The 288,358-nt window shown below is 43.2% G+C and overlaps 6 protein-coding genes and 4 long non-coding RNA genes across 19 annotated transcripts in view; 6 read left to right on the top strand and 4 right to left on the bottom strand.

Moving 5' to 3' along the window:
* Positions 1-138,121, top strand: part of LOC144584198 (uncharacterized) — a 465,271-nt gene extending 327,150 nt beyond the window's left edge. The window contains exon 2 of the long non-coding RNA XR_013538299.1: positions 138,077-138,121. This is a non-coding gene — a long non-coding RNA (uncharacterized LOC144584198). The remainder of the gene's footprint in view (positions 1-138,076) is intronic.
* DBNL (drebrin like) lies at positions 3,212-47,833 on the top strand. Of its 5 annotated transcripts, none has more exons than XM_020803554.3 (14): positions 3,212-3,483; positions 7,827-7,882; positions 11,073-11,185; positions 14,202-14,276; positions 16,763-16,909; positions 21,071-21,148; positions 22,681-22,832; positions 26,008-26,062; positions 26,454-26,525; positions 29,633-29,738; positions 38,250-38,399; positions 39,464-39,585; positions 43,801-43,906; positions 45,710-47,833. In XM_020803554.3, exons 1-14 carry the CDS (start codon positions 3,401-3,403, stop codon positions 45,847-45,849), a joined length of 1,455 nt encoding a protein of 484 aa, XP_020659213.3. In that variant the 5' UTR covers positions 3,212-3,400; the 3' UTR covers positions 45,850-47,833. The 5 variants fall into 5 exon arrangements, with proteins under 5 accessions (XP_020659213.3, XP_020659214.3, XP_020659215.3 ...); XM_078379780.1 differs by lacking the exon at positions 3,212-3,483 and adding an exon at positions 5,946-6,088; XM_020803555.3 differs by lacking the exon at positions 26,454-26,525.
* On the top strand, positions 67,636-100,617 carry LOC110084322 (matrix metalloproteinase-17). 2 transcript variants are annotated; one of them, XM_072978825.2, is made up of 11 exons: positions 67,636-67,794; positions 71,821-72,254; positions 73,502-73,634; positions 75,141-75,318; positions 87,283-87,566; positions 88,595-88,771; positions 90,690-90,780; positions 94,060-94,142; positions 95,727-95,879; positions 97,759-98,016; positions 99,267-100,617. In XM_072978825.2, the coding sequence occupies exons 2-11, from the start codon at positions 72,063-72,065 to the stop codon at positions 99,566-99,568; spliced, it is 1,851 nt and encodes a 616-aa protein (XP_072834926.2). In that variant the 5' UTR covers positions 67,636-67,794; positions 71,821-72,062; the 3' UTR covers positions 99,569-100,617. The 2 variants fall into 2 exon arrangements, with proteins under 2 accessions (XP_072834926.2, XP_078235905.1); XM_078379779.1 differs by lacking the exon at positions 95,727-95,879.
* Positions 101,146-115,597, bottom strand: CAPG (capping actin protein, gelsolin like). Of its 2 annotated transcripts, none has more exons than XM_020803608.3 (10): positions 115,166-115,597; positions 112,965-112,999; positions 109,767-109,939; positions 109,111-109,265; positions 107,203-107,370; positions 105,731-105,880; positions 103,518-103,610; positions 103,036-103,168; positions 101,988-102,076; positions 101,146-101,315 (listed from the first exon to the last, which is right to left on the bottom strand). In XM_020803608.3, exons 2-10 carry the CDS (start codon positions 112,985-112,987, stop codon positions 101,250-101,252), a joined length of 1,050 nt encoding a protein of 349 aa, XP_020659267.3. In that variant the 5' UTR covers positions 112,988-112,999; positions 115,166-115,597; the 3' UTR covers positions 101,146-101,249. The 2 variants fall into 2 exon arrangements, with proteins under 2 accessions (XP_020659267.3, XP_020659268.3); XM_020803609.3 differs by having other exon boundaries at positions 115,182-115,270.
* LOC140701824 (uncharacterized) lies at positions 111,228-112,664 on the top strand. Its single transcript, XR_013538301.1, has 2 exons — positions 111,228-111,362; positions 112,536-112,664. It is a non-coding gene; the product is annotated as an uncharacterized LOC140701824 (long non-coding RNA).
* Positions 138,122-163,466: 25,345 nt separating the features above from the next.
* AEBP1 (AE binding protein 1) lies at positions 163,467-225,597 on the top strand. Of its 2 annotated transcripts, XM_072978945.2 has the most exons (22): positions 163,475-163,868; positions 175,612-176,001; positions 179,101-179,166; positions 181,445-181,516; positions 182,960-183,031; positions 192,002-192,091; positions 197,271-197,348; positions 197,619-197,705; positions 198,105-198,200; positions 199,082-199,153; positions 202,457-202,566; positions 202,782-202,921; positions 205,750-205,834; positions 207,691-207,835; positions 212,045-212,136; positions 213,127-213,250; positions 218,035-218,231; positions 219,675-219,854; positions 220,651-220,993; positions 221,768-221,907; positions 222,634-222,733; positions 223,837-225,597. In XM_072978945.2, exons 1-22 carry the CDS (start codon positions 163,589-163,591, stop codon positions 224,406-224,408), a joined length of 3,531 nt encoding a protein of 1,176 aa, XP_072835046.2. In that variant the 5' UTR covers positions 163,475-163,588; the 3' UTR covers positions 224,409-225,597. The 2 variants fall into 2 exon arrangements, with proteins under 2 accessions (XP_072835047.2, XP_072835046.2); XM_072978946.2 differs by lacking the exon at positions 197,619-197,705 and having other exon boundaries at positions 163,467-163,868.
* An 83-nt stretch (positions 225,598-225,680) lies between these two features.
* POLD2 (DNA polymerase delta 2, accessory subunit) lies at positions 225,681-264,669 on the bottom strand. 3 transcript variants are annotated; one of them, XM_078379776.1, is made up of 12 exons: positions 264,543-264,661; positions 252,626-252,694; positions 248,251-248,507; positions 243,142-243,263; positions 239,449-239,572; positions 238,574-238,688; positions 236,314-236,512; positions 235,224-235,304; positions 231,840-231,997; positions 229,483-229,610; positions 227,804-227,905; positions 225,681-225,988 (listed from the first exon to the last, which is right to left on the bottom strand). In XM_078379776.1, the coding sequence occupies exons 3-12, from the start codon at positions 248,468-248,470 to the stop codon at positions 225,825-225,827; spliced, it is 1,413 nt and encodes a 470-aa protein (XP_078235902.1). In that variant the 5' UTR covers positions 248,471-248,507; positions 252,626-252,694; positions 264,543-264,661; the 3' UTR covers positions 225,681-225,824. The 3 variants fall into 3 exon arrangements, with proteins under 3 accessions (XP_078235902.1, XP_020659236.2, XP_078235903.1); XM_020803577.3 differs by lacking the exon at positions 252,626-252,694 and having other exon boundaries at positions 264,543-264,669; XM_078379777.1 differs by lacking the exon at positions 252,626-252,694 and having other exon boundaries at positions 264,210-264,628.
* A 9-nt stretch (positions 264,670-264,678) lies between these two features.
* LOC144584197 (uncharacterized) lies at positions 264,679-275,580 on the top strand. Its single transcript, XR_013538296.1, has 3 exons — positions 264,679-265,265; positions 265,344-267,008; positions 274,840-275,580. It is a non-coding gene; the product is annotated as an uncharacterized LOC144584197 (long non-coding RNA).
* MYL7 (myosin light chain 7) lies at positions 267,301-278,983 on the bottom strand. Its single transcript, XM_078379778.1, has 6 exons — positions 276,579-278,983; positions 275,197-275,272; positions 270,388-270,492; positions 269,314-269,392; positions 268,232-268,280; positions 267,301-267,489 (listed from the first exon to the last, which is right to left on the bottom strand). The coding sequence occupies exons 1-6, from the start codon at positions 276,714-276,716 to the stop codon at positions 267,388-267,390; spliced, it is 549 nt and encodes a 182-aa protein (XP_078235904.1). The 5' UTR covers positions 276,717-278,983; the 3' UTR covers positions 267,301-267,387.
* Positions 278,984-281,651: 2,668 nt separating this feature from the next.
* On the bottom strand, positions 281,652-287,229 carry LOC144584196 (uncharacterized). Its single transcript, XR_013538295.1, has 3 exons — positions 283,426-287,229; positions 282,625-282,738; positions 281,652-281,785 (listed from the first exon to the last, which is right to left on the bottom strand). It is a non-coding gene; the product is annotated as an uncharacterized LOC144584196 (long non-coding RNA).
* Between the last annotated feature and the right edge of the window lie 1,129 nt (positions 287,230-288,358).

Here is a 288,358-nt window from a genome sequence, read left to right as displayed (position 1 = left end):
GAACTAAAAATACAGCAATATGTCATCCTGTGCCGATGTGACTGTTTCAATTTTGTGGGGGAAAAACACAACAATACTGTAGGAGCAATTCTCCCACCTAGCGGAGAGTCTAAATACTGCTTTAATCAGTGTGGCAGGGATTACATAATTTAGTTCCACTTCCTAAAGACAAATACTCTTAGTTAGACACATTTCATAATTTTTTCAAATCACATGTGAAAACATTTTCTCATCCTTCAATTGATGGTGGCTCCTCCATGGGTATTGATGGCCAGATGCATTTATTAACAAGTCTTGAGGACTGTATGGTATTTATAGGAAGCAAAAACAAAAGGAAAACAAAAAGACAAAAATGTAGCCCCACAAAGACTAATTGCTATATTTTAATGTGAGCTTTTGTGGACAAGTCTACTTCCTCAGACACCATTTGTCCCTGAAAGTTCTTCTGTCATCTTTATTTTTTATGTTTGTTTTGCTTTTGCTTGATAAGCTACAACAGACTAAAACAGCTATCTCTTCTAAAGTGACATGTATGTTGACAGTTGCTCTTGTTTCTGATGGGATCTATGGTAGTTAGAAGCAGGTCATTGTCCCGTTACCCTAAAGACATGAGATGTCTGTCTGGAAGCTCCTCAGTAGGTCCATCTGCTTTTAATCCACATGAACAGTACCAAGATAACACATGACAGTCCACTTCATGTGCAGCTCAGTCTTTATTTTGAAACATAAAACAATAACATTTTTCTCAGTTTATTATCTGCAAAATACATTCATACTTCTCAAATATTAAGAATTACTTCTCCATTATATCTATATGTATTTTTAATTCCTCTCCCCCCCCCATCAAAGTGCCTTTGTTTTTTGGCTTGTAGGTTTACAAATATTTTAAAAAATATGACTAATATTTATAAATTTTGGGATTTTATTTTGTCAATGGCTTAGTATACCGTGTTTTCCCCAAAATAAGACAGTGTCTTATATTAATTTTTGCTTAAAAAAAACACATTAGGGCTTATATTCAGGCGATGTTTTATTTTACGTAACTTCTTCTGGTTACTACACAAGGGTGGAGGGTGAGGTTTCACTTAACTGGGGCTTATTTTTGGGGTAGGGCTTATATTGCAAACATCCTGAAAAATCATACTAGGCCTTATTTTCAGGTTGGATCTTATTTTCAGGGAAACAGATTTTGGTAAGGTTATTGAGCTACCAACATGAATTTGACCCAACTCTGGGAGGCAGTGGAAGATAGGAGGGCCTGGCGTGCTCTGGTCTATAGGGTCACGAAGAGTCGGACACGACTAAACAACAACAACAAGGCTATTGATGTTTACATTCAATTTTTTCACTTTTAAAAATACCTGTAATACTTAAAAATGAAAGAAATTACATTGTTTTGTCAGTTTTGAAGCAGTAGCTATGTTAGTCTGTGCAAGCATATAAGAGAAGAAATAAAACGAAAGTAAAAACAAAAAAATTAAAGAAGAAAAAGACGTGGCAACTTAAAGAGCATTTGACTCATGAAAGCTCAAATATAGCATTTAGTAGTTAAGGATTTTTCCCCTCTGTCTGATATTGTTTTATCATGTCCACACTCTGTCGGTGGCCCAGCACCCTTAAAGTCCCTGGATAAAAATTACCTCAGGAATATATGTGTTTATAGCAATATTTTTAATTTAATTACAGCAGAAATCTAAATATATTTACAGTACTGAGGAAAAAAATGACAAAAATCCCATGGCATCTTTGGGTGTGGTTACATGCTAAAATACTCCCGAGTTTACACCTGGTTTAGCACGCTTGAAACAGATTTAAAAATATCTGTTTACACAACATACAGCTGAGCACATTTTTTGGGGGGGGGGAAGTGTTTTTTGTTTGTTTGGAAAGTGAGGTATTTTAAACAGCCTTGAGTGGTTGCTTATTTTAACTTGATTGCGTATGTGGGCTCACCGGTGCTGGAGTAAACGGTGTTTGTCAGCTTTATCAAGTAATGTCCACATCACTTGTCCGCATGCTCACTGCATTTGAGCCTTTGTCCTGCGCCTGCCCACCCTTGCACTGGCTGCCTCTCACAAGCACTTGTGAAGGAAAGCCTTGCAATCTGATCTGAAAAGAGAGCCAGCATAGGGAGAAAAGGGAGGCATTCCTTTCTGTGTCTATCTGTCTGTTTGTGTGTGTGTGTGTTGGGCTGCAGGGAAGCCTCTGTTTTAATTTTTCCCCCTATATATCATAGTGAACTAGCGCTATGCCAGATTGCAAGAAATTTTTTTAAAAATGAAAAAAAAAAACCACCACAGCAGTAACAGTTTGAGGCTGCGAGAGGCATCCAGCACCAAGGGTGGGTGGCCACAGGGCAAAGTTTCAGATGCAACCATTTGAAAAGCCTGTGTAGCCCCCCTTGACCAATACGCAACACAACCGCTTAAAAACAAATGAAAACTTTTCCCAGAAGGAGGAACACAGTGACCCAAAAACATGTGACTACCATGGGACTTTAAATCAACTTCAAAATCTCTGATCCCCCTCCAAATTTATTTCAACGGTGTAACAACATCCTTTATTATATAGCACAAGAACTGGATATTAAGTTGCTACAGGATTCTAGATTTTGCTGCAACAAGATTACAACTACTCCTTTGGAAACCCCTCGCTGGCTGATAATCAGTACTGTAGTAAGTTACAACTGTAACTTGTAAATCAATGAAATTTACAAAGGAGTTAACTCACCAAATCCCCTTTGAGTCAGTGGCCCTACTCTGGTCACAACTTACTACTGCATTTCAGCCACTAGAGAATAAAGCCCCACTAAACTTGAAAAGACTTATTATACGAATACGCTGTTAGGATTGTTTTTAAAAACATTTTAAACTAGCTTAGGGCAGAATACTAAACACACAAAGCGTTTTAAACTAAATTGCCAGCCCATCCTACCCAACGAAGCTAAGCAGCCGGTACACCTCGTTGTCTCGGTGGGAGCCTCACTGAGCGGAAAGGGGCCCCTAAGGCCATCGAGCCCAACCCGCTGCTCAAGGCAGGAACCCTGTTTAGGGCGGTTCGAGGTCGCCTTTCACCCTGAGGTTCGGGGCACTTTCGCCCCGGGCAGACCACCCCGCGGGCCCCCCCCAGGCGCTCCCTGGGGCGCATCCCCGACGAGCCTCGCCGGCGTGCCTGGCCTCCAGGAGGCGGGGAATCCGCCCGCCTCCTGCCTGGGCCGTCCTCGCCCCGATGCAGCAGCAGCAGCAGCAACAGCCGCCGCCGTCGCAGGTCTCCTCCAGGCAGCGCCAGGCCGGGCGGAGCCGGAAGCAAGCCTGGTGAAGGTCGAGCCGGCGCTGGAAGAAGAGAGCAAGGCGGCGGCGGCGGCGGCTGAGGCTGAGACCGAGGCTGAGGCGGTTCCTCCATGGCGCTCAACCTGAGCCGGAACGGGCCGGCGCTGCAGGAGGCCTATAGCCGCGTCGTGGCCTCTGGAAGCCCGGCCAACTGGTGAGGCGAGCGAGCGAGCGAGCGCCCCTCGGCTCTTTTCCCCCTTTCGGGCTCCATCCCCCCCCCCGGGTGCCTGCGGGGCCAGCCCGCTTGGAGCTTGGGGAAAGGGGGTGGGGGTGGGGTGGGTCCGCCGGTCGGAGGGGCTGACAGGACAGCCCCCCCCCGGGAGTGCCGGGCGAAGCGTGCAGGGGGTGATGGGGGTGTGTGTGGAGTCTCTGCTTCCCCGGGAAGGGCGTGAGACTCCGACTTCGAGGGCTGGGGTGTGCTGTGCCGCCTCGGGGGCGGAGGGAGGCCGTTGCACGAACGGGGCACGAGAGGGGGAAGGAAGGCGACCGGGGGGGGGGTCGAGGGCGGCGGCAGCACATGGCCCGGGGCCTTCCTGAGGGCGGGCAGGGGCTGCGGTGGGTGTGGGAAAGGGGGGGCGAGGGGTGTAACCGCGTGCAGACGAGCGCGTGCGCCGGCATGCGAGGGAGAAAGAACGAGAGGAGGCTTGGGTGCACGTTGGGGAGCTGGTGGGGTTGCATCGCAAGAAGCCCTTAGGTCACCCTGGAGCAAGCTGGAGTTGAGGAGTAACTATTCAGGAAGAGTCTGACAAGGCTTCATTCAGCGCATAGTGTGGGGCTGGGTCAGGTATTGGGTCGGTACTCCGTGTGTTGGAGGAATATTTGGGGTTTAGCATACACAGAAGTGTGCATGTGCATATGTGCTTGTGTGTGTGAGAGAGAGAGCGAGAGAGAGAAGCGTGCAGTGCATGTATTAAATGGAGGGGAGACACTACATTATGGTGAGATGGCCAAAGCCATAATTGAGAGCAAGAAGGCAGATTTGAGGATCTGGGGAAGATGAAGTACAGGATGAGGGCCTGTTGACAAAAAAGTTGAGGGGGAGCTGCAAAATATTGTGGCACCTTAATTGCTGACGGATTTGTTGTGAATTTGTGCTAATGGATCTTGATTTATTAAAGCTCACATTGAAATCAAATCTGTTGGTCTTTAAGGAGCCACAATATTTTGTCCTTCTCCCATTTTTGTGAACACGCTGAAAAAGACTAACATGGCTGCCTGTTTGCAAGCCAGTCTGGTGGGGCCCTAGATAAGATCACAGAGTAGGTGGTCTGAGGCTACGGAAAAGTGCAGATTACTGAACATACAAATGGAGTTGGTGTTGGAAAGAAGAATAAAGGGCTCCTCCTGTAAGGTTAGGACTGGGCTAGTTTCAGGAGATAGCACCATCTGACATGGCTTACACTCCAGAAGGGGAGTTATTGCTAATTCCCTGATTCCTTTTGCCCCTGATCCTTCTGTCCTTCCCTTTCTGCCTACCCTCTCCAGGCATGCAAACAGTAATAAGAATATTTTCTTTGTTCTCTTCTTTCAGACAGTGCTATAGATTAGACACTAAGGGGAGAGAACTTGCTAATACCCCGTTTTTCCAAAAATAAGACCCAACCTGAAAATAAGCCCTAGTATGATTTTTCAGGATGCTTGTAATATAAGCCCGACTCCAAAAATAAGCCCCAGTTAAGTGAAAATCCACCCTCCACCCTTGTGCAGCATCCAGAAGAAGATGACATGACTGTATTTGAATAAATGTAGGTTGTTGTACATGAAAAAAAATTCCCCTAAAAATAAGTCCTAATACTTTTTTTGGTGCAAAAATTAATATAAGACCCTGTCATATTTTCAGGGAAACACGGGTATGTAATACAGTAGTTTCAAGAAAATAGGACATTTGGAGAATAGGGTCTCCCACAGGGCATTTTATCCTCCTCTCCCCATCTGAAGCTGACATTGCTCTTGAGATGCATTGTGCAGGGGGGATTGCCATGACATTGCATAATTCTAAAGACGGTATCATGGGAAACAAATGGACAGAAGACACAACCTAAGGCTCATTAGAATGGTGGCAGACAAATCGTGGCCCTTCAAGGGTGTGTGTGAGAGTGAGAGAGAAATTAGTATGTAATTTATGAAAGGTCAGTGTTCACTATTGTTGAACACTATAACTGATAGGAGTTGCAGTCCATCTGTAGGATCACATGTTTTTCTCCCATAGAAGGATGTGTAATTGACAGTAGGCCCCCCCTTATTACTTTGCATGGAGCTGTGAACTTGCAGGGTTGGGCTTCTGTCCCTTTCTGCTCATGCTGTCAGACACATTTTGGTTTTTTAAAAAAACCAAAACCCAGTGTTGTTATAAATCACAGTGCCACAGACACAGTGGTAGCTTAGACTGATTTGTCATATGTGCCTGAGCACGTAGAGGCTGGCTGCAAGAGAGTTTGTGATAAGCAGTATAACTCAAAGCATGCCTTCACCCCCCACTTTGCAGATGCATGAACAAACACACTAAGCAGTATACTGGGTGTTTTCCATGTTTGCTGTCATAGTAGCATGTGCTGACAAGCAGAGAAGCTTGGAAGGTAAATTAGTTGATATAATGAGCAACTTGGGTAACACTGATGGGGAGAGGATTGTCGGCTTGAGCTTAGGAAAAGTGTTTCCATTCTTTTTGGCACGAGCCTTTATAGCAGCTGCTCAATAGCAAGAAAAGTAATACAGAAAGGATGGCATGGCCACAGGGATCCAGGCACTGGAACTACAAGGTGCGATGATTGGAGTGTGTTATGTGGAGTTTTCCTTAAGGCTGGTCCAGAAGCTGCAGTTTGTGCAGAATACTTAATAGGGAAGCCTATCAGCAGCACTTAAAAACCCTGCTGAAGGAATTGCACTGGCTTCCCATTTGCTGCAGGCTAGGTTTAAGCTTTGCTATTAGTTTATAAAGACCTGAACAACTTGGGACAGGATTATCTGCCCACCTGCCTTTTCCTTGATAGGCCTACTTGATTCTTAAGGCCATGTAGGGAGGACTTCCTGGTGGTGCCACATGCTCCTTAGATCTGTGCTGCACTCAGAGTGGATATGATTTAAATCAAACTGATTTAATTTTTTTTTTTAAAAATGGATTTTTTTGATGTTTTAAATTAAAAATCATTTTTTTAAAAATTTAAATCATTATTTAAATCAATTTTAAAAATCGCTGATTCTAATCCACCCTGTTTGCAGTCATTCAGAACACAGCGTTTAACGTTGTGATGTCCACCACATGGAATGCCCGTCTCTCAAGAGATTCAGCATATGCCTACAAGCTGACATTTTAACTGCCTGTTGAAAATATATCTGTTTATACCCGCCTTCCCTGTAGGGTCCATCTATTTCATGGGCACATAAATCTTGTACATTAATTTTTGTATTCTGTGTTTTGTGTTGTATATTTCTGTGTTAAATATATGTTTCATGTGATACATCATTTCAGAATTTTCTGAGCTGAACAGTTTATTATACTAATAAAGAAGCAGCAAGGCAGGTTAAATATCAGCCTTGTATTAAAAGCGCCTGAGCCCTGCCAGAAAAAAGGAAACACTATACGGTAGCAATGTGAACTTACAGGAACAGATGTTTGCCCTGTGTATTGTTTCATTTCTATGACTCGTTCCTCAAGAGTACATACAGTAGTTTGTCCATGTGTGTTGCAGTTCCGGTGTAAGCTGGTAAGGAGAAATATGGGCTGTTTTGACAACGGGTCATACATGTGGAGCACTGACCTTTTAGATTAGATTAGGCATCCTTCAGTCTCAAGAGACTGTGGTAACATGCTCTGAATAAAGAACTTGGAACGCTGTCTAGTGTGGCTGAGAAGGCCAATTCGAGAGTGACCATCCCTTCCACACTGAAGACAAATACAATCTGTCCCCTGTCCAGCTCCCTGATTTGGCTGCTTTCGTGACTGCCTCTTTGCCTTGGCCTGCTGGACACGTGTGTCTTCAAAATGGGAGAGGCCGTGATGCCTCTGACCCTTAGATGTTGAAGATAAGATAAAGCAATTCTGAAAGAATAAGTAATTTAGGATTGATGGCCAGAACAGTCAAAAAGTTTAGATGGAGAGGAATGAAGAAATGTTCAGCTTGAATGGTAGCTGTTTGTTAAATTTGTATCTTATTTTTCCGTCAAAGATGCTTGAGCAGGGTTGAAGAGGAAGAATTTGTCAGAAAGGGAGAAGAAGTGATGAGATGGAAGGTGGTAATTTTGTGAAAATGAAGCGAGAAGTAGCATTATCTTAAGAATCCACACCACAGATCTTCCTAAAGATTGCTAGGACTATTGATCAGATTGTGATGGGGCGATAATGAGTGTGTGATAGAATGCAGTGATGCAGATTAAATAACAATGTCTTGTCACCTCTTAACTAACCAGAATCCATTTCATCAGATAAATGTAAGCCTTAGTTGTTAATAAGTAAAATAATTTGAATATAAATCTCATCCTTTGTCTTGATATTTTCAGGGCTTTGTTTACTTATGAAGGTAACAGCAATGACCTGAGAGTGGCTGGAACTGGAGGTGAGAACATTCCCAGAAGTGTACATAAATGTGTCTGCTCTGGAAATTTTACTGTTTCAACGGTAGCCGTGTTTCTGGAAAAACCTGTACTGTTTAATTTCATGGATTCTGTTGGTGGGGTGTGTCTTCTTGGCTGCTGGTTTTCATACTCCACACCCATGTCCCCCATGTTTTATCTCTTTTTTTTAAAAAAAAGCTCAACCTTATGAGCTTTGAATTCTAAACCAAGCTTTGAACAAGCCATGTTTGGTTTGATATTCAAATACAAGTGCCTCTTTGAGTTAATATTGCTTGACACTTAGCCTGTCAATTTCTGAGTAACGTCTGCTATATTCATGACATACAAGGATAGAATTTACTAGGGATATGGCATTTGGATTTTTTGGACTCGATCTCCTAGAATTTCCCAGGGAATTGTATTCCAGAGACCCACACCTTCAGACTTCTATATTTTACTCACTTAGAACAGTCCCTCCGAGGCTGCATGCTAGGCCCTCATTTAATGCTGCAGCGCTTCCTAGGTATCGTCGTTCTTTGGGAGGTGCCCTTTGTATAGCATGAAGGGCAATGAGACTATGATGCTCAGAAAGCATTGCAGCAGTTTCCTCCCACAAAGCATTACAGCAGGAAATGAAGGCCTGCAATGCAGCCTTGGAAGGTTACCCTTTGCTCCAGTTGAGAGAAATACAAATGTCTGAAGTTTTTGGTCTGCGGATTGAAATCCCACAATTCTTTTCCATAATATCTTGGGGAATTCTGAGAACTGGAGCTGGATGGCAAATTTCTAGAATTTACTCTTTTACAGATTCACAGGGCTTCCATTTTTTTTAATATTTAGAAGTAATTAAAACCCAATTAAAAACATGGCTATTTATTCAGGCCTTCCCTCCAGCCAACTCTTGATTTTTTCTTACTTTTCCTTTTTATTTTTACTGCTGCTGTTGTTTGATTGTTATGTATTTGTCTATGTTTTATTATTTGATTTTATATTTGGAAGCCGCCTAGAGTGGTCCGGTGGGCCAGATAGGCGGGGTATTAATTAATTAAATAAATAAATAAATAAATAAATAAATAAATAAATAAATAAATAAATAAATAAATAAATAAATAAATAAAGCAGCAGAAAAACAGAATGTCAATGCTGAATTATATAGCTGATCTAGAAACTTCCCTTCAGCTGTAGGAAATGGGAAGTAGCTTTTCTTGGGAAGTTACTGAATGAGGAAAAAAAGTTCAGCTGTAGCTTGGTTTTGAAATATTTGGTCTTGGAGCATTTGTTGTAATCTTGCTGAATATCATTGGAGCAGAAAGCCACACAGACACAATAAAACCACATATTTCCCTATATGCTGTTGCACAAGCACAGATTGTGATCATGGAACTTACAGCACCCCTGCTTACACAATAATAGATACCTTGTGTGAGTAGCAAAAATATTAGACTATATTGCTGTCTGTTGTGCCAGTTGTTTGAGTAAAGAGGATCCTGACATGTGTTTTGGAATCTCTGGCTCCTACTTCGGGGGACTTAAAATGTGACTATCAAAATAAAACATCTTCAAGACTCCTTTGTCATAGGAATAAAAGCCTTTTCAAGTAATAGTGAGTATTTTGATGACAATGAGATCAAAAGCAATTTTCCATTTGACAAAAGCAAATTTATGTTTGTAGCTGGGCAAAACATGACACAGTTTTAATGAAATACATGTACATTCCATGATACAAGATAGTTATATGCATGTGCATATCTGCCCCATATTTCAAAGGGTTTATTTGTAGAGTACAGTATATATGTTTTTATCTCTTTCCATTATATTTTAGGATGTCTGTTCTTATCCTTACTTTCCTATGTTTGCACCCCTTTTCCTGTCCTTTGTTTTGAATAGGTTTTCTTCTTAGGGTAAAAGCATACTTTGATTCGGGCTGTAAGCATGGAGTAGGGTTTCTTCATGTATGCATCCATCTGCAAGTTGTACATGTGGTTTGCAATCAACTAGTGAACCAGATTGTATCAATCTGTTTTTCATCAGTTATGTCTTTTTGCCCAGCAAATTATGTTGGGAAACACTCACATGAAGGTTCTGCTAGAATGTTATGCAAATGAATCAATTATTTTTAATTGCCATGATGGGGTAGAAAGTACATTTCATTAATTATGAAATAACTTATAGGTACACTGTCAAAATAAAATGGGAGGGGACAGATTGATGTTGGCAATTAAAGAGTGTGTGTTAAGGACAGGCTAGAAGAAGGAAGCAGACATAATCAACTGGTTTATTATTTTCTATAGGAACTATGGGAAAAACAGTAAGATATGAAACTTGTTCTAACTTTGATACTATGGTCCCTGAAGCTTTCATCAAAGAGCAGTCGGTACTTCTAGGATGGTGTTTTGACATTCACCAGTTCACTTTACTACTTGGAATTACGACTCTTTCTTCTTGGAGCTGGTACTTGCTTTTCTGGTGTAATCTCTCCTGTTAATTTATGCTCTGGAGGATAGTGACTTTGTTCCTGGAAACATTTTTGAATTGGGTTCTTTAGATTTTTTTTCCCGCAGAGTACAATGTAGTATGTCCAAAAGCAGCATTCTGTCTGTTACTGCTAAGTTTACATAAATGATGGCCAGATTCTAAATAGCCACGGAACAATTTCTCTGTATAGAAGCAGGTTTTCAGGTTGTTTTGCTCAAACAGAAGCTCTCTGAATGATTCATGATGTGGCTAGCAGCTTTTGAAACTGAGCAGAGTTTGGAAAGCCCCATTGACGAGACTTTTGAAAGCTATTTGTTAGCCATGTAAAGATCAACTGTTGAAAGGAAAAGGGGAGCCAAATATTTCACTGAGCTAGCACGAGACCTGTGCATGCGCACTCTTTGGATTCTGACTCCTCTGTCTTTATAAACAGTCTGGGGAAGTAAAAGCTGCATTTCTCTATAATGTGGGCATTTAGATGAACTCCCCAAACTGCTGTCTTCCATGTGTGTTGGACTGCAACTCTTTGTATCCCTAGTTTACACAACAAGAATGGTGGACGTTGGAGCAATAACAGTATCAGTCCTAACACATCTGGAGCATGCCAGGTTGGGAAAGGCAAGCGTGGAGTGTTCTGTATTTGTGTGTTTACTTTAACTGATCAACTTAGTTCATTGTTTCCAACTTTCTTCTCATTCTTTTTGTCAAACAATGTAGAAGGTGGCTTGGAGGAGATGGTGGAAGAACTCAACAGTGGGAAAGTGATGTATGCTTTCTGCAGAGTGACAGCTCCTCACTCTGGCTTGCCCAAATATGTGCTCATCAATTGGGTACGTAGAATGTGGTTTCATTTTAATAAGAAAATTATAGGATGTATCCCTCCTTATGGAAAATACACGGTACCTCTTTCTTAGCAATAAAATCCTTTAAAAATAAATGGTGATGTTTGAAAATCCAGGAGATAAATATAGATTCCCTACTTCAACCTACAAATCCCTTCAATATCACATTATTTGCACTGGGTGAGTGTTTAGAAATAGTGCCAGTCCAAAGTCTCTCATTATGTGAGAGTGCTTTCAGCTTTTTCTTACTCCCTGCACATGAAGATTAGTTTATTCCCACGCCAGTTGGTGGCAAATTGTAGTTCACTGTTTTATCTGAATTGATAAACAGTGGTTTGTGCTTGTCTGTAAATTATTCATAGTAGCTAATGCTTCCAAATTAACTACTGCAATTAAAATGAGGTATATTGAAAAGTTCCGAACTGCAAGAATGGAAATTAAAATGATAAATATTTTTTACTGTAAGCAAGTGGAAAGTGATGCACATTGCATCCAATCAATCCATCAGTCAATCAATCCTAGCTTCATATTTATTCTGATGGAAAATGAGCTGATGATGACTGATCAAAGAACAGATTCTGGGGTTGTGGTGCCTGGCATGATAAAAACACTGACCCATTGTGCGTTTACTTGAGAAAATATATGTTGAGGGTCTAAAGGAAAATGACTGAAAATAACATTGCCCATATCATGATGAGTTGTGTATCCATGGAGTTAACATACTTGGAATACTGTCTGCTGCTCTGGTTACTACGCCGGAAAGGATATTACAGAACTTGGGAGGATGCAGAAGTCCACCAGAGTGATCAAGGAACAGGAACAGCGTCTGTGAGGAAAAGCTGCAATATTTTAGATTTTTTAAAAGATTCATCATGATGGAACCTGATAGAGGTGTATGAAATCATGTTTGGTGTGGAGACAGTGAAATCAAATGGAGACACAGGGTGTAGTTAAACTGGAAAATGTTCTACCAAAATATGCAGCAATGGCCACTGTCTTGGAAAGCTTTTAAAGAGGATTGAACACGTTCATGGAGGACAAAGCTGGCTACAAGTCAAAATGGCTGCAAGTAATGATGGCTGTATATTGCCTCCATCGTCAATACTCTTGGCTGGGGATCACAAGCAGGAAGGTGCTCTTGTACTTATACACTGATGGTGGGCTTATCATAGGTATTTGGTTAGTTGTTCTGGAACAGAATACTGGGCTAAACAGAAGTGAGGTTTGATACAGGATAGCTCTTCTATTGTTTGAAAATGTTATCTTGGCCAGCAGGGAAGCATAAAACAATAGTTTTGCTGTTGAGACAAAACAGCAAACTGTAGTTTGCCACCATTTGGGATTGGAATGTAGTAATTTCCATGTGTGATGGCAGGAAGGAGCAATAAGTGTCTGATTTACAGTGAATAATTTTATATATATATAGTAATACTGGGGCTGTATCATAGTCTGCAATAGCTTGGTTTCATTATTTGGGGCAGTTAATTCTGTCTAATCTTTTTGTACAAAAGTTTATTCAATCAATATTTGCATTCATTCAAATCATCTTCCTAAATCTTTTGAAAAAGAAAATATATAAATGCATTTCATACTGCAAAACATGGACGTGGTCAAGCTTCTATGGTTTTCTAGCAGAATTGTTGAGAAAGCATGAATGGAAGATTAGATACTTGGTACTAATTAATGCAGAGCATACCACTCTGATGGCAGAAAGTGAGGAGGAATTAAGAACCTTGTAAAGAGGGCGAAAGAGGAGAGTGCAAAAAACGGCCTGAAACTCAACATCAAAAAAACTAAGATCATGGCCACTGGTCCCATCACCTCCTGGGAAATAGAAGGGGAGGATATGGAGGCAGTGACAGATTTTACTTTCTTGGGCTCCATGATCACTGCAGACGGAGACAGCAGCCACGAAATTAAAAGACGACTGCTTCTTGGGAGGAAAGCGATGACAAACCTTGACAGCATCTTAAAAAGCAGAGACATCACCTTGCCAACAAAAGTCCGAATAGTCAAAGCTATGGTTTTTCCTGTAGTGATGTATGGAAGTGAGAGCTGGACCATAAAGAAAGCTGACCGCCAAAGAATTGATGCCTTTGAATTGTGGTGCTGGAGGAGGCTCTTGAGAGTCCCCTGGACTGCAAGGAGAACAAACCTATCAATTCTAAAGGAAATCAACCCTGAGTGCTCACTGGAAGGACAGATCCTGAAGCTGAGGCTCCAATACTTTGGCCATCTCATGAGAAGAGAAGATTCCCTGGAAAAGACCCTGATGTTGGGAAAGTGTAAAGGCAAGAGGAGAAGGGGATGACAGAGGACCAGATGGTTGGACAGTGTCATTGAAGCAACCAACATGAATTTGACCAAACTCCAGGAGGCAGTGGAAGATAGGAGGGCCTGGTGTGCTCTAGTCCATGGGGTCACGAAGAGTCGGACACGACTAAACGACTAAATGACGACGACTAATTAATGGGATGAAAATAAGGTATTTGAAAATAGAACAAAAGCCAGAAGTTATATCAGCCTTAGTAGTAGCAACTGGCAAGCCCTGTAAAACCTCTTTGCAAAAAATACATGAATAGTGAAATGTGTAACTGAATTTGCTTGCATTTTTTCCCTGTGGTTTATTTTTATTGATAAGTGAAAAACAGTTACACTTTTGGATGTTGTTAGATGTTCCTGGTAACATTTGAGAGGAGAATGCTTTTAACCAAATAATGCTTAGAATCCAGGCTTTGCAGGATAGCATCACTGTAAAGTGTGGTCCATTCTTTTTATACCTTTTTTGGGGGGGATTAGAGTTTAGCCTGTCTTCTCAAGATAATTGGTTAACTTAGCATAATCAGTGGGTTAGTGCCAATGGATTCTGGTCTCTTTGGCAACACTATGAGGCATTTACACCTTCATCTTCTCAGTCCACAAGTTGGCAACTCCATTTGTATGAAATGAATAAGCCTTGACATGATTGCCCCTGTTTAAAATTCCTAATGTTTTCTTTCGGCAGTTTGGTGAAGGTGTTAATGATGTGAGAAAAGGAGCCTGTGCCAACCATGTCAGCTCTGTTGCAAACTTCTTGAAGGTATTTAATCTCCGTTTTATTCTCCATAATATCCTTTTCTTTCAGTTGAATGCCCTCCCACATAAGTGGATTTGCCATCCCTGTGTGAAAATCAAGTATTGAAAGCACAAAGGGGGAAAAAAAAAACAGTTTTTACTCCCCCAAGTTAGTAAGATGTTTCCTAGGATGTCTCGTTGCAGAGTCAATTTGTATGAAAGAACATTAAGAGAATGCTACACACAGTCTAATTTGTTTGTTTATTACAAACAGCGATAACAGGCAATCCCTGCAATCAGTACTACTCTTAAAAACGACATGGGTCTCTCCTTCCTTCCCCAAAGCCAAGCAATAACACACCCTAGCAGCTTCCCAGTGCTGTTGCAAAATTCAGCCTTCTTCAGACCAGGTTCTAAATGTTCCCTCAAAGAAGTAAAGTGTGTAAAACGGGTTCAAATGTTTTTGAACTGCTCATATTTTGCATAGATGTTCCAGCCACATCCTTTCAGTTTAAGCTGTTTTACTTTTCTTGTGTTAATATGTTTTTACTTCTTGGCCTATAATCCCAGGTATCCCAGGTTGGGTTAAAAAAAAAACTTACTGATTTTTCTCCTGACAGAGGTAGTTTATTTGGCTGGAAAATTCCTAGGAGATTATTCAAGCTGCAGAGGGGCAATTTTGGGAGTGTTTTAGGCACAGAGAACAGCTAGGAGGTACACGGACCATCTTTTGACTGCCAGGCCCAAGAGGTGACTTACATGAAGATATTTGGGCTGACTGTTTGCCAAGTGCTACTGGCTTTTACTACCATAGTGGTGAAACCGTGTCCCCTTTTCTGACTATTCTTGTTAAGCTGCTGTTGCTATGTTGATGAGTAATGCTTGTTATTTATATGGCGCTCCCAGTCTTCATAAAGCTTCACAAAGTGAGAGGGGACTGTTCCCAATCGCAGGTATCTTTCAATCTAAAATTAGACCCAAGTGGAAATGACAAGGGAAGGAAAGGGAAGTGGAGGATGGGTCAAAAAGCAAATCAGGAAATAGTTGTTTCAGCTGTACATACTTAGCTTCATTTACAAGTCGGGCTACAGGATGGGCAAGGATGGGAAATCTTTGGCCTTCCAAATGTTTTGGGTGTTTCCTGGAAGTTCTAGTCAGAATATCTGGAGATCCAAGGCCCTTCATCCCTGCAGTAGTGAGTAGTAACTAGTGGTTTCCACTGAGGGCTTCAAGAAAAATGTGGGTTTTAGAGGAGGGTCTTGAAAGAAGTGAGAGATTCGGCCTGTGCGTATTCTTCTTTGCAGTTTTCATTAAGTCACATTGGTCTCTTAGAAGAAAACTGGAATGCTTATTATTCCAGTAAATCAAAACTATATTGGTTTCCCAAGTTAGATCTTCAAGACAGTTTTGCGCACTACATACCTTGTTGCACTTTCCCTAGTTGTATTCACCCAAAATACTTCTGCCAAAGAACCTCACATTTTTGGTTAAAATATATTATGCCCAGATATAGGAAATTTGATTAATTTCAAGTAGTGTTAAGTATTTAGCAGTCTTTATAATATTTTAACATGGGGTGAAGGCTCTTTTCCCAACTACTGCAAAAACACCTAAACTTTCTCTGGTTTGGCATTTTAAACTGCAACCTAGAAGAAGGTTTCCCTAATGTGGGATTAAAAAAAGAAGTCTAGCCTGAACTTCTGCATAATCATGGTAGAAAATAATATGGTCATACCTATTCGGCATTCAGGTGTGTGGCCTGTACTACTGAATACCAACTTCTGTCATGTACTGTTTAATGTATTGAAGTCCCATCCTCTCATATTAAGCTTTTTAAAGAGCTTTGACAATGGAAAACATACTATTTTTACTCAAGAAACGTCATTTGTTACACTTGGCCAATCTCTAGGCTATCATTTGTGGGCTACCAGTCAGTTTAAACTCTAGTTTTGTCTGTAGGAAAAAAGAAAATAGCTGTGGATTTTCAGCGTTGCTAACAGCTGGGAAGTGCTTTTCTCCATGCCCCACCTTTTTTTTTTGTAGCTGCAGCTGCTTTTTCAAGTAGAAAAGATTCTCAGCAATGACACTGTGCATCTAGAACTCTCATCGTTGTTACAGTGTACAGGAAGGCAACAGAAGCTCACTTTAGTTGTGAGTTTTGCCTCTCAGCCTTTGGACGTACTGCAGCACAAAAAGAAAAGGGGGGAGAGAGGAAGAAGAGGAAAACTAGAAAACACGGACACAAAGTCTTAATGTTCCTCAGCCTAGGGCGACTGCTGGGTGGAAACGGGAAGAGGCTGCTGGGTGTAGTGTTCCATAAAGAAGCCCCTGTGGTCACTTCACATTGTGTAGGTCCCCTTGAGCTTTCTGAGTTGAAAATCAGGGAGGAAAAAAATAAATAAAAGAAACAGGACAGTAGGATGTATTTTGTTATGAGCAGGAAATTCTCGCTCTTTGAGATGTTGAGGAGCTTTCCTGTTTTTCTGGATCTTCCTCTGTTTTCGCCTTCAGGGTGCCCACGTAACGATAAATGCTCGAGCTGACGAGGATGTGGAGCCAGAGACTATAATGGAGAAAGTGGCTAAGGCATCGGGGGTGAACTTTAACTTTCACAGCGAAGGCAATAAGTTCCAAGATGCTGGGCCTCAAGCACCAGTGGTGAGTTCCTAGCTTTTGGTGGCATGGATTAGTGGCAAAGGAGAGAGAGAATCCAGTGGTAAGATAGCCAGTTGGGCCCCCTGGTCATTTGCTTCAGCCAAAATACATTTCTTGCTCTGAATACTAGTAATGTTGCATTCTAGTCTAGGCATGCACAACTTTATACCGTCCAGCCTGTCTTGGAATATTAGTGTTGGAGCTATTGTTACAAATACAAAAGCTTTCTTCAGTTTCAAAACACGTATTTGTGGCCAAAACATTCTAGATAAAAGCTTCCCAATTTCAAAACTTTGGGAGTCAGACTGTTGTTCTTATTGGGCTGCACTTGCCTTGCCTGTACAGATATTTACAGTATTTTTGCTCCATAAGACGCCCCATAAGACACACCGAAATTTTAGGAGAAGAAAACAGGAAATTAATAATCGTTTTCTTCTCCTAAAAATTTGGTGAGCCTTATGGAGAGGTCCGTCTTATGGAACACACCCTAGGACCCTTTGGAGGCTCACCCTGCCCCCCTGGGGGCCAGAGGGGGTGAAGTCGCCACCTTCATGGACTCTTCTGAAGCTTCCCAAGCCTCAAAAAAGGTCCTAGAAGCTGGCGATTTCGCCCCCGCTGGCCCCGTGGGGGTGGGTGGGGGAGCCTCACAAGGGTCCAGTTGAGCCTTCCAGGACCCTTGCAAGGCTGCCCCCACCCCCCATGGGGCCAGCGGGGGCGAAATCGCCAGCTTCTAGGACCTTTTTTGAGGCTTGAAAGGCTCAGAAAAGGTCCTGGAAGCTGGCGATTTTGCCCCCGCTGCCCCTGTGGGGGGTGGGGGCAGCCTTGCAAGGGTCCTGGAAGGCTCACTCCGACCCTTGCGAGGCTCCCCCCCCGGGACCAGTGGGGGCGAAATCACCAGCTTCACTCCATAAGATGCACAGACTCCCCCCCCCACTTTTTTTGGGGGGGGAAGTGCATCTTATGGAGCAAAAATGCGGTATTTCCTGGTGGAGAATGCAGAGCCTGTTTAACAAAGTTTTTGTAATTGTTGCATCTCACCTACATCTCAATTAATTATTCCTATCACCCTTGCTTTGCTCTGGCTACTCCAATGCAACATTTCTGGCTGTGGTCCTCCTGGGAATAATGTTTTAACTCACATGGCAAATTTTGCAGGCAAATATGGATATTGATACATAGTGTAACTTACTTAATTACTGTAATCAATGAATTGTGAAATTATTAGGCTTTGTATTTTAAAAATAGCTATCTGTGCCTCTTTTCTGGTTTTTTTAATCGATAGAATGAGTACTATTTCCTTCTAAATATGAAGCATTAAGATGTAGTATTAATGTACTGTATCTGAAAGGCTTAGCAAAATGTGATGCCTGTGATTGCAGAGTCTTCAGTTGAGATTCTCTTTAGACATGTAAAAGCAGAGAGAGTTGTGTTGGCAGAAAACAAATTCTAAAATATATACTAAGATGATAGCTTTTCCGAAGCCAACTAAAAGGCACGGAAAGTAGGCATGCAGAAAGCACAAACAGTGCAGGATTTGTGCTGAGACTTGGGCAAAGCCCTACGAGATAACTCTTTCTTGCCACAAAGTAATCTAACTTTGTGGACGTATTATCAGTATTACATTGGTTGGTCCATTCCTGCAAGATATGCACACCTTCTCTTTTCACAACGCTTGGTAAGCCTTTTGGAATTCCAGTTATCACCTTTCTTAAATGGAATATTGCTCACTGATGTGCTTATGGATAGCAGCTGGTGTATTACTCCCATACCATGTTATGTTTGTATCAATAAACACGGTCTTCTCTGTTGGGAGCAGTGTGGAACAAGGAGGTCAATCTTCTGCTTAGTTGGTCATGCCCTGTAATTTAATTAAGCTGATGTTCTGGCCATGTGATGAATTTGTTGAGCGTTTATGAAATACAAAATGAATTGTTTTTATTTATGCCTCTTTTTAAAAATTCTGTTGTGAGATACTTTGAGTCCCAGTTCTGGAAAAAGGACAGGATATAAATTTAATCAGATAAATATATTTATTACACTTGTGACCAAGACTGCTCTGCATGTTCATATTAATGACAGTTAATTAATTACCTGTTGGTAGGATGAAGATCATCATACTGATTGGAATGAATAAGTATATGAGTGAATAATGATATACATGATTGAGAATTTAGAATGAAGACATTAGAACAGAAACCTCTCATTCTGCTGAGCCTCTTGACACATATTCTTAATAATACATTAATTAGGTTTTGTGTAACAAAATTCTCTTGCTTCTAATGTCACTTTTTAACATCAGGTTCAGGAACTGAACATGACAGGTTTTCCTTTTCTTCTCCATTCCCTCCATTTTGTGATGTTCCTGGAAGATTTAAGATTTTAAGTATAGTTGCCTGCTCAGTTTAATGTCTTGCATGCAGTTTTTTTCTTCTTCTTTAATAGATGGGTTTAATTCCTTACAGCAGTGGTTCCCAACCTTGTGTTACCAGATGTTCTTGGACTAAAACTCACCACTAGCTGTGCTGGCCAGGATTTCTGGAGTTGTAGTCCAAGTATATCTGGGGACCCACAATCAGGAACTACTGTAGTATTATGCTTAAAGTTATGGAATTCCTCATTGCCTTTTCCTTGGCTTTACGAATATTGATTCTCCACCTCCTTGCTTATTTTGTGTTATCCTGTATTTGATTTTTTTTTTGTATGTATCGTAAGAAAAATAATTGTAATGCAATTTTTGGATTAGTCTTTAACTGTCACTGAGCTTTAAAGTTATGAACATCTGTGACATTTTAGAACCATTGCGTGTTCGGTAGATGTCTTGATATGACAGTTGGTAGTGTTCTTTATTCCTACTTTCTGGAAGAAACAGCTACTGAAAGAAAGGAATAGAAATTTTAGGGGAAATTTTAAACTCAGGTTTGCAAATGTTGATGTCTGCAAAAAGCAAACAAAAGCTGACACAATTCAGGATCTATGTTTAAGTCTCCAGTACAAAATTGAGATATTTTATTCTTGAGGTTTTTTTTACTTCTAATTGAATCTAGCTTTAAAACATTACTGATCTTTTGTTGCACAAAATTTCTACCCACCTCAAATTAACTAATAGACCTGCCTGGTTTTTAAAACTTTATTTTTCTTGTGTCATTGAAGGAATTTTTGCTGCAAATATTTAATTCCTCTTTTTTTTAGCTAAACAGAAACTCATTTAAAGTTTTTCTGTTCCACTTCCTCTTTTAAAACATCTATTTATCCTTACTTCCTTAATTGCTTGTCCCCAACATTTTGCAAGTGATTCACTTCACTTCAGTCCAATTGAACAGTTCAGTTGTACAACCAAACCCCATTCAACATCTTGTTACTTCCAGAGCTCGGTGTCTTAGCTGATTCTATTATGCTAAGTCTTGAGCAATAATAATAAGTGGATAGTTTATTGGAGGAAAGGGCAACAGGTTTATTCAGGTATAACAAGTGCACACTTGGGTGCCCAGTAAGGTGGGGACCTTGAGATCAATAGGGTTCAAGTTTTTATACAGTTCTAAAAAAGGAACAAAAGTATGCAGCAATCGATTGGTTCCTGAGGAATATATGTTCATTGGTTACAGTGTCTCATGTTTTAGCGAAGCAGTTACCTATGCACAGGGCAGCTTATCACTAAGGAATGTTGATTATTCCTTACAAAGCACTTCTTTGGTATTTGCTACCTCCTTGCAGTCTTGCCAACGTGATATCAATATTGGCGGTCTTGCCAACTCCTTACAGCTTGGTAATCTATTTTTTTTACACTTAATAAGTAATTTTTCTTTCTGAGCATGTAATTCTCCACTTTTCTCTTTCAAGACATGTTCTAATAATGATATAGATGGGTGACGAGTCTGGTTATTGAAAGGTCTTACGAAATTGTGTTGTAATGCCAGTACTTGCTCGCAAAGTTGGACTCCCACATGCACAAGATTTAGTTGGAATTGGGAATGGCTTCATTTGTATTACCCATAGAAATGGACTGAATTGAACACAGTATTTTGTTTGCATTTACCTAGTTCTGAGTAAGGTCACATTAAGGAGCATCATCTGTGGCCAGCTTGTGGAATTTTATTTAAATAGCAGTAGCAATTAAACCATGGATTTTTAAAAAACCTGTGTTCTTTTTCTTTTTGCGTACAACAGGGCTCAGTATACCAGAAAACTAATGCCCTGTCCGAGATTAAAAGGGTCAGCAAAGATAGTTTCTGGGCCAAAGCAGAGGTAAGTGCTTTATTTCAGACTTTTCCATGTGGTTGCATTGGCTAAGTTATGATGATACTGGGCTAGTTTTCAGTGTATGCTTAGTCTTGGATGTTGCAGAGGAAACTTATTGTGTTCTCTTCAGTAGAGGAAACAGCCAGTTAATGACTAATTGATACAAAAGTATCTATAGAAAGGTACTTATAGTGTACTAATATACAGTAATAAGAGGTCCATCTCTCCCAAGTGTTTCTCATTATCCAGAAAAAATGTTTTGCTTATACTCTGATGCCTGCACTTCCTCCTCCAAGTTTAATTCAAACAGAACCAACTAATGAAGCCTTTGATGGCTTATGCTCAATGTACAGTGGTGCCCCGCTTCACGATTACCCTGTTTGACGATGAAATCGCTTGACAATGAGTTTTTTGCGATTGCTATAGCGATCGCAAAACGATGATTCAATGGTGTTTTTTTGTTTTACGACGATCAGTTCCTGCTTTGGGAACCGTTTTTTCACATTACGATGATCGGCGGGTTTTCAGAATGGCTTCCCGCTGTTTTCTGGACCTATTTCTGGAAGACAGCAATCAAAATAGCTTCCCCATGGAGGATCTTCATTGGACGAGCAGGTATTTCCCCCATTGGAACTCATTGACCAGTTTTCAATGCATTTCAATGGGGTTTTTACTTTCGCTTGACGACGATTCCACTTAACAGCAATTTTAACGCAACACATTATCGTCATCAAGCGTTGCACCACTGTACTCCAAAGCTTTCTATTCCTATTTGTGCCATTAAAATCCTAGAGATCCACAAACAACATCCTATAAATGATACCAACTATGTGTTTTATTTAGACTGAGAAGAGCAATGTCCCCAGTAGCCTCAGCTATACTTGTGGAAATCTTTCTCGCTGCAAATTTGCTTTAGTCCAGATTTTATACACTTATTCTAGTATATCTGTTTAGTCTGTACTTTGGAGCAGAGACCTGTATTGAGGAAGGCAAGAAGAATTTGTTATGTGGCCTGTGGAATCAGATGTGGTAGTTATGAAACTTCTATAAAGATTTGTTGTTATTCTGAAAGGGACTGTGAAGATTGGTGGCACTCAAGCCCATCACATGAATGAATTAATGGTTGAGCTTTCTGAACTAGTCAGTTTGTTCTTCTGATACATTTTCCATGGCTTGCTCTTAAGACAAGGTATAAGCTACCTAGGTTCTCTTCAGTATTTTTGGATCATGGTTACTGCAATCCATGTCCATAACCATACAGCCTGGCCTAATGGGAGTTGCAGACAGAATCATCCAGAGGACATCAGTTTGCTTAACCTGGATTTAAAGGAGAGGGAAAGATGTGTGTTCTACTAAGCTCACAGATATTTTCTGGAGTTACTTGCAAGCTTCATTAGAATCATAGGCATGGAGTGATATGTTTAGATATCACCATTAAATTTGATAAAAGGCTCAGCTGATGCTATTTATCTAGCATAAGTTCATCTTCTCTAAAGTTGGCTGCATCTAATTTAGACTTGTTGGTCTCACTCCTTCAGAAAGACGAGGAGAACCGGCGACTAGAAGAAAAGAGGAAAGCAGAAGAAGAATGTCGGCGCCTTGAAAAAGAGCGTCGGGAGCGAGAATTGCAGGAAGCAGCTTTACGTGAACAAAGATTTAAAGAGCGAGCCAATCAGATTGATGCTCAGAAGTGAGTAGGTTTAATCTTCATAGAACTCTTGCATAACACTTGCTTAGTTAATAAAACACAGAGTTCTTGACAGTCTTTATTCTTGGACAAAGCAGTGATCGAATTAGGGAAACAGGGGATCCCAGCACTCAGCTCCTGAAGTTTGTGTTTATGTGAGTGCTACAGGACTAGGACCAGCATTTTCTTTTACATATTGCTTTTGAGTTCTGCAAGCATGTCCATCTTCCTAGCAAATAAATTCTGTCTGTCTGTCTGTCTGTCTGTCTGTCTGTCTGTCTCTGTTTCTGTCTCTGTGTGACACACAGAAAAATTAGAATCTGAGGCCACATGGTTTAAGAAAACATATTTCGGGGAGATGAGGGAAGAACTTTATTAAATACTTGCTGTCTCAATATGTCTCTTAATTAATATTTCTGTTTACTAATTCCTAAGAGAGGAATAAAAGTGAAACAGACCCAAGGGAGCAAATGACCAGAGCAAATAAACAAGACCACAAACTGAATATGAGCCAACAGTGCAGGAGTGTCGCCTCCAAATTCTGTGAACTACGAGTTCCCCTCTCTTGGCAATAGCTAGGCAGTCATGTCCCCAGTTCTAGACACTGCACTTTAAAAAAGATGCCGACAAACTGGAACAAGTTCAGAGGAAGGCAAAACAAACAAACAAACAAACAAACAAAACACGATTAGGTGTCTGGGAATAAAGGCCTCTGGACAAGACTAAAAGAACTGAGCTTGTTTAGCCTTGATAAAAGAAGATTGAGGGGAGATAGGATAGCACTTTCCAAGTACTAGAAAGATTGTCATGCAAAGCAGGGATGGCATCTGTTCTCTATCATGCAAGAGTGCAGGACACATATTAATGGGCTGAAGTTATAGGAAGCCAGATTTCAATTGAATATCAGGAAAAACATCTAACAGTTAAGAGCAATGGAACCAATTACCCCAGGAGGTGGTGAGCACTCCAACACCAGAGGCATTCAAGAGAAAATTAGACAACCATCTGCCAGATGTACTTTGGTTTGGATTCATGCATTGAACAAGAGGTTGGGCCTTTCCGTCAGTCTATAATTCTATGCTTCTGTGAATATCTGGGAGCACACTCTTGAATCATTTGTAGAGAAATGTCAGTTGCATTCATGCTGATCCAGACGGGAGAATTTGTGTATAGGGACATTTTTGTCTTCTGGTACCTGTGCTGATAAGAACCCTCTATTTTCAGTTTTAAGAATCAAGTGGACTGTATTCAAGATTCAAAGAGTTGGATTTCCATGTGACCTGACTTGTTTTTTTTTTTATATATTGTTGCCCTTTTCTTCTTAACCCACTTAAATTCACATGGGAAGCACCAAATAATGAGGTTCATAGGCAGTCTGTGAATCCAAGGACTCAGACTGGGTTTTCATTTTATTTATCTCTTTATGTTTCCTGTGAAAATTGTTACAGATCTACAAGCAAATCATCAGTGCAGTGGATCATGTCAGTCCTTTTGTGTCTGTAAAAACTTGTCTCTCTTCATATACCTAACTGGATACAGTCCAGTTGTAAGGCACATCTCACATTTGTAGTTAAGATAAATAATCTGAAGTATGAATGTGCTATGTACAAGTATAATTAAACTGAAGTGAGAGCTTGGAGCTGGTATAAGACTAAATTTGTTCTGGTTTCTCATTTGGCAATCCACTAGAGATTTCTCAGACGGAGAAAGGTGTTGTTCAACAGCTGAGTTACAGGGTTCATTTGCTGGGAAATACCTGTGAGTTTCTCTTTTCAGTTGCCTTTGACATGAGGCAAAAGGATTCCATCCAAACATCTTGGGCTTCTTTATAGCTTCTGTGCTGATTTCTAGTTCCAGCACTTTCTGTTTAACACAGCCCTTGGAAAAAGCTTCCTCTCCCCACATAGAGACAGTTGTCCCCTCTTGTCCTTCTTATGAGAAGAGACCTTAGTCACAAGATTATTCAAGTTGTTCCATGGTAATTATTTGTTAACAGAAATGTAACACTACAGATGGTTTTATTTCCTCTTTTCTTCCCCTCTAGTTTTGGTTGTTACTTTTATATGTTCTGTATACCTAAAGTAGCATAAAGAATTCCAGAATGGCAGTGCACAGGGAACAGGGCTGTAAAGTTTATATACAGAATGGGGCAATCTTCTTTTTTCTCTAGAGGCCTCTCTTGAGATTTTTTAAAAAGAACATTGCAATTACATATATGTATTTATGACTGCAAGTAAATGCCGTCACCACCACCCTTTCCTCCCAGGAGGACAGGCCAGTGCTTTAATTTGAACAGTCCCATGAAGTTAGGCTAAGAGAATGACTTTCCTTGGTCTTCCAATGAAGTTCAAGGTTAAAAGAAGATCTGAATCTTCACATACTGAACTCCATGAAATGTTTGTCTGCTTTTTGGAATGGGGATCCCTTTGTAATATATTTAAGAGACACCACTGCTCTTTTGATCATAGTCTTTACAAGGGAAGCTTACAGTCATTCTGTGCAATACAAAAATAAACATACAGTGGTGCCCTGCTTGACGATTACTCTGGTAGACGATGAATTCGCTTAACAATTAGGTTTTTGCGATTGCTATTGCGATCGCAAAACGATGTTTCAGTGGGGAAAATCTGATTCATGACGATCAGTTCCCTGCTTTGGGAACCAATTTTTCGCTTCACAATAATCTTTACAGCTGATCGTTGGGTTTTCAAAATGGCCGCCCGCTGTTTTCCGGACCTATTTCCGGAAGACAGCAATCGAAAATGGCTTCCCCTATGGAGGATCTTCACTGGATGATGAGGTGTTTCGCCCATTGGAACGCATTGAACCGGTTTTCAATGCATTTCAATGGGTTTTTTCTTTCACTTGACGACGATATCGCTTAACAGCGATTTTAATGGAACGGATTAACGTCGTCAAGCGGGGCACCACTGTATAGCAGTTTAGATACCTAAGAGTGGAAGCACAGTAAGCAGCAAAGAAGAAAATCATGCACCTTTCAGAAAGTAGAGCTGTTTCAATTATCTTCCTAAAGGTATCCCACCCACCTTTTGGTGACAACCTGCACTAATCTCACGTTTTAATAGGAGATTAAGTTAAAAGAGTTAATTTTGAAGAACCCATTGTACTAGAAACTGGGGCCATGGTTGACATAATTTTTTGTCTTTTAAATCTGCAGGAAATTCCAGCAACAACAGGAAGCAGAGTTAAAGAACAAAGATAAACAGCAATGGGTGAGGTTTCAAAACGTCACACTTTTCCTGTTGGTCTATGCGAATTCTTTATAAGACTTCTGAATGTAGAGGAGCTGTTTGTTTGGCAATATAATGTGCAAAAGCATGGCTTGACTGCTGAAGTTTATAGCATGTTCTGAGATTGCCTGATGCAATTTGGATCCTGCAAATATTTTTTACAGTATCCGCCTGCAAAGGTCCATGATATTTTTAGTGCAGTTGGGAGATTTTGATTTCATCATGTCCATTGGTCATTCCTGTAGGTCAGTTGCATGACTGGCCAAGTGACCTGTAGTTACCTTCAAGTCAGTTCCAGCTTGCAGAGTGCCAAAGTGCTGCCTACCTCTCTTTGACCTTACCATGAGCGTAAGGGGATCATCTTATATTACAGAAGGAACAGGAAGAAGAGCACAGCAAGATGCAGAAGGGTTTCCGAAGGAGTGAATCTGTGGAGAAAGCTCAGGTATATAGGGGAAGGCTCCTTAGCCATTCTAATCCATTCTTTGCCAGGTACCAGCAACTTTGGTCTTGTAACTCCTAACTGAATCATTAGTTTTTGATCTGCATCTCAGTATTTATTCTCTTTGTGCTGCTTCTTGATTTATGCTGATTAAGAACTGTGATCCATCTATCCTAGTACGCGTTTTGTTTCCTAACAGTGCATGCTTCTGTTGTTGACAAGTATGAAATAGTGCATAATATGCCGGCATCAGAATTCTGCCCCCAAATGAGAGTTTGCATACTTTCACTGAACCTTGTGTGGCTTTGAATAGCTTGGTGGTTCTGTAATGGTTTAGCCCTGCCACCCTTGCTTATTTCTTGCAGCACATCCTACAACACCAAGTTCCTTAATTTGCCCAGATGTCTAGTTTTGATCAATTTTGAAGAAGATACATTGATTCTTCGACTGTAGATTTAGATCTATATTTTCCAGCGTTGTTTTTCCCCCTCATAATCAATTATTTCATATAATTCCATTCCACTTCAATATTAATCATTTTCTGTGGCCTTTGCTCAGTTTCATAATCTCTGTTCTGAAGAAGCATAGTACTAATCCTCTCACTACCATGTATACATACATATCCATCCTTCATTCTCAAGAGACTATCGTAACGTGCTCTGTATGGAGGACCTGGAACAGCATTTAGTGTTTCGACATTGTTCACAAGGCTGGAGTGTCCTCTCCAGGGCACAAAGCCTGAGTAAAATAATATGGAGGATAGGCTGTTACCCAACCAGCAAATCCACCCTTTCAACGTCGCTGAAATAGTCCAATGGAAAAGCAAGAGTCAATACAACTGGTTCCAGCGACGTCGCAGGAGTTGACAGAATGACTTGAATTGCCTCCGGTACTCCGGCTCCGGATTTTGCCTCTAGGTTAACTCCTGAAGCCTTTTCCATCAGTGGATATAGCCACAAGGCAGTGGAGGTTTGAAATCGGAGTTTTCCTTCTCCTAGATGGGCTGCCTTCCAAGGCTGATGAGCCCCATCTATCATGTGGCTGCACACAAAAAGCCATCCACATTGTTCATAGTACATTTTTCAGTCTTTTATTTTCCATAACTTCAGCCTTCATCCAAAGCAATCTGAATGAAACCTTGGTCAGGTTCCTGAACGGGCACATCTAATGAGCTGATTTCTCAGCTCATGTACAACAAAGTCTAGTAAACAAGCCCACAAACGTTTCTAGTATGTACTTGTTTAAACTGTCTAGTTTTTTAAACAAGGATAAAGTGTGTACTCCCTCCATTGCCAGGTCCTTTTATGAATAAAAGACAGAGTTGCATTTAATTTTTCCAGTCTTCATTTCTGTTCTGAATAGGGGTGGAGGGAGTGTGATCTGATTCCTTCAAACTTAGGATAGAAATTCAGGCAGCTGAGAAAGGTTGTATTTTGCCCCTGTACCTCTAGACCATCTATCTGAATATAATTCCTGATTACCTACACCAAGCAGATTGTCAGAGAAATACAAGGCGGCATATAAGTATCCTCAATATCAGTGTTAGCATAGTGGCTAAAGCTTGGATTCAAATGGGGTGGGAAGCTTGCATAAGAAATGTAGATTAATGGTTACGTACACACTGCACTATGCATACTTGTCTTTTAATCATTAATTTCAGAATGGGTGTATTGAAGGTGTCTCCCCAAACCACATGGCTCTGATGCTACCTGTATTTCATATGGAAATATCTTTTTTTTCTAGCTATCTTGGCTGATAAATCTTCCTTGATTTTTTTTAAACTTTAAACTGTGCTCTAAAACTTGCTCCATTCCAATTGGGGTTCATGATTGTGTTCTCTTTTCCGCCTGGCATCAAAGAGGATGATTCTTGGAAAGCCTTTCTGTGCATGATGATTTGTTTTCTTTTGAGCACCTTTCCTTATATTGGGCAACTTGCACAGAATAATTTATGCCTTCTAACAAATTCTATCCTGTATTGATCAGTAATCTAATGCAGTCTTCTTTCTTGATTTGGAAAAGTACCAGATACTCATTCCTTTTAAATATACTCCATAATGGGATGAAAAGATTATCACTTACAGTAACTCCATGTTGTACTTTCCTCCTTTGATCTTCAGTACTGAATATAGTTAAAGAATATGCAAGGGATTGTTTCATTGTATACATGACCTCACAACTAGGTATGTTTAATAAGCTTTGGTATTTTCTGTATTCAGTATTTTTGCAAGCATTCACACATCTTTCGATTTTAGGATAAATATGCACCAGTGTTGGAGTGACACTTTGGTGTATGATGCTTATATAAAGTGTATTTTCATTTATATTCCCACTTTTTTTCACAATTTAGTGACCCATGGTAACATACAAGAGAGCAATGAGGTAGGACCACAATAGATAAATAAATGCATTCAAGATTATTTGGAGCATACGTTAAAAGGATTTGTAAAATTAACTTAAAAATAAAAAGAATGAAAGACATGTGAATAAAGAATAATTTTAAAGGGGAAAAATGCAACACTCCCTGCAGCCCTGGTTCATCCATAGTCAAAAAGACTGCCTAAAGAGAAGGATCGATCTTCATCTGTTAACAAGGTGGGAGGCATCAACCGAGCCTCCTGTAGAAGGCAGTTTCATAGCTTGGGACCAGCCACCGAAAAGACCCTCTCTCAAGTTGTCGTCAAGCGTGCTTGTCAGAGTCTTTCGGCTGAAAAGAAGCCCCCCCCCGAAGATCTTAAAATAGGGATAGGCTCACATGGGGAGATGTGGTCCTACAAGCAGCCTATATGGGACTTCTTACGGTATCACTATTTGCCTCAAAGTAATTGCTGATTGTGTCTAGGGATTTCAATAAAATGTCATGAGCAAGTTTTTACCATTTTCCTGTGCTGTGCACCATAGTCTAGTCTAGAAAGGACAGCAGGCAGGCACACTTTCTGCTACATGTCTGTTTTCTCTACTATCCCTCCTTGGTGAATGGGCCTACATAATATATAGGCATCCATAGACAGTTGCATAATGGCAGTAGTAGAAATTGCTAGGCTTCTCTCTCCAGCCTTGGATTACTGAATGTTTTCAGAATTCAGTATTTTTCTCTCTCTCTCTTCACAGGAAGCAGCATCAGTAATAGCACAACGATCAGTAAATCCTCGTGATATCTTCAAACAGAAGGAAAGGTCAATGTCAACAGAAGCACCGGCTGTCGGTTCCCATCCAGGTAATGGACAGAACCACCCTGTAGTCTCATTCATCCACATCATGAGATGTCCCACATTCTTGTCGCATGTTTAGGAGAGAGAAACGCAAAACTAAAAAATTCTTTAAAAATACAGATCTGTTTCCCATATCACTGAAAAAGCCACCGCAGCCAACCAACTGGAGCTCATGTGAACAACTCCCACACAGTACACAAGTACTGAAGGTAGCCACAATTCATGATTTCAGAGACATGCTACCAGCATGCATCTTTAAAATTCAACAATGTGATGCTGCTGCAGTGACTGCACTCCATCCCTTGTAACAAATCTGTTGGCACCCCTGCTGTTGCACGTTTGCTGGAACCCGTTGTAAAGTACTGTTAAATAGACTATGACTGAAATCCAGTTTCATAATGTAAGCAGCGTCTTAAGTCACATGCCCCCAAGAATTGTAGCAGGGGCTTTTATTTACTTTTTTAAAAATTATTTTTTAAGCTGGGGATAGTGTAAGGAGTACAGAAGGTAAGGGGAATGTGGGGAAAAGGGGGAGAGAAGAAGAACATAAAATATATTGTCATCAAATCCTGTTGTTCACGTTACAATATCAAGTCCACTTTTCGCCTTTCTACAGTTTGATTGCCCTTCCAGATTCCTACTTGCAGTTACTTCTTAGTTTAATTCTATGTTAATCAAGCTTTGTCTACTGACTCAAGCCATTTATATAATAAATCCCATCGTTCAGTTGCCTTTTGTATTGGACAGTCTTTCAACACTTCCAATAGTATATCCATTTCTGTTGCTTCCCAAATCTTCTCCTCTTGCTTTGGTATCTCTGATTTCTTCCGATTCTTAGCATAAAGAATTCTGGTTGCAGTGACTATATATCTAACTAGATAACTCTTTGTCTTATCTATAATATCTGGTATAATATTAAGTAAAATAATTCTAGGGTTAATGGATCATTACAGAGCAGTGTTTTTTGTAACAAAGTATGAACTGCTCCTATCCAGTACTGTTCCGCTTCTCTACAAGTCCACCACATATGATAAAAGTCCATCACATACTACACTTTCAATACACATTTTGACACCTCTGTATAAATTTTTGACAGTTTTTTCAGAGTCATATACCACATATAAAACATATATGTTCTCCTTAAAATTTACCGATTTTGTGAGCTTTATATTATTTTTCCATATTTGCAACCATTGATCAATATCAATATTGTGTCCTGTGTTTTGTGCTCACCTAATCATACATTCTTTTACAATCTCCTCTTGCATTTTAGTTTCAAGCAGATAATCATACATTTTCTTAATTGCTTTCTCATTTGAACCCAACAAAAGTTTATCAAATACCTTGGAAGGCTTTCACAGCCAGGATCGGATGGTGGTTGTGGGTTTTTTGGGCTCTTTGGCCATGTTCTGAAGGTTGTTCTTCCTGATGTTTCGCCAGTCTTTGTGGCCGGCATCTTCAGAGGACAGGAGTCAGAAGTCTGTCCGTGCTTTGTTGCTCTTTGTTGGACAAACTAAATCATTGTCTCCCAAATCATTGTCATTGGTATTTCTGTTCTGTTTGAAGAAGTCCGTGTCTTCTTTTATTTGCTTGATATACTCCTCATTCTTTAAATGTGAAGTACTGAGCCTCCAGTTGAATTCTCTTGATTTGCTACACAATTGTAATGAAATGGGATTATGGTCTGCAAATGTATTAGGCAAAATATGTATTTGCTCCATTTCTTTCATTAAGCTTTTTTTGTTTTGTTTTGTTTTTAAATTGTTAATTTTATTAACATCCATAGTATGACAATGCAAGTTAGAATTATAGTACAATAATATCACATTTCTTACACATTCTTTCAGTAGGTTGTCTTTCGTTATACATTCACTGGCCCATAATTTAACATAGCTAATTAATTTTTTAAAAAATATTACATGCCAGCAATCCAAATTACTTCCCATATCACATTCTTCTTTTCTTGAGCTAATTCCCTATGTTAATATGGTTGCCAGGTTTTCATAAATTTATCCTGTTTTATTTCCCCTCTATATATTTTGATTTGATTGGTCAGCTTTTTCATCAGGACCATTTGCCAAATTCTGTTCTCAAATTTTTGTACTGAAAGATCTTGAGCATTACTCCACTTTTGTGCAATTTGAACTCTTGCTGTACCAATAAAAAGTGCAATTAGGTCTTTATTGAATAATTTTTCATTTCTATCCTTAAATATTGAAAATAATAATAAAGCTTCATTTTAAATTATTTTTTGATTCAGCAATATTTCTATCCATTTAATTATTTCCCGCCAATATGCTTCCACTTTGGGGCAAGAGATCCACATGTGTTCTAGTGTGCCTTTACTTTCACAGTTTCTCCAGCACCTATCAGAGATTTCTCCCATTAATTTTGTTTAATTTTGTGGAGTACTAATACCATCTGTGTCCTACCTTCAAAACCATTTCTTTCACTTTGACTGATACTGATTTATATGGATATGTAGTCCATATTCCCATCCATTCTTTCTCTGATATATTGATATTCAAATTAGTTTCCCATGTTATTTTAGATCCCATACCCCTGGGAAATGCTTTCTCAACCAACTGTTTATATATTACTGAAGTTACTCCCTTCCTTTTATTTCTATCTTTTTTATACTATATTGTTCTCATAGGTTCAGAACTTTGGTATAATTGAGTCGCCAAATTTCTTACCTGTATTAATTGTAGCCAATTCGTTTTTATTTCCTTTGTTTTGTCCTCTAACTGTCTAATTGTTATTGGTTTCCCTGCGTCAAATAAATTCCAGTTCTTTTCCAATTTTTAAATTGTATGTATTTCTCTCTTGATTTATAGTATATAGGTGTTAACTACACCAATATCCTCATCCCTTTCCATTTCAACCTAATCTGGGATTTTCTTCTGTCCATATAAACGTTATTACTTGAGTAATTTGAAAGGCTTCATAATACTTTATTAATTGTGGTATCTCTAGCCCTTCCTTTATGCTTTGACAACATTTAACACTGTTTATGAATCTTAATTTTTCCCTTTTCAGCCAATAAACCTTTGTAGGTTTTTTTGGCCATATTTTAATTTTTTTAAAATTTCAGGTTGTAGTGGTGTATTTTGAATTTTTTAAAAAAATGCTATTCTTCCTAACATTGATATATTCAATTTAGTCCAACTTCTGATTTTTTCTTTTATTGATTTGAATATTTTTTGTAATTTCTATATATTAATTGTTTTATACTTTTTGTTATCCAAATTGGCAAATATTTGAAACATGAATAATATAATTTATTTATTTATTTATTTATTTTATTTGTATCCCGCCTATCTAGTCAATAGACCACTCTAGGCGGCTCCAGATTTGACTTCCTTTTAATTTCTTTTTGTTCTGCTATAGAGATATTTATACATAACTATTTGGATTTTTGGTAGTTAATTTTTAGGCCTGTATAATAACAATGTTCTTGTAATATTTGTTTTAGTGTTTCTATGCTTTTTATTGGGTTCTCCAGAAATAAAAGCATGTCATCTGCGTAAAAGTTTATTTTATGTTTTCTATTTTTAAACACCAAACCTTTAATATTTTCTTTTTCTCTTATTTGTGCAGCAAGTGATTCTATACTATTGCAAATATAATTGGGGATAAGAGGACACCTTGTCTCATTCCTCTAAATAAAGTAAATATGTCTGATTCTGTTCCGTTGATGAGTACTTTAGCCTCCGCCCCCATATATAATTTTTAAGACATGAATAAATTTTTCACCCATGTTCATTTTTTCTAATAATTCAAACACATAACACAATTCTACATGATCAAAGGCCTTAAGCACATATAACGAGAGTATTGCTAATTTTTGAGATCCAACATGCATCAATTTTTGACCAGGGAATTTGTTTTAAGACATTAATTTTTCTGCCTTCTCTTATCAATTGTTTATCTTGTATAGCACTTAAAGCCTTGTATCTAATTGATTTATTCGTAAATCTCACGTGGATTTCTCTGGGGAGGGTATTTCTCCTCCCATACGTTGAGCTCACCCTATAAGTTGCCTCAAAAGATTGTTGCAGTTCAGCTGTTTCCATCCCTATTTCTGCAGCCAGAGCCTTACTCATTAGTATCGCTAGATCTTCCCCTTCATTTTCTGCCACACTTTGTAATCTAAATATATTCTATGCTCTCTCCATCTCTAGCATTATTAATCTGTCTTCACTTTGTTTTTGATCCTTCTGTACCGCCTCTAATGTTTCTTCTGTTCGATTCACTTTAGCATCTGTTCCTTTCACCTTTTCCTCAAGCTCTTGTGTCTTTATTTTATTCTTAGCTATCTGTTGTTTAGCATCTGAGATCTGCAATGAAATCTCTTTCAGCTGATCTACTATTTGGTTGAGATGCTCATTTACTTGTTGAAATCCTGCTGTTAGTAAGTTTTGCATAGTAGTCTGCAATTCTTTATCTGGTTCTTGTGCCATTAATTTTCCCAGATTTTGAGACTGAGCAGGAGAAGTTCCCAGTGTTTGGGGCTTTGGCTTTTTGGAGGCCATTTCAATCTTTTCAATGCCCTTCTCTCTCAATATCTCAACTTTTGCTCCTACTATCTCTGAATGAACTTTGTGTAAGTTACACTATATCCTTCACTAGAGTGCCCAGCCCCACAAGCTCTTTCAGATGTTTCCAAGCTCTTTCAGTTCTTCCTCCAACCCTTACACAGGTTTTATAATACACAAATCAGCTTTCAGTCAAACAGTTTAAAATACAATCATGGCAGAAATGTTCCTTCTTCTCAGGAAGCATTACAGAGTCGGTGTGTCTCTTGACCTCTACTGCCAGAATCCTATGAAATCCAAACAGAAGACCAAAGCTAAAGAAGCTTTCACACCTCCATATTTGTACAGTTCCAACCTCAATGCGATGTTCCGGAATCCCAAAAAGCTATCCATAGATCAAATCAGATGTATTTACAATCCAACCTGCTCCTTAGCCAGATTTAAGAAATGTGTCATGGTTGTCATTCAGATTTTCCTCTAGTAGGTATCCTTATAATCCACAGAATGTTCCTTCCACTAATCCATAAATCCAGTCAGCAACTCCAGTCCTGGTTTTTCCTTTTCTACAATCCACCCTCGATGACAATGCCTCTCTCCCCTTGAAATGAAATAGCTTCTCCCAGTGTGCAGTATCGCTCTTTATAGCCGTAACCTCTGAGGGGGAATCTCCTAGAGCTCCCCCCCCGCCCCGAGATATTATACAGTTCCAAAGTTTAGATGGAGCTCTGTCTATACTGATAAGAAATCTGGCAGCACGATGTTATATTCTCCTTCAGTCTGTTTTTCTTTACTGATAATAGCTTTTTATTTACTGTTAAGGAACAGACCAAAACTTACAACTCTGCTTACATTATGCAACAGGATTTCAGACTATACATTCAGAGAAAATAAAGAGACTTGCAGTAAAGGACTCACATAACTCTGTGGCACAGCGCCTGCAGAGAACACACACGTACCGCTGCAGTTAATCTGTTCAGGGAAGGAGATATTGCATTTGTTAAGGGAGAGTTATAGGATGCAACAGATAAGCTGCAAATACACACTTACGGTACCATTGTCTACTTTCTTATTGTAAAGCAGGGGTGGGCAGCATCCAGGGTCCCAGGGATCATTTGTGCCCTCTCATGGGCCATGTAGGGCTACACCACCAAACTGTCCTTACCACAGTTATTTAGATCCTGAAATGTTGAGTTTTACCCACCGAAGCATTTCAGTTTATACACAGTTTTATGTATATAGACTGACTTCTTTTAGGCATTAAAAGCCACTTTGTAGAAAGAAATAGTAATCTGAAAATGGGGGAGGTAGTTCTTGGAGCCTAAGGACATCATGTGGCCTATGGCAGGGGTCTCCACCCCTGGTCTGGGCCGTCACCTTGGCAGGATGGAAGTCTGGAGACAGATCTCCTGCTCCCCCTGCACGCACTGCCCTCCTACATGCACGGCCGCCCACCCTATCCGCACATGCATGCACGGATGCCCCCCCTGTGCATGAACCCCCCCCCAACCAGTCTGCTGTTTGGAAAAGGTTGGGGACCACTGGCCTATGGGATATACTTTGCGCACCTCTGCTCTAGTGAGTGAGGCTGAGAAGCAAGGAAATCGGAGTGCAATTACACCAGTGGGAAGATCTGCACCTTCCTTATACTTTTTGCATACCTGGCACACACATCTAAGGCAAAAGAAGACTTAAAACTCCACTGCAAGGTGCACAGACTATTCCAACCATAGCAGCAGTTAAAATAGTTGAAGTTGTTCTTAGCTCCCAGTTGTACCTACTAGGAGTACAGAGGCTGGAAGAAGAATCCCGGCTGAGTGCTCTTGCATGCATATCATCTCGGGTTTGAATCCAGCACACAGCAACATGGAGGCAGAGGAGTGGCATTGCAGTGACTGAGCATATATTGTACCTCACCCCACTGAAGCAGCAGTGGAATTTTGTGTATGCGCACATCTTATTCTCATCCATGTACCTGTGATGTTACCTGGCAACACAGAAGTAATCATGAGTGCTTGGCCAGCAGTTGCGATGGATCACTTGGCTTTTTCCAGCACTGTGAAGGATGTGTATATCTTTTTGTGTGTGGTAACGCTGTTCCTTGTTGTTCAGAATTGGGGTGTGTGTCTGAGAGAGGGAACATGAGGGACAGTCACACTAGTTATGTTACAGGGTGTGTTTTGTCGTCCCCTTGTTTATTTGTACGGAATGCAATGTCTTTGCACTTTCAACTTCCAGAGTAGAGTTAGATGATTGGGTCTGATGTCCAAAGGCAAAGTACAACCTAGGAAAGGAAGGATTAGCAGTGTATTTAACTTCCCATATGAATTTTGGAGATGGGCTGTTTTGTCCAGATAATTCCCTTGTTAAGCAAGAATGCTCTCTTCCATAGTTTCCACACACGCTTACACAACTCCTGTGATAAGAGCTCTATCTTAGAAAGAGCCCCAATCATGCTCTGTAGGCATGCTTAGCTGAATGTGTTTACCAGCTCCACTTCAGACCTTCATTTTTCTCACTCAGCGGTTTGAATGACTTCCAGGTAGGAAGATGACATGAGGAGTAAGATTTATGTGTGCTCCACATCCAGGCCATCCTTTATTTCTCTCCATGGTTCCAAAACTAATGCATCCTCCCTTTCTGTACTAGCTCCTGAAGGTGGGCGCAGTCTAGAAGACTTGTAAGCAAAATGAAACAGCATTATCATGGAACTGCAGGAAGTCTTAATACCGACAATGAGTTAAAAGCTAAGACCAGTGAACATGCAAGCAGGATTGAAACAGTCAGGCTGTGTTTGCCCACCTGAGATCTCAGAAGTCAGTCCCAACACCCCCTGTTTTCTTCCATGCAAAACAGCCGATTGCAGCATGTGGTGTATGTAATCGGCCATTTTGCCAAACTGGCACCGGAATGAGGCCCATAGAGGTCCTTTTCAAAACTTCAAAGTAACCACCCAGTCACTTCTAGTTCTGAGAAATCTTCTCTGCACCAAAATAGAGAAGCGTGGGGCAGATGGGACTGGATAAAAGGCCAGTTACACCATCTAGAGCAGAAGTCCCCAACCCTCGGTCCGTGGCCTGGCAGCAGTCTGCAGCCTATCCGGGACCGGACTGTGGACACAGATCTTCTCCCCCCCCCCGGTGAGCGCACCCCACGAGTGTGCCCCATGAGTGCTGTTGCGTGCATGTGCACGAGCACGGTCCGCCCCCTGCGTGCACTGCGTGCACTGTACACCACAGGCGCTGATGCACACATGCGCATGAGCTCCCCCCTGCAGGCACGACACACACCCCCAACCAGTCTGCGGTTGGGAAAAGGTCAGGGGCCACTGATCTAGAGGACATGCAGAAGAGGAAGGAAGAAGAGAGGTTCAGAGTGTGTCCTGGCAAAGTAAAATATAGCCTTGGTGCCAAGCAGTTTTCCATGGGGAAAATGAGGTTCTGCACTGTTGATCTCAATGAAGGAATGAATGGAGTTCCAGAGCTTAGACCAAGCCCCTGAGAGTTTTCTTCTGCTTCCCTGTCAAATGAATCTGATATTTTTGACCTATCCAGGTTTTATACTGTAACTAACATAGTGGTTTGGAATAGTTTCTGAATTGAGTTATCAGAGGAATGTTGAGCTTGCTTGCTTTGATGTGTAGTTTGTTTAGCATCATAAGGCTTGGTTCAAAGGTGTTGCCACCTTAATTCTCAACATAAGTCTGAAGAAAGTAATTAGAATTATCTACAGGCCATGAGATGAAGAATGTAGGGCCTTCCAAATATTGTTGGACTGCAACCCCTCTCAACCTTTGCAGCAATAACAACTGTGGAAAGGTCACGGAAGCATCTAGGAGGCCACATGATCCCCATTCTTGATTTATGCAGTAAATGAGGTTGAATCAAATGACGTGTCCAAAGTGTGCTCAGCAAATGGTGGAAGTAAGATATTTGTGTCTCACCACTTCGTATTTTTGTATTGACTTGCCTCCTTTCATAGGCAAGTTGCGGAGTCCCTTTCTGCAGGAAAACAGTCGAGCAGAGGCTTCCATACCCCATGTCAGTCCCGCTGCTCAAGATGTTCACCTGCCTTCTGATGTTCATCCAACTGTCCATGATATGCCTGCAGTCTCTCCTGCTGCTGAACTTGGTAAAGCATTATGAGAGAGCTTGTGACTTCAGTTCCTTGATTGCATCAGGATTTTCATACTGGGTGTCCTGACATCCAAGTCCCTTTATCTCCAGTCAGTGTGGTCAACCCATTTGTGAGGCTGCAGGTTGGAGGAGTCAATTACGAACATTAGAAGTCCAGTTTGAGTTGGTTTTCTTTCAAACCTTGCACTTTTACTTAGGGTGGATGACTCTTGCTTGGACCTACTTTATGTACTGCAGCACGTTCTTCATCCTACACAGATCCATAAATCTCATCTCCAGCAAGTTAACCAACTTTTTCTCTGGCAAAATGAACTCCTTTGCCCCATCTGCATGTTATGCTTCAAAAAAGGGCATTAACAATGTGAATTGTATCTCCAGGAGATAGCTCTGTGAGCTTCAGTATAGATCTAAGCAGCTTTTATTGCTGCATATTTAAGAAAAACCACCTCTCATTGCTCTGTAGAGTAGCACTCCCTATACTGATATCACAAGAGTATGGGGCCCGTATTCATGGATATATTTCTATCCTGCCTTGCTTGCTTAACTCAGCCATCATTCTTTATTGAAGGAGATTGAGAGGTACCTTGTTTTTCCTCTGTGACCTCTGTGTGATTTGTTTCTGTCTGTACTATAGAGAGTTTGTTCTGTTTCTCTGTGTTGCTTGCACAATGTGTGTCCTAGACCCACTGTTTTGTAGATCCTTATCTTTTGTCAGGGAATGCTAGCAGCTTCGGATTTAGGAACCTTAGAAAGAAAAATATGTGACTGTTCCGGAACAGATTCAAATAACAGTTGGTATTTGTAATAATTTTATTAGGCAGTTAAAGAAGGGGGGGGTGTGGAAAGCAAAGGGCTGCTTACGTAGACAGAAAGGGAGAGTAAGGAATTAGTGTAACTGCTTGGCTATGCCTTATGATTGTCTGCAGTATGTATAGTCTCGAGCTTTCTTCAGTGTGGGTTAGGATAGTTCAAAAAAGAGCATTAGATAATGCTGATCGTAGGAAATCAGTAGTTAAATTTGATGGATTGAGAGAGAAACATTTATTCTGCTTCTTCCAGTCGATTCTGCCAGGCAGAACAGTTACAAATCGGAAGCTCCAGTCTACCAGCCAGAGGTGGAGCATGAAGCTGAGTATGAAGAACCCCCTGCCCAAACAGTTATCTATGATGAACCCCCTGAGGTTAGTCTTTTTCTGTACCTGTCTGGATGTGTGTAAGTAAACCAGAGTCTTATATTCAAAACACACTGCTTTTAAAATGCTAGAGTGTTCATAATGGCTGATGAAAATGGTGCGTGGAGTATGTTTTTGCAATGTTGTACGTGAAATCCTATTTGGCTTTACACTGATCTATTTGCAGTATTCAGGATTGAGATATAAAGTGGATATATCAGCAGATGTGGAGAAATTGTAAACTTTGCAGAAGAACAAAAATGTTTTAGGAGTACCCACCACCACTAAGGATTGGACTTGTTTAGAGGCCAAAAAATGATTACCGTTTTGGAGATGGGAAGATAGAAAAATGAGATGGCAGGGTGCCGGCCACATCCTACACATGCCCGAAGATCAGCACCTGAAAACTGCAATATGGTGGATACCTCTTAGAGGAAAGAAAAAACGAGGCCGGCATCAGACACTCAAGGAAGATCTCAAAACCATTAAAGTTCCTTGGGACGGTGCTGAAAATGTTGTAAATGATTGAGATCATTGGAGAATCCTTGCTGCCAAATGTGCTCTGCACAGGACATGAGGAGGAGGAGGAGGATGGAAGAGAGCGCAGATGAGTGAGGAACACCAAACAAGAGTAACCGTCAACATTTTTTTGCAGTTCCCATTTTGTTTCCATTAACATCACTTGTTTAGGAAGTTGGACTCAATAACCTTATAGGCCCCTTCCAACTCCATTATTTTATGATTAATCTATGATTTGTTTATAGCCAGTGCTATTCAGAACTAGGAAAATATTCTCTAATACCTGCCAGTATTAGTCAAGTTAGCCCACCTCACCGGATTTTGTGGAGGATGGTTAGAGCTGGGGAAAAGGACCTATGGCATAAAAAAAGGGACAGACAACCTTGTCCTAAAGTGAAGTATTAGTTCCCCTCTCTTCGACACTGGTTAAGCTGTGGAGATTGATGAAATAAATACAAGTCCCCCTCTCACTTATTACTTGTCTGCTTTGGTTCTCTGGAAAACAGGATATGGCCTCATCTTGAGTACTGTGTCCAGTTCTGGACTCCAGACTTTAAGAATGAGGGTGACAAACTGGAACAAGTTTGGTGAGGACAACAAGAATGATTTAGTGGACTGGGAACAAAACTGAATGAGGAAAGACTGCAATAAATGAGCAGGGTTTTCCTTGAGAAAAGAAGATTGGGGGAAAATACGACTTTTCACATACAGCGGTGCCTTGAGTTATGAACTTAATTGGTTCTGGAAGATGGTTGTAACTCAAGTTGATCGTAACTTAAAGGACAATTTCCCATTTGAATACACTGAAACACAATTAATCCATTAATTGGATTAATGGAGATGGGAGCAGGGAGTGGAGGGAACCTGAATGTGAGACGCCCCCCTGAGCCTCTGGGCAGCAGCTGCACCCGGCGCCTTGGCAGGCTGGACACGTTCCTGCCTGTTGGGTCACACACACACACCGGCACATACTCTGGCGGCTCGCTGCATGGACAGCCTTGACTGGGGAAGCCTGTGCTGCAGCAGGGAAGGGTGGGTGGGTGGGGCGGCCCCGCTTGGGAGAGTCACTGCCTTGCCCGCCTCCCGGCCGGTGCCTCCCCACAAGATGCAGCTGCTGGAAAGAAAGTGCGGGAGGGAGAGACCCGGAGCAGCTTGCCCTCCTCCTTCTCCTCCTGCTGTCCCTCTCCTCTGCCTCTCTGCCACCTGCTGAAGGCGCCTCCTCAGCCTTGCGCCGCTGCCTGTGTGCTACTTAGAGAGGAGCGGCCATAGCTGAGCAGGGATGGAGTCGCAGGGTGTGAGGATACGGCCCCAGTCGTGGGCTTTTCCAGTGGGGGTGGGGTGTTGGGGAGAGAAAAAGAGGGTGCGACTGAAAGGCAGTCCTCTTCTCCCTCCCTCCCTCCCTCTTGTCCCTTTCCAACACGGGCTGCAAAGGCATCTCGTTCTGCCTCCGAAAAAACTTTCCCGGCCAGTGTGGGCTCGAACTGCCAGACTGAGTGGCCAAGAGTCGGTCCTGGTCTTCCTCCTCTGCTCTATGTTCCTCAAGGTTTGGGGAGGTAGGGGGAGCTGCCTTGCTCCTGCAATGGGTGCCAGTGGGGTCGTTCGTTTATTTTCCTTTTAAAATGTTCACTTCAGGGTTGATTGCAAGTGTTGATGTATTGCTTCATGCCAGTCCTCCATTTTAAACCTGGAAACGGGCCTGGCTTCTCTGCTAATAACAAACTCTGCAGTACCTGCACGCTCTCTAACTGCTGGGGCGAAGGAGCTCCAGAGAAGCTGTAGCTCTTCCCCGACCAACAGTTAGCAGTTTAAATTCCCCGCCTTTTTTTCTAGTCGTATCTCAAAGTTCTGATTGCAAGCCAAAGAAAATTTTTGCAGCCGGAGCTGGTCATAACTCGAATTTGTCGCAAGTTAGGACGTTCGTAAGTCGAGGCACCACTGTACTTACAAGATTGTTATATAGCGGATGGTCAGGATCTTGATCATCCTAGAGTGCAGGATATGTAATAATGGGCTCAAGTTGTGGTTGTTTAGTCATGCCCGACTCTTCGTGACCCCATGGACCAGAGGAGTCGGACACGGCTCAAGTTACAAGAGGCCAAATATCAGTTGAATATCAGGAAAACTTCCTAACTGTTGAAGCAGTATGACATTGGAACCAATTGCCTTCGGAGGTGGAGAGTGCTCCCATGCTGGAACTGTTCAAGAAAAAAATTAAACAATCATCTGTTAGATATAGTTTGAATTCCTGCTTTGAGCAGGGGGTTGGACTTGATGGCCTTGTAGGCCCCCTTCCAGCGCCTTTATCCTGTGTATTATGAAGTTAACTTTTTGCATCATTGAAAATAGTATGATTTCTTGCCATTTTTCAGCTATGCTACTGTAGTTTAGTATTTTCTGTTATCTTATTTAGTAATAAACTCTTATTTACCAGTTAATGTTTTATTTAGATTTGCAGTTATATGCATAGTGATGTTAGTTGTTTCAAGGAAGTCTTCAGTTAAGTGTGTATGCCTCCTGAAATATGACTTTCTTCCATGTTCATTGCTGCAATTCTCTGATGCCTAAGGAATCCCTAAACCAGTGGTTCCAAACATTTTTTGAGTCATGACACCCTTTTATAATAGCCAAATAACCTGCACAAAAATCATGGTTTCTGCATTGAGCAGTGAGAAAGCTGCCAAAAACCTACCTTTAATGCCACTGTCTAATGCCACAGTTGAAGAAGGGAATCAATAGTTTGTCAGCCAATATCAAGGAACAGTTATTTCCCTACTTTCTGCTGCAATTGGACACAAGCACAGACATAACAAAGTGACCGTACTGTGTTACGTTAGATATGAGCATGAGATAAATATGTATTTAACAGCTTAAATGAATTTATAACATCTCATGACATGAATTGGTTGAAATGCATTGGAATTAGCACAAACGGGGCATGAGCAATGTCTGGAAAGCTTACTGGACTTGTAGCACAGATTAAGGAAATCATACAATTGGTGACTTGGTACCATTGCTGCATCCATAGGGAAACTCTAGTTGCTAAGAAGATACCAGAAAAAACAAAGCAGACCATAAATGAATAAGTCAAAATTGTCCATTAAAAAAAACTGAATTCAAGACTTTTTGAACAACTTGCAAAAATATGGACATGAACACCAGCAGCTTTTGCTGTAAGGTGAAGTTCGTTGGCTATCAAGAGGTAAAGTTTTGTCTCATTTTTGGGAACTGAGAGACAAGATAAGATTATTCTTCATGGAAAAACAATTTCATGTAAGCGATGGTTTGACAGATTTTTCCTGGTTAGTCAAATTAGCATATCTTCACCTATTTAAATATGCTCAACGTAGATCTAAAAGGTTAGTTTTTCAAGCTGAAGACAAGCAATGACAAAAAGTTGGAATTGTGGAATCATGACCTATTGAACCAAAATATTTGTGAGACATTTCTAAACCTCACAAATTTTCTTGGTTCCATCAACAAAGAGTTTGTGTTTCTCTCTCTCTCTCTCTCTCTCTCTCTCTCTCTCTCTCTCTCACTCACTCTCTCTCTCTCTCTCTCTGTGTGTGTGTGTGTGTAAAGGTGTCGTATACTTCTGTGTTTTTCTTTCTCTTTTTAGATTTTAGCTGCAAGATATTGAAGTGTGATGGTTTTGGTAGTTGACTATGCCATTTGACATATCCTGCTCCCTTCTTTTTTCATCTACAGGAGCTGCCTGAAGACAATAAATATGAATACAGTGATAACTACCAACAAAATCTTAACTTGGAAGGGAAAGGTGTATGTGCTCGAGCTTTGTATGACTATCAGGCTGGTATGTTCTGTGTGGTCGGTCTTTTCCATTAACCCAAATACCTTCGTTCACATGTATCCGAGAAAGAACACCTGTTTTGCCACTCATAGAGGAATGGGTTCTTGGTAGAGGAAACTGACAGCCCAGACCCTCCAAAGTAGCCCACTCCTGATATACTGGTTTACAACTCATGATGGGAATCTGCAAGCAAGAAGTTCAGATCACTGGCAGAATAAGTTGTCTGCCTGCTATTTTATCATCAGATTTCGTTAAATGAAATTGATTATGTTATGGGGATGTTTTCTTTTTGATGTAAACAGGAGCAGTAGCAACTTGAAATCATGCCACACACATATTAGGTGAGGCATTTTGCCCTAATCCATTGATTAGAGGATTGCTGAGGTCACAGGACATTGTGGGAGTCAAAGAATGAGAAATCAAGGTAGAGGAGCAAGAAGCTCTGGAGCATAAAAATCTTTCTCCCTTTGAGTTACATTTGACATCCTTTCCTTTTCCAGTGGTTAACAAGTGTCGTTCTGTAGCCATTTAGCCAACTAAAAATCTAATTTTTTAAAAAAAATGCTGGATGAATTCTTAGGAGTCGGATATATGCTTTAATTCTGAGGCAGAAATATTTCTTCATCTTGTTGTGCATTGTAGTATGTTAAAATTAGCGATAGTGATTCTTGATTACAGCCTAAAGCACTGTGGGGTTGCCTCAATGCATTCTTCCTTTTGCAGAGTTCTTACGTCCTTTAACTTTATTCAATAATAGTATTATTAGCTGATCTTAAAACTCATGACAGTATATACTGGAATATGATTTGTAGTCATATATGGACAGCTTTCCTTTTCTAAAATAACAAGTTGAAACTAACCCTGAAAGGCTTATAAATGTTTTATGCACAACACTGAGGTGTTGAAATAATGTTTCTTTTAATTCCCCTTTGTTAAGAATTAATACTGCTAATACATTAATTCAAGTTTCTGGACAGCTATTGCAGGCAATCTCATGTGGAATGGAATGTTGGAAACCACTACATGATAAAGAACATTGCCTGGCTAAAATTTCAAAAAACAGCCTACTTCATAAATCAAACTGCTTCTTGGCCCTTCTTTGGCATTTAAAGTTATAACAAAACATAATGGCAAGACTTCAGCCATCTTTCTAAAGCAATGGTGAGCTATGTGCAGTCTTCCAGATGGTGGCCTCCCAGTTTCCACCAGTTGTAGTCCACATAGCCTATGGGGAAGGAATGCTGGGAGTTCCAGTCTAACCAGATCAGGAGGGATTCACTTTGTTATATCGGGCAATAGACACCTGCTGTTTCTTGAGCCCATGCTATGGATGAAAGCAAGGAATTGTAGTTCAGTGGCTGAGTGTGTGGTCCCAGTTTAATTCCAGTACATCAGGATGGGAGTCAGGATGGGAGAAGACCAGGTAAACAGTGATACAGAACATTTCTGTCTGAAATCCTAAAGAGTTGCTGCTAGTCAGTATAATAAATACAGTGTTGCCTCGCAAGACGATGTTAATTCGTTCCACGAAAAATGCTGCCTTGCGAAAACATCATCTTGCGGAACGTGGTTCCCCATTGGAATGCATTTAAATCTATTTAATGCGTTCCAATGGGGAAAAATCATCATCTTGCGAAAATCGTCCATAGAAAACATTGTCTTGCGAAGCGCAACAGCGATCGCAAAAACCAATCGTCTTGCGCATTAATCATCTTGCGAGGCACCACTGTAATAGCAAGTGGAAAAGCAGACAATGTATGACAGGTGTGTATTCGCTTTTTCAGCTTGCCTGTATTTGCCTTTCAGCTGACGACACTGAGATCTCTTTTGACCCTGAGAACATCATCACCAACATTGAGATGATCGATGAGGGCTGGTGGCGCGGGTTTGGTCCAGACGGGCACTTTGGAATGTTCCCTGCCAACTACGTGGAACTCATTGAGTAAAAGTTCTGTGCCGGAGCTAAAAAACGCAAGCAATACTTGAAAGAACAATTCTGTGGAGCCAGTTCTTTGCGGTTAAATTGTGTGTGGCTTTTTAAAGAGTGAAGTGCCATTGCTCTGTGCCCCTGTTGCTGGAGCAGCATCTGCGCCTGCCCAGTGAAGCAGAACTCTTCCTTTGCCTTCTCTTTGTTTTCCTTATCTGGCATTTTTAATTGAAGATAGGAGCCAATATGGCAAATGTGCTACACTTCCCTTCTTTTAGAGGTATAGATGTTGGCTCCAGGCGTCCTCCTGAAACACACAGGGACCAGATTACTCTTTGAACATCAAGATGGAGGTGTTTGGTTTGATTATTTTAATGCAAACTGATTTTTCATCTTTATGTTGCAGTTTTCTGAGATAGCATAAAGAAGCTTTGAGGTGGGGGTAGGGAATGCTAACGGACTGAGTAACTTTAGATTTACATTCCACAGCCAGTTATTCTTGAGCACTCTTTTGGAGAAAATGGCTTACAGGTTTCAGCTTTTTGAGATGCAGTCCACTAGGAACTGCTCTAGGGCTAGCTCCAGTTGAAATGAATGGAATTGTACAGTATTCTTGTGCAACTCTTTTCCATTTCAGTGGAGCAAGTCTTCAATGGAAGAGTATGCCCTCGGACTATTCCACGATTCTATTGGAAGCGCCAGGATGCCTGCCTTTTACATTCTTGGCCCTCTGCTGTTGTTTCCTCTGTTTTAGATATAAACACAATCAGTGAGTGCCCTGGAAACAATGCTGGCTTAAAAATATACGTAGTGCACACAGTTTTAAATAGCGTGCTTTGTATTCGCATGATGTGTGGTCTGGTTAACAGAGAGAAAACTTTCTGGTGGTTTTAAAAAGCCTTATATGTGTTCAGATGGGATTTGGATTATTCCTTTTTCTTCTTTTTTTCTTCCTTTTTTTAAATAACAAAAATATAAAACAGTATGTTAAAGAAACCTCAGGCAACTGAGCCACTCAGAAGTGGTGCAAGCTGCTGCTGTGGTCTCGCTGTGCCACAGTGAATTGCTCGGATGTCAACTAAATATATTAACCTAGATAAGGCTATTGGTTGCACACATAGGGTCAAAGAGTGTACTCACCTCTTCATTACATGTTAGCTACAATTTTATTTTAAAAAATAAAATTAACTAGCAATTTTCAACATTCATTTTGTCTTGCTCATGACAGTTCTGATGCTATTCCCTAGGAACGTCCTGTGCAAATATTTGACATGGAGAATGGTTTTAATAGAAGGAAATCATACTGTTTGCTTGAGAAACAAAACTAATAGCCTAACTAATAGTCTTGCGAAATTAAATCCCATATGTTTGATGTGATAACAACTATGGAAACAATATTGAGTTCTCATTTCATCTCTTCCAGCCAGTTTTACACTTCATGGAATTTTATTAAGTGATCATTTCAAAGAGAGTATCTAGAAGCTCGTTACCTCATTTCCACATGTTCCTTGTTTTTCAGTAACTGGAAACTAAATTTGAACTGCCCACTCCCGTTTTTATCCCTTATTTCTACTCCACTAGTCTCCGTGGAAGCTTTTAAAACTGTCTGTGCTATTTCTTTGTATAAAATGAGTATGGGGCCCTCTCTTGTTCCTTCTCGCTTGGTAGTTTGAGGTACTTTTTGGCATTTCCTTTTTTTTAAAGACATATTCTCTTTTAGGAACAATAAAGGAGTGTGGCCTTGGGAATGGCTGTAACAGACCAGAGTGGCTTCCTAGGGATTCTTGAGAGTGAGTTTTTATTAGAATTTCCAACTATCATGCAGAATCATTGCCAGTTCAGTTCCTGCTGTTCACTGCATCTCCCGCTTTCATTCCGATTTTCTCTCTTTCCGCCTTCTGCCATTCATTTGGGGCAGGGAGAAGGCTTGTGACTTGTACCACTTGTTTCATGATGCTCTGAATAATTTAAGAAATGAACTGATTAAAATAACTACCTGTGAATTATCTGCATATCTGTGTCTTTTGTTTCAAGTGGATACTTTGAAGAAGTTCATCTCTTCCACAGAGGTGTATTTCCCACTGGAGAGCTTCTTATATCTCATATATCTCATGAGTTGGTTCTAAATGTCAGTGAGACGTAAATTCGGCATGATTAGAAGATTGTTGATTTTAGTGGGTTTCCTCAGAGTATGACTAAAACAACAGTCAGTCTAATATTAATGTTTTATAAATGTTATATGGGAGTGTGTCTGTGTACACACATGTCTGTACCTTTTCCTGGGTTTCTGTAGTTTAGTCTGTGTGGGCTTTGGGCACAGTATTGACTATAGTGTAGTATGTGCCTGTCTCCCCTCCACACCATAGTCAATTCATCTGGAAGCAAACGTCTGTAGAAATAGGATGAGGTATGTGGCACATGCATACACCTCAGCAATGTTTAAATCAGTCATGTGTGATCTCAGCAGGGCCAATTTTTAATACTCCCAAGGGGCGGAACTGAAAGGCTACTTTCTATATTTTATTATTACTATTTTTAAAATGTTGAAAGTAGTAATTTTATATATAGTAGGACCCCTGTATCTGCATGGGATTGGTTCCAAGCCTCCCCCTCCTGCAGATGCTTCATTGGTTGATCTTTATTATGGTCACTGATCAGCAGATGTATTCAAATATTAGTATAACATGAAAATACAATTAAAAATATACAACCTATTGCAATATTGTAAATAAAATAATAAAAATAAATAAATATGACTAAATTTTATAGAAGCTCCACAATTTCACAGGACTGAGATCAGTAAATCAGTTCAGTAAACTTTGTACCGGCTCCAGTCTCATCATCCTAAGTAGTAGGCATCCTTCAGTCTCGAGAGACTATGGTAACGTGCTCTGAATAGAGGTCTTGGAACAGCATCTGGTATGGCTGAAAAGGCCAATTCAAGAGTGACAATCCATTCCACACTGAAGACAAATACATTCTGTCCCCTGACCAGCTCCCTGGGAGAGGCCTCTCAAATTGGGAGAGGCTGTGATGCACCACCTGCCTCCAAGCTGAATGCTCAGATGTTGAAGATTCCCATCGGTTGAGGTCCATTCCTAAAGCCTTCCGATCCCGCTTGCAGATATCCTTGTATCGCAGCTGTGGTCTCCCTCTGGGGCGATTTCCCTGCACTAATCATCCATACAGGAGATCTGTATGGAATCCGATTGTCAACCATTCTCACAACATTCCCAAGCCGATTTCTTGTCTGAGAGTAAGTCTCTGGACCTCCCTTGAAATTGTTGCAATATGGGCTGGAGGAGATCCCTCCTAATACTGTATCTTGATAGAAGGAGCACTTTAAGAGGACATGATCAACACCCTCAATTTCTGCCTTATTGCCTTATTAGCAACTGCCAAACCCTGGTATTTACCTTCTAGTAGTCTACACTGAAGTACATTAAACCTAGCTGACATAAAAGCTTTCTTAAGTTTGGGGATTGTTACTTTGAATACGTAACCAGGCAATCTAAATGTACTATTCCTAAATACACTTAAGTTTTGTGCAGCACCGCTAAATATTACTGGAGCTCAACATCCCAGACCCTCTTTTTGGTGGCTGCCTTGGAATTGGCATGGCCCATCGCTAAAAGGACACCTGGGGAGAAGCCCAGCCTCAGTAATCCAACAAATTCCTCTTCCAAGTTGACTGGAAGATGTCTGCTAATATCAAACCTGTTGGAGTAAAACTAAGTTTCAACCAGTAATTAAACATGTGGTCCAAAGCACAGGCTTTGATGGAAACTAACCCTGCCTCCAATCAAAGTGGAATTTAAGACACATAGAGGTGCCACGAAGATCCCTCTCAAAAACTTGGTCTACTATTTCCTTTTGTTAAAAAAATTTTTTTTTACTAATTTTTCAGTCTATCTACATTCAATTTGTGCTTGTTAAACATCATGTTACATGGGTTGCTTACAATTATTTTTTGTGTCTTGGTGTCTTCTTAGTTATCTCTTCAAAATCTATACATTTTAAACTGTTCATGTGTGTATTTTAGTATACAATATTGGATACTATCATAATATTGCTCTCAAGAATATACAATGTTCTCAAAATCCTCTAGAAACATACCGGATAAAAGTAATTCTGGTTCCAAATCTATATAATTTTGAGGCGATTTAACTGACAAACTTTGTGTTTTATACCAATAATAACTGAGTAGGTCCCTAATACATAATAGATGTTATCTAAAGCATTTTATACAGATTTTCTTTATATAATTGTTTAGCCATTTCTATCTCCACATTTTCTATCATGTCTATATCAATATCATATCTAATGTATATTAATTAAATACTATTTGTTTTGCCACATCCTTATATCTAGCTTCAATTTAACTTAAAAACCACTGTGTTATGCCTTTACCCTGATTAATTATCCCTTATTTCAGTTTAATCCCCTTTTTAGATATGCCCCTGTACAATTCCAGAAGTTAAGTATATACATGCTTTCAATGTTGAGGCCCACCTTAATATTTTTCCCTTTTCCATCTTTCTAAGTAACTCCTTCTCTTATTTGTCTTTTCCCAATTCTTCTTTCTATCTCCCTAAACATTCTGCCATCCCTTGTGTCATCTGAAAACATTTTATACACTAGATCTATCTCCAATAAATCTTTCAGGCTATTTTTAATTCTGCTGATTTTCTCCCCTTATCTTCCCTTAACACATTATCTTCCCCTTATCTTCTCCTCGGCTCTAGGTTAGAATTAAATCTCCTAAATTTTTCTCTCTGGTTTCTTCCAGCCCTTCTTTTAGGTGTCATATGTACATCTTCCTCCAACCTTACCTTTCCTTGTTCATTATTCCCTGTCTCCTGTTGAATATAGTCCTTCTTTAGTTACTCCTTGAATGATTTCACCTCTTTGTTATGGACTCTCACTATTTCTAAGGTTGCTTGAAGGTTAGATTTTGTTTCATCCCAAAATTTCCCTTGTTGTAGCATTATATCCCAAGATGCCAAGTACTTCTATTTCAAGTAAAACATGTCCAGTAGCTTAGAGCAGTCAGTCCAGTTCCATCAATAATTGCTGCAATAAGTCCACTTTAGTAAATTGATCCCTTATTTCTACTCCACTAGTCCACTTAATTTAAATCCAGTCTCTTACGTACGTTGACAGCCCTGTTCACTCGATGTTTGCATTAGACTTTCCAAAGTTAATTGTCTATGTTTTAATCAGTTCTCAGAGAGAGAAAAAGGAAAGTCAAAACAGAGTTCCAAGTATGAGTATTCATGGTCATGTTCTGTTTTTTTTCCCCCCCAACGTTGTAGGTAGCCATAACAGTTTAACTCCCAGCGTTGTTTGGCTAAAATAATTTTAAGAGGAAAATTTCTTAAGTTTAACACCAAAGTAATACCAAACTTCCTTCCTTGAAGTATAATTAAGTGTTTAATTAATGTCCAATTTATTTTCTTTGCGTCTCTTTGCATCTCTTTCCCCTTCTCCAGATCCACCACTGCTCAATTTTTTTTCTGTTAAAGGGATTATTCCATCCAGGGTTAGTTATAGTTAAGATTTTGTATCTCACCCAGTGGTTACAACTATGTTAAATTGGCTGATTTATCGCTTCTTCTTTTGCTGGCTACCAATGACTTGCAAGCAAGCTAATTCAGCTACATGTGTCTATCTGCTGGTTGACTAGGGAGTTTCCTGGATCAAACGTGGGCAACCACGGTCCTCCCCCCATAATCAACAGGCTTTCCCCCCATTTCGCCACCTTTTCAGGGTGGTTTTAATCCCCTGGGGGGTCCCAAACAGGTCGGAATTCAGCCCAGGGGATGGAGCTCCGTCCTCCTGCTGCTGTCTCGTTGCGGTATCAAGCTGGAAGTCCTATTTCCAAGGGCTTCAAATTAAAATATGTGAACAGTTGAGCCCCATAAAGCATTTGGACTATAATTTTAGCTTTGAAAACTTGGATCGCTGATGGTACATATTGTCCACCCTTAGTGTAGAAGAACCTCAACAATGCAGTACAACATTTTTTCTTCTGAGTAAAGTGTAAAAGATAGGCTCAACATGCTGTTTTTGTATGACACACACACTTACACCCCATGGAACTCCGTCACTGTTTTATCTTCTCCTGCGCAAGCCATGCTGTGAACAGGATCTTCATGTTCTGGTTGTCAACACCAATGTCAAGAGGACATATAAAGAAATAATGGTATTACCTGTATACTGTAATCAGCTTGAACCAATGACTCTTAATTCATGTGGGATTTTACCTTGTGAATGGGGTTTATCATGCTTTACAAATGGAATCAACCACTTTTCCATGTATTCATTATATGGCAGTCTGTGGTCCCAATGTATCATGGAGATGCATAAAGTATTTGCAGGTGAGTTGGGAAAACTGACTCTTGATAAAAGTTTTTTTAAAAAAAATCTTATGAAGAGCTCATTGCTTTTATCATTTGACTCTACTTACAACTTCTGAGACTGTGTTGGCTTTTGCCTTTCCCATCCTACGCCTACCAGCATATGTCTTTGGGAAGCTGTTGGCGTTATTATGACCTATAAGGAAGATACTAGTCTGTAGTCTCTTGCTGATAATCAGGATGCAAGATTTTTCTGTTCTAGAGACAGTGGGTCAGTTGATTATAAAGAAGGATGTATGTGGGGGTGGCAGCAGCTGTGAGGCAGGATCGCCTTAACCAGGTCAAGCAGACAAGGCGGGGATAGAGAGAGACAGAGATGGATAATCAGATTGCATGCTGGACCTGAATTTCATTTTTAATGCATCCCATTCCTCTTTGCCTCCCCTGGGACCCTCTGCCACTAGCAGAGACATCATTAGTCTAACAACATGTAGCTGAATTGATATATACCTCTATACATAATCTTTTCCCCTTTAGAATGTTTAATGCTATTTGAAAAATGCAGAAAGGTTTTTCTGTAATCTTTTCTTATTTCGCATTCCCTAGAGTAGAATCAGCTCCAGGGCAAGTAGCCATTAGATTTCATATGTCTGGTCTAAATAGTGTAATACTTAACATTGCATTTATTGTTGCTATCTTTTGACTAGGGGAAAAAAGGACTTTTTTTGTTAGAGCTGTGAACTAACAGTGTTTAAGTCACTTTGTCTTAATTTATTAAACTGCACCAGTAAACAAAAAAGTTCTTTATTTTCAGTAGAAATAAGTGTATGCCTATATATGAAGGATTATCTCAGAGGAAGTATTCCATATTGTATAAGGACAAGAGGAAATACCTCTTAAGATGGTGAATGCTCTCTGCAATTTTCATTAATATGCCCCAAGAAAACTTGGTTTGAGGCGTAAAGCCTAGCTATGGCAGACTGGTAGAATTGATTTTGTTCTATTAGCCAGCACACCAACCGGACATGAACAAACAAGGGTTGAATGTTACACCACTTAAACCTCCTCCATCCTTCGTGACACAATTTCTTTCGCCATGCATAGACAAGGGCAGGTCTACATTCAAGTTATTGTGGGACACAGATTATGACTGTTTAGTATAGGGTGAAACAGCCTCATGTTATTACATAATCGGAAGTCAGAAATCTAATGCTTATCTATTTTGACACCACTTTCTGAGGCGATGGGTTTCTCCTTTGTATATAATCCAGAGGCTGGATGACTTTCAAGAATGCTGCACTAAATAAGTGGATGGTTGCATGTGAGGAAGTGGTTGCAGTCCACAAAAAGGTTTGTGAAATAAAATCTGCCCATCATAAAGGTAGCATCAGACTCCATCAGTTCCATAGCTTTGCCTGTGCAAGGGAAGGGATGTCACTGACCATTGCAAATTGCTGCTAGTTAAACTTTAGTATATTGAGGTGTATATAGGTTTGTATCATTGTGTGTGATGTTCAGTTTTGTGAATTGCTGGATAATTCAAGTTAAGAGGAGAGTAGGTGAGACTTCTGAGGCTAAAGTTCCGCAGTCTCAAATATTTAAGCGTGGCTACGTTTGCAACGTTTGAGGTACAACAAAGGGGATTGGAATAATTCTGATGTTGTGTGCAAGGAAAGAAATATTTAAAAGAAACACAAATAGGGCTGGTGATGCCACTAGATGGGGGACTCCCTGCTGAAGGGGCTCACCAGGCTTTTGCTGCCATTCTTCATGTGAATGGAATCCTCTCCTTTCACTTTGCACGAAAGAAGAAAACCGACTCATCAAAACGGATCTCGTGAAAACAACGTTAGCTACCCTACCACTAAGAGCAAGTGGAGCCCAAACAGTCCATGGTCGTAAGGTGGGCCGTAAGGAGCATGGCAGTTTTGCTACCATCTCCTCAAGTGAATGGAGTGATTTTTCCATCCACTTAAATACAGAAGAAAGCTACTTTGTTAGGTAGGTGGAACACTGAGATAGAGAAAAGTGACTCATGACAAAGCCCCTTGAGGCAACAGCTCCGCTCCCAGTAAACTAATGAAGTGCTCTGTTCACTTCCACAGGGTGGAAAACGCTATCCCCTTTCTATTCAGCCCCTTTGCTTTTCCTTGGCTGTTTCTCTTGGTCTTCTCCCTTGGCATATTCTTACCTGTGTCTCCTTTTATCTTTTCATTTCTCGCCCTGACCTTCTCTATTTTCTTCTCTGTTGTGTCACCCAAAGAAAGGGGGGGGGGAAAAGAACACACAGAAACGAGGGAGTGAAAAGACAGGGGTGGCGAGATGCTCCCTGCACGTTGTAATCATCCATATCCAGTCTGTGTCCAGCATGTCCCCTTAGAAACCATTTTTATGGTTGCAGAAACGTTCGCTCATCCATGATTGTTGGAGATCCATTCCAGGCAATGCTCTCTGGCACCTCCCAGTTGAAGTAGGGGCTGCAGCCTTCCAGAAGTCCCGAGATCAGCAGAAACCTTTTTCTGAAATCAAATATCACTTTCACTTTTGGAAAAGTAAAAGGACAAAAAAAAAAAAAAAAGCCCCACCAGGTATAAGAAAACTTAAAGAGAATGCCAAAATGTGTACAAACTGTGTCTCTGCCCCTAGATTTTTTTTAAGTATATATATTTAAAAAAAAACAGGCATGGGATTGCTGAGGGCAAAGTCCTTGCTGACAAAAAAATAAAGCTTCAGTTTCTTAAAATTTTAAATAGGGTTTTCTGGGGTTTCAATTATAACCATTATAATACGTAATATAAAGAGAGTTATTTACAACCATGGAACAACAACAACAACAAAAAACCCCACATGTTCTACCACTTCAAAGAATAAAGTCAAAAGAGTAAGGTATCAAATGCAACATAGAGACGAGAAGAAAACGTTCAGATCCTCCTCCTCCCTCATCATGTGATCTCCCAGGTAGAAACATTTTGCTCTGCCCCCAATCAGTTGGAATCTGAATTAAAACTGTGGTTTGCACATGACACAGATTGTGATACATTCAGCCTTTGCTCTTAGGGGTAAAGTTAGAAGTCACAGGGAAATAATCCTGGGTATAGCAAGAATCCAAAGTCAACACCAGACATCAGAAAGCTGGAGTGAAGCCAGATGTAAGGCACAGCATGGTGCAGATACTACCCTATATACATGAACAGAGCAATGTCTACTTTGACTTGCTTGCTGAGGGGGAAATACTCAGTTGCTCTCTCCATACATTTTCCCTCTCCTTCCCTCTTCTCCTGATACATATGTGTTCATGTTCTCTCTGTCTCTCTTTGTGTGACCCTAACCCTTCCCTCCATCTTTCCTCCTCCTCTCATTTTCTTCCTCTGTTATATTTTCTCTCTAATTTTTCTGTTTGAGTCTCTATGTCCTTTTCTTCTCTTTTAAGTGCATCTTCTCCTCACTGTTTTTAGTTTCTCCCTGTGTGTGTTGTCTCTGTGTACTCTCTCTGTGTTTTTTCTTTTTCTTTTTGCATTTTCTCTCACTTCTCTGTGTGTTTATCTTTCTGTACAAAGGGAAATAGACAGTGAAAGCAAATAGGGGTAGTCCCGACATTTTGTGATTTCCTGTACTCCACGACCAGTATTCTGTTACTAGAGATGGCCCCCTTCATTGCAGCAGCCATTTTGTAATTGTAAAAAATTGTAAAATAAAAAAAAATAAAAACTGTAAAGCTTTCAAAGATTCTAGAAATCCAAAATCCACAGCAGGACAATCCTTTTTCGTAGATTCAACCAAAATGCTACAAACTGACAATCATCTCTGAGTTATCCAGAATTTTTGGTCAGGATGGGTGTTAAGAAAATTGGGACATTTGTGGAGAGGTTTTTTTTTTAAAGGGGGGAGAACAGTGCATAATGTTGGGCAGTTTATACAGTAAGAGGCAAAAGCTATGCTGAAACCTCAAGACCAGTAAACAGTAAGCACAAAGGTGGATGACACAGGCTAGAAGTGATGAACTCAGCTGGGCACCACATGCCTGAAGCAAAAAGTGCTTAATCTGGAGACATGTCGCTAGAAGCAAAGAGCACAAGGCTGGAAATGGAAAGGATAACCCTGGAGGCCAGAGGTTGGAAGCAAAAGTGCAAAGCTGAAGTTGAGAGACAAGAAGCAAATGCCAGAAAGTGGCAGGACAAATGCCAGAAAAGTGAAGAAGATAAAAAACCAGAAGCCCAAATGAAGAAGCCGGGTGCCTGAATGCAGAGAGTAATGGAAGCCCAGAATGTACAAGCCAATTACTGTACTAAAGTTAAGGTGTGCAACAGCAGATGTCACAAGCTCTATAAGAGAAAACTGGAAATGAGAAACAGAAGACCTCAAGTGCCAATTCCAAGAGCCCAAAGCCATGAATGTGAAACATTAAAGGTGAAAACACAAGCCCAGAATTTGAGAGGGCCGAGCCAGAAAAGAAGCGTTGGTACAAAACCAGAGACTCAAAGTGAAAAGAGTTTGGGCAGAAGTCAGAGGTCTAAAGCTTAAACCCAACAGCCAGTGTCAGAATGCACAACACCTGGAGACAGGAGCCGGAAGCCAACGAAAATTCAGAGCCCAGAGAGGGCAGAGGATGGAGCAGGTGAAGGAAAGTTGGAGGCCACATCCAGTAAATAAAAGAAATATAAGGTCACCACACATTAGCCTCTCCACTGGTTCATGGGACACAAATTTCCAGCTTTCCCATATTGGAGAGGAGAAAATCTGTCCTTTCCTGAGTGGAAGAAGAAAGGTAGATTCCTGAAGAAATTAATTCAGGACAATGTCAGAACTTTGAGAGATTTCAAATACAGGGAAATCAAAAGAATGGAAACCAGAACCAAATGCTGAGAACTCAGTGCTGGAGTTATTGCAGCCTCACGTGCTGCTTCCGGTGTGGCTGACAGGGAACTTTGTGTGCTGGGGTGACTGTCAGTCTATCCATCAGTAGCGAACAGTTCCTCCTGCCTCTGAGCTCAAAGACACCCCCCCCCTCTGCTTTGAGTCTCTTCCCCCCCTCTTTTTTTCTTTTGGAAACTGTGGGTATGTTGAGGCTTGTTGCTGAAAGTTGGTCACCCAACTTTTGTTTGTCAGTTTGCTCTTTGATCCCTCGCTTTTCTTACTTTCCCTCTCTATAAGTTTTCTTTCTGACTCTCCATGTTTCTCTCTCTTTCTCTTTCTCCTTTGTTTTTCTCCCTCTATGTCGGTTCTTCCCTGGTCCCAGTTCTTTTTACCTCCTTATGGGTGTTAGATGACTAGTGGCAAGAATATGGGCCTCAGATCTGCCAAAATTGCCCACCTTGACTAAAATGGATAGTAATGAACCAAGCAAACACGGCTGAAGAGTTTTCCATAATTTTGGTGCCACCACAGAGCGAGTCCTCTTAGCTGTAGTCACTTGCGTGAGGGTAGAGCATGAGATGATTTGACTAAAGCTCTCTTGTGACATTCTTCAGCGATAAAAAGCTTTGCTCCTCCAGATGCCATGGATTACCACTCCCAGAGTCCCTTACCATTGGCCTTAATAGCTGAGGTTTCTAGGAGATGAAACCCAAGACATCTGGAGCCAAATATTTTCCACTCCTGCATTAGATTGTAAGTTGTTATTTCTGGTTGTACAAAGGAAGCTGCCTCGTCTCAGGTCTATCACTCAGTATTATCGACTCTGACCGGCAGCAGTTCTTCAAATACTAATGAACAAGTTTTTGAATCTGAGGTATCACGATTGAAACTGAGGACCTGCATGTGCCATATATGTACTCTTATCAGCCTGCCTGTGTTCTCTCCCCAGTGTGAAGGAGCAGTGGTGTGAAGCAGCACCACGATTGTGTGATGGGAGACTTGTGCTTTCCCATGCAGCTGATATCTGCATAAAATAAGCTTCTCGCAGGAGAACTGTGAAATTATACTAGTTGCAAGGCTTCCTAGCACAACTCCATCAGCAATCCTCTTAAAGGGATGAAAGGGCATAATCCCATGGGAGCTGGGCCTCTTTTCCTCAACCGAGGGGGCTCAAACATCTGGGATAAAATTATAAGTCACAACAACACAAGCCAACAGAAAAGAGGAAAGAAGTTGTGTGGTGCTTGTGCAAAATGGAAGAGCAAGTGTGGGTGATGCTTTACTATTTTTGTTTGCTATGTGATATCAAGTTGCATCTGATTAATGGTTGATTCTAACAGGGCTCTCAAAATATGTGAGGTTTTAAGGAGCAGTTTTGTCATGGGTTTAACTTGAGTTTCCATGGCCAAGCAGGAATTTGAACCCAGATCTCCTGAGTCTGTTACCCTATCTACTATATCACAATGGCTCTCAATATCTTTATTTAGACTACTAAAATCTCAGAAACAGATTGGTTTTAATGTGTTGCAGGAGTCTTCATCCGACTTCTTTATCCTTCTGCTTCTTAGTAGACAGTCCTTTTGCAACAGGCTTGTATTGAAGCTTCTTGGGTTGCTAGATGCTTTGTTACAAGGCTATGAGGAAACTACTGAATGACTGATAATTCTTGGAGAAAGGAAACACATTCTTTGAGATGAAACCAGAGATCTCAGTCAGATGATTCTATAAACTGGCTGCCTCCATTTCGGAACTTCACTTTAAACTAGGAGACTCTGTCCTCAAGATCTAGAAAGAATGTTTACACAGAATGCTTGTCTATTTTTCTCCCCTTCCCCAACTTTGGCTTGAAAGGCAGTCTGGGTTTTTTTGAGATTTTAGTGCTGTATTAGCCACCCTTATTTTTTCAGTTTTGCAAGGTAAGCCAATTTATTTTTGCTACTAAGAATGAAAGGACCCTTTTCATGCTTGGACCCATCCCAGGCTGTCCACATGAAGAAGCTTCCATCTCTTTCTCTCGCTCTAGAGCAGACTGTCAAGTACATGAACTGTTGTGCCTGTTTTATCCTCTCTCTCTCTCTCTGGGCCTTCCCTCTATCAGTTCCTAAATCCATGTCAGCCACCTCACTCTAATTTCCGCACACCACATGTACACATTAAGCATTTCCCAGACAGAAATCTGCCTGAGGATGACCTCTGGGCTTGGAGCAGCTTTGTCTTGGCAGTGTTTTCCCTTTCTCTTAGATATCCCTTATCTGTTTCGTCTTATCTGCATTATCATAGCTTTGCCTGATTGAGGTTGGCATTCAGTATCCCTGTCCAAGTGTAAATAATGCCTTGACTGCAGGGTCAGCTGTACCACTAGGCAGAATGAGGCCACTGCTCTGGGCAGGAGATGCTATTGCACAGGGACCAGCGGTGAAATGCTAGTGGCTGCACAGCCTGTCGACCTCTTAAGCCAGTCTGCTGTCCACAAGTGCCACAGAAGACACGATTGCATCATCAGTGTCCACTAACCAATCTGGTCAACATAAGGAATGGGAATGAGCCAACTTCATCTCAGGCAGCAAAATGTCTTAGGCCAGCTCTGCCTGCTTCCCCCCTCTGCCCCTTATTGCTCTTTCATGACCGGCTATTTCCTTTATTTGCTGCTTCTCCATCTCTTGCTTTAAATCCTGTGTTCAGATTATAGCTTTCTTATTTAGTTGATTATTATTTTCTTTTACATCCTGCTCATCTGTCCGAGAACACTCAGAAATGTTCCAGACACCCTCCCTCTATCTTGGGGATGAATAATATGCAGACCTCCAGATGTTGTTGGACTGCAGCTCTCACCAGCGCTAGCAAGCATAGCAAGGGGTAAGACTGGGAGAAGTGCAGTCCAACAACATCTGGAGGGCCTCACTGAGGTCAGATTAAAGCCAACATATTACCTATTGGTTGCAGTCCTCCCCTGCTGATGTTGAGAATCTATGTTTCCTTTTCCCACTCTAAGGCTTCTGTCATTCACATAATGCTTCCTTATCTCATTTGAACTACTGTGTTCCAGGTCTAGACAAATGTACCTTCTGAAAGGGTATTAAGATACAAGTCACATATGTAGTTGTTTGGTCAGTTGGGAGGTCTGTCTAAATACTACTGTCTAGAGTGGTATAAAAAGGAGCCTCTGCAATATAAAGGATGTTGTGACTACAGTGGTGCCTCGCAAGACGAATTTAATTCATTCTGCGGTTAATGTTGTCTTGCGAAAAATTCATCTTGCGAAACATGTTTTCCCATAGGAATGCATTGAAATCTAATTAATGTGTTCCTATAAGCAAAAAAGTCAGAACAAAGTCAGATTTGGTTTATACCTAACCAAGATCTCAGCAATGAGAGGTTTACTGAGTGCTCTTTAAAGCCATTCATATTATGCAGATGATTTTAAAAATTTCAATTAAAAAACTTTAACTTTTTAAACATCACAGAAAAACATTTAAAAATCAGCAACATGACGCAGGAACCAAAAACGGAAAACATTCTTCTTGTGTAGCATGGCCATAGGAACATTTGTCTTGCGAGTCATCAACCCCATTTCCAAAACCATTTGTCTTGCAAGTTTTTTGTCCTGCGAGGCATTTGTCTTGCAAGGCACCACTGTACAGTATTTATTTTAAAAACAAACAAACATGGTGACATAAATGTTTCTTCTGTTCTTCCTGCCTTCTGCCTCCGTTCTCCTCAAAAGATCAAAGAGGCACTGCCTGAGACTTGGACAGCTAGTTTGCTTTAAATCAGTGCCAACGGCTTGTGCATCAGCATAATGAGATTTAAGAAGTTTGGAGGCCTGACCAGATGGGGCTCATCCATTATCCCCCTCCCCAACAAGATTTTCTGAGTTTGTTAATAGTGTACTGTTAACACTGACATGCAATGCACGAGCAATATATTATGGATGTGACTCATATGCTATATATGTCCTGGGCACTGTGCCACTTCTTGTCTGTCCAATTTATCCTTCTGCAGACATTTTGGGTGATGTGTGTAGCACATAGTTACATGATGATTAAGAACTATGCTGTTTAGAATTTAGTCCAGAGCTGTGTTCCTGTTGTCACTGGATGCTCACACCTAAGGCAAAGAAGATGCCAAACATTGCTCTTTTATTAATTTCCCAAAGATACGGTACATGCTGCTCCCATAACTCTAAAGTTACTTTTTAGGCTTCTACTCCTAGAATTTGATTAGGAGTTTGTAGTCCAACATTTTAAAAAGGAACTTTTAAAAGCTCTGTCTCTTTCTAACTATGCAGGTTCAATTTTTATTCTTAAGGGCATTGATGATTACTTTTCTACATTTTTACAAAATTGTGGGCATTTAGACATGGCAAAACTCTAGTGTGCATGTCACTAGACAGAGCAGTGAAGAGATCAGGAAAATCTATCAGTGGCAGATAAGGCTTTGCTATTGTTTCTTTCTGTCCCAATTTCTTTCCTTTCCTTTCCCTTCCACTCTACTCTTCTACTCTATATCTGTCTCTGTCTCCATCCAAGGATGGACAGATAATTCTTTCCACTGGATCGAACAGATCACTTGCAGAAAACTGAAGCAATTGCTTCAAATGTCAGATGCTAAGAGTGGCAATCCTGACAATCTGACCATTGCTCTTTCTGAGCCTTCTTATCTCTTAGAAGACACAAGACCTTCTCCCACTGCAAATGCACCCGTTGCTAGTCTGGTTGGTTTCTGTATACGTATGCAATGGATGCAAGGGTGCCCTGTGCCTGTGATGAGACAGGAAAAATGTCTCAAGACAAGCCCTGGCTTATGAGATCCTGTGTGTGGTTATACTGCATATCTTTCTCGGTCAATAATTAATTTTTTTTTTATTTTTGAAGTTTTCAAAATTGTATATCCATGCTGCCCTGAGTAGTATTTCACTAAGTCGGGCAGGATAGATAGATAGATAGATAGATAGATAGATAGATAGATAGATAGATAGATAGATAGATAGATAGATAGATAGATAGATAGATAGATAGATAGATAGATAGATAGATAGATAGATAGATAGATAGATAGATAGATAGATAGATAGATAGATAGATAGATAGATAGATAGATAGGGGTGAGCTAAAAGCTCTGAGTTTTAAACTCCCAGAATATTGTTTTCAGATTTTGTCCGTTATGCCTCTACTAATAAATGTACCAATTTATAGTATAGTTTTGGAAGATATAGCCTTCTTAGTATGTGTAAGCATATCAGGCAAAGTCCAAAGAAACCAAACCAAACCATGTGGCACCTTAAAGACTATTATATTTGAATGTAAGCTTTCTTGGACACATCCACTTCATCAGACATATGGAAGCAGAACTAAATGTTGAATGAAATACTGTATCAGTTTCACAAGTAGAATATTCTAAATCTTCATTGGCTCTGGAGGGGGTAAAGGTAAAGGTAAAGGTAAAGGTAAAGGTTCCACTTGACAATTTTTGTCCAGTCGTGTTCGACTCTAGGGGGCGGTGCTCATCCCCGTTTCCAAGCCATAGAGCCAGCATTTTGTCCGAAGACAATCTTCCGTGGTCACATGGCCAGTGCGACTTAAACACGGAACGCTGTTACTTTCCCACCAAGGTGGTCCCTATTAATCTACTCGCATTTGCATGCTTTCGAATCGCTAGGTTGGCGGGAGCTGGGACATGTGACAGGCGCTCACTCCATCGCGTGGATTCGATCTTACGACTGCTTGGTCTTCTGACCCTGCAGCACAGCTTCTGCGGTTTAGCCCACAGCGCCACCACGTCCCTCTGGAGGGGGTAGCCATGTTAAAATCAAGAGGAAAAATAATATATAAAAGTAGATATAAAAGTGAAAGAAGATAGCAGAGGAAAAACGTGTGTTAATGCAGGTAATATTGACAGTTTTTACTTTTGAGCCTTGGGATGAGAAATGGGCTTGGTAGTTATGAAGAAAATAACTGTGGCAGTAGATAACAGCAGAAGTATTTATATTCGATCCATTTATATGGGTGTCCATCATGCATATAAATTTTATCTCTGTTGTTTCCCTCTGTATTCTTGATTTGTAATAGTTCTGTTGTGACTTTTAAATCTTCTAGGTTTCTGTGTGTAGCGGTTTCTGATGTCAGATTTGTGACCATTGACCCATTTCCATCGAGATTGTCCTGTTTGTCCTATGTTGAGTGCAGAGGGGCTTTGTTGGCAAAAGATGGCGTAGAATCAGATCACATTAGCTGAGAAGCAAGAGAAGGTGCTTTGGATATTGTGTGTGGCATTGTTAGGTCCTGTAATCATGTTGCCAGAATAGATATGTGGGCAGGGTTTGGGTAGGGTTTAGGCCCCCGTCTGTGTTCTTGCTTTGTGGTCCATTATGTGTTAGTATTTGCTTGTCTGTAGGCAAGTATGGGTTTGGAGAGTGAAATATTCTTTTCAAAGATAGGCTAAGATTGCTTAAGATGCATGAGTGGTCTAAGTTGTGGACTGTAAGTGACAACTGTGTTCTGTAATGTTGTCTTCTGGGTCTGTCTTGCAGTAAGTTACTTCTGAGTATGCATCTTCCTTTGTTTGTTCCTTAATCATATGGGAGTGGGTACTTTTTACCAATTACTAATATTTTAAAAAAAGAAATAAAAGATAAGGGGCAACCTTCTAACACTATTACTTTGTGAATGTTTGTTGCAAGAAATTTATCCCATAGAATACTATCCAATTGTATCTCAAATGAGTCGAAGGTTCCTCTCTAGTGGAACAGTCGACTCAAGAAGCAAAAGGCAAACTCCATTGACTAGTTTTCTAAACGTTCTTTTTTAAGGATGTTGGGGTGGGTGAGTTTCCCTCTCATTGCTGAGATCTTGGTTAGGTATAAGAGCCCTACAGTCTCTGTAACCATGGAGATGACCTCCGGGCTAGCTGGGCAGAGCAAGGCCTCCCAACAGCAGATTAATGGCTACATTGTCAGACATCATTGTTCTTTCACAGGGAGGCCCCAACTGACCCTGCCACCCAAAATAGCAGCTCTGGACCCATAGTTTCCTAAATGGTAGACACCACAGTGAGATCTGTTTCCAATGAGCCACCAAAAGAGTTTGGGCTGCATCGCTGTGCCCTTCGGAGGTTCATGCGCACAGCCAACAACTGCAGGAAAGTAGGACAAAGGAATAGATACAGAATCCTTCTTCCCTCTCACAAGTTAATTCTGAGGTTGCATTTTCACAATGATGAGCAGCTTCTACCAAATGGATAAACAGACAAGCACTTGCTATATGATGGAAGGGGAAGAGGAAGGGAGAAAAGCAGTCAGTGAAGTCAAGATGATCTGTGTGAGTGGGTTGGGAGGCACTTTAGATCGTCTGTGTTTAGTATATTTATTTATTTTATTTATTTTATTTATATCCCACCTATCTAGTCAACTCAGGACCACTCTAGGCGGCTAGAGTGGAATTAGGAAGCTAAGCTACTTCATCTATATCATATCTTGATGGGAACACAATTGTCATCAAGTTTTTTTTAAAAAAACACAACCATTTGACATACCATCCCAGGAAACACAGACATTGAAAACAACAATTGTAGAAGAATTGATAGAAAATAGCAACATATTTTCACTAAAATACTGTAGATAAAATATACAGTACATGGGACGTCCATTCTAATGTTCAGGTTGTCTTTACTATCTTAATTAAAATGGTCACTTTCTGGTTCTTAGTGGCTTATGTCCACAGTTTACACAAGAAATGACATTATCTAGCCATAAACAATTAGCAAATAACTCACACATTGTGTCCAACCTGGCAAGTTGCTCTGCTCACATAGCTAAAAGTCACTTACAAGACTGAAAGCGGCCCTCTGGTCTCTTCTGTGCTCAGCAGCACAACATATATATCATTCCCTCCATTTCTAAAAGTTACAGATGGGGGTAAACCACTATTTGGTCCAAAAAAACCCAGACAATCAAATTGTTAAAATGGATGAGAAACTTTCTGCCCACCTACACGTCAGAGGGCAACACAAGACTGCTGAAAATGTAAAAAACAAAAGAGCTGTCTAGAGATCCACCTCCAGTTTTGAGAAATACGTAATTGTTTTGGGGCAATAAACACTACCATGGGGTAGAGAGCTGCAATTCCTCTTCCCCCCTCCCTTTTTTATAAGAACAACAAAGGGACTAGGGGAGGGCTGAAATCCACAATTATAGCCTTGCAGGAAAACTTTGTGCGCTTCTGATGCACCAAGAAGATAAACAGACTCGAGGGAATGCAAAGGTGTACAGAAGTAAACAAACATTTCTAGAACTTACAACATCCATAGGGAGGAGGACTGAGTTGTGGGAAGCTGGCTACCTGCTGGGGAAGTAAGAACAGAAAGGGGCATCCTGACAGAGGGGGCACAACTGACTGGATCATTCACAAGGAGCACTTTGCACATCATAGTGACAAGGATTTGGTGGCTTCGGTTTGTTCACCAGCAGCAACATTTCCTAGACATAGAGAACCTAGATCCTGTGATTCATGCTTTGGTAATCTTCAGTTTGAATTGTTTTAAACCATGTACATGGTGCTTAAAGCTCATTAAGATATTTCCATAAGCTTCAGCTAGTGCAGTATTAGCACACAGAATGATGATGGGAATCTGGGTAGGGGTGAGCAACAGTCACCTTGCAGGCCAGTTGTGGAGCCCATCCAATTTTCTGCCCTCCAGTTTTCATTTTCTTTATTTCTTAAAAAAAAAAACAACACCCAACCCTCCAGGAAGCAGGAGTCTTCTTTAAAACAAGACAGACCCCACCTCCACATCTTGTTTTTCTCCGTCCATGTTCTTAGGAAACTGGAAGTGAATTTCTGACTTCTCTGTGTCTGGACTGAAACTGCACAGAATTTTTTCACCACGTAATTTATCCTCCCTATGGTTGTTATCCTATGCTTCTCTGTCATAGTGGTTTGTGCTTGTATTATATTGCATGATGTTTTTAAAAATGCCTTTTATGACTGGCTTTCATTCTTCTTTGCCACCCAGAATGGTGCACAGCCACCAAATGTGTGGCCTAACAGTATTCCTATGAAGAAACAAGAAATCAGGACTAGCTGAAGACTAGGTTGCTGCTTGCTGTAGAACAGCCAAGGGCACTCGGCAGCCACACAGGTCAAAGCCAGCCAAGCAAATGGGCGCCTTTCCTCATTTCTGTCAGGAAATCCACAACAACCAGACACTAAAGAGCCAACTATTCACTCTCCTTGTGAAACTGCCAGAAAGGATGGGCGGGTCAGTCTTCAGCCGGCGGCAGCCTAACCAGCCAAGGGTCTCCTGGCACCTTTACAGGCGAGCCAGTCCGACCCGACCGGGCCGAATTTCTGTGGCTTGCACCGTATCCTGGAGAAGCGGACAGCAGTTCGTGGACATTTGGGCTAAAGCTAAACCAAGCAGGTTCTCTTCCAGGCGTTGGTTTTTGATCCCCTTCCATGACACTTAAAGAAACTGCCCCAGACACCGGCTTCCCTCCGCCGGGTAGCGGGGCCATCTCTCTCCAAGTAGGAACGGTTTGGTGGCGGGAAATAAACAATTCAACAGGTCCAGGAGGTTTTCCTTCCTAAATCGTGGCAGGTGCGTCATAAGGCCACTGCCCCGATGGCGGGAGGCAGCCTAGCAAGTCTTCTGGCCCCCGCACGGCCCACCCCGTCGGTCCCCTTCCGCCGCCTCCGCTCCCCTTCTGAGCCCCGGGCGGAGTCGCCTGTCCCGGCGGCGAGGACTGGTGGCCGGCCGGCGCCAAGCGGGTTGCGCCGAGTGCAGCCGGCCCGCCACCGAAGCGACAGGTAGGCAGGCATGACGGCGGTTGTGTGGAGGGAGGGAGGGAAGGGGGCTCCGAGCCGTCGGGGTCCCAGAGTGGCGGGACGAGGGGTCCTTTGCACGCCCCGAGGCGCCCTCAGGTGTCGGTGCTTTCTCTGGGATTTGCGACAAGGGGAGGGTGGGCGCTTTACCCCAAACCTGCTTCTGGCTCCCCTGAGCACAATCCTGTCGTCGACGGGAAGTTAGGATATGCGTGTGTGCGCCCGCTGGCGCGCGTGTACACCTGCACAGCGAACGAGAATGCCTCGGTGTGAATGCCTCGGCGGGCGTGTGTACAAGCACGCTCGCACACCCCCGCACCCATAGTGTATGTAAGCGATGTTAGTGTGTGTTCGCTTTGACGCGTTTCGCATATCTGCACAAGTACACGTTTATGTTTGTGTGCGGTTACACACACACACACACTACAGTGTGGAAGCAAGTCCATGAAAGCTCATACTTTAATAAACTGGTTCGTCTTCTCAGTGCCACAGAACTCTTTTGCTGCCGAAGGCGAACAGGCTGTATAAGATGTCCAGGCACAGACTTTTTCTGAAGTCTTCCAGCATAGTGGGCAATTAAGGAAGAAAGTTTAAAAAAAAAATGGAGAGGAGGCGGTGAGGGGGGGGATGGGGGATGGATGCCAAGCAGCCAGAGGCAATAAGAGTTAAGTGCAAAGCCAGGAGATGTTTGCAGCTGTTTATTAAGTTGTGCAAAGCAGATTAGAGCCGCAGCAGCAGCAGCGAGAGAGCGCGCGAGGCTCTGCAGGCTCTCCCAGCCGGACTTCGCTGGGCGGGCAGGGCGCGGTCTTTGTCCCGCTCTCCAAGCGAGCGGCTCCCGTTGTCAAGAGCGTTGTCGGTGGGAGACTCGTCGGAAGAACGGGGGACTAGCCGGGAGAGGAGAGGGTTTCCCCCTGCTCGTTTTTAAAAAAAAATGTGAGTAAGAGTTCTCCCTTTTGTAATCCTGAAATCTTAATCACTCCCGTAAATTCTCGGCAACTTCCAATATGCTTACAGATGGAAGAGGGTGAATCAGAGGCCAGCAGATATGGAAGCAAGTGTGGGGTGGAGAGAGAGAGACTCTTAACTGGAATGAGGGGAGAGGGCTGCGGATCCTGACTGATCTCTTTAATCCTTGAGAAATGACCCTCGTGTACACAATAACAGGGGTTGAGTTTTGATGTGGTTGGAAGGCAGCATGAAGATCCCTCAGCCAGTTTCCAGGCCGTGTTGGTTTCTTACCTATTCATTCATAAATGCATCCCACCCATTCATGTATGCATTTACAACCTTTCTTATGAATAGGAAACATTAACAGTCATATTTACAGGTAAGTGTGCATATTTAAAAATATATCAACATCTCCCAAAATATGCATTCCTAAATATTTTTAGAAGCATAAAATCCATTTTGTGTGCAGTGTGTTAGTTTGTTTTGTTGTTGCTTTGAGCCAAGACCTCCATTACAAAATTTAAAGGAGTATAATGTTCACATATTATTAAAGTGTGAACAGGTTGCTTTGCTTCAAAATGCAGCCAGAACAAAAGCCCTGAGCATCATTTAGAAGAGTGGGTGGGCCTCTCTGGTGAACAGAGACACAAGAGCGTGCGAGAGTATAGAACTGCTGAATGAAGTCTGTTATTTTTTTTAAAGCAAAAAAAAATTGCTTACCTTTTCTATGTTTTTTAAATTGCCAAAGCCATTCAAATGTTTCAGTATGTCTTTACCACATCTTCAAGAGAAATCTGTAATAATCATAGAATAATGGAGTCAGTGGAATTCAAAAGGACCTATAAGGCTATTGAGTCCTACACCCTGCTCAATGCAGGAATCCACAGTACAGTACAGTATATCTGATGGATGTTCTGTCTTGCTTTCTCTTGAATGCCTCCAGTGCTAGAACCTTTGCCACGTCCTGAAGTACAGTAATTGGTTCTGTTTTTGTGGTGCTCTAACAGGATGTGACTACACAGTAAGAAAAAAAATGTGAATTGACCTGGGATGTTAGTTTTCCCAGGTAAATTTACACTAACTGGCCTCACAGGGAGAGAGGAGGAAATTGACAAGTATCTTTATTTGCAGCTTGTTAATTTAGGTTTCCTGAGTTGGAGGAGGCGTAGCTATGGGGGAACTACCTTAATAAGTTTTACAAATGGGCCAAGTAGCAATCCCTCCCCTCTTTTTTGGTGTCAAGTTGCCCTAACACCAAGCCTTTGAAAAAACAACAAGTTATTTCAAGATTCCTGCTAAGATGGGTGCGCACGTGCACAACTCCATGAACTCTTATTCTGCTCACCAGCCTCAGCAGCCTGCTCCCTACAGAGTCAAATAAACCTGAATGAGGTGAACTATTAAACTGTGTTAGAATCCATTTCATTATTTAAAAAATGAACAATGTCTCCATAAAAAAAACTTCCAGTGAAAATTTTTAGCAACCTCCACTTCTGTTTCTTGAGTTTGGGAAGACCGACTGACTACTGAATCCACAGCCTGCCTGTTACTTTCTTATTCTGCTCTCTCTCTCTCATATATATATTTTTCCCTGTTTTCTTCTCCTAAAAATTTGGTGCGTCTTATGGAGCAAAAAATACAGTGTATGTATACGGTATATGTATATGGAGGATAATAAACTTCAGAAGCCTGTGCTGCAGGGTCAGAAGACCAGCAGTCGTAAGATCGAATCTGCTTCGTCCCAGCTCCTCGCCAACCTAGCAGTTCAAAAGCATGTAAATGTGAGTAGATAAATAGGTACCACCTCGGTGGGAAGGTAAAACAGTGCTCCCTAGTCACGCTGGCCACGTGGCCACGGAAACTGTATTTGGACAAGCACTGGCTCTACGGCTTGTAAAATGGGATGAGCCCCCTAGAGTCGGACACGATTGGACTAAAAATGTCACGGGGAACCTTTACCTTTACCTAATATGCTAAGAGCATATATATGTAGAGAGAGCGAGAGAGTGAGAGAGAGCAGAATAAGAAAGTAACAGGCAGGCTGTGGATTCAGTAGTCAGTCGGTTTTCCCAAACTCCAGAAACAGAAGTGGAGGTTGCTAGAAATTCTCATTGGAAATTTTTTTTATGGAGACATTGTTCATTTTTTAATAATGAAATGGATTCTAACACAGTTTAATATGCGTAAGAGAGTGTGGGGGGAAACTCAAGAGGTTTTCTTGCAGCTCTATCCTGGCATTTGATCCTGTGTTATTATTGTTGGCTGCCAGAAATCCTGATGGAGGATAATATGCTAAGAGCTGGGCTGGCAACTCTGAATAAATTTCCTTGCAATTCAGCAGCTTTCCCTTCTCCTGCTTTGCTTTCCTTGCAAATCTTTCCCTTCTTCACCTAACCAAGTCCAAGTTAAACAGAGCATCCTGCCATGGTCTCCTCTGAATGCACACAAGCCCTTTCATGAAGACTGACAATATGATCTGTTTACTTGTTATCGTGACCTGTATCGCAGGAGCTGAGGGCAGTTCTTTGGGGTTGTTTTGATCCAGAAAATACTGAGAGGTCTAAAGTTACCTGATGAGCTTAGTGGCTGAAATGGAGTTTCTCTGGCCCTTCTTTCGCAAGCAAGTTAATAAAACATACTTTTTTGAAATTCTTTGGTCACTTTTTATAAAAAAGGATTTCACCACCATAAAATCTGAAACAATGTGTTAGTAAACTAAAGAGTGTGTGTGTTTGTGTGTCTGTGTGTAGCGGATGTTAGGCATCCTTCAGTCTCAAGAGACTATGGTAACATGCTCTATATGGAGGACTTGGAACAGCGTCTAGTGTGGCTGAGAAGGCCAATTTGAGAGTGGCAATCCCTTTCCGATTGTTTTGACGCTGTATGCGAAGCTGGAGTGCCCTCTCCAGAGCACGAAGGTAAAGGTAAATGTTCCCCTTGACAATTTTTGTCCAGTCGTGTTCGACTCTAGGGGGCGAAACTCATCCCTGTTTCCAAGCCATAGAGCCAGTGTTTTGTCCGAAGACAGTCTTCCGTGGTCACATGGCCAGTGCAACTTAGACACGGAACGCTGTTACCTTCCCACCGAGGTGGTCCCTATTTATCTACTTGCATTTGCATGCTTTCGAACCGCTAGGTTGGTGGGAAGCCAGATCACGAAGCCTGGATAAAATAATGTGGAGGATAGGCTGTTACCCAAGCAGCAAATCCCCCCTCTTCATGTCGCTGAAGTAGTCCAATGGAAAGGTAAGAGCCAATACAATTGGTTCCAGTGACGTTGCAGGAGTTGCCAGAACATCACAAACTCCCTCCAGGACTCTGGCGCCGGATTTTGCCTCAAGGTTAACTCCTGAAGCCTTTTCCATAAGTAGATATAGCCACAAGGCAGTGGAGGTTTGAAATCGGAGTTTTCCTTCTCCTAGATGCGCTGCCTTCCAGGGCTGACAAGCCCCACCTACCCAGCCTGCTCCCTAAGAGTGTGGAAGTATGATCCGACCCCTAAAACTTTCCTGACCCCCAGGTGTATGCAATGCTATACACCTGACCTATCCGTGTAGCGGATAGAATAACAAAATAGGACTCAGGAGGCCTGAGGTCGAATACCTGCTTGGCCAGGAAACTATTGGGGATATATATCTTGTAAGCCCTATTAGGACATGGGTCTAAAATATTATTTATTTGTGAAACCTTCTGATCTTTCTCAACCTATCCTTCCTAAGGGAGGTGATGTAAAGAGAATAACGAATGGTCTCCTTGGAGAAAGAGCAAGATAGCGTAATGAATAACTTGCCATCATTGGGAATGTTACTTTTTGGATACAGCTCCCAGCGGTCATGCTGGCTGGAGGATTCTGGGAGGCGTAGTCCATATAGCAACATTTCTAAATTTGGAATGTGTGGTGGCAATGTTTGGAAAGAATACATTTGACTGCTGGAAAGAACCGTTAGCCTTGAAAATATGTGGACGCTCTGCATGCTCTCTGTTCCTCTGACTGCTGTTTCCTTCACTTAGGCTCAGACATGGGAGGTGATGCTCGCAGCTGGAGAAATGTTATTCTTTGTGCCCAGTTGCCAGCCCAAGGAACACGACAGCTTTCCTAGATCTCCAGGCTGGAATTGGAGCTGACTGCAAGGTCTTCCAACTAAAACAGGCAAGATTGGCCAAGTCGTGATCGCTACTTTTGGAGTCTTTATTGTAGACTTGGAAGAGTTGGTCAGCTGGAGAATCCAACCAAAACAGCCCGTGCCAGCTGGATGGAGACTGGGAAGGTGTGTCTGCCTAAAAAGGATCTCATGCAGCAGCACCACCACCTGAAGTGCAGACAAGAGAAGACACTCTCGCCTCCCTTGGCGTACCTGGCTTTCTCCTTAGAGCTGTTGCTTCTGGCTTGGCCCTCCTATGCCAACCCTGTGCCCACTCCTGCTGATGAAAGCGGAGAGGTTGTGGTGAGTTCATCCAGGGCATTATAAAATCAAAGGTACTTTCTGGAATGCAAAAACAAACATGGGTAGTCATCATTAAATCAGCTTCTCCAACCCAGCAGCCCTCCAGATATGCAGCCCTCCAACGCCGTCTCTATTTTAAAGGGCAGTCTTTCCACATCAGTCTTTTCATTGGTACCTTTGTAATATCATTGTCCTTTACAAATGTGCAGGTTGCATATGCAGTTGTAGTAGCAGAGGAGGAAGCACAAAGTCAGGCTTGATCCCCAAGGACATGAGCACTTTGCAAATATAAACATGTTAGTTAAATCCGAAAATGACTTGTTACCTCTGTCGCGCACACTGTCCCATGCTAAATTGGCTTCTGGTCCCTTTTGGACTGTAGTTGGGTACCGCTCCAAGGTACAGTCGTGTCTGCTCCAAGAGGTTTTGTCTCCTAAAGAGGAGAAGAGGGGGGATGTCTGGCATTCTGTGTACTAAAACTGACCTGACTGTGCTTCAGTGCTGCAGGTCAGATAGTATTCATCAGTAGTCCTAGGACAGGACTGGCTGGGAGCTGTGGCATGAGGAGTAAATATGTTTGCTCCTGTTCCCAACGTCTAAGGCCAGAGGCATTTGCATCATTGTACTTAATGGTAGGACTGGGCCTGAGCAGAGACAGAGCAACTAATAGTCCATTCAGGAAACTTGTGAAGCCTTTTCAGTTCTTTGCAAACAGTGCACTCTCTACATTAGAGGAGAGAGAGCATAACGAGCTTAGTAGCTTCACACACAGAGAGACACACACACATGGAAGGTATTCTCATCATCCTCCATGTGTAGAGAGGGATTTTCTGCAGTAAGGGGGCTCCATAAAGGCTGTACTCAAGAAGCCTGATTTTCTACGAGTCTTAATAGTTTGGAGAATCTCTATAGTTAGGGAAAGCTCCCTGCTACAGGCAGTTGCTCTCTGCATGCGGAGGCTGGTGAGAACAGTGATGAAGAGAGGTGGACGATAGAATACCATGTTCATATGACCACTCTTCCTCCTTACATGCATCCTCTCTAGGCTAGAGCATAGAAAACATATTTTGGGGGACTGTCAGTTATAAAGCTACCCAGCAATTAAAGTGAGGAACATCTTTTAATCTAGATTTTAGTGCTGGAACTTCCTGCTAAGATAAAAGGACAGATTGAAAGTGGGGGAATTCCCGGAAGGCAAAATTGGAGCCTATGTTGACCAGTGCTTTCTACTTGTTACCTCTGTCTAGGAGTGGCTGACTCAGTATGGGTACCTTCCTCCAGCTGATCCAGTGACAGGCCAGCTGCAGACCTGGGAAGCTGTGACAAGTGCCATCCGCATCATGCAGCGCTTTGCAGGAATTGCAGAGACTGGGGTCCCAGGTAAACTGAAACACTGAGGAACTGGGAGTTCCTGCTAGTTCCACCAGGTGCCTTAAACGTTGACATCCACACTTCCACTGGAATGTCAGAATCGTGGAATTGAAAGTGACCTTTGGAGATATATCTAGATATATTGTCCTACGTATATTGCAGGAGTGGGCAGCATTTTGTTGTTTCAGGGAAAATGCATACATACATGGTGAGATAGCCTATCAAGGAAGAGCTGATTCTTGAAATATTTCTTGACCCCCCGCCCGTACAAGAACGAGAAAAAAAGAGGTTTGATTTGTGTTTTGTGTGAGTGAATGAGAGAGAGAGGGGAGTTTCTGCAATTTGTACAACATATCTCTGAGCAAAACCCATTTGACTTTGCGAAGCTTGCTCCATGGCTGGAAAAAAAACAAACCATTGGGAAAAACCAAATACAACCATGTAGCCGTTAGATAATACAAAAGCAAGGACAGGTATGATTTTTTTGTTTATTTATTTTTTCATAATCTAATAAAGGTATCACCTGTCCTTGCTTTAGCATTAGCACGTTTCTTGTTATGTTTAGCTAAAATCAACATCTCTGCAATTTCCATTTATTGCTTGTCAACTCATTGCCCTTCAGAGAAGCAGGGGATGTTTATGTGGCATCTGTGTGTCAGCCCTTCAGATGTTTTGAAGACAAACAGTTATACCAACTTTAATCCTCGCTTCTCCAAATTAAACATAAACAGCTTGTTCAGTTCTTCCCTTAAGGTTTTCAGAACTTTCCACACAGACCTGATCAACCTACTGAAATATTTTTTGTCCAGTTTGACATATTGTAGGCAGAGGTCAGCATCCTCCCATGGCCTGTAAACCGCAGCTGACCATCAAGACCAGAGAATCTTTATCTTCTCCTATGATAAATTCCTCATCAGGATTGGCAACAGGACCACACCACTTCAGACTGGGGGGGGGGTTAGACATAACTCAGCAATGTTTCCCTATCAAAAAACCCAAAAAGCACATTGCATATGGAAAAAAATCAGTGTATCAGGGAAGGCTAGCTAGGACCTTTCTTGTTGAGTTGTAAATTGAATTTAAATATGGAAGAAAATTCCACCCCACCCCACCCCACTAAAGTGGTACAATCCAGGCTCATGTTTGCTACTTCAGGGACAATTAAGGCAATTGTTCTCAAAAGTCTGAACACGGAGTGATCCAGAAAAGATGACTTTTTGGAGCCATATGGGTCTGCTACCAGGAAAGGTTTTCTCAGTGGTGGTTTCCCAGCTGTGGAATGGGCACTTCACAGATCCTCACCTGGTACCTTATGATCTTTCTTGCACCAGGTGACGACCTTTAAATTTTTCCCCCTAAGGTTTGTATAATCTTGAAATCTAAAGTTTGAATCCTAGAATTTATTTTATTTATTCTTTCTATGCCTGTGAATATTTGTTCAAGTCAATATTATTTCTTACCATACATTATATTGTTCCTTTTAATTTCATTTGTCCTTTCTTTGAATTCAAACAGATGATGCCACGTTGGCCATGATCCGAATGCCTCGGTGTTCACTGCCTGATGTTATCACCCCTTTCCCAGAAAAACTCCCTTTGAGGAAAAGTGGGAAGAGAAAAAAGCGGAAGAGAAGGAAGAGTCGGAGTAGGAGGAACGCCGGCTCTGTTTGGACTAAGAGGAACATCACCTGGAGGTAAGTAGCCAGAAGGCAGGTACCTTGGAAAGAGAGGTCGTAACTGGCTTTGGGATGGGATTCTGCCCTCTGCCCCTCCTTGGAAAAAGTAGCCTCGTTTGGATTTCATCTCACAGAACCCTGTTGGCCAGCATGACCAAGGGCTGTGTTGACTGATTCAAATGAACAGCCATTTTGTTGTAAGGGGTACCGGTAAATCTTTGCAATGCTAAAGGATTGTTCAGGTCATATTACAGTTAAGCTGTTAAAGGGTGTTGTCAGGCCACTTTCAGCCCAATTGCATCCCATCTTGTTAGTTTTCAGACTTTCTTATCCAACAGACAACAAACTTTCAGTGACTTCTGGTGACAGCAGTACTTGCTTATTCTTACTGGTGATTTTGGCATTCCCTTCTGGTTTCCTCTCTCCCACCTTGAAACCACCGTCTACTGAATTTGAACTAGTAGTGTTAGTCCAGTCAGAGGTTGGGAAAGTTACTTTTTTGGACCACAATTCTTAGAGTCGTTCAGTGAGTGTGCCACAAAGTTCTTGAGTCCACTGCTGTGTGGCCGGCGGTGTGCTGCTCTCCAGCGTTTGTGTTATGCTCTGCGTAGTTTGATCCACATGATGAAAGGGAGTGTAGGGGCGGCTTCTTTTCACAGTATGAGATTGGACAAGATGCCCTTTTGTTGGAGTCACGAACTTAGCAGGCTGATGGGCTTTGTGGTGATTCACCAGATAATTAGTCTCTTAGAAATAGAGGTTAAAGAAGTCAGCCACACACACAGGGAAGTCTGCCAGCAGTGGTCCTGGTGGGCGGCTAGTAGAAGAGGCAGAATAACACTGAATAGGTTCCCAATGCCCCCAGGAGGACTGTGCTTTTATTAACCTTACAAGCTCACAGATAGTGGACAGTATACAGATAAGTTACAGAGTTCAGATAGGACAATGGTTACACATCATGCCATTATAATTGGCCTAAGGAAAGGCTCTACGCAAGCTCTCTAGCACCTATGAGAAAGAAGAAGAATGGTGGGCAGGCATGCCCCTCAGAAGCAGCTGTGACGTCATCCAGGAGGGTTTGCCCTCTACTGTAGATGAAGCCAACAGCTTAGCAACCTTGGGAATGGCACTCCCACACCCTTTCGGTTAATTTAGGAGGAACAGGAAAAGGGATTTAAAGGCCAGCCTGAGACATTTTGCAAAGTTGGAGCTCCAAATGCCAGTTTCCCCACTCACCCAAATTGTGATGTGTGCTACTCAAAACCAAAGAAGTGACTTTACATGACACAAGAAATCCACATAACCTCTCCAAATCCATGGCATGGAAAATGTAATAATAAAAAAATCAAGAAGCTAACCATTTGTTGCCCTTTCAAAACAATCAAAATTTGGTGCCTCAGGCTACTACCTCGTGCTTTCTAGTGCTGGTCCAGTTTGAGCTTCCTATGATGCGAAGCTCACATTCCCCATGGTGCCTGGTTTAAAGTGCAGTGCTGCAGTCAAGCCTCTGCTTATGAGCTCGGTTTGATCCAGATGGATTCAGGTAGCAGCCGGCCCTAGGTTGACTTAGCATTCTAAAGTTGGTGAAAGGAGTACCCATCTTGCTGGGGGATAGGTGGACAAAGCATTATTTGAATAATTATGTTATAAACTGCCAGAGTGCTTTAGCACTATTGGGCAGTATATAAGTCAAAAGAACATACAAAGCTTCAAGGACATATATGGGCTTCCGGTTCCGGCTCAGCCAGGCAAGACGCTCATGGCTACGCAGCGGTGATTTTATCTTTATTTTATGTAATTTTATATGGTTTTTATAGCTTTTGTTTAGTTGAAGTTCCTATTCTACTTCTTGGCTGAAGGCATGATTTTAACCTTGGTAAAGGTAAACACAGAGATAATGACCACTGGAGCTGCCGAGAGATATTAGAAATACCTCTGTACGACAAAATTACACAACTGCAGCCTTGGGAAGAAAACAGAAGAAAATAACACCGCTATTGCGGACAGTAAGCACCTGCTTGAATCAAGTCTGCAAGAAAAACATTTACTTTGTTTAAGAAAAGCCATCTGCCTTCGGGGGTTGTTTGGCATATAGCAGGGGCTGATCCGCTGACTCCGTCAATCTACAATTGACTCACAGTGAGTAAAAGTCCTCCAAGGAACGGGTGGAAAAACCTGCCCTTTAATGGTTTATGTTTGAGTGTTTACCGGAGCTAAGAAGTGTTTTTATACAGCTACTACTGACCGTAACTGTGAAACCCACATTCTTCCCCCTTTGAGTGGTAGTTTGCACCTGCAGAAATAGAAGGGGACACTAAATAAGCTTAATTTGTGGAGTATAACTATGGTCACCACTAGGACCAAAAAAACCTATGGCAAGTTAAAAAAGGCTCCCAAAAAGCGAAATCAGAAATCTATAGCAGACTTCTGTGTGGTCTCAGATCAACATGAACATGTACCCTCCTATAATCAAAGGCCGCTGAGGGAATTTACATCAAGTACCCCACTTACTACGGACAATGTAGGCATAAGTAATGGAGAGACATACCAGGGGGCTGCAGTCGGAACTCCGCACTCCGGAGGAGAAATCGGCAATTGGTCTCTGGACCCAGAACTCCTAGAGAAGGCTCTCTCTGCCTCTATGGAATCATTCTATAAATACTTAAATCTATCAACACCTGGGCCTAAGGAGAACCATATGGAAGGAACAGTAGGCCCCCAAGATGCTCAAGGGCCCGAGAGTGAACAAACTAGGATTATTTACACCCAACTACGTGATCAGTGTCTCCTCTCAGCTAAATCCAACCAGACAATTTTCAATAATCTGCATGATCTAAAGAAAGAAATCGCTGATACTAAAGCAATACTACAATGCATTGCTGACATGATAAAGTTGGGGATTTTAAAAGCAGCACCCCCCTCAAACCCTCAGAATACTGAACAGAGAGGACTTCAGGCAAAAAAGGAGCTGGGTACAAAAGATCAAACACGCAAAGATAACTCCCTAGCCTTTAAAGGTCAGAGTTACCCACAGTTATCAGAAAAAGCAACTCAGGACCAAATGCCCATCTCTGGGAAGACCCCAAAGGCCTGGGATGACCCATATGAGCGAAGTGAGGACACAGAGGACACAGAGGGACCTGACCTAACATCCTCTAATCTAGAGCTAATAACCATAGACGAATGGTGGGGAAACACCCCAGAAGAACCCTATCCTCAGCATCCACTTGCTGTGACATGCAAGGAAAATATACAGATTAAAAAACCCCAATGGTCAGCAACCTCAGACAGTGAAGGGTCCACCCCTGCTGAAAGCCCATCACTCAAGCCTGTGAACCACATCACCATCTACAACTGGCCACTAAGAAAACCAAATGGCACCTGGGCCTCCAACTCAGAAGTATTGCGGACAATAACAGAAATCCTGGGCAAGGATTGGGATGCTCAAATGAACACAAAATGTTACTGCATCTATCCCAGCAAGCCCGGGCAACTAAGAGGCAGGGTGCACTTGATCTTCGCCAATAGTGAACAGGCCCATCATTTTTGGAGCCTGTTGTACAAGTTTGAAAAAATAGCAGTATCATTCAAATGGGGAATACATACAACTTACTCAAATATCAACCTAAGACCGATCACAAAATTGGACACCTACGAACTAACAAATACATCCAGAGAAATTCAGGTTCCAGAACAAAGAGATGGCCCCACAGCCGCTTCCATAAGGAAGATAACAGCCGAAAACCCTAGCTATGACCTGTACAGAGATAGGGCTGAAGCTTCCACCATTTACAACAGATCACCTTCCAAAACCAAATCAGATGGCAGAGGAAAGGAAACGCAGATCAATGTTGCAACCTTCCCAAACAATATCCCAATTAACAAACCTCGTGATCTTACAAGCAAAATCAAAAACCAGAGTAATCAGGTGAAATTGCTCTCAAGGCCAAGGCATCTTTCAAAAGGTATTACATCCTCCAGAAAAAACAGAATATACCATCCATACAAAGAGAAGTTACATCCAGCCTGCTCGATGGGAACTATTTCCGACTCCACCTCCGAGTGGCATATGGGCAATAGATATGCCCCTTTAGTAGCTTATCCCCAGAACTGACTATTGGAAGGCAAAAAATATAAACATCTTAAGAAGCCTTTGTCCAGGAATATTGCATGGGGGGAAAACAAACAAAAAGCCCAACTCCACAAAGATACCACAGTTCCAAACACAACAACGACTACCTACCTGGGTAGAGCTGAAAGATATCCCTTTAGCAGAGAGACACAAAGAAATCAAAACAACAAAAACTGGGCCCGTAAAGATTATCCTTTTCCCACACCAGTTGCTCCCCTCACCTACAGAGGATGTCAGTCATCAGATGTATCCCTGCCTGCTCTGGAGAAGCTAATGTTATACAAGGAAGGGAACCCCATTAAAATGCTCTCTGCCACAAGAGGGGAAATGACCCCAAAGGCAGAACAACTGAACATTCAGGAGCGAAATGAGGCACCAGACACTCAAGAATCGTGGTGTGCTCCAGAAAGCAACCAAACATCTGCATCTAAAATTGAACTTTTATCATGGAATGTGGCAGGTTGGACCAGATGTATCTCCCAAACCCATGATACTCCTTTCTTTCGTAGCAAATATGACATCATTCTTTTGCAAGAAACTTGGTCTGACAAAGATATAATTCTAGATGGTTTCAACTCTTTCATGGTAAAGGCAATCCCAGGGCGCGGACCGGGGAGACTGAAGGGGGGACTGAGCATCCTGGTATCAATGGCTCTGAAAGTGAAATCTGCGATGAAACCCCCCCTGAGACAGCTGGCCATGGCAGTAGTACTTACAGGAAGTATGAAAACCCTATTGATTATTAACATATACTTACCTCCCACATCCAGAAAAGCTGAAACAGAAGGAAACTGGACAGACCTTGAAAACTATGTAAGAGAGCTTATCATGGAACATCCGGATGCTTTGGTCCTGACTGGTGGGGATCTAAACGCCCGTATGGGACCAGATGATGACTATCTAGGAACCAAATTTAAGATGATAGCCAACATAAGAAATGATAATGTGGGGACCCTGAATCAGGAGAGGGCATCTAAGGACCAACATGCAAATTATGCCGGGGCCTGTCTGTACAAATTTGCCTACAGACTGGGCCTCTCAGTTTTAAATGGCACAATCACAGGTGATACTCCAGGAAAATATACATTTATGGCAGCAACTAAAGCTAGTACAATTGACTACATCCTGGTGTGCAGGGGGCTCCTTTCCATGGTCAAAACTCTCCAAGTACTTCCTTACATGGAGGGGGATCATTTCCCCCTACATCTAAGTTTCCACCTAAACATCAGAAATTTAGACACAGAACCAAGATATCATACTGAAATTACAGCACTAGAAAGAGTGGGTTGCCGAGTAAGATGGTCACCTAAACTGGCACAAAATTTAAAACAACTTTTAACTTCGAAAAATCTGATTGATGCCCTTAATCCAGTAGGAAGCCAGACAGTCCACTGGAATCCCATAGATAAATATGAAATTCTCCTACAACAATTACAGCCACATCTCGCCCATTCATATAGCAGAAACCTTCAGAATTCATATAACCGATCCAAACCTTGGTTCAACCAAAGCTGTAAGGCAGCAAAACAATTAGTTAATCAGACATACCAGGAATACCTGAGAGCAGAAGACCATGTCAAAAAAGAGGCCCTCCTAAAACTACTGGTACATAAGAAAGAATACAAACAGCAGATACATCACAGTAAAAGAGAACACACGAGAGAACTATGGAGGAAGGTTATTGAAGCAGCAAAAGCCAAAAATCCATCCCTTTTCTGGAAACTAATCTCAGGCAGACTATCAGAGCCCAAACACCCATTATCCTCTTGTATTCCACAAGATAAATGGGTATCCCACTTTACAAGTATGTATGAGGATGTCATTGTACCCTCTTCTCCAGTAATGCTTAGAAGCACTCCCAAATGGCCCCCGGTGACCCCAGGTGAAATAATAGCTCATATAGATCAGTTAAAAAATGGAAAAGCCCCGGGCCTTGATGGCATCCCACCAGAACTCCTAAAAGAAAACAAGACATGGTGGGGCTCCTTTCTAGCACCTCTCTTCACCCATATTAATGACACAGGCCAAATCCCAATATCATGGAAAACGGCCACAGTGGTCCCATTTTATAAGAAAGGGAAAAGGGAAGATCCAGCCAACTACAGGCCAATAAGTTTGCTGAATATTATAAACAAACTATATGCAAGGCACCTCCTAGACAAACTCCTGGAGTGGCTCGAAGTAGAAAATATCATTGGGGCAGAACAAGCAGGCTTTCAGCCAGGGAGATCCACAATAGAACAATGCCTAATTATACAGCATCTTATAGAGAAATACTCAGCCAAAGGAGTAACATCACTCTATGCCGCCTTTGTGGACTTTAAATCGGCATTCGATTCTATATCGAGAACACACCTCTGGGACAATCTATCAAACTCATCTATAGACAAAAGACTTCTATATCTAATCAGGGCCCTACATGAAGAAACATACCTGAGAGTCAGGTGCAGCAGACAGGGACACCTCACGGAATCTGTGCAAACGCACAGAGGTGTTAGGCAAGGCTGCCTACTGGCACCAGCATTATTCATATTTTACATAAACGACTTATCAAGCTGGCTTAACACGGCCGATCTCCATTCACCTAAACTTACAGATAGAACAGTGCCAGCCTTACTCTATGCTGATGATACAGTAATTCTATCCAGAACCCCCATAGGGCTGAGGAGGGCACTTAAGAACCTTGCCTCATACTGTGAATATAAATCATTAACGATTAACTATCAGAAGACCAAGATAGTCGCCTTTGGACAGAGACCCAAGAGTAGGTCATGGCAAATAAATGGACACAGTATCGAGCAGGTGAACAGCTTCAAATATCTGGGGGTAGTATTACAGGCCTCAGGATCTAGGCTTCAGCATAGTAAATTTGTGGCTGATCAGGGAGAAAGATCGGCAAATAGTATAGTAAAATTCCATCTCTCCCAAGGAGGGTCCTTCATACCAGCAGCCCTCAAATTGTATAGAGCAAAGGCATTAGCCCAGCTTCTGTACGGCTCATTCATGGGGCCACCCAGCTCTCACTTCGCACCACAAGAAATAGTCCAATCCAAATTCTTAAGAACTGTACTCCAGGTTCCAAGATGCGTGTCAAATGCAAGGATAAGGCTAGAAACAGGATACCTTAAAGTAGAAGCCTGGATTAGAATTCAATCTATATATATGTGGCTAAAGGGACAGTTAAATCCAAAAGGCCTATTTTCCTTGTTATTTAAAGATAACTATCAATCTAAGTGGGTTAAATCGGTCCAGGGCTACTTGGGGAAAATTGGCCTCTCACCTCAGGCACTTATATCCTCTGGAATAGAGCAGGCAAAACAAATAGTTAAACAAAGAATAGAGGACAATGAATACCAAACAGACCTTTCTAGCATCCAAAATGTGGCAGTAAGGACTTACATCAAAAATTGTATGGTACCGGCCAAATACTTAACATCTTTGGAAATTAAAGGAATTAGAAGGGCCTTTACTCTGGCAAGGTGTTTGGCCCTCCCCTCTGCTGTACTAGAAGGGAAGTATAAAAATACCCCTTTTGCTGAAAGGTTATGCTCCTGCCACCTGAGGGAGATCGAGACCATACAGCACATGTTCTTCACCTGCCCATTGTATGAAGCAGTGCGAAAAGAGACTATAACCCCCTTAATACTGTAGATAGATTGCCAGGACGTTCGGAGGGAAAAAGGCTTGAGTTCCTTCTCTCAGATGTTGATGTCCAGATCACCTGTCGGGTTGCGAGGTTCTGTGTAGCAATTCTTCGATTGCGGAAGTTAAATACTGTCACATACAGCACTGATGGTACCTGTCTGTCATGGGTTTGGAGGGAAAGTTCCATCCTATGGGAGTAGAAGGCGGGACATCAGGGGGGAGGAGCTGTACTGTATATATATTTGCAGCTTGTGTGGAGAGTTTGGAGTTGGAGTCTGTGTGTCAGACTGGGTACAACTGTTTGTCAGTTAGTACATACCTGATAGGTTCAGGTTTCTTTCTAGGTAGCCAGAACTGATAGGTTCAGGGTCTGTGCGTTACCTTAAAGTGTTCTGTGGGAACCAATCTGTTGTGTGTGTATGATTGGGACTATGCCACGTTACAGTATCCTATTTACCTGATTCTTTTATTTACCCTGTTTGTTGTTTCAATAAACCTTGTTCTTTTATTTATTAAAATCCATTCCTGGTCTGTGTGACTCCTTACAGGGAATGGTTGGTGGCAGCATAATCACATGGTGGCATACTCCAAGATTTAATATCCCTATTAAGGTTGTTAAATACCAATTAAATACCAATTAGAAGTTAAATACCAATTAGATTGCCGTTCCCAGTTGTATGTATGCCAACATGTTCTAATGGAATACTGAAAGTTAGAAATTTTAAGGTTTTATAAGGTTTTATACTTATGTGACTGGTCTAAGGACTGTAAATAAACTATTGACTATTGGGACATATATTTGAAGTGATTGACTCATTGTTAACGGCTTTTTTTTGCTAATGTCAGAAATGAAAGCGATTTATGCAGTGTGATATATTTAAATGCCTTTGCTGCTACTCCTTGCCAAATACAACTACTAGTATTGTTGATACTACTAGGGGTAAAACATTCACGTCAGGAGAAATCCCTCACACTGCTGTGTGATGTAGAACAAGCCTTTATCATAGTATGTCACTCAAACACATGTAGAGCAGAAGATTACTTGGGGATTGGCCAAAGAAACCAATCCGACTGTCATGACTTTAATCCAGCTGTGTTCAAAGTTGCTTTCACATAATAAAATGAATAAGGGGCCCTGAAAGGCTGAGCTGCTTTACAGAAAGAAGGATTCTGTGCACGAGAGAAGAGAAGGAGAGAGAATGGATACAGCTAGAAAGGCAGGAACTTTCTAAGATTTGTTTGGTGGAAAGGGAGAAATGTAGAAAATGTTGCAAAATGTATGTGCGTGGCCACTCAAAATTAATACAGCAAAGCTGCTAGCAAAATGATGTATAGTGTGAAAGCTGGGGTTTGTAATACCTTTACCGGGCCATTAAAATATCATATATGATACAAAGATGAGCTTTGAATCTTTACCAGACAGAGAATTACAGAACTGGTGGTGGCAGTGGTAAGGAATAGAAAAGTTCAGAAAATATTTTTTTTAGATGTTGAAGTTGCAGGATCATTTGTTAAAAGTTGCACAAGATACTGCAAACTGGTGATCAGGTTTCACTCCAGGCTGTGTAGCATCACTTGTCTTTCATACATCTCTTTAGACAAAGCGGAGCCAGCCACTCAAGTAAAATGTGCACTGCCTTTTGTCAAAATACATGCCACCCCCCTCCCAATAAACTTCTGCACTTCAGCCCCTAACAAAAGTGCTTCCAGGAAAAATGGCATCCCTCACACACTTTAAAGGAATCAGCATGCTTAGGGGAAAACCACTAAGATGTACAGAAGTGAAACCAATCTGCTGGGGGGGCCCTAGACCACAAAGAGGTGAAGAGCCCCCTAGCAGCCAGTGCTTATTGGCCAGCAGAACTGACTGGCAAAAGGGATAGGAAACGGGTGAGGACGAATGGAGCGGAGATCTTGGGGAGAGGACACAATCCGCTGGCTGGCTGAAATTCTGAAATCCCCCTTATGAAAATAGGGAAACGGGGGATTGCTGTACATGTGGGCTAGTGAAAAGAACCTTTTGGTGGAATATGGAAACTAAATGTTTATATATAATTTGCCTAGGTTTTAGAAATTCTTATTCTAGACCTGTTAGATCACAAATTTATTTAAGGCAGTTAAGCACAGTGAGTATTCTAAGTATGTCTAATTCAACTTAGTGTTTTGTGCTTCTGAATAGGATAGGATTCCAGTGGACATCTATTGATCTTTCAGCACCCTCAAAGTAGCACCAGGGGGCGATAGAGGACAGAAAGTACTGCAGTGTTTTAGAGGCTCATTGACTGAAGGTTTTGCAAATACAGCGGTGCCTCGCATAGCAACGATAATTGGTGCAGCAAAAATTGCTGCAAAGCGATTTCGTCGTTATGCGATATTAAAAAGCCCATAGGAATGCATTGAAACTCCTTCAATGCGTTCCTGTGAACTTCAGACTCACCTTTAAGCGAAAATCCTCCATACGGTGGCCATTTTCGCTGCCCGGTAGGGGAGGAATCCATCCCAGAAAACAGCGGCCGGACATTTTTTTTAACCTGATGGCCATTTTGGAACCGCCGATCAGCTGTTAAAAATCATCGCTTTGCAATGATCGGTAAGCGAAAGCGATCGCAAAAAGTTAATCGCTATGCGATTTCGTCGTTTTAAAGCCCAGCTTAAAAATTAGCAACTTTTATTATACTCTATATTTTTGTGAATACGGTGATGGACTAAGACTCAGGAGACCTGGGTTGAAATCTCCAGTCAGCCAAAGAAACATAATTGCAATGGTAAAACTACTCCTTAACTATCTCACAAGATTTAATATCCCTATTAAGGTTGTCATAATCTGGAAGCAACTTGACAGCATATAACATACACACACATTTTGGTGCTCCATTCCCCATTACAGATTCATAAAGTGTTACCACCCTTGATAGATTATGATACACATGCTTCTGTGGTGGGTGAATACGTGAAGGGTTATAATCAGTGGGGTAGAAACAACTAAATGGTAAAAACACTCCTTTAGTATCTCACATGCTTTGAAATCCCTATTAGGGTTGCCATAAGTTGGGTGTGACTCAATAGCACATCATATACACAAGTTCTACAGAAAGAAGTGTTTAGATCCTAAGAAATATAGCTAAAGCTCAGTTGACTTCAGTTCTTAGGGGTCTCTCTGATTTACCATCTACTTGAATGCAACAGACAGACACTCTTCTGTGTTAGAAATCTTGGCAGAGTGTGGATTTTAGTTTAAAAAAATCTCTACCTACACAGAGGATATACAGAACAGAATTTGCTTCAGGTCTTCCCAGAGTATACCATCCCTTTTTGGTTTTCATCAACTGGCACTTAGAGTTTCAATAATTTGCTCTGAGACATTGGTAAGACAAATAATTTAAAAAGTTTTATTTACTCACAGTTCTGAACAGATGTTTACAATGGCATAATGTACAAAAATTACTGGTTACATGAACAAGCCTTAACTGACTCATAGCCTGCTTCCAGCAGACTCTTGCAGACTACAAACTGCATAAATTGCTAACTGCATACATAACTGCACTGCCCTGTTTCCCTGAAAATAAGCCCTAACCTGAAAATAAGCCCTAGTATTTTCAGGATGCTCGTAATATAAGCCCTCATCCAAAAGTAAGCCCCAGCTAAATGAAACATTGTACTTCTTCAGGTTGTAGAGCAACCAGAAGACGATAACATGACTGTAAAATAAAACATCCCCTGAAAATAAGCCCTAATGAGTTTTTTGGAGCAAAAATTAATATAAGACCCTGTCTTATTTTCAGGGAAACACAGTACGTATCACTAACTGCCAGCAGACCACAGCATACGTGACTTTAAAAAAAGGAGGGATAAATACTCTTAAGCAGAAAGGCATGGCTATCTTCAAAATCAGAGGCACCTCAGTGGAGAAAAGTCCCTGTCAGCCAAATCTCTTAAAGGCAGCATGGAACAGTTGCTGCAACTCCAACAAGAACTGTCCTGTGATAGGCTTTCTTATTTTTCATTTCAATCCACTTTGATCTGTATTAATTTTTTATCTCAGTCCACCTTGATCTGTATTCTGGATATGTGGATTTGCCACAGTAAACAAGATGCTTTGGGGTTTATGGATTTTTAGTCTGATTGGTAGAGGCTGTTGTCTTCCTACCTGTCTCCAAGCACAGCAGGAGTGTGAAACTTGCTACTTTCATGCATTTCTTCATTAGGGTGAAGACCTACCCAAGGGAATCCCGTCTTAGCAGAGAAACCATGCGCACATTGATGTATTATGCTCTAAAGGTTTGGAGTGAAGCCACACCCTTGAACTTCCATGAGGTGGGCGGCCACAGTGTTGACATCTCAGTGGAGTTCCTCCGGCTCGACCACCGTGATGGTTACCCTTTTGATGGGCCAGGCGGAATGGTGGCCCATGCCTTCTTTCCTGGAGATCCCCAAAGGGCTGGTAATGTTCACTTTGATGGCGACGAGGACTGGACCTTCCGCTCTCCAGGTAGTTTGACATTCACAGCAAATGAGGGTGGATTGGAACAGTTCTGGCAGAAAAGCTGGGAGTCAATGACTGCAAGTGCTCTAGACCAGTGGTCTCCAACCTTGGGCCTCCAGATGTTCTTGGACTGCAACTCCCAGAAGCCTTCACCACCACCTCTACTGGCCAGGATTTCTGGGAGCTGAAGTCCAAGAACATCTGGAGGCCAAGGTTGGGGACCACTGCTCTAGACCACTGGTTCTTAACCTTGGGTTACTCAGGAGTTTTGCACTGCAACTCCCAGAAGCCTTCACCACCAGCTGTCCTGACTGGGGTTTCTGGGAGTTGCAGTTCAAAAGCATCTGAGTAACAAAGGTTAAGAACCACTGCTCTAGGTCAGTGGTCCTGACCTTGGGCCTCCAGATGTTCTTGGACTTCAACTCCCAGAAATCCTGGCCAGCAGAGGTGGTGGTGAAGGCTTCTGGGAGTTGCAGTCCAAGAACATCTGGAGGCCCAAGGTTGGGGACCACTGATTTAGAGTACTCTTCTGGAGCCATGTTTTTTCCCTTCCTCTGTTTTATTCAGAAATATGGCTTACATTTATATATTATGTATTTCTTTTTTTAAAAACTACAAATCACTTAAATTCAGTGTTGTGTACAAGAAGAGTAAAAGATTTAGTGTGTATAATGCAACATGCAAGATTAAAATACAATATTTATATTGTCCATGAAAAAGATGGGGTGGAGTACATAGGGAAGGCTTTCAAGAACAAATTTTTTTTCTATGTGTATCTGAGAATAAGAATTGTTTTAGATTTTAGAGGGAAGAATATTTCACATAGGAAGTGCTGCAGTTCCAAATGACTACAAAAGAAAATATCATACATCGATGGATCAGTGGTTCAAGGACTTGTTTCCTTGAGCAAGGGGTTAGACTATGCCCCTTTCGATATGGTGATTGATCTGCCCCAGTTATTTTTCATCGTGTTCCCTTCCTTCACCTTGCCAAGATAAAAGCCATTGACAGATCACTTTCTCATCTTTTGACAGACGATTTGGGTACTGACCTTTTTGCTGTGGCTGTCCATGAATTTGGCCACAGTCTTGGCCTAGCGCATTCGTCTTCTAAACATTCAATTATGCGTCCCTATTACCAGGGACCAGTGGGAGACCCTCTGCAGTATGAGCTGCATGTGGACGACGGCGATGAGATCCAGAAGCTTTATGGTATGCACAGTGCTTGGCTACTTCGGTTTTGCTCATTACCATAAAAAAAGCAGGGTCATGCTGTCTTGAAGTGAGTGGGGGTTGGTGTCAACAACGTCCCAGGGATGGTGAATCTGCCCTAGAGTTTGAACTTTACAGGAGCGATCCAGGCTTCAGGGCCTTGGGCTGTGTCTTTAAAGTTTAGACTAAAACTCAGAAGAGATACCGCTGGCTTCATGACTTTGGAGTGATCAGTTCTCCACTGCAGTGGAATCTTGTGACCTCTCCAGATGTTCAATTGCAGCTTGGTCATTCCCAGCCGAAAACTGTCCATGGTCAGGAGCAATGGGAGTTGGAATTCAAAATTCATACAAGCAAAGTTTTTAGGGAAAGATGAGAGGCATTTTGAGTCCAATAACATCTGGAGATCTACAGTGTTCCCCACATGCTGTAGAATCTAGATAACGAACAGTAGTGTTTTTCTTTTTTCTAAGAGTGTTTGTTAAAGAGAATTTGGCCCAAAAATCTAATAAGTTTGCATTCTGTAAAAAAAAAAATGTAAGCAGTACCTGTTTGGAGTTGCTCAATTTCTAACGGAGCTCAGTTGGATTAGTATATTTTGGGGGATTTTCCCCCAGAGCCATAAAAAAAATCATTTTTGGCTTCTCTGATTTGTCTTCCTGTGACCACAGAATCTTAACAGCTTTTTTGTGAATCACAGAAAATCACATGGCAAAGAAAGGAAAAATTTGTCCCAGATCTCTTTAAAACAGAAACTGCTTGAAAAGGGAACTCTTGGTGAGGATGTCTTTGATGCAAATAGCACATGATGCTTGCATTTCAGAATCCACATCTGAAACTTTGGCAAAAGCGAAGCAAAGTGTGCTGTTTATATATCACTCCATAGTGTTTAAAGCTCTCCATGAATGGTTTACAATTTAATTATGCAGGCTGCACATTGCCCCCCCTTCCCCCAATGAGCTGAGTACTCAATTTACTGATGTTGGAAGGATGGAAGGTTAAATTAACCTCGAGCAAGCTCAGGTTGGGAAAAGAGTCATCATGGCAATACCGCATTTTAGCCACTGCACCATGAGGTTCTTGGCTAATGAAATGGAACACTTTTCTTATAAACGAATAACTTTGCTGGACTACAGTCCCAGAGTCCCCCATACTGCATGGCCACTGACTATACTAGCTGGGGATTTATAGTAGTAAAAAAGAAACTTTTCCAAACTCTGCTTTTCCTATAGTAGAGTGGTCGACCAGACAAGATGGACGGGATATAAATCAGACAGACAGACAGACAGACAGACAGACAGACAGACAGACAGACAGACAGACAGACAGACAGACAGACAGACAGATAGTACCAATAGGATTTTAAAAAAAATTGGCTTGTTGCTGTGTATGAATGTAGCCACTAAGTGTATCAATGCTATGCAGTTATAGCAGTTCAAAAGCCATTTTAACTGTTATGGCTCCCATTCTACACAATCCTGAGATTTGTAGCTGGGTGAGGTTGAATTCTCTGCTACAGTTCAGAGGGTATCACTGAATTTTCTGGAAGGAATTGTAAGAACCTCAGCAAAGAGCAAATTCCAGGTTACTATAATGGCAACAAAAGTGCTATCAAACTGCCGTAACTGCAGCATGCATGCCGTCATTCTGTTAGAACCTGAAGCAGCTCCCGCCTGGTTTTTAGTGAAGGATTTTTTTTTTTTTTGCAGGCTTCTCTAGGTCAGATAGCAATGAAATGTTCTGTTTGGCCTCACACTAGTTTTGCAGTGGACTTCATTCAAATAAGCCTTCTCTGTTTGCCCTGGTCATGTGTTCGCACTTTCCTGCATCCATGAAGTGTATTGAACAAACCGTAGGCTTTTCTGAGCATTCACTAAAATTCTCTCTCTCTCTCTTTCTTTTAAAATCAATCACCCAGGAAGTAGAGTTCTTCATTCCACAGAGAAGCCAGAAGTAATTTCGCTGCTCCCAGATCTTCTCTCCTTGCCAAATGACTTTCCTGCCCTCAGGTTAGAAAGTGCCTTTTGTACAGTAAACTTGAAGAGATAAATAGCGAGGGCATTCTGTGCCATATTACGTACGTTGCATCCTCCTTGACCCCTGTGCTGTTCCCAGTAGCTACGGACCTGCTAGATCAGAAGTAGTGACTGTAGAATGCTTGTGGAAATACATTGCACAATAGTTGTCTCACAGTCCTAGGCCTACACAGTGTTGCCGCTTGGATCACCTGTGTTCAAATGATGCATCATGTTGAGACTTCTTAATAAATCTGAGCTTGAGAAGCCTATTAATGGGCACTTTTAAAATGCTGGATTTGTGGAAATATGGTCATCAGACCAGTGCAGAAAGTAACGAGGCCTCCAAAGCCACCTACTGTATTTACCTATGCCAGTATAGGCCTGTGGTATGGTAGAAGTAAATAGTTGGCATGTATCCAGAGCTGGGTATAGTTACTTTTTGAATTCCAGTTTCCAGACTCTTCCAGTTAGCATGATCCATGGTTGTCCTGACTGTGGGATTCTGGAAGATGTAGTTAAAAGGAGGAGAAAACTCCTCCCCAAGCTCTGGATATATGTAAATATGAGTTCCCACTGACTTTGGAAGTTTTGGGACCAAGACAGTGGACAAAATTCTCTCATGTAAATTATATTGACGTAAGGGAAATACCATAACTTGCGCTGGTAGAATGCCAATAGTTTCTTGTTTTCGATTCCTGCTTGCTTTCCACTTAAATCTCACTGAGAAAATGTGGTGGGTTTGCATGTGGCTTTAACTAACGGCAGTCTGCTTCTACAGACTGTGTACCGTATTTTTTCATGTATAAGACACCATGTATAAGATGCTCCCCGCTTTTCTAACCCAACATTTCTTTCTTTGCAAGAAAGTGGGGGGGGAAGGCAGGGATCAGAGCGCTTTGATTCCTGCTTTCCCCCTCCACTTTCTTGGGAAGAAATTGCTTTCCCCTTCCACTTTCTTTGCAAAAAGCTGCTTGCCCCCTGACAAAAAGTGGAGTGGGAAAGCACTTTCCTCACAAGAAAGTGAAGTGGGAAAGCAGTTCCTTCTCTCCCCTTCCATTTTCTTCAGAGGAAAGTCCTTTCCCTCTCTACATTCTTTGCAAAAAGCTGGTTTCCCCCTCCACTTTTTGCAAAGAAAGTGGAGGGGGAAAGCAGGGATCAAAGTGCTTTGATCACTCCTCCCTTACTACCATGTATAAAACGACCCTCACATTTTCCTCTAATTATTTTAGGAAAAAGTGTCATTTTATACACGAGAAAATACGACAAATTCTCTTATACCATCCAAATTTGAGAAAGAGGGTTTTGGCCTATATCTCTCTATCAAGTTTGATAGCACAAGCATTGTGTTTAAAATCCAACTTCTGTTTTCAGTATTAATGTGGTTGACTAGTTTCACTGTGCTTGGCCATTGATGCTCAATTAACTGAGCCATCGTTGAGCCCTAGGCAATTAATTAATTTTAAGTGACATTCTAGTTCCTATAACTAGTCTGATGTTGGGGTTAGTGCAGCAGTATAATGCTAACTTTTGATGGGCAGGCTCCTATCGACAGATTACATGCCACCCCATCCCCACAAAAGATTGTAAAAATGCGGGCAGTGCTCACAATCTCAATAATGAGTAGTTTTCAGGAGTGGTTGTGGTTTTTTTTGTTTTTTGTTTTTTGCAAAGCCAGTGAGTCTAAACTGTCAATTCAAGTCACTCCCAAATACTTTGTATTTCTAAAGAGATAACTCACAACAGTGTATTGTGATTGAGAAAGTTAATCATCATCTTCTTAAGAATTTGAGGGAGGCTCCAAGGGAATAGGAAAGCGTGGTTTGATTAATTCCCCATTTGCAAAGGAAGGGGTCTGTGTTTGCACCCCAGAGATTCATTGATTAAGGTGAGATATGATTTGTATTCGTGAAGGCTTTCACGGCCGGGATCTAATGGTTGTTGTGGGTTCTTTGGGCTCTTTGGCCGTGTTCTGAAGGTTGTTCTTCCTGATGTTTCACCAGTCTCTGTGGCCGGCATCTTCAGAGGACAGGAGTCGGAACTCTGTCTGTGCTCTGTTCTGACTCCTGTCCTCTGAAGATGCCGGCCACAGAGACTGGCGAAACATCAGGAAGAACAACCTTCAGAACATGGCCAAAGAGCCCCAAAAACCCACAACAACCATGAGATATGATTGTCTGAATTTTCCCTCTCTGGGCCTGATCCTACTGGAAAAAAAAACATCTGTTGCACCGGGTTTTCCTTTAAAAACATGGTTTAAATTTAAGTGTACACAGGAGGCACTTGTGCCAGGGTGAGTGAGTTATTCTCGTCCCCTCTCAGAGGTCTATTCATTTTTGGGTAGGGTAGCAGAATAACACATGTGAGCACTCCTGCTGCTTTTTTTAAAAAATAAATCCTGCTGTCTGAAGCAGAGGTGTTCCAAATAAGGGAGGGGGGAAGGATTTTTTAAACTGCTCAGTCACCTGTCCCCGTGGCCTCCCACCCTCACCCTGTGCCCCCTCTTTCCTTCTTCACCTCCTTCCCTGTCCCTCTTGCCCTTTCCCCCCTCCGTTACCCCCCCCCCACTATCCAGTCACCTCCTGGCCTGCTGCCTGTGACTAACCTCGTTTTGTCAGGCGGTGTGTGTTGTGGTGACCTCCTCCCAGCTGGGGGATTCCCTGCATGGCGTCTTCCAAGCAGCCAGAGGGTCAACCATCAGCTGACTGGTGCTGCACTGTGAAGCTGGAAGAAGCTGTGGAGCCAAATCCCTCACCTGGGGGATTTGCGGAGCGGGGGGGGTGTCCTTCCAGGGGGGGGGAATTCAGCTCCACTGTTTCTCTGGTTTACCAGGCAGCACCAAACAGCTGATGGTCAGCCCTCATGTGACTCAAAACCACATGAATGCAACATGGTTTTGAATCACTTTCAATTGCATTGCTGTCTTCAGATGATCAATTCAGAATTTGCCTTCGTCTAATTTGCTTCACAGGGTTGTTGGGAGAAAGAAATGGGAAGGGGAGAAAACTGCTGCTTGGAGATTCTAAGATATAAGAACTAAATCCACAATAAAATATGGTGATCAGAATTATTATAGGTGTGGTGGAATAGAAAACATGCCACTGCTGAAATGGGCTGCTTTATCAGCAGGTTAGGGGTGCCCTTATGGGTGTGACGTGAGAGGCAACGGGTGGCCAACATTTCCTCCTTACAGCACTGGGATTTCACACTGTGTGATCTTTTGATCCCACCCCCACCCCCACCCCCACCCCCGTCCCCGTTTCTTTGCTTCAGATCAGGAAAGGAATTCCCAGACCGCTGCGCCTCCAGTGTTGATGCTGTGGCTCAGATCAGAGGGGAAACGTTCTTCTTCAAAGGTCGGTGGCGTTGCACTTGAAGCAGGTTTTCCTTGCCATGGATCAGTGTTAGAGGCTGCGCTTTGGGTGCAGAAGCTCCCGTTCGTATTCCAGTCCCCTCTTCTCCAAGCAGGGTTACAAAAGCCTTTTGCCTTCAACCCTGTAAACCGGGTTCTGCCAGTCAGTGTAGAAGATACTGAGCTAGGGTGGACCATCTTCCTATGTTTTAAGTCCTTGTGAAAGATGTAGAGAACAACAGTCCTGTTATCTTTACAAAGATATGCTACAGAGCCCTTGAAAAGGACTCAGCTGCTGCTGCTGTGGAATGTATGGCAGCTGTAATTGATGGTGTGGTGATTGAAGACCAGAACTGTATGTAAACTGCTTCAGAGTACTGTAAGGGGAAGAGTGTTTTGCCAGTCTCTGCCTCTACTGGACTCTGTTCCCACATTCTGTCCGTCTCTAGAATGGCCAGGAAACAAAGACCTTAGGTAGAACTTTGTGTATAATAGCCAACCTGATCCTTTATTTATTTATTTATTTATTTATTTATTTATTTATTTATTTATTTATTTATACCCTGCCTATCTAGTCATTTCGACCACTCTAGGCAGCTTACTACATAAAGGATAACAAGTTCAAGAAAAATTTATAACAATTAATTAATTAAATGATTCTGCAAGATGGGAAAAATACAAAATAAATCAAATAAAGAGAAAAAGAATAAAAAAGGAAAGAGGACAGGAATTAACTGGAAGGGAAGGTCTGCCTATACATCCACGTTTTTAGTTGGTTCTTAAAAGTACCCAGCAAGGGTGCAGCGCGAATCTCCGGAGGTAGGTTATTCCAGAGACGAGGAGCCACCACTGAGAAGGCCCGGTTTCTAGTTCTTTCTTTCAGGGCCTCCCTTGGCGTCAGGCTCCTCAGCCTCACCTCCTGGCTCGCGTGGGTGACACGGGTAGAACTAGTTGGGAGTCAGCGCTCCGCCAAGTATCGAGGTCTTAAACTGTTTAGGGCCTTGTAAGTAAGCATTAAGACTTTGAAGTCAATGTGGAAACGGATGGGCAGCCAGTGCAGCATGGCCAGAGTAGTTAATGGCAAGGGACAGCTTTAGGTCTCACTTTGATGACAGGACCACACATTTTTCTAATCTCTCTTCTTGTTGGTCTTCATCACAACATTGTGCAGTAACAAAATCTACATTTTAATAATGTCCTGTGCGGAGCTCTTTGTCTTGTCTGTCTGACTCGTCCACTGTTCAGCTTTTTTTTTTTTTGGATGATTCCAGGTTCTACTATTATGGCAAAAGGAGAAAAGCTTAGCTCTGCCCTCTTTCTCCATTTAACACTCCTTACTCATTTATTTTTTCTTTTCCTATCCTGGAAACCTTCAGGCAAAACTTTTCTATACTGGCTTCCTTACTGTTTGCTTGCCCTTCCTTACCTCTGCAGTATCCTTTTTGAGATGTTTTCCTACATTGAGCTTTATTCACGACTGCAAAATAATCCTGTGAGAAAGATTCCCCCTTGTCTTGGTGAGCTAAGCCAGGCAGAGCTAAGCTTCTGATCTCAGTCAGAGTCCAATGCTGCCTTTCTCCTCTGGCAGGTCAGTATTTTTGGCGTCTGACCCAAAGTCGACACCTGACCTCTTTGCGCCCGGCCTTGATCACTGGATTCTGGCGAGGCCTCCCTCCCACCCTCCGCAAAGTAGACGCTGTTTATGAGAGGCACACAGATCACCGCATCCTCTTCTTCAGTGGTAAGAGGTCGTGTGCATGGAACTGATTATTTGCTGTCACTGATATCAGAATAAAATGCTTGGAAAAGGGAAGGGGGAAGGTTGGGGCTTGGACTCCCAACTCCCATTTTCCTTGGAATTCTGATTCTGGGCATTGGAATCCAAGCCGGAATCAACTACTAAATCCAGCTGGAGTAGACCCATTAAATCAACGACTTACAGAAGCTCAGATTATTTAATGGATTTACTCGAGCATTAGCAATTGGATTTTGACCCAAAGGTGTAACATTTCAAATCTCCAGTCAGACTCAACTGGCCCCCTCAGGTTTCCAACCACTGCCCAGACAGAGACCTCTGGGAAACCTGAAAGTGGAGCATTTAGACAATATCCCTTTCCTGTGGTTATCACTGGGCAGCTGCTGTCCAGTGTATACTGTATACGTCCCATATAGCCCCATCCATGTTTATACGTATTAAGCTACACTTCGAACATTAAAAAGTCATGTTTCTAGTACATCCTCTGTGTTGCACACATCCGGTCATCATAGTTTTCTAGGAAATGTCTCCCGAGTTCTTGGGGAGTTGTTTCATCACTTCTATACTAGAGATTATTTCTCCTCTCCCCAAACAGGATCTATAATAATCTCTCATAAGCAACTAGTAAGACTTTGTTTACTTGATTCTACCTTCAGCTTAAAGCAAGTTTCTGTTGTACAGATAACTGCAGCGCCCTAGGCTGTAGCCTTTTTTGTGCTGGTACTGATGATGAGCGACTAAAGATGGCTTCCAAAGCAGTTGTAAAACCCTGCTTGGCCATTTTGCAGAACAGGAAATCTGAACGTCTGTAGTTGCCCGCTTTGGATTCTTTAAGGAGAAAGGTGGGGTAAAAAATAAATCAACTTGCAGTCCTATATATATCTGGTCTGAAAAGTTTCCCCCTGCTGTATGCATCTGCTCTCCAAAGCTTTATTTATAAATAAGTAGAATGAGTGCTGGTAAAGTGTTTAATTTTTGGATGACAACTGCCATAATACACACATACACATGCACAAACATGCCAGCCCCAGCCAGTATAGACACTGGTCATGATATCTAGAAGATTCTGGGAATTTTATTCCAAAAAAATAAATAAAATAAAATAAAAAAAGAATTTTCCTTGCTCTATGTAGGACCCTCCATGTAATGGAAACCTTGATAAAGCAAGGTTGGGAACAGAGGGACAAGGAACCAGTGATAGTGATTGCTGGTCCAGAAGGCTGGTGTGTGTGTGTGCGGTCTGGTGTACATATCTAGAGGCCTTCAGGTTGAGCAGTGCTGCTTTCTAGCAAAGAGACGTAAACTGACATCTGTATCCCATCCATTCTGGGTTCTGCTGGCTGTCACAACTCTTATTTTGCCTCACCTGCTTCCATTTCCTCAAATATTATTAATGTGTCATCAACACAGATTTTTTAAAAAATTATTTTTGCAAATGATGCCTGCATACAAGCTTCCACAGAACTTGCACAATCTGTATAATTTTGTTCCTGGTTTCATTTCTTCCCGACCTAACTGTTGACATTTCTATACTGCACTGTCCCTTCAACTACCGTGTCCATGCAGACATATCTGCAACTGATCTGTTGCCTTTAATGAATTACACCCGTCTTCCTAAAACCTCCTGCCATTCAAATATGTTGAACAAAAACCCATGGCGTCCCCATCCAGCGAAGTCAATGATTATGCGAGTCGGTCAAACAGATTTTCAGGCTTAAAAATAAAGGCTTGGGGGGAAAAGAGTCCAAAGTTGTTTGTAGCCCACAAAAGCTTAGAATATCCTAACTGTTGAGGTGCCAAGGGGCTCTGTTGTTGTTTTTGGCTGGGGAACATGGATCTTTTTCTCTCCTCCTCACTGCTCAAGGGCCTCTGTACTGGGTCTTCAAGGACAACGGTGTGGAAGAGGGCTATCCTCGGCCTGTCACAGACTTTGGGCTGCCTCAGGGAGGCATTGACGGTGCCTTTTCGTGGCCTTTGGACAGGAAAACTTATTTCTTCAAGGGAGGTCTCCACTGGAGCTATGATGAAGCCACAGGGCACATAGAAGAAGGCCCTTCCATCCACAGGACGCCCTGGGAGCAGCTCCCTGACTCTGCTGATGCTGTGCTGAGTGAAAACGATGGTGAGCTTGTGTGTGTTGTTGAATTGTCGTTTATTGTCTTGATGCAGTGTTTGGGAAGATTACTTTTTGGCTTATAGTTCCCAGAATCCTCTAGCCACCAAAGCTTTGCTTTGATTTTTCCAACTACATTTGGATTTGTTTGGAATTACCCGTAAGTCCTTCCAGTTATTGCCAAACAGCAGAAGTGAGGAGCAGGATTGCCAGGAAGAGCTTGTTTCTTTTAAACATTCTCTTCTATATAATGGTGGTTCCCATTTCTTGTAGTGCCCTCTGATGCTGGTTTTCACATGATGTTGAACGAGGAGTGGACAATGTGTGACCCTTCAGATACTGTTGAAATTCAGTTTTTTGTCAAATCTCCCCATATAGCCAGTGATGGAGGATGATGAGAGTTGCAATTCAGCTTATCTGGAATTTGCCAACTTCTGTGCAAAGCTAAGATTTAGTGCTACTTGGGCATACCTTATCAACTCTTGGTTTTGCAAGATCCCTGTTGCCCTCTCTGCCTTTGTTTGCCCTTAAGGAAGACTAAACAATTGTTTAATATAGGTTAAACAAATTTAGAAAAATAAAAATAAAAGAACAAATAAAAAAAAAGACAAAACCGATGGTGGCACTTTAAAGACTAACTGCTATATTTTAATGTGAACTTTTGTGGACAAGTCCACCTCCTTAGACATAATAAGAGAGAGATAACATGGCATATATTTATACATGGTGCCAGGATACAGAGATTGTGGCTGGTTGATGAGAAAGCCAGTGGGGTATTTAACAGTGGGATGATAGCCTCTTTGACATACAGGCGTTTTCCATTGAAGCTTTTGCTGTAAAGGCTATAAGAACCTCTGTCACAGAATAACATGGATGTTAATTATATTGAAGAGACTGGCCTTTTACAGTTGCTAATGTGCAGCTGCTTACAAAACCTCCTATAAAGAAAAGATGATTAGTGTCTGTAAATGGCCAGTCTCCTCAGTATAATTAACATCCATGTTATTCCACCATTGTTGTTTTATGACAGAGGTTCTTATATCCTTTACAGCACAAGTTTCAGTGGAATATTCCTGTACATCAAAAAGGAAGTGGAGTTGTCCATGAAAACTCATATTATAATAGCCTTTAAGGGGCCACCTAGAGATGGGGATGGTGGTGCTCCCCAGGGAGGAAAAATTGTTGCTTCGACTTTGCCAGAGTGTTCTCTTACTTCACTCCCAATGCCCTTGTTTCCTCACGCATTTTTCTTGCTGCAGGAACACTGTATGTCTTTAAGGACAAAGATTACTGGAAGTTTGACCAGCACAACCTCAAACCCCAGACAGGATATCCTCGATCCATAGCTAAGGACTGGCTGGATTGCACAGGCGAAACTTATCCTCCCAGAAGCATGCCCACCAGCCCTACATCGGGTGCAGAAGAACTTCAGCCTGACTTGCGGGGTCCCCAGCTGGAGATTGAGCGCTGTGTGTGCTTTTGTTCTGCCTGTCAAGTACTCGCTTCAACCCTGCTCAGCTGTTTACCTGTCCTTCTCCTGACCCTACGTGGATTTCTTTAGGAAGGACAAGAAATGTTTTCAGAAGTTTGCTTTTCAAGCACAGTTTATGGTACCAGTTGAAGCAGCCATGTTGTGCATTTGTGACTGGGACAGGAAGAAAAAGAGAAATCTCCCAGTTAAATGAGATATGTGGTAATGAACGCCTCGGATGGAGGCTGTGGCTGCAGTCCGACACAGGTCATAGCGAGGCTCTGTGCCTGTTGAGGGCGCATTCTTCAAAAAGCAGTGTTTGGATACCGATGAAATTGAATAGGAAACGGGGGTCCAAAAAGAGTCAGGACATCCCTTCACAATACAAAAAGTTTTGTAGGATCTATGAGCATCCAGTCAAGGTAGGAAATCTTATTCCTTCTAAGGGATAAATTCAGTGTTAGAGAAGTTCATCGGGGACTGCATTCCACTTGTGGGTGGGGCGAAAATACACCATATTTTTGCTTCAGGCTCTTACTGCCAGTAATTAAGCCTTTCAACCTTTCAGTGGGGTGGAGTGGGGCCACGTCTTGTACAAAAGCTGAGCAACCCCCCAAATAATGGTGCCATGAGGATACGGCCATCAGAGGAACCTCAAAGGACTGAACTGGGCCATGAGAAGAACTGGATTTCGCCTCTGGACCACCTGAGGTCTCTCACTGCTGCTGACCTTTTTGTTTCCAAGAGCTTAAAGATTGCCTTTTCCCATCCATCCTTTTGGAGAGTTCTTTCTCTGTTTCCAATGCTCCTTAACAGCAAGAGCACGGCCTTGCACACTCCTTCGGCGGCACATTTAGCCACCAGTCACACGTGCTGAAATGACTGGTGCGAGGAACAGATGTGCTGGCTGGGAAGGAAAGCCATGCATTACTTTTTTGCTTCAAAGAACAGCTCAATGGCAGCGTCTCTCTTGAATTTCCTCTGTCGGCCCAGCTGTGCTGTGACTCAGAATCACTTGCTGGAGCCTGCCTGGTGGATTGACAAAGTTATCATTGTAGCTTAAAGACCAGGGACTTTGTTAAAAGAGTAGAGGTAATTAAAACGGAATGTGCGGCATAAAACAAGAATTGGAAAGGAAAGGAGGGTGTGTCGATCTGCTCCCTCTACACCAGGCATTTTAGATTTTCTGTTGAGTGAGTGACATCTTGTGGATTCAAAACAAGGTATTCCAGATCTGAGCTCTCTCCCGCTTTTTGACCTCTGTCTGTGTGCTGTGATCACATTAAAGGTAAAGGTTAAGGTTCCCCTTGACAATTTTTGTCTAGTCGTGTTCGATTCTAGGGGGCGGTGCTCATCCCTGTTTCCAAGCCATAGAGCCAGCGTTTTGTCCAAAGACAATCTTCTGTGGCCACATGGCCAGTGCGACTTAGACACGGAATGCTGTTACCTTCCTACCGAGGTGGTCCCTATTTATCTACTTGTATTTGCATGCTTTCGAACCGCTAGGTTGGCGGGAGCTTGGACAAGCGACGGGCGCTCACTCCGTCGCATGGATTCGATCTTATAACTGCTGGTCTTCTGACTCTGCAGCACAGGCTTCTGCGGTTTAGCCCGCAGCGCCACCACATCCCTCAGTGATCACATTAAATTCAGTCAAAACCAGAATATCAAAGAGGAGATAGTGGTTCCAGTTTAATAAGGCATAGAGGTTCATGAATGGTAAGGCACATACACAGAATAATGTCAACCCAGGATGCTACAAACTCAGGTTTTACTTCCAGTTTACAAAGAATTGTTTGAAGAGAGGACTCTCACGGCCTTGTGGCAAGATTTCCACCTGGAACAGAAATAAAGCCATGTGAGACAAGGAGGCCAATGCAGACACAAATCTCTCTCTCTTGTAATGCGGTGTGCAGTTTTGCTTCTTTTATCTCTGCAAGGATATCAGATAGATGGAAAAGTACAGAAGGAGGCAACCAGGGTGGCCGGAATATTGCCTTTGTGAGAAAAAGCATCTGGGTAAGTCTATGTGGTTGAAGGTATCTCTTTAGAAAGCCTGGTCCAAAACCATTAAGGTTGTTAAACATTCAAACCAGCAAACTATGAATGGAGCATATAGGCGTATTGGTAGCCAGTTTAGTTGGTACCAAGTTAGAACTGCACTCAATTTTTCTGGCCTCCATCAGCATACATTTGCCTGTTTTTCATACCTAAGAAACTTCATAACTCTCTTCAAAGGCAGCCCCATGGTAGTAGACTATTTGTGAGGTGACCACTGTTTGGGTAGCTATGGCAAAGTCTGCTGGCTCCAGGTAGGAATGCAGGTGGCAGACAAGCCAGAGCTTGTAGAAAAAGGTACTATCATATCTCCCCAAGTCTTCTCTTGTCTGCATTAAAAGGTATCCAGTTCCTTCAACCTTCCCTTGTTTCCAGAATGGAGGGTTCCTTTTCCTTCATTAGAGCTTCTGCACATTTTGATTGGCCATTTGTACAGCCTCCAGATACTTACTTGTGTATTCAGGGGGTACTTCATTTGGGAGATAAAGTCCTCTGCCACTTTTAGAGCAGCCTGCTGTTCCTGCTCATTAGCTTTAAGACCTGCTCAAGAGAAGAAGAATGAAGGATAAGTTCTCAGATAATATTTGATGCCGATTGAGCATAGCTGGTGTTTTCTGGCAGATAAAATGGGAAACTGGCTTCCTCTGTAAGAAAGACAGGATTCTTCTGTAGTTCAGGATTGTATTTAAGCACTGTGCTGGTCACACAGGTGATGAATACTTGTACAGTGGTGCCCTGCATAGCGACGATAATCCGTTCTGCAAAAATTGTCGCTATCTGGATTCGTCGCTATGCGGGACAAAAAAGCCCATAGGCTTTCTATGGGCAAAAAACTCACAGTTATGAGAAAATCCTCCATGCGGCCACTGTTTTTGCTGCCCAATAAGTGAGGAAAGGGCACGAAAACGGTGCGGGTGGCCATTTTCTTTACCCGGCGGCCATTTTGGAACCGCCGATCAGCTGTTAAAAAAACATCACTATGCGAAAATCGGTAAGCGAAATGCTTACTGATCATTGCAAAGCGATTTTTGGCCATTAGAAACATCGCAATGCGATCGCTTTTGCGATCGCAAAAAACACATTGCTATGCGGATTCGTCGTTAAACAAATTGCTCGTTATGCGGGGCACCACTGTAGATGTATAAATAATATTGAGATGGAGTGTGTACTGATGGACATTTTAACCTGCGAGTTTCTTCCAGCAGTAGTCTTGAGAGATACATAGCATGGATAGGTGAATCAGAAGCCTAAGAAATACACTCATCGTTGGGGGAGAAGATATGATAAATCCCTACGGCATAGAAAGACTTGCCAGAAGCATACTTTTCTAGAAAGTGAGCTTGATCAGGCACGGATGATGGTCACTCTTGAGTAGATCTATCAGAATGGCCAACACCACAGAGCTGATGTTACTTGTAAGTGTATAAGTACTCTACATTTTTGGTCTTGCGCTAGATATTGACGTTGTTCTTATGGCAGCCTATGGCTCACAGATTTACCTTTCCAGATGTAGATCTTGCCACTCTGTCCGTTGTCCAGGATAAAGCAGTCGTCTGTGATGAGCTGGTTCTGATGGAACGGACTGGCCTCAGAGACCTTCGTCAGACTCATTTTCCCTGTCATATCAGAGACCTGAGGATTGAAAAAGGAAACAGTAGTCAGTGTCTTGATGATGCTGAGGTCTGTGAGCCTCTTGAAATTTAGGTGTTGGCTCCTCCAGGTTTGTGAGAAATATACAGTAAAAGCCTGGTGCAGTCACTAATTACCAAAACATGCAGTGAGGGATAGGAGTTAGGCCCGCTGCCTCTGTATCATTTTCATCATGTCAACACTACTGTGTGAAGGTGGAAAGTTTGTTCTCTCCATGGAGGATCACCGCATGAGCCAGACACCTGGTTTTCCCATGTTCTGCTTGTATGGAGAGCTTTCACAGAGATGCTTTCTCCTGACATGTCACTTTGCATGAAGAAAGCAAAAATACCTTATACAGCACAGCTGAAACTGCATTCTTCTGATCAGCAACAACATCTTCCTCAGGACGGCCTTGTTTCAGAACTGGCTTAGGGCCCAAAACCTAGGAGGAAGCAACAGCTACTGGTGAATATGAACATATCCCTATGACATGTACACGATGTGCCTTAGAACCCCAGGTCTTCATGCTTCGTAACCTTCAATAATCGCCCCCTTCAAATTTGATGTTAGCAGTAGAGTCAGGCCTGATCCAAGACATATTGTTGCCCGAGACACATTAATAAATTCACTGGCCAATTTGTATACTCCTTCATGGAGGTTCTTTTCCTAAATTCTCCCATAAGGACTTTAGGGGCTAAAACACAACCTGTATAGCCTTCCTGCCCCCAGAGGAAAATGTCCACACTAGCATCACAGTTTACATTGCAGTGGGACTCGACCTACGGAATTAATCTGTATTGGAACGGAGTCCGTAGGTCGAAAAGTCCATACCAATTAATCCGTACACCACCCAAGAAACACCCCCCCACACACACACAAAATTAAAAATAAATGTTTAAAAAACCACCTTTTTGAAGTCTACAAGGGGTCCACCGGCGCCGCCATCGCTGCTGTTGGAGGACTCTGAGGGCTTCGGCGCCGCTGCCAGAGGCCTCTCGGAGGTCCCCCCGCCACCAATAGTGCTTCGGAGGCACTATCGGTGGCGGGGGGGGGGGACATCCAAGAGGCCTCCCATGGTGGCGGGGAAGGCCTTCAGTGGTTCCCGCGCCGCCGCTGCTGGGAGCCGAGCCACGCCGGGCAACCCCAGCCATGCTCGGACTCCCAGGAGTCCGAGAATGACTGGGATTGCCCAGTGCAGCTCCCAGCGACTGCGGCGGCAGCAGGGTGGGTGGGGGCCTCTGGATGTCTTCCACTGCTTCTCTGCCTGGAAAGCATCCGGAGGTCCCCCGCTACCGCTGCTGCTGGGAGCTGAGCCGTGCTGGACAACCCCAGCCATGCTTGGACTCCTGGGAGTCCAAGCATGGCTTGGGTTGCACGGTGCGGCTCCCAGCGGCGGTAGGAGACCTCCAGATGCCTTGCAGGGCTTCTCCACCACCATGGGAGGCATCTCGGAGGTCCCTACCGCCACCGATAGCGGCTCCGAAGCACTATCGGCAGCGGGGGGTACCTCCGCGATGCCTCCCATAGTGGCAGAGAAGCCCTGCAAGGCATCCCGAGGCACGACCTACGGCTTACGGCCTGGAAGGGGGAGGCAGGGAAAGCGCCAAATTTGAATTTGGCCCTTTCCCCACCTCCCCCTTCTGGTCTGTAGGTCGATTCTCCGGCCGCAAATCGAAGTTAAATTTTGCAGCCGGAGAAGTCCGTAGGTCGAAAAGTATGTAAGTGGAGCCGACCGTAAGTCGAGACTCCACTGTATTTTCCTTAATATTTTTATTCTACCTCTTAAAGAGATCATGAATTTTACAAGATGTTACTTACAGACCTGCCCCCATTAATAGTGGTGGTCAGAGTTCTCCCTGGGACATTCCAGGATTGGAGACATTCCTCCAAAAACTAGTTCTACCCAAGGGGAGGAGTATTGGAAATCTACATCTTCACCCAATTTTCAGTGGCCATTCTCTACTTGAGTATGAGGCATAAATAGAGACTTTACATTTTTAGAAGGGTACAGTAGTCAGAGTTGGAGATAAAACTGCAATATCAATGAATATTATAGTTGTACTAAATATGCAGCCAAAAAGAATTAAAAACACCCCACAGTCCCTACCATTTGTTTTTACAGGGGAGAGACATGGAGACTTCTTAGCAACCAGAACTGTACAGTCCCCAGAGCTACTGTATCATTAAAAGGAAGTCAACAAATAGATAAGTTTAAAAACGGAGACCAACATCTTTTCTAAAAACAGATTGAAAAAGTGTGGGTTTAAGGCCCATTTAAAACCAATGAAGAGAAGGGCAAATGCATTGCCTTTAGGGGGGATTATCATAGATATAAGCCAACATTCTGTTGCTGCTGCACAGCCTCCAAACAAACAATAGAAAAGTTCCTTTTTTGAATGACGGCTTTAAAATTCCCCCAGCCAACACCGTGTACATTCTGGCTGAGAGGTCCAGAGGCTGAAGCCCAGAAATGTAACGTTTCCAAACTTTGCCTTCAAAGTTATTGAGACATCCAGCAACGCCTGTACATTTGCATTTTTAACTCTTGCTTAATGATCTTACCGCTGTCATCTCAGCCGGCTCTTCACCATCTGCAACAATTTCAACTTTGGCTTTCCCTTTCCTCTCGCTGTCTCGGATTGCGATGGCCAAATCCCGGGCTTTGTTGCGCTCCAGAATATTGGATTTTACCCCATACCATGTAAAGATGTTCTGAAAGAGACAGGTCAAAAGAAAGAAACTCTCTGTTTTATGGCTAGAACACCATATCTGCACTTAATACATCTATCAGAATCCATTCTGCAGTTCCATCTTAAGAACTATACACTTCACTCCTCAGAATGCACATATACTTATAAACTCATTATATACAGTATGTTTCTTCTTCAAAGACCTTGGGAAATAATTTTTTAAACTATAGCTTCCAGAATTCCCCAGCCAGCATGGCCATTAACTACTGCTAAGGGGGCTGGGTTTTGTGAGACATAATAATCATCAAGTCCTCTCAAGTCACTGATGGCAACCCTTCACAGGGTTTTCTGGGTAAACTCAGAAGTGGTTTTACCATTCTTTTCTTCTGGGGTTATCCTGGACTGTGTAGTTTGCTCACGGCCATACAAATTGGCTCTTCTCCAATGTGGCACAGTGAAAAATTGAACTTCCAGTCTGTGGCTCCCAACTTCTACCTAAACCCTATCCAGCTAGCTGTCTGTGGAACATAGGGTATGACTATGCAGCAGGAAATATCCACATGGATCCACTGTGGATTTACACCAAGCAAGTGGGGTTTCCTTGGTTGAATTTGCTTTAGCCAACCATACAGTTATCGGCAGAGAAGAGAGGAGAAAATTAGCAATCAGCTTTGTGTGCATCTTGTTAAGATGTTCATCCAGTTCTGCCAAAGGCACAGCTACAGTAAAACCACCTTCACAAGCTGAAAATAAGTGCCAATTAGCAATTTCCTCCTCAGTCTCTGCTGACTCCTCACTCTTCCCCCTCCCTTTGGTTTCCCAGGTGCCTTAGTGAAATGGCACCAAGCCTTTATTAAAAAAACAAAGAAATGAAATGGGAAGAGAAGAAAAATTTGAAGGAAAATGCTTTTTTATTATGGACAGGGCTAAAACTCTCACTTTAAAATAGAACAGGAGCAATTTTTAAAACCTTGCTCTCTATTTGTTAATTTATGAATTGCTCCATTTTGGTACTTACCAATGGCAGAAGTTTTCTGCATTAGCACAGTTACACTACCTAAACCAATGTATTTGTTTTTAAAAATATAAAAGCCCCAGTGGCAGAAGATAAAAGTATGGATTTGTGGGAAAACTCTGGGTTGATTTGTTGACTTGCAGGCTGTGTAGTCAATTGAAAATAATGTGAATCGGACCATCCCAGTTCTGGAGCATTTCCTGCATTGTCCATGTACTTGCCTCCTCAGTCTAAAAAACAAATCCAAGTATTTCCAAACTTTGCTCCTTTCTAGCAGGCATATTTGTTCTCTTCCTGCCCTACATCTACATAGCCTCTGTCAGACTTACCTCTCCCAAGTCCAGGATGAAACAGTCCCCAGTGTTAAAACTAGACCAGCTCAGTTCTTTTTCAGTGGCTCGGATATTCTTTTTTCCTTTCACTTGGTAGAGTTTACGTATGGGGCTGGGTTGTTGGTTGGCTTGTGTTTTATTGAAGGCAGATTCTACACCACCTTCCTTTGGAGAAGAGAAGAAGGAGATAAAGTCTAGAAATATATGATCCAGGTTAGGGAGATGAAAATTGGCTTGTCTGATTTTTTTTCCCCTTCTCTAGCATTCTTAACCTATCAAAGCCTGTGGTGACACCAGGAAAAAGTCCCCCTCTGTTAATTATACTTTCCATCCCTTTCTTGTGCTTTGTGGTCACGTGGTATCTATATCCCTGGATGAACATCCCAATATGTTTTGGGGTTACAGATTAATTTCCTTGAATTTGAATAGCTATGGCCAGCTACACCGTGGTACAGGATTATTTTCTCTTTTGTTCTAGGGGGCACTGAAGCCCCTTAACTTTAATCTTTTAAAAAATTAACAGTACATCAATATGTCAGCTAGTGTTTCCTGATGGGTAGAATTTCCTCTTTTGCCCCTGCACCTCTGGAAGGCGGTGCATTGCACTTAAAGGACCAGGCGCCTCTGCCCAAGGCAGTGCTGTTTCCCTGACAGTAGGTGGAGTGATTTCAGGACAGTTTACAGAAGCAGTCCATCCACACTGAGATATATCTGTGCAGATTCTTGGTCATCCAGGTGAGGTTATCTGGAAGCTGAGCCATGGCAACTGGACTTCTTGTTAGGTTGAAACATTTCACTACTCATCCAAGTAGCATCTTCAGTCTGAGGAGGGTTGCTATCAGCGATTTTACTGGGGCATAAGTAGAGAACATTTTGCTGATGGGATCGCAGCCTCAGTTCTGCATTAGATTGTGACATTCCACCACGCACACATCCCATGAGATAGAATTTAGTGCATATATCTATACATATCTTTTGAAAACACACATTTTTCTGCATGGAATATGAGCCTTAAACATGATCCAGATTAGGATCTTGCATGGATTTCCTTCTAACTGTCTTCCTGCTATGCCCCCATCCCACTGGGTTTTTTCTCTTTGTGGAAGTCTTAGAACAGGAGAACTAGAAGGGCCCCTATGGATCATCCAGACCAGCCCCCGTCAGAGAGGCACATTTGGGAATTGAATTCCCAACCGCCAGCTCTGCAGCCAGATATCTAAAGCTATCTAGCAGGTTCTGAGGCAAGCTGTATCTAGGCCCACTGGAAATTGTAAACCCAACAGATTACTATTCCATCCCTAGTAAAAATGTTTAAAGAGTTTGTGGTTTGGTAGAAAGGCTCGTTCTAATAAGCAAAACATCCAGAGGAAAACTAGATTGATGTGGGAAGGGATATTCAGCTATTTAGTACAGTTATATCTAGAGATGGGGGTATTCATGTACGAATTCAAATATCCCCGCACAGGTGGCATTAATGAGGGTCCAGCCCCATGGGGCCGGATAGTCCACTCACCGATCCACCATGGATGGCGTGATTCTGCTAATGGCTCCGCAGCGCACGATCCGCTTGCCACTCTTCGACCTTGAGGCGAGGCTTGGCCTCCTGCCAGGAGTAGCGAGTGGATTGCGCACTGCAGAGCCATTCGTAGAATTGCACCGTCCATGTCAGATCGGTGAGTGGACTGGCCAGCCCCAGGGGGCTGGACCCTTGTTAATGCCACCTGTGTGGGGATATTCAAATTCATATATGAACACCCCCATCTCTCATTATTTCCCATCAAGATTGCGTCTATGGCTGTGTCCCTACATCTTTTCCTCAGGCCCCTAGATTCCCATTGATAGTATATGCACATCAAAGAATGCTTCAGTTAGGTGCTAGCATTCATCTGCAAATTTATCTCTCACCTTGTATTTGATGCCATGAGGGAAATACCCCATGAAAACATCAGACTCATTGCCTTGCACTTCCCGATACTGGATCGGCCTTTCCTTCAGAAAGGAGTTGAGATGGGTGGAGAGCAGCGCACACGCTCCCTGTTCATCTCGGGAAGAGTTTTGGCCTGAAAGAGAGAAATCAGTTATCTAACAAAAATTGGCCATTTTGGCTGTACTAAGGAAGCAATATTTCAATTTCTCTTAAATATATTGAAAGAGACGTCTGAAATTGGTGGAGACATTTCACCAGCACCCTTTTACACATGAGGAAGATTGCCTTTGTTCACTAGATTATTATCGATAGCTTTTTACACTTACAAGATAAGAGTCGATGAGATTTCTCTATCTAATCAATTCACTGATGGGGGTCCATGTTTAGGCATAAGGAGCAGGAATAACTCAGTAGTGGTAAAAGAGCTGCTTCACAAGCTGAAGGTGACAAGTCCAAGCCCTAGCTACACCAGCTAGGGATGGGAAAGATCCCTGCCTCAAACCCTGGAGAGGTCTGAAAGAAGTCAGTGTTAGTAATACTGTATCACACGGACTAATGGCCGAAGCCTAAGGCAGTATAAGGTGGCTTCCTATGGTTCATTTTGACACCAGCATGTTTGCTGATGTTTATGTACCAATCCAGATGTGCACACTGGAGTGCTCCTCGGGTCCGTTGTGGAGAATCAGGTAGGAATCCCCAGAGTAGAACATGCCGTGCATTTCTGCCGGGACACATACAGGTTTCATCTTCTCCACTCGCCAGATGTGTAGGCCTAGGGCCTTGACGGAATCATCGAAAGGAGAGCCGCTGCAAGGCAGAAAGGGAGAAAAGTGAAGCACTGGAATGTTGGACGAGATATGATGATGAATGTGTCACTTTAAAAAAAGATGTAACAGCTAAAATGGAGACACACCAGGTCTAAACACAAAATTGTGGTGCCCAGTATGGTGTAGTGCTGTGGTCCCCAACCTTGGGCGTCCAGATGTTCTTGAACTTCAACTCCCAGAAATCCTGGCCAGCAGAGGAGGAGGTGAAGGCTTCTGGGAGTTGTAGTCCAAAAACATCTGGAGGCCTAAGGTTGGGGACCGCTGGTGTAGTGGACAGAATAATGGATTAGGACTCAGGCAATCTGGGTTTCATTCCCCAATTCTGCCATGAAAACTCACACGGGGGTGTGTGAGGTGAAACCATCCCTTATATACCTCCCTTCAGAGCCGAAGAGTTGGTGTTTGTCTGTAGAGACTATCCGTGGTCATGTGACCGACATGCTGCTTAGGGAGCATTTATATGGAGTATGTGGAATAAAATAGGATATAATGATTTTTAAATTAATGACAAAGCAGGGAGTTGAAGTTGAGTGATTTGAAGGCAAAATTAAACAGAAGCAGCCAAGGGGAACTGAACTGCTGAACACCCAGGCCGCTGCTTGAGATAGTGGTCTTTCTGAAAACTGAAATTTTGGTAGGAACTCTGTGTTCCAGTGGAGGTAAGAAGCATTTACAGCAATGCTAGCAGTCTTTGTGTTCCAGTCAAGATGAGGAAAAGGCAGGAAGAGTTTACTCTAGTGGGAAGAACGAATTGGATTCAGCAGCTGAATAGGAAGTCTTCCAAAAGAATGTCCAAAGGACATGGGGAGGAAAAAAAGAGGAAGAGCAAGAACCAGCTCCCATTCCTCGCCAAAACCTGTCAAACAATTACAGATTGGCAGTCTGATCTCTCAAAAGGACTTGGTGAGTGATGCTTCTGCTATTCCATGCTCAAAGAGGTTCAAAATATGGAGGACTTCATTCTCCCCAACCAAAACTATAGCCACCTACCCAACTTTGTATCGATTGACTTGACTTGCCTGATCAGCATCTAAAATTTTACCTGGACTTGTGAGTTCTTGCTGAACATTGTACGTTGTCTTCCTACAAAGAGGACTGTAAGACTTGCACTGGGCCCAGACAAAGAGGATGGTTTATATTTTCAAAATGGTGATGCAAAGTTTATGACCATTTTTTTTCTTGTTTCCAGCAAGTCTAGGGGATATTCAATGTGAAATCCAGTATTTGATGAGGCCTGTGTGAGAGACTGCAGTGCCTTCCTCCTATAACATCTCAATAGATGTGTAGAAAACATGGCTTTACTAATTTTAGAAGGCATACTCCGTTTCCCTTCCTTATTATTTATAGGATCTTTGACTGAAGAAGGCGGCTAGAGTTCTTGAAAGTCTGAACAGTATTTGGGGGTGGGTTAGGGCATGGATGCCTGTTTTAGTTGTCCTCTTAAAAGTATTATCAGAAAAGGATTTTGAATTTTTTCCTGAAGGCCTACATGGCTATGCCTGTAAATTTTTTGGCTCAAATCCTGTTGCACAGCACTGCATGCACTATGGTGATGATATCACCAGCGGCAAGTTGCTGCAGATAAATGTCTTCCTTTGGTGATTTTTGGAATGCAGATGACTTCATTGCATTTTGTATGCATTATGTGCACCTCAAAATTGCCTTTAATCATCAGCAATTTATCACTCCTGTTGATGTCATTACTGTTGCACACAGATCTACGTATGCAAAAGGATTCTGTAATGTATTTATCATAATAAGTATGCTAACCTCTGGAATGACCTGCTTATACAAGTACAAATCTTAATCTGAGAGATTTGCTATTTTAATAGCTTAATTTTGGCCAGGCGCAGGAACTATTGTGTTGCTGATAAATCATTTGATCATATTATGACTATAGATGCTAATGGACAGTTCCTATGGCTAGCAATGAAAAAACACTGGGCAGTTATTCCATCTTTCCTTCCTTGGTTGACATAAAAAATGGCTGCATGTTGGCATACTTGTTCATGCAGAGAGTAGACAATTATACCCTAAAATAGCATAAGACTACAAAGAGCCCGAAAAGCCCACAACAACCACTACAACTTGCATTTGTGGTCATGTTGGCTGGGAATGAGGAAGAATGTAGTCCAGTCCACCTAGAATACGGGCATTTGGAGAAGGCTTGCATAAGATAAAAATCCATAATGAATCACAAGAAATCCAAATGCAAGAGGAGGTGATACCTTTTATTGGACCAGTAAAAAAATAAAACAAAAAAAATGGCAATCTTTCTTGGATGAAATCTACTTCCTCAGGCTCTAAGCACACCCCCTTCATGGACAGTGCAGAAAAATTGTCCAGAAACTGATGTTACCTTTCTGGGAGAGATGTAAAATAATTCCAAAGTGTTTGATCTGTCTTAACTCTTTGTTATTTTGATGCAAAAGATGAACAGAGCTACCCCTGTAAAAATCCATCAACCTTCGGATCTCTTTTCAGTTCAAAGATCAGTAGGGACTTGAAAAGCAAGAATGGCCATTGCATTGTTACAGGAATTACTTCATATTGGTTCAAATGTGTCTTTCTTTCAGGTATAGGATGGGGATTCTTAAGGTACCTGGAGAACATGACAATAAAAGAGCATGGCCCAAATCCTCTTGCGTAACTTACTCTGGTGAAAGATATTGCTGCTAATTAAAGGGTCCCATTTCGGTTCCTAATTGCTTCCACTTGGTTTCATTGTGCACACGTCACAGATGACTAAGAATCAAAGCAGGGACCCTTTAACAATATACTGTTGGTGATGGTGTCATTTCTCCTACACCAGTGTACATTGCACCAGGGAATTCTGGCCAATTGTCTATAATTAAACACAGTGAGAATACCTAGAAAGACTAAGCAGGACCAGCAAAACTGCACCAACTAGAACATCTGTCAACTAGAAGTCCTTTTAAAAATGCCCTCTGCCTTTTAAAATAGGTATTAGGCTTTGACTGAACGGAAAATAAAGAGCTTCTTACCTCTTGGGAGCTGCCGTGTACATGGTTCCGGGAATCTGCCAATAAACAAATATCTTACTTATGGTTGTCAGACACAGAATAGACCACTCTTAGCAGAGCTGGGAAATCGTACTTCTTGGAAATAACAACAACAATAATTGCATGTCATCAAGTCAATTTTGACTTATGGTGAACCTTTTCAGGATTTTCTAGGTATAGAATTTCCATTTCCTTCTTCTGGGGACATCCTGGATTTGTGCAGCTAATTGAATGCCCAACCTCTGGCTTCACAGCCAGAAATCTAACTCACTGAGTTGAGTGACCTCTTGTAAACTCTTGTCGGACTGCAATTCCCAGCATTCCTTCTATTAGCTATGCCGGCTGGATCTTATGGGAAGTTCAGTCCAGCCACCTCTGGAAGGCCACACCTCGCCTACCACTGGTTAAAAAATACAGAAGTGATGGACTAAGGCTTTGTGCATAGAATGTGTAGACAAGTCATTCAGTTTTTTTCTGACCTCACCAGTATGTCCTTGTGAACATCATTTTGTCCCCTATGAACACAACTGTCAATTTTTATTTATTGTGTGAATAAAAGTTGGGTTCTTGGGCACAATTGGGCATTGCATGGCCACCACGCTTGTACCCTTAAACTTTTTTTTAAAAAAATGCTTAGCAATAAGCATGATTCAAATGATCTTGTGTGATGAGGCCCTGAGAGAGACCAGGAACTGGACAGGGGACCTTCCGTGTGCAAAGGCAGATGCTCTGTCTTTGAGCTATGGCAACATTTTGCATTTTAGGATTAATCCCCTTTCCCCTCAGCCGTACAGGGAAGCCTTTACAGGAAGCAAAGAAAATGTCTGCCTCTGCTAATAAAGTGTTTTCCTTGACCACTGCCCAAAGCTTGGGAAAATTACTCTTTGGAATAACAGTTTTCTGAATTCCCCAGCCAGCATGGTCATCCTGGCTTGGGGATTTCAGTTTAGATCTGAATTAGAAACTTCTGCAAGCAGGTGCTGGACTGGCAACCCCACACAAGAGCCCTCTATATCGCACAGCAGGCTGCCGTCATACTAGGTCTATTATCTGTTTGTCTAATACAATATTGGCTCTGGCAACAGCTCTCCTGTACCCCAGCTAGAGATGTTCTTCATTAGCTGCTATCTCATCCTTTCAGTATAGCAGAAGAAAGCTCCCAGAGGTGGGGAGGGGGAAGATAAGAATTTCTTTTGGAAACCCCTTTTCCAGCAAGGTTTGAACAGGACTTTGAGGCTCCCTCTTCTCAGCTGGCTCAAGTCTCAAATGGAAGCATTACATTTTGGGCTAGGGGATATGCTACTGGATTTTGTTGCAACAGGCCTCCACTTGTTTTTCTGGCTTAAAAATACCATATTTTTCTGTGTATAAGACTATTCTTTTATCTAAAATCTTTAGACTAAAAATTAATGTTCGTCTCATACACGGAAGTAAGCTGAGGAGAAAACAAAAATAGGTGGAGGGGAAAGCAGAGATCACAGTGATCTGGCAGGGCTTCCCCCCCACTTGCTAAGCCCCACTTAGATTTCTTAATTTTGGGTTAGAGTCTTATACATGGGGGCATCTTATGCACGGAAAAATATGTATGTCAAAAGCTTTAGTTGTAACAGTAAATAAGTGAAAATGGGTTGGAGGGGAGGGAGACGATGGGAAAAGTCCCTGAGCAACTTTGGCACCCACTTAGATAATTAAAACAAACAAACAAACAAAGAAAAAGCAACAGGAATATATGTGCATATAATTTAGTGAAAACTATAAGAGATGGGGCGGGTGAGTCGTACAAATCTGATTACCGTATCTTCTTATTCCCTTAAACACACACTTCCCCATTTTAAAAAGTTGAGTTCCAGTTCCTGTTCAGTGTGCCAACGTCAAGCCCTCAGTGTCACCAGGGAGAGCTGAGGAATTCCTGCCCAAAACCTTGGGCTGTATTGGGCGAGGTGAACCAAGGTTCCCAGCTGAGTGCAGAACAGCTCCCTACCTTACCCCACAAGGAAAGGGAGAAGAACGTTCAGTGTCCAGTGAGCAGATGGAGACAAAGCAAACAAAGCTTACAGCTACCAAGATGCTCCGGCCCAGATCTTTGCCTGCCCGTTCCGAGCCTCAATCACTCCCAGGCACACTTCTTGTCTTGTTTTTGACATTTGCATACTACAGTTGTAAAAGATTGTATTCACACTCACCAAGGTAGTAACTTACACAGGCAGCTTCTGCTTCAGTGAAAACTTCAAAATGAGCCACATAAAATTAGATTTCCTGGGTGGGGCTCTTCCTTGTCTCTGCCATCAAACCATTCATTGCTTCATTTGTGGGCTGCAGGGGAGAGAAAAATGCAGAAGGAGTGACTCACTTTCCTTCTGATTTGTCATCACTTGGTGGTTTTTTTGTTTTTGTTTTTTCTTCCTGTCATGCGTTCTGCCCTTTGCTTGCTGAACTGTTTCCCTTTGGCTCTCTCAGCCCCAGTTTGCTAGAGGGCAGCTCAGGAACTGTCTTGTCTGCAACCGATGCGCCCAAAGCATGCAGGGTCTTGTTGTCTGCGGGATTTGCCTCCTGCTCAGCCTGATGGAGGAGAAATGTTACAGACATCCTGCAATTTTAATGAAGGAGAACACGAGACTTCTCTTGCACAAAGCAGGCACGGAAATACAGTTGGGTCATGTTTCAATACTTCCTCTGATCTGCCACTGCATTTCGGGACGTTGTGTGTGCACACCTATATTCCAAATGGAGCCACTGTGACATCTGCCAAGATTCTGGCCAAGAACACCGCCACTGTTCTTTGCTAAAGCAAGACCTAGTTAAGGTTTCAGGACTCTCCATGCATACAGTATAAGCCTCAATAACAAAAATGAGTCCCACAGAAGGCATTGCCTTACTTACTCTGCATCTCATCATTTGCTGGGGTTACCTTTGTGTATACATCTCAGGTTCTAGTTCTGAGCCCTGGCACTGAAGCCAGGAGCCTAAACACTGGGACGCAGCACTGAAAGTTCAAAGCTTGATAGAACACATACAGAAATTCTCTGTTACATCTCCAGTTGGAAGGATCAGGGAGGAAGTGAGATGAAAGGCTACCTGCCTGGAAGCCAGGAGAGTCCTGCCAGTCCCAGATAACAGTGGTCTAGAGCAGTGGTTCTTAACCTTTGTTACTCAGATGCTTTTGAACTGCAACTCCCAGAAACCTCAGCCAGCACAGCTAGTGGTGAAGGCTTCTGGGAGTTGCAGTCCAAAACTCCTGAGTAACCCAAGGTTAAGAACCAGTGGCCTAGAGCAGTGGTCGCCAACCTTGGGCCTCCAGATGTTCTTGGACGACAACTCCCAGAAGCCTTCACCACTACCTCTGCTGGCCAGGATTTCTGGGAGTTGAAGTCCAGGAACATCTGGAGGCCCAAGGTTGGGGATCACTGGTCTAGAGAAACAAGTGGCTTCACTGTATTTATTTATTTACCGTCAAAGACCAACCAAATAGAACAATATAGGAGAATAAAACAGTAAAACAATAAGCTATACAAAACTTGCAACATGCATTATACCAAGTGATAGCTCCCTAAGGGTATAACATTTATGCCACGGTTTATATCGAAAATATCCAAGACATCATCATTAGGTGATCAAGGAGCTGTAGCAGGCTATGGTGACTGTACAAAATTTGGCCACTTTGTTAGTGATATGGGGGACCTTTTCAGAAAGTAAGAGATAAATGTAGAATTTTTCTATTCTTTCGGGAAATTTTGGGAGACTAGATAAAAGAAGGTTTTTTACAAAGGTCTTGGTAGAAGGAACAGTGTGAAAGACCATGGAGGGACAAGTAGACCACCTCACACAAATATAGAAATCGTAAGAATCCTCTGATGTCTCATCCAGCACCCTGAGAACCTGGCAGTCCTAGCTGCCCTCCTGTTCCTGCTCTGTTGTTACTCAGCAGACGGTTAGTCATATTCTCTAGCTCACTGGTTCTTAACCTTGGGTTACTCAGGAGTTTTGGACTGCAACTCCCAGAAGTCTTCACCACCTGCTGTGCTGATTGGGGTTTCTGGGAGTTGCAGTTCAAAAGCATCTGAGTAACAAAGGTTAAGAACCACTGCTCTAGCGCAGAGCTGACCTGCTGGTACAAAGAACGAGGCCCCAGCTCACAAACATATATGGCCTCATTCTCATGCTGGCTTAGAACAACACCTCTGACAGCTGCTGATAAGAGAAGATTCCTTGCATTTTTTGTGTCTTTCCAGTTACTAATCTGTTCAGCAGCAAAGAGTTCTAAGGGCAGACTCTCCAAGGAGAATTGCCCGATACGGCTCTTGGGCAAGAAACCACAGGCCTAACTTAAAAGTAAGTTTTGTTTGACACTGAAAATTGCCTACAACGGGGAGAGTTTTGGGATCCCTGTACAACTGGGACAAGTTGCTTTTCTGGGCTATAACTCCCCAAATTCCCCAGCCAACGTGGCTAGTCAAACAAACCAACAAACCGAACAACCCAGTATTTCAAGCTGTTTCCACAGATGAGCATGAGAAATAGCAGCAAAATGAACCAGTCTGTGAAAATGGCAGGGCACGTGACAGATCTATGCCAATATGGCTCCCAATTGCTCAACTTTAGTGTTGTGTGAACAGTTGAATGTCAGAGGGCTTCTTCTGTGTGCAAGATATTAAATAAAGAAAGGGAATATAAGTCAGAAAAAAAAGATAGTTAAAAGAAATGGTACTGATGTCTGCAGTTTAAGAGAGTGATGGGCATTCAAGACAGCAATGCAAGAAGCCCGTTGAGTCTTACTAAGCGCTGTGGCCATCCAGATGTTTCACTAAAATCTTCATCACTCCTGATAATCAACTGTGGGAGACAGCTGGGAGTCGTGGTCCAAAACAACTGGAGGCCATCAGCTGATGAAATCAGGGCTCAGACCAGAGTCCATGCCAGTCTTGTCAAAAATAGGGGGCCAGTCAGATAACAGGTAAAAAAATATATCTCGTCTGTATACATTTCGTACCAAAGGACAGTAAGTTCCCCATTTTGTATTTTCTTCTGCTAGCAAATCAGTGATGATTTGCTCACATCAGGTTACGGTCAATTCTAGATTTTTTTTATAAGGTTATTCATATTTATGGTTATAATTGTTCTCTGTTGTATCACTGTATTGTTTTGAATTGTATTTTTGCCAGTGTGGTGATTTGACGGTTATGAGTTTTAACCTTGGATGGATAGAGAACATACAGTATAGCTTTCTAGATGTTTGTTCTGGGTTTTTCGGGGGTGTTGGCCGTGTTCTGAAGGTTGTTCTTCCTGACGTTTTGCCAGTCTCTGTGGCCGGCATCTTCAGAGGACAGAGTGCTGAACAACCTTCAGAACACAGCCAAAGAGCCCAAAAAACCCACAACAACCATTAGATCCCGGCCGTGAAAGCCTTCGCAAATATATTTCTAGATGTTGCTGAACTGCAACATCTTTGAGCCCCAGTCAATAGAAACTATGAATATGGAATTATGGATTATGGGATTATGGAAGATGAAGTGAATGAAGACCACACATTCCCCATTTTTGCCTTAGAATTAAGACTGGACCTGGCTTATGCTCTCCTGCCACAGGAACAGAACTGCTGCCTCTTCATGTCACTACCATTCTCCTCATACGCAAGACTCCTGTGGAGGGAGGGAGGGAGGAAGAAGCCACCAGTAAAAACTTACCTTGTCTGATCACTGTCTCAGCCACTTCTCAGCCAATGCCTGGTTCTGAAGGTCCTTGGGCTCGAGGCATTGTGGAACAATGTGGTCAGAACACACAGTGATTTTGTTGTTGTTGTTGTTAACTCTTTCCCCAATGCCTTGGTACCAAGGATCCCCTTGGAGTCTAGCATTTCCAAACAGCTGGGCAAGAACTGGCTGCCCTACAGAGGGAGTCACGTAATGAAGGAAAGCTGTGGAAACAATCACCTGTACTGGTGATGAGTGTGTAGTGGAGGCAGCTCCACCACTCTCCCAGGGCAGCCCCAGGGCTGTTTCACTAGCTCGTGCTGTGGCTGGTACTGGTGAGGATGTTTTGGAAGAAAAGTGTTACCATAATACAGTATTTTAAAGTGTTCGAATAAAGGGACCACCTGCTCTTGCATTCATAATGGTGTAGTGGCTGCACCAGTAAAAAATGGCCGCAAGGTGTCACCATTCTGCTATGATGAAGAAGCAGTCAAGGGGAAGTTGTCTTGTGATGTCCGTCTGCATGTGATGGAAAAAGCCTTAGTGCCTTTCCTCAGGAAAAGCCGTGTTACTTAATCTCTATGCTGCCTCTCCACTGTCCTCAGACTCCACATAGAACTGCTAGAAGGGTTGCTAGTTGGACCCCCTGAATGGTGGGCTGGCCTAGTAAAAAAAAGCACTGAAAAAAATCCCAGAATTGGAGGCTGCCTCACCTCACCCATATGTCCAGATGTGGATAAGACACTGTGAACAGAATTTCTCTAGTCTTTGAAAGCTGGGCATCCTCCTAAACTGATTCTGTCTCCTGGTTACTGCAGGTAAAGACTAGGATTAAGCCAGAATGTTGTTCAGACTGTATTTAATTTCTTTCACTTTTTTTTTAAAAAAATTAACTTTCCAAAATTCACATATTTTTGTAAGTACAATTGGAAGAAATTAAGATGGAAAAAATAAATGTGGGTGGAGTTGAAACTGACAGCTATTGCCCATTGAGCAGAGGGGTGGTTCAGAAATACTTTAAATTGAATGAATGAATGAATAAATAAATACATGATGTTGGTTGTTGTTTAAAATGCCAGATCTCCCCTCTGGTCAGTCAGGTGGGGGCAGCCGTGCTTCCTGAATGAAAAAGTGGCATCTGGATGAGTAATAAGTACCAGATCTGAGCAGGGCAACAGTGGTGAAAGGGGACTGGGATTCTCATGGGCCCAGGTGCAGGATGAGAGGAACATCTGGACTGGAGGGTGAAGCTACTGAGGCAGGAAATGAGATGGCAAACAGTCTGGTCAGAGTGGAACAACCTGATTTTCCCACCATCTGTAGCCCAACTCTGGAAACACACACACACACACACACACACACACAGAGAGAGAGAGAGAGAGAGAGAGAGAGAGAGAGAGAGAAGTTGCTGTCTTCTGAAGATGCCGGCCACAGAGACTGGCGAAACGTCAGGAAGAACAACTTTCAGAACATGGCCAAAGAGCCCGAAAAACCCACAACAACCAAGAGAGAGAAGTTGTTTGTTCCTTTTACTCACTACAGAGTTTAGAAAGTAGCACATTGTTGCTCATGAGCACGTGCAACATAACAGTGCTGACACGCTTCTTTTCTTGCATCACAGGCTCTCTGTCCTCCTCTTTCTCCTAAGGAAAAAAGGGTACAGTTCTTCTCAAGGTAGTTCTTCTCATGGTTCAAAAAAAAAAAAAAAAAAAAACCAAAACACTGCTATTTGCTTTGATGAAAAGCGGAAGGAACTGGATAAACCTGAAGGCGGACCAGCTGCATGATTCAACCCAGCTGCTTGAGGTTGAAAGGGCTTCCTGTGATTTTCCACATTGCAAACAGAGTGGCCTCGTTGGGTTAGAGGGGTGGCCTTGAAGGTGGATTATCAGAGGTCACCGCTCACCCATGTGGCACCTTGGCTAAGTTGCAGCTTTCTCCTCATTGGCCCAGCAAAGTGACCCGTGTGTTTGTTCTTTCTTACACAGGCAAGGCCAGCTTTGATATTACGCAAAGTTAGGTGATTGCCTCAAGCAGTTGATTTTGTATCTTACCATGACATGATACCAAATAGTTATTTAATGAGTTGCTACTGTAGTTTTATTCTTAAGAGTGTGTGGTGTTTTCTTCCTCAGATTTGAGTATTGTTTGCCTAGCTTTGGATGCTATACACATTGACAGAAGATGCTTGTTTGTGTGGATGTGGGTGCATGCACACACACACACACACACACACACACACACACACACACGCACGCGCACACACACACACACACACACACACACACACACACACACACACACACACACCATTTGTTGTTCTGTCACAGGTAGCAGAATGTTCTCAGCTGCATTGTCCCTCTCACTATATCGGGGAACATGCATAGAGCTGGGTTATTTCTTACCTCACATTAGCGTTATGAAAGATAATCTGCCCACAATTGCCCTGTGAATTTCATTTCTAGGCCAGAATTTGATCCCTCGTGTCTAAGTAAACAGAGATAACCCCCTCCCCCCATCAAACACGAAGCTGGGGCCGTGCGCCATGCTTAGGAGCTCCTGGCTCTATTGGTAGATCTTCCCTCTGCTTCAGAGACCTCCCCTCGTCATCCATCCTCCCTCAGCAGGTAAGGTCTCCGAGTTAAGGGCTCTTTGTCACCAGCTCTTCAATACAGAGAAGGATGGATCCAAAGCAGAGGTGGCAGGCAGCACCTTTGCAAAGAGGGCCAGCCAAGCTATTAGGTAAAGCTGATAGGAAATGCTGGATGATTTGGGGATGGTACATTAATGATAATGACAAGGAGAAGGAATTCCTTAATAACCCAGGATGTCAGATGGTCATAGCATTTTTGCACCCTCCAACACTTTGCAAATTAGCTTGCTTTGTTTTGTGATTGGCCTTCTAACAGAAACATTGGTTTTCTTCTCTCTGTCCAAAGGACCAACTGGCTATGACTCAGGAGGGCTTTCGTCACTGTGAGCTCACAGAGAGAGCAATTTTCAGCCAGAGAACTATGTTGACTGTCAAGGCAAAGATCAAAGCAATGGCAGCTGCATTCCCCACCCCACCCCACTGCATCAGGAGCAGTGGGACGGGGAGGTTCCTGGTAAGCCCCTTCCAAAATAGCCACTAATCAGGGATGAACCTATCAAAAAAATGGGACTTGGATGGGAGCCTTTTGCCTCCTTGGTGCCTGTAAAGCAAAAAGTAGAGTCACACCTGTATCCCTCCCCACTTTGAGGTTTGGTCTTGCCTGTTGCTGGATCATGACAGGTTTTGAGGGAGATAATTTTTCGACATGATTCTATACCGCTCCTGCATTATCATAAGAAGTAACTGTGATGGTCTCTTGTATCACATGTTAACTCAGAAGTCAGAAAAGCAGTTCTTTCGAAAGCAGCTTCCAGAACCTTTAGCTGGTCTTGTCAGCGGGTATGTTGACTAGGGGATTCTGGGAGTTGTAGTTTCAAAAATTATTTGTTCAGGCTCTGTATTGAATCTCTCCTCTCCCCTTCTCCCTCTTCCTTCTCTGAGCCTTGTCTGTGTGTGTTCCTCCATTTGAAAACAAAAAGCAAAAATCAGCACAGGTGTTAGATGAAGCAAGCAAACAGCTTGTGGTATACATGAACTGCTTGCATACAACAGTTTATTTATTTTCTGCTTGGTGGAGGCCCCCAGCAAGATATTTCCAACTCTGTGAAATCTTAGCGTTTAAAGCTACAGCTTCCTGTAGCGAACAAAGAGCATATCTTTATTGTAGATAGTACAAAACATCTGTCAGCTAATAATTCCAAATAGAAATTTTCTCAGGAAAAAGGGATTCTGGACAAAGGTCTTGAAGCATATTGTTGCCATAGAAAGTACTTTAAAGCAGGGGTCCTCAACCTCCAGTTGTCAGCCCAGTGCCGGTCCGTGGGCTTCGCAGGACCAGACCCTGGAGACAGATCTCCCGCCTCCCCCGCATGCATGCATGCATGCATGATGGGCATGGCGGGCATGCATGCTTCACTTACCTACGAGTGGGCCATGCCCATCTGTGCATGCACATGAGCACACCCCACTCACGCATGCATGCACGCGAATGCACCCCCACCCACCCGCGAGTGCACCCTGCTCATCCACAAACGTGCCATGCCCACCCACGAGTGCGGCAGGGGGGTGCCCCCCCAACTGGTCCGCAGTTCATAAAAGGTTGGGGAACCACTGCTTTACAGGGCGGCATAGCAAGGAAATTCTACAAGGTACAGCTTTCCTTACCATCCCATAAAGCAGAGATGGGCAACTGTGCCCTTCCAGATGTTGTTGGACTACAACTCCCATCAGCTCTCACCATTGGCTGTGCCGGCAAGGGATAATGGGAATCACAATGCCATAACTCTGGGCCAGAAGACTTCTACCCTAAATGAACAGAGATAATAAAATTTGTGTAGAAAATTAATAAATGGAAGACAGGGAGGGCTTTCCAACATGGACACCCAGTGCATGGTGGCCACTTATGCTTCAAGCCAAAAAGAGGAAAGGAATTCTCCCAAGAGAAAGTGAGTGACCAAGTCCTTTCAGGAAGGGAAGGGGGAGCAAGCCCTGTGCCTCTCCTCCCTCTCTGGCCCTGACTGATGCTTCAGGTTGGTTTCTCTGTTGCCATGATGTTATTCCTGGAGGCAGGGGGCTACAGCCGCCCAGTGATTTTGGTCCCCAGAGCTGACACGACAAGCCAGAGAGTCTTTTTTTGTTTTGTTCTCCAGTCAAAGAAAACTTGTCTACTGCAACATTACAACTGTAACAACCTTATTTATCGCTTATACTTGCATATGTTAAGCAGAGCAAAGCTACCTTCTGAGTTAGATATAGGCCTCAAAGTAGCTGGGGAGGTAAAGAGAGATTTTCTTAGCAACAATGTCTTGTTTCAGGCTATACCTTTTGTAATCTGAAGTATGTTGAGTGTTTTGGTCCTGAACTGACAATTAAGGGCCATTAGTTTGACAAAAGACACCCCTCCTAATGAAAAAAACTCTGAATTAATTTTTGGGAAGGGAGAAGTGCAGTTGCATCCATTTTTGGAACCCCCCCCCCCTTCAGGACATCTCTGTAGAGTTTGACATGATGAGCATTTACATTCCTGAACGTACCACTCTTCCATCATACTTACTGACCTATACTGACTGATCCACCTTAGCTTGATCTTCCTAAGTCCATTACTCCAACCAGTAGATTATAATAAAAAAAATCAACAAAAATACTTTGTGCTCAGACTCACTGCTTAGTTATGTTTCCTTTGTTGTTATTTTATTGCATGACAAAGCCCGTGGCCTGAGTGTTGGTCTGGGCTGTTGGAAATGAGTGCTGTAAACAGAACAGCTCCATAGGCCAGGATCCCAACCAGCTTTTTGCAGTAAGTCCATACCCTCGTGGGCTTGTCTAGAGTAACAAGATACTCTGGCAACAAGATGGAAAGTAAGAATGTGCGTATGCAGCAAATCCTGCCTTCCTCACTGATGACATGATGGACCAACTGATTGTAGCCTATAGAGTGAGCCCCATGACTCAGCAGAAAAAGGCAGCCAACTTAAATAGGTTTGGGGGCAGCTGTTTTCCCCGAGCTTTCTGCCTGGTCCAGTTTAACAGAAAGCATAACTGTGTGCTCCACATACCCTGTCGTGTAGCTTCTTAAACTAAACATCTGTCTTCAGATGTTGTCCAATTGTCAGTATGGATGTAAGAAATCAAGCTGACTCTGTCAGTGCACTCCGTTTCTGTACATATCATGGGAAGTGGGCATCCTTGTCTTTTGCCTCTGGCAGCAAAATGTTGTGAGATATCCTTGTTATATCAACAGAGGGGCCAGACATAAAAGAGGTAAAGAATTCCATATATGTAATAGAAAAAGAAATTTTAGCAGGTTTAGTTTGCATGGGAAGGCACACTTGCTGCCATTCCCTCTTCGACACATCACCATCATCATTATCACCATCATCATCATCATCTTGGAACTGCACAGCTGGAAGGGACCCTATGGATCATCAGCTACAGAAAGTGTGGGGATAGAAGCCCTGTTCTCTTTTGCTTCCAGCTCTCCTGCTAAAGGGCACAGTCTCAGGAAGAAGGTCTTATGTGTAGCAAAGGGTTGTCTATGTGTGGACCACGTCTTGCAAGTATTGTACATTTATTGCAGAGGGGGACACTGATGGCTTACAGCTGTGCTTTGAGTGGACTCTGAAAGTCCAGAATTAAAAGCCTTCCGCCCAATTGAATCAATTACGGATAACTTTCCCATGGGCACAAAGTTCTCAGGTGTGGCTTCTCGGTTCCTCCTTCTGGGACCGTACAGCTTATCCAAAGCTGGACAGGCGGCAGAGCGCCTCATCTCTGGAGCCTTGTGGCATAGTAATTAAACTGCAGCACTGCAGTAAAGACTCTGCTCCCAATCTGAGTCCGATCCTGACAGGATCAGGTTGACTCAGTCTTCCGTTCCTCCGAAGTTGGTAAACTGAATACCCAGCTCGCTGAAGTGGCAATGTGTCGCCTGTCTAATTAAACTGTAAACCACTCTGGAGTGCTTTAAACACTACAGGCCAATATATAAGCAGCAGGCAGCAGCCGCAGGCATTTCTCAAAAGTGATCTTGGCTGACCTCTCTCCCAGGAGATTCAAACTCCTGGCCCTTGTCTCAGCAAGCAGGCATCCACCTGACTGAGCTATGCTGGCTTGCCTTCAGCTGACACACACAGATTAGCAGGAAAGACCGACCAGATGCCCTGTGTGCCTGCTGATTACTGTGATAACCATTTATTTGTCCCTGAGGGGCAGCTTCTCTCTCTTACTATTATGCTTCTATATTCTTCACAAGGACCTTCAGCTTCCTATTATTCAGTGCACCACGGACGTTGCTGCTCTGTCAAGATCTGCACATGTGATATATAGACTACGGCTCCATGCAGATATCTGGGTTCTTGGTCATCTTTTATTGAAGCTTATTTGCAGATTTCCCCATTTTTGTGCGTCCTCAGGTTACTTTCTTTCTGTTCCTTCTGTTTTTCTTTGATGATTTATGCTAACAAGCGAACAAGCATACGTGTACACGCAGCATAGACCTGAGCCAGAGAGTCCTTCAAACAGAGAACTGTCCTCTGGAAAGCAGAACGCACGGCCACCCTGGGAGGTGAGCAGAGATGTGGAGCCAGGACTTCCTTTTCTCCTTCTGCATTGCAGTTTGGTGCTATGTGTCATAGAAGCAGTCCATGGCACAGGCAATCAGCGGCTAGTTTCCCACACTTGCACACACGGAAGAAGACATCAGGGGCATTGGGTGACATTTTGCTGGAATGGCTAGTCGTGGGACCAAAGCCGGAGACCTGGCGTCTCAGCAGTGCTTGCATATTTGTCTTCTGCCTGCCTGACATACTGAAAGAAGAAGGGGGGAAAAGTAGGCACATACTTTTGGATGCAGAGCAGGGGTGAATGGGTCTGAACAAGGCAGGCAGGATAAACTATTCCAGTCCACTTGTTTCTGGTGAGGGTGAGGGTGGGAACTACAGTGAAAAGGCAGACAGAGTGGTTAAGTCCCCTGATATTTACAAGAAACTTGTGTGCTTCATTTGCTGTTGGAGAAAGATCTGGGCAACAGCTGGATTTCATCCTTTTTTAAAAGGGGGAAATCATCCATTATAGGCTATTTTTGGTCTCAGCAACCCAGACACCATCATTTAGTCCTGAAAAAGCCATAATATCCTGAATTAGTAACCTAACCCTGGAAGAGCTATGGCATTTTTCACAACCTGTTCTAATCAGCAGTATAAATCAATCCTATCCTTGCATCTTCTAGGAGTGGACAATTGTAGCCCTCCAGATGTTCTTGGACTACACTTCCCATAATTCTTCTCCACTAGGTATGCCAGGTAGGTCTAATGAGAGTTATAAACAAAAACATCTCGAAGACCACAATTGATCTATTTAGATATAACCAAGGGGGTTACTCCCAGGTAAACATCCAGGTTTTGGAGATAACCTCTATGGGCCTCCTTTATTCCATGAACCATTATTGATGCCTTGGATGGCACCAATAAATTGTCCTGACAGCAGGATTCAGCATTCTGCAAGCCAACTAAAAAAAACAGGGATGCCTCAAACAAAAATTATAACTATTATATTGGCCCTTGTATCAGAACCCAATTTGGCAAGGATGTAGCAAAACATTTGTTCTTGCTCTGTGCCGAATCTGTGGGTGTTTGGGCAAAGTGTTTTCTAGTTACGAATTTTTAAAAGGTAATCCTGTTTTACCCCCGTGCAGAAGCAAGCAATATTGAGCTCAAGCCGATTAAAAACAGGTCAAAAACAATGATAAAACCAAATTTGCACACATGGAACAAACTATCATTTTTTAAAAATTTGGAGTGAATTCAGCCAGTCATTTCTCTAAAACTGAATTTGAAAAAAGTCATTTTAAAGCTAGAAAAACTCTTGAGTTTCTGGGCTTATAAATTGCCAATATTCTAAACAGACTGAACTTTTGAGAGAATCCCATTCAATTACTGTGAAATAAAACTTGTAACTCCCTCCTAGCCAGGTATTTAACTCCTTCCAGTGCAAATATTTAAAAAGATGTTCTTAAAAATTTAGAATAATATTCAGAAGACCAGTCATTTAAGCTGTGAAATTATTAGGTTTTTTTTTTGCTTTGTGGCTGGGGATGATCTCAAAACAAGTTTTACACAGTTTACTTGAGAGTAGATTTACTCATTGGTAAGGCAACAGCAGCCAAGGACAGCTGCAGTGAGGGGAGAACATTGACATGAAGGTTAGGGAAACAGAAGGGAGGTAACCCCCCCTTTCCCTCTGCCTTTCTAACTCTATATGAGTTACTGACTTCCAAAATGTCCTGTTAAGAGCTCTGCTTAGATCTTTCTTGTAAACCAACAACATCTCAGATTCAGTTGTTCTCTCTTCCTCCTGCACCCTTCTTCATAGCCATATTGTCTTTTCCATTAAGTTCTGCTCAGATCTTGCAAACTTACAGCTCCTTTTTTGAGTCAACCCATCTCGTGTTAGATCTTCCTCTTTGTCTACTGGTCCACCCCACTTTTCCAAGCAATGTGGTCTTTTCTGGTCTGTATTTCCAATAAATGCGTGTTTCAGGATAGGCTCAGGTTACTCATTTTTGCTTGACTTGACTGAGCATCACTTTCTGCTTTTCTGGATGTTTTTAGTATCTCTACTAATACCACCTTTCAAATGAGTTTATTTTTGTCCCTGTCTTTCTTTACTGTCTGTTCATTTCCATTTACACTTGTTGAAAAACAGCCCTGACAATTTCTTTGTGTTTGAGTGAGAAGTAGTTAACTGATGAAAAAAATGAGTCAGCTTCTGGGATTTTTCCCTGTTTTGTGTCATTTTGTGAATGGTAGTGAGTGCAAGAGGGGATCCTGCAGACCACCCTGACTGCTGCCATTGGTGTTGTCAACATTCAGGCTGCCCATTGCTATGTAAAGCTTTTTCCTGCTGGCAACACCGGAACGATGCATATTGCAAAGCAATATTGGGCTATTTCCTGGCTTTTTGAATGGTGGATACAGAAGCACATTTGCAAACTAGTTGTTTTTGAAGAATTGTTACTAGACCAGCTGCTATTGCTGTTCCTTCTAGTCCTTCCTCAGTTTTACCACCTGCTTGTTGGCCAAGCAGAAAGACACCTATTCTCATCACTGCTGTTTGCTTGTTTTTTCACTCCCTTTGGGCTTGAGGGAGAGATGGGTGAATAAGGAGTCGGCAGTGACAAAGAGGATAAGAGCGGGTTTGTGGGATCCCTGATGAGATAGGTGTTCATGGCTACACTGGTCCTTGATGCTGGTCTTGTATTTGTGTACATATATGATTGTAGCCTCAATCTGCTATCTTCTCCCACACTTCATCTTGTAAGACTATGACAAAATGCAGATTATGTGGATTTGACAACACAGCAGCATTCCTCCCCCTTGTGTTTTGCCTATCATCCAGCCTCAGGAAATGTTCTGCAAAACCTGAATGCTTGGACACTCCTTTGTGATGCTTTGTTTGGGCCCTAATTAGAGTGTCAGCTGTCTGTAGACTTTGTTTTCTGTTTTTGTTTCCTTGTGGAACTCTGCAAGATCACGAGTGAACGAATCTTCTCATTCACTGTAAGCCTGAAGGGGCTTAGCTTGCACTCAGAACACTTCCAGGCTCCCAAAAAGGGGAGCCGGTGGAGTGGTTCCAAAACTGAGCACGGTGCTGACATGAAGTCAAAGATGAAACTAGGCACAGAGCCAAGGACATGCCTCTTCGGTCCCTTGTGGCTCAGACAGGCCCCAGTGCTAAAGTCTCTGTACCTCGCAGCAGTTTTGAAGCAAGCAAACAGGCCTGAGCAGGATCCCCATTCACACCCAGAGAGCCTCCTGGACTCTTGCTCCAAATGGTGATTGTTCTCTGCTTGAACTGTGAGTGCCCCTTGCAGGGGATGGTGCCCCAAGTGATGGCGACTGACCCCTCTGATGGTTTTCCCTCATGCTCCTCTTTGGCACTAAATTCCTCTGGGGGTGGGACATGCTGGAAAGGACCCAGGATTATGTTGCTATTGTCCTGGTATCTATTATTGACATTCCAGCTCTCTGGCAGAAGTATTAGGAAGGAATTTTTTTTTGCATGTACTGTAATGCAAAGCCAAGCCAGAGGTCCCTGGCTTTTTAATGCACTGCTGGAAAAGCGTGTAGGTTTCTTTTTCCGCAGTGAGCACCCTTTCCCATCACTTGTGTCCCTGTGTAGCCAGTAAGACTGCATCTCCAAATCAAAATCTCTAGTATATTTCATCACCTGTATTTCACTGAATGCCCTTGGAGAATGGTGAGAGTGGGGTGAACCAGCATGGTGGTGACCACGTGATCTGTTGGGGTGAGGGGAGGGCAGCTGTAGAGAATTCCCCATCCCTCCCCTCTGGTTCCTGATTGGCCAGCATGGGCTGGGGTTCCCTTGCCAACCTCATATTGGCTGGTGAGAGGACGCAAATGATAAGCAGCGGGCAGGCAGACTGGAAAAGGAAGGTGCCCACTCCAGTCCCTCTGCCCAACATAAAAGTGGGAAGACCCACCCCACCTCCATTTTCAGCTTGCCACTCACCACAGCCTGGCTCTTGGGGCCGTTTGGGGCAATAGGATTGGATCTGGACAGTATGAGGGTGAAAACAGGAGCCAGTTGGCCTGGGAGGGTAAAGGAACTTCCCCTGCTTGGAGCAAGGCATGGTCTGACCCAGTTCAGGAGACCAAGTGGCTGAGAGTCATGGAGTGGCATATGCCCATGTGGCTTCTAGAAGATGACTACTTCTGGTGGAACTTTTAGTGGCCGCTGAAGTGAATAGGAGTGGGCTGGGGGGAGGGGGACTTGGGCCTCTCCATGCGATGCATCCAGTTCTTCCCTGCCAGCCCAGGACTGCTGCTGCAACCAATAAAGTTGTGGCCTTTTATCTTCCAAATAATTGTATGCTGTGTTTCTTTGGGTGTGGTTTAGGAAAGCATGGGGAGCCCGCTCAGTTATAGGCTAGCAAACGAACAATAATAAAACACAGATTAAATGCAATTCTAGTGGGGAGCTAGAAATGCATTTAGTCTGTGATAACAGCAAATATGAGTAGTCTTGTGGTTCCTTATCAAGTTTTATTTGGCACTCACTTTTGAGGACTAAAAGAGACCCAGTGTGGTGTAGTGAACAGAGTGATGGACTAGAACTCTGGAGACCACGGTACAAAAATCAACTCAGCCATGGAAACCCACTGTTTTCATTTTAATAACATACCACAAAAACAATTTAAATCCAATAATAAATCAGAACAGTGCTAAGTCATGGAGGAGGTAACAAGTGGGGTACCCCAAGGCTCAGTCCTGGGCTGGGTGCTCTTCAATATTTTTATTAATGACTTAGATGACGGAGTGCAGGGAATGCTTCTCAAATTTGCAGATGATACCAAATTGGATGGAATAGCTAATACCTAAGATGATCCGTTCCAGAAAGCTGATGGATCCAAAGGTTTTCCTGACAGCTGTTGCAGAGTTTCCTATCACCCTGGCAGGTGATTCTGAGCCTGGCTACATTGACAATATATCTTGGAATATACTGTAGTGTTAACAAAAGTGATTTATAGTCACGAGGCAATCATGTAGTCTTAAAATCACTGCACATCTCATTGAATCATAGAATAATGAAGTTTGAAGGGACCTATAAGGCTATTGAATCCAACCTCCTGCTCAATGCAGGATTACACATCAAAGGATATCTGTCAGGTAGCTGTCCAAAAGTCTCTTGAATGCCTTCAGTGTTGGAGCGCTCACCACCTCTCAAGGTAATCGGTTCCATTTCCATAATGCTCTAATAGGAGTTTTTTCCTGATATTCAGTCAAAATCCAGCTTCCTGTAACTTGAAACTTGACGCCATTATTACATGTCCTGCACTCTGGAATGATCAAGAACAGATCCTGCTCCTCCACTGTATGACAGCCTTTCGAGCATTTGAAAAGTGCTATCAGATCTCCCCTCAGTCCTCTTTTCTCACAGGCTTCGTTTAGTCGTTTAGTCGTGTCCGACTCTTCGTGACCCCATGGACCAGAGCACGCCAGGCCCTCCTATCTTCCACTGCCTCCCGGAGTTGGGTCAGATTCATGTTGGTTGCTTTGGTGACACTGTCCAACCATCTCACCCTCTGTCGTCCCCTTCTCCTCTTGCCTTCACACTTTCCCAACATTAAGGTCTTTTCCAGGGAGTCCTCTCTTCTCACGAGATGGCCAAAGTATTGGAGCCTCAGCTTCAGGATCTGTCCTTCCAGTGAGCACTCAGGGTTGATTTCCTTTAGAATTGATAGGTTTGTTCTCCTTGCAGTCCAGGGGACTCTCAAGAGCCTCCTCCAGCACCACAGTTCAAAGGCATCAATTCTTCAGCGTTCAACTTTCTTTATGGTCCAGCTCTCACTTCCATACATCACTACAGGAAAAACCATAGCTTTGACTATTCGGACTTTTGTTGGCAAGGTGATATCTCTGCTTTTTAAGATGCTGTCAAGGTTTGTCATCGCTTTCCTCCCAAGAAGAAGGCGTCTTTTAATTTCGTGGCTGCTGTCTCCATCTGCAGTGATTATGGAGCCCAAGAAAGTCAAATCTGTCACTGCCTCCATATCTTCCCCTTCTATTTGCCAGGACGTGATGGGGCCAGTGGCCATGATCTTAGTTTTTTTGATGTTGAGTTTCAGACCGTTTTTTTCACTCTCCTCTTTCACCCTCATTACAAGGTTCTTTAGTTCCTACTCACTTTCTGCCATCAGAGTGGTATCGTCTGCATATCGGAGGTTGTTGATATTTCTTCTGGCAATCTTAATTCCGGCTTGGGATTCCTCCTGTCCAGCCTTCTCTTTCTCAGAGGCTAAACATGCCCAATTCTTTCAGTCTTTCCTCATCAGGCTTGGTTTCCAGTCCCCTAACCATCCTTTTTGGGGGGGCCCCTCTGAACTTGCTCCGATCTGTCAACATCCTTCTTGAAGTGCCATGTCCAGAACTGGACACAGTACTCAGGGTGAGGCCTAACTAGTATCTTCCAGGATTTGGAGACTGTACTCCTGTTACTTCTGTCTCCTGGAGCAACAGCTTACCTGGTTTTAGTGGCTGTTTGTTTTTAAAGGCGCTGACACTTCAGTGCTTGGTGGCAGTGGCACCTTTCCCAGTGGCTCCTGTGAGGAGAGTTGGTGCTGGCTGGTCCTCGGCTGCTGGATGGCAGTGGCTCCTGCTGCTTCTCTCCTTCCTCTGGTCACAGCCAGCTTCTGTTGCTGGGCAGCCCCCCCCCCCCGGTCATCCACAGAAAGTGCAGAGGCTATTGCTGTCACCACTACCACCATTTGGAAGGCCACTGTTACTGTTGCCACCACTGATTGGTAGAGCACTGTTGTTGTTGTTCTGCAGCACCAAGAGAACTGAGCGGAGAGCAGGAACTGTGCAGAGATTTAAAATTATTGCTATCTAGTATAGCACTGTGTCAAATAGAAATAAAATAATAGTAATAAAATCAACACAACAACAGCAGGGACAAGTGGCTGTGAGAATGAGCCAGCAGGAGGACTACTTGCTGCTGCTCAGAAACCCCTGATTCCCTGTCAAATTAATCAGTGCTTGTGCATTCAATATGTATACAGTGGTTCCTCTCTAGTCGATGATAATCCGTTCCACTGAAATCGCGGTTTAGCAAAATCATTGTCTAGCAAAAAGCATTTCCCCATTGGAATGCATTGAAACCCCCCAATTCTTGAAGATCGACCATAGGAAAGCCGCTTTGCAAACCACTGATCAGCTGTTTAAATCGGTGTCTTGTGACGCTTAGGTCCTGAAAACACCTGTTTGCGAGCGCGGAGGGAGCTGTCAAAATCGTCATCTAGCGAAAATCGGTTTGTGAAGCAGGGACCAAACATTGTCCAGCGAAATTCCCCCATAGGAATCACTGTTTTGCGAATCGCTATAGCGATCACAAAAAGTCAATGTCTAGCGAAAAAACTGTCATGCGGGGGTAACTGTCTAGCGAGGCACCACTGTATATCCAAATTTAAGTCTATCTGGAACAGCCTGGCCTGCAAGATCCCAGAGGGATCTTATTTTGTCTCCTATGTTATTTAACAGTTACATGAAACTGCTGGGAGAGGTTATCTAGAGTTTGGGGGTTCAGTGCCGCCAGTATACGGATGACACCCAACTTGATCTCTCCTTGCCGTCTAAATCCAAGGTAGCTGTTCCTGCCCTAGACCAGTGTCTGGAGTCAGTAATTGACCAGATGTGGGTGAATAAACTGAAATTTAATCCATGCAAGATAGAGGTGCTCTTGGTCAATCGAAAGGCAGATCAAGCAACAGGGAAGCATCCTGTGCTGGATGGGGGTCGAACTCCCTCTAAAAGCACAGGTGCAACGCTTATGGGGTTCTCCTGGCTTTGTCTCTGAGCCCGGATGCCCAGGTTTCAGCAGTGGCAGTTAACTGGGGCTGGTCACGGGGATCAGATAACAACACCCCCCCCCCAAAGACTTTGGAATTCCCTTCCAGAGAAGGCTAGGCTGGTCCCATCTTTGCTGTCCTTCCGCAGACAGGTGAAGAACTTCCTTTTCAGGCAAGCTTTCTCTTAACTGACTGGCTGCCTGAATAGGGTTTTTGAATGGAGTGTTGTACCTTACTGCTTTGAATGTGTTTTTGTGTTGCTTTTGTTTACCTTTTATGTGTGGTATTTGTTTGATATTTTTAGTGTTTGTATACTTACTGTTTTTAGCAGCTTTAAATGTTGTCTTCTAAGTATGCAAGCTGCCCCGAATCCTTTTTAAGCAGAAAGGCGGAGTAAAAAATATTTTAAAGACGTAAATAAACAAACTAGTAAAAGCTATAGTAAACTTGCAGCTTAGTCAGTAAATCTTTCTTGCAAACACCATCTCCTGGAAGCTCGTACCAAGAAAAATAAAAAGAGCTGCTATATTTTTTAATGGTCTCTAGTTATTAGTAGTAAAATACATCCACACTGTGCTGTTTTTATCTTTAAGAAATCCTCTGCATTTCAGACTGGCTGCCAACAATGAAGTAGATCATAAAGTCATATTTTAATTTTAAAATATGTTTTGCATTAGGAATCCTTAAGTCTCAGAGTTCCTGCTTTCTAACTGCTCACTACAACACGTTGAATGTTGCGCTGAAATAAGTTTGCCCTTTAGTCACTGAAGCTGGAGCTTGAATTATGGGGCAGGGAAGTGTAGCCATGAATCCTCCTTTACAGAAGACCGTCTTCTGTTCCTGGAATGGCAAACGGACAGCCTTCCAAATGTTGCAGGATTCCAAATCCCATCAGCCTTAAGCCTAGTATTACCAAGTCCCAGGGCTGCTGGCTGAAAACTCAGGAAATGGCATTGCTTCCCGAAAACTCCCAAGTAGGGAGATCTCAGTGTGAGCGTCATGAGAAGGGGAGAAAGTGGATTTGTGTGTGTGATGCGGGATGCAAGCTCAGAAGGAACAGCATGTTGCATCTGTTCCGTGCATTTTGCCACCTGAGCAGCCAAAAATGCCTTTCCCACTGTGTGATTGGGTTCTTCTGAAATTGGTTACGGTTCCTTCATTTTGGCAGGAATGAGAGACGGAGGCGGTTTGAACTGCTCAGCAACCTTAACTTTATTCTCATAAGCTTCTGGGTTAACAAGATTAAACGGATCAAAACAGCTTAATTCTGGAATCATTCTATAACTCAATCTCTTTGACTCTGGTGTAAATATTCCACTCCTCACATTGGGGCTGGACCAAAGCGCTCGCGGTCAGTCATCGGCCTCATTGGGATACTCCTCACAGCACACACCGTCCCACAGCACAGGTGCCTCACTCAATCCCCCTCCAGGGGATTTACCTCCACTTTGACTGTGGGGGTAAACCACGACCGTCCATTCTAGTGGCTTCACCACCTTCCCATCACCTCTGGGGGAGGCAGGATCTGGTAAAAATCCTCCTCCTGTCTGGAGATTTGGAAATTCTCTCAACAGATCACAGACCTTGTTAGCTAGTTCGTTCACATCATCTGTTTGCACCACACCATCTCTCCTGTTCCGCTCTTTCGTGTCCGTTTCCATTCTAAATTCCCACGCATCACCTCCCTCCTTTATAACCTCCTCCCATAATATCAGATCTTGCTCCTCCCCTTTGTCTCCCCCCTTGTCTTCCGCTAAACATATCTCTATCGCCTTCTCGCCTTTCACTTCACCTTCCTCTGCCTCCTCTTGTCTCCTCTTGTCTATCCTCTGCCGAGGATGGCACACTAGCCTTTTGTCCTTCACACACTGCGATGCTGGGTTGCCATTTTATATCATTTATAATCTTCTTCTTTCTCCAAACCTTTATTGGCATAAATACAGCTGGGATTACTAACAATAAACACAACGGGTTATAATTTGGAAGTTAATTTAAGAATCTCAAGCAGAAAAATAGCGACAGCTTCAGTGATACGGGAGGAAGAATCATTCAGAAAAATCTCAGGGGTGTTCGGCAGGGAAGATAACCAGGGTTCTAGTAGTGCCTTACGAGTGGAAAAATGAACTGAGCAGAAAAACAATATATGGTCAAGTGTATCCGGAACCAAATGGCAGAACAGGCATAATCGATCCTCTTTAGGAATATTTGCAAATCGACCGGTATGGTTCGCTGAGGGAAAAATGTTAAATCGGGCTAACATAAATGCTCTTCTTAACCTGGGGTTGATAAGTGAGGAAAAATAATTTGGATGATAACCAAGTGAAGGGAAAAGACCAAAAGAAAGCGGGGAACAGGTAGGATTCAGTTTGGCTGCAAGAACCTCAAACTCATGCTGCCAGAGTTTAGATTTAATAAGAGCATGGGCCTGTTGAATTCCTAAATCATTTAGGGATTCTAGATTCAAATCAAGGGATTGAAGTTTAATCTCAATCAACTTCAGCCACTTGGAAAGGAAATTGTCTCTGAGTAGATCGTATAGTAAGGAATTGGGCTTAGAGTTTAAATGTAAACGAAGCCAATATTTAAATGTGGTGGACCAAGCAAGGGTAGAAGGGAGATGGGTACCCAATTCCAAAACTAAAGTTGAAAGACGAATCATGTTGGGGACTCCTAAGATTTTCCTGAAGAAGGCGGCTGCCAAAGTGTCAACATCGTGATCTATGGCCTCAATCCAAATAGGAGCTCCATATAGTAAGTGGGAAAGCAATTTAGTCCGAAAAATAAGCAACGCTGCAGGCACAAATTGATTGCCAGATGAGTAGTGAAATTTTGAGATGGCATTAAGATGGAGGCTAGAGGAAGATAGAACCAATTTTTTGTGGGGACGCCAACTGAGTTTATGATGCAGAGTGATACCTAGATATTTAAAGGATAAAACCTGCTGAAAGGTTTGTGCTCCGATTGTCCAGGGAGATAGTGATACAGAGTTGGAAAAGTTAATTATTTTAGTCTTGTCAGCATTTATAACCAGGTCGTTAGCTGAACAAAAAGTTTGAAATTTGGATAGGGTACGACGGAGACCAGCTTTTGTTAGAGATAATAGGACTGCGTCGTCCGCGTACAAAAGCACAGAAATTGGGGAACCATTAAGAGAGGGTGCAGCATTAGTAGAAGCAGAAAGAGAGGAAGGCAGGTCCGCTAAAAATAAATTAAAAAGTAGTGGGGCTAAGACACATCCCTGCCGAACACCTTTGTCAACTAATAATTTGTCAGAGAGCTCATAGGAATTTGGTAGCCGAATCTGACATATATTGGAGGAGTGGAGACGCCTAAGCAAAAAAAGCAGTCGGGGTTCAATACCCCAGTTGTTAAGTTTATCCCACAGTAAATTCCTATTAACTGAATCAAAGGCTCCTCGTAGATCGACGAAGGCGGCAAAAAGTCTAGCTTTGTGATAAATTGAGTATTTTTCGGCAAGGTGATACAAAAGCAGAACATGATCCAGAGTCGAGGCTTCAGAGCGGAAGCCTATCTGTTCCTTCCCAGGGAGGTTTTTAGAAGAGGCCCAAGCTGATAGTTTTGATAAGAGAAATTTAGAATAAAGTTTGCCTATATGAGACAATAGGCTGATTGGGCGATAGTTACTAGGAAGAGAAGGGTCGCCCTTTTTGAAGATTGGTATCAGAATAGAAGATAGCCAAGAGTCCGGAAATACACCGGAGTGATTTACTATGGTAAATAATTTGGCAAGCAGATGGGACCACCAAAGAGGATTGTTAGACAGAATCTCTGAGATAACATGATCAGGCCCTGGGGATTTGCCAGGTTTAAGGGTGGAAATTAACTCTAGTACCTCATCGGAGGTAACCGGGGGCCAATCTGGGAAGTTTTGAGAGGGATTGATAGAATAATGGGGAGAGCACGAGGAGGAGAAGATTTTTGAAAAATGGGTAACCCAAGAATCAGAGGGTATTGAAGAGTACGGAGAGAGAGCATAAGATAAGTTTGTACGGGAAACAAGGGACCAAAAAACCTTAAAATTCCGAGAAAGAATGGCTTGCAGCAGATTGGTCCATTTGCGTTGGGCGTGTAGATGTTGTTTCATATCCAGAAGGGTGGTACAAGACCTTCTGGCTTCGAAGTAAATTTTAAGAGCATTAGGGGAAGGGTAGGCTCGAATAGAATGAAAAAGGGATCTGACCTGTTTCTTTGCCAGCCAACAATCGGAGTCGAACCAAGAATTAGCTCGATTGTGGGAAGAAGACCGATAAGGCCTACTAAGAGCTTGAACCAAGGAGGCCAAGAGACAGTCGTAAGTGTCTATAGCCTGGGGGGTAGAGTTGGTTGAACCTATAGTATTAATAAGGTCAATAGTCTCTGGCAATTGTGACCATGATAAAAAGTCAGTGTCAGTTTGAGGGGACCATTTAAGGCGTGGTGTGGGGCTGAGAGGGGGGGGAGTAATAGGAGGGGGACGGACTGGGAGATTTAAGGATAGTCGAAGAGGCAGGTGGTCACTGTCAGTTCGTGTTTCAACAAAGAAATCAGATATAAATGGAAGGAGAATAGGGGATGTCATGTAATTTAGGTCATGTAATTTGTAATAATTATTATGAATGATATAAAATGGCAACACTTTCGAGGGTTTTCTAGAAGATGGAAGGTGGTTCGCTGTTCTTTTCTTCTGGGGGTCCTCTGAGACTGTGTAGCTTGCCCAAGATCACATCACCTGGCCCTTCTCCTAGGAGATACCATGGCAAACTGAAGCCTGCATCTCTGGCTCTGCAGCCATCACAGGCTTTCCCTTGTGATGTCACAAGAATCTGCTGACAGCAAGGTCTTCATGGGAGCCCTCAAATTATTCCATAGTAGCCCTGTCTGTCCTGTCACATCCCTTCCCTTCTGTCCAGAAAGCTGGAGGCAATGGTGGTTGCAGTTGCCATAGGAAAACCTGCTAGTCCTATGAGAGGCAAGAGACTTGACAGATGTTAAGGTTTCGTAGACAACATCCTACTTCCTCCAATGCATGGCGTACATGTACAGAGTAAATATATTTGGGTGATTTTATGTTGTGACAGTGAGATCAGAGCAAATGTAGATGCTGAAAGCACCAACAGTGACAGTTTCACTGGCTGCTCACCAGACTTTTGATAAGAACACAAACAAGCTAGGCCATAGCTTAAGACCAGCTATACTACAAGTGAGAAGGTTCTTAGAATTGTTGTACATCAAAAGCTGAATATGAGCCAACCGTGTTATGTGGCTGCTAAAAAAGCAAATGTGATTTTAGGATGCATTATCAGTGTAGTATAGTCCCCAGATCCCATGAGGTACTGGGTCCCCTTTATTCAGCACTGGTTAGACCTCATATAGAGTACTGGGTCCAGTTCTGGACAGCACACTTTAAGAAGGATGCCAACAAATTGGAGCAAGTTCAGAGGAGGGCAGCAAAGATGATCAGGGAACTGGAAACCTATGAGGAAAAGACTGAAAGCGTTGGGCATGTTTAGCCTTGAGAAAAGTAGACTGAGGGGAGATAGGATAGCACTTTTCAAATACTTGAAAGGCTGTCATACAGAGAAGGGGCAGGATCTGTTCTTGATCATTAGAGAGTGTAGGGCATTTAATAAGAGACTCAAGCTACAGGAAGCCAGATTTTGGCAGAATATCAGGAGAAACATCTTGACTGTTAGAACAGAACAACAATGGAACCAATTACCTCAGGAGAGGGTGAGCACTCCAATACTGGAGGCATTTAAAAGAAAATTGGACATCCATCTGTCAGATCTGCTTTGGTTTGTATTCCTAAACTGAGCGGGAGGTTGGACTTGATGGCCTTATAGGCACCTTCCAACTCAATTATTTTATGAAATTATTCTATGATCCTATGGGCACATGGATTGTGTTCAGCATCTATTATCTGATAAAAAATGCCACTCTACCTTTGACGTTTCTTCACATTGTAAAGCAATAAAAGGGTGATTGTGTTGTTATGTGGTGCTGAAACCAAAGAGAATCCTTATTGCAAGCGCACAGCTCAGATGGCCCCAGTTCATTTGTGTAACATCCAGGGTATCTGATCCAGTTCCTTGCAACAATTTACTAGTAGTGTGAATGACATTTTTACTGTCATGCTGGTAACTCTGAAATCCTGCTCCTGCTCTTTCTCCCCATTTGTATATGGCTGTCTGTAGTCCGGTAAATATGCATATAGATTCTGGATGGCAATGTAGTAGTGGTGAGTAATTGTCTGAAGAGGGGAGAAAAGGTAAAAGGCCGCTCTTCCCTTTTGTCTCTCCCAAGTGCTTTGGAAAAATCTTGTTTGTGGTCTAAGATGCTGGATGGCAGCCCAGTGTGTCTTAATCCAAGAACTTGTTTATGTAGCTGCCGGGCTTCTTCCAGCTGTTTATTATTTTTTTAAAGTATTCTTTGAACTTAGAAAACAAAACAAAACCCTAGAGAATCCCCTCTAGGAATTTGAGTCGGGGTAAAATGTGATGTGTCCAAAAAGGGCAAAGAGCATTTGAATTTCATGAGCCCAGTTCTCTTGAAGGTCAGATTTTTGTTTTTGTGCTCTTTGAAAATAGTCCCTTGATTTTTTTAAGAAAAGTGGGGAAATGATAAACAGAATCCTTATTTCAGCACAGGAAACTGTGACTGCTGTCAGATGCATAACCAACCATAAGGTGAAGCCAGAAAGAATTGTGTTTACATCACTGGCCCATTCACAATTCCTCAGAAGTGAGTGCCACTGTGTCTAGTTGTGTCTAGCTGGTATCTCTAGGAGGCAGCAAAAGAAAGGGGTTAGCCTCTGTGAGGTCCATGCATTATTTTCATTCCCCATTTTAGCACAGGTTGAAAATCTAGTTTAGGTTTAGAGGGTTTTTAAAGCCATAGAAAAATACAGCCTGCACAAACAGATGTAGCAGAGACCTCGTGAGATTTAAATGACATCTTGTCAGATATTGGAATAACCCAATTAGACCCCAGGGACTTGGATGTGTAGGCATCCTTCAGTCTCAAGAGAATACGGTAATGTGCTCTGAATAGAGGTCTTGGAACAGCGTCTAGTGCGGCTGAGAAAGCCAATTCGAGAGTGATCATACCTTCCACACTGAAGACAAATACAATCTGTCCCCTGTCCAGCTCCCTGGTTTTGCTGGTTTCAGGACTGCCTCTTTGCCTTGGCCTGCTGAACAAGGGTCTCTTCAAATTGGGAGAGGTCATGCTGCACCACCTGCCTCCAGGCTGAGCTCTTGGATGTTAAGTTTTCCCATCTGTTGAGGTCCATTCCCAAAGCCTTCAGATCCCACTTGCAATTATCTTTGTATCGCAGCTGTGGTCTCCCTCTGGGGCGCTTTCCCTGCACTGATTCTCCATATCTTTTGGAATCTGACCGTCAGCCATTCTCATGATATGCCCGAGCCAAAGCAGGCGCCGCTGTTTCAGAAATGTATACATTATCATGTTCTTGTCTGTGTTTTATTGTTTGATTTTCTATTGGAAGCCACCTAGAGTGGTCTGGTAGTCCAGATAGGCGGGGTATAAATTAAATAAATAAATAAATACATCAGTGGTCAGGAAATGGGTAAATTACCCCAAATGGAGTAAAAATGAAAATTCTGCGAGTAATGAGGACGCGACCCTAACCCCTTCCCTCCTCCTCCTGCTGCTCTTCCTCCTCTTCTGCCCGGAGGGGGGGTTCTCCAGCTGCCCAGTTGCCCCCTTCTCCAGCCCAGCTGCAATTGAGCCATGACGGATGGTGGCCAGCGACGGGCCCCAGCCGGTGGTGTAGGGCAGCCGAGGTGGCGGCGGCGGGGCTGGCCATGGCGGAGGGCGAGGCCAGGGCAAGCAGCCAGAGCTCCCCAGCCAAGAGGAGCCTCTCCTACCAGTGCTCGGGAAGGTGGATTGCGGCGAAGGGGGGCAGGTACGGCCATGAGCCACCTGCTGCTCTTCAACAGCCACCCATGAGCCGCCTACCGATGGAGAAGGGGAGCCGCCCCCACGGGGCCAAGGACTGAGCGCGGCCCCACCAGGTGGAGGAGAAGACGGCCACCGGCACCCAGGCGCAGGCGGCGAGGCTTTGGCAGCAGCGGTTGACTGGCCGCGCGTGACTGAGATCCTTCCTTTCAAATCAAGGGGGTAATGTCAGTGTATATAAACTTTTTTGGGGGTAAAAGGTTAAAATGCTCCCTGACCTCTGGTATACATGGAAAAAATTCCAGCGTGTTCTAGGACTACTCTATTTGAAACTTTGTCCTGCCAGGTGATACCAAAAATGTGTCGGAGACAACGCATATGAAACGTGTTCAACTTCTTTTCCTGCCGTGCACAAAGGGTCCAGGACTCGCTGCAGTACAGGAGTGTGCTCAGGACGCAGGCTCTATAGACCTGGATCTTGGTATGTGCCGTCAGCTTCTTTTTAAGCCATACTCTCTTTGTGAGCCTAGAGAACATGGTAGCTGCTTTGCCAATGCATTTATCCAGCTCAACATCTAGGGAGAGAGTGTCAGAGATGGTTGAGCGGAGGTACATAAAGTCATGAACAATCTCCAATTCTTGTGTAGAGATGGTAATAGAGGGAGGTGAGTCCACGCCCTGGCCCATGTCTTGTGTTTTCTTCAGACTGATTGTTAAACCAAAGTCTTGGCAGGCCTTGCTAAAGCAATTCATGAGTTGTTGGAGGTCTTCAGCAGAATATGCAACAAGAGCTGCATCATGGGCGAAGAGGAAGTCCCACATGCATTTCAGCTGGACTTTGGTCTTCGCTCTCAATCTAGAGAGAGTAAAAAGCTTTCCATATGATCTAGACCAGAGATAGACACCTTCTGTTGCAGTTCCAAAGGCGTGCTTCAGCATGACAGCAAAAAAGATCCCAAACAGGGTTGGCGCGAGAACACAGCCCTGTTTCACTCCACTTCGGATGTCAAAGGGATCTGATGTTGAGCCATCAAAAACTACAGTGCCCTTCATTTCCTCAAGAAAGGACCTGATGATGTTAAGGAGTTGAGGTGGGCATCCAATCTTGGGAAGTATTTTTAAAAAGTCATCCCTGCTAACCAAATCAAAGGCCTTTGTAAGATCTATGAAGACCACAAAGAGTGGATGTCATTACCCCCTATATTTCACCTACAACTATCTGAGGGAAAGTAGCATGTCAATGGTGGATCTGTTAGCTCGAAATCCGCACTGTGATTCTGGATAGACTCTATCTGCAAGCACCTGGAGCCTCTTGAGCACAACACGGGCAAGCAGCTTCCCTACAATGCTGAGAAGAGAGATGCCACGTTAGTTATTGCAGTCGCCCCTGTCTCCTTTGTTCTTGTACAATGTGACGATGTTTGTATCCTTCATGTCCACCTTCCCTCCAGCAAAGACAGAAGATTTCATACAGCTCAGTGGTGATGATCTCTTTACAGCCCTTCAGCACTTCAACAAAGATGTTATCCTTCTCAGGTGCCTTGCCGGAGGCGAGGGAATGCAAGGCCGCTTTTATTTTTGTTAAAGTTAGTTTGCTGTTCAACTCTTCCAAGACAGGCAGGCACTTGATGTCATTTAATGCCTCTTCAGTTACTACATTCTCTCTGGAATATAGCTCAGAGTAGTTCTGCACCCAGTGTTCCATCTGCTGTGCTCGGTCCTGGATGATCATGTCTGTAGCAGACTTCAAAGGAGCAGATTTCTTCTGTATTGGACCTAAAGCCTGCTTGATACCGTCACACATTCCCTTGGTGTTACCTGTGTCTGCTACTGTCTGTATCTGAGAGCAGAGCTGAAGCCAATAATTGTTGGAACATCTCCTGGCAGCCTGTTGGACTTTGCTACAAGCAACTGAAAGAACCTGCAAGTTGTACTCACTAGGACAGGCTCTGTATGCTGCTAGAGCTCTCCTCTTTTCATCGATGTCTGGCATCAATTCCTCCAAATGGGCTTCAAATCGGTCTGTCATCTTTTTGGTCTTCTTGCCAAATGTCAACAAGGTGGTATTATAGACAGCATTCTTGAAATGTTCCCATCGTTCAGTGCATTTGCACCAGCCAGGCATGGAAGAGTTTCCTCAAGCACTTGGGCAAATTTCTCCACTTTTCTCTGATTGCGAGTCTTGCTGATGTCAATATGTGGTCTTCCTTTTTCATATGATACAATCTCTTTATTCACAATTTGACTCTGCTACACACCAGGGAGTGATCAGTATTGCAATCAGCACCCAGTATTATGTGTGTGATCATAATACTATACTAGGAAGGCTAGAGCGTCTAGTGACTATCAAATTGAGCTGATGCTAATGCTTCGATCTTGGGTGTCTCCAAGAGACTCTGTGTTGAAGCTTCATATTAAAGGACTTGTTGCTGACAGAGACCATAATAATAGCAAAACTCCAGGAAGCGTTGGCCATTTTCATTCATCTTCTCAATGCCAAAACAGCCTAGATAAGTGGGCCAAGAATTGTGATCAGCGCCTACTCTAGTGTTAAAGTCTCCAAGAATGAACAGCAGCTATCTCAGACATTTTTTATAGTAGCTGCCAATTCGTCATAGAATTTGTCTTTGACTTCTGTTGTGCACGACAGTGTTGGTGCATATGCACTAATGAGGCTGACCGGTCCTGCTGATGAGTGGAGCTGCAGAGACAGGATTCTTTCACTCCCCACAGTAGGTGGAACAATGGATCTCAGCAGAGTATTTGTAACCGCAAAACCAACACCATATTCCCTTATCTCATTCAATGGTTTTCCCTGCCAGAAGAATGAGAATTTTTTTTTCTTTGACAGATCCCAAGTCTGGCAATCTTGTCTCTTGCAGGGTAACAATGTCCATCTTGGCATCTTGTCAGATATTGGGGTAATCCAATTAGACCCCAGGGGCTTGGACAGGGGTCTCAAACATGTGGCCCGGAGGCCATTTGCAGCCCCCAGATGATAGTTTGTAGCCCTCGCCTTGCCTGCCCCCCCCAAGCGCCCACACATCCTCTGCTGTCAAGAGTAAAAAAAAGCTTTGCCTCGCTCGCCGGCTCTCTCCCAAGACAGCACCTCTTGCACCCTCCATCGAGAACTGCAGCCTGCCAGCCAGCCCACCTGTCTGTCGGCTAAGGAAACTCCTGGGTGGCTTCCTTGGGCTCTTGCTCTGCTTGGAGGAAAATCTGATGCGGCCCAGCCTCACCCAGACTCTGTCTCTAGCGGCCCCCAGGTAAATTGAGTTTAAAACCCCTGGGCTTGGATGTATTGCTGGAGCAACAGATAGGGTGAGGACACTGGTGGGAAAATGTCATGGGCCAATTCAGTAGAACTGTTAGCTGATCCTTACTACTGCTCTTGTGAGTGGCAGAATACGTAACTATGTTTGTACATTATGCGTACAGCTTTAAAAAGTTCATTTTTTGGGACTACAAGGTGGCCAGACCGGCTAGGAGACTTCTGTACTTGTCAAGGATGGTATCATTTCCAAGGCCGGATCACTACTTGCTGTACATCTCTACACAGACTTGTAGCCACAGCCATAGATAGACAGAAATGCAAACACACAGCGTTCTTTTATCCAGAGCAGCCAAAAAAGGTAGAAACCAGAAGATCATGCTTATGTTGTTGTTGTTGTTATGTGCCTGTTGGGAATGCACCTCCTTACAGTTGTCATTAAAGTTGCCTCCGAGTTATGGAGACCTTATGAGTGAATGATCTCCAAAATGTCCAATCTTCAACAACCCTGCTGAGCTCTTACAAATGCAAGCCTTCCTTTAGGGAGTCAGTCCATCTTGTCTTTGGCATCTGAATGCAACTCTGTAAATACAAGGACAGTGACAACAAACTGTCAAGTCACTTCTGACTGATGGCAACCCGTTTCGGAGTTTTCTAAGTGTAGAGTAACATTCAGTAACATTTACCACTCTCTTCTTCTAGGGGTGGCCTGGGGCTGTGTAGCTTGTCCAAAGTGACGCAGGGTGGCTCTCCTCCCAGGGGGCATAACTCACTGAGCTACCCAGACAACCACACATAGCTGATCCAGATCTTGCATTAGTCCTGGCCCCCTGCAGAGCAAAGTCTTGGAGGGCTGCTAAATTCCTTAATCCTAATTAAGGCCTAATTAAGAATTAGTGCAGGGAAAGCGCCCCAGAGGGAGACCACAACTGCGATACAAGGACATCTGCAAGCAAGATCTGAAGGCCTTAGGAATAGACCTCAACAGATGGGAAAACCTGACATCTGAGCGTTCAGCCTGGAGGCAGGTGGTGCATCACGGCCTCTCCCAATTTGAAGAGACCCTTGTCCAGCAGGCCGAGGCAAAGAGGAAGTCACAAAAGCAGCAAAACCAGGGAGCCGGACAGGGGACAGACTGGATTTGTCTTCAGTGTGGAAGGGACTGTCACTCTCGAATTGGCCTCCTCAGCCATACTAGGCGCTGTTCCAAGCCCTCCATACAGAGCACGCTACCATAGTCTTTCGAGACTGAAGGATGCCTATCTAAATTAAGGCTAGAAAAGGAAAGAGACATCTCATGGTGTTTAGTGGCAGGACTGCCATAAACACCTGGCCATGGAGCACACACTGAAATCGTTCCCAGACCAGATCTTCTTATTCCCCACCCCCACCCTTAGGCTCATGCTACAAATAGTACGAGATAGCTGGAGGTAGTAATCATTCTAATTTCCCACAGTATCTCTGAGCTAAGACCACATTGAGGCATTGTGGGAAATTAAAAGCATGGGACTATGCTGCTGTGCAGCATTGCCACCACAGTTAAGTAAGGATTCCAGGGGCCCTGTATTGACTGACAGAAGACGGGGGCTGACCTCTTTCCCTGCCTGCCCCTCAAATCTTGTGCAAGCCCCAACCTTTGACATAACCACATAACCCCCCTTTTCTCATTAAGGACAGGCCATATGGTGCAATGGCCTTTGACATCTGCTAAAAATTGGGATATTGCGTTGATCTTACTACTAAGCGGTAGCCTTTAAATAGATCACTGGGATTCCACATGCCCTTAACATTGTGTAGTTTTCCCATAAACCTCCTGCCAAGATTTCTTCCATAAAAAAACAAAAGTGGGCAGCACTCATATGTTTTCCTGTTTTATAAGAGGTAGATTGTAATAGTTAGTCTTTAAGGTGCCACATATTTTTGTTTTGCTTTGCTTAGCTTTGTTTCTTTGGATATTGCCTGATATATTTTCCATGGTTTCCTTATACATGAATGGAGGCCTGCATTTCCCTATTCAGTTCCCCATTTGGTGGGAATGCTTGTCTCTGGCCTGCTGCAGTTGCAGGAGGAAACAAGCATTAATTCCGCTGCATTTCCAATACCTCTGGAATAATGAAACAACAACAACAACCAATTTCCCCCTAAAATCTCAGCAACTCCACCAGACAAACCTAAATACAATTCAAGATGTACCATATTTTTCCATGTATAAGACTATACTTTTGTCTAAAATCTTTAGATTAAAAATTGAGGGTCATCTTATGCATGGAAGTAAGCTGAGGAGAGAACAAAAACAAGTGGAGGGGAAAGCAGGGATCAAAGTGATCTGGCAGGGCTTCCCCCCCCCCCCTTGCTAAGCCCCACTTAGATTTCTGAACGACTAAACAACAACAACTTGCTCTTTGGAGCCAACATGCACCCGAGCCGATCATTTGTTTATTTTTCACATGTGACCTTCTGTGGATGAGAGCTCTCAAGCTTATTTCTTAATATCTCCAACTGGTTTGAATTGATGAATATTCTAGAGACCTGACAGTTAACTTCTTTGACAGCTCTTCCTTTCTTTGCAGGTGGATTAAAACAGGAACAGCTGTGCCAACCACACACCACAAGATGGCGCAATGTCCTTCCAAAGTGTATCAAATTTAGACAGGGAAAAGGAGAAGATAGTCCCCGTGCCAAAGCTCTGATGTGGCTGCCATTATATGTGCTTGCACAGATGTGAATAGCAGCACAACACGGTTGAGAGGAAGGAAACTGTAACTCTGTCAAATAAGTCCTACTTCAATGCCAAATGAGGCACAGGAAGAGGTTCATGGTGCATTCCCCCAATTTTAATAATATAACCACAAGAATATTAAGCAGGGCTGATACCAGATGGAATAAATATATCCAAAAGACAAAGTCCATGGCCTAAAAAATAAGGGAAGTCTCAGAAATACCTCTGCAGTTAAATGGCCCAGGGTTGCAAACTTAACTGTCTTTGAGATCTTGCACAGCACTCTTTCTGTACTATGCCTTTGCAACAGCTTTTGAGGAGCAGAATGCCTACATCACAACTATACAATCTAATCAGCAAAAGTTGGTTGGATGCATTGCAGCAAATTAACTTGCCTGAGAAAAATCCCTCAGATTTGTAGATGTTTTGTTATGTTCCATTAAGTCATTTGCAATATATAGCAATTCTAGGAAACAACAACATCAAAAAGATTCTTCAGATCTACTCCAGGCCTATGGTCTTTCCCGCCACCTGCCATCTGCTCCTTAAAAACAAAACTTGGAGATGCCAGATGTTGAAGATGGGATTCAACAGGAAAGCAGCACATATGCTGTACCACTGAGTTGTGGTCCTTACCCCTTGACACTGTAAATATTCCCCTGTTGACCTCTCAGCATTCTCAGTCTTGGTATAAATTTCTCTTTCATTTCTAGGTTTAGCATTTTGTTTTTCTCTTCTTTTTCTTTGCTGTGATTATTAGGTCTACCCATCCATATGTTCAAGTCACTGAAAAGTTTTATTTAAGATTCTGACCCTATTTCTATCACTTTCGCTTCTCATCTTTTGGTTAGAAAATAGAAGAGTCTCATCAGTTACCCATCCTTTTTGCATTCTTCTCTGACAGTGTCTCTGGTTTCAATCCATAGTTTTGGTTCATAGTCTGTTGAGTTTAGTAAAGCAAATCTGTCCTATACTGTTCTTTAAATTCTTCAGGAAAATTATAATCTGCTCCAGAGTTCTGTTTTGGATTGGTGTCAGGCTGACCGGTCTGTAGTTCCCTGGTTCCTCCTTTTTGCCCTTTTTGAAGACAAGGATAATGTTAGCCATCCTCCAGTCATCCAGCACTTCACCCATCCTCCGTGATTTCATGGAAATAATAGACAGTGTTAGTGTGAGTTCTTCAGCCAGTTCCTTCATTGCTCTTGGATTTAGTTCATCATGCCATAGTGATACAGTATCATCATCACGAGCACTAGCTACAGATAAACTCTTTTAAGGTCATTTGTCATTTTACGGGGTCGTCGTCTAGCAAGCTACCACTGTATAATGCAAGTGCAAATACTGTACAATATTGTTCAGTGCAGAAGAGAGCAGCCATATGACTTAATGAAGGAATTACACATATGTAGATAACTTGGAGTAAGCTTTTTACTGCAGGCTACCTGCTAATGGGAGTGAAACTGCTCCAAACACATATCCTGTTTTAATGCAGCAAAACAAGCCAGTGGCTGTCTCCCAGCCCCAGGAAAAGCAATACAACCTAGCCCATGAAAGCCCCTCCTGGTCACTCAAATAACAGACAGCATGCAAGGCTGTAAATAAGAACTCCATCAGATGCCTGATAATGTTGTCTTGCTCGGGAATAACCTCCAGTAGCTCAATTTTCATTGCATGTCAAGAGGGGTCCCAGTATCAGAAAGTCCCACAATTTTGACACTATCTCTCCAGAACCACTGAGATTCAAAGATAATAATAAGCATTTAAGTCACTAGAGAAGCTGAGTTTGCCTATGCCTAACCCCACTGAGTTCTACACTGGATATCAAGTCAAAACATGTGTGCTGGCATTAGCAGTTGTTAATTCTTTCAAGCATCTTCATAGGGTATCGTTATGCCCTACTTTACAGACAACACTCTTCTATTGAAGGTTTGAGGAACAGATGTTGCTGGACTGAAACTTTGACTGTTCCTCACCATTGCTATGCTGGCTACCAACAGCAATTCAGCAACATCACAAGGGCCACACATTCCCTCCAAAGTGCTTTTTAAGTCCTAGGCTGGCTTAAAAGAAAGAACCCAAAGAAAGGAGAACAGGAGGGCCTTGGAGTTGTCCATCTGTAGTTAACACCTGGACAGTGGACTGAGCAAGCAGACTGGTCACCTCTGCATAATTTTTCTTACTGCAGTGATATGTATTGCATTACTATTTAAAATATTGTAATTGTTTCTAAAATTGGCATCCATATATAAAAATAAGTACATATTAGTTTTATGCAGATTTCTCTCTCTCGTTGTCTTTCTTTCTTTCTTGATAACACCCTCTCTTTTTGCTGTTGCATCAATTGGCTACCTTAAATGCACACCTCACCCAAAGAAAGTGGCTAACCTCTCAGAGCAGGCCTTATTTTCCTGAATTCTTCTATTCCTAGCCTATGTAGATGGGTAGATGGGGCTTGTTAGCTTTGGAAGGCAGCCCATTTAGAGGAAGGAAAACTCCAATTTCAAACCTCCACTGCCTTGTGGCTATATCCACTGATGGAAAAGGCTTCAGGAGTTAACCTTGAGGCAAAATCCGGAGCCGGAGTCCCGGATGCAGTTTGTGACTGTGTACAGTCACACTCTGGCAACTCTTGTGACGTCGCAGGAACCAGTTGTATTGGCTCTTGCCTTTTCATTGGGCTATTTCAATGATGTGGAAAGGGGGGATTTGCTGCTTGGGTAACAGTCTGTCCTCATTATTTTACCCATGCCTCGTGCTCTGGAGAGGACACTCCAGCTTCGCATACAGTGTTGATTCAGAGCATGTTATCATGGTGTCTTGAGACTGAAGGATGCTTACCTAGCCTATGTATGCTTCAGGATTCCAATTCTGCACATGGGTGTTGGTGGTTGTGGTGTTCACCCTCCTGCCCCTTGCTTGACTATCAAGACTCAGAGCACACGAAGGCAAACAATCCCCTCTTTTACACTGCTGCCACCAGGTGATCACTAAATCACCATTACTTCAGGAAGATGAAGATTCAGGTCCACACTTCAAAGTCTTTTAAATATGACTTTTGTTTATTGATTACAGAAATTGCTATTGATTTATGCATATCTTCTTAAGGTAACTTTATTATTAACAACAATCTTCTGTTTAATAATACACTCCTAACTTTGATCACACCTCAGAATTCCCCAAACTCCACACTCTATCTACTTCTCTCTCTCTCTCTCTCTCTCTCTCAAACTCTCTTCCTGACACTTCCCTGACTGACTCTCTGACTCCGCCTCTCAGCAACATGAATATATATGAACAATTACATAACAAAACATGAACCATTGGCCTAATAAAGGGGAACACTACAGACCTCCCCCCTTAAATATGCTTGTTTGGGAGGGGAAACATGTTTTTCCTCCTAAACAAACAGGGATACTTGCATTATACTTTATTTACCATATAACACATTTAACATAACCATTACTATACCTTATACTCTAAACATTTCACTACTATTCAACCATATACTTTACCTTAACATTTACATTTAACATTTTTAACCATACAGAAATCACAATCATGAAACTTTACATAAATAATCAAACTGTGAATTATAGTCCATTTCAGTTTATAATAAAAGTCCTTGAATCATTCTTCACATTTCTATCCATTCAATTCGATTTTTCATCACATTTACAAACAACATTTATAATACAATATCAGCTTGGGTTACCCTCCCCCATCAGTCATTGGGCTTTCGAGGCACGATCTGAGCCTCTGGTGCAAAGGCAAAATTGGCAGAGTCCAAGTCTCTCACTTTACCATAGTAGTCTGGTGCACCGTGGACTGGTCCGGATGTTGTCATCTCCTTCAGCTGGACACACATCTGCTGACACTCAGGAGTCCCTCTGTCGACTACTGGCTCCTTCCTCCGCAACCTTTTCCATCGACTGGCAGTCATTGGCCACTCGGTTGTCCACAGGATGTCGTCTGCTGGTCGTTTTACAGTGACATCAGCTTTAAGTCTGGCTCGGGGCTTCACCTGCTCAGCTGGGGAAAGGGTAGGCAGTTCCCTCTCCTCCCCACCAAACATCTTTAAATGCATCCCTCCTTAAGGCATCAAGGCTTACATCTTCCTCATTCTGACTAACATTATTGATATTGTTCATTTTAGAAACTACTTTATAGGGACCCTCCCAAGCTAATTGCAGCTTGTGACCCTTGACTGACCTTAGTAAAAGAACTTCATCTTCAGGCCCAAAAGTTCTTTCACAGGCTTTCTTGTCATACCAGGTCTTCTGCTTAGTCTGGGCAGCCCTTCGTTTGGTTCAGGTGATCCCCATGTGAGCCCCAAACAAACTACTTTGAGCTTGATTTATGATTTTCTCCCTGTATTTATTAGGGACTACTAATTGCTTTTGGAGTTCCCCCTTTCCTCTGTATGGGGTGGCTAACGTTTCCCTATACAAAAGGTCTTTATGCCTGCAAAATTTCTCAGGGCATTCAGGAGACAGTTCAGTGGGTGTTCTGGCTACTTCAAAGCAACTCTCCAAGCTAAAGTCTTCCTTCTGCTCCTGGGCAAATTTATTTTTATTGGCACTCTTCAGTAGCATGAGATCAACTTCAGCACCACTATTAAGCTGGGTATCCAAGTGTCATGTTCCCGGGGGTTACAACAGCAGAGTCCGATAAGCCAGTCCTATGTCAGAAATTCAGAAAATGCAGAGCCAATATCCAAATACCAAAGCCAATTCACACAATGTAGTCCAGGGTCAGAGTCCAAAGCCAATGGTCCAGAAAACAAGGTACAAGATAGTCAGGAGCGTGGATGCAAGCCAGAGGTTTGACTTGTTGCTTCCACGGACTTTCAACCGTCTGAGAGCTGTTTATATAGTAAAAACAGCCCTTGAACTGCTGGAAGCCTTTTCATCCTGTCAGAACTCAGGGCTAGTTGATCGGATGTTTCTGTGGGCAGCCTTCAATCTGACCTTTTTGTCATAAGTCTTCCCCGAAGCCTGGCCTTCAGCCTGTCTACTGGGGGAGGAGAATCTGGAGGCGATTCAGGTGTTTGTATTTCTAATTGCTCAGCATTCTCCTCAGCTACAGTTAACCCTTCAGGTTCCAGATCTTTGGCTGCACTCATGATACCAAGGAAACTTCTCTCTCCAGGCTTTCTCTCTGATACTGTATCAATCTCAGCTGCAGAGGGTGAGGTTTCACCCACCTTTGAGCGTGTAAGCACTAAAGCACTCTTGACATATTTTATCAAGTCCCAACCAAGTAGAAAAGTTGCTGGTATTTCATCTGAAATGGCTATCTGCCACTTTCCAGACCATTCCTATAGCCTATTTGAATCTCAGCCACTTTTAACTCCACGGTTTCTTTCCCAATCCCTTGTAGGGTCATTGTTCTGTCTGGAATTATGTCATCCTGAGCTATCAGATCAGAATGTACTATGGAAATTTGAGATCCTGTGTCCCTTCTAGCAATGCATTTCTTTCTACCCACTAATATGTCTTCACCAACGTTTTTGAGAAGAGTATTGTCATTTTTGAGATAAAAACACTGGACTATAGGCGATACAGGAATGTCTTCTTGCTCAGTTGCTGTGGTTGCCATGGAGACAGAACCTTGGCCCTCAGAGGGCTCCACAGATCCCAAGCAGTATACTTTCTTGATCTGGACATTATTCTCCACATTTTTAGGTTTTTCCCCTGTACAATTGAATTGTACATGACCAGGCTTTCCGCGTTTGAAACACCTATAATTCCTTCTCTCTTTCTGAGGAGATTTGGTAAACTTTTCTTCAGAGTTCATTTGGTTCTGAGGACTAGGCCGTACTAATTTAGCTGAGGCACCACCCTGGCCTTCATTTCCTGTTGTTTTGCTGTGGTAATTTTTATTAAAGGGCTTCTTATTGTCATCCCAATTCTGCTTGTTAAAATTTAACTCAGATTTCATTTGGGTCTGAGAACTAGGCCGTGCTAACCTTTTCATTTCTAATTGAAATTTCATTTGTTTTAACTCCAACTCCATTTGTCTTTTTTCCTCCTCAAATGCCATTTGTCTGGCCTCTTTCTCAGCTTTTCCTCTCCTTTCTAATTTCATTGTTCTTAGTTTGATCGCTAATTCTTCCAATTTAAATTCCTGTTGTGATTTCCATTTTAGAAAATCTTGAAAGCTTAAGATACTTGATCTTTCAGAGGCAATTTCCTCTGTCTCTAATGGCTCTCCTAGAGTTACAGGGTCTCCATTTCCCTCAATATCCTGAGGTACTAAACTTTGTGCCTCTTGAGACTCAGTTCCCTCTATTATTGGTCTTTTAGTTCTTTTGGGAGACATATTTATCTGAGTTACTTATTCTAGAGCGTGTTTACTGATTTTATAATGGACCTGTCTTCCTTCTTTTACTTCCAGTCACTAAAATAATCCTATTTCAAGCAAAGGCTTTTTCTTCTCTTCCCTCAGATCTGCTCTGACTCCTGGCTTCTGCTTTTTCTACAAGTGCTCTCTAAACTTTTAGAGCCCACTGGGTCTTCAAATCTTGAGGTAAAAATACAAGAACTTTCAGAGTCATTCCCTATCTTAGACCCCCCAGATCTGGGTTCAGAAGCCACCACCACTAAGCTGTCCCAAAAGCTCTAGTGAGAACCCAAACTTCTTTGCCACAGACCTCTGTCAAAAAGGTACCCTTGACTCAAGAAAAGTTCTTTTTAAAATCAGGCTTGACTGGATTTCTTCATATCCACACTCAGGCTTCACTGGATTTCTTCGTATCCCGCTGCTGGACACCCGCTGTGGTGTTCACCTTTGTGCCCCTTCTTGATCGTCAAAACTCAGAGCACACGAAGGCAAACAATCCCCTCTTTTACACTGCTACCACCAGGTGATCACTAAATCATCATTACTTCAGGAAGATGAAGATTCAGGTCCACACTTCAAAGTCTTTTAAATATGACTTTTGTTTATTAATTACAGAAATTGCTAGTGATTAATGCATATCTTCTTTAGGTATCTTTATTATTAACAACAATCTTCTGTTTGATAATACACTCCTAACTTTGATCACACCTCAGAATCCCCCAAACTCCACTCTATCTACTTCTCTCTCTCTCTCAAACTCTCTTCCTGACACTCCCCTGACTGACTCTCTGACTCCGCCTCTCAGCAACATGAATATATATGAACAATTACATAACAAAACATGAACCATTGGCCTAATAAAGGGGAACGCTACAGTGGTCAAGGGAGAAATCCAGGTGAACAGTGCAGCCTGTGCAGATGGCTATGCAGTTGGATGTGCCATCATCATCACCTTTGAACTGCAGATCTGGAAGGGACCCTATGGATCATCAAGTCCTCTCAAGAAGGCATTGTGGGGAACCTCTGGCTCAGAGACCTAAGCCATATGGAACTCATAGCCATCAGATGTGATGATGATCACTAGTCTCAGATAATGGTTTTGTTTAATTTATTTGAAGCAATATTTCTTAACCACATTGAATGCTAATTTTAAGTGAAAAGTGAGACCAAAATATATGTGGTGTGCAATCAAGTTGGAACTGACTTATAGCAACCCTAATAGGGCTTTCAAGGTAAATGAGATATTTAAGGAGTGGTTTTATCAGATCCATTCCATCAGTGAATTTCCATGGCCAGCTGGGGAATTCAAGCCGTGTTTTCCAGACTTCTACTGAATTACTCTATCTACTACACCACACTGGGAAACAAAATATGATATATAAATCACAAATAGAGTAAAATAGTGGATGAGACTGTTTAATTTTTTTAAAATGCCTTTATGGGGTACAGAGGTGTTACCCTAAAAATGAAAACTGTTTCTTAAAGGATGGTTCAGAGGTGCATTAAAAGTGAAAGTACAGTTGGAAAACTGCTCATTTTTTGTTACAACACACTTCACTTGTTTTGGTATAAAAGCTACTGGTAAGATAACAAGGCCGAAGTAGCTCATTCAGTTTCATGCCAGTTTTCATGAAAAATTAAATAATAGAGTGCTGACGTTATGTGAACAGACAACAGAAAAAAATGGGACTACTTTTTAAAATGATGCTTGTTTTGTGTTTTACCTATAACAAAGAGATACTACAAAATAGATGTGAAAATCCATGTTAAATGAGAATAACAATATAATGTATAATAGAAGCTAAGGATGAAGATTATTTTAAGCTATTTGTTTAATGATAAGCAAGTAGAGAAGAGAAAAAGTGTCATTTGTTTTATAAGGCTTTAGCCTCATAATTAATAGTAATTACCTTCTGAAAAGTGTATAAAGTAGATTCTACAGTATATTATTTATGAATGAATCGACAGCTGTGTTGTGTTGTAGTGTCCCAGCTCTACTGTATTGACAGTATACTGTATTTTAATAGCTGGTACTGTTCAAGGGAGGGGGAATTTTGCTCCGACCTGGAGATGGGCAGACACTAGGCTCTCCAGGAGCTGGACTTTGCTGGGTCTGAGATGAGCAGGTCTTGCGATACCTTCAACATTTGAATCTCTCACAAGCTGAGTGGTCTACTCTTTGACAAAGGTTTTGTTTTGACTACCAGTGCGGAACTAGACTATAAATAGGGAATGATCAGACACTGTTTTGAATGGAGAAACATCTAAAGAGGACGTGAAGTATAGACGTGATGCAAAGTGAACGGCTTTAGGACAGCAGAAAGATACAGTGGACCCTCTACTTACGGAATTAATCCGTATTGGAACCGTGGCTGCAAATCAAAAAGTCTGTAGGTCGAATCTCCATTGACCTACAATGCATTGAAAACCGATTAATCCCATAACTGGTAGTTTTTATTCTATTTTTGTTCCATTTTGGTTTTTTTTCTGGTCTGTAAGTCGATTCTCCGGCTGCAAGTCGAATCTACATTTTGCAGCCAGAGAAGTCTGTAAGTCGAGCCGTCTGTAAGTTGAGCCTTCTGTAAGTCGAGGGTCCACTGTAACAGCATGGCACTGACTACCAGCCATGGATTTTACATAAGGCTGAGTGAGATTTCTCTTTTTAGAGAAAATATTTTTCTCTGGGTGTCTGGATATGCTTAGAGGCTAATTATTGTATTTTCTTATCATAAGAACTCTGGTGTTCTTTCAAGTATTTTAAAGAAAGCCTTTAAAGCTATTGACGTTATACTGCTTATTACTTTTAAATGAAATATTATATGTATTCTCTGCCTTGCAGGCTATAAGCGCCTGTGTTTTAATGCTTTTCCTTTTGATTAAAGTTCTTATCTGGGCTTTGTACAGCTATAATCTGATTTAAGTAATTGTTCAAAGCTTAAGTTCAGTTTTTACAGATTTTTAAGCATACGGTATGTGCCTGCAGTTTCCCCTCCCAACTGTAAGACTATCTTTGATATTTTTTGGATGTAAGGTAAGGAACTTAGAAATCATGTAAATAAATAGAACTTGAACAGAATCAACATGTTTTGAATTACATGGGATTATTGCAAGTAAAATAAAGTCTTATAATGAGATACCCAGGCGAGTTTGGAAAAGCTTATCCCTGATTGCCTGCTTCCATTCTGCAATTAACCTTTTACTGGGATAATGTCAGCTATGATGAATCATAGAACCTGTTCTTTGCCTGGGTAGTCTGTAAGTCTTTGGGGGACTCCTTGGGGAGTTAAGTATCCTTATCCGGTTCTGATAAGACAAATTCTTAGAGGATAGGTTTATAGGTTGCTCTTAACCATCATGGTGGCTAATATGTTTTACAAAGATATTTGGGCAAAAAAGGGAGAAAATCCTGCCTATATCTCTCCACTTACCTGGCAATGCAAATGCAATAACAAAATAAATAATAGATGGTATGCAGCTATATTTTCATGGTCAGCAGTGATATAACACAGCCCCAAACTGGGTTTACATTTTGTACACCCCAAGTTCTTTTCACCAGCACCAGAGCACGAGATGCTGGAAGAAACAAAGAACACAAATATCTCTTTGAAGCCAAATAAAATCAAACTCCCAATTATTTTTATCAACCAAGGCAGGAGATTCACAACATAGAGGAACAGCTCCAAGTATACTGTCTTTAAAGCGCTAAAATAAAATATGAATGGAAACACCAATACATAAGATCCCTGCATGGATTCACCCTTCCAGGGCCCCTCCTGTACAAACATATGGAAATTCTATTACCTAAACCAAGATGGTAAGGAAGGACCCTATAATTCTCCAGGGGAACAGCAGCTCCTGCCTCTCCAGCTCTACCACTCTTTCTCAGTTAGAATTGTGAACCACAGTCTTGTCTACAAAAGCTCACACTAAAATATATATATAAAAGTTACTCTTTAAGGTGCCGCCATGTTTTTGACTTTTTATTTCTATTTTGCTTTTACCTATAATGTATCTGGAAGCTGAGTCATGGCCACTGGACTTCTTTCTCGTTAAGTTGAAACGTTTTGCTATTCATCCAAGTAGCTTCTTCAGTCTGTATAAGTTACTTGGATGAGTAGCAAAACGTTTCAACCTAACAAGAAAGAAGTCCAGTGGCCATGACTCAACTTCCAGATAACCACACCTGGATGACTGAGAATCATCACATATATCTTTACCTATAATGCTTGCACAGACTAACACAGCTACCCCTAACACCGCCTTCCTAAGATTTCCCTACCCGTTGGGCTGAACCACGTACTGTAGTCCATATGGGGCACATTTGCAGGATTCCTGAAAGCGGCCACTGTGTGAAACAAGCTGCCCAAACTGAATGAACCTTGCTCAAAGGTGGAGCTCTTATCTTGTTATGACTAGGGCCATAGTTGTGTTTTCCCTTCACAGTGATAACGCTTTAAGGAAGCATCCAACATTGAAAAGTGCAATGCAAATATTTGTTGTGATATGTGTATGCAGGTCAGGGAGCGAAGAAGATTGTTGAGAAAAGTGTCTAGTGGCTGGTTGCCTGTCTGGAAAAAGGTCACTGTGCACATCCCATCATATTCCCCTCTGATGTTGGCTCTTTACATACTTGCAGCTGGATCTGCTCAAGGCAACCTGAGTTACTTATATTGAAACATTATTGGCCTTTTTGGTTCAATGTTTTTGTCTGTTTTTTTTTTTTAATTTTAAAATAGTGATCAGGGACTGATTGCGTCCCAGCTATAGGGCAGATTCTAGAGTCCTCGAGCCCAAGAATCAGATGGACACTGAATCTAAAGAAGGAGGCTGGTTTGGCAGCAAGGTGTTCTGAAGAATCCATTCACATTACCAGCTCACATCTGGACAGTGGAGGCTCACATATTCCTATTTTCAGTCATGTTCTTTCTGTTTAAATTATAGCAGTTGTTTCTAATTTTACCATTAATCAACACAGACTTTATCTGTGTGTTACATTTATAAGCCGTCTTTCTTGTCAAGGCAGCAAACATGACTCTCCTCCTTGCGTACACTCACAATAGCCTTAGGAGGCAACTCAGACTCAGAAGAAGAAGTTTTGTGGATCAATGGGAACTATAACTGTGGCCTCCTGTGTCAGAACCTTGCATTCTAACTGCTAAATCATCCTCAGTTTCCCCCCCTCGATAATGGATTTCCTTTATATCTGCACTGCGTAAGAGTCGCTCTGTTTACCAGAGCAACTCTTTCCAATAGGAAGGAGTGGTGAACTCCTCAGCAGCCCTGCCGTTTGTCTTCTGCAGTTTCACCCTTCCTCAACAGCTTCTCACCTCTAGAGATGTTTCAACCCCAATGAAGGTGGTGGAAGCAGTAGGAGAAGCTGTAGAAGAAAACTGGGAAGGCAAAGAAAAGGGTTATACCCTTCCCCTCCGAAAACCTGCTTCCCTGCTGGAAAGTAACTCTCAATTCACTGGTTTGCTGGGTGGGGGGTGGGGAACCTTCTCCCCTTGACTTTTAAGGCTCTGCTGCCTATAGTTTCTGTTCCAGCCTGGGTATTTTACACGAGGTTAAAACTCAAAACCCTCAAATCTGTCAAAAAATACAATTCAAAACAATACAGTGATACAACAGAGAATAATAATAACCATAAATATGAATAACCTTATTTAAAAAAAATCTAGAATTGATTAAAACGTACTGGCATTTCTTATTTAATCCAATTAATTTCCCCTGGGGCTAGTGTTCTGTTGAAAGAAGCCACAAACATTTTCCATAAATATCTGTACTGGCAATGAGTGGCCATCTCTTACAGTATTTTGCCTAGCCATCTAATTAATGAGATGGTGTACAAGCAAATGACAGCCTTTGGTTTTAATATAACCAAAATGCTCAGCAAAGCTATCTTTGCAGAGATGTGGGCTGGAAAATTATAGCCATGTGGCTCGTTCCATCTTGGAAGGAGACAGTCTGTGTTGCACAGTGTTCTTAAGTCATGGACCAGATGTCCATCTCCGAGTCCAGGAAGACTGTTGTGAGAAGCTAGGATGCTTCCTTCTCTAACCAGATCTCTATGGGTATATACAGGTAGTCCTTGAATTATAACACTCCTACAAGTCAATGGCATAGCATTTGCTTTGCATACAGAAAACGCCCCCAGGCTTATTTTACAGCACCTCCAACTGGTGCAGTGGATGGGAAGGATTCCTTCCTAGTGTCATGGTAGACCATTAACCCAGATAGATATATACTCTGACCTGATATACTGTATATCTTTTACTGGTAGACTTGACCCCTTTTCCTTTTGTGCTGAGCCCCTTATATATGTTTTGCTTGCTTATTATACACATCATCATCATCATCATCATCTTTCCTCCAAGTAACTCGACATCCTCCTCCCCATTTTTAGCATTATTGCTGCCCCTAAGATAGACAGTGAGAGACAGTGCCCTTCCACAGTTCATCCAGTGAGCTTCACAGCTGACTTGAGGACTTGAACACAAATCTCCCCAATCCTAATTCAGCATCCTGACTACTAGACTATGCTGCCAGCTTTACTTAGAGAGCTACAGTGTTGGCCATTATTTGGCCAGAACAGCATCAGCATGTGTATGCATGTGCATGGATTTTATTATGGAAGTTCTATCATGTTCAATAAATAAATAAATAAATAAAATAAAGACTCTTAGATTGTCTTAACAGTTTATTTTTATATGACCTTTTCAGCCGCCAAATGTCCAAACTGATACGTAACTTATTAAGTACAATTATGGGTACCTGATCCTGTTTTAGGGATCTATCGTGCCATATTTTTGCTTTTAAACTGTCAGAGGACATGGACTATTTTTGGCTACCAACCATGATCGTTGCAGGCTGTCATCTTCCAAATCAGAGCCAGTGTGTCTTTTCATGGCAGTCACTGAACATACATAGAAGTGGCTGGATAGCTCCATGGTTTAGGTGTCTGTCTGTGGAGGCACAGAATTGAATTCTGCACTGTGCTTCCTGAGAGAAGAGCCAGCTCAGGTGGCCTTGGGCCACCTGCACCATCCCAGAGCACCTGCATAGGAAGGGAACAGTAAACCAGGATTATAAGGGTTGTAATCTGAAACAATGGGAAGGCCAATAGGTCTGTCTCCTGACCCAGCCAATGATCTCTGTTGCCTGCACAATGGCAGGTTTTTGCAGTTCTATTCTGCAATGTAACCTGTATGTATGTAAATTAGCAAAGTGCAAGAGTCCAACACAGCAGTATTGAGAAATACTGTGATATTCAATCCCATGTGTGGGAAATGGCCCACGTATTCTTCAGTAAAAGAACAGGAATGATCTCTTGAAACCTACTGAAAAAGCCCTACTTCTTCCAGGTTATGTATTTCATGTTCAGATATTGTAGAAAAGATTTCAAGGATACTTGTGAACACTGACAATACGTAATAATCTCTTGCATCCACCCAAACATGCTTTTTGAAATGCAAAGATTTATGGCCTACTGTATGACAGAGAAGAGAATTTCCATTGTCGGGAAAAGTATCATCCTGTCCTATATCAGAAAGCAATACTTCGGTGCTCAAGCTCCAAACAGTCTTCAAGAGAAACTCTGAGCATAGCCTTTGGCAGTATAGTTTAGTTTTAAGAAAGGCAATAGAGTATAGTTATTACCACATTCTAATCAAGCAATAACAGCCTTCACCCCAGGCAGAATTTATAGGAGGGGCTGCTAACTTTTTCACCCTTCAGATTTTTGCTGAGGTCAGGCTTCAACTGTACCGCCCTGAAAAATTCCTCCTGTTTGATTTTGGAAGCCAACCAGGTTGGGTCTGATTAGTATTTTGGCTGAGCACCCAAGAGGGAATATCGGGGATCTCCAAAAAAAGTAGGGGGAAACCCCCGACCCCAGACCGTGGAGAGCCATGGCTGCCACTCAGAGCCGGCAATAATGGCCTGGATGGATCAACAGTGGGACATTATATAAAGCTGGTTCCTACCTTCCTATGTATGCAAATAAGTCTTTTGGCCCTATCCTAAGTCTTAGCTTTACTCCCCCATCATCACTCCTCTCCTAAATGAGCAAGGGCATCAGTCTTTTAGCTGAAGGAAGGCTGAGTTCTAACTGTGGACTTCTCGACTTGCAAGGATCTTGACAAGTGGTGGTTGTAGGTTTTTCGGGCTGTTTGGCCGTGTTCCTTCGGAAAACCTGCAACCACCCTCGGATCCCGGCCGTGAAAGCCCTTCGACAATACATCTGAACAAAGTGATTCGAAAGCGCCTCTAGTAAACCAGCCAGAATAGGAAACAGTCCTGGGCTAGGTGGTCAAGCAGCGTCAGTCTGGCAGAAGATACGTGTCCTTTTCTGACACAACAGGATGCAACCGACGTGTGTCTGTAAAACGAGGGGAAAACACTGCGAACCCCTCCAACGAAGCGAGTGTTTACACGAGCCCACCGGCGCGCGTGGCTGGCCGATTGCCTGGGGGCCGACGGGGGGCGCCGGGATCCTCCGGTCCCGGTGATCCGAGGCTGGCTCCCTGGGACCCAGCAGCAGCAGCAGCAGCCCTGGGCCCGCCGCCCTGGAAGGGGATCCGGGCGGCGCGGGGAGAGGCCGAGAAAGACGCCGGGAGGGGATCCTTTTCCTTTTTCCCTCGGCCCGGGTTTCCCCGCGGCTGCCAGACGTTTTCTTACTCCTCGCTTTTTGGGGCGCGCAGCGAGCAGGGAGAGAGCCGCCGCCCCCCCCCCCCCGGCCTCGCCCGCTCCTTTCCCCTCGCCGGCGCCCCTCTTGCCCGGGGAGGGAGTCCGCCAGCCCTGCCAGGTGCCCCGTCCCGCCTCTCAAGGAGCCGCCGGGGCTTCCCGGGGAGAGCCGCCGCCACCGCCGCCCCCTCCGACCGGCCCGGCTGCCTGCCAGCTCCGCGAAGGGGGGGGCGAGGCGCAGCCTGGCGGCGGGCGCGAGGTGGGCCAGACGCTGAGGGGGGAGCGCGGGAGACCGGGGCCCCTCGAGCCTCCTGCTTTTCGCTCCTTTGGGCCGAGAGGACGAGGCACCGGCCGCCGAGGGGGAGCCCCGTCTCGCCCCGCTTCGCCCCGCCGCCGCCCGTCGGGTGGGCGCTCAGGGAAACCGCCGGCGCTGCCCGTCTCGTCGCGGGGCGGGGGCTTCGGCCGGGCCGTCCTCCGCCCGCCTCCGCGGGGGTCCGCGAGCCCCAGACCGCCCCCCGCCCCCCACCCTCGGGGGCCCCTCCACCCGCCCGCCCGACCCCGCCTTCCCACCCGCGCCCTCCGAAGCGCCCGGCGGATTCTGCCCGGACTCCCCCCCCTTCCTTGCGGGCACCCTAGACGCGGCGCCCCTTTCTTCCCGCCGAGGCTGCTCGCTTGAGGCAAGGCCTTTTCCCCTTGGAAGGGAGGCTCCGCCGCGGTTTCCCCGCCTCTCCCCCAAACGGCCTCGGAGGGGCTCCCCCGCTCCCCTCAGGAGAGCCCGTCCCTCGCAACGCCGTCCTTCCTTCGCCGGGACGACGGGCTGCCGGTCCCTCCCTCCGCCCAGCCAGCCAGCCAGCGAGCCTCCCTCCGTCCCTCCGGCCAGCCTTCCCCGTCAGAAGCCACGTGCTTTTCCGGGCAGGGGTCCGGCGGGTGCCAAAAAGAATTCGGGGACACAGATTTTTTCCCTCCCCAGCTGGAAGACCCCCTGAGCCCCCCACCCCACCCGCGCACCCGCCCCTCCGCCCGCAGCGATGGGCTCCCGCCGGGCCCCGTTGCTGCTCTTCTGCCTGCTGGTGGGGCTCGTGGGGCGCCCCGGTCCCGGTCCCGGTCCCGCCCGGGTCGAGGGCCAGTCGGTGCTGACGGACCAGGAGATCGAGGAGTTCTTGAAGGGCTTCTTGGGAGAAACGGAGGAGGAAGAGGCCGAGAAGGAAGAGACGGAGACGGCGCCGGTTTTGGGCGAAGAGCTCCCGGGCAGCCAGGGAAGGCTGGGCTCGGCGGAGAGGACCGCAGCCCCCGCGGAAGTCGAGGAAGGTGAGCCGCCTGCCCTCCCGGGTCGGGAGGATCGTGGCCGGAGTGCCAAGGGGGAGAGCCTCTGGGGGAGGACGTCGCTCCGGGGGAGAGTCGGCGTCTTACACCGGGGGGGGGGGTCTGAGCCCCCCCCATGCTTCCAGCTCAAAGGGTCATCTCTGCAGGCCAGTTCCCGCAACCCTGGAGCGCTTTAGCGGTAGACGCTGCTGGGCAGGGCGGATCAACGATGGGGTCTGGGTGCAAGGCAGTTTCCTGTATCCCTATCCGAGGGTGCCCTGAGCAGCAGAGGCACTTCGGCCGGGCCCCCGGGGTTCTCAGCTTCCCAACTGATCCAGTCCTGCAGAGATGATGTAGATCAGAGCCTGGAAAACTTCCTCTTTTTTGGGTTTCCATTTTAGAGAATTCCCAAGCAGCAGACCCCTTTCCCAAGCTGTATCCTGTACTGTATCCAGTGTGGTGTTTGTAGTGGGTAGAGTGTTGGACTAGAATGCAGGGGTTCTTCTGGGCTCAAAGCTCCCCTCAAGCATGAAAAAGCGACTGGGAATTGGTAAGGGCAAAAAGCACTTAGTCAACATCTCATGTACTCTGAAAGCCCTGTTAGGGTTGCTAGAAGTCAGATGTGGCTTCACAGATAATAACCATGCTGAGGCACACATGAATTTGGTACATAAAACTTAGGCCACAACACATCTGTTAGTATTTATCATCGAGGAAGAAGAGGCCACGGTAGATAAGGAACCACAGTGGGCAGAGATATAGCAAAAAAGCATAGTTATCAGGTTTTTTTTAATGATGTAAGCTGTCTTTGGCCTTTTTAGGGAGAAAGATGGGGTAAAATATTTTAAATAAATATAATTAATTAATTAAATCTGTGTTTAAGGTTAAAATATAGTTCTATATCAAATATCAAGGATATTAGATACAGAACTACATTTGAATTTAGTGGGGCTAACTCTCAAATGAGCAAAAGATTCTACCCTTGGGGACCACCGGGCCAGCTTCCTCCAGCGTGGAGCAATCTAGATGTGTTGGACCGTATTCCCCTTCATGTCCAGGGATGAGTTCTCGGCTGCAATAGAACCACGATTCAGGGATGAGGATGGCCAAATGCAAAAAGAGGGCAGGATTTCCACACTTTAAGCAACTGCTTAGGAGAGGGATCTTTAGCCCATGAGGCTTGTCATGTGAGCACCAGTGCCTAAAATCCCCTCTTCTGAACAAGTATGAAAGATGCAGGATCCCACTCAGCTTTTGCATCTACTACCACTCTTGGTTTGGTGTCTGAAGGAGTTTTTGTTGTTTTTATCTAGAATGTAGCTCTCTCCTTAGGGGTGCTAATAGCAGATCCCAAGACACTGGAATCAAGTGGGATGGAGATGCAAACCATCCCCTCTTTAGTCCTCATGAACTCGTCCAAAATTCATGCACGACAACAGTAGAAACCAAAACTTAGTAATCCCTACTATTGATTCTATGAGCGATCCTGGATTTTGCAGGTTGATTTACTAACTTTGTGTGCAGACAGATGAAGGTGTGGCCGTTTGCTTATACCCCCAGCTATTGACTACCATGTAGGGTGTCGTTTTGGCAGCTCTCCTGCAAATCTTATCATGGTAGTGGTATTTCTTTTGAATCTGCAATTCCAAGTTACATTGCTAATTACTGGTGTGTGTGGTTTTATTTTTTCCTGGCAAGATTCCCAGACTTCCGAAGAGCTTTTTCCTATCACTGTCTTGCTTCTCCAGTTGAATTTCTGCTTTTAATGATGTCACACAGCAGTGTAAAGCACAGGAACTTGAGTATTTGGGGACAGAGAAATTTGTCCCGGATGCATGTTAATCATGCCGAAGTATGATGTGCTTTTTATTTGAATGGTAGGCAGTGACAGAAAAAAACAGAGCTGAGATATAATCTTGAAAATCTCAGAAATAAAAACTCAGAATATGTTTGAAAATGTTGTAGGTTTTTTTCTTATTACCACACCCAGAATTCTCCAGCCAGCAAAGTTTTAGACTGTGTTGGTTTCTAGGAGTTATAGCAAAAAAGGAGAAAGTAATATTTTCAAGCTGTAGCCCCTGCATATCCATGCATGCAAACACCATTTAAAAAGAAAACTCAAGTATTAAGATTACCATGATTAAATGTAGACCTTAAGACATGGTTTTCCCCCCCCCCAAGAATGGAAAGTCGGAACAACAATGAGTCTTGCCACACTTTAAAGACCAAGAAGTTTTACTTGGCTGAGCTTCTGTGGTCCGTTGTCTACTTTATCAGATTCCTGGAATATGAAAGTATTTGGAAAATGCTCATCTATTTGGAGAAAAGTAAACCGTCTTTCCTCACCAGACATTTCATGCTATTGCCAGCTATTCCTGTAAGAGTGCTGGCTGTGGTGTATTTGGAAACAGCCCTTACCTTAACCAGAGTCAGACTCCACCCTTGTGCAGTGAATGTTGTGGCGCAACCGCACCACGTAGGAAGACGGAATTTTGTGTGATAAATGACTGGCCCGTATCCTCTAAGCTAGCCTGCTGTTCACTTTGAAGGATGCTGTCCCAATATCAGCACCGAAATAAGATTTAGCTACCAGTCTACGTGTCTTTTGTGCGTGAAATCTGTACCATCTTGTCCTTTGCTGGGGTGGCACTGCCAATCACATATTTTACAATCCGTTTTTCCTTTTGGTAACTGATCATTCGACCTAGTTATCACACCTTTGATCCTCATTTTAAAGGATTGATCTCTTTCCCGTGCCCCGCTTTTTCATTTTTGCATTGTTAAAATCAAACAAATTCGGGGGGGGGGGGAGATATAGTATGTATTTTTTGGGAAATGCAAGTAAAACATGGTAGAGAATAATGCCATTTGGCAAATGGGTTGGTGAATATAGTCAAGCAACCAAGGTAATCCTTGCCTTTGTCTCAGGCAGCAAAATGCTTTGGTCTGGCCTAGGCGTGTACAGTGGTGCCTTGACTTACGACTATAATCCATGCCAGAAGATGGATGTAACTCAAAATGGTCAGAAGTCGAAGCATGTGTTCCCATAGGAATGCATGGGAACACGATTAATCTGTTCCACCCCTCCAAAAAAAAAAAACCCTCAAAAAATAAAAATAAAACACTGCAAGTCCCATAAGAATGCGCTGGAGCTGCAAAAACAACAACAGCAACCCCCCCAAAATAAAAACAAAAAACAAAAATAAACAGAGCAAGCCCCATGCTGGGACTGCAAAAAAATCACCAAAAAACAAACAACACACCACAGAAAGATAAACCACTCTGCAAAACCCACCCAGAACAGTTTTTAAAAACCAAAAACTGTCACTTTACCTTACCAGGCAGTCGCCACCCTCCGGCACTGGCAGCTTCTCGCTGGGGCGGCCACGTCGGTTCTTGGCACTCCTCGCTGCCCTTCACGGGCCGATGCCACTGCTGCTGCTGGGTCCCTGGTGAGCAGCAGCCGCCGCCAGTTCTGGAGCTGGAGGCAGCGTCGGGCACCACCAGCAGTGGCGGCATCGGCCTGCGGAGGGCAGCAAGAAGTATCCAGGGGCGCCCCCCGCCGTCTCCCCCCGCCACTGCATCCCTTTCCCTAACCGTTGGGGTGAAAGAGCTACAAAGAAGCAGCCTCTTTGCCACCAATAGTTAGTACATTTGAATTTCCTACCCCTTTTCCCTGCCTAGTTTTGGTCCTAAGTAGAAACTCCAGCCACAAGTCGAAGCAAAATTTTGCCACCGAAGGTAGTCGTAACTCGAAATGGTTGTAAGTAGGGGCGGTCGTAAGTCAAGACACCACTGTATTCAAGCTTTGCACCACATAGAATAATTCACCTGCACTACCACTGATACCCAGCAGGAGGCAGGCAGATCCTCACTTAGACGTCAGGCCTAAATCTGATTGAGAGTCTCAGCTGGATTAGGCTCATGGAATCAATTGCTCAGTGGTAAATTAACCGCTATTTAAATACCACTGATTAAACAGGACTCTCCTCATTGAAATTAGCATCTGGGTTTAGGTTTTATAGATCTGTTTCTTGTCAGTAGGAGTCCGTAGAGTTCTGAAGTTGTTGAAGGAAGGGTGATGACTGAGATATGCCTAGGCTTATAGATTCATGGCCTTGCCTTGTTAAAACTCCAAGCAGCAAATCTTGGGTACATGGACAGCATCTGATCCAGCTGCATGCTGTCCAGAGTTCAGCCAGCTTGGCTCTAGCAATGCTTACACATTATGTGTCTTCATTCAGTTCCCTGGGTTGAGGGGAGATCCATGAATACGTTAGCAAGAATAAATTCTCACTGTATGAGAGTGCAGCAGTGATTTTGTGCTGGCACGGCAAATCAACATTTTACAAGGAAATTCTAAAAATAAGGACAGTCCAAACAAATGTTTGTCAGCATTTCTTGAAAAGCAGAGCTCCCCTTTCCGCTCTCCATCTAGATTTCTGCCTTCCATCCCTCAGAACATGATTTGGCACCCAAAGTATTTCCTCGCGTTGTGGCTTGGCTGCCACAAGAGCATTTTGGAGAAAGGTGTCTTGTTCTTGTCTCTTGTTAGTTCTTGGCTTTGCTACACCCTTGGGGTGGCCCATCTGAAAAAGAGACATGCTAATGGATGTTTCTGTGAGGGCTGGAAAGTGTTACATCAAAAAAGGACAGTGGGAGTGTCCTGTGGAGGCCGCAGTCAAGCCAGAAGACTGATAACGTTATAGTCTCCAAATCTTCTTTTAATTGGACGTTGAACATATAATTTGCTATCTTTTACCACTTTCCTTGCAGGAAGCCTCACTAAACTCAGAAGAGCTTACTTTTGAGTAGACATGTTCAACTTGTTCAGTGAGAGAAATCCAGTCTGTCTTGGGCTTGAACAAGTGCTTGAACTGGAGCGACGACTGGTGGGCCGGGCAGGAGCGGTTCGCAGGCTGCACTTTGCCCAGGTCTGGGCTGAGCTATTTTTTTGTTAAATGCCATCAAATTACTTGTAACCTACAGTGATTTTATGATCATTGCATCTGAATGGGACCATCTAGCCAGAGCTGTTCTCTGTGGTCAGAAACCCACAACATACAGTATTTGCTCATAAGACAAGGATGCTGCTCATTTGACATTCCACTGTGAAGATTTTGCAATGCACGTGACCATGAGAACAGCTTTGGGTAATTAGGAGAAGAGGAATCAGGAGGAGGTCATTGCTGCTTCTTTCCATAAGGTCATTGCCCTCATTTCCAGTCTCGTCTCTGATTAGTATTTGTAGAGGAAGTTGAGAGGCTGAGGCAGAGCAGACCTCTGTTCCCAATCTGTGGGAGAAGAAGCTTTGTCTTACCCACTAGTTTACTCCTTTGTAAGGGGTTAGATATGACCCCACAGAAGGCAGGAGAAGAATTTTGTTCTGGCACAAATGCCAGACTGGTTTGCATTTCGTTGCCCAGTGGGCCCAGGCACCGCAAACCAGTGTTGGGCTGTACACAGTCCCACAGACCAAGGAAATTCGGCTGCTCAGAACTCTGGTATGAGCCTGCGGCTGTCTGTGGGACTATGAGATGACGCTGTGCTTACTCACTGGCCATTTTTTGGAGACAGACCCTCTGAGTCACATGCCAAGGCCTCTGTGTGTGCCAGAAACTCCTGGGTTTCATGTCTGAGGAGAAGCGGTGGTAAAGAAACATTTTCTGAAAAGTCATCATGGAGTTCTCACCATCTTAGAAAGATCCTTTTCTGGGACTATAGCTCCCAGAATCCTCCAACCAACTTGGTTGTTGTCTAGTGCCATTTTTCCAAGCTCAGGGAATCTTGAACCAGAACAGACTCAAATGCCATCCATTTACTGACATGTGGTAGCAGTAAATGGGTAAGAACAAGTTAAGCTGGTACCGTGGACAAGATGCTCTCTGTATGGGGATCCCCTTCCTCAGCATCCTCAGTCTTTGTTTGAGCAAATGTCACTTCTGGGCAGTGAGTCTTATGCATGCAAGCCATTCTTGAGCTAAGAATTATTTGCAGAATAGAGATTGTACCTTTTCTGTCTAAACGCGAGCATAATTCTGCCATAATTTCAAGAACTGGGCAAGTTTAGCCCTGAGAAAAGAAGACTGAGGGGAGATATGACATCATTTTTCAAATACTTGAAAGATCGTCACACAGAGGAGGGGTAGGATCTGTTTTCTGCCATCCCAGAGTGTGCTGCATTCTGGGATAATCGAGCTATAGAAAGCCAAATTTCAGCTGAGTGTCAGGAAAAATTTCTTTAACTGTTAGAATAGTATGACAATGGAACCAATTACTTCAGGAGGTGGTGAGTGCTCCAACGCTGGAGGCATTCAAGAGAAAATTGGACAGCCATCTGTCAGAGCTGCTTTGATTTTGATTCCTGTCTTGAGCAGGGGGTTGGCCTCGATCCTTCCAACTCAGTTATTCTGTGATTCTATGATTCAGCCATTTTATGTTATTACATCACTCCTGCAGCACACTGAGAGCAACAGATGTTCTAGGAATCACCATTAGCCAAGAAAACTGATGCTCTTTCTCAACATAGAAGGTGACTCCATGGTCAGCTGTCAGGGGATTTGCTCTGCTTATGAAATGGGGGAATTTGATTTTTTTTTAACTGCCTGCATGATATACAAGACTTCAGATTGATCCAGACTATTTGCTGCCAAACCAACTTTTCTCTGCCACTAAAGGGCTACAACATTATCATGAGAGGAGGATCTGTTCAGGCTTTCCCCCTGCAGATGTTGATGTAAAGACAGGGGAGGGACATGTCTGTAGTGACAGTATTTACCTCTCTCCACAAAGCCTCTCCTCCACCAAGCCACGTCTTCTTTTTTAAAAAACAGTTTTCCACCAGGTGGATATGATGTGCTGGGGGGGGGGGACATGTAAAAGCAGATCACCATGAATAAGGTTTGATGTGAAGCTGCTTTTGCATTTAAAGCATCCAATTTTTTTCTGTAGAAAAATAATGTGGAAAAGATACTTCATAGTCTCAGAACACCAACAGTATTTTTGCAAAATGCATCATGATTCACAACTCAGAATGATTCCATTCATGATCACCCTCTTCCCACTACTCATGAGTTACTAACTTCCCTTAATTTCATGTAACACATGCAGGAATTACTTATCTCTGGTGACATAGACTAGTTTAAACTAGCTTAAAACTATATGTCACCAGATATCAGTAATACCTTCATGCCTTGCTTGAAAGTAAGGGAAAGCAGTGATTGATGAGCAGTGGGAAGGAGATGATCTCAATGGAATCATTCTGAGCTGTGAATCATGATGTATTTTGTAAAACTACTGTTCTAACTTTTTATGTTCTGTGGCCTGAGACTATGAAGTACCTTTTCCATGTAATTTTTCTATTTCTGTAGAAAAGTTTTTCAGAAATGTAGTAGTGTGAAATTTGAGTGGAAAAGATCCCCAAGAATACTTCTGTACTATGTAGAAGGCAACATTTTCCTTGACTCTTAATGGCACCTCCTCCCACTCTGGGGTATGGGACCCCTCTTGGTTGTGAACCATTAAAAGATCAACAGATGCAGGATCAGGAAGGAAGAAATGAGGGGGGATGTGGTTGCATCACAACCAGCATGAACAGTGAATTCCTGAATCAATCCACAGCCTCTGTGTGGGCGCTGTCTGCAATTTCAGACGTAATACAAGCTGGAGGCAGTTAAATTACTACAAATCAACAACACCCACCCATATTTAAATTGGTTTGACATGTTTTAAATCGATGTAAAAGGTAAATACATGATGCTTGTGCAAGCATGAATTAATTTTTCAGGGAATTATGGGTGTGGTTTTTTTTGCTTTTGTTTGTTTTGAGTGGCAGTGATTTTTTTTAACACTTCCAGCAGAGAGCCATTTAATTCTGATGTTAAATCCCCATATTTGAAGGCTGCCGCTGGTGTTAAGTTTTAAGGAGCCCTCCAGCTGGCTGACTCTCACTGCCCCTTTCCCCTGACCAGGAAGCCAGTTGGGGTAAGTGAGTACCAGCATATATAAATGCCTCTGTTGGTGTAGATAAAGATTGCTATCATTGCCCTCTCTTCCCAACTTTCCCTCAAGTCTCTCTGTTGATCTTGTTTCTTGCATCTGGTGTAGTGAAAGAACAGAATGCAACATAGGAAAAAAAAAACTTAAAACAGACACTTCCCTGCAGCTCTAATGGAGAGTGAAAGAGCATCTGCAATCTCTGTTTTAAGGGGCTTTTTATGTGGCATTCTGTTCTGGTATTATACCAGATGCAAGAAATTAAAAAACTCAAAGAGGCAAGGGACACACACTTTGTTGTTGCTAAGTCATTTAGTCGTGTCCAACTCTTCATGGCCCCATGGAGCAGAGCACGCCAGGCCCTCCTGTCTTCCACTGCCTCCCGGAGTTGGGTCAAATTCATGTTGGTTGCTTCAGTGACACTGTCCATCCATCTCGTCCTCTGTCGTCCCCTTCTCCTCTTGCCTTCACACTTTCCCCACATCAGGGTCTTTTCCAGGGAGTCTTCTTTTCTCATGAGATGGCCAAAGTATTGGAGCCTCAGCTTCAGGATCTGTCCTTCCAATGAGCACTCAGGGTTGATTTCCTTCAAAATGGATAGGTTTGTTCTCCTTGCAGTCCAGGGGACTCTCAAGAGCCTCCTCCAGCACCAGAATTCCAAAGCATCAATTCTTTGCTGGTCAGCTTTCTTTATGGTCCAGCTCTCGCTTCCATACATCACTGCTGGAAAAATCATAGCTTTGACTATGCGTACTTTTGTTGGCAAGGTGATGTCTCTGTTTTTTAAGATGCTGTCAAGGTTTGTCATCGCTTTCCTCCCAAGAAGCAGGCGTCTTTTAATTTTGTGGCTGCTGTCTCCATCTGCAGTGATCATGGAGACCAGGAAAGTCAAATCTTTCACTGCCTCCATATCTTCCCCTTCTATTTGCCAGGAGTTGATGGGACCAGTGGCCATGATCTTAGTTGGTTTTTTTTTATGTTGAGCTTCAGATCGTTGGTTTTTTTTTTTTGTGCTCTCCTCTTTCAGCCTCATTAAGAGGTTCTTTCATTCCTCCTCATTTCTGCCATCAGAGTGGTATCATCTGCATATCTGTTGTTCCATATCCAGTTCTAACTGTTGCTTCCTGCCCCACATATAGATTTCTCAGGAGATAGATAAGGTGGTCAGGCATTCCCATTTCTTTAAGAACTTGCCATAGATTGTTGTGGTCCACACAGTCAAAGGCTTTTGTGTAGTCAATGAAGCAGAAGTAGATATTTTTCTGGAACTCTGTAGCTTTCTCCATAATCCAGCCCATGTTAGCAATTTGGTCTCTAGTTCTTCTGCTCCTTTGAAATCCAGCTTGTACTTCTGGGAGTTCTCAGTCCACATACTGTTGAAGCCTACCTTGGAGGATTTTGAGCATAACCTTGCTAGCATGCGAAATGAGTGGAATTGTACGGTAGTTGGAGCATTCTTTGGCACTGCCCTTCTTTGGGATTGGGATGTAGACTGATCTTTTCCAATCCTCTGGCCACTGTTCAGTTTTCCAAACTTGCTGGCATATTGAGTGTAGCACCTTAACAGCATCATCTTTTAAGATTTTAAATAGTTCAACTGGAATGCCATCACCTCCACTGCCCTTGTTGTTAGACCAGCTTTCTAAGGCCCACTTGACTTCACTCTCAAGGATATCTGACTCAAGGTCAGCAACCACACTATTTGGGTTACACACACTGATACAAAAAACACATGAGCACCACATGACTTTAAATTGAATTCAGAAGCCCTGATCCAGGACCCTCTTATTTCATTGATGTAACCCTGCTCACTGTGAATCAAACCACAGCAAAGCCGAATCATTCCAGTTCAGGACTACAGTGTAGCCACACCCATATTCAGTGAGACTAATCTTGAGAAAGTAGGTAGAAGATGGCAGTCAGAGTATTGTAAACTATCAAGAAGGAAAAACACATTGGTTGTTGTGGGTTTTTTCGGGCTTTTTGGCTGTGTTCTGAAGGTTGTTCTTCCTAACGTTTCACCAGTCTCTGTGGCCGGCATCTTCAGAAGACAGCACTCTGTGCTCTCTGAAGATGCCGGCCACAGAGACTGGCGAAACGTTCAGAAGAACAACCTTCAGAACATGGCCAAAGAGCCCAAAAAACCCACAACAACCATTAGATCCCCGCCGTGAAAGCCTTCGCGAATATGAAAAACACATTGTTACCTCATCAGAACCATGCTATATACAGTGGTGCCTCTAACAGCGAGGTTAATCTGTCCCGGATTAACCTTCACTGTGTGAAACATCGCTGAGCGGTAAGAAAAAACCAATTGGAACGCATTAAACAGTGTTTAATGCGTTCCAATTGGGCCGAATACTCACCGTTCAGTGATGCTTCCCTATGGCCGGCAGCCATTTTCGCGCCCGCCCCTCGCTGAACGAGGGCGCGGAAATGGCTGCGATCAGATGTCCGGCGGGTCCAAAATGGCCTCTGGAACAGCCGAAATGGCCAGCCGCAGCATTTTCGCGCCCTTGGTAAGCAAGGGGAGGGCGCGAAAATGCTGCGCGCAGCCATTTCAGCTGTTCTGGCATCGTTTTTGCGCCCTCCCCTTGCTTACCAAGGGCGCGAAAACGCTGTGCCCGGCCATTTCGGCTGTTCCGGTGGCCATTTTGAAGCCATGGAACAGCTGATCGGCGGGTCGCAAAGCGAAGGTCGGTAAGCGAACCGCTTACTGACCTTCGCTCTGTGATTTTCGCCCATTGGGGGCATCGCTCTGCGATCGCATTAGCGATCGCAAAAGCATCACCGTAGAGCGAATTCATCACTCTACGGGGCGCTCGTTCTGCGAGGCACCACTGTACAGGCAGCAGTTTGGTTTTGGCTTGGGGCACAGTTATCCAAATTCACACAAAAAAATTATCTCCTGTGGGGAGTGTGATGAGATGTAATTTAGATTTCAGTGGTTAGAAAGGGCAGTATGGAAGCTTTCATTGTGGCTTAGCGTGTCTTGAAAAATGTAATGCATGCTCTGTCTCTGGCCTGCAGAATGGGTCTGTTGAGAGTATTAGATGCCATGAATTTGATGCAGAAGGCAACAATTGGGGGGGGTGTGGTAATAGTGTCTCAGATATTGTGGGTCAAAAATACATGAACGTGTCCCCATGGACATATGCACAAGTGGAGAGGAGATCCGGGCTCTACCGAAGACCTCTATGAAAAGACATGGTGGGCTTTTAATGCATGGGGCCCCCCAAGTTGCAGGTGGTGGAGAGAGTTTGCCTCTGTGAAGAGTGTTATTCCCCATTACCTATAGAGAGGACAGACTAAGGACTAAACTACACATTGCAGAAAACCTGCTGTTACACCTAAAACCATGTTAGTGTTCCAGGGATGTGATTTAGAAAAATGTTGATATTTGAGAAAGCAGACTTACGAAAGAATAATGTGCTTATGGCCTGAAGATCAATTTTAAAACAAAGCAAGCTAATCTCCAAATTCCCAGTGGGGAGAAAAGCTGTCACAATATGGAATTAAGGAATTCTCTCTTCTAATGAATTACATTGTCTGTAATGCATAGTTTAGCTTTAGGAAGTTAGTCAAGTGGAGGAATAGGGCTGTTTTAGTGTAAACATTTGCTCGCTGGACTAACTCCCAGACTCCTTTGAATTGCAGCCCAAGGAAAAGGAACTTTGCAATACTGTGAACAATCCCATCTCCTGCTTTTGTAAGCAAGGGCTACAAAGGACTGAATAGATTTATTTCTTTGCAGGTGCTCAAGATAAGGTGAAGGAGAAGCCCAGGAAGGGGAAGAAGGAAAAGCCACCTAAGCCAACCAAGAAGCTTAAAGAAAGACTTCCCAAAGCCCCTAAGAAGGAGAAAAGCCCAAAGCCCACCAAAAAGCCAAAGGAGAAACGCCCAAAGGCAACAAAGAAGCCCAAGGAGAAGCCTCCCAAAGCCACCAAAAAAACATCTGGGGGAAAGAGAACAGAGAGGCTCCCTCCTCCCATCCAACCCTACGAGGAAGAAAAACCAGAAAGACCCTTATTCCCAACCACAGCTGGAGAGGAAGAAGGCTACGGTGCGCCCGATTCATCCAGATTTCACTTGCCCTATGGAAGGGAAGATGAGTACTCTCGAGTTAATGAAGAAGGCGGGGAGTGTAAGCTCATTTCATCTCTTCGGTCGGTCATATAACAAAGTTACGTTTTCTGGAATTACGAGTCCCAGGATCTCTCGGCAAGGCTAGACCAAGGAGCTTCCATCTCTCTCTGTGTGTGTACATAAACACGTACGCACACTTTACCTTGCTCAGTCTCACTCCCCTTTTCTCTGGTGAATCTCTAAGGAGACCTTCGTTCCTCTGGTGGAGAGGAAAAAAAAAAAATGATTGAGAAATCCCAGAGAATGGCAGAGTCCACCTAGATGTATGACTGGGAATCAGAAATAAAGGCTCAAGTGGTGACAGTTTCCAACACAGAGCAGAGATTCAACAACAGCATTGCAGTCCTTTGAACTCTTTAGATGCCCAGATTTCACCCCAGATCTCTAAGGAAACCTTCTAATCCTCCTGCTAAGCATAGAAGTTCACTGATAATGCAGTGAACTTCAGCATAATACTTCAGCGTTCTTTTACAAATATGCCTAATGCTTTTGTTTAGGGTTGTCTTATCACGCCTTGCACTGAATACAAAGGAGAATATGATCTCCATGTTGTCTGCCTGGAGGCGGGCTTCCATCAAAGGGGGCAGGGCTGGACAACACTGAACATGTGTTCAGCTATAATATGAACTGGCATCAATCTCCAGATTGGCCGTTCGTGCCCATCTCTAGATGAGATGCCTCATAGGAACTAGACTATATCCTAGATTTATTTATTTATTTATTGGATTTCTATCCTGCCCATATAGACCAAAGGTTTACTCTGGGTGGTTTACAAATTTAAAAACAATAAAACCAATAAACATATATTATAAATCTAAGATGGCAAAAGTATAAGAAATTAAGATGCAGGAGGAGGAAAAGCCTTCCCAAATAGCCAAGTTTTAACTTTGTTCCTGAAAACACCCAGAGAGGGAGCCAGGCACATCTCCACTGGCAAGTTGTTCCAAAGGCGAGGGGCCACTGCCGAGAAGGCCCTGTTCCTTGTTCTTTCCTTCCAGACCTCCCTCGGCATTAGGCCCCTCAGCCACCTGGCCTGGATGGAACGAGTCGTTCTGGCAGAACTGGGTGGGAGAAGGTGCTCTGCCAGATAGCGAGGTCCTAAATCATTTAGGGCTTTATATGTAATTGTAAGAACTTTGAAATCAACATGGAAATGAATGGGCAACCAATGGAAGGCGGCCAGCGTGGGGGAAATATGGTGGTACCTTTTCACTCCAGTATGAAGTCTGGCCGTGGCATTCTGCACCATCTGAAGTTTCCACGTCAGTCAGAAAGGCAGTCCCATGTAGAGCACATTACAGTAGTCTAATCTCAAAACTACGAGCGCATGGACCAAAGTGGTGAGTGTCCCCACATCAAGATAGGGCAATCCACTGAAGGTGGACATGTGCGGAACCGACGACACCTGGGTCTCCATGGTGAGTGCCGGGTCCAGATGTACACCCAAGCTGCGAACCTCACTCTTGGTGGTAAGAGGCACCCCCCTAAAGGAGAGGGTGTTTCCCAGACCACTGATGTCTGGGACACCCACTCAAAGGACCTCCGTTTTGCCCGGATTCAGCCTCAGTCCATTCTCCTGCATCCATTGCTGAACAGCCCCCAGGCAGTGTTCAAGGGACAAAACAGCTGTTGTTGGAAAAAAGGAGATGTAGAGCTGAGTATCATCAATGTACTGATGACACAAAGCCCCACAACCCCTAATGACCCCTCCCAGTGGCCTCATATAGATGTTAAACAGCATTGGAGAGATAATCAAGCCCTGTGGAACTGCACAATTGAGGCTCCACGGGGCCGAGAAACTCTCTCCAATTTGCACTCTCTGGGGACGGTCCTCCAAGAAGGAACGGAGCCAGGCAAAAACCAGGCCACCGAATCCCAACTCAGAGAGCCTCCCCAGGAGGATACGGTGGTCGATATTGAGGTGGCTGAGATAGTGAGGAGAACCAGCAGAGACATTTTGCCCATCAATAGGTCATCAAACAGGGTGACCTGCCATTTCCATGGTGCGGCCTGAAGCCCGACTGGAATGGATCCATGGCACTGGTTTCATCCAGAAGAGCCTGCAACTGATTGGCTACCCCCCGCTCAACTACCTTGCTAAGGAAAGAAACATTGGTGACAGGCTTATAATTACCAATATGGTTCGCTGCCAAGTTCAGTTTCTTCTTAATGGGCCTAATGAGTGTCTTCTTGAGAGACCCATTAATTATTGCTGGCGTAGCCCATTCAGGTCTTATAGCCCTGGCTGCTTTGATTAGCCAGGCCAGGCCAGGGTCAAGGGAGGAGGTGGTGGCACAACAACGGTCAAGCACTCTGTCCACCATATCTGATGTCACAGGCTGAAAGTGGTTAAGTCTCATCAGGCAAGATGGAGCATTGGACGCTCCAAACGGGGGTAAGATCCCAGCCAATGGTCTCCACTTTTGATTTTAAAAAAGCTGCAAATTGGTCAGGTGAGATGCTAATGGGAGGCCGCTCACTATATGGAAAAGTTCTGCCTGCTGGTTAGATGCTTTGCTTATCTGGACAGTGAAGTAAGATTGACTAGCAGCCTTCACCTTAACTTGGTAAAGGTTAGTCGCAATAACATTAGATAACATTACTGCCAGAGGTAATTATCATTAGGCAGCATGAAGCTGTCACCTCAAGCACCAAATTTTGTAAGTTGCAAAAGGGCACCAAATTGTTAGGTGTTTCTTTTGGTATTATTATATTTTTACTGCCAAGTGTGCAGACAGCTATTTGGAGAATTTTCTGGTTCGTGTGCCAAAACACCGTGGGCTGGGTTTGCATATTTTACCTTTTAAAATGTGTGTGCCATTTGTTGTGTTGATTTAAGAAACAAATTGTTTTGGCCATCCTTGCCTTCTTGGCATTCTGGAGAGAAAGAGTTGTGACCACTTCTATAGAAGTCCCTTGTCCGAGAGTTTTATTTGGAGCATTGCTTCTCCTTTACATCTTCCGGAGTGAAAGAAACGATGGCATCCCTTTTCTTTTGTCCAGCCCCTTCTACAGCCTTCCTCTCCCATTTTGTCTCCTGAACTACTGGTCTTAACTGATATATATATTCTCTAATTCAAGTTCTTTAATTCTGCAGCTCTCTTCCCAGAGGAGCCAACAGATCCACGCTGGGATGACAAGCAGGATCCCACTAGGCATCACAGTAAGAGAGCTCAAGAGGTGGACCGTGGTCTTGGTTGGTGGTGATGGGCACGCATATGATGGGGCCCAAGGCTGTAAAAGCTAGGGGAAAGGGAACTGCAGTGAGTGCTGTGCACAAGTGATCATAGCAGCGCATTTACCTGGATCACAGCATTACATAAATGAGGCAGTGGTGTGGGAGGTGGATTTTAAAATGCAGGTACTTGTCATTGCAATCATTACAGTACCAAGGGGAGTCCTAAAATGCAAGCAGCGGTGTTGGTCCATAAGAATGAATAGGTTGTCATCACTACCAAGTGTGGGTCTTTTGTAAAGCTAATGGAGCTTGACTGCTCATACGCTATTTTAAAATACTTTGCATTACAATGGACAGCTCACCAGAGTGTATAATTGTTAAGAAAATCTATTTTTCCCATAATTACTTTAACTTTATTGTTATTATGATAATAGAAAAGCTGTATCAGATATACAAAACTAAAATACAACAACAAATAATATTGTATTTATAAGCAATATAAGGTGGACAAAAATTAAAATTGCTGTTACATGTAAATTTCCAGTCTGATTACTGCAGTGATTTAATCATCTGCTTTCTTACTGTATAAACAGCTGCACAGATTTTTACAACCTTAGCTATAATTTCACATGAGAATTAGAGAGAAGAATATAGATGCAACATCTATATGGCCTACCTGGATAATGCTTTAAAATCTGGGAATTAAGTAGATTGTGCAAATTCTTATAAAATATGCAGCACAGCAGGACATGTTGCACAGTTTCCTCAATACCAGATTGGCAGGGACAATCATGAAGGGTACGTGAGTATCTTTCCTCTAAAATGGCTGAAGGCAGAGCACTTAAACGGGCCAGGGTAAAAGGTTTTGGATGGCTCACAAGTTCTAAATTGTAAAGATAACCTGCTTAGGAGCCTTGTGGGACAGTGGTTAAACTACTGTTCAGCAGCCAAAACTGTGCTCAAGACCTGAGGTTCAATCCCAGGTAGCCGGCTCAAGGTTGACTCAGCCTTCTATCCTTCCGAGGTTGGTAAAATGAGTACCCAGCTTGCTGGGGGGGGGGGAATGTGTTGCCTGCATAATTAACTTGTAAACTGCCCAGATAGTGCTTTAAGCGCTATGGGGTTGTATATAAGCAGCACACTGCTTTTTTTGTGCTTTTTTTTGTTTGGCTTGGATGAAGATCTTACTGTGATTCCCTGCCACTGAGTAATATGGGACCTGTATTCGCAAAAGCTTTCACGACCAGGATCTAATGGTTGTTGTGGGTTTTTCGGGCTCTTTGGCCGTGTTCTGAAGGTTGTTCTTCCTAATGTTGTTCTTCCTAATGTTTCACCAGTCTCTGTGGCTGACATCTTCAGAGAGCACAGAGTGCTGTCCTCTGAAGATGCCGGCCACAGAGATTGGCGAAACGTTAGGAAGAACCACCTTCAGAACACGGCCAAAGAGCCCGAAAAACCCACAACAACCATAATTTGAGAGCCTTAATCTGTCCAGTTGAAAACCTGTATCCCATATCCACTTCCTAATATTCTCTTTGGCTCTTGTAAATCACAGATAAACAAAGTCAAAGGGGATAACCCATAGGGCGACAATTTCCCCTCCACTGTCTTCACCCAGCCTAAGAGGTGGTTATCTATTAAAAGCCAGAGGTGCTAAGCCAATAGGATTAAGTCTTACCTTCAGCCAAAGACTAAACCCACACACTTGCTTCAAGGAGAGCCGTTCCAGCTTCTCCTCTGAGTAGAGCATTAGAGATACAGTGCGGTAGATCAAATATAGTTCTTCGAAATTTAGACTGTGCTGTCTCAAGGGGGCAGAAGTCTTTATGTACGCGTAGACCTGAGGGGCCAGTACCTTGCCTTGGAAGACTTTTAGTACAGATGGTGTATAGAAGCCCCCTTTTGAGAAGAAGACTCTCAAGATGGCCGTAGTAGTTCTTTGAGCATTTTCGCTGACATGACATAATTAGATAAGTTCAGGGGATACAGGAGGAGCTTGCTGCTACTCAAAATGTTCTGGTGCTTAGCCTCTGCAAGCCCAGGCTCCTCTGAACCACAGGGGGAAAAAGTGATTCTTGGACGAACAAGAGGCCAAACTTAACTGTGGATTCATACAAGGTTGTTTTGAGGTAGGAGCAGAATATTACTGGGTTTGCAGGTGCTGTATAAGCAGAAGTATCCCTCCATTCTTGGGGACGGTGGATTGTGGAAGGGGAAACTACTATTATCCCAGCCAATTTTACTGTTTGTTTGTTTTTTAAAGCTGACTTCTATGAGCCCCCAACAGAACCACAGGAACCTGGAAGAGAGGATGAAGGCCATGAGCGCCAACCAGGTGAGCAGAGATTCATTGCTGGGGTTGGCCATCAGCCTGGCTCTTTTGCTGTGCTGACCTCACAGCCCAGTTTAGACTTAGCAGGTATAATTGCATAAATAATATGCAACTCTGTGCTGCTTGACCAAATTCTCAGGTCGTCTGATATGTAAACCACATGTCGACAAGCAGACATGCATGTCTAGTATGATAATTCCACAGTCTGTTAGGCATCCCATAAACCTTCTGCAAAAATGTTATTCTGTTTCTAATGTTGGCAAAGGAGCCATCATACAGTTTTCCTAGAGAGGGGAATGTAGTCATTGCCACCTTATGTCCGAACAACGTGTCGCAAGCTTCGGAGGACTTAATGTGATTTCACTGCCCTGCCAGCAGTTTCTGCTGCGCTTGTGGAAACTTTGTGAGGGCCACAAAAATTGGTCATGTAACTCTGTCACTATCATCAGTTGGCCATTGGCAGCTGTGGTCCAAAAAAGACACAATATGGACAGCTTTGCAGTTAGAAGTGGAGTTGACTGAAACAGCAAATGATGTGTGTTGATCTTCTCTCAGCTTCATAAGTTGGAAATTCTCTTACTTTTGTTTGGTGATTGCTTGTCAGTAGGAAACATTTTGGGGTGAAATATTTTGTCACCACCTCATTGTGAAGCTGCCCAGCTTACTTGTTTTGGCCCTCAGTCAGCAACCACAAGCTTGTCATGCCTGGTACTTTAATGTCAGGTGGCCTCGATGAGAAGCGTATTTTCAGAACGGAGAAGGTCAATGCGTGGTCCATGGGCTGGCTGTCCTCTCCCCTAGTGGTCTTAGGGTTCCCAGAGCCACTACGGGATTTGAGTGGTATATGTAGCAGCAGGCCACTTAAAAGAACCCCATTTCTTACAGAAAGCAAACAAGGCGCACAAGGACCAAGTATCTTGTTTGAGAAGAGAGCTGTCCTGTTCCTCTTCTAAAACGGTCATCCTTGCAACCCTTGTTTCATGTGAAAAGAATGTGTTCAGAAAAAGGAAAACAAAGTGCTGTGTTACTCCTAAATTTTGGATGGACTCTTCACTGCCCAGGGAGCACTCCACCCTGCTCTCTGCATAGCAGTACATGCCTGCCTGATTCTGGCCCTGCTGGCTTCTTGCCATCCCATACAGAGCCCTGACAGTACTCAGTGCAAAGGGTCCATGTTCTGTATGCACTGTGGACTTTACCGGGTCCATAGCCTTGCGTGCAGCTTAACTCAAAGGTGGGGAACATTTGACTTCCCAGATGTTTGAGGCTATGACGCCCTTACTAGTGGGCATCACGGTGGGGCTAATGGAATTTGTAGGCCAACATATTTGGACAGGGTTTAAGTAGATTGTGTAACTTCAGACATTCCAGGACCTTAGAAGCCTCTCCTGTGTGAGATATTTTTTTCAGACTCAGGAAATGACTCTGTTTCTTGTCTTTATTCAGAGTCCCCTGGAGAGGTGGAGCCGCCTACGCTGGACTACAATGAGCAGATTGAACGCGAGGACTATGAGGATTGTACGACTGACTTGGTGTACCTAGATATAGTCACAGTTCCTTTCTTTCAGGAGAGGCCCCTATCCTGTTGTTGTTGTTGTGGGTGATGAGACCACAAGGGGCCTTGCTCTGGGATGTTGGATTCCTTGTTGCCCTAGTTGCGTGGGTCTGAAGTTGTCTGAGGCTTCAGAGTATGGTTTGCCCCATTGTCTGCCCTGCTGGGGCCGTTCCCTCTGAAAAGCACAGAAACAAGTGCTCTAGGATTTTGTGCAAGAGTACGACTTTGTACGGAAAACAGAGTCCAGATTCTAAGAATCTGTTTCCATGGCAAAAGACAACACCTCATTTAGAAGTAAGACTGATTCTATTTCCCATGCCAGAAGACACAGATGGAGGGGATTAAAACATTCCCAGGGGACCAAATGCTGGATGACATGGGCATATTATAGCTTGCAATTGGACGGTTTGTGGCACTGACTGTTGCGCAAGCTGTTCTCCATTGATGGCAGGTCATATGGGCAATAGCATTCCAAGCTGCTAGATCTTTTTTGGTGCAGAAGTGGGGCTGCTACATTTGGGGGCCGGGCTGGAGTGATTTCCTAAGGGATGAAAAGTTCGCTTTAAGGGAGATCCCTCCCAGAAAAGCAACTCCCTCCAGTGCAGCCAAACACACACTTTTCTCCTTGCCTGATGGCACCCTTAGCATCCTGTAAAGGACATTTGGTGAACATGTGGCCCTCCACATGTTGCGACCCATGATGGTCAAGATCCCTTACCTTGGGCCATGCTGGCTGGTATTTCTGGGAGATGAGGGCAGACCAAAAATTCACCATCCCTGGTGTGCAAATCCTTCAGAGGCGAATGGTAGGCAGAATCAATTATATCCTCTCTGTGAGAACCGGGTTGAGCCAGCGTCCCTCTCTGATTTGTTCACTGTGAGCGGAGGTTGGCTGTTTTGTGCCGTATCATCACATCTGGGGTGAGAAGCCATCAAAACGTGGGGTTTGGAACTTTGTTAATACTTGATCATCTAGGTAGAGGCTACAGTGTTTAGGAGAACACCTGTTGCCGTGCGTGGAGGTCCACCTGGAATTGGCTCTGGTTTAATTTGTAGGATGGCGCACACCTTCCCAGTTGGTGTATTCTTGCTTATCCTTGTTCTGTACCATCAATTCCTTCCTGTCTCTGACCGGGCCTGCAGAGCGCATAGGTTGCCAGAAACCTGTATCTATTTTTCTGCAGCTTTATCTTCATCCTACTGAGAATTTATTATTTATTCCTTAAATTTAGAACCCACCTTTCCTCAGATGAGGAGGAGGCATCTCTGCCTCCACTTCAGTTCCTCCAGTGAAGAGTGTGACAAACCCAGACCTACTGGGATATGTCACACAGTTACACTAAGCTGCCACCAACCATTCCCTATAAGAAGTCACACAGACCAGGGATGGATTTTTAAACAATAAAAGAATAAGGTTTATTTAAATACACACACAGGGATAATAAAATAATCAGGTGAATAGGATAAAGTAACGTGGCTTATTCTCACTCATACAAGCATACAGTTTGGTTCACCCAGAACCCTTAACTTAAAGCACAGACCCTGAACCTATCAGTTCTGGCTACCCAACAGACACCTGAACCTATCAGGTTGGTACTCTGACACACAGTAGTACCCTGTCTGACACACAGACTCCCACAACAGCTTCTTCTTCCCAGCTGCTGCTTCGTCACATCCCAGTGTCTCTCAGCATCTCCTCAGCATCTGAACTTCACCACACAGGCTTCACATATTTATACAGTACAGCCCCTCCTCCTGATGTCCCGCCTTCCACTCTCCATAGGATGGAACTTTCCCTCCAAACCCATGACAGACAGGTAACATCAGTGCTGTATGTAACACCTCCCCTCTTTATAAGTTGTTTTGTAGGGGGAAAGCTAACGTGCTTTTCACCAAAAAACAACCTGAATAAAATACACAACAACAGTTATACATACCATAACATACTTACTTATACTTACACTCTAAGTTAACCATAGCAATTATGCATTTAAACATTTACCATATACATTACATCAATTTACCTTTATTCATACAAACCAAATTCAAAACCAGGTACATTTAACTTTTTGTCATCATTATATACACATAGTCCATGTTCTTTCGCCGTCTTCATTCTTCAGGTCTTCTTGATAAGGCGTCAGCAACACAGTTCACTGACCCTCTGACCACCTTCACTTCAAAGTCATAGTCCTGTAGGTTTAAAGCCCACCTCATAAGTTTGCTATTGTGGGTTTTCCTTGTCTTTAACCATTGCAATGGTGAATGGTCAGTACACAAAATAAAATGTCTTCCCCAGATGTAAGGCTTGGCCTTCTGGATCGCGTAGACTATGGCCAAACACTCCTTCTCCACGGTTGCCAAATGTCTCTCACCTTTTTGAAGTTTCCTACTCAGGTAGGACACTGGATGCTGGTCACCATTCTCATCCTCCTGGCACAGAACTGCTCCTACCCCGCTGTTAGACGCATCGGTGTAGATGATGAACTCCCGGTCGAAGTCTGGAGCGCGCAGCACAGGATAGTTGATTAACGCCTCCTTCAACCTCTGGAACGCCGCCTCACAGTCGCTGGTCCACGGGATGCGGTCATCAGCCGTCTTCCTCGTCAGATCGGTCAGCGGAGCCGCAATCTCGCTAAACCTCGGGATGAACTTTCTGTAGTAGCCCACCAACCCAAGAAATGATTTGACTTTTTTCTTGGTGTTGGGTCTAGGCCAATCACGAACAGCTTCTATTTTGGCCTCCAGGGGTTTTATCACTCCTCCCCCTACCATGTGACCCAAGTATTTTATTTCTGGGCTACCCAGCTGACACTTGCTGGCCTTTACTGTTAGCCCTGCTGCACTTAACCTCTGCAGCACTAACTCCAGGTGTATCAGGTGATCTTCCCAGGTATTACTGAAGATCCCTATGTCGTCAATGTAGGCCACTGTAAAGTCACTGAGCCCTGCCAAGGTCTGGTCCATCAGCCTTTGGAATGTGGCTGGTGCATTTCTGAGACCAAAGCTCAGGACTCGAAACTCATAGAGACCAAAAGGGCTGCAAAAGGCAGTCTTTTCTTGATCCCTGGGATCAATTCTTAATTGCCAATATCCCTTTACCAGGTCCAATGATGAGATGAACCGACAACCCCCTATGGTTTCAATCAGGTTGTCTAGCCTGGGCATTGGGTAGGCATCAGGAGTGGTTACACGGTTTAATTTCCTGTAATCAACACAAAACCTAATGCTCCCATCAGGCTTGTCCACAAGGACTATCGGAGAGGACCAAGGACTAGAAGAGGGGACGATTATGTTCTCCCTCAGCATCTCGTCCAGCTCCTTCCGCACCTTGTCCCTATAGGGTCCCGTTACTCGGTATGGGGATACTGCCTGCGGGGGTGCATCCCCTGTGTGGATCCGATGCATCACTCCCTTCACTATCCCCGGCTTGTTGGAAAACACCTGTTGATATTTACTAAGCAGCATTTTTAGTTCTTGCTGCTGGTCTTGGGTGAGTGCAGGACTGATCTTTACCTCCTCTGGGTTGTATTTTACTTCCCCTCTACCCTCCCAGAAGGGTAATTCAGCTTCCTCACTCTCAGCTGCTTTTATCGCGAATAAACCCCTCTGTTCCCCTCTGTAGTAGGGTTTTAGGGCATTCACATGAACCACCCTCCTTGCTTGGTTCTCCTCCTGCTCTATAAGGTAGTTCAGGTCTGACATCTTGGAAATGACCCTATATGGTCTTGCCCATTTGAGCTGCAGTTTATTCTCTCTGCAGGGTCTAAGCCAAAGCACTTCCTCCCCTGGGTCAAAGTGCCTCTCTCTAGCTTTGTGGTCATACCATGTTTTCTGTCTGACCTTCTGAGCTTGCAGGTTTTCTGCTGCCAGCTCTAGATTTCTCCTTAGGTCATTCATCAAGGTGTCTATGTATGTCACAACGTCTTGTGGGTCATCCTGGGTGATCTGCTCCCAATCTTGCTTGATCAAATCAAGGGGCCCTTTCACCCCTAAGTGTGCAGCAGACATGTCAGAGTGACCCCTTTGTAAGATCATGGGGCGATACTTTTCAGGTACCACCAGTTGACTTCTGGTCCCATCTCCCCCTTTTGAGATATTCCTCAGGGTTTCTCTATATAAAATCCCCTTTTCCTCCAGAAATCTCACTGGGGTTTCAGGTGTTAGCTGGGCGTCAGTCACCTGTTCAAAACACTTTTGGAGAGTGGCGTCTGCCTTTTGCTCCTGTCCAAATCTGCTGTCTGTGGTTAAGGTTTCCACCACAGCTTCTGAACTCCCCTCTGCTTCCGTCTCTGGCTCATCATTACCCCCCTGAACTGTCCCTGTGGTGGCTTGTGAGCGTGTAATCACTAGCACCCGTTTCACATGTTCAGCCAGGTCATTCCCCACGAGCACGGCTGCTGGCAGAGTCGATGAAATCGCTAGCCGCCAAACTCCCCTCCAGCCTTGAAAGTTGACAGGTACCTCTGCTACTGGCAGAGAGATTACCTGCCCCTCAATCCCTGCCACCTTCATGCTCTCATTTGGGATTATGAACTCCCTAGGAATAATATCTGGATGGCATAGGGTTACCTGGGAACAAGTGTCCCGCAGCCCCCTATACTGACGGTCAAGTATTCCTACGTCCACCCCTGCTGTCTCAAACAACTGAGAATCTGTTTTCACCAGCAAGCAGCGCTTTACCTCCACAAGAGGACCATTTTCCTCAGCCTGATCAGCAGAGGTAGCTGTTCCAGACTGAGTAGCCATGGCAACAGGCTCCCTCAGTGACACTGAGTCTTGCTCTTTCTGGACACAGAACACAGCTTTTGGCTTGGTCCCACTAGAATTCTGAGGCACCATTCCTTTTAGCTGCTTTAATTTCTCACACTCTGAGATTAGATGACCCTTTCCCTGACAGAAATAACATTTTCTGGTGTATTTTGATTCTCTCTCATCTTGTTTTGATTTTCCCTCCAAAATCTGAGGTCTTGGTTTCATTTCTGAGGGCTTCCCTTCACCATGGGCCCCTCCCCCTTGCTGGCTTTTCCCTGGTCCCTGAGAGTACTTGCTGTAGGTTTCTTTGGGTTTACCTACAGATTTCCCCTCACCCAAGGGCTTTCTTATTTGGGAAATAAAATCTGCGATCTCTGCGGCTGCTGCCACAGATTTCGGTTTCCTTTCCCTCACCTGGAATTTCAATTCCCCATGCAGGACTGAATAGAACTGTTCTAGCGCTATCAAATCTTTAAGCTGCTCATAGGACTCTGTCCCTTCCTGCGATAGCCATTTCTCAAGCAGCCTCACCAATTGGGCCCCCACTTGGGTAAAAGTCTGTTCTGGTTTCTTGGTGAGGGACCTGAATCTTTGTCTCAGCTGCTCTGCATTTATCCCATGTCTGGCAAACACCAGTTTTTTAAACTCTGCAAAATCTTTCATCAGTTCCTCAGGCATCTCGGCATAAACCTCAGCCAGGCTACCACTGATTAAAGATCGCATGATGGTCATCTTCTCAGTTTCCCTCACTGAGAAGTCCACAAACGCTCTTTCCACTAAGGAAAAGAACACCTCAGGACAATCTCCCTTGTGGTACACAGGGAATTTCTTCAGGTCAGCCTTAGACAATTGGCCTCCCTCAGAATCCCTATTGTTGTTATTGTTCTGGTTCATCATTTCCAATTTTCTTAACTCATACGCCATCCTTTCTTTTTCCAGAGCAATTTTCTCTCTCTCCATTCTTTCTTCCCTCTCCATTCTCTCTAATTCAAATTGCCTCTGCCTTTCCCTTTCCCTTTCCTCCACTTCAAATTGCCTCATCCTCAGTTCATGCTGTTGGGCTATGAGCAATTTTCTAAGTTCTGGGTTCTGCTCTCCTGTGCTGTCACCCTGCACTGAGCCAAATTCATCCTCAGAACCTTGGTCAATCTGGGGGTCTTTCACTTCACTCATTTCTGCTATCTGGCTTCGAGTCAAGGGCATAATCCCCCCTCAGAACAGGCTGCTTTAAAAGTCAAGCCTCAGAATAAAACGACCACTTTTTTCCTTCTTGCCTCAGAACCAGCTTTCTCTAGAGATTGCTGCTGTTCTTCAGCACTAAACTTGCAACAGTATCGAGTCAGAGCCTACCCCCCTCTGCTGGGCCTCTCAGCTGGCAAGCTAGATCACTGTTGCTACGCAGTTTTGCCTCAGCTTTTTTCCCGCCAAAACTAGGCTGCCTCAGAGCACCTTAATCTAAGTCTCCCCAGTTGGCACGTTCTTCTACTAGCGCACCTCCCCGTGAGGTACACCTAGAAGATTACCTACGCGCCTCAGACTGTCCCTGACTAGACCCCCCTTGCTCTGGGCACACTTGCCAAGGCTTTGCTGGACTGCTGGACAACTGGACCAGTCGTATCCCACACGCTGGACACCAATCAATGTGACAAACCCAGACCTACTGGGATATGTCACACAGTTACACTAAGCTGCCACCAACCATTCCCTATAAGAAGTCACACAGACCAGGGATGGATTTTTAAACAATAAAAGAATAAGGTTTATTTAAATACACACACAGGGATAATAAAATAATCAGGTGAATAGGATAAAGTAACGTGGCTTATTCTCACTCATACAAGCATACAGTTTGGTTCACCCAGAACCCTTAACTTAAAGCACAGACCCTGAACCTATCAGTTCTGGCTACCCAACAGACACCTGAACCTATCAGGTTGGTACTCTGACACACAGTAGTACCCTGTCTGACACACAGACTCCCACAACAGCTTCTTCTTCCCAGCTGCTGCTTCGTCACATCCCAGTGTCTCTCAGCATCTCCTCAGCATCTGAACTTCACCACACAGGCTTCACATATTTATACAGTACAGCCCCTCCTCCTGATGTCCCGCCTTCCACTCTCCATAGGATGGAACTTTCCCTCCAAACCCATGACAGACAGGTAACATCAGTGCTGTATGTAACAAAGAGCCCACCATTTAACGAGGCAGACTCTGTCCAAGTTCTGAATAGCTCTTATGGTTAGGATGTTTCTTCTAATGTCCTGTCTAAACCTCTTTTCCTTTAAAGAAAAAATCATGCCATTTTTGGGTTCCACTGCATGGCAACCTACACCAGTTGAAATCCCTTCTTCTGCACAATTATCCCAACAACAGAAGCCTTGCTTTGTTGCTTCTTTTACATGGTCGTCCCCGAGAAGGGATGAGCAGCCTTCAGTGGCCAGGGGCTGCACATGCCCTCTCTGGATCTCAGAAAGCCCCATCCTTCCCTATAGCACCAAGAGCCCCTCCCATTTTACTGGGGAAGACCCTTGGGAAATGGTATGATTGTCCCAGATTTTCAGCCCCCCCCCAGGAGGGGCTTTAAGCTCCCCCAAGAGCCTTTTTTTCCTACCTGAAAAATTAGTAAAAGTCATTTTCAGTTTGAAAACACACACACATCAGGCCTAAAACAGGTAAATGGTTAAAATTGGTCCCATGCTTTTGGGAGGGTGTGAGGAGGTCTTTCTTTATGTAAAAAAAGAAAACGTCAGAGTGGAGCGGGAGCTCTAGAAGTTACACATGGGTCACGGACCACACTTTGCTCACCTTTGTCTTGAAGAGAGAGGGAGAAAACTGAACTGAAGCACAAAATAGTTCAGACCAAGCCCTGTGCTTGGTCTCAATAATTGGTTTGAAGGCACATCTTATCCAAAATTTCTCACAAAAGTTACTCTTTTTGGGTTACACTTCCTCAGCCATGTTGACTTTGGGATTTTGGGACTACTCATCTAAAAAAAGTAGCTGTACCAAATTCTTGCTCTAATAGGGCTAAAAACGATGACTGTAATTTTTAACATCTGTAAAAAATGCCCGGTGAATGAGAATAATTATGGTTGTGGATATCCTGGATCTGCCTTTGATTTGTGCAGAAGTTCACTGGAGGAAACAGCTCAGCAGCCCAGACGTGCCCCATCCCCCTACCCCTCATTTCCCTTGCACGTGCTGGGGTTCTTTTTTACTTTTTTGGACCATGTGAATGGAAAATGCCAGGCACGTTTTTTGAATAATGCTTGACAGATGGGAATGATTTTACCAAAGTAAACAGAGCTGCCCTGCATTAGGACCCCCAACCTCAAGTGCTTGGCCAATGGGTCCCTTTTGCTTGTTTGGTTATTGTATGGCAGTTATGCCAGCTGCCAGAGTGAGGTAGCCACAAAAATCTGGAGAGCTTCCAACCACTTATTGATGCTCCAAGGATTTAGACAATCAAGTCTTTATGTTCTCTCACTTCTGACTTTTTTTTTGGGGGGGTGGTCTTCATTGGGTTGGTTGTTCTTCTGTTTGCATCCTTTTCTCACCTTTCCTTAATAATCTGAGGAGAACCAGAGACGTTTCTTAGTGTTCCACTGGGAGAAGGAGAAGGAGGGCAAATGGGGGGGGGACATAATTTGCATTCTGCAGCAGTTATGCCAAATTTAGAATGGATTTGCTTTGATTGAAAGTGATCGGAGCCTAGGAAAGTTACATTTTGAACTACATCACCCAGAGTTGTCCAGCCAGCATCGTCTAGAAGCTATAATACAAAAAAGGTAACTTTTCTGATGCCCTGAAGGTGATGCATATGAACAGCTCTCTTCCAAACCTCATCGCCTCCAAATACATTTGACTAGATGTCCCCTTGTTCTCAGCCAGCATGATGATCCAGGTGTGCAAGTGCCACTGTGCATGCGCAAAGGGGTGGGGGAGCATTCACACTGATGGGCAGGCGCTCCCCCATCGCTTCGCGCTTGCACCCGAGAGTGTGTGTGCACCTGCGTGCCCCCCCGCCTTCCTCAGTGGCTCAGCCGGTCCGTGGTCCAAAAAAAGTTGGGGACCGCTGGTGTAACTCATGAAAAAGCCTGTGTGCCCTAGTAGGTTGTTGCAATGCAAGTTGTATTCCTACAGAGTGGCAAAACCCTCGTCCTTTCTCCCCTGCAGTCGAGTACATCCGACGCCAACACAGACCCAGCAAGCCACCCAAGAGAAGGAAACCTGAGAAACCCAGGCTGGAGGTGGAGGAGAAGCCAGGTATGCATTTTGTTTCTTTTGGCTCCCTTGTGTTTTGCCAGGATGTTGGAAAGTGAAAAGAGAGCAGAAGGTGAAGGGAGGGAAGGAAAGAGATGGAAATTATCTCCATAGGGTCCCCTTCAGCTCTGCAGTTCTAAGATGGTGATGATGATAGTAAGATGCTTGAGGGAGCAAGATGGCATCTGCCCTAGCTGTGGAGCAGACATGACCATGGCAGTTGTGGTGAGCAGCAAATTGAAGCATGGCTGAGACTGGATGAGCATATCTGGAACATAGGAAGACCCCTAGGAAGTCCATCGAGTCCAGGATTGTCAGGGCTGACTGGCAGTGGCTCTCCAGCATTTGGCTGCAATTCCCAGATGCTTTCATCAACAGCGGTGGTGGCCGGGGCTTCTTGGATTTGTAGTCCAAGAACACCTGGGTCATCCTATATTGGGAACCACAGGTGTAGGAGGACATTGGTGAGTTGTGTGTTGGGATTCTTGAAGAGGCTGCAGAAAGCAGAGCCCCGAGAGGGTTTGGAGGTGCTTCGTCATCAGAGGCAGGAGAACGTGGTGCCAGGAGACCCGAGGCCGCTGTTGCAGTGTCAGGAACTTCATTGGTCCCAACTCCTGCTCATTATCTTCAGTGCCAAGGCCTGGGGTGGGGTGGGGGAAGGGAAGCAAGCCGTGCCACACAATCCGTCCCTGCCTTTGGTTCCTGCAGTCTTGCTGAGAGGATGGGGCAGTTTGGGGTTGAGCCCCTCCTCACCCAAGGAGGCGGAAGCCGCTTGGTGCCACATTTTGGGTCTTTTGATTGCTGAGAGTTGCAAAGAATTGCAGGGATAATGTTAGGGAGGCAAAAGCTGAGGTTAGCAAGAGATGCTAAACACAACAACAACAACAAAGACAACAAAAAAGCATTTTTCGGCTACATACATATGAAAAGAGTGGCTCAGTTCCTCAGTAGAGATTGAAAAATGGTAACAGACAACAAAGAAAAGGCAGAAATGCTCAGTTCCTACTTCAGCTGAGCTTTGTCCTAAAAGATAGACTGTGACATTCGAAGCAAATGTGAGGTAGGAAGGGAGGAGACAGGATTGCATCTTGAGATTGATTAAACGAATAGTCAAGGAATACCTTAATACTTTGAAATGAGTTCAAATCCCGGGGTCGGATGCACTGCATCCAAGAAATTTGAAAGAACTGGCTGAATATATCTATCAGAACTACCATCTATTATTTTCTTGAAATCTTGGAGGATGGGTGATGTGCCAGAGGATTAGAGGAGGGCTTACATTGTCTCTGTCTTCAAAACAGGCAAAAAGGAGTAACCAAGGAAGTACAGACCAGTCAGCTTGAGAATCTTAAGCAGAACTCCAGAGCAGATTATAAAGCAGTCACTCTGCAAGCACCTTGAAAACAGTGCTGTAATAATTAGAAGCTAACATTGATTTGTCAAGAACAAATCCTGCCAGACTAATCTTACATCATTTCTTGATTGCATATCTGGTAGATAGCAGGAATGCTGTAGATGTGATATATATTGACTTGTGCAAAACCTTGGACAAAGTACCCCGTGATATTCTGATTAGCAAAATAACTAGGTGTGGACTGGCTAGAACAACAATCAGTGGATACACAGTTGTTTACAAAATTGTATTCAGGGTGCTTATCATTGGCACCTTCTTAAACTGGGAGGAGGTAATAAGTGGGATACCCCAAGGCTCAGTCCTGGACCCAGTGCTCTTCTACATTTTTATTAATGACTTGGATGAGAGTGTGCAGGGAATACGTATCAATTCTGTGCATGACACAAAATTGAGTGGAGTAGCTAATACTTTGGAAGACAAAAACAAAATTGATAGGGTTAATCTCTGGACTGAAAACGAGAATTAAACTCAACAGGGTTAAGTGCAAAATTCTATACCTGGGAAACCCACAAATGCACAGTTAGAAGATGGAAAATATTTGGTTCAGTAATAGCAGTGGGAATGATCTTGGTATTATTGTAGATCAGAAGCTGAATACGTAGTAGCTAACAGTGTGTTGTGGCTGGGGGAAAAAAGGCAAATGCTATTTTAGGCTGCATTAACAGAAGTACAGTCTCCAAATCTTGTGGTAGTCCCCCTCCATTTGGCACTGGTTAGACCTCATCTGGATACTGCACTTTAAGAAAGATGTTGACAAACTGGAAAAGGTTCAGAGGAGGGCAAAAAGTATGATCAGAGGACTGGAAAGCCTGAAAGAACTGGGTATGTTTAGTCTTGAGAAAAGAAGGCTGAAGGGGGTGATATGATAGCACTTTTCAAATACTTGAAAGGCTGTCCTACAGAGGAGGGGTAGGACCTGTTCTCTCAGTCATCCCAGAGTGCAGGGCATGTAATAAACAAGTGGTAGGAAGCCAGATTTCAGTTGAATATCAGGAAAAACTTCCTAATTGTTAGAGCAATGGAACCAATTACCTTGACAGGTGGTGTGGGCTCCAACACTAGAGGTGTTTAAGAGAACATTGGAGAACTATCTTCAGATCTACTTTGATTTAGATTCCTGCACTGAGCAGGTTGGACTCTATGGCCTTACGTGTCCCTTCCAACTCAATTCTATGATTCTTTGAGAGTGGGGCTCTCCTTCTCGGAAGGGGTGGGGTTGGCGTGGAGGAGAAGAGGGTCTGGCTGGGTAAGGTTGTGGTGTCTGTTGGTTGTGCCCTGCCAGGTACTTCAAGAAAGGAAATGGGGGGGGGGAAGGGTTGGAGAAGGAACCAGGTTGGAAAATGCCCAGGCCTTAATGGAAGCCTAGGGTTGAGGAGTGGGGTGGGCTGACATAAGAAATGGATACATGTCTGCTGCTTTGTTATTTTGGTAAATGGTGGGTGTTAAATTTATGGAAATGGGGTACACAAGTGAAAAAAGGTTGGGAACCAACGTTTTAGACTAACATAGTGGTCCATTGGTTTATTGATGTGTCATTAAGGTGAGAAAGGGTTTAGTATCAGAATTAACCTGCTTTTTCTGTAAGCCTGAAAAATAGTTTTACTGTATTATGTGCACAGAGACAGAGACAGAGACAGAGACAGAGAGACAGAGAGGGATTGCCTAAAAGGCAAAAGCAAAACTCGGGAAACTTATTTTTTTGACAGTAACTGCCAAAATCTGTGGGATTCTGGAACTACTGTCTGAAAATAGGAACTAACTCTCTCTCTCTCTCATAATACAGTAAAACTATTTTTCAGGCTTCCAGAAAAAACAGGTTAATTCTGATACTAAACCCCTTTCTCACCTTAATCATGATGATTGCCTTTTAGGGCTTTTGAACTGGCACGGCTGACTGTTGAGGACTTTCTGTCTTTCAGCCGTGGGACTGGCTCAGAAGCCTTCTGTCGTGGTTTTTGCTTTTTGCTTTCATTTCCTCTTAATTCTGGCCGGGAACAGAGTCTCTTGCAAAGTTCTCCCTGCTTTCATGGTTTTCGAATGACTAGAGAGGTGAAGATTTGTGGCTGATGTGACATTTGAACTACACACCCCAAAATTCCCAGGGTGGCAGTTGCTTGGGGAGTTCTGGGCATTGCAGTCCAAAAAGCAAAATTTTCCACACTTCTACTTGCTATCTCTTACATTTGCTTTGTTGGCATTCCAGCATCCATACCTTGATACCAGCTTCACTTCAAGAAGGGGGCCTAACATTCACACACTTCATTTGATTGAAGTGTGTGACTCAGAGATCATAGAAATCATAGAAAAGGGAAGTTGGGAGGGGCCTACAAGGCCATCAAGTCCAACCCCCTGCTCAAGGCAAGAATACAATCAAAGCATATCTGCCAGGTGATTATCTAAGTTTTTCTTGAATGCCTCCAGAGTTGGAGGAATCACCAACTCCCGAGGAAACGGGTTCCACTGTTGTACTGCTCTAACAGTTAGGAAGTTTTTCCTGATATTCATCTGAAATCCGGCTTCATTTAACTTGAGCCCACTGTTGCATGTCCTGCACTCTGGGATGATTGAGACTAGATCCTGCCCCTCGTCTGTATGGCAGCCTTTCAAATATTTGAAAAGTGCTTTCATATCACCCCTCAGTCTTCTTTAGTCAAGGCTAAACATGCCCAATTCTTTCAGCCTTTCCTCATAAGGAAGGTTTGGTTTCCAGGCCCCCAATCATCCTTGTCACCCTCCTTTGAACTTTTTCCAATTTGTTAGCATCCTTCTTGAAGCATGGTATCCAGAACTGGACACAATACTCAAGGTGAGGCCTAACCAATGCTGAATAGAGGGGGGCTAGCACCTTGCGGAATTTGGAAACTACACTTCTTTTAATGCAGCTTAAAATAGCATTTGGCTTTCTTATAGCCACGTCACACTGTGGGCTCATATTTAGCTTGTGATCTATGACAATTCCAAGATCCTTCTCGCTCATAGTTTTGCTGAGCCAGGTATCCCCCAGGATACATGCAGGATTTGCTACTCACAGTTGAGAAGGATTGGGAAAGGATGTTCAACCCACATCCAGCCCGTTGTCAGATCTGCTTTGATTTGGATTCCTGTGTTGAGCAGACAGTTGGACTCAATGGCTATAGAGGCCCCTTCCAACTCAATCATTCCCTGGTTCTTCACCATTTCACATGTGTAGCTCTGCTGTCCCTTTCCTTTCTTCTCCAGTGAGCTGGATTCAGTTGAGCAGCAAGATGGATCTAGCCTACAGGCTGTTCTGCTTTAAGAAATCTTGCAACGTTGACAAGTCTCCATTCTGGCACCCTGCCCAAGCTACAAAGGACGATCACTTCAGACACTGATTCTTGACTTTGTCAGTTCCCTTCTCACCGCCGCCACCACCATTGTGCTGCCTGAAGCAGGTGTCTTTACCCAGTTCTTTACCCACATGGCAGGACTGGCCCCAAAACCGTGGTGGCACCAGTAGGCATCCCACAGTCTCAGTGCCACAGTGAGGAAGGCCCAGTCTTTTGAGCTGGCCAACTAACTGTAGACATATATGAATCTATACATTTAATTCTAAGGGCTGTTAGCCCCAAACATGGAACGGCAGTAGCCTTCTTTGAAAAGAAGCTGCTTACAACCTTGTTGTTCAGTTATTGATCCCTGAAACTAGTTGATAGTTTGTTCAAAAGGCAATACACCATCAACAGTATTTTCTTTTTGTCTTAATTACCTCTTTAAGAATCTTTCTGACTTTTCCGTTCTGCTCTGCAGAGAAATCAGATCCGCCACCTACTCCACCTCTTGAGAGTCATTACGAAGAAGAGCTAGAGCTGCCAGATTATGGGGACGGTAAGCCTTATCCCATGCCTTCCTCTGGAAAAGACAAACAAGGGAAGCTTGGAATGGCTGCTTTGCTGCCTAGATAGATCTGTTTCTTGCTTTCAGGACCAGCTTTTCACCCTGCCAAGTTCGCCTTGCTGCTTTTTCCCAGTTGTGGTCAGACTCGTTCCTGAACGACAACGGAAGCGTCTTTCACTTGTCAAGGATGGTGGGGCTGGGATGAAACTAGCAGTGACGTTTTACTGACTGCCATTACCAATAATCAATTTTCCCCTGTAGTGGACTATTCTCTGCCCAAAATCTACACCAGCAAAAAAGATGATGATGAAGATGAGATGGAAACAGATGAAGAGAAACTCAGGCTAAGTGAGGAGAGAGCAAGTGGGTGGGACTGGGTCTGGTTTTGTTTTGATTTGTAAATCTGTAGCCCCCCCCCCCCCCATGTGTGGCAGATGCCATGCTTGGTTCCACGGGTCTTAGAGACAAGTGAGGGTGGGAAGTACTTCACCTATGTCTGAATCTGCCAGTCAGATTGCTCCATGAAATCTCCGTGGCATCCTCTGCCCGCCCAACCCCGGTGCCCACCTCCTGATCAACTGTGCCATCTTTGCATTGTTCTAGGACCGTCACTGTGCACACCCTTCCTTTAGCATGCTTGTCTGTTCATATCTGTTCACCTCCATCAGCACGCTCACCAAAACCTCTGTCTGCAAGGTGAAAAACACAAATCAGGGAATAACACTTGTCTTTTTTGCCCTGGATCAGAGAAGCCCAAGAAAGGGAAAGGCAGCAGCAAGGAAGAGGAAGAAGGTGAGACAGATGAGGACACGTGGACAGAGGAGAAAAGCAAAGAGAGGAAAGGTGGGTCTCCTTTGGATTCGGAAATGGGGAGCGCTGCCCAATTCATGGGGAGGCCGGGTAGGAAAGTATCCATATATGTTGCAGAAAAACTTTACCCCTAACCCCGTTTGTTGTCGTGTTCAGACAGAGTGGCTTAAGAGTGCATTGCTGCTTTGAGCGAAACCTCGTCTGCTAATATCCTCCCTCCCCCTCTTCTTTTGACGAGGAGAAATCCTGCTGCAAGACTGCATTAAACGTCCTGCTAGGCAGCTGCACACAAACCCTATCGATCAATTATTGACTTATATGCATAGCCTAACATTGGTAGTTAAATATTTAACAAACAACATGGCCTTTATTTTAATTCAGTTGTTTTAAAGCTTTTATTGACAATCCTAAATGATCTGTTAAAAACCATCTGTTGAACAGGCCTATTAGCGGCCAATGAAAGTCAAATGAGTGCTTCAGCTGTTAAATTGAAGGGTAGCAAGATTTTTTTCTTTCTATATTGCCGTTTTATTTTATTAAAAGGATTGGATAACCTATCACATGTTGTGTCCTTTGAGTATCACAAGGTCATGAATGCCATTTCAAAAGCATTTGTATGGTCATCATAGATTTAGACCCTTCACAGCAACTGGGTGTATTTTGCTGAGGATTGCTCAGGTCATGTCTTTTTACACACATTTCTTCCTCATTTAAAAATCACAGTGAAACCTCTGCCTCTATCAGTTTGTTACAGATCTAGATAAAATGACTATTGGATGTCTCAGGTATTACTGTACCTCCTCCAAACTGTGGACAGTTTTCTTAACTCTTGACATCTCATTTTTATTTGTATTTTTCTGTCCTTCAGACATTTCCTCCTTAAACTTTGTCATCTGTCTCTCTGTTTTGTGCAGGGAAGCCAAAGAAAACAGGGAAAAAATGGGAGACAGAAGATGAAGATGAATGGACGCCAGAGGAGAAAATAAGTGAGTGAATTGGTTGGGGAAGAAATGTTGTGGTTTGGTGTAAGAGACGGAATTGAGGAGTAGCATTTTTGCTCAGGCAGGTGTGCTTGACCTGAGAATTGAGTAGCTGTGTAATTGTCATCCATGTACTTATTATGTTGCACATCTTTTGTATTGTATCTGTCAGTCAGAGCCAGCCCTCTCTTAGGCAAAGTGAACTGGCCGTTGCAGGCAGCAGATGCTAAGAGGCAGCAAACAGTGGGTTGCAAGAAAGACCTGTTTGCCACATTGCCTGCCTTGTGCCACCTAAGTTAACCTTCTGCTTATTGTATCAGGGAAGATGCTTTCGCACTGGCAGTGTAGAAGGGAGAAAAATCAATTGTCTGCCCATTTGGCTTTTGCATGCAGGAAGCAATTGTGTTTAGAAATGGGCATGAATTGGGAAAAAATGGTGATTTGTTTTGATTCATGAGTCATCAAAGCAAAAAGTAAAAGCAAAGTGTGCTGCTTATATACCGCCCCATAGCGCTTCAAGCACTCTCTGGGCAGTTTAAAAGTTAATTATGCAGGCAACACGTTGCCCCCCCCCCGAGAGCTGGGTAATCATTTTACCAACCACCGAAGCATGGAAGGCTGAGTCAACCTTGATCTGGCTACCTGGGATTGAACCCTGGGTCATGAGCACAGTTTTGGCTGCAGGACAGCAGTTTAACCACTGTGCCACGAAGCTCAAGGTCAACGAATGATGAATCATGAATTTACAAATTTTTGGACGAATCGGTGAATCAATTTGTCAATTTGCTTTTGACTTTAGAACCCTTTAAAATGGTCCCCAAGCAAGTAGAGACACCAAATTCATAGAGAAGCTTCCCCTTACTTTCCTCTGCAAGCCCTGAAAATAGTGGGCCTCCATAGCAGAAATAGAAGAATATATTAGGAGACAAGAGTTACTCAAGATTAAAGAAAGGCAAAGGTCTATACTGAATGGACCAATTGCAGCAAGAGAAGTGCTGGAAGCAATTAAGATGTGCAAATCTGGTACAGCACCAAGGCCATATGCCTCCCCCCTCTAGCAATCTGTTACAAGCTGTTTGAAGAGAAGCTGTTATTGCCCTTGCAATTAACAATGAATTCGACACTAAAAGAAGAGAAAATGCCGGATACATGGAAAGATGGAAATATAACATTAATACCAAAGTAAGGTCAGGATCACAACCTGATCAAAAAATTTTGGTCAATTTCCCTCTTAAATAGTGATTACAAAACATTTGCAACTATCCTGGCACAAAGACTGATTTATTATTTGTGAAGATCAAAGTGGCTTTTTGCCAAAAAGATAGTTAAGAGATAATGTTAGGATGGTGTTGAATATTACTGAGTACTCACTGCAGGGCTCACTGCAGTACAGGAGTGTGCTCAGGACACAGGCTCTATAGACCTGGATCTTGGTATATGTCGTCAGCTTCTTATTAAGCCATACTCTCTTTGTGAGTCTAGAGAACATGGTGGCTGCTTTGCCAATGCGTTTATCCAGCTCGACATCTAGGGAGAGAGTGTCAGAGATCGTTGAGCCAAGGTACACAAATTCATGGACAACCTCCAATAATTGTGTGGAGATGGTAATAGAGGGAGGAGAGTCCATGCCCTGGCCAACTTGTGTTTTCTTCAGGCTGATTGTTAGTCCAAAGTCTTGGCAGGCCTTGTTGCAGTTCCAAAGGCGCGCTTCAGCATGACAGCAAAAAAGATCCAAAACAGAGTCAGCGCGAGGACACAGCCCTGTTTCACTCTGCTTTGGATGTCAAAGGGATCTGACGTTGAGCCATCAAAAACTACAGTGCCCTTCATTTCCTCATGAAAGGATCTGATGATGTTAAGGAATTGAGGTGGACATACAATCTTGGGAAGTATTTTAAAACGGCCGTCCCTGCTAACCAAATCAAAGGCCTTTGTAAGATCTATGAAGGCCACAAAGAGCAGCTTTGTTCCCTACATTTCTCCTGCAATAGTCTGAGGGAAAATACCATGTCAGTGGTGGATCTATTAGCTTGAAATCCACACTGTGATTCTGGATAGACTCTGCAAGCACTGGAGCCTCTTCAGCATGACACAGGCAAGCAGCTTCCCTACAACGCTGAGAAGAGAGATGCCACAGTAGTTATTGTAGTCGCCCCTGTCTCCTTTGTTCTTATACAATGTGATGATGTTTGCATCCTTCATGTCCTGTGGTACTTCACCTTCCCTCCAGCAAAGACAAAAGATTTCATACAGCTTGGTGGTGATGATGTCTTTACAGCACTTCATGACTTCAGCAGGGATGTTATCCTTCCTAGGTGCCTTGCCAGAGGCGAGGGAATGCAAGGCCGCTTTTATTTTTGCTAAAGTTGGTTCGCTGTCCAGCTCTTCCAAGACAGGCAGGCACTCAATGTTATTTAATGCCTCTTTGGTTACTACATTCTCTCTGTAATATAGCTCAGAGTAGTGCTGCACCCAGCAGTCCATCTGCTGTGCTCAGTCCTGGATGATCACACCTATAGCAGATTTCAAGGGAGCAAATTTCTTCTGTATTGAACCTAAAGCCTACTTGACACTGTCATACAATCCTTTGATGTTACCTGTGTCCGCTGCTGTCTGTATCTGAGAACACAGCTGAAGCCAATAATCGTTAGAACATCTCCTGGCAGTCTGTTGGATTTTGCTACAAGCAGCTTGAAGAGCTTGCAAGTTATACTCACCAGGACAGGCTTTATATGCTGCTAGAGTTCTCCTCTTTTCCTTGATGGCTGGCATCAGCTCCTCCGAGTCTGGCAATCTTGTCTCTTGCAGGACAACAATGTCCATCTGCAGTCTACTCAGTTTCATGTTGATGACAGCTGTCTTGTGCACGTCATCTATTTCGTGCAGGTTGTCAGAAGAGCCAGGGGTCGTTGTCTAAACTTCTGCCCTGAAGTTGGGCACCTGGAATGTGTAACAATGAGGACTATTGTGTTTTGTTCCATTTATAGTTCCTTTTCATAAAAAATTACAGTCCATGCAGCATTGTCTGTTTTGTCATTTGATGCTTCAGAAGAGGGGTAGTCAATTCTGGAGGCTCAAGAGGTTGGTTTTTCATCCCTCAGACCTACTGAGACCAACTTCCACCAGCCAATGAGCAATATTTGCAAAGAATTAGAAGGGGCCAAAGGTCACTTCCAATTTTGCTTTAGGGAGTTTGGGGGGGGGCGGTTTGGGGGCAGGAATTGTTTGCCAGAAATGTTTTTTTAATTGTGGTCTAGAGCTGCAAAATATATCATGTGTGCATGACTGCTTGGCTCCTTTGCCTTGCAGAGTGTCCTCCCATCGGAATGGAGTCCCATCGGATTGAAGATGATCAGATCTTAGCTTCTTCCATGCTGCGGCATGGCTTGGGAGCCCAGCGTGGACGTCTGAACATGCAGGTAAAGCTACAGTGGGCAGCAGCATTTGCTTTTAAAAAAGATGAAAGTGTATCACTTGCCCTCCCAGAAAGGGTTGGGAAATTAGCACCCCATATAAAGTGGTCCAATTTCAAAGAATTTTTCCAGAATTTGAAGGGTCTTGAACCTTCAGTCCAACAGTTATACAAGGAAAGTGTATAACTCCTCCTCGTTTTCTTTTATGCTTTCCCATCCAGGCAGGGGCCAACGAAGATGATTACTTTGATGGTGCTTGGTGTGCAGAAGATGACAGCCGCATCCAGTGGATCCAAGTGGACACCAGGAGAACCACCAAGTTCACTGGAGTGATCATCCAGGGTCGTGATTCATTAATCCAGTATGTATGGGTTGGGCCAAAAAAGAGAGCAAGATCAGAAAGCTGGGGAATATAAATATGAGTGCAATAAGAATAAAAGCTGTTTACTCGGCAGTAACACCCCCCCACCCCACTAGAGATTACACAGTAAATCAAAACAGAATCTAGGAGCTGTTTACGCCCTAAGCAAATTGTTTTGCCTCATTCAACACTAATTGGAAGAATGAGCCATGAGATGCCCAGAATTAGAAAAATATCTCCTTTTGATGTCTGAGAACTTCAGTCTTGCCGTGTAGTCTAGCTTGGCTTGGTCACATTTGTTAGTTACAGTTGGTATCCTTTTGTATTAATTCCACATTCACTTCTCCAGCAGTGACCTTGTGGTCTCCGGTGGGCATGAGCACATGCTTTTCTTCCCTATTTTAGCCTCACACTGGCTCTGTGAGGTAGATGGTCCTGAGAGAAAGCAGCTGGCCCAGGGTCACTCAGCTGAGCCTGCTACACCCACCATTATGCTGGGATTTGCTGCCATTTATAAAATGAGTATAATCCAAGTAATTTTTCTGCCCACATGATGCAAAGGCTAAATTGAAGGAATCTGGCCCTTTCCACTTGCCAAATGGCTTTTATCTCTCCTGGGGAAAGGTTACTACTTTTTCTTACTGGAAAAAGTTGATAGGACATTGTGTGTGTGTGTGTGGTGTGTGTGTGTGTGTGGTGTGTGTGTGTGTGTGTGTGTGTGTGTGTGTGTGTGTGTGTGTGTGTGTGTGTGTGTGTGTGTGTGTGTGTGTGAGAGAGAGAGAGAGAGAGAGAGAGAGAGAGAGAGAGAGAGAGAGAGAGAGAGAGAGAGAGAACTGCAGCACTCACCTCCCTGCCTCTGCGTCCCTAAGCGGCTACTCTCTTTTTTTAAAAAAAAAACTCCCTCCCTCCTGTTTATTTATTCAGGTTTTTTTAGTAGTTTAAGAACGGAACTGAGTGGGAGGAAAGCCTTCTTAACAGTTCCGTTGAACTGTGTCAGGTTCTGCCTCTATTTATCTGAAACGACGGTCATGCTGGTAAAATGTGCCTGTGTTGTCCTGCGGCTGCTGATCATGGGACTGTCGTGCTTTGCAGTTATGTGACTTATATTCCAAGACCTGCGCCCCTACATGTTTTCAAAGTATCAATACAGAGACTGGCGAAACGTTAGGAAGAACAACCTTCAGAACACGGCCAAAGAGCCCAAAAACCCACAACAACTATCAATACATTTATTTGCTAACCTGAACCTGAACTCCATGCCCAGGGGTTGGCATGCTTCTCCTGGTGGATGCCCGCAACCCCCCCTTCCGGCCACTGGAGTTTCCCTCCGCTGCTATGCGTGGTGCTGCCGACAGGGACGTCCAGCCCATGCCTCCTTCCCCGGCAACAGCAGGGCTTTTCTGACAACCTGCAGGAAATAGATGGAGGGAGAGTCTGGCGTCCCAAAAGGAGCAGGGATGCCAGTGGGGGCACTCTCCATCATGGTTGGAAGCCTGCCACGTCCCCCTGGACGTGGCAGAGCATTGACCACCCTCCCTGTAAGCGATCCCTGAGGTCGGCCACAGCTGCTCTCGCTGGTGGGGAGAGAGCCTCTCACTGGCCTCATCAGGGCTGCCACAAGGGTGGCGGTCCCGACACTCACTGGCCTGGGTGCCGCGATTTCTACCCCTGCTGTCCATGCATCTCTCTGTCCATGGCATGGTTGGACGGTTAGGAAATGCCGAGCCAGGGCCAGTGCCCGCAGGTGAGGAGACTCACCTGGGCATCACTCCCCTCCGCTCCAGGCATAGGGCGAGCGACCCTTTCCTACTGCCTGGGAAAAGTAAGGGGGGAAAAAAAGTAAAATAAGAAAGAGGGCAATGCCACTGCCCGTCACAGTCTCAAACGGCTGCCTTTTCTGAGAAAGAAATCTCGGGCCAGCTGTGCACTCTGGGCACCCATGACGGAGCCGTCCTGTATTATGCCTGGAACGACCAAAAAAGTAGAAGGGTGCTGAGAGAAAGGAAGGGCTGTGGGGCTGCCACAGGTAGACAGGAATAATTCCGGTAGTGGCTGTACATTGTTTGATCAAAAAAATTAATTTCGACATCAAAGGGGGAAAACCAGGTACCATTCCATAAGTGTGATTGCAGCCTGAGATAACCGCAGTGCGACTTTTCAGTGAGAGAAGTCAATTGGCATTTCCCTCACTGTGTACTCGCAGCCAGAGTGTCTTTTCTTCCCCTCGCCTCTCCTACTCTATGCTACTCTACCGTAGCGTCTTTTAAAGGAGTGCTTTAAAATATTTCAAAAAGTGTTAAAGAATCTTCCAAAAATCAACCACAGTGCTGGATTTGAGTGTGTGTGTTTTAGTCAATTCATACTAGCATTGAAAACTTCTGATCTGAGCTCTTTTCTGTGGAGATTCACGTCATTCCTAATTTCCTTCAGAAATAGCAATATTTTACACTGGCTCTTTGGAAACTGTTGAGGAAACCCTTGAAACTCTATAAAACCTATCTTGTGTCCTGCGTGTCTCCCTTTGTTTGTCTGTCTGTGGATTGGGGCTGACTGAAAACTTGGGATACAAGAATTTATTTGTTTCCTTTGTCTGAAGCAAAGAAAAAAAGTATAAAAATCACTTCTGGAGTGGTTTGAAAAACTCAGTTTCCCCCCCTCATTTTTTGTTCCCATTGGTATTAATTTCAGGCTTGTGTTGTCTGGATGGTAGAAAAATACCAGTATCGGTAGCACACAATCAGGTATTTGTAGGAAAATAAATGTTCCCTCTGGGTGAGCCCTTAGCATTCACACTCTTTTATTTTTTTTCCTTTTTTTGTTTTTCACAGTGATGACTTTGTCACTACTTTCCATGTGGGCTTCAGTAACGATAGCCAGAACTGGGTCATGTACAGCAATGGTTATGAGGAAATGGTACGTATTAATTTGGCCTATATATTAATGAAAGTCCTCTTTTGGTGCCCGATGTGCTGTAGCTTCTGCTCTAATTGTGGTACTGCTTTAACTTTGTTTACCCACCTAATCCATTACAAACTATTTAACCATGGTAAAAACACAAACGTAGAATTATAAATAAATGTCCTAAAAATCCATGGCAAAAGTTGCCAGGCACAATGTTCTGAAGATGTGTTTAAAGCTGGTTACAAACAAGCTGTGTGGGTGAGGTTTAACGCTTCACTCCGGTGTCGTGTGGTTGAAATTTCCATTCAGTATTCAGAGAGAGGCAACCCATCTCTCTACATATGCCCCCTGCAAACAACAACAACAACCATCATTGCATGTTTGTGGAAAACAAGTTTCCTTTAGGGCTGGGGGTGAGGAAAAGACCATACATGGACGTAGCAATCTCCATCAGGACACTGGGATAAATTTTGGTCTGCTCACCAGGTAGAAGCCAATTGAAGTCTAATTGCAGCCAATTAAAATATTATGTTACCTGGTAAGTGTGTAAGCAGATGTTCTAAGTTCTCCTCCTGCTTGGTTGACGAAAAAAATGAATATAGTCCAGCTTCACTGATGGAAAGAAGCTTTTCACGGGGTCTCCCAAGTTAAATCCAAAGGAACCTTGCCGGTAACCAGCTTGAAACACATGTTAAGAATATTGTGCCTGCCAACTTCTGCCATTAATTGTTTTGGACGTTCTTTGATAATTTTTCTGCCCTAATCACAAGTTACTGGTGTGTGCCTGAATAAGTGGATTTTTATTCCATGAAAGTTTACATTAATTGTTTGATTTTTTTACTTGTCTAATAAAGGTGCCAGATTCTTCTGTATCTGTATATTATGTAAAGACCACACAGCTTCCTTTGTATTTTTTAAAAAAACTGTGATAGTATCTGTCATAGCCTTTGTCTGAGACATTGCAATCCTCCTGTGTCTCTGTGGGTGGCATCTTCAGAGGATAGGAGTTAGAACAGAGTTATACAGAGTTCTACTGAAGATGCTGGCCACAGAGACTGGCGAAACGTTAGGAAGAGCAACCTTCAGAACACGGCCAAAGAACCCGAAAAACCCACAACAACTATCGGATCCTGGCCGTGAAAGCCTTCGAGAATACATTATTTTATTTTATTTTTCTAATTTTATTTTAAAATAAAAAGAAATGCTTGTTGCCCCAAAAATCTGTCAGTGGATACTAATCAGCTTTCCCCCTGCTGTCATTATTAGAATTGTTTTAGATTACATTTTCTGTATTCTGAGGTGGTGGGGGATTATTTATTAGAATAAACAGGGCACTATCCCCACCCGCTACACCTTCTCAGGATGCAGTCAGGCCTGATGCAAAACATTTTGCAGCTCTCCCTCAAAAGGCAGAAGCCACACACTATGGTCCATGTGCAGGAATAAACTGGATGGGCAGTTGGGTCTCATTCTAGACAGGTCTTGAGATCGTTTAATCCCTTCGCCCTGAGGGAAGCTGGCTGGTTTATAGCTGCAGGACAAGCCATGTGGCCCACACACCTCTGTCCAGAGAGGTGCGTAGCTCCGGGAGTTGAGCAGAGTCTGGAGAGGTTGCCGTTTGATGCCAGTGCCCAGGCTCTCTTGGCCGGGGGGCCACAGGTTTCCGAAGCTATGCATGACCGTAGTGGGGCGGCTGCTTCTTCTCCCCTGCCAGCAGTCCCCTGAGTTGGCTGCCTCTTGCTGGCGAGGCCCACCCTGGATGACAGGAACAGGAAATGTGTAACAGTCAGGTTAGCTTGTTCCTCACTCAGCTCCCTGTGTATCTTGGTGGTTACGATTTGCAGTCAGTCTTTCTCTTTCCCATCCAGCTTTTTTATGGAAACGTTGACAAGGACACCCCTGTGATGACGGAGTTCCCCGAGCCGAAGGTGGCCCGCTTCATTCGTGTTTACCCACTCACCTGGAACGGTAGTCTTTGCATGAGGCTGGAAGTGCTGGGCTGCCCCCTCGCGAGTAAGTGTTAGCCAACACACGAATCCCCCTTTGGGATTCAGGATGGAGCAGAGCTAAAGAAGGCCCTCATGAATTATACATGTTCTGTATATTTTATTTGAAAAGATACTTCAGTCCTGTCCCTAAAAACAATTCTCAATAAGAGAAACAGATGCTATGGGGTAGACAGACAGGCGCCTCTCGAGTGTGCCACACTGTAACGAGGGAGGGCGAATGACTTCTACCTCCAGCTTTGGAAAGTTGCTGCTGGTCAAAGAGGCAGTTGAAAAATTCTTACCAACATTTGAATGAGTGCACATGTTGTATACACATACTTTATGTAAATGTAATGTGCGACCACCCCTTTTCAGAACAAATGTGCAGATTGGCAGTCTGTGCACAGTGCACACACATTGAACATTGCATACGCACAATTGGAATGCACAGATTCACAATCTCTGTGCACATGTATCAAGATGGACACAAACTGCTGGTTCGGCATTTTGTGCTGGTTTGTTTATTGGCTAAATAGGTGTTTGGCACTTCCCAGCCTCACCTCCTCCGGCAGCCACCCACTCAGGCAATGCCTGGAGGAGGCAGGGCAGGGAAGCTGCTTCCAAGTGATCGTCTGCTGGAGGAGGCAAGGCTTCTTTCTCATTGGTGAATTCAAAAGCCATGCCAACATTTGATCTATGAACACGATGATGAAAATGGTGAAGTCATTATAAAATGGGCAGAATCCCATTCAATATGATCCTACACTAACCAGTTCATTTAACAATGGCAGGTGGCAGAGAGACTACAATGCAGATCTAATTTTTGTTAATGAACCTGTAGTTCAGCAATGCATTAAGAGTGTAAGTGATCCGATCCCAAGCACTCAGCACAGACCCATTCAGTGTCAGATCTACTCAGCCATCCAACCTCAGTCTATACTATTCCATAGGGGGTATAAGTTCAAAAAAGCCTACTAGGAAAAGTTTAAACAATGCTAGATGTAGCTGTGCTTCAGATTGCCCCTCAACTAGAGAACTATGATAAACTCACTTCCATTCTAGAATATTCTCGTGTCTCCCTTCCAAGAGGGTGCTGGACCAACTAAATCTCCAGGTCTCATTCTGGAAACACACACCCAATACTTAGGCTATATTTCACATTTTGAAGGAAATCCTTTTAGTGAACATATAATAGTTGCGAGAAATTTGATCTCTACTCTTGCAGAGACAAAAAAAACTTCCTGGATAGACACTATAACAGAAGTTGGCATGGTAAGAAGCAGCCAGAAAGCTTGGAGACAACTGAAAAGAGTGGACAAAGATCAAAATAACACTGTATGCAAATGTAATCGTCAGCCAAATAGGATGTTAACTGCTCCTGGTAGAGAAGACCAAATGGTGCATAATAAAAATAAAACATCAAAAGGATATTCAGAGCAAACCCAATGAACTTTATACTGCATTCATATTGGTGGAACTAGAGAAAAGCATAAAATATGTAAGAATGGCAAATCAGCATGACTCAATAATATCCAGATTGAGCAAATTAAATATTTTTGGCAAAACACAAAGGAATGATTCGTTGAACTTCTTAATATAACTGTTGTACAAGCAAACAAATTCCAAAAATATGACAGAAGGTGAAAGTAATTACTATACTGAAACCAGGTAAAGAACCATTGAATCCCAAAAGCTACTATTCCATTTATACTAAAGTGTTTGAACAAATGATACTAAATCATCTAGCTCATAAAACTGAGCTTCTTCTAATTCCTAAACAGGGATACTTTAGACCTGGCAAGAGCTGTACGGCTCAAATCTAACCCAGCATATGAAAGATGGTTTTGAATCATGTAAAATAACTGGAGCAGCACTTCTCAGTGATACCAGCCACCATCAATTGCTGCTCAAAAAGCAATACCTTCTTACTAAAGGTCATGGAGTAACATAAATAGTTACTGTTCTACTTCAAAACCAAATATGTTATGTTGAATTTCAAGGGAGGCACAGCTGCTCGAGAAATCAACAGTCTGCCACAGGGTAGCATCCTGGCCCCATAATTTATTATATTTACATAAATGATCAACCAACATTTCCATACTTCAGGAGTTTCATTTACGCTGATGATCTTGTCTTGACAGTCCAGGAGGAAACATTTGAGGCCATCAAGCGCCAGCGAATCTCTGCATTAGAAGATCTTTCCTTGTATTATAAAAACAACCAGGTAAACTGAATCCTTAAAAACACAGGTCTATGCCTTCCATTTAAAGAGTAGAGAGGAAGAGAGGAACTTCCATGTTAGCCGTGAAGGCAAGATTTTGGAACATTACCCTTCTCCCAAAGTACTTGGGTGTCAGTCTGACCTACAAAAATACAAGATACTCAGCACTGGCACTCCACAAGGTTGTGTCCTCAGTCCACTACTGTTCTCCATTTATTCATCGGATTGCACCAATAACCATCCCAGTAATAGGATTATCAAATTTGCAGACGACACTACACTAATAGGACTTATTTCCGGGGATGATGAGTCTGCGTATCGGGATGAGGTATTACAGCTATCCCGTTGGTGCAAAAAAACCAATCTTCTATTTAACATCCAAAAAACCAAGGAATTTATAGTGTACTATAGGAAAAAAAGAGCAGACATTCAGCCACTGTATATAGATGGAGTTTGTGTGGAGCAGGTGGTTGAATGTAAGTTTCTTGGGACCATCATAACAAATGACCTGACTTGGAGTGCAAACACCGCTGCGTTAATTAGGAAGGCGCAACAACGGTTGTATTTTCTAAGGATTCTTAGAAAACAACAATTGACTGAGAGTTTGTTAACCACCTTCTATCGGAGTTCGATTGAGAGCATATTATCCTACTGTCTCTGTGTATGGTTCACGAGCTGCACAGTGGCAGAGAAAAAGGCAATTCAAAGGGTGATTAAGACGGCCCGAAACATCATTGGCTGTTCACTCCTGTCTTTGGAAGAATTGTATAAGAACAGATGTAAGAGGAAGATATCTAACATACTGAAAGACTCCTCTCATCCGGGACATCAGCTCTTTAAACTATTACCATCGAGAAGGAGATTCAGGGTATTGAAAGCAAGAACAAGCAGATTCAAGAACAGCTTCTACCCAAGTGCAGTATTGAGTTTAAATGCAGGGTCATAATTTTTTGGTGGAATTTTAATTGCTGGGAGAAACGGGGTATTTATATTTGTATGGTGAGTGTTGTGTATATTTTAACTTTTTTTGTAGTGGTGTTGTCCAGTTTTACCTTGGGGAAGAGCACCTCATTTCGTTGCACCCACTTGTGAGTGCAATGACAAATAAATTTCTTATGTCTTAAAAACATTGTCTGAACACAGAACAAAAAGTTGCCTCTGGAAATACTTAGGAAACTGCCTGGGTCAGACTGGAGTGCACGCACACAAACAATAGGAAGAGCTTTGTCCCTGTGCTATTCTACATTAAAATATACTAGTGCCATGTGGTACAAATCAGCACATGCAAACCAAGTGTGGGTTGCTCTTAATGAATCATGCAAGAGTTATTACTGGCTGCCTGAAACCTACTCTGCTGAAAGGGTTTATTATTTGGCTGTTAAATAATGAACCAAATAAGGCAATACAGCACCAAACCTATCCACTTCATGAACTCCAACCCCCTAGACAACAGCTAAAGTCAAGAAAAAGTTTTCTGCACACATTTCAAGCCCTAAATACTAAACCACAAGAGGCTAGGTGAAATCTATGGAGGGAAAAAGCAACACACCTTGCTGAATGGATGAATGCCAAAGAGCGTCTCCCACAGGACAAGATTCTGGCTGGATCATACTGGAAGCCACTTAATATACTTTGAAGCAAAATAGGAAGATCAAATAATCAAGTAAAATGAGGCAACTTGGATATAGGACAAATTTTCTGGGACTTTGGAAAAATTCGATTAATGCACCATTTATATGCATGCAGTTTTTGCCCCACCACATGTACTAAAGAAGATCCAGTAAATAGCTGAGCTAACACTATTGAAATACTCCACTTCTGGTGAAAAAAATATAATCTAATGATTTTAACATTTTAAATTCATTTCAACTTTTTATTTCATATACATCCATAATTTTAAATTGCACAATGTTCTGATATGGATGAAGAAAGAAAGAATGACATTCAGTTCCACCCCACTGAATCCTAATTTGTTAGATCAATTCCTCCCTTCTCGTTTGGTCTGTTTTGCAGGCATCCACAGCTATTACAGCATGCAAAATGAAGTGATGACATCAGTGGACAACCTGGACTTCCGCCATCACAACTACAAGGATATGAGACAGGTAAGTACCTAAGTCCGAGCAGACCAATCGCTTTGAAAATCAGTTTTTATTAGGTGTAGGTTAGAAAGAAAACTGGGAAATATTTCAACCCTACAACTACACCCTGTTGGTAATTCAAGTTGGAATAGAATCACGTTCCAGCAAAAATACAGTGGTGCCTCGCTTGACGACGTTAATTGGTTCCAGCGAAATCGCTGTAGAGCGAAATCGTCATCAAACGAAATGAAAAAAAAACCATTGAAACGCATTGAAAACCGTTCAGTGCGTTACAATGGGCTGAATACCTGCTTGTCCAGTGAAGATCCTCCATACGGCGGCCATTTTTGGTGCCTGTAATGCGAGGAATCCATCCCTAACACAGCAGGGAGTCATTTTCTTCAGCCAGCAGCCATTTTGAAACCCGACGATCAGCTGTTTGCTGATCGTCATAAAGCGAAAAATCAGTTCCTGAAGCAGGGAACTGATCATCGCTAAGTGAAAAAAAACCATCTAAACATCGTTAAGCGATCGCAAAAGCGATCGCAAAAACTTCAACGTTAAGCGGATTCATCATAGAATGGGATAATCGTCCAGCGGGACATGACTGTAGAGACTCTGGAGTACCTGGTTTCTGTGGTCTTGATTGAGGATGTCTTCTTTGCATCATGTAGGAAAGCCACTCTTAATGTGGAGTGACTCCACTCATACCTCATTTCTCCTGCCTTAGTTCCCCTGCTTGCTGTTCCTTTTGTTTCTAGTCCTCAGAGCTTGGTTATATAAGAGCTATTTCTTATATAGCCAAGAAGGAAATATTGGCAAGCTTAGGAAAACACTAAAGCTGGCAAAAGTTCTCAAAAATATGAAAGTAAAAAAAAAAAAAAAGCATCCCGGGACCATAAAATGCACATTGTGTGTCTGTGTATAAAATGAGGATTTTCGTCCCATTCCTCAGCTTTTTCTTACAGACATCCTTATTTGGGTACTTTAAAATTATTTCTTCCCTCTCTCCAGCTTATGAAAGTAGTGAATGAGGAGTGCCCTACCATCACTCGCATCTACAACATTGGCAAGAGTTCCCGAGGGCTTAAAATTTATGCCATGGAGATTACTGATAATCCAGGAGAGCATGAGCTAGGTAAGGAAGTCCTCCCCTCAAAAGAACTGGTTCAGGCAAATGGACTAAACATGCCCAATAACCCGAGTGTTTCCCCATAAATCTGTGGTGCTGAATTAGGGTTGCCAGTTGTTAATGATACCCTCATTCTTCCTTTATGGCAGACAGAAACATAGCTAGAAAGCAAAGTCTTATGTTGTGGTGGTGTATGTTGTGGAGCTGGTCACAGGGATCACATAACCCCCTTGTTACAGCAACTCCACTGGTTCCCAGTCTCTCAGGCACAAATTAAAGAACTGATGCTAACCTAAAAAGTCCTATCTCAAGGACCGCCTCTCCTTTTATGATCCTGCTTGGATGTGAAGATCATCAGGCGAGGCCTTTCAGTCCCACCACCTTCACAGATGTGCTTGGTGGGGACACAGGAGAGAACCTTCTCTGTGGCTGCCCCGAGACTTCGGCATGTTCTCCCACAGGAGGTCAGGGTGGCCCCATCTTTGCTGTCGTTCCACAAGCAGGCGAAGACCTGTCTCTTCCAACATGTTCTCCCAATGACTGGCTGCTGAGTGGGGTTCTTAAATGGATTGTTGTGTTTTGCTACTTTTAATGTGTTTTGATGTTGCTTCTGTTCACCATCTTTTAGTATAGTATTTGTTTGATTCTTATAAATATTTGTATATTTAATGTTTCTAGCTTTAAATATTGTCTTTTAACGATGTACACCACCTTGGGTCCTCCTTAAGGATAAAGGCATGGTAAAAATATTTTAAATTAATTTTTAAAAATTATAATAGCGTCAGATTAAAAGCAGAGAGTTAGCATGAAAATAAACACTTTAGTTATAAGTGGTTTGTCTGAAGAGAGGTTTTAACTCCACATATTAAAGGACTGAACTCCTGGATTTGTTGCACAAAACTTGATAATTGATTCTGGCCCTAGTGAGATACCAACAAAAAAAGAAAAAAAGGGGGGGAAAAAGAATGTCCAGCAGCACAGCCAACAGCCAAATGCCAAGAGATTTATGTTCCTGGATGCTGAACACTAGGAAGGAACTAAGGATGAAGTGAGCCTGTGTAGTAAATGGGCTCCAGGGCTTGAAGGTGTAGGCCAAGGCCTTCAGTTTACTTTGGAAACCAGTCTGCATCCAAGGTTGCTGCGAGAGAAGAATGGGTGGAGGTTTTGGAAGAACCCGGACCCCTTCTCCTTCATATCTCAGGCCTCAAAGCGAGAGTTAAAGGGAAAGTACCAGGAACTGTAATGGTTCAAAACTTGTACACATTTAGCTTGAAGTTTTAAACAAAACAGAAAATAGTTGTCCCTTGCCATGTAGGGAAGGCTGCAAGTTGTAGTCCAAAACGAAAAATATCTGTATCTCTGCTTATTTATTTATTTATTTATTTATTTATTTATTTATTTATTTATTTATTTATTTATTTATTTATTTATTTATTTATTTATTTATTTATTTATTATTGGTTTTATTTCTATGCTGCCTTTCTCTCCATAGAGGACTGAGGTCAGCTCACAATCAGTCAAAACAGCGTAACAGTCACAGTGAAGAACACTGTAAGATAATGATATTAAAAAATAGCTAAGCGTATGGCAATATTAAAAACACTTTAAGAAACATATTCTTAAAATCTCTGAATTCAGTAAATTCAGCGTTCCCAATCCCCACCCCATTCAAATCACTGAAAAGCTTGCCTAAAAAGGAGGTTCTCAGGGAGCACTGGACTTTCCATTAAACAGTAGCTCTAGAACTCGTCCCACAGAGACAGCCCGGAAGGGTAGCCTGGTCAGTGCTGTCTGAAGCCACCATGAGGTCAAGCAAAGCCAACAGAGCTGCATTTCCCTCACCCAGTTCCTGGTGAAGGTCATCCCCCAAAGCAATGAATGTAATCTCTATTCCATAAACAGGCCTAAAGCCAGATGGAAGTGGATCTAGACCATTTGTTTCATCCAGAAACCCCTCTGTTTGTCTTTTAGAACAGATATCAGAAGTTACCAGTTTGACTTGCCATCTTTACGTACCCTGATCCTAAATCAGGGGTGGGCAGCTTGTGCCCCACCAACGAACGCTGTCGGACCACAGTCTCGTCATGGGAAGCTGCCTTAGTCTGTGTCAGACCCTGGATCCATTTAGCCCAGTACTGTTGACTGGTAGCGGCTCTCCAGAGGTTCCGGCAGGATTCTTTCCTAGCCCTTTCTAATCCCTGATGGCCTCCCATCCAAATACATAAGGAGGCCCAGCTCTGAGCAGCTTCTTCGGTCAGATAATACGGAGGTTGTTCAGGGTGGTGTGGTGGTCACTGGCTAGACTAGCTAATGCTGAATGGAAGCTACAGTCCAACAACCACAAGTTGCCAGCCCCTCTCCGAAACCGCCATGGCCTGCCTGCAGTGATGGCCAAGACAATCGTGAGGTTTCATGACTCAGATCAGCAAACCGCCCCCAAAGCCCAATGCAAAGTCATGGATTTTTGTGTCATTGCGATGAGTTGGTGCAACCGCTGCGTTGCCTCCTTCCCACACATTTCCTCACTGGCACAGCAAGTCTTGGGACTGATCTATGCAAGTGCGTTACGTCAACCTAATTTCTTTATAAACCAGACTTGCCACTGCACTGTCTCTCTTTTGATTCATGTGTTCCAAAAATAAAAGAACATTACTATTTTGAATGCAAGCAAACTGCACACTAAGTTATATGAAACATCCTTGAGTTATATGAATTGCCCTGGGTTATTTGCTTTGTTTCACCCAAGTCAGCATTTCTGTTATGGTGTCTGGAATTGATGTTATGCTTTAAAAACCCACATACTTACTATCCATCTCACTGGCCTTGTGTAAATATTGGTGCACAATAACCTCCTTTCCATCCCAGAGTTCCCTTGGAACTAATTTATTATTTCAGGCTAAATTTTAAGCACGCTTCCTTGACTGCTTGGTCTCATTGTATAGTGTTTCTGGGTTGCAAAGCGCATGGCTTTTCTGGATGTTGCTCAGGGTTTTGACTGATGCCATTATAAACATGAAATATTTCAGTACTGAACGTCACTGCTTGGAAACTTCTCTGAAGGGCTCACAACATTCGGGTGTTTTGAAAAACAGATGTTAATTGGGCTGTCACCTGCTTAAATAGATCTTTAGTCAGTTATGTGTGGATTTTACACAATTTTAAAGACTGGATTAAATCTGTACATAGGAGAGATCACAGCTCTTATATTTTGTATATTTGTGTTGTAACCCAGCAGTTACTGAAGCTTGAGGGTTTTGTATAAGCAAACCGGATCCACACTTCTTAGACAAATACGTGGACTCTATTCCTCCAGGTTTTGCATTGCTGCAAAGTTTGCTGTGCAGTTCTCAGAAATGTACCAAAATGCATATTAAAAAACTAAACAAATTTGCTAGTGAACGTTCATATGTTTTTACAAACTAAAAATTAATATGCATAGGAGACAGGATAGAACTATGAACAAACAGATGTGAAATTGACATAGTGGAAATAGGCCGATCAATCCATTTCCTGTGGTTGTATCCATTTGTTTTTGATAAGGTAGAGTGCAGTTTTGAAGATGCTGCTTGTAATATGCAGCTTTATTAATATTTAATAATAGTTAGGTATAAATACTTTAAAAAGCAGTATTGAAATACAAAAATGAATAGCCATCAACAATTAAAATCTAGCAAAGGCCAGTGTTTTCACCACACATCAAAGCATGTGCCAGGCAAATATATTTGGGAAGCTATTTCAAATCTAGGGTGGCACAACAGAAATATATTTGTCCCTAGCAGTCACCCACCTGAACTCTGAAGCGGAGGGCGCCACAATCAGTAGGTGATCTCAATGCATTGACAATTACAGAAGAAAAATGATCCTTCAGACATTTCGACTGACATATGGGAATTTATTGCTCAAGAGTTTAAATTGCACTCTAGAGTGGAAGGCTATGGAAATAACATCGCCTGAATTACATTAGTTTGTGCATATAATGTCTAACATTATCTTCTGTTTTTGTATTTTGACTGTTTTGTTCAGCAGGTTTTTAGTTACAATACCTGCTTTTGCGCATTTATGTGTGCTTAGTTCCACCATGTATTTTTTTTTTCGTGATTTTTGACACATTATGGAATGGGTGCATAGGCAGGTTGTTACAGGAACAGGAAGGGAATCCCACGGAAATCTTCCATTGACCCCCATCCCCAGTGCCTAAACATCCTTGATTTGAAATGGAATCTAGATAGAGTCAGTTAGAAATCTACAGGACTTGCCTCAGCCAATTAGACTTGGTCTAGAGGGGTGGGGTATAAATTTAATAAACAAACAAACAAATAAACAAACAGACAATTTAGAATTGTATTCTTTGCTGGACTTAAAAGAGTAGAATTCAGCATTCAGAATTCAGCAAGCCCCTCTTCCCCATCAAGTCCCTTTATCACCCCAAAAACCTACTCCGGAGAATTGTGCAACCATCCAAAACTGATTTCCAGGCAGCCTTGAGGTCTGCAGAGGGGAGGGGAAGTGCCGACAATCCTAATGCTAACGTCAAGACGTCAATGTTATCTCATTAATTTCAATTGATGTGCTCTAAAAAGGACTAAATCTGGATCCAACTTTTTCTCTTTTAATATATTGTGAGCTACGTTCAACAGGGTTGTCCTGAAAATCTGGAGATGCTGAAAAAAAAATGAATATAGTGGGTGAACATGAAAGATAAAAACTTCAGATTCATCTGGTAGTATAGAAGGTACAGTGTTTTTAATGGAAAAATTTAGTGACCTGCATCTTTTGCTGTTTTGCTATAGGAGAACCAGAGTTCCGCTATACAGCAGGAATCCATGGCAATGAAGTATTGGGGCGTGAGCTGGTGCTAATGCTGATGCAGTTTCTGTGCAAAGAGTACAAGGATGGGAATCCACGGGTGCGGAACTTGGTGACCGAGACTCGCATTCATCTTGTCCCCTCACTCAATCCCGATGGCTACGAGATAGCCAGCCAAACGGTGAGTCAAGGTGGGATGTGTCTTTGTGGAGTGGGTTGGTAGAGTCTAGAGCAGGGGTCCCCAACCCCCAATCTGCGGCCCGGTGCTGGTCAGTGGGTTTCCTGGAACTGGGCCGTGGAGACGGATATCCGCCCCCTCCCCACATGGATGCACAGTGAGCGTGTTGCGCTCGCAGAGGAGTTTATTGCCCTTGCAGAGGGGCGTGTCGTGCTTGTGGAGGGGTGTGTCACGTCTGCGGGTGTGCATGTCACGCTCACGGCATGCGCGTGGGAGCAACACCCCCCTCTGTGAGCATGACACACCCACCCACGAGTGCAACATTCCTATCCGTGAGCCCTCACCCCTAACTGGTCCGCGGTCCCAAAAAGGTTGGGGAGTGCTGCTCTAGAGGAAAGAAAATTAATAGCTAAATGAGATGGATGCTTAAAAGAACTGTAGTAGACAGAAACATAAGTGAACATTTGTTTGCTTTCTTCAAGTCATCTTTGGCTCGGCAGACCACAATCTTTGACTGACCATCTTTGTCACATCCTAAATGCTACAGGTTAATTTAGAACCTGGAAAGTTGCAGTTTTTGAATTGCAGCTCCCAGAATCTTTAGTGGCCATTCTGTCTCGGAGAATCTGGAGTTACAGTCCGAAGAAGACATTTCCAAAACTCCGATTAGTGCCTAGGTTGTAATGTTGTAATGCAGCATTTTGTGTCTCTACTGGAAAGGCTGAATACCTGTCCATGCCTTTGTAGCATCACAGTTGAGAGAACTGGTGGTTGCTCACCATGCTATCCATAATAACACTGAGGCCCAACAAAATTCTGCGTGTGTCAGAGCAACCATCATCATTGTGTCCCACGGGGCTGCTATATGTGATGGCACCCTAGTTGTGCAACTTCCCTTCTATAAAGATGTGATTATTCCACACACAAACACCTTCCAGGCATACTTAAGACTGTGTCTATTTGTATATTCTTTTAAGGAATAAGGGTATGGCTACACTGTAAAATGCCACATGATTTGTGCTGGAATTGGCAATCAGCATTTATTCATTTTCCAGCAACCACAGGTTGTAAATGTGGTGTGGACCTGGATAATCCATCATATATGTGTGAACTGCTACTGCAGTTTTCAGCTGCAGAAACTACCCTGGTAGTCTCTGATCCTTTTAAAAAAAAATTCAAAAATAATGTGATATTTTTCAGTTGTAGCCATACCCTCAGTCAGTGTTGGATTTGTCTCCTGCTGCTTGTTGTGTTGTGTTACTTTTATTGTATAGTAAGTAGCAAATGTTTTTAATTAATGTGGGTATGTGTTAACTGCCCTGAGTTTTTCTTTTCTTTTCTTTCTTTTTTGAGGAAGGTTGGATATAGGTTTCATTACTAAGCCTAACACTATTATTAATCTCATCAGCATCAATAACCTCACGAGTGCCACTTTCTCTCTGGCAGGGCTCTGAGCTGGGGAACTGGGCCCTCGGACACTGGAGCGAGGAGGGATATGATATCTTTGAGAACTTCCCTGACCTGAACAGCGTCCTCTGGGCTGCAGAAGAGAGGAAATGGGTACCGCACAAAGTCCCCAACCACCACATCCCCATCCCAGAACACTACCTTGCAGAGGATGCGGCGGTATGTGGGCTACATTTATTTCTGATTTATTGGTTGAATATTTGTACCTCTCACCTTTTCTTTAAACTGATCAGTGTAGATCAGGGCTGCTTCTTGCGGTTTTTATCCTCACAGCAAGCAGGTGTGAAGCAGATTAGGCTGACTTTAAATGAATTAACATTTTAAGGTAAAGCTGTGCTCCTAGAAGTATGGCATTTATTAATTTGTCAGACGACTCTTATTGTGGTGTGTTGATCTCTCTTTAATGTTCTGCCATTTTCTAACATTTTGAAGACTGTCTTTCAACAGGATTGCCTGTTATCTGCCTGATTAGGTCTAGAAATGTCTCACTTAGTGGGTGCTTGGAGGCAGGGAGAGAGGGGGCGAGATGTTGGAGAACAGAAGTGTATATCCTTTTCAACCTGTGTCACATAAGCTAGCCGTCATCCTCAGGTGGTTTAGCATTTGGAGGGGCAGGGCTTCCAACACACATCAGAGCTAGAGGGGGACATTCAGTCATCTCCAGTTTCAAATACTTTTTGGGGCAATGTTGGGGTGGGTGGGGAACAAAAATGGGTTCCTCAAGACCCTCTACATTTGCTCACATTGGTGTTAAGGAAAAGCCTTCCCCAATACCGTACCTGCTGCTGTTTGGTTCTTTGAACTGGATGTTGGATCTTTGCCATTGGACATTTTCTCTGTTTTTTTTTTTCCAAGCGAGGCTTTGTCTCTTATGCAGCATAGCCCTGACCACAGCCCTCCGTGGCTCACCCCATCACACCTGACCCCATGTCGTGTTCCCTTTTTTTCTCTCCAGATTGCAGTGGAAGTGAAAGCCATCATGGCCTGGATGGAAAAGATCCCGTTTGTCCTTGGTGCTAACTTCCAGGGAGGGGAGAAATTTGTCTCCTACCCCTTTGACATGTCTCGTCCTGTCAGTGAGAATGAAGTTGCTCCTCCGTCACCACTGGATGACTATGAAGAAGAGAACCCAGAAATTAAAGAGACTCCAGACCATGCCATTTTCCGCTGGCTGGCCATTTCTTATGCCTCAGCCCACCTAACAATGGCTGAGACTTTTCGAGGTGGTTGCCATTATCAGGATCTTACCAACGGAATGGGAATTGTCAATGGTGCCAAGTGGCACTCACGTGCAGGCAGTAAGTCCTGAGAACGAACAGGGGCAGAAGAGATTGGAAAAGTTACTTTTGGAATAAAGTTTCCCAGAATCCAGTGGCCATACTGGTCGTGGGTAGGGTCAACACGTCGGTCTGATATGTTATAAGGAGTCACTAGGAATGCTAAAGACATGCAAGGCAGGGAAGTGTGCAAGCATTTGTCTGTATATGTGTGTTTTTAGTTTCTATATTTCTTGCCTTGTAGACAAAAAGTTCTTAAAACAATTAACAAGATAGATAATGGTAGTCTCTGCCTTCAGGCTTAGAATCTAAAATTTAGGACAAAACAGACAAGGAATATGGGATTTGGAGGGAGAAGAAAAAAAATTAAACTTAGTGCTAATGTTATGAATTTCTGTAAGCACCCCACCAACCTTAAACCTCAAAACTATCTGAGCTTTCTTTTTATACCTCCCTCCTTCATTTCCAGCAATTATTTGGATGGAATCATTTGGCCTCCAGGCCTCCCAAAGTTGCCCACCACTTCTTTAGACCTTGAAAAAGTTAATTTGGGGTGGGTGGATGAGAACTCTCAGAATTCCCCACTTGACATGGCTACCGGCTGGGAGATTCTGAGCACTGCAAATAAATAAACTGTTGTGAGATCCGCATTCTCCTTCCTGAATGCCTTTAATCCACTTTTATAAACCTGAGAATATTGGCCCTTCCCATACCTTGTGGCACTGAAGTCTATAAATTAATTAAAGGGGTGTGGTGAGATGATATCCTGATATGTCCTTTGCACTGTTCTTCCAGGCATGAACGATTTCAGTTACCTTCACACCAACTGCTTGGAACTCTCTATCTATCCCGGGTGTGACAAGTTTCCCCACGAAAGTGAATTGCCGAAGGAGTGGGAAAATAACAAGGAATCCTTATTAACCTTCATGGAGCAGGTAAGAAGCAGTTCATGTCTGGCTTGGTGGTAATGGACATTAACGGTGGGCGAAGACATTATGCTGCCTAAGGTGAAAGAGCAGAAGGGCCTCTCCTTCCACATGCTGTGAATTAGGGAGATGCATTTTGGAGTTGTTGTGGGTTTTTTTTGGACTCTGTGCTCTGACCTCCACTTTTTGAAGTAAGGAGGGTCTACCTAAAAAGATGCCACTGCTCAGAACCAGGCCTTTGCCATTACGACACCCTGCAAGGCACATAACCTAGGTTTTGACTTCTGTCCCGGTGAGATGTGTGCTTTTGGTGAGTTCTTTCATAATGGATGCAAGATTGTATCTTTTAATGCAGCTAAGTTTGGAGGACTTAAGGCAAAGCAAAGCGTGCTGCTTATATACCGCCCCACAGTGCTTCAAGCACTCTCTGGGCGGTTTGCAAGTTAATTATGCAGGATACACATTGCCCCTCCCCCCCAAAAGCAAGCTGGGTACTCATTTTACCGACCTCGGAAGGACTGAAGGCTGAGTCAACCTTGAGCCGGCTACCTGGGATTGAACTGGGGTCGTGACCACAGTTTTGGCTGCAGTACAGTGGCTTAACCACTGTGCTAGGCTTTATTTTACTTCATGTGAGTTTTGAAAGTTATTTTCAAAATAACCTCAGGCACACAAGCAGTAGAAAAGACAGGATATAAGTACTTCATTTTTGCTGCCTTCTCTTGGTTCTTGCAGATTCATCGTGGCATTAAAGGTGTGGTAACAGATCAACAAGGAGAGGCCGTTGCCAATGCTTCCATCTCTGTGGTGGGGATCAAGCACGATGTGCTAACAGGTTTATCTGGAATATTTGTGTGCATGCATTTATTTTACAGATCAATTTTAAAGGTTAAAAGTCCTACCAGCAGAGACAAGAGGGGTTAACATCTCAGCTGTAGAGCTATTGAGATCAAAACAAAGCTGGCCACATTTCCTGTAGGTGAGCGACATCTTCCGGAAGCTCCTGCTAACATGTCCAGTGAGTTATGGAAGTGGTAGTCTTTGGGGGGGGGCACCTGGCCGATCTAAGAGCTCCGCATCAGGTGTAGATGAAGAGGAACAGGAGGGGGGGGAATTGTTTGGTTCAGCCTTTTCCATTGTTTTTAAAGTTCTACCGATTAGTAAAACTCCACAGATTTGCCGTTCCACTTCTTATGATCGCGGCTAGTGCTAAGAATTCTTGGCCTGCGCTCAGGAGGGCCCGGGCCAACCCTGTCTTGTGACTTGCTGAGGATTTGCCATATCTTGGCCGTAGCCCTGCCAAAATCTCAGCAATGAAGGCAGCTCTAAAATTACCCGCATCCCTGCCAAACACCTCCTGCTGCTCGCACAGTCTTTAAGAAATGCATTTATATATGTGCGTTGATGCATAAAGCAATAGCAGGCCTGGGAGAATTTCTGTTTCTTTCAAAAGTATTTGTACCAGAACCATCAACACCGCACAGCCTTCTCCACATTCAGGGAACAATAATGCAGGAAACCATTTTTAAACAGGGCAGAGGCACTCCAGGGCCTCGTGGGAAGAGATCTTTCCCGCCAAGTACTAACAGATCATATTAAGTCTGCCTGTGGAGCTTCTGCTGCCGTTGCCTCTGATGAGGCGGCGTTCAAAGCCTAGGAAGGTTTTACACGGCATGGGCATTCCTTGGCAAACAAGAAAGGTTTTCTAGATTGACAAGGAAAGCTACTACACGCCGGCAAATTGATAAGATTTTTTATTGGTTCTGACCTTGCCCATTCCCTTGGCTTCACCTACCACAGGAATGTAGTCTTTGCAGTGGTTTCCCACCACTGTTTCGAATGAAGCCTGCCAGGAAGTGAACTTGGTTCCTTATGCAAAAAAGATGCAACCCTTTCTCTGTCTTATCATCCAGTGTTGTCTTCCCTCTTCCGTTTCAGCAAGCGGCGGGGACTACTGGCGTATCCTGAACCCTGGGGAATACAGAGTCATAGCCAAAGCCGAGGGCTACAATCCCAGCGTCAAAACATGCAGTGTCTTCTATGACATTGGCGCCACCCAGTGCAACTTCGTTCTGTCGCGGTCCAACTGGAAGCGCATCCGAGAGATTATGGCCATGAACGGCCGCAGGCCTCTCGGCAGGCCCTTGAATGGGCGGCCCTTGAACCCGAGGGAGCTGAGGCGCTGGAACATGTGGATGCGCCAGAGAGCTCGCCGGCGCCAGGAGATGAACAAGCAGTTGCGGCAAACCACCACGAGGGCAGCCCCCACTCCTCCCTCGACCACGCCGCTTCCGTTTTTGTTCAGCAGCACCACACTCCGGCCGTGGAGTCAAGAGCCGCCAACCGCAGAACCAGCCAGCACCTGGCAGACGGAGATCGAGACAGAAACGGTGACTGGATGGGAGACAATCACCGACACAGTCACAGAGGCCAAGACTGGGGAGGAGATAACAGCCACTGCTTTCCCCATGACCACAGCAGAGACGTACACAGTGAACTTTGGCGATTAGGAACAGCCATCCCGTTTGCCATGACTGTGGGCCAGCAATACTTGCAAGACATTCCCCCCAAGCTTGTCCTGCTTTCTCCATCCAGGACGTGTGGCCATATTCATTAATCATAGTACAGTAGGAGGCACGGTTACCTGTTTTTAGAACTCATGGCCACAGAATTCACTGCTCACCTTCAAGAACTATAGCTATTACCCCACCTTGTTCCCCCACATACATCTCGAATATAATAGCTCATATTTTTCTTTTATCCAGGTTCATTGCTCCAATCATACACCAGCCAAATGGGAAGCTGAGGTGAGCAGGCTGAGCTTGGTTCGGGAACAGGAAATATGCCAAGAACATAGTCCTCCCCCCGCCATGACTAACTGCATGCAGCTCTGTGATGTTGTTTTTTCCTCCACCCTGTTTCACGGCCATTATCAGAGTCTTTACTGTACTGCACAGGATTTTGAGAACAGAAGACGCAAAGGTGGCCAATATCCAAGGACCTAGAATTCTCTTAAAATTCACTGGCATAATCAAGCAATTGTGCAGATTTATACCCTAAACCACAATCCAATTTATGGTTACATATATTTGGTCCTTTTAAACAAACAGTATATTAAACACACAACACTACTGAAGTACATACAGCCTTTCTGTGTTTACTTTTTAAAAGTTTATGCAGAATTTGGAGATTTTTGTGTCACTTTTGTAGGGAGCAGGAACATTATGCAAAGCTTCCACTGAGGTGTATCAATCAAGGTCCATGGACCAAAAAAACCAAATTTGGTGGAAAGAACGTAGGAGAGGAGCCTATAGCATCTATCTATGAGGTAGCAGCCAAGCTCAAGTGTCAAAAATGTTTCTCACAAGTTAACGTCATATTTTTTCCAGTCTTCCTAGTCATGGGGAGTAGAAGTCTAATAGCTTTCACAGTGATGTCCGGTATTCCATGAAGACCACAACATTTTCATTAAGGGAACACTTTATTCTTGTCTGCACTATTACAGCTAGTTTTTCAACCTATTGCAGTGGTTCTGCCACCAGGAAACTGCCTCTTGCAGGAGACAAGAGAGGGAAAACGAAACTTTGCCAGGATGAGCCCTGCAGGGGCTCCGGAGGATGGTTAAAGTGCAGCTTTGAGCCCGTTTGGCTTTCCAAGTGTACCTGTTATTTGAATAAAATGAGTCACATATTTAAAAAATGTTACTGCAATTCTTTCTTTTTTTAGTCATATGCATTAAAACTATGTGAGGGTTCCATTGAGCACAAAGAGGAAAAGAGAAATAGGCAGTATACTTTATTAAAACTTTTGGCTCAGAGAGAGAAAAACACCATAGTCGGGGGGGGGGGGGGATGGGGAAGGCATGGCTCCGAGCACTCCCTCTCCTTTACAATATACACTTCCAAGGCAGTAAGAGAGGGTGCTTCTCACTGGGCAGTTTCCATCAGCATCTCTTCCTCCTCCTCACTGGCACCGAAGGCGCAGAAGGCGACTGGCTGGCACGTGAGGTCACGAAGGTTGATCAGGCAAGCTGTTTGTGTTGTGCTGAAATCAGGAAGGGTCACCAACAAGACTTTCTGGCCATCATCACCTGCAAAAGAAACAAACAGAATCAGAGGACTCTGCTGCTCATGGAGAAGGGCCACAGCTGCAAAACTGCTTTTCAGGTAGAGGTTCAGTCCTCCGGTTTTTAATTTAAAACTGGCACGTGACAAGACCTTTTCCCAATCCAAGATTCAGAAAGCTGCCGCCAGCTGGAGTCGACGATGGCGGGGGGGGGGGGGATGGAGAAATAATCTGATCTGGAAGAAGGCAATGTGCTAACACAGTCTTACACAATCTCACACAAAGATTTACTGGCCATGGAAAGTGGATTGAGAATTTGCTATTGGTGCAGGCACTGAAAAAAAGAAGATAAGATTCTTGAGCAGAAAAATGCACAACGGTAGTTTGGGCCCTTCTGCTCAGGGTGGCCTGATGGACAGCAGGCCAAGAGCGCCAGCAGTTGAGCATGCCAGCCAAAGTGCTGAAACCCAGGCAGAATGTTTAGTCCTTAGTCTGGGTGCCCACCAATGCTCATTTCAATCCTCTTGCTAATACTCGGAGCGTTTAAGTTAGGTGCTAAATGTAAAATTGCTGGACTGGAGGCAATGTATAGAGTGGATATGAACAGAATGTTTTGCCAGGGCTTAACACTGCAACAGCACCATTACACCACTGGGAAGCAATCTGGTCAAGCCACCCACTCCACAGAGTATTTCAGATAGTTACTGTTAATCTCCAAACAAATTTCTTTAGTTCTGGCTACACAAGGATGGATGTTTTGCCAGAAAGTTTGAGAAGCATTGCAAAAATAAAGATTATAAAACATACGATGTAGGGACCAGCTGGGAAGAGGCCCCTAGCCAGCAAGGGATGCAGGCCAAGACTGGGCCTTGAAAGCAATACTAAGAATATTCATGAGCTGGCACTTTCTTTTTGCACAGCACCAACTTCTAGAAAAGACTCTTTCTGCAAAAACGAAAATGAAAAAAAGCTGTCGCCCACAGTGACTTTTAGGATTGGCACAATAAGAGCTGGGAAATGATCCCTTTTCTAGACTACAATTCTGCAAATACTCCAACCAGCAGGAGCAACAGCATGCTGAGGTATTTTGGGAGCACAAGTCCAAAAAAAGAAAGAAATATTTCCCATTCCTAAGCTTGGGTAGATGCTATTTCCTCCTTTTGCCAAGCATGGCTTTTTACTGAACTCACTTTAAGAGAGGAATCCATTTAGAGTAGGGGTTTCAAACTCAATTTACCTGGGGGCCGCTAGAGGCAGAGTCTGGGTGAGGCTGGGCCACATCAGATTTTCCGCCAAGCGGAGCAAGAGCCCGAGGAAGCCGCCCAGGAATTTCCTTAGCCGACAGACAGGTGAGCTGGCTGGCAGGTTGCAGTTCTGGATGGAGGGTGCAAGAGGTGCTGTCTTGGGAGAGAGCCGGCAAGCGAGGCAAAGCTTTTTTTTACTCTTGACAGCAGAGGATGTGTGGGCGCTTTGGTGGGCAGGCAAGGCAAGGGCCACAAAATATCATCTGGGGGGCCGCAAATGGCCCCCGGGCCGCATGTTTGAGACCCCTGATTTAGACTGCCTTGCAGATGAAGGACGCTCTTATTTCCTTTCAACTCCCGAATTTATATCTCTGCATGCTCGTGGCGCTGCAGAAGGTAATCAGAAACTCAAATGATGTTTAGTGTCTTCCATGCTGCCCTGGTATCTCCCCTCAACACCACCTTGAGAGATCTCAGTGTAATGTATATAAGCCCATTCAAAACAAGTCCTTTGCTTCTGAAGAAGCTGGCTGAATCCAAAGGAAACTCCCCACCAAAAGCCAATGAACATATAACCCAGCCATTTTCTGATTTACCTTTGACTACCTTGCATTTGAAGGAAGGTGCATTCCCACAGAAATAGACATGAGGGCAGTCAGTGAAGATGAAGGGGTCAGACTTGTAAAATGGGTAGCAGCCTGGAAAACAAAAGAGATGCCTTTAAATGAACTGCATGCCAACAGGCAAAGTGATAGAATAAACCTATCTTTACTCTGGGATCATGGGGGAGGGGAAGAGAATAAATAAAAGAAAGAGGAACACAGGGGAAAGGATAAAAGACGGTGAAGTTATCAAGATCGCATCTCATTTCTTTGCAATTTCTCAGAAGCTCATCTTAAAAGTTGCACTGGAACAGTCAGGCTGGAGTTAAGAGAATACAACTGAAATCTGGTTTGCTGGCAAGATGACCCTGTCAGGAATGGAAAGTATGATGCACAACTGCAGAAATACTCAGACTCTTGGTTCCCTCTCTAACTGGGACGACAGACTGCCAGACCTGGTGCAGCAGAGTGAGGAAGACTGAACTACAAATCCAGACGTCTCCAATTCATGTCCTGCCTTTGCCATAAAATCAGGAGGTAAGTCGGGGTGGGAATGTAAACGGTTGGACCGCAATCCCCATTAGCCCTATCCAGCATAACTAATGGTGAAGAAAAATGGTGACTGCACCTGTTCTTGACTTACTCTACAGCTCAGTCCTGATAACAAGGAAAAAGAAGGTATGACAGACGGAATGGTCAAGCAGCAGTAGCAAACCCTAGTGTGTTCATACACAGCAACTGCAAAAACTGGTAAGACTAAAAATGTCTCTGATATGGTGTGGAGCTACCTTTCTCATTGCTTCATCACTCTGAAAGAAAGTCTTCTAAAGGGCTGTCTCTCATACTGGTGGGCCAGGAGATACAAAAACATGTTCATAAATAAAATAAAGGAAAGCCGAATTCTAAAGAATGCATTATTTTGCTTAACCCCTTTATAACCCACAACCTATGGGCTAACATCCTACTAAAGCAGTCTGCCACACCATGTTTAGCCAAGAACCAATATGGAGATTTTCTATGGTTGTCCAGCTAGGGGCAACGTCCAAGTGTCCATAGGGAGATTAAGTCTTAATTCCAGTTGTTAGTTCCAATTGGAGTAGACCCACTGAATCATTGGCTGAATTGGCTAGACAACACCTGCATAAATCCCACTGATTCAAAGGGTCAGTTCAGTGTTCTTCTGCAATAAAAGAAATATTGACCTATATTACAGAGCTAGTGTGTGGATTACAAGAAGATCCCATGGCATGACCTTGGAAGAGAGCAGCGCCACCCTAGTGAAGCTACATCATGTCAGGACTTGAATGGGACATGGCCTGAGTACCCCAGGGAACACTGCTTTGCTTTGAGCACCATCATGAAAGACAAGCAGGACAGAAATGTCACGAAATCAACCTTGTAAAGCAACCAACACAAAAGTGTTTGCATCTACACAATCACAATTCTCTGAGCATTTATATGGGTAGGAAATAAAAACAAAAGAAACCATTGTTGTGTGCACCTTCCCACCAAAAGGTGGCCAGTGACCAATATTAAGTAACTCCCACAGAGTTAAGCAAGTCCTATGTAACAGTCCTATCAATTCACTACCGTTCTGCAAGGAAGCAATGGCCGGAAAGCCCCAAAATATGTCTGCGTGCGCACACAGACAAATTGATTCTCGGTGAAATTACCAAGTGTATCTGGAGCAGTGGGGCTAAGATGACCAATCCGTAAAGTCCACTCCAGGATTTCCAGATAGTCTGACATGCTGCTGTACTTGAAGATGTCACTGATGTTTTGGCCTGAGGTCCCCAAAAACCTAAAATGAGAAAGGAAATGAAATAGTTTGCACTTGAATGGCAAGACTGAACGGTAGCATAGAATGCTCTGTTATTTATTACGTTTATACTGCACTCCCAAGATATTCAGGAAGACAGGTTCAGTTCCCCAATCTCTCCCTACCACCTTTGCCCACAGAACAACCACATCAGGTGGGTTAAACTGAAAAGCAAAAATTGGCCCGAGGCCACCCAATAAGAACAGAGAAAAACTGAACATAGGTGTTCCCAAAGTAACTCTAATGCAGCTTCCCCCAACCCAATGTTTTTCCATGTAATGAGCTACAAGTTTCACCACCAAAGCAAGGCAGCATCCTCCACTACAATATGCAGCAATCTTTTTTTGCAAGTAAAGTTTGCCATGTTCACTTTAAACAGAAAGCCAAAAATGTAACTTTCCACTGCAACTCCTGTCGTGTCCCTCAACCAGCCTCTTCTCCTCATCCCCCCAAGTTTTTCCTGTTTTCTATTCCACTCGATCACCTGCCATCACCCTCACCCCTTGCACTTCCTCCTCTTTCCATTTCCACCACTTTCATGATTTCATGAGATTTTTATATAGGATCCTCACCAAACCACCATCAAATCATAGATCTCATCTGTGCCCACAGACTACCAATCTAAGGCATGGCTGGGACCCATGTTTTTGTGACGAGGGATTGATCCTATATATATAAATCATGGGAATTCATTGAGATCCATGCTTCTTTGGTTTGGGGTGATGCATATAAAAATCATGGGGATCTTTGGGGAATGTTTTCCCAGGAATTGGAGCCCAAAGGGAAGGGAGACTCCTTCTCCTTCACCATCTTGCTCTCCAGCTGGAAGGTTTGTGTTTCCTGCATCTGGGGGCGGGCAGGAAGAGAAACCTCCCTCATGCCTCCCTTGGTGTAACTCTGAATCTCTCTCCTCTGTGCATTTGTCTGTGTGCATAAGTACTGGGTTTGTTGGGAGAGGAACCCTTGTCCCTTCTGTCCTTCCCCCCTGGCCTCTGCTGAACCCACCTGACAGGAGAGGAGGGAAGCGACGGTGGGAGTGCTGGCAGTGGCAGCCGCGCACAAGTTTCAGATTCCAGCTCAAGTCCACGTGACTTAAGCACGGATCCAAAAAATACACTTGGTCTGCCAGTTTATTCTGGCTGTGGGGACAGACCCTAAGATAGCTTGTTCCCAAGCCGTTTAGGGATTTAGAGGTTAAAACCAGTACAGTGGTGCCTCGCTTAACGATGTTAATTGGTTCCAAAAAAACATCGCTATGGGAAAACATCGTTAAGCGAAACACCATTTCCCATAGGAATGCATTGAAAACCGGTTAATCCGTTCCAATGGGAACGGATTACCGTCCTTAAGCGAAAATCCCCATAGGAAACATCGCTAAGTGAAACAATGTTTCCCCCATCGGAAAGCTATTGAAATACATTGAAGCCGACTCAATGCATTTCAATGGCTTTCCGATGTCCATTTTCACTCATTTTTAAGTGTCTTAAAATGTTTGAAACCTGTTTTAAATGCTTAGAATCGGTAGTGCACCTTGTGAAACCTATGCACACTTAGTTTGGCTTTGTTCTGAGTCGTCGTTAATTTTTGGTGATTTTTTGTTTTCTCCTCATTGAAAAGCAATGGACGGACAGTCCAATGCTTTTCAATGAGGGAAAAACAAAAAATCACCAAAAATTAACGAAGACTCAGAACAAAGCCAAACTAAGTGTGCATAGGTTTCACAAGGTGGACTAACTATTCCAAGCATTTAAAACAGGTTTCAAACATTTTAAGACAGTTTTAAATGAGCAAAAACGGACATCGTTAAGTGAAATTCCCCCATAGAGAACATCGTTAAACGATGCAGAAAATTCCTCAAAGAAACCCATCGCAAAGCGAATACATCATTAAGCGAAGCAATCGCTAAGCAAGGCACCACTGTATTTCTGAATTGTGCCCAGAAACGGGTTGGCAGCCAGTGGTGCTGCTCTAACTTGGGAGGTTAAAATACTTCCCGTAAAGCAGCCCCAGGGTTCATATCTATGCCTGCTGTTGTGGAACAGTAACCAACTTGCAATATGGAAGAAAATAAGACTGACTTACCTTGCCCTTCAAGGTTTACAGGAATGCTGTAAAGATGACAACTTCCCAATGCATGCAAAACACCTGGAATAGCAGACAGCACTACACAAACATTTAAAAGCGCCAAGGAGCCAGGACTACAGCCTTTACCTGACACCATCGATGTTGGCTTGGTAAGGATTGGTGACCAACTGCAGTGTGGAGTAGGCACTCGACAGGGGAAACATACAGCGATGCAGTGGCTGCTGAGGTAGTATGTAGTTGGTGGGATCAAACTCACCAGGCATCACGTCTACAGGGACAGATATCTGAAAGGGCAAAAGCAGACAGTCAGCCAAGGGGGTCCCCCTGGCAGGCAGCAGCCACCGCTACAATGAATGCCAGTAGCATGACATCCCATTTGGCAAAGAAAGACTCCACACCTGGATCACAGAGTCTAGGTGACTGCAATAGGTTTCACACAGAGTTGCCTTTAGAGACAGTTTGGAGGTGAGAGCTAACTGAGAATGTCGCAAACCAGTCTCCCTCTAGGGAGCGCCGTTTATTGGCCAGAGAGCGTCCAGCCGTCTGAGTACCCTTTATCAGCTGGATGGAGTCCTATTCACCTCATCCAGGGTGTATCACAGACCCTTTCTCGCAAGTCTAGCCTGAAAGATTCACTCCTGCACTCAGTTACACTTAACTAGCAGTCTCGTGACCATGCAATCCCCCTTTGGAAGCAGGCTCAGCAGACTTGCTTTTCAAAAGACCATTCTTAAGGAGTTTTAAGAATTAATTTTTTATTGAAAAATAAAGTCTTTATAGATTCAGTTTGCTGCCTAAGCTAAGAATAGGTTACATTTCCATAGAATATTGCAGTTAAATGAATAACAAGTTTCATCTAAGTTAAAATAACTAACTTCTAAAAACAAGGCTTTTCCTTAGGGCAGGCAAAAAGCATAAAGCCCCACTCTTTCTTTTTCTCGCTCCTCACATACCTAAGCTCTTACTCTAAGATAAGAGAAAAGGCAAAGAAAAATGGATCCCAAGCCTTTCTAAAGACTAAGGAACCTTCCACATAGCAAAACGTCCCTTTTTCTACTCGCTAAGCGTCTCAAGGAGTTGACCAATGGTGATTTAGGGCTGTCTGTTCTTGTTTCGCCCTCCGTTCCCAAGGGAATCCAAGTGTGTCCAGGTGCTGTTTGCTTCCTCTAAATCTTGGTCCCAATTAGGATGGAATGTTTTGATTTCACTCCCTCTCTGGTCCTTGCTGTGCTGGGCACAAGAAACTTTTCTCACCGTCTCTTCTGAAAATCTTCCCACCGTTCAAAATTAGCTTCACACAGAAGTACTCTGAATCCATTTTACATTTTCTCATGACTACATAAACCATCCACATTACATGCTTTAAACCACATATTCATGATCATGACACAGAACACTGATATATGGTTGATAGGGACCCATTATCTGGAGCACACGGGATACTCTGTATTGAGCCCCAGTGTGTTTCTCAGACCATCTGAAGAGTGCTGAGCATTACTTGTATAGTTCCCCCCTTCCCCAGATATTAGGAGGTGCTTCCATCTCTGCCCCACCTGTTGAGGTCTGCTGAGAGGAGCTCTGCTCTACCTGCCTAACACACTGGGTATGGGCACACAGTTCTTCATTTGTGGTGGATCTTGAAGATGCCCTCCTCGATCAGATTACCAAGCATCCAAAGAAAAGAGGGATGGTTATAGTAGGAGATTTCAACTATCCTATTACCTGTTGTAAGTCTAACTTGGCCCAGACTCAAAAGTGCACCAAATTCCTCACTTGCTGACAAATTCGTTTTCCAGAACATGGAAGACACAGAAAAGGGATCAGCTGTCCTGTATCAGATTCTAACTATAACAGGGAAGAACTGATTGGTAAGGTGGAAATAATGATGGTAATGACCATGCCCTCTGTCTGGGATTTACTCTGAGAAAGGGGAAAACGGAGAGTAGTGTAACATGCACTCTGGGCTTTAGGAAAGTTAATTGCAACAAGCTTTCAGAAATACTGGTTGAGATTTCATGGTAAAAAATACTCAAATAGAAGGGAGTCCACAGCACTTAAGGGTGAGATGCTGCATCATTAACTCCTAAGAGAAAGAAAGGAAGAAGAAATCATTGTGCAACATTGTGGCAGCACAATATTTCAAATGAACTAGATTTTAAAAGGGCAATGTATATAAAACAGAATGAGGGGCAAATAACTGTGGAAGAGTATATATGAATAGTCAATGCTTGTAGAGAGAAGGTGAGAAAGGCTAAATCAGAAAATGAGCTCAGAGTAGCAAGAGAGGTTAAAAGTAACAAAAAAGGGTTTTTCACCTCTGCTAGAAGAGGAAGGACACAGAGACAGTAGGTCAGCAGTATTGAGATTACTAATGGGTGATAGGGAGAGAAGGCAGTACTGTTGAACAACTACTGCCCCCCCCAGTCCTCTCCCAAAAAAGAAAGAAGTCCCCAGCTGGGTGCTAATGAATAAAAAGGGGGAGGGGGCTGCTGTCTAGGACAGACCGAACAATAGGATGGTGCAGAACAACCTAATGACTTTAAATGAAGTGTCCAGGACTAAATGGAATTGAATGAAAGGAAACTAAAGAAACTTGTGATCTCAGACCCTCTGTCTATAATCTTTGCAAATTCTTGGAGAACAGATACGGTCCCTGAAGACTGGAGGCAAAGAAATGTTGTCCTCATTTTGAAAAAGTGAGGTGGAGAGGAGCTGGTCACATAAATACCAGGAAGGGTGTTGGAACGGATAAGTAAAGCAGTCACTCTGCATGCACCTAGAAGAAAGACTCAACACGCCAGAGTAATCTTAACTCCTTTAAAAAAATAGTTGTAGAATAGTGTCATGTGGAAGATGAAACAAATTTGTTTTCACCAGCTCCAGAGAATAGGACTCAAAGTACAGCGACGATAATCCGTTCCAGATAAATTGTCGCTAACCAGAAACATCACTATGCGAAATAAAAAAGCCCATAGGAATGCATTAAAACGCGTTTAATGCATTCCTATGGCCTTAAAAACTCACCTTATGCGAAAATCCTCCATAGGGGCGGCCATTTTCGGTGCCTCTAAAGCGAAGCAACACAGCGGGCGGCCATTTTGGAACAGCCGATCAGCTGTGCAAAAATGGGGCTTTTGGGAGGACCGCGGAGGAGGGCTCCTCCGCGGACCTTCCCAAGCCCCCGTCGGCATTTTCCCCCAGCTGACTGGCTGGGGCTTTGCAAGGACCATAGGGGAGGGCTCCCCCGCGGTCCTTCCCAAGCCCCTGCTGGTCAGCTGGGGGAAAATGGGGTATATGGGGAAAAATCGCAAAGCGATTTTTCCCCATAGGGAACATCGCAATGCGATCGCAAAATCCACATCGCTATGCGGATTCATCGTTAAACAGGGCACCCGTTAAGCAAGGCACCACTGTATGCCCCCAGGTTCTACAGTTATGCTCAACCCCAGCCCTAAAAAGACACTACACCCCCAGCCCCCACCATCATCTCCTCCTCAGCACTGCACTCACACTCAGCTGCAACAAGATTTCATCCAGCATCTTCACAGCCTCCACACTGGCAGCCTGCGTTTTCTTGGTAAGGTACTTCGCCTGAAGAAAAGCGTGCAAAAAAATCAAAGAAGAAAGTAAGAGAGTGAATGAAATACAGTATTTAACTGATACAATCAAAATCTTCTAAATGTAGTTGAAACTCATACATAGTTTATGAAGAAAAGGTAACCCTGCCAATACTAAAAAAACTGCCACATCTACTAACAATTAAAAAAAAAGAGGAAGAGCTTCAAGAAGGTTCGTGGTTATTTCAGGTTCAATAGGAAAGAAGCCTATGTACATTCAAAGTAGAAAGGTAAGTAGTTCTCACTGAGTTGAGGAAGGCAGCTCAAAATTATCCCACTAACAGCAGGCAGATCAAATAATTTTTGCACTGCTGTTTACCACAATAATCCACGAGGCAAGTTGAACAGATGACTAGCGAGGTCTGTGCTTTGATTCTGACAGAACTGTTAGAAAGCTGAAAACAATTTGCTGTAGGAAATTACAGAACCATTTTCCTTCGAGGTTTCGTTATTTTTTTAACGTAACCTGCATGACTACAATACAGCAGGCCTAGTTTCTGAAACAGCTGAACTAAAGGGTCCCTCCAGGAGCAGCACTGCGCAAACCCTATAATCCAGGTGTTGTGACACTAAGGGAACCTGGACATACTCAAGACGTTTGCTGCTTTATACCAGATTAAGTTATTTGCGTACCTAACACTGCACATTGTTTACTATGATGAATCTTAGACAGAAATCCCGCTATCTGAAGTCTGAAAAACAGCAAGATGTCAGGAAAGAGAACATCCTGAATTTCTGTTATATCTTTGCCTCCAAGCAAAGCCAAAAGGAAAGTATTTGACACAATGGGCTGGGAATGCTAACATTCAGAAACTTAATAGTTTTTCCACAACCGTTAAACAGCAACTAGCTCCTAATATCTGTGGATACAATCTGCTTCAGTAACTGATCACACACTCCAGTCCTGTATAATATACTATGTATATGGTAGAAGACAGGTAGGTTAAAAATCCAAAATGAATGGTTCTACTGAATGTCTCTACCTTATTAACGGTGTCTCTGCTCTGGGTATTCTGGCTGAGCAAATTGCCTGCCAAGATGACCCGAGAGATGAGGGCTGCACTCGACTGCTCAGCCTCGGCGCCCAGCTGTCCAGTCACCATGTCCACAAGCAGCTGCATGCCCAGGAGACTCTCTCCACTCTTGCCACCAAGGCCCAGACCTGACACCAGCAAGACAAACCTGCAGGATAAGATAGAAGCCATGGCATCATGCAGAGGGTGCCTTGTTTGCCAGGCCTTTCAATCAGAGAAGCCAACACAACGAGTCATCTCTAAATGACAGTTTTTCACACTTTAACAAAAACCATAAACGGGAAAAGTAATCAGCCTTATATGTTTTCAGTAGCCCAGTTAAGTTGACTGAACATGCATGAGTATCTGATGAGCAAACATGGATTTTTACATACAGATGAATCGTATTTATTTCATGTATCTTCAGTATGGCATTTCAAATCAACAAAAGTCTTTTACGAAAGACCAGATCCTGCAGATTTGTTAATTCTCATCAACAACTGTGTCCAGTTTTCAGTATAAGGTCCCTTTGAATTGTTATTGTTTTCTTTTATTCACATGCATTACTAAATTTAAAAAAACTATAATAAATTGGCAAGTGTTTGGTTTCTGCAGTCATAATATAGGGAGGAAGGAGTGTGAAGATAACAAAAAATGTGAATAAAGTCTCCATACAATTTCAGTCATGCTTAGAGATCACTGAAATACTTTGCTGGGATGTCTTTATATACCTGGGCAGGAAATCTCTGGCTGTTCGGACTTTGTGGGAGAAAAACCATTACCAGTCTTAGCCAGTACAACTAACGGTCAGAGAGGACAGGAGCTGTGGTCTACAACATTTATGTCTCCAAAAGTTCCTTACCTTTCTCATGAGTGGGGGGCTTAGAAGGTCACTTTACACTAGCCTGACAAATAACTTGGTAGCAAGCCTACCAATAAGGTAGCAATAGCCAAAGAGACTTAAGAAAAACCTACGACATAAAGTCATAAAAATACTTCTGCCCTGCAAAAAACCCCTCCCTATGTATATTTCTGGAATAGGATGTGATTGTTTTGATTATATAAATTTATATATTCTATATCTCAGACAAAACATGGTCTATCTTCAAAACCCTTAAAAAGCAGAAAAATATTGCATGGTATTAATCAATCCAACCATGTACTTTAGTACAACAGAAACAAAGTAGAAAAGCAACAGAATCAGATTAAAAATTCAACCAGCAATTTTAAAGAATAGGACCCTCCCCCATCCGTGGGATCTGTATCCTCTGATTCACTGCCTGAAAATGCTAACGGAAAACCCCCAGAAATATGTATTTAGACGTATTTCCAGGGTGTATGTACCAGACCTGGCTATTAGATGGAGCCAGAGACCATGCAATGTATAGCATTTGATATTTCTGCATTTTTGGCATCCCGGGGTGGCCTTGGAACCAATTCCCGCGGATGCCAAATTACCTACTGTAATGGAAAACAGTAATGTACAGCACAAAAACCTTCCTAAAAATGCCAGATTGTTATGTCTTAAACCTTATGCCGTTGCATAGCTGATCCTCTGTAAAAATGCTCAAGCGCCAGAGTCTTCCAGTCCAGACTGCCTCCCCAACTCTGCACGAATGAAAAAAGAATTGAACCCATCTACCAGCTTTACCCAAGTTCAACCTTCCTTAACCTGAGGCCCTTTTAGACTTCATCTCCCATTATGGGATCAGTAAGCCAAAACATATAGTATTTACCAGCTTGAGAAACACCAGTTTCAGTTATTCCATCTGCAACGTGAGATGGCCAGCTGAATAATGTCAGTGTTATTATTTTTCTGCTCATCCTCAAAATGTCCTCTTCAATGCTAGCATTTACGTCCAGGTCCTCAAGTTGACCCACTGCTGATGCCTGCTGTGGACCCTTCTCTGATAAAGGAAAAAAGAAAAATCTGTCCCGGGATAGGGGAAAAAAACAGTCCTGGGCTTGGGGTAAACTTTCACCTTTCCCATGAAGGATCTGGCCTAATCCTGTTCTGGGGAGCTTAGAGAAATGAAAGCTCTCTGGTGTGCTGCTGCTATAGTCAACAAGTAAGCTTGGAAGGGCCCACCAACCCAGAGCATAAGCCTTCCCCTGCTCCACTGTGGATCACTTCAGCATACAATTACACTGATTCTTGTTAAAAGCACCATCCCAAGTTCCACTCTTGGTCTGGTCCAAAAGGTCTCTTCTGTTTTTATGACAAGCTCACCTGTCTGTGCTGGGCCCCATCATGGGCAGCTGGGTGGGCATATCTGCAAAGCAGTGATCTTCAACAAGAAACTTGCCATCATCCCTCTCTGAGCCATAGACCGCCAAGATGGTTCCTGGATTGACAAGAAGGTACAGCAGTTCACTGCCAACTGTTTCAGCATGAAAACCTAGACATTTAATATTCATGATGTGTGGGAAATCACATAAGGTTATGCTTTGTCCTCTTCTGATATTCAGGAGGACAAGGTTTTGCCTCAGTTCACTGAATATTTGTTGAGATAAATCAATGCTGAGGTAGGCACCAAGAGGGGCAGTTGCTTAAGTCTTTTCAAGCTGATCAATTCCATCCTCCCCTTTCCAGGTTCAAACCAGACTTAACTTACATTTCCAAAGCAGAAGGGATCCTTTTTTGTAATACGGAGGGCAGTCATAGTTGAGAATCAGCGGACAGCTCTGTCCTGCCCATTCCCCTCACCCACAATGCACAAACTGCAATGGCCTTACTTTAGAACAAGATCCCGTAAGTAATTTTTTGAAGACAGAAAAGAAGGAAGTGTGGTTTGTGTTGACTTCTATCCTCTTCTGTACAACAGTTGTGCAAGTTTCTTTTCTTTATTAATAATTACCAACTGATTAGATCTGAGGATTTCACGGTGCTATACAACAAAATAAAATATAAACATATACGATACACAAAATGGACTACACAAGGAAGGCATTTGCAACACATATCTAAAAATATAAATATTTGGAGCATGAAAATTCCAGAGAAAGACAGACCACATAGGGAAATAGACCTAAGTTCCACATTAGATATTGGGTCCATTTGTTTGAATACTATGCCTTGATCCGGGACTCTCCAAACCATCCTACCTGTCACCAGCTTGTCAATCTGTATCGCTCCTTCCAGTCTGATTCGCTGCAGCTCATCCTCCAAGATCAGTTCATCGGACTGGTGGATGTACTTGGTACGAGGAGGCTGTGGTGGCAGATTGTGCTGTAAAGGCAAGCAACCGCTGGATGTTAAGGAAACAGCTGTGACAATGCAGCTCTGATGCTAGGCTCTAGTAGAAACAGCTTTGCAGCCACCACAACATTATTCAGGATGCGTTTTATTAAAGCGTTTCACGATTAACACTTATCCATAGATCTTTCAGGCCACACACATACAACTCTGTCGAAAATGAATTCTGCTCTCAGGCTGAAATGAGGTCTCCATTCTTGCTCTGGAACAGTTTTCCCAAAGGAAATTTGCTTTCTTTTCTGCCTCCCACAGGAGCTGCTACAACTCTGTTTGGAAAACTTTAGATGGTGGGTTCTGTTAAAAATACTTGTGACTGGTGACGAATGGTCACTGACAGTTATGATTTCTAGTCATTTTGCTGTCACTTTATGTATTCCTTATTCTTTCTGATTTTTTTAAGCATTGGAAAAACAGGTTAGAAGTATTTTAAATTATTTATCTCCAGATTTTGTAGCTCTCCCTTGGTGCAAAGAAAGATTTGGTACAAGGTCAGAAGACTTAAAATAACCTCTAATCATATAAGTACCAATTGTAGTCATTGCAGTTCCTGCTGGACGAGAGCCTATAACACCATGTGCCATTAATTGTATACATCTACATTTTTAAAAGATGATACTGCAAAATACAGACACAGAACGACAGAGGAGGAAAATGAGAGAGATACAATAAACCCTATAGCAAAACCCAAAAATGCTTTTGAAGCTGATTTTTACAAAAGCTTCCATGAGTCATTGTGGTTACAAGGCTAAGTTTATTAATAGCTGGGTTGAGAAACAGACTTAATTGGAAAGGCAGATCCAAGGACTCATAATTGTGCCACATGCAATGCGCTTTCGGGGAGGCCGTGTCTTCCTTTGCCTCATGCCTATTATAGCCTCCTTTCTTTACTAAATCAGGACTGACGCTAACTTCCCTGAAACTGAGCAGGCCCTGGGGAGCCAGATGACCCTCTCTATGCTGCAGACCATGCTTCTTTAATTCCTTTTAAAACACACCTCATGCAGCTGTTTTCCAAAAAGTAATAGTTACAGTTACTTACATGCACACACTCAGAAACTGTTTTGCATCTTGGGCTCTCATCCTCCTGGCTGTACCTCTCTCTTGTTTTAATTAGTCACAGCCTATACTGAACTCTCACGCACCATGTTGCCAATGGTTTGGGGCTTTTTTAACAGTAATAGCCAGGACAAAGAATAACAAAACAGAACAATGCCTTTTGCCACAGACTGTACTTCATTTATCCCAGCAAATGTAATATATTGAGACAAAAAGGTGTCTCATGTATTTTCTGGCAAATCATGATGGAGAGAAGCTAAAGCGGACTCATTTTGGTTGTAAGCAAGTTGGTCTCAGCTGGCATTTGAGGGACAGCATTTGAATTGTCACTGAAGTTGGTCCATGAAACCCTAGTACAAGCAATAACCCAAACCTACGCATAACCCTCAATATGCTGAAAATGTTACTGGAGTCAGAAAGTACTGCATGGCTCACTTGATGCATGGTATTAAAAATATAGATGTGTCCTGGCCAGAAGGGTAAACACAAATTTCAGCCTCTGCCAGCGATGCTATAGTTACATCCTAGGTTGCACTTGCAGAAGGCTGCACTGAATCCCCATCAACCCGAGGATTCCTCTTTTATTCACGTGGCAATGCCAATGTTGCTTGCCTGACTCTTTAGCAGGATGTTTTATCAATACACTCGAAACTGCAATGCTCAGGCTCTGCTAGTTACATTTTATATATTATCTATTTTAGTATAAGTCCAACAATATACATCCCTCCTGCCTAACTCTCATTTGTACTGGGATACGGAAAAGGTAAGGAAATGGCTGGGGGGAAAAGCTGACTTTTCAGTTCACCAAAATTCCAAAAAGAGCTTGCCATGTCAGCATTTCATTGCCATCTTCAGGCAACAAAAGGCTTCAAGACTCAAGGACTCAGGACTTTAGCAATCCCTGTAGATATCCTACTTTAGTGAAGCTTCATTGAATGTATCAATTATCAAGAATCTCTTGCCCCACACAAAACATGCACTAGTCGTCTTTGCTGCTGTTTACAAACATCAAGATAAGAACAACACACATCCAGGCAGCAAAACCCCCATCCTGCTAATACGAATTTAGCCAGAAGTGCCCTGTATTGAGAAACAGGTTCCTTTCCCTGGGAACACTCCTGCACTCGCTGTAGAAAATGACTTTTTGGTCAAAAATCCTCTATTCTTCATCATCAGCCAACCCAACTGGTAAGGAATTGATGCATGTTGAGGTACTTAGTGACCATGGACCCTATGTGGGCTGCAATGTTTTTCTGATGCCTTAAGGAAGATTCCATGTGGAATTGCTACAGTGTGACAAGACCCACAAACTACACTGAAAAAAGAGAATCCTTATTAGAGTAAGGCAAGTGTCTGGCAAGTGGTGTTCACCTTCCAAAGCACCCATCACCTGTCACATGCAAATAATAATTCAAAAGTTATGTCCTCATAACGGTTGTTGGCATTCACAACTGCAGCAAGCAAATTTCACAGAAACTTCTCAAAAAATGATATTACTCATCTGGTCAGTGACTTCTCACAGCCAATCCTTGGTGGTGTGGCTCCAACACATGTGTTTGCAATCATGATGTGCTGTTTGAGTGGAGTTCGTTACCAGGGTGAGTTAAGCTTATTACTCAACAATTGTCCTTCCAGAGTTAAGTAAGACAGAGTCACATCACACTGCCAGCAGAATGGATACTTCCAGATGTGGGGGTTTTTTTCTAAAAAAAGATGGCAGGCACAAGAGCTCAGCAAAAATGACAGTGACAAGCCACATAGAACATATGTTGTCTCCATGCTAAGCACACATAATTCATCTGGTGTACAGTTGAGTAGCACAACTAGTGTTGCGTAGCACAACTAGCAGAAGTCCAAGAGAGATATTTATGCAAGTTGGAAGGGGAAGGCAGTTATAGCCAGAGTCCATGGTCTGTGTGAGCAAGCCCTGACATTTCTAGCCAAAAAAGTCATGTAGCATGTGAAGGGAGAGAATGTTCTCTGAAATTCAGAACAGCCGTTGGCTTTTAGAATAAACAAAATCTTCTTGCAGTGATGCAAATAGTGTTCAAAGTGCTATAAGTTTTCCAGAAAAATAAGTTGTCTTATTTTAATTCAAAACAATTTTATTATGTTTCATTATGTTTCTGTGTTTATTTTTAATTTCAAACGAAGAACAGAATTTTTATTAAAAGGGAGTTGGATGATGGTGAAGAACAAGTGGAGAGGCATAAAGATTTCTTAAAATTAGTAAGAAGATATAATGCTAAACATTTTGGCACCCTAACCCTCAAGACTTTGCCCTCACCTATCTGATACCCTACAAATTTCTGATAAGCACTATAAAAAAAGGTCTCGCGTTTAGTCCCTGGCATGTTCCATTAAGGAGATTTGATACTTAGAAATGCAATCTGTTGTTTTCTATCTATCTCTGGATATTTCTATCCACAACGTTTTGATTCATTACTCTATATAGACCTTAAAACCCCATCACATTCTTTTATTACCTCTTCACTGATTTCCCGGAGGATGGAAGGTTGAAGCTGCATAGACTTGAATAGCGTCCCCACCACACAGCACTTTTCTCCTAGCTGCAGCTCACAAAGCTTCTTCACTGTAATGTTGCTCCCTTTGAGAGAATGACAGCAGATTAGACAGGTGGAATCTTGCAAGGAATAAAGAAAAGAGAGGGGGATACTTCCCTCTTAGGGGACTCCCCGTGTTCAGAGAACACGGCCAGACAGCCCAAAAAACCTACAACAACTATCAGATCCCGGTTGTGAAAGTCTTCGAGAATACATTGACTCTGCTACGCTTCCCCCCCCCCCATTTCCAAGACAATGATAACATATTTTAATTGTCATTTTAAAAAACGTGTAAGAGCTTCAATAAAATGATCACATCGGCATATACAAAGCATCTACTAAGCCAAGAATGAAATACAAATCCACAAAATAAAATATGAAACCACAAAGAAACACAGCAATAACCCAAAAATTCAGGGCAGCACTGTATTTAATTAATTACCTGCTCTAGGTTATCCTTCTGCCCACTCTATTTTCATAAATATTTTGTGAGCTAGGTTAGGCCCAGCATGCGAGCTTCATATCTCAATGAGGACTAGATGCTGGATCTACTGAATTTTAGTCCAACCCACTAACAAAGATTACAAAAAATATGACAGTAAATCAGTATTATCTGTTAAAAGCAAGGAGCTACCCAGGCTTGTTTTTATTGTCTTAGCCAGTCCACTGACTCAGCTGATATACCAGAGGACAATTTAGCCCTTGATCTGAATTGTAACTCCGTAGCTGATTTAAAATGAGATCAAATTTGCACCCAGCAGGCCTCCTTGAAATGGACATTTCATTAACAGGATGCTATTAATGATGAAAAGGTTCCTTTAAAAAAAAACACACAATGAGTTCAGGATACAGGAGGAGAGTTTCATGCTCAATCTGGCATACTGATACAGTAGTAGCTCCACTGCATGTCATAATAAGCAGACCAGCAACCTTAACAGTAAACAGTTTTGTGAAAAACTGAAAGATTTCATGAAAAAATACAACAGATACTGCACTCTAGTGACAAGTAACACCAACTGCATCACACCTAAACTTTAAATATTTTTTCAAGCCTTTGTCCAGCAAGTGTCATCCGTTCTTTCCAATGACACTGTACCCACAGTACTGTACACATGTTTTCAAAGATCTACATTATAAGCTTTGTTTCATGTTAAAGTTTAGCACCTCTGCAGAAAGATTTTATGCATTACGCTTTTACAAGGCAAAACAAACATGTTGCTTTGCCTCCATCAAGAACTCTTTCACATCAACTGATTGAGTCTCTCTCTCTCTCTCTACCTCCCAGGATTCTCCAAGAATTCCCCAAGCAGAATTCTGGCAGTTCTAGCCCACGGATCCACACGTACATTTTGCTCACCTGAGCCATGATCTCTTTCTAAGACTGCATGCCTGTCTAGGCCTAGACTTCCTGTTGTAAGTGTACAAAAAAGGGAGCTGCCACAGTGCTTTCTGGGATTCATAGTCCTTTCAGAAATGCCCTCTGCAGAATCTAAAGGGTAGCAAGATTACCATTTCAAGGAGGCACCAGGGCACTTTCTTTGTACATTGGTGTCAAAAAAAGAGCACCAAACAAAACCAACAGCACCTCCCTAGGAAGGACAAGCAAAAGCCATATGGCATCGGAAAGACCAAAACATTAGAGACAAACAAATATTTATTGTGACTTATTAAACATCTGTGGCAGAAGCATGAGTGGATACACTTCAGGTTCGCAGACTTACTATATTTTTTACACAAACTAGAGAGTTGCTATAAAAGATTTGTAACAAGGGTGGACAACTTTCAAAGGTCCAGGGGCTGTGCATGCCAATCCCTGGGGCTGAAAGGTGCTTTCTGTGCCCCACTAGAGACCACTCTATTAGAGATATGGCATGTGTTCTTTAGAGTTGTGGGCATATGCATATATAATCTGCTCATTAAGGTATTCCTGTTTACTGGATGCAACAGACTCTAGAGCAAGAAAGCAGGTGCCCCAAATCAATTTATTGGTCTTCAAAGACTTACATCTGTTCCTGGTCTTGTTTGGTTGAGAGACTACAGCTTCTCCCCTCTTGCTTTCAATTAAATGATGTATTTCTTTTCTATAGTGACCTTACTATCCAGACTCATAATGGAATCTGGCCTTCTAACAACACTCCTCTCAGCTTCACTGAGACACTCAAACAGCTTCGCCACTTTATACACCCAAGAAGGGAACGCTGACAACTACTATACTATTACACTTTTGTTCTTCTGATAAGCCCAAGCAAATGTCCCTGCTACTGCTGTTCATATCATATCATTCACAGAAAGGTAGATTTTCATCCATGCCTTTAAAAGCATACAAAGATGAGCTTGATTGTCCCATCAAAAGAATCTGGATTAACATAATTGAGGCAAAAACCAAAAGGAACATCACAGAATCTACCATCTGTCCAATCAAGGAGGAGATGAAGATGAAACCTTTAAAGAACAAATTGTGGAACTGTTTAAAAAGACACGATGTTGTAGTAGATGTTGTAGTAATGGGAGTTTTCAATTATCCTAATATCTATTTCAAGGATGAAATGCCTAGCTTGACTGCTGATAACATTCTCCTACAAAAAGTGGAGGAAGAAACTAGGGGAGTGGCTATCGTTCATTCTAACTAATAGAGATGATTTGGTGAAAGAAATGGCAGATTTGGAAGAAAGGAGTGGGAGATTTGCTTAGGCTTATTGAAACAATGCAAGTATAAAAGCGCAGTCATTGTCAGTAATTGTCAGATTGTATCCTTCCTCTGTATGACAACCTTTTGAATATCTGAAGAGTGCTATCATATCTACCCTCAGGTATTTTTCTTAAGGCCAAACAAGCCCAGATCTATCAGTCCTTCCTCAGACGGCTTGGTTTCCAGTCCATCCATCATCCTTGTTGCCCTCCTCTGAGCTTGCTCCAGTTTGTTGGCATCTTCCTTGAAGTGTGATGTACAGAACTGGACACAGTTCTCAAAGTAAGAGGCCTAACCAGTGCCCAATAGATGGGACTTCACATGATCTGCAAACTACATTTCTGTTAATGCAGCCGAAAATAGAATTTGCCTTTTTAAAAAGCCACATCACAACACTGGCTCATATTCTACAACAATTCCTTTTTGCATATAGTGTTGCTGTGCCAAGTGTCCATCAGTTTATAACTGGCTTCTTTTTCCTAGGAGTAGAATTCTGCACTTATCCCTGTTACGTTTTTGTGAATTTTATTTTTGTCTTCCAGGCCATTCACTATTCCACCCTATTTTGTGTGAACTGCAAAGCAAGATGTGATTGTTTCATTCAAAAGAAGGGGTGGTTGTTTTGTGCTTTAGCACTTCCCATTAAAGAGAGAGAGAGAGGGAAAGTAACTAAAAAACCAGGAAAGGGAAGAGATGCAAAGTGTCAGAAAAAGGGACACACGAGGACTGGAAGCAAGAGGGCAGGTGTTAAGAGTTCATTTTAATATCCTAAGAGAAAAACACCCAAAACTGTCAACACTGCCCAGGCACTGAAGAAAGGGAAAAATAATTTTTGGTGGGGGGGTGACAGAGATGGCAGAAAGTTTTGTCTTCCAGGCTGTTCACTATTCCACTATTTCAATTAATTTTTCATTTATGCATTACAGTCCAACACAACTGAAGAGTGCTAGTTAGAGGAAGGCTGCCCCTTTAAAAGCAAGTCAAGTACCTTCCCATCAGCAAGACCATTGTAACACAAGCACAAAACAAAACTGAGCTTGAGGAAGTACACAGATTGTTCCTAAAGGCTCCTCAATGTCAAGGAAGGGGAAGGCTTTGGGATCTTTGCTCCAGAGCTGCCCTCCCACCACAGTTCAGAGGCTGTTCCCCCCCCCCCCGCTCTGCTGGAGTTCTATCAGAGGGGAGAAAGGGGCACAGATCTCCTTGTGAGACAAGGAGGGAGGATTGGCTCTTTTTTGCCAGTCCTCCCAACTCACTGCCGCGTGCATGCATGCATGCGAACTGGGCCACCTTATCACTCCCCTCGCCATCTATACTGTGCTGCCACTGCTGCTGCAGTGTCGAGGGGGTTGATGAACCAGGAACTGGGCAACCTTATCACACCTATGCCCATTCACACCCTGCCAATGTTGCTGCAGCAGTGAGAACATTTCTCTTGATACAAAGTGGTACCTCAATAACCTGCAAGACAAAAAGAAAAAAACGAGCTGCCAAACAGGCTTATCTGGAAGAGCAGTTGGCAGACTGACCCCAAACAGGAAAGCATTTACCTCCGGGTTAAGTATGCTTTGGGTAGCAACTCTGGTGTCATTTAAACACATGACACTACAATCGGCTTACATCTAAGTATGTTACTCAAGCATGTTACAACTAACTCAAATGTCAAGCTACCTCAGTCAGAAGTGCAGGAGGACTAGCATGTGGAGGAAGATCTGCAGCTCAACAGATTAGCAGGCTGGCTCTTCACACTGGAGAATCAAACTCCTAATCTCTGGCTCCACAGCCATCTGCCCAACTCAGAGAGCCGTCCTGCCAGCTAGGGAGGTTGTTGTTGTTGTGCCATCAAGTCACCTCCAATTCATGGTGACCTTATGAATGAGCAGTCTGCAGAAGGTCTTGTCCTCAGTTGCCCTGCTCAGCTCTTGCAGACTCAAGTCTGTGGGTTCTTCTAGGTAGTCACTTCCTCTTACATTTCGTCTTCCTCTTTTCCTGCTGCCTTCCACCTTTCCCAGCATTATTGTCTTTTCCAGAGAATCCTGTCTTCTCATGATGTGTCCAAAGTAGGACGGCCTCTGTTTCAACATTTCGGCCTCTAGAGGTTGTACAGGCTTGGTTTGATCAAGGGCCCACTTGTTTGCCTTTCTTGTTTACCAATCCAGGGTATCCACAATTCAACACCCAAAGCTGGGAGGTTGACTCAGCAGGACTTTAACTCAACCAGTCTTTGCCATTCTAGACTGTTTAGAACTGCACTGTTTTCACTCCAAGCAGAGCCACTGATATCCACAACTTCTAACACATGTCATACCGCAAGAGAAGAATGCTATTTTGAAAGCACTTACCCCATTTGCGTCGGGCTCTCTCCACCAATAATGGTCTCATCTGAATGAGGCGTGTGGCATAGATGTGAGCATACTGCCGATTGAAAGTCCGCTCCCCAAGTCTGAAGTTCTGGGAGCAGTTGGTATAGCTGCTGATGGGCACACGGGCAAAGATAGAGGCTGCTGCAGATGGGGAGGTCAAGAGACTCTGTGCAGACTGGACAGCCTGCTCTGAGAACATGGCCTGCAGAAGGACAGCAAGTCTATGTCGATGGTTTCTGCAGAGGAGAAAGAAATGCGTGTGAGTGGCTACAGAACAGATTTCTGGAGCTTGCAACATAGGCTGCAGTGTGAGTCCCAGGCGTTCATTTTACGAAAGGACTCACATTCTTACATCACATACATAAAATGTGCTACTATATTATGTGGTATTGGACAGCAATTTAGTTTACTTTAAGAAGAAATATTAATTCACAGAAGTTAAGGCAATTTAAAGCTACCAGTCAATAGCTATATATCCTCCAGGTTTACAGGCTGTGAAGACTGCTGGCAAAATAAATACATAAAATAATGGAGGTAGAGGGCCAGTGCCCCTACAGGCTTCTCACAGACATATGATTGGATTGGTCACTATGGAAAAGACAAGATGTTTAAAATAGCTTTTCATGCTATCTAAGCTAATCAGCAATAACAAATTTTGAGGTAATAAATATGGAACTGAAGACAGTGTTTATGTTCAGGGTTGCCTGTGAAATTTTATTTTTCATTTCCCTGACCAACATGTGTCAATTTCCCTGACCACCATTCAAATATAACCACAAGTTAAAAAATGAATAGGTCATGTTACATTAATGCAAGTCTTAATGAAATGTTCCACTCTACAACTACACAAGTCTCAACTGCAAAAATATTTGTTAAAGTAAGAGATTTAATATCAGCTCCTTTCAACATTAACTGCAGCATGTTTTGCAATTGCACCAAAATTAAACCAAGATACAAACTTCAATTCATGTAAACTCTGAATGCTAACAAATGACATAATATTTTTGTTATTGCTTTACAGGTACACTAAAAATTATATAAATGTTCTATCTAAAATGGTTTCTCTGAAGCCACATTACAAGACTGATAGTTTTGAAACGGTAGTAATAATCAAGGTAGAAATTAGAATACAAGTAATCTGTTTTTTAAAAAGTAAAGATTTAACATATTAGTAGTAGTAGTAGTTTTAGTTTTATTTATATGCCACATTTCTTGCAACAAGGGACCCAAAGTGGCCCACAACATTAAAATTCACACAATTAAAAACACAGTAAGTTACATATTAAAAGACAAATTAAACAATATATGATTTAAAATAAAATTAAAACATTAAAACATAAAAACATGAGAAAGATTAAAATTATCTGCTAAAATGGAGTGCAGGGATTTAGTTGTAACTGTTAAAAGCCTGCCTGAAGAGATGGGTCTTCAGCTTTTTTTTTTCAGAAGGATAAGAGGGAAGGGGCCATCCTCATCTCCCGAGGGAGAGCGTTCCATAGCCTGGGAGCTGCCTCAGAGAAGGCCCTCTCCCGTGTCCTCATCAGCTGTGCTTGTGCTGGCAATGAGACCAAGAGGAAGGCCTCCTCTGCTGATCTTAATCACCGGTGCTTATTTTGACATATAAAGCCCTAAACGGCTTGGGCCCTGGATACCTGAAGGACCGCCTCCTTCCATATGAACCTACCCGGCAGTTAAGATCTAGCCAGGGGGCCCTTTTGAAAGAGCCGTCCCTTAAGGAGGTAAGAGGGACGGCTTGTAGATAAAGGGCCTTTTCGGCAGCTGCCCCCAGACTATGGAATGCCCTCCCGACTGAGATTTGTCTGGCGCCGACGCTGATGACATTTCGGCGCCAGGTCAAAACCTTCCTGTTCCAGAAGGCTTTTAATTGAAATTATATTAGCTGTGGGTCTGATGGCAATTTTAATTGTATTTTAATTGTATTTTAATTATTTTATCTTTTGCTATATTGAATTTTAATTATTGTAAGCCGCCCAGAGACCTCTGGGTAGTTTGGGCGGCATATAAATTGAATAAATAAATAAATAAAATAAATAAATAAATAAATATAGGGAGACAGGGTCCTTCAGGTAGCCTGGACCCAAGCTGTATAGAATTTTATAGATAATGACCAGCACTTTGAATTGGGCTTGGAAACTGACTGATAGCCAGTGCAGTTCTTGTAACAGGTGTATTATATGCTCCCTGTAACTCAGTGGTCCCCAACCTTGGGCCTCCAGATGTTCTTGGACTTCAACTCCCAGAAATCCTGGCCAGCAAGAGATGGTGGTGAAGGCTTCTGGGAGTTGTAGTCCAAGAACACCTGGAGGCCCAAGGTTGGGGACCACTGCACTGGCTCCAGTCAGTAGAATTTTGCACCAGCTGAAATTTCCGAACTGCCTTCAAAGGCAGCCCCACACAGAGTGTGTTACAGTAATCCAAACGGGATGTAACTACGGCATGTGTCACTGTAGCCAGACCTGACATCTCAAGGAACGGGCGCAGCTCGCGCACCAGCTTTAGCTGTGCAAATGCACTCCGGGCCACCGCTGAGTCCTGGGCATCCAAGCTTAGGGATGAATCCAGGAGTACACCCAAGCTGCGGACCTGAGTTTTCAGGGGGAGTGTAACTCCATCCAGCACAGGTAGTATCCCTGTTCTCTCATCTGCCTTCCGTCTAACCAGGAGCACCTCTGTCTTGTCTGGATTAAGTTTCAGTTTGTTTGCCCTCATCCAGCTCATTATTGACGCCAAGCACTGGTTTAGAGTCAAGACGGTTTCCCTGGAATTAAATTTTCTCTTTTTATTTTGTAACTCTTTCAGTTTAGCAGGAGACAAAAATGTCCATTCCATACACAAGCATGACCCAAAACATGCTTATCTTTATATGTAAGTTAAATGCAGTACTAGAAGATACTGTTTCAAGTTGGCATCTTGCTAAATGTTTAAACTAGTCCTGCTTTGCAAATGCTACAGGCAGACTTTGGAAATGTTACAGGCAAACCATGCAGAGACAGAGCTCAACAAACAGTTGGGCTGGTTGCTGGGGGTGGAGCTGAGAAAAAGGTGGATGTGGAAAAGGCATCATTCAGTTTTACTTGTATTCTGCTACTTCTCTATTCCAGCTGCCACAAGAACGAATCATACTCTTCCAGCAGCAGGTCAAAAATCTACTGCTTGAATATATTTTAATCACAATTTCCCTGACTTCAGGCCAAGCTTCCTGACTTTCCCCGATCAATTTCCATTGCCCTCACTTTCCAGAAAGTGGCAACTCTGAGTTCTTCTCCCCCAATAAACCCATAAGGTCAGTTAGACAAAAAGACTATTTTTTTCCAAGGCCACTGAGCAAAAGGCAGGAAATAACTGAAACTTGGTGGGATGACTCCCAGGACTGGAATACAGCAATTGAGGGATATAAACTGATCAAAAAGAACAGAGAGAATAAAAAGGGAGGTGGAGTGGCAGTATATATCAAAAATACACATTCCTGCACAGAAATACAGGAGGAGCTTGGCTGTTCAATCAAGAGCATCTGGATCAGTCTAGTTGGGGCAGAAAACAAAGGGGACTTGGTAGTTGGAGTCTACTATCAACCGCCCAATCAAAGTGAGGAAGCGGATGAAACTTTTGAAAATCAAATTGCAGGGGTTTCAAAGAGACACGTCGTAGTAGTGCTGTACGGTTTCAATTATCCAGATATATGTTGGGAAGGAAATTCTGCCAAGTATGGCTCTTCCAAGAAATCTCCTGGCTTGTGTGGCTGATACAGTGGTGCCTCGCATAGCAATCGCTCCGTTTAGCAACGAAATTGCTTTGTGATGAACATTTTGCAATCGCTTTGCGATGTTCCCTATGGGTTTTTTCGCTTTGCGATGACCGATCATCGCAAAGCGACCATTTTCGCACAGCTGATCGGCGGTTTCAAAATGGCTGCCGGGGGATTCCTCACTTAAGAGGCACCAGAAATGGCCTGAATGGTGAGTTTTAAACCCATAGGAACGCATTAATCGCATTTTAATGCATTTTTATGGGCTTTTTAATTTCGCATTGTGACGTTTTCATTCAACAGCGATTTCGCTGGAACGAATTAACGTCGCAATGCGAGGCACCACTGTAATTTTCTCCTACAAAAAGTGGAGAAAGAAAACTAGAGGTTTTTGCTATCCTTGACTTGATTCTGACCAACAGAGATGACTTGGTGGGGGGAGTGGCAGTAAGAGGAACCTTAGGCGAGAGTGACCATGTCCTTCTAGAATTCTTGATTTCAAAGGAAAGGAAAGGAAAGGAAAGGAAAGGGTAGCCACACACTTCTGCTGGATTTAAAAAAAAGTACAGACAGCATAAAAATACAGACCATTGCATGTGTCTGAGGAAGTGGCTTTGGATCCACAGTGGCTGTTCCATCGAGAGCATCTGGATCAATCTAGTTGAGGCAAAAAACAAAAGGAACTTGGTAATTGGAGTCCAATCAAAGAGAGGAAGCGGATGAAACTTATGAAAAACAAATTGCAAGTTTTTCAAAGAGACATGACATAGTAGTGATGGGAGATTTCAGTTATCCAGATATATGAGAGGAGGCAATTCTGCTAAGTATGGCCCTTCCAAAAAAATTCCTGGCTTGTGTGGCTGATAATTTTCTCCTACAAAAAGTGGAGAAAGAAACTAGAGGATTCTTGATTTCAAAGGAAATGAAAGCAGAGCGTAGCTGCCCACTTCTGCTGGATTTTTAAACAGCCAGTTTTAATAATCTCAGAACAAGGATATGTAAGGTCCAATGGCAGGAGATCCTAACAAGAAAAGGAGATCAAGACGGGTGGGAGCGTCTAAAAAAAGAGAAATTCTAAAGGCACAACTACAAATAATTCCAACAAGAAAAAAAGGGGGGAGGCAGCAAAAAAGGCCAGTGTGGCTTCACAAAAAGCTCAGGGAGGACCTAAAAACCAAAAAAGACATGTACAGGAAGTGGAAAGAAGACCAGGCCACCAAGGATGAGTACAGACAAGTAGCAAGGAAATGCAGGGATGTGATTAGGAGGGCAAAAGCTGAGAATGAACTCAGGTTAGCTAGAGACATTAAAAGCAGTAAAAAAGCATTCTTCAGGTATGTGAGTAGCAAAAGACAAACAAAAGACATAGTGGCACAGCTCTGCAATGGAGATGGGAAAATGATAACAGAGGACAAAGAAAAGGCAGAGGTGCTCAATTCCTATTTTAGTTCAGTCTTTTCCCATCAGACAGACTATGAACTTCCAAACAAATTGGAAGTGCAAGGGGGGGGGGACAGGATTGCAGCTGGAGATTGATAAACAAATAGTCCACTTTGAACAAGTTCAAATCTCCAGGGTGGATGAACTGCATCCAAGAGTACTGAAGGAACTGGCTGAAGAGCTCTCAGAACCACTATCCATTATTTTCTTGAAATCATGGAAAACAGGAGTGTTACATACAGCACTGATGTTACCTGTCTGTCATGGGTTTGGAGGGAAAGTTCCATCCTATGGGGAGTGGAAGGCGGGACATCAGGAGGAGGGGCTGTACTGTATATATATGTGGAGCGTGTGAGGAGACACTGGGATGTGAAGAAGAAGCAGCTGGGAAGAAGAAGCTGGTGTGGGAGTCTGTGTGTCAGACAGGGTACTACTGTGTGTCAGAGTACCAACCTGATAGGTTCAGGTGTCTGTTGGTTAGCCAGAACTGATAGGTTCAGGGTCTGTGCTTCAAGTTAAGGGTTCTGTGTGAACCAAACTGTATGCATGTATGAATGAGACTAAGCCACGTTACTATATCTTATTCACCTGATCATTTTATTTTCCCTGTGTGTTGTATTTAATAAACCTTATTCTTTTATTTGTTGAAAATCCATCCCTGGTCTGTGTGACTTCTTATAGGGAATGGTTGGTGGCAGCTTAGTTAACGTGTGGCAGATCCCAGTAGGTCTGGGTTTGTCACATTGATTGGTGTCCAGCGTGTGGGATACGACTGGTCCAGTTGTCCAGTGATCCAGCAAAGCCTTGGCAAGTGTGCCCAGAGCAAGGGGGGTCTAGTCAGGGACAATCTGAGGGCGCGTAGGTAATCTTCTAGGTGTACCTCACGGGGAGGTGCGCTAGTGGAAGAACGTGCCAACTGGGGAGACCAGATTAGGGAGCTCTGAGGCAGCCTGTTTTTGGCGGGAAAAAAGCTGAGGCAAAACTGTATAGTAACAGTGATTTAGCCTGCCTGCTGAGAGGCCCAGCAGAGGGGGGTAGACTCTAGCTCGCAACTGTTGCAAGTTAGTGTTGAAAGGACAGCAGCAATCTATAGGGAAAGCTGGTTCTGAGGCAAAAGAAAAAAAAAAGTGGTCGTTTTATTTTGAGGCTTGACTTTTTAAAGCAGCCTGTTCTGAGGGGGGATTATGCCCTTGACTCGAAGCCAGATGGCAGAAATGGGTGAAGTGAAAGACCCCCAGGTAGACCAAGGTTCTGAGGATGAATTTGGCTCAGTGCAAGGTGACAGCACGGGAGAACAGAACCCAGAACTCAGAAAATTGCTCATAGCCCAACAGCATGAACTGAGGATGAGGCAATTTGAAATGGAGGAAAGATTAGAGAGAGAAAAAATGGAGGAAAGATTGGAGAGAGAGAAAATGGCGTTTGAATTAGAGAGAGAGAGAGAGAGAATGGAGAGAGAAGAAAGAATGGAGAGAGAGAAAATTGCTCTGGAAAAAGAAAGGATGGCGTTTGAATTAAGAAAATTGGAAATGATGAACCAGAACAATAATAACAATAGGGATTCTGAGGGAGGCCAATTGTCTAAAGCTGACCTGAAGAAATTCCCTGTGTACCACAAGGGAGATTGTCCTGAGGTGTTCTTTTCCTTAGTGGAAAGAGCGTTTGTGGACTTCTCAGTGAGGGAAACTGAGAAGATGACCATCATGCGATCTTTAATCAGTGGTAGCCTGGCTGAAGTCTATGCCGAGATGCCTGAGGAACTGATGAAAGATTTTGCAGAGTTTAAAAAACTGGTGTTTGCAAGACATGGGATAAATGCGGAACAGCTGAGGCAAAGATTCAGGTCCCTCACAAAGAAACCAGAGCAGACTTTTACCCAAGTGGGGGCTCAATTGGTGAGGCTGCTAGAGAAATGGCTATCTCAGGAGGGGACAGAGGCCTTTCAGCAGCTCAGAGACTTGATAGCACTGGAACAGTTCTATTCAGTCCTGCATGGGGAACTGAAATTCCAGGTGAGGGAAAGGAAACCGAAATCTGTGGCAGAGGCAGCCGAGATCGCAGATTTTATTTCCCAAATAAGAAAGCCCTTGGGTGAGGGGAAAGCGATGGGGAAACCTAAAGAAACCTACAGCAAGTACTCTCAGGGACCAGGGAAAAGCCAGCAAGGGGGAGGGGCCCATGGTGAAGGGAAGCCCTCAGACATGAAACCAAGACCTCAGATTTTGGAGGGAAAACCAAAACAAGATGAGAAAGACTCAAAATACACCAGAAAATGTTATTTCTGTCAGGGAAAGGGCCATCTAATCTCAGAGTGTGAGAAATTAAAGCAGCTAAAAGGAATTGTGCCTCAGGATTCGAGTGGGACCAAGCCAAAAGCTGTGTTCTGTGTCCAGAAAGAGCAAGGCTCATTGTCACTGAGGGAGCCTGTTGCCATGGCTACTCAATCTGGAACAGCTACATCTGCTGATCAGGCTGAGGAAAATGGTCCTCTTGTAGAGGTCAGGCGCTGCCTGCTGGTGAGAACAGATTCTCAGTTGTTTGAGACAGCAGGGGTGGACGTAGGAATACTTGGCCATCAGTATAGGGGGCTGCGGGACACTTGTTCCCAGGTGACCCTGTGCCATCCAGATATTATTCCTAGGGAATATGTAATCCCAAATGAGAGCATGAAGGTGGCAGGGATTGAGGGGCAGGTAATCTCACTGCCAGTCGCGGAGGTACCTGTCAACTTTCAAGGCTGGAGGGGAGTTTGGCGGCTAGCGATTTCATCGACTCTGCCAGCAGCCGTGCTCGTGGGAAATGACCTGGCTGAACATGTGAAACGGGTGCTAGTGATTACACGCTCACAAGCCACCACGGAGACAGTTCAGGGGGGTAATGATGAGCCAGAGACGGAAGCAGAGGGGAGTTCAGAAGCTGTGGTGGAAACCTTACCCACAGACAGCAGATTTGGACAAGAGCAAAAGGCAGACGCCACTCTCCAAAAGTGTTTTGAACAGGTGACTGACGCCCAGCTAACACCTGAAACCCCAGTGAGATTTCTGGAGAAAAAGGGGATTTTATATAGAGAGACCCTGAGGAATATCTCAAAAGGGGGAGATGGGATCAGAAGTCAGTTGGTGGTACCTGAAAAGTATCGCCCCATGATCTTACAAAGGGGGCACTCTGACATGTTTGCTGCACACTTAGGGGTGAATAAAACACAGCAGAGAATCACACAGAATTTTTACTGGCCTGACATAGGGAAGCAGATCAGGGAGTTCTGTAAACAATGTGATGTGTGTCAAAGGCAGGGGAATAACCGCGACAGGACCAAAGCAAAGTTGTGCCCTTTGCCTGTGATTGACACTCCGTTCAAATGCATAGGGGTGGATATTGTGGGACCTTTGCCCAAGGCCACAAAGAGGGGAAACAGGTTCATTCTCACCATTGTGGACCATGCCACGAGGTACCCTGAAGCCATACCCTTGACTAACATTGAAACTAACACAGTGGCAGATGCCTTGGTGGGGTATATGTCCAGGATGGGATTTGCCTCAGAAATAATCACAGATTTGGGAGCATCGTTCACATCGAAGCTCATGAAACGCTTATGGCAAATCTGTGGAATTAAGCACAAGGAAACCACTGCCTATCATCCTGAAAGTAATGGGTTAACTGAGAAGTTCAATGGGACTCTAATGCGCATGATTAGGGCTTACTTGGCAGAGAATCCAAACAACTGGGACCAGAAGCTGCAATCCCTTTTGTTTGCTTATCGATCAGTGCCACAAGCCAGTACCGGGTTCAGTCCATTTGAACTTTTATTTGGGAGAAGGGTGAAAGGGCCCCTTGATTTGATCAAACAAAATTGGGAGATCACCCAGGATGACCCACAAGACGTTGTGACATACATAGACACCTTGATGAATGACCTAAAGAGAAATCTAGAGCTGGCAGCAGAAAACCTGCAAGCTCAGAAGGTCAGACAGAAAACATGGTATGACCACAAAGCTAGAGAGAGGCACTTTGACCCAGGGGAGGAAGTGCTTTGGCTTAGGCCCTGCAGAGAGAATAAACTGCAGCTCAAATGGGCAGGACCATATAGGGTCATTTCCAAGATGTCAGACCTGAACTACCTTATAGAGCAGGAGGAGAACCAAGCAAGGAGGGTGGTTCATGTGAATGCCCTAAAACCCTACTACAGAGGGGAACAGAGGGTTTTATTCGCGATAAAAGCAGCTGAGAGTGAGGAAGCTGAATTACCCTTCTGGGAGGGTAGAGGGGAAGTAAAATACAACCCAGAGGAGGTAAAGATCAGTCCTGCACTCACCCAAGACCAGCAGCAAGAACTAAAAATGCTGCTTAGTAAATATCAACAGGTGTTTTCCAACAAGCCGGGGATAGTGAAGGGAGTGATGCATCGGATCCACACAGGGGATGCACCCCCGCAGGCAGTATCCCCATACCGAGTAACGGGACCCTATAGGGACAAGGTGCGGAAGGAGCTGGACGAGATGCTTAGGGAGAACATAATCGTCCCCTCTTCTAGTCCTTGGTCCTCTCCGATAGTCCTTGTGGACAAGCCTGATGGGAGCATTAGGTTTTGTGTCGATTACAGGAAATTAAACCGTGTAACCACTCCTGATGCCTACCCAATGCCCAGGCTAGACAACCTGATTGAAACCATAGGGGGTTGTCGGTTCATCTCATCATTGGACCTGGTAAAGGGATATTGGCAATTAAGAATTGATCCCAGGGATCAAGAAAAGACTGCCTTTTGCAGCCCTTTTGGTCTCTATGAGTTTCGAGTCCTGAGCTTTGGTCTCAGAAATGCACCAGCCACATTCCAAAGGCTGATGGACCAGACCTTGGCAGGGCTCAGTGACTTTACAGTGGCCTACATTGACGACATAGGGATCTTCAGTAATACCTGGGAAGATCACCTGATACACCTGGAGTTAGTGCTGCAGAGGTTAAGTGCAGCAGGGCTAACAGTAAAGGCCAGCAAGTGTCAGCTGGGTAGCCCAGAAATAAAATACTTGGGTCACATGGTAGGGGGAGGAGTGATAAAACCCCTAGAGGCCAAAATAGAAGCAGTTCGTGATTGGCCCAGACCCACCACCAAGAAAAAAGTCAAATCATTTCTTGGGTTGGTGGGCTACTACAGAAAGTTCATCCCGAGGTTTAGCGAGATTGCGGCTCCGCTGACCGATCTGACGAGGAAGAAGGCTGATGACCGCATCCCGTGGACCAGCGACTGTGAGGCGGCGTTCCAGAGGTTGAAGGAGGCGTTAATCAACTATCCAGTGCTGCGTGCTCCAGACTTCGACCGGGAGTTCATCATCTACTCCGATGCGTCTAACAGCGGGGTAGGAGCAGTTCTTTGCCAGGAGCATGAGAATGGTGACCAGCATCCAGTGTCCTACCTGAGTAGGAAACTTCAAAAAGGTGAGAGACATTTGGCAACCGTGGAGAAGGAGTGTTTGGCCATAGTCTACGCGATCCAGAAGGCCAAGCCTTACATCTGGGGAAGACATTTTATTCTGTGCACTGACCATTCACCACTGCAATGGTTAAAGACAATGAAAACCCACAATAGCAAACTTATGAGGTGGGCTTTAAACCTGCAGGACTATGACTTTGAAGTGAAGGTGGTCAGAGGGTCAGTGAACTGTGTTGCTGACGCCTTGTCAAGAAGACCTGAAGAATGAAGACGGCGAAAGAAACATGGACTATGTATATATGTTGGTGACCAAAAGTTAAATGTACCTATTTTTTGAATTTGGTTTGTAAGAATAAAGGTAAATTGATGTAATGTATATGGTAAATGGTTAAATGCCTAATTGATATGGTTAACTTAGAATGTAAGTATAAGTAAGTATGATATTGTATGTATAACTGTTTTGTGTATTTTATCCAGGTTGTTTTTTGGGAAAAAGCACCTTAGCTTTCCCCCTACAAAACAACTTATAAAGAGGGGAGGTGTTACATACAGCACTGATGTTACCTGTCTGTCATGGGTTTGGAGGGAAAGTTCCATCCTATGGGGAGTGGAAGGCGGGACATCAGGAGGAGGGGCTGTACTGTATATATATGTGGAGCGTGTGAGGAGACACTGGGATGTGAAGAAGAAGCAGCTGGGAAGAAGAAGCTGGTGTGGGAGTCTGTGTGTCAGACAGGGTACTACTGTGTGTCAGAGTACCAACCTGATAGGTTCAGGTGTCTGTTGGTTAGCCAGAACTGATAGGTTCAGGGTCTGTGCTTCAAGTTAAGGGTTCTGTGTGAACCAAACTGTATGCATGTATGAATGAGACTAAGCCACGTTACTATATCTTATTCACCTGATCATTTTATTTTCCCTGTGTGTTGTATTTAATAAACCTTATTCTTTTATTTGTTGAAAATCCATCCCTGGTCTGTGTGACTTCTAATAGGGAATGGTTGGTGGCAGCTTAGTTAACGTGTGGCAGATCCCAGTAGGTCTGGGTTTGTCACAAGGAGAGGTACCGGAGGATTGGAGGAGGGCCAATGTTGTACCTATATGCAAAAAGGGCAAAAAAGAGGAACTTGGGAACTACAGGCCAGTCAGCCTGACATCAATCCCAGGCAAAATGCTGGAACAGGTTGTAAAGCAATCATTGTGCAAGCACCCAGAAAATAATGCAGTAATAACCAGAAGCCATCACAGATTTGTTAAGAACAAATCCTGCCAAACTAATTTGATCTCGTTTTTGATCAGGTCGCCTCCCTGATAGACAAGAGGAAATGCTGTAGATGTAGTATATCTTGACTTCATCAAAGCTTTTGACCAAGTGCCCCATGATATCCTGATTAGCAAGCTAACTAGGTGTGGACTGGATAGATCAGGGGTCAGGTAGATACATAATTGGCTACAGAATTGTACTCAAAGGGTGATGATTAATGGGTCCTTCTCTAACTGCGAGGAGGTAACTAGTGGTGTACCCCAAGGCTTAGTCCTGGGCCCGGTTCTCTTCAATATTTTTAATAATGATCTGGATGAGGGAGTTGACTATGAGGGCTACTCCATTCCTTCTACTAATAGGCGGCTAATAGAGTTTTGCCAAGAGAACAAGCTGGTCATCACAAACACTCTTTTCCAACAACACAAGAGGCGACTCTATACATGGAAATCACCAGATGGGCAATATCGAAATCAGATTGATTATATTCTCTGCAGCCAAAGATGGAGAAGCTCTATACAGTCAGCAAAAACAAGACCTGGAGCTGATTGTGGCTCTGATCATCAGCTTCTCATAGCAAAATTCAAGCTTAAACTGAAGAGAGTAGGAAAAACCACTGGGCTACTCAGGTATAATCTAAATCAAATCCCTCATGAATACACAGTGGAAGTGAAGAACAGATTTAAGGAACTCGATTTGGTGGACAGAGTGCCTGAAGAACTTTGGATAGAGGCTCGTAACATTGTACAGGAGGCAGCAACAAAAACCATCCCAAAGAAAAGGAAATGCAAGAAAGCAAAGTGGCTGTCCAATGAGGCCTTAGAAATAGCAGAGAGGAGAAGGGAAACAAAATGCAGGGGAGACAGGGAAAGCTACAGAAAATTGAATGCAGACTTCCAAAGAATAGCAAGGAGAGACAAGAGGGCCTTCTAAAATGAACAATGCAAAGAAATAGAGGAAAATAACAGAAAAGGAAAAACCAGAGATCTGTTCAGGAAAATTGGAGATATAATTAGAGGAACATTTTGTGCAAAGATGGACATGATAAAGGACAAAAATGGGAGGGACCTAACAGAAGCAGAAGACATCAAGAAGAGGTGGCAAGAATACACAGAGGAATTATACCACAAAGATTGAATATCCCGGACAACCCAGACAATGTAGTTGCTGACCTTGAGCCCTAGACATCCTGGAGAGTGAAGTCAAATGGGCCTTAGAAAGCTTGTCTAACAACAAGGCCAGTGGAGGTGATGATATTCCAGTTGAACTATTTAAAATCTTAAAAGATGATGCTGTTAAGGTGCTACATTCAATATGCCTGCAAGTTTGGAAAACTCAACAGTGGCGAGAGGACTGGAACAGATCAGTCTACATCCCAATCCCAAAGAAGGGCAGTGCCAAAGAATGCTCCAACTACCGTATAATTCTACTCATTTCACATGCTAGCAAGGTTATGCTCAAAATCCTGCACGGTAGGCTTCAGCTGTATGTGGACTGAGAACTCCCAGAAGTACAAGCTGGATTTCAAAGGGGGAGAGGAACTAGAGACCAAATTGCTAACATGCACTGGATTATGGAGAAAGCCAGAGAGTTCCAGAAAAATATCTACTTCTGCTTCATTGACTATGCAAAAGCCTTTGACTGTGTGGACCACAGCAAACTATGGCAAGTCCTTAAAGAAATGGGAGTGCCTGACCACCTTATCTATCTCCCGAGAAACCTATATGTGGGACAGGAAGCAACAGTTAGAACTGGATATGAAACAACTGATTGGTTCAAAATTGGGAAAGGAGTATGACAAGGCTGTATATTGTCCCCTGGCTTATTTAACTTATATGCAGAATACATCATGTGGAAGGCTGGACTGGAGAAATCCCAAACTGGAATTAAGATTGCCGGAAAAATATCAACAACCTCCGATATGCAGATGATACCACTCTGATGGCAGAAAGTGAGGAGGAATTAAAGAACCTTGTAATGAGGGTGAAAGAGGTGAGTGCAAAAACGGTCTGAAACTCAACATCAAAAAAATTAAGATCATGGCCACTGGTCCCATCACCTCCTGGGAAATAGAAGGGGAAGATATGGAGGCAGTGACAGATTTTACTTTCTTGGGCTCCATGATCACTGCAGATGGAGACAGCACCCACGAAATTAAAAGACGCCTGCTTCTTGGGAGGAAAGCGATGACAAACCTCGACAGCATCTTAAAAAGCAGAGACATCACCTTGCCAACAAAAGTCCGAATAGTCAAAGCTATGGTTTTTTCCTGTCGTGATGTATGGAAGCGATAGCTGGACCATAAAGAAAGCTGACTGCCAAAGAATTTATGCCTTTGAATTGTGGTGCTGGAGGAGGCTCTTGAGAGTCCCCTGGACTGCAAGGAGAACAAACCTATCCACTCTAAAGGAAATCAACCCTACTTTGGCCATCTCATGAGAAGAGAAGACTCCTTGGAAAAGACCTTGATGTTGGGAAAGTGTGAAGGCAAGAGGAGAAGGGGACGACAGAGGGTGAGATGGTTGGACAGGGTCATCGAAGCAGCCAATATGAATTTGACCAAACTCCGGGAGGCAGTGGAAGATAGGAGGGCCTGGTGTGCTCTGGTCCATGGGGTCACGAAGAGTCGGACATGACTAAACGACTACGAATAGAAGTATAGTTTCCAAATCCCACAGCATTAGTTAGGCCTCACCTTGGGTATTTTGTTCAGTTATGGACACCACGCTTCAAGAAGGATGCTGACAAATTGGAACAAGTTTAGAGGAGGGTGACAAGGATGATCAGGGGACTGGAAACCAAGTCTTATGAGGAAAGGCTGAAAGAATTGGCCATGTTTAGCCTTGAGAAAAGAAGACTGAGGGGTGATATGATAGCACTTTTCAAATATTTGAAATGCTGTCATACAGAAGAGGAGCAAGATCTGTTCTCAATCATCCCAGAGTGCAGGACATGCAACAATGAGCTCAAGTTAAAGGAAGCCAGATTTTGGTTGAATATCAGGAAAAACTTCCTAACTGTTAAAGCAACACAACAGTGGAACCAGTTACCTCAGGAGTTGGTGAGTGCTCCAACACTGGAGGCATTCAAGAAAAACTTGGATAATCACCTGCCAGATATGTTTTGATTGTATTCCTGCCTTGAGCAGGGGGTTGGACTTGATGGCCTTGTAGGCCCCTTCCAACTTCCCTTTTCTATTATTCTATGAAAGCCCTTCCCAAATCCATAACTAATATTCTGTTTACAAAAGCATACCTGCCCCCTGTGATTCAAATAAAATGAGTGAATGAATATTATGCTCCATATTATGTTAAAATGATGCTATTTGGCATGTGGTGACTTTACTTCATCAGATGTATGAAGCTAACAGGGAAAATAGTAGATGTAGAATCTATACATGGGGAGTAGGTGTGGGTGGCAGTTAAGAGTGCCAAAAGGGAATTAGAAAGACCAGGGTCCAAGTCTCTACATAGGCATAAAATCTATGCACATGATCCATGCATGTAATCCATCAAGGGCAAACACATCCTACGAACACGCAGTACACCGAGTTAGCCCATCAGTTTATCTAACTTACTGGATATTACTTAACCACTCTCGGGTCTCAAACACGGGCACCAGTCCCAGCACAAAGGCTTGAGATTTTAAGTGGATATGTTGGGGTTGAATCCATGCCTTTGGATACTAACTCTGCCAGAGAAAACCCTCTCCAAACCCACGTCATGTTTTATAACGAGCATCATTTAGTGCATTTCTTACGGAGATTTCACCTACAAGGCTTCTGCTGTTGTTGCCATGGTACCACCACACAGAGAGAGAGAGAAAAACACGCAGGGAACCCCCGCATTCCTGTCTGGGAGGGCAAATGCCTCCTCCGGTGCCCACAAGGCGTCAACCCCCCACGCCAAGCTCCTGCCGAACGACCGCACAGGATGCGGCCCATTGCTTCGTGCCCATCTTGCCCCTACAATGTTCGCCCATCACGCAGAGACCTCTTGCAAAACACACACACACACACACACACACAAAATGTCAGTCAAAAAAGGGACCTTTTGCGCCTTTTGCTCCTTCCACCCTCGGAGAGGCTTCGCCGCTCCGTTTCCTTAGAGGTCCCCACGTAACAGCTGGAAGGGAGAGGAAAGACCCTTTGCTCGCCCCGATGAAACGCCTCGCCTTCGGGGGGTTTTTTTGCTCGCGCTGCGCAAGAACACCTTAGCAACGATCACAGGAAAGGTGCCGGAAAGGGGATGAAAAGGGGGGCGAACCCCTAAAAGACCGCCTCCAACCCGCCTCCCGCCCCACGAACGCCGCCTCCGCTCCAGATCCTTCCCCCTTCGTCTACAGAGATTATCCTGCACCCACGACCCGTTTGGTCCCCTCACCGGTCCCTGGCAGGAGGAAGGCCGGAGCCTCCTCGGAGATCAGGAGCCCCAAGAGAGACGAGCGAGAAAACGCGCCAAACGCGAGCGCGCCAGAGAACGACCGACGGGAAGTGACGTCGAGAGGGCGCGCCCACCCTAGACTTAAAAATTGTAGAAGGGTAGCTCGTTTGCTTGGAAGAAGACGACCTGAACAGGGTGTTCTTCCCCCGGTTGGCAGGGCAGACGTTGCCCTAGAGAGGAGAATAGAAGATGTGATCTTTCATTCTGCTGGCTGATCTCTACGACAACCCTGCAGTGTAGACTGTGGTCGTATTCTTATATACTGTACAGTACTTGGAATCCGCGGCGTTCGTTCCTCTTACTCCTCCGCGGACGGTCCCCATTTCCTATCAAGTGTAGCCCTAGAGCAGTTATTTTTTTCTTTTACAATTTTGTCCCCGGCTTTAATTCTTTTTAGGGAGGCCTCGTTCTTATCTTGGTAGTGTGATATGCTGAAGGCCGGGAAAACGTGGTTTTGTGACAGAGTGGGTAAAATTTTGGACTAGGATTCTGGGCGACCTGAGCTCGATTCCTTTCCTTAGAGAAGGAAACACAGGGTGAAGTTTCATCTCTACACTGGAGATGCAGAAAGAGCCTCAGTACGGATTTCCACACGTGGTGGGAATATGAGAGGATTCAGGAAGTTTGGGGAAAGGTGTTCAGAGAAAGTAAATAAAATTATAGGTATTTTTTTAAATTTTATTTATATCCCGCCTATCTGGTCGGGTCAGGACCACTCTAGGCGGTTAGGTACCAGTCTAGGTATCAGTTTGGAAACATTTCCAATGATAGCTTTGCCAAATATTTTTGGTAATCTATAACTGAACTGGGGACTCTTATCTATCAATGATAAATTAAGCTGTAAAGTGAAAATTAGAAAATAAATATTAAAGGTTAATTATTTTAAGGATATTTGAGATGTATTTAGAGAGCATGTTTCTGTAAAAAGGAAAGGACAAACCCCAACCCAAGACTTATTTTTCTGGAAATAATTGGGGTATGTTGATTAGATAGAAAGGAAGAGTAAGAAAGGGATGGAAGTTGTAATTAATAAGCTAATACCCTGGTGGTGATGAATACCAACCGTACTATGGTGTTTTCTTGCTTTTTTTTTGGTTTTTGTACATTATTGTATTAAATATACATTTTTGTATGTATATGATTATTTAAAAATAATTTAAAGCCTAGTGTCTACTCATGTATAGTGTTGGTGGCTAGAATCCACCATGTAGTTAGGATTGTTGATTATGAAGTAAATATCAGAGCATTAAGGGGCCTAGTGATCCCACTAGTTGGTCCCATCGGGTTTGATTGACACTTAACATACTTGAAGGTGTGAATTTTGCATTAGCAGATGAAGAGTTCAGCATGAGCACATAAGAGGAAGCAGTGTTTCCCAGCTAGCTTAGCCAATAATAAGCAGGTGTGTTTTGTTTTCTGCACTACGTGTGGCTTATTAGTGATGCAGAGTGATCTTGGAAACTGCCACAGATTACTTCAGATGCTTGTTGTCCAGCTTCAAAGCTTGAATTACTTTCTTGGGGTATATCTTTTCCTTTCCCCCAATCAATAAAGTGCATTGCACAATTTCCCTCATTTTGTTTCTGTAAGTTTATAGGGGGCATAAGTTAAGGTGTGATCAGATGGCCAGAAAGGTATGCATCTAATTGCACCAGATATGGTTGCTTTACCAGGAGCAATCTCCCTTAAAGTGACCTTTCTGTTTGTCAAAGAATCACTCTCCAGCCTGGGCCCCCAAAAGTACTGTAGTAGCCCTCCTTCAAGGCCAAAAAGGTATAGCTTGGGCATGGATCACAGTCAGGTTGGAGCACTATTCCCATATGTCATGTGATCATTGGGAGGTCACTTGAATCAAACTACAACACAAGCGGTCCCAAATGAGGGCTATATACCCCTATGATCGCACCCTTTGGTGGTGTGGCAAGCCAGGGCCAGTCCTACTATGAGGTCACGGAGCAGAGTGCCAGGGATGCAGAAGGAGATGACAGAGCTCAGTTAAGTGGCAGGAACCCCCACAGGCCATTAGAAGATGCAGAGGAAGAGACTGCAGCCATGCCGCTGCTGCATGTCATTGGCACTTTCTTCAAGGCCACACTATACAAAGCCAGCTATTTAATAACGTCTGGCCCTTTAGGATCTGCAGAGCCAAAGCAACGTGGCAGGGATGAGTTGGCTCTTGGCTGCTTCTGGCTCCTTTTCTCCCCTGGTAGCCCATCTTGGGCAGACTCCAACCCTGCCTCCTGTTCACCCTTTGTTGTCTCCATCTTACCCCCCTCCCTTTAATCCAACAGCAGAACATGACTGTATACAGAGAACATCATGAGAAAGTGCTCCCTCTCTAGCACAAGATGGCAAGTGGTTGCATGTGACTGTTACTATGTGCACATGCTGTCGGAAGAGTGAGAGGTGGGTACTCTCCATGGGGAGAAACTTGTGCAGTGTGTTGACGGTGCTTTGTTTCTTACCTCAAGTGATGGGAGAGTTTGAGTTGCCTCATAGCAGGATTAGATGAGACATTTCTTGGTGGCCAATCAGCCATATTCACAACTAGGTTCTAGTACAAACGTTTAGGACTCAGCTGTCCTTAAACTCAGTTCTGGGAGAACATCCTTTCAGTTCTGTCCCACAGCTCTGCAAATGTGCCTGGCTTTAGTCTTGGATAGTTTGTATTTTGTCATCAAAATCAAAGCCTTATTCATTTTTCATTCAGCCTTTTATTGCAGGATTATGAGCTATGCAATGGATACCCTACATATTTCATCACAGCCACATCCTATTAATTTCCTCAGTCTTCCTTCTCATCACCATGTGTGATGATGTAACACAAAGACTTGTAATCAATGTTTCCAGCCACATCTATAGGAGCTAGAGCAAACATCTGTTCCACCTAGAAAGCAAGCAAAAAAACAAAGGGGAGGGTGGATTAAAATGAGGTATTGCATTGAACTAAGCCAATATTATTGACTATAGAAAAAGTAATAGGATATCTAAGGCTTCCATTCCCCTTCCAAGAACCTTCTTTCTGCATAATGTGACTGAAGGAACTTCATTCTTGTAGCTTTCACCATACTCCGGGCAAAATCATGGTGTTTTGTCCCTCCAAATGGCTATTTAATTCCATAGTATGTTGCCATTAAAACACACCTGTTATTAAATCACGGGTTAATATTAAAACTCATTGCAATGAAAAACAGATCTGCACCCAGTCCTTTGAGAGTTAAATTCGACAGTACATTTATCTTGTATTTAGAAGCAGTGCTCACTCAGGTAGTGAAATATATCTATTTGTTCTAGCCCAACCCTTTTTCACCTCTATATCTTCCATTGTGGCTTGTTTTGTGATTGGTCATTGAAAGGTAAACAGAGGCTTAATTTGCAAGCCTGATTGCTAAGGCACTTTTCCCTGAGGAAACTACACAGTGGAAAAAAAGAACTGCAAGGAATGACACTTCCATTAATGTCTATTTTGACCTTGTTTCAGGCTATGGTAATACATTTATTGAAAAGGATCTTACAGCTTTAATGTCCCTATAATAAGCAAGAATATTCCTGGGAAGGACAAATTTGGATTTAAGGAGGAAATGTGGGGGACACTGCAGGCAATTCTACATCAAAAAGAGTTGTCTTACCTCCTCAGCAGAGAACTTATCTGCCTGTGTCATTAGGAGTTGTTTGAACCTGAAAATCAAAATAAATACAAAATGAAAACAGGATGGGATCAGATAGCTGGAAAGGCACATGCCGGATTGCACCAAAAAGGGTTGCTTTGTAGGGAATGATCTCCCTTAAAGCAACCTTTCGGTCTGTCAGGGAATGGCTTCAGCTCAGCACCCGGAAGTAGTAGCTGTACAGCTTGACCAAAACAATCCAGTTTGGGTATGGATTAGGTCAGGATGGAGCACACATTGTGTGATCTCCAGGAAATACCTTGCACTGGACTACTTCCCAAGGGATCCAAAATGTGATTTCTTTCCCCATTTGATTGTGACCTCTGTGTCTTTTCAACACACCACCCAGCCCTCTGGCCTTGTTTGCTAAATAAATTGTGGTCTCTATTGCTCGTAGAGAGAAATGTAACTCAAAAATATCAACAAGAAACACACAGCAAACTAAAAGCAAATAAATAAAGAAGGGAAATACATTGTAGCAACTTTAAAGACTAACTGCTATATTTTAATGTGAGCTTTTGTGAAACAAGTCCATTTCTTCAGATATACGAGTGAGAAACTATGTGACAAAACATTCACACGTGGATCTGAGATAAAAGAGGCAGTGGCGGTTACTAGATTCTAGTTGTACATTATGTGAGACATCCTGTCATTTTACATTGCATTTCACAGCTGTATACAGAGCAATGCTTCAAAAGAAAAGAACTGAATAACAAACAGGGATCTTCTTAGGTCATTACTAGGTGTGAAATGACAGAATGGCTCACACAATTTGTAACTTGAATCTATAAACCACCACTGTCTATTTCAGAGCCATGTATGAATGTTTTGTCATGTAGCTTCGTTCTCGCTCATGTGTCCGAAGACGTGGATTTCTTATATGAAAGCACACATTAAAATGTAGCAGTTAGTCTTTAAGGTGCCACAATGGCTTTGTCTTATTTGCTCTTGTTTTCCATTTCTTGTTAATATGCTTGCACAGACTAACATGGCGACCATTTCGAAAACTATAATTCAAAAATCTGACACTCTGTGTAACTTACTCCTCTTTGTTCACATAGCCAGTTCCATTAGAGTCAAAAAGTTTGAAAGCAGCAAGAATGGAATCCTCGGGGTCAGTGCCTATGGAAGAAAGAGGTTATTGTTACTGAAAGGGGAATAAGAACGTGGAGGGAAGTGCAGCACTGTCAATTCAGGGGCATTTGGCCCAGAATATGGTGGTCACTTTCAAACTGCCAAAAATAAAAATAAAATAAAATAATAAGGAATCATTTCCTAATTGGACAAAGATTTATATATCATGTGGATGTGTATAGATTTATTTATTTATTTATTTATTTATTTATTTATTTATTTATTTATTTAATTTATACCCCGCCTATCTGGCCCACCGGACCACTCTAGGCGGCTTCAAGCCAGAACTCACACCCAAGCACTCTTATAAACAGAAATTAGAGCTACACAGAACACCAAGGATTTACATCCCAAGGCTCAGAATCCTGTTCAGCTTTCCCTTTGCTTCTTGCATTGCCCCAAGCACTTTCCATACAAATTAAAACTTAACATAAGGACTAGAAACGTGGTTTGATTAAGCATTTGCTAAAAATATATACATGCCGAGTTCTCAGGGTTCTGGAATTCTGGGTTCAATGCCAAAGTGTTCTTGCATATAGAAATCATTACTGTAATTTAAATAGGCGTACAAAACATATTTCACAATAGTAGAAAGGACTGTAAGCAGGTGACCGGGGGGGGGGGGCTCTGTGTTGTCTTGATGTGCAGGTTCATAGCTCCTGCTCTCCTGCCTTGTAGTTCCTTTCCTTAAACCATACGTAAGCTTGAGAAAGGATGCTTTCAAGTCGAAGGCGGTTGTTTGTAACGTAGGATACATGGTTCAGAGTTTGGAAAAATTACTCTTTTGAACTAAAACTCCTAGAAGCTCCCAGCCAGCTTTGATAAGACCATGCAGGCTGGTAGATTCTTGGAGCTGTTACCTAGCCATTCTTGCTGGGGCAGTCTGGCAGTTCTAGTTCAAAAATTAGCTTTTATAAGCTGTTCTCTAGGCCAGGGCTGAGGGTCAGTGAGCAAGGTCCATGGACAAGGTGGCACCAACTCACCATTCAGTTTCTCCCCAAAGAGCGTTAAGAAGACGGTGAAGTTAATGGGTCCCTTCCCTTCCTTTAGCATCTCATCCAGCTCTTCATCCTTCACATTCATTTTCCCTGTGGAGAGAGGAAACATGCCCTCCCCCAGTTAATGCTATTTTGAACTCAATGTATCTTTCAACATGGTCTAGCATTCTCTGTTCAGCCGGTGAACATGTCTTTCTCCATCAGAACCTGTCAAGTTCCCACAGTGCGCAACCCCAGTCACGCAGTCAGGATGAGTGCACATCTTCAAAAGAGGAGATGTGTTGATGTAAAATGAGGATGAAAGAAGATACAGAGATGTACAAGTACATGCTGCTTCATAAGTATTGGTCATAATTTACAAAACATCTAAACACTGAAGAACTCTGAAAAGTTACTTTTTGGGCTATATTTTCCAGAATGCAGTTACCACCATGGGCAGCAGCTTCAAGGCCCCATCTCCTCACTTATTTTTTTTCTTTTAATAGTATATAGTGGCTCTAGATGAGGTCTCAATTTTATCTCATTCTCAGAAATCATTGGTACAGACTGCTACTTTTTAATGACTTGTTAAAAAATGTAAAATAATTTTAAAAAATCCAGCTGAGATGAAAATACAATAGGATTAGAAACAAAATGAAGTTATTTTCAAGATGAAAAAAAGAGAAAGAAAAAGAAAAGAGAGGGTGGAAATCCACAAGAGTGTCTACACATAGACTTCTATAAAAGGACTCCCAATATCTAAAAGTATATTCACACATAGTTGTCCCTCTATAAGCTGATAAACTGACAATGTTATACTTATTTTTTTTAATTCTCTGATAGCAGGCATCTTATCTTTCCAATGATGCAAAATAAGTCTTTTTGCAGTAGTCAAAGCAAGTTTTCCCTAGAAGTAACTTCTTTACTTTGGGGAGTATACCTTCCAACACAAGCATCAGTAGAGATCAAAGAATGGTCCACCACAAAATTAATGTGAGTTATAACTTGGCCACTTTTAAAATGACTTATGAACGGATGCTGCAATTGTGACTCTCCAGTGCTGTCACCTCCTGAAAGCTTGAAGTCTTTACTTGTGAGTTTTATGTAAACAGACAGTTTAAAGTGGCAATGACAGAGTGAAAATTGGAATTGTGTATGTCTCTTCCATCTTCCTTTGAGAACGACTACATCATGGTGGAACATGTCTGATTTAGGAATGTGTATCTAGAGGAAAAACTTTGAACTGCAGCACCTTTAAGGTATTAGAGAAGGGCATATTTCTTTAAGGAAAAATAATATAATGGCAACTCCCTCTCCTCTGTGAAGGGCTTAGGATTCTGCTGTTTGGGAGAAGCTGGTGAGCCCAAGCTGCTTTGTTGCTGTTGGCTTTGTTTTGGGGTAGGATGGGAGTTGGGATTTCAATTTAAAAGAAAGTTCTGTAGGAAGGTATATCCCCCAAAGTAAAGTGGTGGCAACTTTACCTCCTTTGAAATTTAATTTGAAAGAAGCACCCTCACCCCATCCTCAGTTTGGAAGTCAAAGCTCTGCATGAAAGGAAGAATATGTTTTAATTTGAGGGGAACAACAACAAAAAGTCAATCATTTGGGTAAAGTCTTACTAAAGCTTCTGCAGCCTTTTCCAGGTACCACAGTTTTGGGGACAATGGCCCAGTCTTGAGTTCCCCAGAGGCAAGAAATATATTTTTCAGTTTCATGACTGTGATTGGCTGTTACTGTGTCTACCTGTGCTTGCAACAATTTTGTCCCATTTGGCATAATAAAAGGACACTTCCACCACAAGCAGAGTTCATCTTGTTATTTGTTTTAATTTTTGCCCATGCCAGTCCTGATGAGTGTCCAGGAGCAAGGCCAGGAGCAATGGTTGCTTGTGTTTCTTCTTAAACATGCTCTAGATGGAAGTTTAAATACTGAAGGGACACATCTGTGGGGCCATGTTTTCAGGCTATTTGTGGTCTAAATTTTGCTTTAAACCAATTTCCTTTCGAAATTATATTGGATTGCTGCAAACAAAAGGTGGGGAGGATACAGAGCATCATGTTTCAACCTGTGTTTCTCCCTTTTAAAAATTAATTTTAATAAGTGCCATAGCACTCAAGTGATGCAACATAATAGTAGGAAAGTATTTTTTTTGATTAAAAAAATAACTTTTTAATTTTCTTTTCACTTCAAAAAATATGGAGGCTGCCATCTGCAATCATAGCCAGACTACATCTACTATGTTCCAAATAAACAGTAGGCTCCAACCCAAATTTGTCTCCATTAAGGACAGGTTCCAGAGGGCTACAGAGTGGGATAAACTCTCATGAAGCTGGCCTTTAAAACTTATAACATGGGAGACACACACACACACACACACAGAGAGAGAGAGAGAGAGAGAGAGAGAGAGAGAGAGAATGATCCTCTTCCCTACATGCTGCTTCGGAAATTGATTATTTTAATTTTTCCCCATCTTGAACCATATTACTATTGTTGCTTTTTATTTTATTATACTGTTTTTATTCTATTTTTAATTGTTCACCACCCAGAGTAGACTTGTGTCTAGATGGGTGGGGTATTTAATAAATAAAATAAATTAATAAATAAAATCATGAAGAATGAAACTCCATTATTTGTGTATCTGAAATTATGCTAATTGCCCACATTGGGGTTTTATATCATTCTCACTTTTGCTGTGTTTGACGTCACAGCTGGCCTGAAAAAGAATGCAGTGAAGCTTATTTTGTAACTTTTTTGCTTGGCCCTGTCAGTATTCTGGACATGTATTCAAATGCATTCAAAGTAGGTCACATGTGTTATAAAGAGATGAAGTCATTTCTTAGTTTCATTATTTTGGCTTTTTTTCCATTACAGTACCATAAAATATTTTCTCAAATCATTTTATTTTTGTAAGGCACACCTGAAAAACAAAATCTCTCTCTCTCTCTCTCTCTCTCTCTCTCTCTCTGTACATGTCTCTGTATCTTTGACTTTCTCTGCATCCTATTCACTTATACAGTATGTCTTTGGGACCTGTTGATCTTGCCACCAGTCCTGGCCTCCCAATGCTAATAGGAACAGTGGCACCGATTATTATGCTATTTTGTACTTTCCATCAATCATCCCTCCCTTCCGTATACACAAGGCATTCTGGAACTAGCAGAGATCTCTGGAGAAATCATGTTGGAAAAATTGAATACGGTATTTATCTCAGTCTACACATCTTTGTTCAACAACACACTCCCTCCAGAGAAGAACCTGTGGCATTACTGCTATTTACAGGGTTTCTTGTTCTGCTATAATGTTGCTTCTGGTTTGTCTCAGTAAGATGTGAACAATAGGTGCACACATACAATAAATTTCCACATATATCCTTAAGCATGATTCGCTTGGGGTTGCAACCTAGGCTGCCCCCCTGGATCTCCAAACTCTTCTGAGTTATATTCTCTCCGTGGACTTCAGGTTCTGAGAAGTGCACGAGCACTAAAAAAAAAACACACCATATGAATTTGCTAACCTCCCTTCTTTTGTAAGTGTCAAGCTATTTATCAAAATGGCACCATCCGAGTTGAAGATAAATGAAGTGCTCACAGCTCCCAAAATAACACAGTTACTACATCATCTGTAATAGCTCAGATAAGTAAGGTTCCTACTTCCTGCTACATCCCAGTTAGGAAAGTCCCAAATTTTGCATTTTGTCTTTCTTGATAAATATCAATCCAAATTTAAGTTGAATACCAGGAAAAACTTCCTAACTGTTAGAGCACTGTGACCAATTATCAATTATCTCAAGAGGTGGTGAGCATCCCAGTGCTGGGGGCTTTCAAGAAAAATTAGACAGCCATCTGTCAGATATACTTCAGTTTTGATTCCTGCATTGAGCAGGGGGTTGGACTCAATGGCCTTGTAGGCCCCTTCCAACTCCATTATTCTATGATTCTATATTTTTAAAAATACACCATAAAAGAAGAAACTGAGAAGCAGAAAGAACCATAACTTAGTGACTGGGTGGCCACTAGAAACAGAGGTCAAAGCTCCTATACTTTTAAGAGCTATGTGGAAGGGGGAATTCCTGCAAATACTGCTCCTCACTCTGCTGAAGTGCCCTCTACCTTCTTTTTAGCTCTGCTTTTTGTGTGTGTGCCCACACTATTTCTGCTTTGTATGCCGAAGTTGCCAGATTCAGTCAACAATAAAACAGCTTCTTGAGTTTCAAGCCTTCAATAGTACACAGTCCCTTTCCACATCACTAATAGAGTTGTAAATTTCGAACTGTAGGCACTTGTGATGGCATTTCCTATATAGCCATGCACCCCAAGGGAAGTCCAAAAATATGTGATGTGCCCCTTTCATAACATTTAAACCATATGTATAGTATTTTTCATATCCACTACAAAAGCTGTTTCCTTCACATTGAAGACCAAGTTCCCTCCTCTGTTTGCATATTTTTCTCATATCTAGAAAAATCTACTTCATCCTCAGACAATTACAAGGACTATAGCTACGATCAGGGGAAACACAGAGGCAGCAGGAGAGGCTGATGTTGACAAATGATGGCATCAAAATGGTGCTCCTGTTAATGCATCCTGGTTCCGCTCTATTGGTGAGTAAGAAGATTTATATGTCCAAATGGTTTCCATGACTAAAAAAGTAGAGGACATGCTAATTATATAATGGATCCAACAGGTTGCTATTTGAGGACTAGAATCTCTAGCAGATGTAGCAGTCTCTGTTTCTGAACTTCGTGCCTCCTATTCCATGGAGCATAAGCCTGACCTTGTCTTTCATTCTTCCTGCAGAGTGCAGTTTTGTACTCACCAAGTTGACCATATGTCTCTTTCAAGTCTGATTTGCTAATAATGCCATCACGATTCTGGTCAATGCAGCTGAATGCCTTGGAGAAAGATAAGTCAAATTAATTCCCCCGCTGTCTCTTGACTTGACAACTCCTTTTGTACCACTATAAATAAGAACTCCTACTCACACAAATATTTCTTTCTTCCTCACGCCATCCTTTAGAAAACACCATCTCAGCCCCCTGAACTCTCTCCATTGGGTGGGGGAAATGTCTTTGTACAAGTACGTAATACTGTACTTAAATCTATGTTGTATGCTCATGTGTTAGCATTTCTTGGCCAGAATCTGTATGCAAACCCAAAAACCTATACTGTATTAGACATTTTAGTAAAAACTTGTGTTTTACTTCATGTATTAGATTTATTCACACATGAGTCACAAAAACTGAGCCAAAACTCAGGAGATGGGGTACATTTTATACAAATGTAATCCTGTGTAACATGCAGATCCCTTCCCGTTTTCAAGGCCAGTTAGGGTGGGAGCATTGACTGCCAAGCAAAACAAAAATGTTATTTCATTTAGTACAATGAAGATTGGCAGCCCAGCCTCCACTCAAATAATCTGGTTTTGTTGCATCACCCCATGATTCTGTCTGCATGGCTAATGGCACTATGGCATCCTCCTGCATGATCCGTCATGGCCTAATTGCATACCATGTAAGAAGAATCCCTTATTCTAAGATTGTGGCAAATCATCTGCAGAGAGGACACTGAACAAGAGCAGAAAGAAGGGAAATGATGGGACGATGTTGAGGTCCCCAAACTCCTATAAACATCCACCCATCAAAACATTCATCCATCCATTCAGCGCCACTCCTGCTAAAAAGGAATGCACCTTATCTAATGGGCCTGCAGGATTTTCTCTAAAAACTCAAAATGTTTCAAATATTTTTGCCCCTCTTCCTCTACAATAATTTCAGAAGAAGAGGTTTAGATAAGCATCGTTCTACCTGTTTTTCTAGCAGTCTCACTCTATACTGAGCCTGGGTCATATTTAGCATCCACAGGAAAATTCAAAGGGCTTTTAACAAAAACGTTTTGGAGGACATGGCATTACTTGATGTTGTCACTTGCTCAAACCAAGACCAGTTGGGTCTGAGGAGATGAGGCTCCTCCATTCCATGCAGCAAAGCCAGCTAGGCTGGCAGGCAAGTCCTACTTCACTGTTGATGATGGAGCAGTAAGCTAGATTCAGATGTATAGAGATTCCATTTAGTACACAGCACTGTGTCCTCCAACAGGTTTTTGCTGTTGACTCACTGCTGCCTCTGCTCTCTGAAGCGGCTGCAACAATTAACAATCTTGGCCTAGTAGGTAATGGTTGATGGATCCAAATGTCCTCACCTCTTTGAATTCTTGGATCTGTGATTGCTCGAACATGGAGAAGACATTGGAAGATCCCCTCTGGGCCCGCTTTGCAGCTGCTTTGCTTCCAGCTTTCCTACTGGCCTGAAAGTAAAGCACCCAATTGTAACATAACATACAATGTCATGGGTCCTGAATGGTGACGCAAAGAGGGTGTTGTCATCCCTGTAGAGCAGCTGGGAGGTGGGTCTGACCAAAAGACTGGACTTTGTGAAGGTACAAAGGCAATGTACATACTATGCGCTTCTGTCAAATAAAAGTTTAGAAATATTGTCAGAGTGTCATATTTATAGTCCTATGCAATATTCAGAGGTAAGTCTGAATATTTGATGGGATGAATGTACAATTATTCGATGGGATGAATGTGCAATTCTATACCCACATAACAGGAATTAAGCCCAAATAAGAACTGGGAGCACTTAGTTTTGAATAGACTTGCCTACAACTGTGTTGCTGATCCAAAAGGCAGATGGGAAACATCATATAAATTAAACAGACTGACAGATACAGGCAGAGCTAGATAAAGTCTGGAAGAAATGTTCCGTTCTGTGTTGACAGAGCTAAGAATACTGCAGACTACACAAAGATCAAAAGACTCCCTCTTAGCTTTCCACAAGACTCATATGGCTGGGCTTCAAGAGGCCAGTCTGTAAAAAATAAAAATAAAAATTACAACACTGTGCACTTCAACTGTTCTCAGATGGGTGGTTTTTGCCTGTCAACTGAAAAAGGGGAAGTGACTTTTTCAGCCTGTGGCCATTGTTTCTTCAGCGGGACTCATTGTGTAGGAGGATGCATCAACCTAACAAGGCATTTGACAGATTGAAGAGGCAGAAAAGCCCATAAGGCATGATGTCCAAAATACAGTTCTGACAATGCCTTTTAATGGCACCCCAGAATCTGTCTTCTGAGCCTGGCTAACAGTACTATACCCTGTTTCCCGAAAATAAGACCTAACCTGAAAATAAGTCCTAGTATGATTTTTCAGGGTGTTTGTAATATAAGCCCTACCTTAAAAATAAGCCTCAGTTAAGTGAAACCCTGCCCTCCACCATGGTGCAGCAACCAGAAGAAGATGACACGAGTGTGTCTGAATAAATGTAGATTGTTGTACATCAAAAATATAAAACATCCCCTGAAAATAAGCCCTAATGAGTTTTTTGGAGCAAAAACTAATATAAGACCCTGTCTTAATTTTAGGAAAACACGGTACTCAGTAGGTTTATTCACATTTCTAGGTTAAGAGGCCATTGAGATAAACCGCATTTTATCCTAGAAGTGTGCTTCAGGTTTCAGCTGAATAGGATCAGCCTTTGAATGCATACCCACGGCATAGTTGCCGTATCATAATCAAGCTGGCAAACAGGAAATTGTAAACTACTACTGATGCTGGCCAGAACTTGGACCCTAGCATTGATTGCACTTCCCAGGATCTCCAACCAGCATGCTGCCCTGCAGTGCAAATGAGGGGGGGGGGGAATGCACAAAAAATTCTGCATTGATCTGAAGCTGAATGTGCATTGTTTGTCATGGTTATTGATTAGCTTTTAATGTGCTCTTCATGATGGTTATTAGCCACCTTTAACAATAACTTTGAACAGAAAGGCAAGCTTGAAAAGTGATAAACAGCAATAAATATTTAAAACAAACATGCATGCTTAATAGGATCTTTAATTTCACATTGAATCATATCAGGTTTATTACAAAAGTGTTGCCATTGAAATAGCTTTACCATGTAATCCAATGCATGCTACGCATATTAATGTATTCAAAGGGTCTTTTTTTCCTAGCACTGGCATCTCATCTACCAAGTAGTGGGGTGTGTGTGATTGGGCACTTCTTTTACAATAGCAGGAGCAGTCTACAAGCTGCCCATCATTCCTGATAGGTGTGCTTATGATAGCAGCCAAGCACCATTTATTATCTATATGTGTGGGGTGTAGAGTGTGGAGAAACAGAGCTATGTGGAAGTATTTTTGTGCATATGCAAAGTTACAGCTTATCTGAGCTACCAAATAGTTAACTTATTTCTTACCCCCAAAATGGGAGAAGGAAGCTGAAACATGAATCCCTTTGGTGCAAAAAGGCAAGTACAGCATACTAACTTAATTTTAAGGTATCTCCCCTCCCCAAACCCAAAAATGACAAAAATGACAAAAATTAAGTGCAGCATTGGGGGGGGGGAGAATTGTCCGTATTAAAGATGAATACTTGTGAGGCACACCTACACAATGAATACACTTACACACTATAGTTTCCAGGGCTGTCCAAAACCCATCACTTGCAAGGCATTTGGAGAAGCAGAGAAAGACGCAAAGTACTCACCATCTTAGATACAGAGTTCCAGAAGAACAAAGGTCTGGATGGTGTCAAGCAGAATCTCAGAATATATCCTGCTGCTTATCATTCTCTGAGCTAAATTGAGAGCCCAGGAGCAGGAGAGAACCAAACTTGGCAATGCTAGCTCAAATGCCCTGGCTATTGATAAGACCTGGATGACAGCACGCTGCAGGTCTTGCTTTGTAGAAAAAGCTGGCATGCGGAGTGAAGTGTTCCATTCTTTACAGAAAAGGCAATGTAGCAGGTAGCCATGTTAGTCTGTTGCAATAATTTATATCAGAAACAGTAACCTGTAAGTCTAACAAGTTTTTGTTTTTCATAAGCTTTCTAGTATCCTAAACGCATCTCTTCAGATGAATGAACTTCTTCATAGAATTGTTCATTTTCCTTCTCTGTGCCACAATGGTGTCCAAATATTCACTGCTTTGGTATGTATCTTAGAGCCTGGAAATGTAATGTCACAAAATAAAACAAAATCCTACTGCTCGTCCCAGCTAGAATTGATCCATTGAATTAATGTGATTTACATAAGTGCTGGTTCAGTGTTTGCCAGTTGATTCAACCAATTTGAGATTATCAAAAGGATTTAGGCCGCAGTTGCTTGTAATTAAAACTTCCCTCCCACTCCATAGCTGCAGCTTCAAGAGGGAAGCCTTATACCAGTTTTCCAGTATAACTTGTTATTTTTATCATTACAGGCCATAGTCTCACTAATTGGTGGCGAACGAATCAAACAAGGTTCAACTGCTGCCTCACGGTTCACGAAGGGTGCTGAGATGACAGCAATGTAGGTGGAAGGCAAATGTGTTTTTTGTTTCGTTTTTAGTATCTTATTTCCGACAAGAACGCACATTTTCTTTGTCTTGTGCATGAGGCAAAAACAAAAGAAAAATAAAAAAATAAAGAAAACAAAAATGTTGTGACACCTTAGAAACTAACTGCTATATTTTAATGTGAACATTTGTGGACAACAGCACATCCTCTATTTTGGCAGTGCATGACTGATCTCAAGGAATATCCAGTCTTATCATATAGAATACACTACCAGAAAGGCAAGTTCTCAGAGGTGCCATCTCTGGGCTAATATATAAACTGGCTTAACATCCCAACACAATCAGCTGGCCACCAAAGGAATCTCCTGGTTGCACCCTGTTCAGCCTTGACACGTGGGTTTCAGTTATTTGCAAAGCTTGGAAAAGTTCCTTTGGGAGCCTGTAGATGTTGCAGTAATGACAGGAGGCTCCGGAAGTTGTGGTCCCCTAATAAACTTTGTCAAGCTGTGGTCTAGGTCTGCTGTAGATCCTTGTCTTGCGTGAGTGCTGCATTCAGGCATAGTAGATTCTCTATATCCGGGATGGGGTGATCTTCCATCAACAACTCTGTAAGAGCATCTGTCCTACTGCTTCTTCCACCCAGACTTCCCCAGGTCTTGTTGTTGTAGGCAGCCATGGCAAGATAAGCGAGGAAAGCTTAGTCTGGGAGTCAGGCAGAATTTATGTTAAGAAATTATTTTAAATGTCTTTGTTTGAAAAAGCCTTCAGGGACATTTTCCTCTTCAGCTAGCAAGCTGGACCCATCTATCACAGATGGATATTACCATCACCTATGGTTGAATCAGTCATTTAGGTTTTGAGAGTGCCAGAAAAACATCTACTTCTGCTTCACTGACTACACAAAAGCATCCGTTTCACAAAATCCTGCCCCCAACCTCCTCTCAATTCCTGCCTTTGCCTCCTCCAACCAGCTTCACCTCAGCCCTCTCCTCCCTCTCCTCCTCCTCCTTTCCCCATCTCGTCCTCCTCTTATCTACCTCAACCCAGCACTTCCATTGCCACTCTCTCTCCCCTCTTCATGTCTCTTTGTCCCTGTTCTCATCGGTTCTTCCTTTCCCCCTCACTTACCCTAGGGACGGCCCCTGGAGGACAGTGCAATGTGGCTGCATAGAATGCATTAAATTCATAAACCAAGATACACCTGTAAGGTAAAGGTTCCGCTTGACATTTAGTCCAGTTGTGTCTGATTCTAGGGCGCAGTGCTCATCCCTGTTTCCAAGCCATAGAGCCAGTGTTTGTCCGAAGACAGTTTCCGTGGTCACGTGGCCAGCGCAACTACACGTGGAACGCTGTTACTTTCCCTCCAAGATGGTACCTAATTATCTACTTACATTTTTGCATGCTTTCAAACTGCTAGGTTGGCAGGAGCTGGGACAAGCGGCAGGGGCTCACTCCACCACATGGATTCGATCTTACGACTGCTGGTCTTCTGACCCTGCAGCACAGAGGCTTCCGAGGTTTAACCTGCAGTGCCACCACGAATATTATAATAATATCCTGTATTAAAAACAGTCATTAAAACATTAATATTAATATTGTTTTTAGACCTATTTTTCTTCTTTCATAAGGAGAGACTTCAACTGAGATTTCCCATACCATGAGACAAATGCACTGGTCAGTAAACTAGAATGGATTTTCAGTAATATACACGTTATTGAGAATGTAAGCCTTATTAAAAGCTTAATCCCAAATAGCTTGAAATTGCTGGTGCACCATACATCAGGCTTTGAACAACCACAAGCATTGGCATTGGGTGGAGGGAAACCCGATTCGTTTAAAATCATTTGGTTGGCCCAAGGCCAGGAAAACACTGGCCAGAATCCTATTTTGAAATTCTCTTTGCACAGGGTTAAACAAATCCAGGAGATATTTAGTGATGGTCCCACCAAGCATCATGAATGTTGCAGTAGTCCTCACTGCAGCACCAGGTACGCTGTGTAATGCCTTTATGAAACTTGATGAAGTGCTTGCAGTCCCAGGTGCAGCCTCGCTTGATCTTCCTAATTAGACTCCCTAGAAACAGGAAAGAGAAAGGAGAAGAAGAAGGGAATACTAAACCACATCTGTGTACTCTCTACGTAGAAAATCCTGGAAAGGGTTGCCGAGCAGAACGTGTGCATTCAAACAAACTTCAGTTAGCCCGTTGCATTGATTCAAGCCAGTACTGCCTCTAGAGGACCCTCTTTGAAAACCAGCGACATTTTGTTCAGGATCCACTTGTCTACTTTCATTTCAACCAATTAAATCTTGGCATAAAAATGATGCCAGAACTTAGCTTTGGCAACCCCTTGGCTGTCCCTCCAATCTGCTTTGTCCAGACATAGAAGCATAACACTTTGGTTCTTTACACGGCATTCGGTTGGCAGTCCCAGCCAAAGTAGACCTGATGAATCAATGGCTTCATTAGTAAGTTGCGACTAGAGTAGCCTCATTGAATCAGCAGGTATTTGGTGAGTCAATGCCTCTGTAAGTTCAGTTGATTCAGTGGGCCTACTCTAATTGCAATTTACTACTGGATTTCAGCCAACAGGATTTACTCTTCATTCAGCAACTGATTCAAATAGGTCTACTCCAGTTAGGACTACCATTGGATTTTTAGGGCTTAGTCTCTAAATTTAGGACAAGTTTTAAAACATACAGCTTGTCTTCTTTTAAGTTAGGCTCTTGATGATGGCTGTTGTTATACGTCAAGTTGCCTGCAACTTACAAAGACACTAATATTGTTTTTGAGGTACATGAGATGAGTAAGAATGCTTAGCCACTGCTATCCCCCCAGTGAGTTTCCATGGATGGGCAGAGATTTGAACCCCAGTCTCCTAGGCCCTATTCCACCACACCATGCTTGTGATCACCTTTGGAATAGCTTCTTGTGTAACAGAATCCACTTGTTCGGCAGTAATGCTGGCCTTGGAAACAGGTATTATCTTTTAAAACTAATGGACACTCATAGCATCTGGGTGGTTTCACTGCAAAAGACAAACAAAATTTAAGAATATGAGCTCTACCCTGCCTTTCCCCAGAAAAGGCATGGCAAGAAAAAGGCATCTATCAAGAAATACTGCCACAAACACCCATCAAGAAATGCCCCAAATAAATAAATCTACACCTACTGACATTAGAATTAAGTGCCAGCATTAAGGGAAGCATTTGGAGTACCTCTGTTCTACTATTAATTGCTCTCAAATTTGTTATTTTCAAGATTCAAGACAAAAAATCTTATGAATAATCACTATGAGGAACAGTATGTTCAGTCACAACTGTAGTGTGTGCTTCTGTCCATTATTTTTATGTGCTGTTGCTCTTTTTGTTATGTACTGTCAAGTTACTTCCAGCTTGTGGAGATGCTAATAGCATTTAGAGGTATTTGAGATGTTCAAGGAATGAACAACACACAAATAGAGTATGGCTCTCTCTCTCACACACACACACACAGAGTGTGTTTCAATGAGCAAATTGAGATTTGAATCCGGATCTCTTGGGTTCCAGTCTGATATTCTGCCTCCTTCCATTTTCTCCACTGTCCATAATCATTTCTTGCCAGGTGTCATGCACTTTGATCATGCAATTTCCCAGTATGAGCAGATCCTTTTCAATAGATTTCTTTGATTTATCATAATTATCTCAATAAAGCATAATAGTAGTAAAACAGATACCCCAAAACTGAGCCACGTGTTTCTTAAAGAAAGTATCTGACTTCTTTTCTACATATTGTTCCTCATCTGGAAGACAAAGAAGAAGTTCTGTTTCAGATTCATTGATCACATAACCTGCTACTCTATTAAAATACTGTACAATTTAGGTTACAATCCGACACTCCCTTTACCTGATAACCTGCCCTGTGCAACTTCCAACTGGAAAGACATGGGATTTTTTAAATTAACATCTGCATTTATAAGGATATTGTTGCATACCTAACCACACAGAATACCTTCATTTTATTTGGGGGGATTCTCCCACACTAACAGCCTACCTTATTAAGTAAGGCCCCTCAATCATCTGAGTAACACTAGAGCTGAGTAAGTGGCAATAAAAGCTCAGAATTCCACTAATTTCTAATTCATGGTCTGTTCAAACAACTCCTTAACGATGGCAATACTGTCCCCTCCTCCTTTTAAGAACCTACCTATTGCTAAGGTTAGCATCAAGGAGCAGCCAATAGTCAGCAGCATGGATGGGAAACGAAGAGTCAGTGTGTTCATTCTCAATCCAAAAATATTAAAAGAAAAATTAAAAGAACCACTATTCACTATCTACACAGATGGCAAGGAATCAAAAACCTTCTCCACCAAATTACAAAGAAAGGCAACCCAACGAAGAGTTTGATTTTTAGACAGGTTACTATGGTGAACATACAGGCAGAAGAATAGCCAGCAAACCCCATGGCACAGCGCTTAAACTGCTCTACTGCAATCACGTCTCTGCTCATGACCCATGTTCGATCCCGATGGGTTCACGTAGCCTGCTCAAGGTTGACTCAGCCTTCCATCCTTCCAAGACTGGTAAATGAATACCCAGCTTGCTTGGGGGCAAAGTGTTCCTTTAACAATGATGTTGCAAACTACCCAGAGCTACTGCTTTTAGATGTGCCAATTTGCCTCTTAAAATATATAGCACACACTGGGTAGCTCAGTGGTTTAAGTAGAGGTTGGGAGTTCAGTTCCCCACTGTGCCTACTTGACAGGGGCTAGATTTGATCATCCATAGGGTCCCTTCCAGTTCTGCAGTACTAAGATGGTGGTGGTGGTGGTGATGATGATGATGATAAAATAACAACCATCGAGTCCAGGAGAGTGTGTGCTATATATTATAAGAGGGAAACTGGCACATCTAAAAGCAAAAATTCCTAGATTTGATCAGCACCCAACAGAACGCCCAGGAAAGCTATCATTGATGGCCAGAGCTTTTTATAGTCTTTACGTTTATATTCATGTGTATCCAAATGAACGCAAGATGGCCATCTTCCTCTCTATGAAGCAAGAAAAAGAGTTACTGAGGAAGAGTTACTGAGGTAGAGTAACTACTTCCAGTTACCTCGTGAGTTTTGTGGCTCAGTGAGAACTTCAACCTGGGTATTCCAAGTTTCGGTCCACACAGATGGCTACACCACGCAAGATCTCCTGTTTCACATAAAAGGTGTCATGGAACAGTTGAAAGTACATGGACCTATAGATACTGGGAGCCCCAACCAAATGATGTGGGTCCATGTAGACAAATGTCCTTCACCCATTCAAAATCAGAGAGCAGCACTTTTGATTGTACTGGGGACTAGGATTATTCAGCAATTTATCCATTATCAGGAATAACAGACCAAAGTCTTCAAAAGGAAGCTTGTCCACCCCTACCTATCTCATCTCCCAATGCAGTCAGCACCCAGAAGAATCTGCAGCAAGTTTTTTCATCCCCACAAGACAGCAGAGAAACCCAGGAAGTCCAACTAACAACCTTCCTAAACAAAGCATGCTCCTGAGAATGCACAATTGTTTCTCGAGCAACATCTAAGGTTCTAAGGCAGACCATTTGATCCAAGTATCATTGCTGTTTCTTAAACTCATTCTTCGGATCTCTCTCCTGTTCCCTCTCTTTAGCTCTGTAGCATCTTTGTCACATGCCACAGGCACACAGATACAAACACATATGCAAACACTCACATGCACATATTCAGTTAAAATTCAAATTGCTTTTATAGTAAACCATGCAAACATACACCATTCAATATTTCAATTATCAACTGAAGCCATGGCCTCTGCACTTCTTTGGGCAAAAGGATTCCCTGGCACTTTTGCATCTTTGCAAAAATAATCAGACAAGGTACCTTTAATTAACAGAGTCAGAATTGAAAGAGCAAGATGGAAAGGAATCAACCAACCCTCATTGCTGACAGCATAGTAAACCTTTTTCCTCAGCACTTCCCACCACCTGGATTGTTGCTGGCAGTAGTTTACAAGTTTCACAAAGTGCAAACACTTTGTGTTCTGTTCTTCCAAACAAAATGCACCTAATGGCTGTTCATGTTCCCTAAGAAATCAAGATATAGTTACTGAGCAAGTTAAAAATTATTCTACCAAAAAAGGGGGGGGGGCAGAACCTGAGCAAAACCTTTAGAAAGATCCATGGATCATTACCAATAACCAGACTGAACAGAGCACCACTAATACTCATTTGTATTGTACCCATGTGTGGGTTCAGCCACTTGTTCCACAGCTAATATCAGAAATAATATACTGTATTAAGAATTTTAGATTAGGCACCCTTCAGTCTCGAGAGACTATGGTAATGTGCTCTGTATGGAGGATTTGGAACAGCGTCTAGTGTGGTTGAGAAGGCCAATTCAAGAGTGACAGTCCCTTTCACACTGAAGACAAATACAATCTGTCCCCTGTTCAGCTCCCTGATTTTGCTGTTTTCGGGAATGCCTCTTTGCCTTGGCCTGCTGGACAAGGGTCTCTTCAAATTGGGAGAGGCCATGAACACTCAGGTGTTAAGGTTTCCCATCTGTTGAGGCCCATTCCTAAGGCCTTCAGATCCCACTTGCAGATATCCTTGTATTGCAGCTGGGGTCTCCTTCTGGGGCGATTTCCCTGCACTAATTCTCAATACAGTAGATCTTTTGGAATCCGACCATCAGCCATTCTCACGACATGCCCAAGCCAACGTAGACATCACTCTTTCAGTAATGTATACAGTACATGCTAAAAATTCCAGCTCATTCCAGGACTACTCTATTTGGAACTTTGTCCTGCCAGGTGATACAAAAAAATGTGTCAGAGACAACGCATGTGGAATGTGTTCAGCTTCCTCTCCTGCCGTGCACATAGGGTCCAGGACTCACTGCAGTACAGGAGTGTGCTCAGGACACAGGCTCTATAGACCTGGATCTTGGTATATGCCATCACTTCTTATTAAGCCATACTCTCTTTGTGAGTCTAGAGAACATGGTAGCTGCTTTGCCAGTGCATTTATCCAGCTCAACATCTAGGGAGAAAGTGTCAGAGATCGTTGAGCCAAGGTACAAAAGGTATATTTATAATAGGCATGCACCGTATGAAAAGATCACTTGTCAATGTGCCCTTGCACCCCTCACTAACGACTCAGTCTTAAACCAGTCAATGTAAATATTTTCACTGTAAAATGCAAATAGTCACAATATATATATTTTTCAGGACACAAAATGTCATTAACAGCATTCAACATCTTAAAAACATAATTAAAATTATGTTTTTAAATCTGCAGATAACTGAAGTTTAGCTTCACTTTTTCTCTGCCACTTTTTTGGATTAAAAAAATTTATGGTTTTCAATCTCAGTACCCACTCATTTTTTCATTTCATTTACGTATTTCCAGCTGAAAATTATGTAAATATATTGCATTGCACAAGCAAACATCCCAAAGTATATAAAATCCAACATATCAATATTTATAAACATCAACAGCTCTTTTTAGCCTCTTACCTTTTACTTCTGCGTGCCAACGCTTTGTGTAATCAAGACAAAAAAGGATACAATACAAGGCAAAAATGTCTTCCTTATATGTTGTGACAACCCCAGACCTACTGGGATATATCACCCTATAATTAAGCTGCCACCAACCATTCCCTATAAGGAGTCACACAGACCAGGAATGGATTTTAACAAACAAAAGAACAAGGTTTATTGAAATAACAAACAGGGTAAATAAAAAGATCAGGTAAATAGGATAATGTAACGTGGCATAGTCCCATTCATATACATACAACAGATTGGTTCACACAGAACACTTTAAAGTAACGCACAGACCCTGAACCTATCAGTTCTGGCTACCTAGATAGAAACCTGAACCTATCAGGTATGTACTAACTGACACACAGTTGTACTCAGTCTGACACACAGACTCCAACCCTTCACTCTCCACACAAGCTCCAAATATATATACAGTACAGCTCCTCCCCCCTGATGTCCCGCCTTCCACTCCCCATAGGATGGAACTTTCCCTCCAAACCCATGACAGACAGGTACCATCAGTGCTGTATGTGACACCTCCCCTCTTTATAAGTTGTTTTGCAGGGGAAAAGCTAAAGTGCTTTTCTCCAAAAAAACAACCAGGATCAAAACACAAAAACAGTATACATTATAACACAATACCATACTTACTCACTAGGTTAAACATATCACTTAGGCATTTAAATATTAACATTTACAATACATTAAGTTACCTTTATTAATACAAACCAAGCCTGTTCAATAAACAGGTACAATTAACTTTTGGTCACCAAAATATACATAGTCCATGGTTTCTTCGCCGTCTTCACTCTTCGGGTCTTCTTGACAAGGCGTCAGCAACACAGTTCATTGACCCTCTGACCACCTTCACTTCAAAGTCATAATCTTGCAGGTTTAAAGCCCACCTCATAAGTTTACTATTGTGGGTTTTCATTGTCTTTAACCACTGCAGTGGTGAGTGGTCAGTGCACAGAACAAAATGTCTTCCCCAGATGTAAGGTTTGGCCTTCTAAATCGCGTATACTATGGCCAGGCACTCCTTTTCCACGGTTGCCAAATGTCTCTCACCTTTCTGGAGTTTCCTACTCAGGTAGGACACTGGATGCTGGTC

Source organism: Pogona vitticeps, chromosome 8, assembly GCF_051106095.1.
Source record: "Pogona vitticeps strain Pit_001003342236 chromosome 8, PviZW2.1, whole genome shotgun sequence".
NCBI lineage: Eukaryota > Metazoa > Chordata > Lepidosauria > Squamata > Agamidae > Pogona > Pogona vitticeps.
This window is presented reverse-complemented; position numbering and strand designations above follow the sequence as displayed.

Coding starts and splice junctions, on each gene's coding strand:
- POLD2 (XM_020803577.3), bottom strand. CDS start 248,470: ATGTTCTCAGAGCAGGCTGTCCAGTCTGCACAGAGTCTCTTGACCTCC. Junction 239,573..243,141: donor TCCGGGAAATCAGTGAAGAG/GTAATAAAAGAA, acceptor TTGCCTTTACAG/CACAATCTGCCACCACAGCC. Junction 231,998..235,223: donor AAATCTTGTTGCAGCTGAGT/GTGAGTGCAGTG, acceptor TTGCCCTTTCAG/ATATCTGTCCCTGTAGACGT.
- LOC110084322 (XM_072978825.2), top strand. CDS start 72,063: ATGGAGACTGGGAAGGTGTGTCTGCCTAAAAAGGATCTCATGCAGCAG. Junction 73,635..75,140: donor TGCAGAGACTGGGGTCCCAG/GTAAACTGAAAC, acceptor GAATTCAAACAG/ATGATGCCACGTTGGCCATG. Junction 90,781..94,059: donor AATGACTTTCCTGCCCTCAG/GTTAGAAAGTGC, acceptor TCTTTGCTTCAG/ATCAGGAAAGGAATTCCCAG.
- AEBP1 (XM_072978945.2), top strand. CDS start 163,589: ATGGGCTCCCGCCGGGCCCCGTTGCTGCTCTTCTGCCTGCTGGTGGGG. Junction 163,869..175,611: donor CCCCGCGGAAGTCGAGGAAG/GTGAGCCGCCTG, acceptor ATTTCTTTGCAG/GTGCTCAAGATAAGGTGAAG. Junction 212,137..213,126: donor ACTACAAGGATATGAGACAG/GTAAGTACCTAA, acceptor CCCTCTCTCCAG/CTTATGAAAGTAGTGAATGA.
- CAPG (XM_020803608.3), bottom strand. CDS start 112,987: ATGTACACGGCAGCTCCCAAGAG. Junction 109,940..112,964: donor TACACGGCAGCTCCCAAGAG/GTAAGAAGCTCT, acceptor TCTGCCTTGCAG/CGGCTCTCCTTTCGATGATT. Junction 109,266..109,766: donor CAGTGTGCACATCTGGATTG/GTACATAAACAT, acceptor TCTCTCTTTCAG/GCCAAAACTCTTCCCGAGAT.
- DBNL (XM_020803554.3), top strand. CDS start 3,401: ATGGCGCTCAACCTGAGCCGGAACGGGCCGGCGCTGCAGGAGGCCTAT. Junction 11,186..14,201: donor AATATGTGCTCATCAATTGG/GTACGTAGAATG, acceptor TTCTTTCGGCAG/TTTGGTGAAGGTGTTAATGA. Junction 26,063..26,453: donor ACAAAGATAAACAGCAATGG/GTGAGGTTTCAA, acceptor CTTATATTACAG/AAGGAACAGGAAGAAGAGCA.
- MYL7 (XM_078379778.1), bottom strand. CDS start 276,716: ATGTTATGTTACAATTGGGTGCTTTACTTTCAGGCCAGTAGGAAAGCT. Junction 270,493..275,196: donor AGAGACATATGGTCAACTTG/GTGAGTACAAAA, acceptor CTCTCTCCACAG/GGAAAATGAATGTGAAGGAT. Junction 268,281..269,313: donor GGCTATGTGAACAAAGAGGA/GTAAGTTACACA, acceptor TTTGATTTTCAG/GTTCAAACAACTCCTAATGA.